Source organism: Coffea arabica, chromosome 5e (genome assembly GCF_036785885.1).
Source record: "Coffea arabica cultivar ET-39 chromosome 5e, Coffea Arabica ET-39 HiFi, whole genome shotgun sequence".
NCBI lineage: Eukaryota > Viridiplantae > Streptophyta > Magnoliopsida > Gentianales > Rubiaceae > Coffea > Coffea arabica.
Window position 1 is genome coordinate 10,181,745 of NC_092318.1, and position 288,358 is coordinate 10,470,102.

General features: G+C 36.7%; 5 protein-coding genes and 1 pseudogene across 5 annotated transcripts; 3 read left to right on the forward strand and 3 right to left on the reverse strand.

Annotated features, from left to right (window-relative positions):
- Positions 1-316: 316 nt before the first annotated feature.
- LOC113687798 (110 kDa U5 small nuclear ribonucleoprotein component CLO) lies at positions 317-8,761 on the reverse strand. The gene is made up of 11 exons (XM_027205321.2): positions 8,621-8,761; positions 6,963-7,722; positions 6,151-6,219; positions 4,844-6,037; positions 4,630-4,728; positions 4,389-4,547; positions 3,576-3,661; positions 3,308-3,506; positions 1,757-1,867; positions 1,072-1,278; positions 317-824 (listed from the first exon to the last, which is right to left on the reverse strand). The coding sequence occupies exons 2-11, from the start codon at positions 7,707-7,709 to the stop codon at positions 732-734; spliced, it is 2,964 nt and encodes a 987-aa protein (XP_027061122.2). The 5' UTR covers positions 7,710-7,722; positions 8,621-8,761; the 3' UTR covers positions 317-731.
- A 14,876-nt stretch (positions 8,762-23,637) lies between these two features.
- LOC140004404 (UDP-glucose flavonoid 3-O-glucosyltransferase 6-like) lies at positions 23,638-24,449 on the forward strand. The gene is made up of 2 exons (XM_072049560.1): positions 23,638-24,290; positions 24,380-24,449. Exons 1-2 carry the CDS (start codon positions 23,638-23,640, stop codon positions 24,447-24,449), a joined length of 723 nt encoding a protein of 240 aa, XP_071905661.1.
- Positions 24,450-37,896: 13,447 nt separating this feature from the next.
- LOC113743924 (anthocyanidin 3-O-glucosyltransferase 2-like) lies at positions 37,897-223,253 on the forward strand (annotated as a pseudogene).
- LOC140006470 (anthocyanidin 3-O-glucosyltransferase 2-like) lies at positions 76,574-78,096 on the reverse strand. Its single transcript, XM_072048398.1, has one exon. The coding sequence runs from the start codon at positions 78,094-78,096 to the stop codon at positions 76,636-76,638; it is 1,461 nt and encodes a 486-aa protein (XP_071904499.1). The 3' UTR covers positions 76,574-76,635.
- LOC140006343 (uncharacterized) lies at positions 211,470-215,671 on the reverse strand. Its single transcript, XM_072048159.1, has 11 exons — positions 215,298-215,671; positions 214,680-215,189; positions 213,440-214,625; positions 212,832-212,903; positions 212,650-212,734; positions 212,468-212,563; positions 212,292-212,387; positions 212,078-212,215; positions 211,930-211,970; positions 211,699-211,774; positions 211,470-211,589 (listed from the first exon to the last, which is right to left on the reverse strand). The coding sequence occupies exons 1-11, from the start codon at positions 215,542-215,544 to the stop codon at positions 211,470-211,472; spliced, it is 2,667 nt and encodes an 888-aa protein (XP_071904260.1). The 5' UTR covers positions 215,545-215,671.
- A 46,586-nt stretch (positions 223,254-269,839) lies between the features above and the next one.
- Positions 269,840-271,118, forward strand: LOC140006893 (uncharacterized). The gene is made up of 2 exons (XM_072049561.1): positions 269,840-269,959; positions 270,711-271,118. The coding sequence occupies exons 1-2, from the start codon at positions 269,840-269,842 to the stop codon at positions 271,116-271,118; spliced, it is 528 nt and encodes a 175-aa protein (XP_071905662.1).
- The last annotated feature ends 17,240 nt before the right edge of the window (positions 271,119-288,358 follow it).

Below are 288,358 nucleotides of genomic sequence, written 5' to 3' on the forward strand. Positions count from 1 at the left end.
ATCATCCTCATATCGCTCAATGCCCATTGCAGCACCAGGAAAGTAAGTAAATAAATAAAACTAAGCGGTGCAAGAAATCTCCGGTCATAGAGAGAGAGAGAGAGAGAGAGAGTAGAACTAGGAAGGAAAGACATCTTTGCTGTTCAACCAAAAAATGTAATACTACAAATTCCCGAGGGGGCGAGCGAAGCGAGGGCAGTGCCCAAACCTCCATTTCTCCTACCCGTTGTCCCCCCAGCTTTGCCCTTCCCCACCTAGTGTTGCAGAAAAACCCCCAGCCCAACTTTTCACCTGCAACTCATGATTCGGATTTCCATTTGAAATCTTCAACAGTGTTTAACACTATCTTGAATTTGATTGCATATCAAACAATGACTCGTAAAGCCAGATGTCACAAAAATTAATCAGCGTGGTCCACTGTATCATCTTCTGCAGCAGATGCACAAATCAATTATACGGAAAATGTAAAAACTACTAATCGAAGTAGTTAATTACATCAGCGGGTACATTTTTCTGCTTTCAAAAGGTAAGGGACAGGGGGAGGTAGTGCACAATAAAAATCATCATTTCCGCTGTCCATGCGGTTCCTTCAATCAAACACAGCAATATTATCTTCATGAGTCCTCTCCTGTGTCATGAGAAATCCAGATGTCACACAGAATCCAAGTAAAATGATGATGCTTCACCCCCATCCATGAATATACCACCATAAAAGCTGAAGAGTTCTCTCTTCAAGGGATCATTTGATCAGCATCCTGTTGAGCAAGCTCCAACACCATAGCCTCATCAAAAAATTTGTTGATGCTCACATCTTCACTCATGCCCTGAGAGGACAACACAAGTTTCTCAAACTTCTGTTCCTTGTGATATTCTTCTTTTATGGTGTCAAAGATTTTAATGTTTCTTGATATTCAAAGAATAACACGAGGAAAAATAAAAACTTTCTACCACCAATCATCTGAGAACCAATTAACTTGAGTTTAACTCGAGCAAAGAACACTAGAATCATTTCAATCAATGTCTTCTTAAGAATATCTTGTAAGAAGATGGAATGAGGAGAAGAGGTCACACCTTTCTACGCCGTGTCTTCACCATGAACTCACGAGCCAAATGTTGAATAGGTGCAGGTTCAAGTGGTCGTAGAACTATGGTCTTGTCCAGAGGATCCCCAGGAACGATAGCCCAATGGTCAAACACAGAGAGACAAAATGCTTGCCCTTGAGTGTGATACCTCAAGTCTGTCTCAAAGCCAAATGATTCAATCACAGGTAAAAATGCCTGCAGCCCCATAAAAGAAAGAGGTCAAATAAATTCACCCACAGTACAGTGTTGCGTTGCAAACAAGTATAACCAACTGGAAAGACAAGAAGTCATATACAAATAGCAGCAAACAACATATATATGAGGGTAAGCTCTGAGTGCCCTTTGTTTTAAACACTACAGAATACAGTTTCAAGCATAGACAGCCTTAACACTGCTAGAGACAAGCTAGCAAATGGATCAATTGACTGAAGAAAAGGCCTCAACAATGATTGAAAGTAACACCACAAAACAAACTATTTTCTGTTTCAGTGATGTCTGGAGAAGATGCAATTCCAAGAAAACACCTTTCTATGATCTCTTAACAGAACTCTGCTGTCAAAGTTATGGTAATGTTTCCCTTTTTGTGCAAGACACTATTTTTTCAGCCCTAGAAATGCTTCCAAGAGAGTTTATAGAGAAAAAGTAATCATTTGAACTACTTTGAAAAACTGACCTTCACAATATATGCTGGGGTCCCCGGTTGAGGAACATCTGCTGTAACGTGGCCACGCCTGCGGGACAACACCGTGTATATAGCAGACACACAATCTATAGGGGTCTGTATCTGAATAAGAGCAGCCACATCAAGTCAAATAACCAAGTTTGTCTCCAGTTTTAAGAAGCTTGAGCTCAACAAAAACAGCTGAAAATTCAATCTAAAGGAGCATCCTCAGACTGATATAGATAACTTAAAATCAAAAAAGCTCAGAAGTACTTAGGGGGCGCTTGGTTCATGAGCCGGAATTGTAATTGGAATTGGTATCATATATAAATAATTAGTATGGGTATGGCCCTATGTCATCATTTCAATATATATATATTGCTTGGTAAACACTTTCTAGGCTTAGGTATCAGAATAAAATATTTATTCTTTCTTTTTTCTTTCTTCCTCGCTGCACATACCGCCAGCTTTGGCGGCCAATTGATAGCAGCTTTTCCAAAAACCACAACTGCTGGCAAACTCAAGGCAAAATCACAATTAATTGCTACCTTTGAGCTCCTACAATTATTGTATTTAGCCTCAAGATTTCCAAACTTTTCCAATCTAAGAGAGATCTAAATTCAAACTACGATCTTCATCTTCTTCTTTGGTCAAATGGTCAAACACTATAAAAACCAGAGCCAACCATAGAAGAAAAGAAACAAGACTAAATGAACATGAATGGCCTTCCCTGTCTGGTTCTCAGAAAGTCTAAAATCGAAAAAACAAGCGGAGCAGGAGAAGAAAAGGGAAGCAACAATGGCAGAAATCACGAAGAAGAAGACGATGAGCAAACAACGAGGAAAGAGCAAGAGGAAGCTCTCGTTGCTCTCATCGAACACCGTACTAAAGAAGTAAATCGCCTCAGCCACCGCATCACCTATTACGCAACTCAGGTTTCCACTTTTTTCTCATGATTTCATCCCTTTTTTGGTTCAGTTTTTCTCAGCCTTTGGAATTGTATGAATTTCTAATGCATTTCTTTTCCCTGGAAATTTGGATTGTTTTGTGCTGTATCACTCAAAAAGATACCCGGAACCAAAGAAGAAGATGAAGATTTGGAGTGTTGGTGGGGGGTGAGTGAGGTTTTTTTGTTGGGGGAAGGGGAAGGGGAGAGGTGGCAGCAGTATTGGTGGAAGTGGGGTGAGTGAGATGGTGGTTGGGAGTCAAATTTGGTAATCAACCAAAACCTCCCAATATAGTCGGGAATCGAGAGTCACCAGATTCTTAGATTTCATTCCAATTTTCCAATACCCCTACCTATTTAACAAGCAACAAATATGGTGGTGATTCCAGTTCTTGATTCCCAAACCCTTGTACCAAGTGGCCCCTTAATATGTTTTTGAAACATGATAGTCAAGCAATGCTCGGTTATATGATAATTAAGAGTACCAGATGCCATTGAACATAATGAGCCCGCATTACTACAGCTCAAGTGACAAATTTTAATAACTTAAAGGCCTTTTGCATTAACCCTCAAATGGGTGAAACCATCCAAGATTGGTGCGTGAAGGAACTACCTACCTCCACATAATAAACTGGTTCCATGAGCCTTGGAGATGCCATAAGGAAAGCTGAGTAGGCCACACGACGAGCAGTAGGAATTATCTGACCAGTTCCACGATTCAATGGCTCAGGAGCAACTTTTGCATCGACTATCTTGAATTTAACATTTCTGATGGGCTCATCACAAAGAGGTCCTTCTCGAGCACCCCATTGAAACCTGATGAAGACACTAAGTTAGCTTGTGATAGAAGAACAAAATAATCAAAGCAGTAAATACTGGCATTACCCTTGTACAATGGAATCTTTCACGGCATTCAGCAAGCTCTTGTCCACTTCACTAGACAGTGTGTCATCTAATAAGATATTAGGTCCCTGTACATTTCCAAAAATGTTGAAAATCACAACATTAGACATGAAAATGATACACTTTTGCACAAAAGCTCAGATAATTCCAGAAACCCATGACAGAAATAATTATTAAGTTATAGATGAATCCAAAATTTACATGTAGAGCTGCAGAAAACTACTACTACAGGCTGAGAAGGAAAAGTCATATTAGGTTCTTATGTCAATTTAATAGCCAGGTAACCACCAAACGCATAAACCTAACAGCAACCAACGAGCCTTTTTATGCAACTCTTAAACAGGTTAGCTGAACGTGACTGACTTAACTCACAATCCGCCTCGCCAACATGACATGTATAACGCGTGCTATCTTATCTATCTAGCCATCTACTTCAGATAAGTCAAAAATACCATTCAAAGCAAAGTACATGATGCATAAGAGACATGGATGCTACAAATAGTCCGAAACTGTTCCTAAAGCATGATAGCTGATAGCTGCCACAACCCAGTAAACAAGAGATAATTCATAATTTTCGCAGCATATACAGTCACATAAAGACATCTAATATACTTGAAAGTATTCCGTGTCAAAAAAAAAAAGTCAAAACAAATAAAATCAGATAAGACTGACAGATGACATAAAAGTAGATAGATCAAACAAGAATAAGTTGTGAAGCAAACAGAACTTGTTTTCTGAATGCATCAATCATGCTTAGTTGATATGGACACCTTATTGTTAAGCATTTTACATTACCTGTTTATCAGGTCCAAATGCCCAAATGGACCTTGCAGCAAGCAAGTCCCAGTCATACTTCGTCTGAAAGAAGTCCCCAAGTTTCTTCCTAGGCCAGTCAATGCTAACAACACCATTCTCAATATCTTCTGCAAGTCCTCTTTCCAGAGGCTCAGCAATCTAGCATCGAAACTTTGAATCAGACAAACAGAATTGTTAAACCATGCATGACTGATACAAAATTACTACTTGAGTTACTTGCCATGGTAATCTTATTTTTCTTGTTAGGTGTTTCAGCAAAACATTTCATTGAGGATGACTCCACCACTGTTTCGCAGAAGGAGACAACCGGATCTGCGACCTGTATGCATTTGAAAGTGTGAAGTTCCCATTCGAGAAGTATCAACTTGAGCCAACTCAAAGCAGTATAACAATCGGTCCAATAAACATAACAAAGAATGAGCATTTTACATTACCTTCACCTCCACTTCCGAGTAAAGCTCCCGAAGATCCTTCATGATCGAATCTAGGTATAATTCCCCAGTACCCAAAATTGTGTGTTCTCCTGATTCTTCTACCTTCGTGATAGCGAGAGGATAACTTTTGCTTATCTTCCGCAGACCCTCAACCATCTTGGGTAGCTCACTCGGATTTAAAGGCTCAGTTGCCGTTTTCACAACTGGAAGAGTGTTAAACTGAAGGGCTCGGAATATATATACATCCTCATCATAGTCCTGATTACAAAGCGTAGCAGTCTTCATAATTGAAGCATCCACACCTTCAATCAGCACCCAAGAACCAGGAGGGGCCTCACTTATCGGTATCCTGTAACGAGCTTGATAAACCCAAAGTTTTGTTACTTCTTTCACTGTCATGTCCTCCTCATCTTCTGGGGAATAACCTTCTCCCAGCACGCGAACAGTCTGCCCAGTCATAATTCTACCACTATAGACTCGACCAAAAGCATCAAAAACACTGCAGTCAGATTTAGGATACAGTTTTGTCACATTAACCATTAAAGGACCATGGGGATCACAATCTTCCATGGCCTGAAAAATCATCGAGTCCGTAGGCCCAGTATAGATATGCTCAACCTTCTTAGCTGCACCAGCTTTGGCAGAAGGAATGCGATGGACCAACATGTCTGTGAAGCCTGTAGCAGTACCAAAAACTGAGCTACAAGCCAACCTCAGCAGAGGCCGTACATTTAATCTGTAGGCTGCATTGCTAAGAGTCACACCAAGCTCAGCAAGTGTAGCCTCCACACTCTTCTTATGTTCTCCAATTACCTGGCTATATATTTTGTAAAGAGGTTCAAGCACAAATTGGACAAATGATCTTTCTGCCCCACTGGTAGGTTGTTTCTTCTTAAAACCTCTAGTATCAGGATCAAAATAATAGTCCCCCCAAAGACGAGAAGCAAACTTATTGGCATCAAATGGAATGCCATGGAGCTTGACATATAGCTTAGCAAACGATTGTAGTGTAAAGGACCATCCTGCGCTCGCACTTGCAAAACAAACATTCCCAAGAGCGGGGTCAATAACCTGGACATCTCCAGCAGTTGACGAAGCAGCAGTTATGTGGGTATTGATAGCTTCAATTAAATGCCTTAGCTTATGATATGCATCTTTTGGAGGCAACTTGAGTTCAGTTATCAACCTGTCAACCTTGGGAAGAATAAAAATATGCGTAAACAAGACAAGCAGAGAGAAAAGGCAAGTTATAAGAAGGAAGCAGGATAATGTTTTCTTTAGTGAACCAATGGGAGCAAAAAGAGTACCTTGTTTATCACAACTACTATGGGGAGGCGCTCTTGAATTGCATGGCGAATAGCCCTCTCAGTATTAACCTGATAGGACATAAGAATTATAGATGCTTAAAGGTTAATGCCCAGTATCCAAAAACTACAGCGACAATAACTTATAACATTGACTAACTTTTACAAAAAGTTCAATAGTCAACGAGTCATACACAGCATGGCTTATTGGTGCCTACACAAACCATAGAGTATGCAAGGTACAACCTGACAATCTAACAATGTACTCAAATATTAAGAATTGGTCCAGAATTAAACGCAACCTGACTATCTAACAATGTGCTCAGATGATAGAGCAAGAGAAAGTCAAACTGAATTTCACCCTCGCATGATTAGAAGGGGCATTGGACAGCACTGGAGCTATTCCCAGATCAAGTACATTATATGGCAACCTGGCAAAAATATTCTCACATCTACAGACATGTTTGCTACTGGAGGTCAGAACAACTGAAGAATGCAGAGAACCAATTACAGTACTTCACTCCATAAAGACAAGTAGAAAGCAAACATATATGCAGCAAAGAAAGTATATTGCACCACATTGGAATAATCTGTATTACAAGAAAAACATGAACACTTCTCAAGACTGCAACAAATTCTCTTTTCTATTTTGTGTTGACAGGTTGGATAAAAAGCAACAAGAACATGATATTTGAGGCAACTCGCAAAGAGTTTTAGAATAATAGCTATAACAGAGTGAATAGCACCAAACTGTCGGTTTTCTTTTAGGAGATGCTTAAAAATACCAACAGAAGTTTTCAAGGAATCAAAATTACCATAACTCCATCAGCAGCATCTACAATCAGCACAGCACCATCAGCGAGCCTTAGAGCTGCAGTCATTTCATCAGAGAAATTAACATGGCCAGGGGTATCCATTATGTTACAGAGGTACGACTTTGAATTGCTATCTTCAAGCACCAATGACATGGGTACCGCCTTGATTGATATTTTCCTCTCTTGTTCATCGATCCTGGTATCTGTATATCTCATGTGCTTCTCACTTTTCTCATCAAAAGTAGAGATATGGTGTGTTTGCTCCACCAGCATGTCCATAAACAAGGTTTTACCGTGATGTAGGTGTCCCACCAAAGCTACATTTCGAACCAAAGCTGGGTTCGACATTAAACCTAAAAGAAACTGCGTTGACACATAGGTGGATGAATCCTTTACACCTAATTCAAACTTGAGGTTCTTGACAGGTTTGATTATTGGTTGCTCCAGAGGCAACTCATCCTCGTCCATAACCAATGTCTCAACTTCTTCACCATAAACCTCCTCCGCAGTTGGGTAGTACTTTTTGTCCTCTGCAAGAACCACCTGGTTTTCCATATCAATGTCATGATCAGTAGTAGTCAGCCACCCATTTGAACCTCCAGGTTCACGCTCAGCATCCGATCCAGCCTCCTCATCCTCTGTCCTACCAGGAAGCTCATCATCTTCCTCCTCTTCTTCGCTCTCTCGATCAGATTCAATTTCAGGCCCAATATAATTCCCAAATTCATCATACAAACTGTCATCCATGATTCTGTAAAATCTGCCACCATTAATGGCCAAATCAGTTATTTCCTATACTTACAGAAAAGGGTGGGGGGAAAGAAAAATAAAAATTACTCAATTCACAAAAGTCCCAAGTCATGGTTTAAAGACTCGGCCAAGTCCTAGTTGACCTGGTCGAGTCACCACCGGAACTTCAGCTTCCAGTCCGCCATATCCCAGAGACGTTAGTTCTGCAGGAAACTCATTCAGACTTGGAAGATTCGGGGCCAAGTTGACTCCACGACTCCAAAAAGCGGCTGACTCAACCCGTTTTGACTCAAAAAATTCATGAACGGGAGCTTTCACCATGATTTTCAGAGACTTTAGGGTATAAACAAATACATTTGGGGGAAAAAAAACCTTACCCGTACCCAATTTATGAGAAATTGCACAGAAAGACAGCCGTAACAAATCAATCTTTAACCCAAAATTAATACTCCCTTTGAAGACTCTTCACTAAACAGCAAGTGGGTGCCACAGACTGAAGAGAAAGAGAAGGAAAAATAAAAGGGCAAAAAGATGAAAGCCTGACGGTATAATTTCAGAAACCCAGAGACCACCACTACCAGCACAACAATAAAACCTAAAAACTGCTGCACGCCAAGGTCTTTACGTAGCTCAGAACTCGCCCAAAGCTCAAAAATTTTGATTCCACATACTCATAAACATCATTTGAAGTTTATCAAAAATCACAGCATAAATAATTAAGCTCGCGTTATGAAGCATAACAAAAATCACAGCACGCGTTCAAACATGGTAGGCACAGCAAGCAAAGGAGTGGGATTCAGTGGTGTAATGTTAAGAATAAAAAATCACAGCATATAAATAATTAAGCACGCGTTCAAACATAGTAGGCACCAGTATAATAGGGGAAGGGAAGGAAACGGGCTGCAAACCTGGAGAGATGTCAGTGAACGAGAACGATTGGTAGGGTGGTGAATTGGAGGGGCAAGGCAGTTTCAGATTGGATTTGCAGGGCGTTCAGGGGAAAGTGGAGTAGGAGGGAAGATGCAAATGGTACATAACCGGCAGCGCTGGAGAGGCGAGGCGGGTTTTTATGGTAAAGTGGGCTAGCGACTGAGGTTTAACACTGGGGAAAATGCTCGAGCAACCCTCGCTGGGGTAACGAAACAATTTACTATACGAAGACTGTTTAATTACTTGTTGGATCAATCACCTGAATAAGATGATGCTTAAAAATTTTGGTTGAAAAATTGCTACAGTATTTTTCTACAAAAAATTTTAAAAAAATGCAATCCAAACATATTCAAGTTTTGTTACTTTTTCATGAACACATTTTTACCTCAAATATATCAAATTGTTACAGTATTTTTTCTACAAAAAATTCAGAAAATGCAATCCAAGCATGGCCGTTAGTAAGTTTTGCATAAAAAAATAGTAAGTTAACTAGATAAATTAATAATTTTTATGTCTCAGAAAGTAAATTACAAAAATATGAAACTTACTTTATTTTTGAAATAAATTACTACTCTATATCTGAAACTTACTTTTAGAGAGTAAGTTTCGTTCAAATAATAGTAAGATTTTATAAATTAATAGTAAATCTTATTGATAGACTAGTAAATTTGGTTAATGAACAAAAACTTACTAGTTTGTGGTAAAAGTTTACTATTTTACTTAAAAAACTTAGATGAAACAAGTATTAGGAAGTTTATTTGAACTTATGTTAAGGTTTTTTATTAATGATTGAAACTTAGCATTATAATTAGTAACTACTCGTAATATGCATGTACGATACCCGTAATAATGATTGAAATATAGTATTATAGTTAGTAATTACTCGTAATATACATGTATGATACACAATTGTACGTATCATTTATAAATCTTATGTGTTTTATATATTTTAAAAATACTATGAGAACTATTTTTTTCACATGACCTTATAAAATATGTAATAATAATTGTCATATTATAAAATTTGAATTATTTTTCAATTTTTGAAAAGTTTGAAAGTTTGGAAGACAATAACAACTGATTTTTCGAGTTATATATAGAATATCACTTGTCTATACATCACAATTTCTACATATTCATACCTATGAATATAATAAAATGCTAAAGTTTTAATAAATTTATTTTTTTATCAAACTCATTTTTATCATTTACTCATATTTTTTTATAGGTGAATAGTATGTAAATTGCTAAAATTGTCAATTTACAAATGATTAAATCTTACTACTTTGTGGCCTATATTAGTCTGGTCAACTAAAAAATTATGCAACATTCTCTAATACACACATATTATTGCATAGCTTGATAGCGTACTTGTAGTATTTATGTTCTAATACGTTCTCTAAATCTTTTCATTGCATCTAATGTGATGATGATATATCCCAGAATCTATAGAATCTATATGATTATGGTAATGGTTTACGACTTTTTTTTTGGACATACTTAAATTTACTTTAAGTATGTTCAACATTAAAGTTGGAGGCCATAGAATCCGTGTTTTGTATAAATTAATCCAAATTTGAAGGATTTTTTATACTTTACATACAATCGTGAATACAAAGTGAGACATAGAAGTCGGCCCAAACTTTACAAAGCTAATGTTAATAGAATGATTGTGAGAGATCATCCACTTTGAAGGGTTAGCATAATCTGCACTGAGAAAGCATATTCAACCAATATTCTATTGCTGTCCAAAATGGAAAATTCCAGCCCATGAGATTTAATGTGTGCCATGAGACTTAATGTGCGACTGCATAGCAGACCAGCGCACAATGCATATTCAACCAATTTGCTTGTTTTCCCCAAAGAATCTACAATTTAATCCCGATTCAAGACAACCAATTTGCTTCTTTTCCCCAAAGAATCTACAATTTAATCCCGATGCAAGACATTAGAGACGACAACAATTAGGCAAGTAACTCAATTCACCTGTGCTATAAAATGGAGTCTGTCTCAAGTTGGTCCTGCACGACCAAGAAAACTAATGAACCTTAAATACAGGCAATAACCAATCTCAGCTATTAAAAAGTTACCAATATCTTCCATACAAAAATAAAAGAATAATTGAAATGAGTTATAGGAAAAAGGAAAAAAGAAAAGGAAGTGGTCACAAGCTATTTTGAACATCATTTCTTTCTGCTTTATTTGATAATAAAATATAAGCTCAAACTTTGCTTTTGTTGTGTAATAATTGTGTAAACTAATTTAGGCATTTAATGTCACTACAAGAAGTAAGGGTTTTAGTGACAACAAAAGTTGTCACAAAGGACAAATTTTTGGTCAAATGCAGTTACCATCTGATCTTTTCTCCTGTGACTCCTGATTGTTCCAAAAAGATGGGCAATTTTGGGTCTCTTGCTGGAGCTGCATGTTCATTCATATTTGTTAGTTGGGATGTCCTTCTGTGAGAATCCGTAATTTGCATTTTCTAGGATTTCGTATTTTTCATGGCTTGTTTTCTGCATTTTCGTGATTAGGAAAAATTCTAAATATAGTTAAGGAGCAGATATAGTTTTTAGATGATTTTTCTAGTATCGAATAGGTTTTGAGAAATAAAAAGCGTATACTGGACGTGGGACCCACTGGTGCGAAAAGTTCGGAAAAATTCGGCCAACTAGGTTAAGTTTCGGATACTGGGTTTAATTTACCGGGTGTTATGAGATATTTGGAGGTGGCCAAGTGGATAGGTGTGAGAGAGACAAAAGTTAGGCAAACAATTAATGCAAGTGACATGTGTCACTTAGAGATTAAATCCTACTTTTGACTTACTATTCATGCTTTTACTATTTTACCAAAATAACTCAAAATTTTGACCCAAAAATCCCCACAAATATCAAGCTCATAGCCGGCCCTCATTAGAGAGAAAAGAAAAGAAAAGCTCTCCAAAAATTTGATCCAAACTTGCTCAATCTTCCACTCCTACCGTTTAATTTTGGTTTTGCTCCACAAAACTCCTCCACTTAGTGATTTTGAAGTGATTGGTGAAGTTGTTTGGAAAGCTAAGGTGACCATTTGCTCTCTCTCTCTTGTTCCTAAGGTGAGTAGTGGATGAACCCCTCTCCTCCCTTAATTGATGCTTAAATCATGATTAGTGGTGGTATGAGATGCAATATTATGGATTATTTCTTGATTTGTGGTTGAAGTGATGAAATTTTATTATTTTTGGGGATTTTTCTGTTTTAATATAAGCATGATTGTGTGGCTATCTATGATGATTGGAAATGGTATATAATGATTATAGAAGGTGGAAAAAGTGGACAATTGCAATCAATTTCTAGTTTGGAAGAAATTTCAGAAAATTAGGGTTCTTGAGGGAGCATTCTGCCCGAATTTTTAGGTTCTAGTTAGAGGTCGAATTGGCCTTGGCTTAAAACATGAAAGTTGTAGGGAATGACATTTTAGAGGTGCCTACAAAATTTCAAGTCAATCGGAGTAGTGTAGAATGAGAAAAGTCAAATTTACTATTGCTGTTCTGGTTTTACCCGAATGTAAGAATTGCGCCTGTAATTGGTTGTTTTGGTCAGGAATACTTCCGAATTGGTTGTTGAGGTCTTCTTATGAAATGTAGCCCTGTTTCTTAGCTTTCATCTGGTTTTGGAATTTCTGGATTTGGACTTTGAGAGCCTGAGTTATGATGTTTCCGCTAGAATGCGTTCTGTGAATCTGTTTTTACGGTTTTGATGTAGTATCTTGCATTTTTGACCTGTTTGCACTCAAAACTGGGTTGAGTGACCTTCTGTGATGTTGTAGCCCTATCTTTTAGCTTCGAAATGGTGGGTCTTGCACCCTCATCCGATAATCGTAGTGCATTTGGTGCCATTACCGCAAAGTAAAGTCAAAAACTGTTTTTTCAGGGCCAAAGCTAATTGCATGTCCGAATTTTCTGGTTTCCGCTAGTGTTTGTGTATACTTATGGAACCCTATTGGGGTCATATTTGGCATTGGGTTATGACTCGTTATCGAGTCTCATTGTACTTGCTTGCATGTTTTAGGGCTTGCTTTCATTCCGGTCATTTCCTAGCTAACTTTTGTACTTGTACTACTTTAAGCCTAGTGAACGGCTTTTGGGAATGAGATTATTTTTGTACGAGATGTTGGGACTGATTTGAGGAAATAATGAAGCCGTGATGGCTGGAAAAGTAAGAAATTTAGGGAAAGTGCTGTCCAATTTTTTTCTAGGCCGATTGGTTCCTTTAAGTTTGAATTGGCTTGTGATAGAAATGAAGGGCTTTTGGGTTGTTGAACCTAGGTCTTCATGTTACCTTTTTGTTCCCAACATGTTTTGTACCCTTGCATTAGTAATTATTTGGCGAGGCATACGACTAGTAGTCGAGCCTCACATGTGCATTTTGTTTACTCGATTCTGGATGTGAAACCTTCAATTGGTTTACTTTGATTATTTTAAGGTTTCTTGGCGATTAAAGCCAATCCGAAGTGAAAACTTTTGAGGTATCTGTACTTGAACTGGTGAGTGTACCACTCCCCTCCATTGCTGTTTAACTTGATTTCTGCTCTGCAATCTGTTTAATTTGTTTGAGACGAGGGTGTACTTTATCACACTCGTTCTCTTGTCTGTTCATATGCCAATTTTGGTGTCAATCTGAATCTGTATCTGTATCTGTATCTGTTCGGACGTCGTTTGGAAACTTGTAACCAACGACCTTTCTGTGACTTATGAGCTCAAATCCTGTGGCTAAGTTATTCGAGTCGGGTCGGCAAGGGCCTGGACGATTAGATAACGAACCACGGTAGTCTGTTTTGGGATCTTTAGGTATTGAGACTCTTGATTCCGGTATACTCGAGTATTACCATTTCTGTTTCTGTTGAGGTGAGCGGGCCCGGTAAAGGGGTGTTTGGTGGACGGAATTTGGTGTAAAGTGGAGTCTACGGACGTGTTGGTTCTATATACGTTAACGGAGAGTCAACCGGCTTGGATCAAGTACTGCGCTGGAAAGCTGGCTCCTGAGAGCCACCTGTATCCTTCCTATTTGAGTTCTTGTGTTTACCTGTCTTACTTTATAGCGAGCATGTGTATCTGGTTTGTATAACGTGAAATACCTGATTTTTCTGCTACATGTTTGGTACCTCATTGGGCGTAAGCTCACCCCCTCCTCGTTATCTTTGTTTTCCTTACAGGAACCTCTTTTGGAAATCATGATTTTGAGAAGCGAGTTGAGCTAGTTAGAAAATCTTTTGTTCTTTTGTATAGCTCCTCGAGAATGAGCAAACTCTAAATGTATTTCGTTTCACTGGTTCCATTTGAATTGTAAACCTAGCGACATGTATATATGAAAGCGTTTTCCCCATGTTTAAGCTTGGCGGTCTTCAATCGTTCATTTCTTTTGGGTCCTATCTCGCGTAATATCGGATTTGTGTGTTTCGACTCCGTAGTCCTGGCGAGAGCTGGGCAGGCGGTCTGCTGAACCCTTTGGTTCGCTTTAGGGTGAGGTGGGGCTGTCACAGGTGGTATCAGAGCCTACTTCGCGTGGTCTCTGCGCGGAGTGAGTCTGGACTAAGTGGTGAATAGGTATGAAGGATTAAGTGCTCGTTCGAGCCTAAGCTCTGAATTGTGAATGTTATAGGCCTTAACTTTTCTTGTGGTATCTGAGGATCATAGATCGGTACGTCTGGTGGAAATTTCGATTGTAGATGGTTTACTCTTGGGACTGGCCAGCCCGAGAGGTGAATTGTCTTATTTCGAATTCTTGTGCCTGAGTACTCCAGTGTTGAGGCGGTGTTACGTATGTGAGATTTGCATTTTGGGAACATGAATAGGCTTTGTTCGACTAGAATGAGTACAAGAGGTTAATGGATATTTCATTTGGATAATAGGTGATGTGAGAGACCGGACGGGGTTATTTTAGCAAGGTTTGGGACGATATATCCCTTTTCTTTTGATTCGCTCGTATATTGTTACTACATGCCGTCGGTTGTATAATTGTGTATATGAATAATTGCCTGATTTGATACGTATTTGTATGTTTGATCATTTGTTTTCTTGATATGTGGAGTGTTATGTGCATATATGTTTATTTGTGTAATTGGTGGCCTCAATTTTAGATACTTTAGTCAATTTCCTGTTGCTATGTTTATTTACTAAAGTATCTTTGGGGGGAAAAGAAAAGAAAAGAGAGGAAAAACAAAAATATGTATATATATATATATAATATCTAGCACATGGAAAGAAGACGGAGTCACGAACGTGGTCGTGGCCGTGGAACTAAGCGAGGCCAAGAACCAAGAGAAGAAAAGGGAAACAATAGTTGGACAAGGACCGAGAATGCCATTTGTACTTAGGAATGTAATTGACCCATTGTTTTGCCCGACAGGCTAGCATCTGAGTTCCAGCAACTCCGTACGATGACACATTGGGTTGATACGTATCAAGAAATCGCGGTTCTCGGAGACGAAATAGAGGTTCAAAGGAGGCTAACCGAGTACTGGGAAGGGCGATGGAAGCAAGAGTATTCGGAGAAACTTGAGCTCTTGCACCAAAACATGGAGCTAAAGAGGAAATACAAAGAGATTTCCAAGGAGACAGTAGCAATGGCACAAAGCAATACTTTTATGGGGATTCCTGAGGAAGCTCAAAAGACAGGAATTGCAAGGCCACAACTGAAGATCTTCCATGCAAAGAAAAAGGGTAAAGCTGGAAGGCCATTTGCTAAGAGGGGTCGTGGAGCGGGTGGTGTGACAAATTGTAGTTATTGTAGGAAATCCAATCATATTGAAGTAGATTTTTGGATAAAGGGGAAGAGATGTCTGTGTTGTGGGAGCGCCGGGCATCTGATTGCTAATTGCCCGGGTTTAGTGCCCAAAAAGAAGGGAACCCAGCAGCCAACCAAGACCGACCCTGGACCGTCAAGTGGAGAAGGGACTGGAATGAAGAATCTCGTTTCTTCTGACTCTGACGACGACGAAGGTACATGCCATTGGTTACTTTAAATTTGGAAGGTAAAATTTCGAGGGCGAAATTCTTTTAAGGGGGAGAGAGTGTGAGAACCCGTAATTTGCATTTTCTAGGTTTTCGTATTTTTCATGGCTTGTTTTCTGCATTTTCGTGATTAGCAAAAATTCTAGATATAGTTAAGGAGCAGATCTAGTGTTTAGATGATTTTTCTAGTATCGTATAGGTTTTGAGAAATTAAGAGCGTATACTGGACGTGGGACCCACTGGTGCGAAAAGTTCGGAAAAATTCGGTCAACTAGGTTAAGTTTCGAATACTGGGTTTAATTTACCGGGTGTTATGAGATATTTGGAGGTGGCCAAGTGGATAGGTGTGAGAGAGACAAAAGTTAGGCAAACAATTAATGCAAGTGACATGGGTCACTTAGAGATTAAATCCTACTTTTGACTTACTATTCATGCTTTTACCATTTTACCAAAATAACTCAAAATTTAACCCCTGTCTTACTTTATAGCGAGCATGTGTATCTGGTTTGTATAACGTGAAATACCTGATTTTTCTGCTACATGTTTGGTACCTCATTGGGCGTAAGCTCACCCCCTCCTCGTTATCTTTGTTTTCCTTACAGGAACCTCTTTTGAAAATCATGATTTTGAGAAGCGAGTTGAGCTAGTTAGAAAATCTTTTGTTCTTTTGTATAGCTCCTCGAGAATGAGCAAACTCTAAATGTATTTCGTTTCACTGGTTCCATTTGAATTGTAAACCTAGCGACATGCATATATGAAAGCGTTTTCCCCATGTTTAAGCTTGGCGGTCTTCAATCGTTCATTTCTTTTGGGTCCTATCTCGCGTAATATCGGATTTGTGTGTTTCGACTCCGTAGTCCTGGCGAGAGTTGGGCAGGCGGTCCGCTGAACCCTTTGGTTCGCTTTAGGGTGAGGTGGGGCTGTCACACCTTCCATACACTAAATTCTTTAGCTGGTAATCTGGGTTTGTCGGCTTCATGTTCAACGTCATTGTGCCACATTACTATCAACTAGCTAGTTCAAGACTTTTAGGGGGGAAAGGGGTGGGAAGGACAAATTAGTATCTAAATCTCCACATTCAGAAAAAAGTTGTAATATTACCTCCATGCAAGATTGTTTTTGTGGGCAACTTGAGCAGCAAAATTTCTGCCATCACATATTTTATAAACCATTAGCTCATGTTTGTTAGGAAATTAGATTAATTTCTTTTAGGCAGGTTTCTTATTTTGTGTAGAAGTAACTAATTTCCTAATTGGTTTTAGTTACTTGAAGTAGTAGCCAAGGAATTTTCTATTTTATTTAGAATTAAAAGTTATTTCCTATTCTATACAAGTCTAAAAATTAGAATTGGTTTCCTATTATTATTTGGATTTTTGACCAGGTAATGTTCCCTATAAATAGGTGAGTTGTCATACTATACAAGGGACACAAAAAAAAGAGCACACAAGAGGCGACATGTAGTCTTATACATGGATGGTGAGAAAGGATTCTTAAGAGATGAGAAATGGTATACAAAAATTGAGTTTAGGTGCAAGTTGTATTTTTGTATAAAATTTTCCTCTCATAATAAAGAATGGATTTCTCTCTGTGATCGTAGATTCAATGGTGAAGTTAAACCACGTTAAATATTGTGTGTTGTTTATCTTTCATACTTATGGCTTGTTTGCCATTAAATTATTATATACTTGATATCTCAATAGTTGTGTGTTCCGTGTTTGAATCCTAACAAGTGATATCAGAGATTGGTTGCTAGACTGGACTGCTCACGTGCAATAGAGCAAGGTTCATAGTTGGATCCTGGTTAACTATTGAAATCAAGTGAGTTGGTAGCTATGATCAATTGAACAATTTAATGGGTGGTATCCTCTTTTCAATGATTTGGCAAAAAGTATTGATGGTGAAAGATGAGAAGCCGAAAAGCATGAAAACACTTGACGGTGAATTTAAGGAGGTGAATCAAGGGTCAAGAAAAAGGTGGAATCTAATGTTAATTTTTGGCCGTGAATCAGTGGAGACTTTCTCACACCTCCAATGGTTGATATTTCATCCCAGTGACTTTTATATTTTGGTTATGTTCTTTGGATGGTATGGCATGTGTCCATGGTATGGCATGTGTCCCAAAGAAATAAAGAGATCTAATTTTCATGCGCCAGAAGACTCTGACAGTTACAAGTTTTTCGTTTTATGTGGAATTTTGAAAATCACACGTGGCCAGACAGTCCTGAGGATGGGAAGAAATATGGTGATTTTACCACTTGATTGCCTCAATGATTAGGGTTAGAACTCACAGAAGGAGATCTCAAGTTGCAAGTGGTGGTGAGAAAAAATCTTACAAAGGGAGATGGTGAATTGAGGCACCTTCTCACGAGTCAACTGGAGGTTGGATTCAGGGTAACTATATATGTTCATTTATCGATTGAATCAATTTGATATCAGAACTATATTGATTCGGGTGTGTAGTTCGGTACCATATTATTTGATAATTGAAGGCAAATGGTTGCTAAAAATTTTTTTTGCCAAAGTGGAGATTTCTTAGAAAATTGGTTTAATTTCTTTTAAGCAGGTTTCTTGTTTTATGTGGAAGTAATTAGTTTTAGTTACTTGAAGTAGTAGTCAAGGAATTTCCTATATTGTTTAAGAGTAGAAGTTATTTCCTATTATGTACAAGTCTAGAAATTAGAATTGGTTTCTTGTTACTATTTAGGTTTTTGATCAGACAATGTTCCCTATAAATATATGAGTTGCCATACTACACAAGAGATACAAAAACAAAAAGGACACACAAGAGGCGATATGTAGTGTTATACATGGGAGATAAGAGATAGTATATAAGAGTTGGACTTGGGTTCAAGTTATATTCTTGTATAGGATTTTCCTCTCATAATAAAGAACGGGTTTCTCCCTGTGGACGTAGACTCAATGGTGGAGCCGAACCATATTAAATATTGTGTGTCGTTTATCTGTCATACTTGTGATTTGTTTATTATTAAATTGTTATGCAATTGATATGTCAATAGTTGTGTATTTCGCGCTTGCATCTTAACAATGTTGAAAGTAAAAACTAGGATTTCAACTGAAGATAACGCATTTTGATCTAAACTCCCCCCCCCCAAAAAAAAAGGAACCAAAAATTGAATGTCCACAACTTACCTTCTGATTAGCCTATGAGCTAAACTTACCTTCTAATTAGCCTATGAGCTAAATAAATAAGATTACTCTTCTCATAAACACAATCAATTCTTCTCACAAACACCTTTTGATTAGCCTCATTTGCTTCTTTTTATGAGTAGCATCTGGCTAAGTGACACACATAGGGGTTAATTAGGATTTCTGCTTTTATGTTGGCAAAATTCGCCAGAGGAAAGAATTTAAGCAAACAAACGAAAACCATGAGAACTTGGGAAGAATCATATTAGACAACTAAAGGAAACATACCACTAATTATAATTACTTTGGAATGACTATAATTTAAGAGGGGAAGGAGAAAGATACCATCGAGATTCAAAAATAAGTGAGTAACAATAATAACAGTCCATATGTCAATTAGAACTTTAAATTTTTCTCATGCGGTACAGACATCAATCGTAGCATACAAAATTCTCTTTGACATTTAACCAAACATCTTATATGCATTCCCAAATTAACCATATTTAATACAAACGCCTACACATTGCAAAGTTTCACAGAAAGGGTCTAAGTTATTTCCTAGATGGTTCATATGGCTACAAAGCTTACCGCCCAAATGAATTGATTGATAAGCACCAAAAACTAAAAACAAGCAGACAATCAAAATACAATTTGTAGATTCATACTTATTCACTCAACCTATTATTTTGCCGGCAGACAATCAAAACTACAATCACAGCCGATATTTCCAGCACCAATGTTGCAATAAAATCTTCAAATTCTCAGCCCTAATTTTGCAAGATAATCTTGAAAATTTAGGGGTGCAAACGAGTCGCGTTTCGACCTAATCAAACCGAGGCTTAATATAATTTTATGAAATTCAAACTCAAGCTAGAGCTCAACGAGGTCAAAATTCGAACTTGAGATTAAAAAATAAATAAATAAATAAATAAATATTTTATTTTTCAAAAATAAATAAAATAATAATTTTTCTTAACAAATAATAAAATATTAGGGATATATATGTAATTTTACTATTAAAATAATATATATATAAATATAATCGAGCTCGAACCGGCTTATAAGCTAACGAGTTTAGTTTTTTTGAATTTGAATTCAGCTTGATCAACTCGAGCTTGACTAGAGCTCGAGTTGAGCTAGATCGGATTTGAGCCACTTGCGATCGGCTCGCGAGCAACTCGATTCATTTGCAACTCTATGACAAATGAATCAAATATGAGATAAATAAATTAGAGCAATATAATCAAACGATTTTCAAGAAAACATAATGGTCTAATCTCTTGGCTGCTATTTTTCATCTACTCTTTTGTCGACTACCACCACTGCTAAACCCTAGTAAACAACTCAACCCTTTTTGTTAGGTTTGCATGCCGCAACACACAAAATTGATCGATGAGGAGAGAGGGAAAGTGTGGACTAAAGAGGAAAATTTTGCCAGGGAAAAAATTTGTTCAATTGTGATAAGAGAAAATGTGGACCAAAGAGGAAAATTTTGCCAGATAAATGATTTATTCAATCGTATCGTGAGAAGAGAATGAGATGAAGATAGGTGATAACCCAAAAATAGGTGATTTTTTAAACTTAAAAATGCAAATTTTTTACTTTTAGTATTAGTAAGTTTAATTTAAAAAATAACCTCTGTCAAATTATAAGTAAATTACATTACTCAAAGTGTAAATTTCTAGTTATGACTAAAATTTACTATTTCAAACATATACTTACTATTTTTAATTAAAAAATTATTAATGTTAATATTAATTATTCTAATACAATATTTAAAAAGATGCTAAAAAACTTATTTGTCTATAAAGTTAATAGAAACCTATAATTGTAGGTTATCCTAATATTGTTATCATAATTATAGGCATTGCAGCATTGTCCATGACGCTTGTTTGAATTTTATGGATACCTATCCTAAATTGCAGGTCGGGTCATCCACGTATTAGTATACAAAAAATCTCAAAATGTACTCATATCTAAACGTACTCTTTCATCTTTTAAGTGGTAACTTTACATTCCTAATAAAATCAAATCAATAAAATTTGATTTTAAGTTAGATTTTCGATCACTTTCTACCCAAATCCATCATGTGATTCACATATGATCATTTTTCTAAGGGCAAAAAAATTAGATTCCATTTGTAGCTAAACAAATAATTCGGTCCATGTTCATTTTATCCCTACAAAAGTAATTAGATTTGACCCAAAACTATATTCATTATTTTTTTCTAAAAAAAGTGAGATATGACCAAATCTATATTAATTTTCATCACTAAAAAAGTGGGATCTAAAATTTTTGTTTATAAAAATGGTTGCATGTGGGTCACGTGATGATTTCAAAAAAAGTGATTAAAAACTTAGATTGGGATTAAACACTGCTAACTTGAATTTGGATGGGGTGAAAAGTTAATATCTTATACTTGAAAGATGAAAAAATTCATTTAGCAAACTGTGACGAACGTTTTGAACAAATTTTCCAATTTTTAATGATTATTCACAATTATTCTTTGCAATGAAAAACATATTTTGATATCTCATTAATTCAACATTTGACTTCACTAAGTTATGTTCCAATTAAGAATATTTTTCAAATATTTATATGTTTTGCATCATAAACACTTATTCTGACCATCATTTTACATTTTGAAGCTTTCAACTATATTTTTGTTTCACATGTATCAAATAAAAATAAACTTTTATGATGTCATTCCAAATAGTTTTTTCAAAGAATCTCCTATACAAACGCATGGATTATGATTATGATTTGATTAGAATTCTACATTGCTTTGAACTACAACAATTTTAACGCAAGGAAATAGTACAAGGTTGTTTGATAGAAGAATTTATTTGAGAGAAGAAGCAGCACAGTTGTTGAAGTACCAAAGATCTATGACAATTAAATGTGTAACATAGAAGGGAGAAAATATACAATAGATTTATGATTTGAATACGTTTAATCTTTTATAATCTAAATTTAGTTGAGATGTTTCACAAAATTAAAGTTTAGAAAGTACAAGTAGATAAAATTTTTTATTATTTCAAGTGATTAGCATTTTTTTTTTTACAATGTGAAATTTCATTGCTCGCATATATATTATATATTTTCATTTAGGGGTATTCCAACCTTTCGCCCCAACTAATTCCTTAAAGTTTTGTAGAGTCTTGCTCCAAGAATACACAGCAAGGCAGCAAGGTTGATCACGGGATTTGCTGATAACTATCATACTACGAAACCAGTCGGACTACCCGTGGGGCCCATGAATTTGACATTATATCCATTGTTCTTTTTTTTTTTGTGCGATGGAGGGCCATAGACCCCTTAAAGGTTCACTGATCCAGAAGTCACAATTTCCTGAACACCCGTGATTAGGAAACTTGCTCGAATCTTAAGCGTGTTAGCTACTGGTTTTCAGTTCTCAATCCTTCATCTCTCTCTCTCTCAAGGTTTTGAATATTCGTTGAATAAAAATAAATAAATAATTAAATAAATAAATAAACAATATTATTCAGTTATTTCTGTATTGGAGTTTTATTGCTGATCTATTCACTCAAGTATTGGTTCTTTTAAGTATTTTGATTAGTTTGATTCTATATACTAGCAGCCAGTGTCTTGAATGCCCTTTTTAGTTTCTTTGTTTCTTTTTACACTTGTACTATTAATTTTGTTTCCATAGCAAATGTAGGATTAGTCGTGAGATCGAAGCTTGACTACTTGATTAGCAATAATATTAGTTGCATGTCTTATAAGATATTAGCTACTCAGTTAATTTTTCACCAAGGGAATCCATTAAGCAATTTTGAAGAAGCAGAGTATATTCATGTCCGTAAACCAAAGCTTTTTATTTTCCGTAATTTTCTTTTAGCCAGGAATTTAAGAAATCATAGTTAGTGTAAAGAGAACCTGATACTGGTTGCATGGTGCAATTTAGTTTGAAGGAAGGGTTTTTCTTATAGTTGCTGAAAACTTGTCTTAATTACATTTTACCTCTTATGGTTTAGCGTTTTCTACAAAACCTTTCTATATTTTAAAGTTATACAAAACCCTTTCACTATTTGGACTAAAGTGTCAAGGTGACAGAAATAGTCTTCTGTAATGAAACTAACTGAAATGTCAATTACTCTTACTTAGAAACTAAAATAATTAAAGTATCCAAGATATATAAATATAATATGCATAACATTTTAGTCCCTTATGATTTAATGATTTACTATATAACTCCCTTATAGTTTTTAAGATCTATACATAAACCTCCTATAGTTAACAGATAATTTTCATCTTAACATATGAGCACTTTCCACATTTTAATTGACTCCATTATGAAATGCAAATTTCATCAATTTGATACTTCAATTCAAATTATTAGGAGATTATGTATAATTTTTAAAATTATAAGAGAATTATGTGAAAAAACTCTAAAGTACAGCAGGATACCTACTTTCAGGTGTCAACGTGGATATAGGCTTGCGCAATTGCAGGATTACCGGTTGAAGTTAAATGATGGCCCAAATCAGACAATGACCAAAGGTCCTTCAAACTTTTTTTTAATTATTTTTTAAGAAAAAAGGAGAAATCTTGAAACTTGTAGCATGACAAGTTGACCATAGAAGTAGATAAGACTTGAATATGTGAGCAGTGACTTCACCTGCACTTGACGGGTCCAGAACGTTCATCTCTTATTCAAAAGACTAGAATCTGCACACATTCATTTGAATACGATGAAGACTTGCAGTAAACAGGACAAAATGCACACAACCACGCACTTCTATTAAAAGCTCGGTAGACATTAGAAAGCCTAACTTTCCAATTTCATCTTCAATCGAGTGATTGAAGCAAATACATAACCAGAAGATCAACGAAATGAAGAAAGCAGAGCTGGTTTTCATTCCTTCACCAGGGATGGGTCACCTGGTATCAACTGTTGAACTAGCAAAGCTTCTTATTGATCGTGGTGAACAATTATTGATCACGGTTCTGATTATGAAGCTGCCTTTTGATAAAAAGGTGAGTAGCTACACAAGTATGCTGTCAGAGTCTTCAGATTCACGCATAAGGTTTCTTGATCTCAAACCAGAAGAGTCTTCTTCGCAATCGACATTTTCTAGTACGTTTCTGTATCATTTTATCGACAACCACAAAAGTAGTGTAAGGGATATTCTTGCAGAAATGTCTAATTTTGCCTCGTCTGATCTCGCTGGAGTTGTCATTGACATGTTTTGCACCTCCATGATTGATGTAGCCAATGAATTTGGGGTTCCCTCGTATATATTCTATACATCTGGTGCTGCAATGCTTGGCCTTGTATTGCATATACAGAGTCTGAGAGATGATTTTAATGAAGATGTGACTAATTACAAGAATTCAGATGTTGAGTTGGCTATTCGAACTTATATTAATCCTGTTCCGGCTAAAGTTCTACCTTCGGTAATCCTTGACAAGGATGCAGGTTGCGACATGTTTCTCAACCAAGCCAAAAGATACAAGGAGACCAACCAAGCACTGGCGGATTTAAGGTAGGGGCACTGGGGGCACGGGCCCCACTGCTCCCCTTAAATTCCTACAATATGCATAGAATTTTGGGTAAATTCTGTAGTGTATTCAGCATATCCAACACAGGTGTGGAAAGTAAAGAATATGGCAACGAAGGCGCCACGTTGCAACCTGACAAGTAGGGACGATGAAGGGAATATTTGTAAGAAAGCAAGTGGTGACCGATAACGGCGGTTTGGAAATGTTGCGTTTGCAGTTGCTGGAAATGTATTGGGGTGTCACAGAATTAACATAAATGTAGTGGCCTTAGGAATAAAACATGGAAGAGGAAGCGTAAACAGTAGTACTAAACAAAGGGGATAATTTCACAAACCTCCCCTGAGGTTTCTGACACTTGCACTGAGACTATGACCGCATTTTAAAAATTTCACCCAGCTACCTTGGCAGAGTGTTGGGGTCCATTGCTCACGCTGCAGAGCGCTGAAATGACCTATTTGTCCTCAGCGGATGGTTTAGATGATTGACGTTAATTAAATAGACAAAAGCATCAGGAGGTTGGTAATTACATTTAACTAGAATAATCGAAATTTAATGTCTAATGAAGGTGATTAAAAAACCAATTCTCCTAGGCAAAACATACTACAAAGTCTGCCATTTTTCCCATAAAGAGCTGGTATGTTATGGGCTATTTTTTTTTAACAGTCACATATTTAAATTACGTCAAATACAAAACTTGCTAGTTTTCCTTCGTGCGGTATTTAACCAATGTTTCTCATAAAAAGCCCGTACGAAACATACTATGCCAGTTTCCCATAAAGAGCTGGTATGTTATGGGCAATTTTTCTATTTTTTTTAAACTTTCACATATTTAATTTCTGTTAAATACAAAACATACTAGTTTTCCTTTGGGCGGTATTTAACCAATTTTTCTCATAAAGAGCTGTTATGTTTCCCATAAAGAGCTGGTACAAAACATACTACAAAACCTGCCAATTTTCCATAAACAACTGGTATGTTATGGGCAATTTCTCTTCTTTTTTTAACTTTCACATATTTATTTTTCGTTAAATACCAAACATACTAGTTTTCCTTTGGGCGCTATTTAACCAATTTTTCTCATAAAGAGCTGGAATATTTCCCATAAAGAACTGGTACAAAACATAGTTTTGCTAGTTTCCCATAAAGAGCTGGTATGTTATGGGCAATTTCTCCTCTTTTTTTTTAACTTTCACATATTTATTTTTCATTAAATACCAAACATATTAGTTTTCCTTTGGGCACTATTTAACCAATTGTTCTCATAAAGAGCTGGTATGTTTGTGACGACCCCACTTCCCCCTAAGGCGAACCAGAGGGTTGGCGGGCCGCCTGCCTAGCTCTCGCCAGGACTCACGCAGGCACACTAACCCAAATCCTTCCGAAGATTAACCCAAGCTAGCACAATAGCGATTCTTCCAAAATAAAACAATTGCTAACACCACATTAACTTCAAAGATAACAGCATCCGAAGTTAGCCAATCGGCGACTCCTAAACACCTCACGCGTTACATTCAAGAGAAAAAGTCTACAGTTTCCAAAGCATATAAATTCATACAGACCGAATATAAACACATACAAGCCAAATGTCATAATCAGGTTTTACACTTTTCCAGCCTCAAGTGGCAATCCAAAATAAAAAGTACATTATCCAAGTTAACGCATTACAGCCCACAAAAGTAGTCATAGTATTCAAGTACACCCCAAAAGAGAAACATGAGTAAGTTTCAAAGCTTTCAATTTCCAGAACCTGTAAGGAAAACAAATAAACGTGGGGTGAGCTAAAGCTCAATGGTGCCCCAAAATCATGCAATCACTTGAAACAATTAACACGTATTGATTCGACTGAAGTAAATAAATAGGGAAGCTATAATATTCGAGTATACCTTAGACTGGTCGAGGGATTCACCCAACGACATTACGTCCAACACTTATATTTATAGACTGGTCGAGGGATTCACCCAACGACATTACGTCCAGCACTTGATTGTTATAGACTGATCGAGGGATTCACCCAACGACTTTACGTCCAACACTTGATCGTTATAGACTGATCGAGGGATTCACCCAACGACTTTACGTCCAACACTTGATTGTTATAGACTGATCGAGGGATTCACCCAACGACTTTACGTCCAACACTTGATTACCAGGACAAGATAAGAGGCCCTCCCACCCTTATGGTGTGGTACATTCCCCTGCCTAGTAATTTAGCACTTAGCAAACGCAAGCAAGATATTCACGAAAAACACTTCAAGCAAGTCACCACTCGAAAGGTTAGTGTGATAAAGTTCACACTGCTCACTTCGATGGATCAGCAATCATTTTTGGCAATTATCACACAACGAGTCGATAAAGCACTTTAACCAAATAGTCATAAAACAGGCAGGGACACTCACCAAAAGTGAAGCTCAAAAGTCAAGCTGGGAATCGAAGTCCACGTCCTCGCTACACCCTAGAAATCCAAGTTTTAAAACTATAAGTTTTACTAAACAAATTCTTGTTTTGTATATAAAAGGTTATCCTGTATAAAACAAATTTAATTTCTCGAAACAAATCAATCATTCCCTTGGAATTAAGGCTAGTAAAGAAATAAAATATCTCGTATGGTTTCTTTAAAGGTATTTCCCTTCTAGAGGGCAAACTAGAACCAAATTAATTCAAACAAGTTTTCTTGTCGAACAAGTTCCCTTTGTCTTTTATTTTAAATTATTCAAATCTAATGTTTTTAACAAATTTCCTTTAAAACAATTGGTCAAGGATAATTTTGTGAAAAACTTAAAGTTTGAAAGTTAATGCAATTATTTATTAAAGGTGAAACACTAGTTTAAATAAAGAAAAGAATTAACAAATCGGCAAGGTTTTAAAAGTCCCAATATCTTACTTTCTAATAATACTACACTAAACTCGAATTCTATCACTTGATATTAAAGCGGAATATTTCCACAAAATTTGATTTAAAGATACTTGAATTCAAAAGACTAGAACGGACTTCACGATTCCAATTCATTTGCACATTATATTCCAAGTCACCAATATAGCAAAAACACAATTCGAACATCAATTTCACTAGGGCTTCATCAATCATTAGCCCTAGGTCTCATCAGATTCAATTCTAATCAAAATCAACCAAAGGAAGTCCAAAGTATTAAAACAATTCCAACTCACAAATCGTGGACCTTCCAAATGCATTTCAACCAATCACTTGAACAAATTCACCAAAAATTAAATTATTGCAAAACTACTCAAATGGTCAAGAGCTTCATCAATCATTAGCTCTTGACAACCAATTCTCACTTCAAACACCAATCCATTCAAAACAAGAATAAAACTACAGCCAACTTGGCTCCCGAGTAGTTCTAAAATTCAGATTTTATTTTCTTGATCCGGTAGTCAAGAAAAACCCAGCAAAATTCAATCCAAGATGTCCATTAAACCTTTAACTTTTACTTGCTAACTTATGAGCTCAAATCCTGTGGCTAAGTTATTCGAGTCGGGTCGGCAAGGGCCTGGACGATTAGATAACGAACCACGGTAGTCTGTTTTGGGATCTTTAGGTATTGAGACTCTTGATTCCGGTATACTCGAGTATTACCATTTCTGTTTCTGTTGAGGTGAGCGGGCCCGGTAAAGGGGTGTTTGGTGGACGGAATTTGGTGTAAAGTGGAGTCTACGGACGTGTTGGTTCTATATACGTTAACGGAGAGTCAACCGGCTTGGATCAAGTACTGCGCTGGAAAGCTGGCTCCTGAGAGCCACCTGTATCCTTCCTATTTGAGTTCTTGTGTTTACCTGTCTTACTTTATAGCGAGCATGTGTATCTGGTTTGTATAACGTGAAATACCTGATTTTTCTGCTACATGTTTGGTACCTCATTGGGCGTAAGCTCACCCCCTCCTCGTTATCTTTGTTTTCCTTACAGGAACCTCTTTTGGAAATCATGATTTTGAGAAGCGAGTTGAGCTAGTTAGAAAATCTTTTGTTCTTTTGTATAGCTCCTCGAGAATGAGCAAACTCTAAATGTATTTCGTTTCACTGGTTCCATTTGAATTGTAAACCTAGCGACATGTATATATGAAAGCGTTTTCCCCATGTTTAAGCTTGGCGGTCTTCAATCGTTCATTTCTTTTGGGTCCTATCTCGCGTAATATCGGATTTGTGTGTTTCGACTCCGTAGTCCTGGCGAGAGCTGGGCAGGCGGTCTGCTGAACCCTTTGGTTCGCTTTAGGGTGAGGTGGGGCTGTCACAGGTGGTATCAGAGCCTACTTCGCGTGGTCTCTGCGCGGAGTGAGTCTGGACTAAGTGGTGAATAGGTATGAAGGATTAAGTGCTCGTTCGAGCCTAAGCTCTGAATTGTGAATGTTATAGGCCTTAACTTTTCTTGTGGTATCTGAGGATCATAGATCGGTACGTCTGGTGGAAATTTCGATTGTAGATGGTTTACTCTTGGGACTGGCCAGCCCGAGAGGTGAATTGTCTTATTTCGAATTCTTGTGCCTGAGTACTCCAGTGTTGAGGCGGTGTTACGTATGTGAGATTTGCATTTTGGGAACATGAATAGGCTTTGTTCGACTAGAATGAGTACAAGAGGTTAATGGATATTTCATTTGGATAATAGGTGATGTGAGAGACCGGACGGGGTTATTTTAGCAAGGTTTGGGACGATATATCCCTTTTCTTTTGATTCGCTCGTATATTGTTACTACATGCCGTCGGTTGTATAATTGTGTATATGAATAATTGCCTGATTTGATACGTATTTGTATGTTTGATCATTTGTTTTCTTGATATGTGGAGTGTTATGTGCATATATGTTTATTTGTGTAATTGGTGGCCTCAATTTTAGATACTTTAGTCAATTTCCTGTTGCTATGTTTATTTACTAAAGTATCTTTGGGGGGAAAAGAAAAGAAAAGAGAGGAAAAACAAAAATATGTATATATATATATATAATATCTAGCACATGGAAAGAAGACGGAGTCACGAACGTGGTCGTGGCCGTGGAACTAAGCGAGGCCAAGAACCAAGAGAAGAAAAGGGAAACAATAGTTGGACAAGGACCGAGAATGCCATTTGTACTTAGGAATGTAATTGACCCATTGTTTTGCCCGACAGGCTAGCATCTGAGTTCCAGCAACTCCGTACGATGACACATTGGGTTGATACGTATCAAGAAATCGCGGTTCTCGGAGACGAAATAGAGGTTCAAAGGAGGCTAACCGAGTACTGGGAAGGGCGATGGAAGCAAGAGTATTCGGAGAAACTTGAGCTCTTGCACCAAAACATGGAGCTAAAGAGGAAATACAAAGAGATTTCCAAGGAGACAGTAGCAATGGCACAAAGCAATACTTTTATGGGGATTCCTGAGGAAGCTCAAAAGACAGGAATTGCAAGGCCACAACTGAAGATCTTCCATGCAAAGAAAAAGGGTAAAGCTGGAAGGCCATTTGCTAAGAGGGGTCGTGGAGCGGGTGGTGTGACAAATTGTAGTTATTGTAGGAAATCCAATCATATTGAAGTAGATTTTTGGATAAAGGGGAAGAGATGTCTGTGTTGTGGGAGCGCCGGGCATCTGATTGCTAATTGCCCGGGTTTAGTGCCCAAAAAGAAGGGAACCCAGCAGCCAACCAAGACCGACCCTGGACCGTCAAGTGGAGAAGGGACTGGAATGAAGAATCTCGTTTCTTCTGACTCTGACGACGACGAAGGTACATGCCATTGGTTACTTTAAATTTGGAAGGTAAAATTTCGAGGGCGAAATTCTTTTAAGGGGGAGAGAGTGTGAGAACCCGTAATTTGCATTTTCTAGGTTTTCGTATTTTTCATGGCTTGTTTTCTGCATTTTCGTGATTAGCAAAAATTCTAGATATAGTTAAGGAGCAGATCTAGTGTTTAGATGATTTTTCTAGTATCGTATAGGTTTTGAGAAATTAAGAGCGTATACTGGACGTGGGACCCACTGGTGCGAAAAGTTCGGAAAAATTCGGTCAACTAGGTTAAGTTTCGAATACTGGGTTTAATTTACCGGGTGTTATGAGATATTTGGAGGTGGCCAAGTGGATAGGTGTGAGAGAGACAAAAGTTAGGCAAACAATTAATGCAAGTGACATGGGTCACTTAGAGATTAAATCCTACTTTTGACTTACTATTCATGCTTTTACCATTTTACCAAAATAACTCAAAATTTAACCCCTGTCTTACTTTATAGCGAGCATGTGTATCTGGTTTGTATAACGTGAAATACCTGATTTTTCTGCTACATGTTTGGTACCTCATTGGGCGTAAGCTCACCCCCTCCTCGTTATCTTTGTTTTCCTTACAGGAACCTCTTTTGAAAATCATGATTTTGAGAAGCGAGTTGAGCTAGTTAGAAAATCTTTTGTTCTTTTGTATAGCTCCTCGAGAATGAGCAAACTCTAAATGTATTTCGTTTCACTGGTTCCATTTGAATTGTAAACCTAGCGACATGCATATATGAAAGCGTTTTCCCCATGTTTAAGCTTGGCGGTCTTCAATCGTTCATTTCTTTTGGGTCCTATCTCGCGTAATATCGGATTTGTGTGTTTCGACTCCGTAGTCCTGGCGAGAGTTGGGCAGGCGGTCCGCTGAACCCTTTGGTTCGCTTTAGGGTGAGGTGGGGCTGTCACACCTTCCATACACTAAATTCTTTAGCTGGTAATCTGGGTTTGTCGGCTTCATGTTCAACGTCATTGTGCCACATTACTATCAACTAGCTAGTTCAAGACTTTTAGGGGGGAAAGGGGTGGGAAGGACAAATTAGTATCTAAATCTCCACATTCAGAAAAAAGTTGTAATATTACCTCCATGCAAGATTGTTTTTGTGGGCAACTTGAGCAGCAAAATTTCTGCCATCACATATTTTATAAACCATTAGCTCATGTTTGTTAGGAAATTAGATTAATTTCTTTTAGGCAGGTTTCTTATTTTGTGTAGAAGTAACTAATTTCCTAATTGGTTTTAGTTACTTGAAGTAGTAGCCAAGGAATTTTCTATTTTATTTAGAATTAAAAGTTATTTCCTATTCTATACAAGTCTAAAAATTAGAATTGGTTTCCTATTATTATTTGGATTTTTGACCAGGTAATGTTCCCTATAAATAGGTGAGTTGTCATACTATACAAGGGACACAAAAAAAAGAGCACACAAGAGGCGACATGTAGTCTTATACATGGATGGTGAGAAAGGATTCTTAAGAGATGAGAAATGGTATACAAAAATTGAGTTTAGGTGCAAGTTGTATTTTTGTATAAAATTTTCCTCTCATAATAAAGAATGGATTTCTCTCTGTGATCGTAGATTCAATGGTGAAGTTAAACCACGTTAAATATTGTGTGTTGTTTATCTTTCATACTTATGGCTTGTTTGCCATTAAATTATTATATACTTGATATCTCAATAGTTGTGTGTTCCGTGTTTGAATCCTAACAAGTGATATCAGAGATTGGTTGCTAGACTGGACTGCTCACGTGCAATAGAGCAAGGTTCATAGTTGGATCCTGGTTAACTATTGAAATCAAGTGAGTTGGTAGCTATGATCAATTGAACAATTTAATGGGTGGTATCCTCTTTTCAATGATTTGGCAAAAAGTATTGATGGTGAAAGATGAGAAGCCGAAAAGCATGAAAACACTTGACGGTGAATTTAAGGAGGTGAATCAAGGGTCAAGAAAAAGGTGGAATCTAATGTTAATTTTTGGCCGTGAATCAGTGGAGACTTTCTCACACCTCCAATGGTTGATATTTCATCCCAGTGACTTTTATATTTTGGTTATGTTCTTTGGATGGTATGGCATGTGTCCATGGTATGGCATGTGTCCCAAAGAAATAAAGAGATCTAATTTTCATGCGCCAGAAGACTCTGACAGTTACAAGTTTTTCGTTTTATGTGGAATTTTGAAAATCACACGTGGCCAGACAGTCCTGAGGATGGGAAGAAATATGGTGATTTTACCACTTGATTGCCTCAATGATTAGGGTTAGAACTCACAGAAGGAGATCTCAAGTTGCAAGTGGTGGTGAGAAAAAATCTTACAAAGGGAGATGGTGAATTGAGGCACCTTCTCACGAGTCAACTGGAGGTTGGATTCAGGGTAACTATATATGTTCATTTATCGATTGAATCAATTTGATATCAGAACTATATTGATTCGGGTGTGTAGTTCGGTACCATATTATTTGATAATTGAAGGCAAATGGTTGCTAAAAATTTTTTTTGCCAAAGTGGAGATTTCTTAGAAAATTGGTTTAATTTCTTTTAAGCAGGTTTCTTGTTTTATGTGGAAGTAATTAGTTTTAGTTACTTGAAGTAGTAGTCAAGGAATTTCCTATATTGTTTAAGAGTAGAAGTTATTTCCTATTATGTACAAGTCTAGAAATTAGAATTGGTTTCTTGTTACTATTTAGGTTTTTGATCAGACAATGTTCCCTATAAATATATGAGTTGCCATACTACACAAGAGATACAAAAACAAAAAGGACACACAAGAGGCGATATGTAGTGTTATACATGGGAGATAAGAGATAGTATATAAGAGTTGGACTTGGGTTCAAGTTATATTCTTGTATAGGATTTTCCTCTCATAATAAAGAACGGGTTTCTCCCTGTGGACGTAGACTCAATGGTGGAGCCGAACCATATTAAATATTGTGTGTCGTTTATCTGTCATACTTGTGATTTGTTTATTATTAAATTGTTATGCAATTGATATGTCAATAGTTGTGTATTTCGCGCTTGCATCTTAACAATGTTGAAAGTAAAAACTAGGATTTCAACTGAAGATAACGCATTTTGATCTAAACTCCCCCCCCCCAAAAAAAAAGGAACCAAAAATTGAATGTCCACAACTTACCTTCTGATTAGCCTATGAGCTAAACTTACCTTCTAATTAGCCTATGAGCTAAATAAATAAGATTACTCTTCTCATAAACACAATCAATTCTTCTCACAAACACCTTTTGATTAGCCTCATTTGCTTCTTTTTATGAGTAGCATCTGGCTAAGTGACACACATAGGGGTTAATTAGGATTTCTGCTTTTATGTTGGCAAAATTCGCCAGAGGAAAGAATTTAAGCAAACAAACGAAAACCATGAGAACTTGGGAAGAATCATATTAGACAACTAAAGGAAACATACCACTAATTATAATTACTTTGGAATGACTATAATTTAAGAGGGGAAGGAGAAAGATACCATCGAGATTCAAAAATAAGTGAGTAACAATAATAACAGTCCATATGTCAATTAGAACTTTAAATTTTTCTCATGCGGTACAGACATCAATCGTAGCATACAAAATTCTCTTTGACATTTAACCAAACATCTTATATGCATTCCCAAATTAACCATATTTAATACAAACGCCTACACATTGCAAAGTTTCACAGAAAGGGTCTAAGTTATTTCCTAGATGGTTCATATGGCTACAAAGCTTACCGCCCAAATGAATTGATTGATAAGCACCAAAAACTAAAAACAAGCAGACAATCAAAATACAATTTGTAGATTCATACTTATTCACTCAACCTATTATTTTGCCGGCAGACAATCAAAACTACAATCACAGCCGATATTTCCAGCACCAATGTTGCAATAAAATCTTCAAATTCTCAGCCCTAATTTTGCAAGATAATCTTGAAAATTTAGGGGTGCAAACGAGTCGCGTTTCGACCTAATCAAACCGAGGCTTAATATAATTTTATGAAATTCAAACTCAAGCTAGAGCTCAACGAGGTCAAAATTCGAACTTGAGATTAAAAAATAAATAAATAAATAAATAAATATTTTATTTTTCAAAAATAAATAAAATAATAATTTTTCTTAACAAATAATAAAATATTAGGGATATATATGTAATTTTACTATTAAAATAATATATATATAAATATAATCGAGCTCGAACCGGCTTATAAGCTAACGAGTTTAGTTTTTTTGAATTTGAATTCAGCTTGATCAACTCGAGCTTGACTAGAGCTCGAGTTGAGCTAGATCGGATTTGAGCCACTTGCGATCGGCTCGCGAGCAACTCGATTCATTTGCAACTCTATGACAAATGAATCAAATATGAGATAAATAAATTAGAGCAATATAATCAAACGATTTTCAAGAAAACATAATGGTCTAATCTCTTGGCTGCTATTTTTCATCTACTCTTTTGTCGACTACCACCACTGCTAAACCCTAGTAAACAACTCAACCCTTTTTGTTAGGTTTGCATGCCGCAACACACAAAATTGATCGATGAGGAGAGAGGGAAAGTGTGGACTAAAGAGGAAAATTTTGCCAGGGAAAAAATTTGTTCAATTGTGATAAGAGAAAATGTGGACCAAAGAGGAAAATTTTGCCAGATAAATGATTTATTCAATCGTATCGTGAGAAGAGAATGAGATGAAGATAGGTGATAACCCAAAAATAGGTGATTTTTTAAACTTAAAAATGCAAATTTTTTACTTTTAGTATTAGTAAGTTTAATTTAAAAAATAACCTCTGTCAAATTATAAGTAAATTACATTACTCAAAGTGTAAATTTCTAGTTATGACTAAAATTTACTATTTCAAACATATACTTACTATTTTTAATTAAAAAATTATTAATGTTAATATTAATTATTCTAATACAATATTTAAAAAGATGCTAAAAAACTTATTTGTCTATAAAGTTAATAGAAACCTATAATTGTAGGTTATCCTAATATTGTTATCATAATTATAGGCATTGCAGCATTGTCCATGACGCTTGTTTGAATTTTATGGATACCTATCCTAAATTGCAGGTCGGGTCATCCACGTATTAGTATACAAAAAATCTCAAAATGTACTCATATCTAAACGTACTCTTTCATCTTTTAAGTGGTAACTTTACATTCCTAATAAAATCAAATCAATAAAATTTGATTTTAAGTTAGATTTTCGATCACTTTCTACCCAAATCCATCATGTGATTCACATATGATCATTTTTCTAAGGGCAAAAAAATTAGATTCCATTTGTAGCTAAACAAATAATTCGGTCCATGTTCATTTTATCCCTACAAAAGTAATTAGATTTGACCCAAAACTATATTCATTATTTTTTTCTAAAAAAAGTGAGATATGACCAAATCTATATTAATTTTCATCACTAAAAAAGTGGGATCTAAAATTTTTGTTTATAAAAATGGTTGCATGTGGGTCACGTGATGATTTCAAAAAAAGTGATTAAAAACTTAGATTGGGATTAAACACTGCTAACTTGAATTTGGATGGGGTGAAAAGTTAATATCTTATACTTGAAAGATGAAAAAATTCATTTAGCAAACTGTGACGAACGTTTTGAACAAATTTTCCAATTTTTAATGATTATTCACAATTATTCTTTGCAATGAAAAACATATTTTGATATCTCATTAATTCAACATTTGACTTCACTAAGTTATGTTCCAATTAAGAATATTTTTCAAATATTTATATGTTTTGCATCATAAACACTTATTCTGACCATCATTTTACATTTTGAAGCTTTCAACTATATTTTTGTTTCACATGTATCAAATAAAAATAAACTTTTATGATGTCATTCCAAATAGTTTTTTCAAAGAATCTCCTATACAAACGCATGGATTATGATTATGATTTGATTAGAATTCTACATTGCTTTGAACTACAACAATTTTAACGCAAGGAAATAGTACAAGGTTGTTTGATAGAAGAATTTATTTGAGAGAAGAAGCAGCACAGTTGTTGAAGTACCAAAGATCTATGACAATTAAATGTGTAACATAGAAGGGAGAAAATATACAATAGATTTATGATTTGAATACGTTTAATCTTTTATAATCTAAATTTAGTTGAGATGTTTCACAAAATTAAAGTTTAGAAAGTACAAGTAGATAAAATTTTTTATTATTTCAAGTGATTAGCATTTTTTTTTTTACAATGTGAAATTTCATTGCTCGCATATATATTATATATTTTCATTTAGGGGTATTCCAACCTTTCGCCCCAACTAATTCCTTAAAGTTTTGTAGAGTCTTGCTCCAAGAATACACAGCAAGGCAGCAAGGTTGATCACGGGATTTGCTGATAACTATCATACTACGAAACCAGTCGGACTACCCGTGGGGCCCATGAATTTGACATTATATCCATTGTTCTTTTTTTTTTTGTGCGATGGAGGGCCATAGACCCCTTAAAGGTTCACTGATCCAGAAGTCACAATTTCCTGAACACCCGTGATTAGGAAACTTGCTCGAATCTTAAGCGTGTTAGCTACTGGTTTTCAGTTCTCAATCCTTCATCTCTCTCTCTCTCAAGGTTTTGAATATTCGTTGAATAAAAATAAATAAATAATTAAATAAATAAATAAACAATATTATTCAGTTATTTCTGTATTGGAGTTTTATTGCTGATCTATTCACTCAAGTATTGGTTCTTTTAAGTATTTTGATTAGTTTGATTCTATATACTAGCAGCCAGTGTCTTGAATGCCCTTTTTAGTTTCTTTGTTTCTTTTTACACTTGTACTATTAATTTTGTTTCCATAGCAAATGTAGGATTAGTCGTGAGATCGAAGCTTGACTACTTGATTAGCAATAATATTAGTTGCATGTCTTATAAGATATTAGCTACTCAGTTAATTTTTCACCAAGGGAATCCATTAAGCAATTTTGAAGAAGCAGAGTATATTCATGTCCGTAAACCAAAGCTTTTTATTTTCCGTAATTTTCTTTTAGCCAGGAATTTAAGAAATCATAGTTAGTGTAAAGAGAACCTGATACTGGTTGCATGGTGCAATTTAGTTTGAAGGAAGGGTTTTTCTTATAGTTGCTGAAAACTTGTCTTAATTACATTTTACCTCTTATGGTTTAGCGTTTTCTACAAAACCTTTCTATATTTTAAAGTTATACAAAACCCTTTCACTATTTGGACTAAAGTGTCAAGGTGACAGAAATAGTCTTCTGTAATGAAACTAACTGAAATGTCAATTACTCTTACTTAGAAACTAAAATAATTAAAGTATCCAAGATATATAAATATAATATGCATAACATTTTAGTCCCTTATGATTTAATGATTTACTATATAACTCCCTTATAGTTTTTAAGATCTATACATAAACCTCCTATAGTTAACAGATAATTTTCATCTTAACATATGAGCACTTTCCACATTTTAATTGACTCCATTATGAAATGCAAATTTCATCAATTTGATACTTCAATTCAAATTATTAGGAGATTATGTATAATTTTTAAAATTATAAGAGAATTATGTGAAAAAACTCTAAAGTACAGCAGGATACCTACTTTCAGGTGTCAACGTGGATATAGGCTTGCGCAATTGCAGGATTACCGGTTGAAGTTAAATGATGGCCCAAATCAGACAATGACCAAAGGTCCTTCAAACTTTTTTTTAATTATTTTTTAAGAAAAAAGGAGAAATCTTGAAACTTGTAGCATGACAAGTTGACCATAGAAGTAGATAAGACTTGAATATGTGAGCAGTGACTTCACCTGCACTTGACGGGTCCAGAACGTTCATCTCTTATTCAAAAGACTAGAATCTGCACACATTCATTTGAATACGATGAAGACTTGCAGTAAACAGGACAAAATGCACACAACCACGCACTTCTATTAAAAGCTCGGTAGACATTAGAAAGCCTAACTTTCCAATTTCATCTTCAATCGAGTGATTGAAGCAAATACATAACCAGAAGATCAACGAAATGAAGAAAGCAGAGCTGGTTTTCATTCCTTCACCAGGGATGGGTCACCTGGTATCAACTGTTGAACTAGCAAAGCTTCTTATTGATCGTGGTGAACAATTATTGATCACGGTTCTGATTATGAAGCTGCCTTTTGATAAAAAGGTGAGTAGCTACACAAGTATGCTGTCAGAGTCTTCAGATTCACGCATAAGGTTTCTTGATCTCAAACCAGAAGAGTCTTCTTCGCAATCGACATTTTCTAGTACGTTTCTGTATCATTTTATCGACAACCACAAAAGTAGTGTAAGGGATATTCTTGCAGAAATGTCTAATTTTGCCTCGTCTGATCTCGCTGGAGTTGTCATTGACATGTTTTGCACCTCCATGATTGATGTAGCCAATGAATTTGGGGTTCCCTCGTATATATTCTATACATCTGGTGCTGCAATGCTTGGCCTTGTATTGCATATACAGAGTCTGAGAGATGATTTTAATGAAGATGTGACTAATTACAAGAATTCAGATGTTGAGTTGGCTATTCGAACTTATATTAATCCTGTTCCGGCTAAAGTTCTACCTTCGGTAATCCTTGACAAGGATGCAGGTTGCGACATGTTTCTCAACCAAGCCAAAAGATACAAGGAGACCAACCAAGCACTGGCGGATTTAAGGTAGGGGCACTGGGGGCACGGGCCCCACTGCTCCCCTTAAATTCCTACAATATGCATAGAATTTTGGGTAAATTCTGTAGTGTATTCAGCATATCCAACACAGGTGTGGAAAGTAAAGAATATGGCAACGAAGGCGCCACGTTGCAACCTGACAAGTAGGGACGATGAAGGGAATATTTGTAAGAAAGCAAGTGGTGACCGATAACGGCGGTTTGGAAATGTTGCGTTTGCAGTTGCTGGAAATGTATTGGGGTGTCACAGAATTAACATAAATGTAGTGGCCTTAGGAATAAAACATGGAAGAGGAAGCGTAAACAGTAGTACTAAACAAAGGGGATAATTTCACAAACCTCCCCTGAGGTTTCTGACACTTGCACTGAGACTATGACCGCATTTTAAAAATTTCACCCAGCTACCTTGGCAGAGTGTTGGGGTCCATTGCTCACGCTGCAGAGCGCTGAAATGACCTATTTGTCCTCAGCGGATGGTTTAGATGATTGACGTTAATTAAATAGACAAAAGCATCAGGAGGTTGGTAATTACATTTAACTAGAATAATCGAAATTTAATGTCTAATGAAGGTGATTAAAAAACCAATTCTCCTAGGCAAAACATACTACAAAGTCTGCCATTTTTCCCATAAAGAGCTGGTATGTTATGGGCTATTTTTTTTTAACAGTCACATATTTAAATTACGTCAAATACAAAACTTGCTAGTTTTCCTTCGTGCGGTATTTAACCAATGTTTCTCATAAAAAGCCCGTACGAAACATACTATGCCAGTTTCCCATAAAGAGCTGGTATGTTATGGGCAATTTTTCTATTTTTTTTAAACTTTCACATATTTAATTTCTGTTAAATACAAAACATACTAGTTTTCCTTTGGGCGGTATTTAACCAATTTTTCTCATAAAGAGCTGTTATGTTTCCCATAAAGAGCTGGTACAAAACATACTACAAAACCTGCCAATTTTCCATAAACAACTGGTATGTTATGGGCAATTTCTCTTCTTTTTTTAACTTTCACATATTTATTTTTCGTTAAATACCAAACATACTAGTTTTCCTTTGGGCGCTATTTAACCAATTTTTCTCATAAAGAGCTGGAATATTTCCCATAAAGAACTGGTACAAAACATAGTTTTGCTAGTTTCCCATAAAGAGCTGGTATGTTATGGGCAATTTCTCCTCTTTTTTTTTAACTTTCACATATTTATTTTTCATTAAATACCAAACATATTAGTTTTCCTTTGGGCACTATTTAACCAATTGTTCTCATAAAGAGCTGGTATGTTTGTGACGACCCCACTTCCCCCTAAGGCGAACCAGAGGGTTGGCGGGCCGCCTGCCTAGCTCTCGCCAGGACTCACGCAGGCACACTAACCCAAATCCTTCCGAAGATTAACCCAAGCTAGCACAATAGCGATTCTTCCAAAATAAAACAATTGCTAACACCACATTAACTTCAAAGATAACAGCATCCGAAGTTAGCCAATCGGCGACTCCTAAACACCTCACGCGTTACATTCAAGAGAAAAAGTCTACAGTTTCCAAAGCATATAAATTCATACAGACCGAATATAAACACATACAAGCCAAATGTCATAATCAGGTTTTACACTTTTCCAGCCTCAAGTGGCAATCCAAAATAAAAAGTACATTATCCAAGTTAACGCATTACAGCCCACAAAAGTAGTCATAGTATTCAAGTACACCCCAAAAGAGAAACATGAGTAAGTTTCAAAGCTTTCAATTTCCAGAACCTGTAAGGAAAACAAATAAACGTGGGGTGAGCTAAAGCTCAATGGTGCCCCAAAATCATGCAATCACTTGAAACAATTAACACGTATTGATTCGACTGAAGTAAATAAATAGGGAAGCTATAATATTCGAGTATACCTTAGACTGGTCGAGGGATTCACCCAACGACATTACGTCCAACACTTATATTTATAGACTGGTCGAGGGATTCACCCAACGACATTACGTCCAGCACTTGATTGTTATAGACTGATCGAGGGATTCACCCAACGACTTTACGTCCAACACTTGATCGTTATAGACTGATCGAGGGATTCACCCAACGACTTTACGTCCAACACTTGATTGTTATAGACTGATCGAGGGATTCACCCAACGACTTTACGTCCAACACTTGATTACCAGGACAAGATAAGAGGCCCTCCCACCCTTATGGTGTGGTACATTCCCCTGCCTAGTAATTTAGCACTTAGCAAACGCAAGCAAGATATTCACGAAAAACACTTCAAGCAAGTCACCACTCGAAAGGTTAGTGTGATAAAGTTCACACTGCTCACTTCGATGGATCAGCAATCATTTTTGGCAATTATCACACAACGAGTCGATAAAGCACTTTAACCAAATAGTCATAAAACAGGCAGGGACACTCACCAAAAGTGAAGCTCAAAAGTCAAGCTGGGAATCGAAGTCCACGTCCTCGCTACACCCTAGAAATCCAAGTTTTAAAACTATAAGTTTTACTAAACAAATTCTTGTTTTGTATATAAAAGGTTATCCTGTATAAAACAAATTTAATTTCTCGAAACAAATCAATCATTCCCTTGGAATTAAGGCTAGTAAAGAAATAAAATATCTCGTATGGTTTCTTTAAAGGTATTTCCCTTCTAGAGGGCAAACTAGAACCAAATTAATTCAAACAAGTTTTCTTGTCGAACAAGTTCCCTTTGTCTTTTATTTTAAATTATTCAAATCTAATGTTTTTAACAAATTTCCTTTAAAACAATTGGTCAAGGATAATTTTGTGAAAAACTTAAAGTTTGAAAGTTAATGCAATTATTTATTAAAGGTGAAACACTAGTTTAAATAAAGAAAAGAATTAACAAATCGGCAAGGTTTTAAAAGTCCCAATATCTTACTTTCTAATAATACTACACTAAACTCGAATTCTATCACTTGATATTAAAGCGGAATATTTCCACAAAATTTGATTTAAAGATACTTGAATTCAAAAGACTAGAACGGACTTCACGATTCCAATTCATTTGCACATTATATTCCAAGTCACCAATATAGCAAAAACACAATTCGAACATCAATTTCACTAGGGCTTCATCAATCATTAGCCCTAGGTCTCATCAGATTCAATTCTAATCAAAATCAACCAAAGGAAGTCCAAAGTATTAAAACAATTCCAACTCACAAATCGTGGACCTTCCAAATGCATTTCAACCAATCACTTGAACAAATTCACCAAAAATTAAATTATTGCAAAACTACTCAAATGGTCAAGAGCTTCATCAATCATTAGCTCTTGACAACCAATTCTCACTTCAAACACCAATCCATTCAAAACAAGAATAAAACTACAGCCAACTTGGCTCCCGAGTAGTTCTAAAATTCAGATTTTATTTTCTTGATCCGGTAGTCAAGAAAAACCCAGCAAAATTCAATCCAAGATGTCCATTAAACCTTTAACTTTTACTTGCTAGATTCACTAAACACATAGCTTATCATCTGTCCAAACCAAGCTAAAGTAAATAATACACAAATCCAGCAAATAAACTCACCAAAAGTCCCAACCAGTTCGGTCATGCTGGAAAATATTTTCCTTCAAGAATTGCTTTAGTTCATGTTCCACAAATCAAACAATTCTGAAAATTATACTGTTGTAAAATAGATTTTTAATACTATCACATCCCAGAAGACACTTTTCAGAGATTCAAATCACAAATAGGCCAAATATTCGATCCAAATCAAGAATTCAGTTTCCTGAAGAAACAGGACATTCAAGCAGGACAGTCTACTTTGAGGAGTCACGGACAGCAGTAAATATGGAGGAAAAATATGAAATTTCTACAGAACAAAGGCCCATGAATCTAGTTTCAAATGCCACTGACGGCACCTCAATCGGATTTTCCTACACCAAGATATAAGCATTTTACTGAGACTGGTCAGTGAAATCCGAAAATCTGGAAACTCATTTTTCACTTGTGAAAAACTCCTTTTTCTCTTTTAAAACCATAAGACTTTGATTCAGACCATCCATACATTTAAGTATGACATTCATACCAGCATATACCAAAGCAAATAACGCTTAATTCCAGTAAATTATTCCACCAAAAAGTCCCCATAAATCTGTCATCAGCTAGGATAAAATTTTCCAGCAATTCAGTGATCATAAACTAGCTTTTCCCTCTGTTAAACCAGTGCTTTAAATGCTCAAATTCCACATGCAGATGCTTGACCAACTGATTAACATTTCTAGCTCAAAATCAGATTCGAATAACGACTTCAAACATCCCAAAAATCCAAAAATCTGTCCAGCTAGCCACGGATGAACATGCATGTAAGCTGGTTTCATTTTATTTTATTTCTCTTGCTTAGCCGGACTAATAAATTCATGCAAAGATTAATCATCTAATTTTAATTAGTCAAGCACCTAACTAAGTGAAATCAACCACTTTCCAGCAAATTTCATGCTAAAATACCCGTGCAATTTCCAAAACATCATCAACGGCTAAACTGGAAAAATTGTTTCAGCAGTCCATCAACTCCCATTAAAATTTCTAGCCATGCAACCGAAATTCAAGCCATATAGTTCACATGCAACATCAAATAAAGAACTATCTATCCGATTGGATCCAAACTTAAGCTCAGATCATCACAATTTAGCAAGTTAAAGCTGAAATTCCAGCTCAAGCTTCTCGGCAGTTCCAATTTCTTCAAAGTCAGATTTTCTTGTAACTTAGTTCATCATCCAACCGCACCATCCTCACATGCATGCCCTTCAACAACTTCATCAACCTATAAACATCTAGTCTAGGTCCAGAAATTACCTCAGTTTGGAGTTCACACACACGGCTAGCAGCAGAAATAATTTCCTCCCTTCGGCAGTCCAGAAATGTAGCCGGCTAGCTCTTCCTCTCCCTTGCTCCAACTTGCGACTAGGATGAAGATAATGTGGCTCTCAATCTCTTCACCAACTCACGGATGAACGGAAGATAGTCAGCTAGTCTCTCTCCTCTCTTTCTAGTTTACGGACAGAAAAGAAATGAGCAAGGAATTCGGCTCTCTCACTCGGTCGTTATTTCCAAGGAAGGTTGATCACTTCACAGCTCACGGCAGAAAGAAAATGAAAGTGCTATTGTAGTGCATTGGGAATGGTATATTGTGGAGTGTTTGGTTAATGGAATGTTTATATTGAGGTTATTGTGAGTGGGGTTGGTCGGCAATAGCAATGGAAGGTGCTAGATTGGGAAGTGAAATGGAACCGGCAGAAATGAAGATGTTTGGAATTGAAACTGGTTCAAGAAATTTCCACGGTTGCATGGCTAATTTTGAATTGGAGGAGGCTATTTTGGTCTTTTCACATTTCATCCGAAGTTCCACTTACGTCCTCAATCCTAATCAAATTTCCGAAATTTACCCCAAGTATAAATCGAATGCCTACTTGTACATTAATCTCGCAAAAATTCAATTATCGAAAGGTATCGTCCTAAATATAATTATAAAAAGTTTTGACTTAAAACGATTCGCCTTGATTCTAATTTCCCCTTAACACCTATCGTTATTAATACTTAAAATTAACTTATTGAAAATCAAGGAATTAAATAAAAACAATGGCACACTCAACGTCAAGAATTATTAATTTAGCTTGGCAGAAATTCAAATAATCTAATGTTTTGCACAATTAAATTATTTGTAATCTATAATAAATTATTTTTGCACACTTATTTAAGATCAAATAATAATAAAGTTTATTAAAAATCTAAAATGCACATAAAATTTATTTCTACGCACTTATTTAAAAACAATTAGATTTACTGCTAAAATTTATTAAAGAATTAAAAATGCAAATGAAATACGCACTAATATTTATATATATTTTTTTCAGGGTTCTCACATCCTCCCCTCCTTAAAATGAATTTCGTCATCAAAATTCTTATTTATTTATTTTTTTTTTGACTAAATCAAATGACTCAATCATGTAGTTCGAAACTCAAGTACGAAGATATATTTTCTATAAAAGATTTCACTCACCAAATTGTCGTACTCAAATTGTCCAAAATGATTTACTAGAATTCGATTTTCAAAATTAACAATTTTAGAAATGATACAGCTTCTTTTGTCCCAAGACGGCCAACCGAAAATCTTATTCGTTCGGGGAAAGCTTTTTCACGTACCTTTCGTAACCAAACTAATAACAGGATATCAAATACACATTTGGAAAAATTGTGGTCTATATATATATATATAAATGACTATTCGAATGGAATACAAGAAGAAAGGAAATTGGTTCTGATCTTGATGGTCAAAATTTCTAAATGCATTCGACTTTTGGTAAGAGGTTTAACATTTGTTATTTGAACGTTTGATCAAGAAAAATCATTTAACCCCACAAATCATTTTTGAGAATAAAATGCTTTTAAGAAAAATAAGCAGACATGCAGGTTCGTATTTACTTAAACTTCGGTCCAACGCCTCTACTCTTCACACATAATCTGAGAATTAGCTTTTATGCCACATAAAACTTAACTATTTACTCTCCAATTCACGACCAATATTCATTCTTATTTCTAAGAAAAGGTCCAAACCCAAACTCTGCCTGATTTTCAATTTTTATGTGAGTTCAAGGTGTATACATATATATAAATATTCTTTTTTGGTAAGTAAAATCAATATGAGAATTGAGAAAAAGGAGAGTTAATTAGTCATGTAACTTATTCAACTATATCATGTATTCAAATCACTCAAATCACAATATTCCTATCTTATTTTTATTTGATTCATATATATATATTACACTATTCTAGGATATTTCTAAATTCTCAAGAATTTTTTTTTTTCAACACCATAACAAAGTAGACGCGTAAGCATCAACTTTCATACACACAATATGAGTCACATTGCACACCAATTTCATACAACTTCAAGAGCCAAACAATTCACGAATACATTCACTATTTTCATACATAACTCAAACTTCAATCTTTATAAGCATGAAAGAAAACAATACAACAATACACAAATTATTATAACCACATAGCTGATAGCTCAACCCTTAGTTTAGATTCAACTTAACCTTAGTGGATTGTAGGTCTACCACGTCTAATATTAAATCTAATAACATGATCATTACTTAAGTACATCAATAGCTCTTAAGTATTCTAAATGATCTCAAACATTTCATACATTGGCTTTTCTAATAACCTAACAACTAGTTATCTTTATCCTGTTGGACATTAGCCCCAAATAATCCTCCAATAAAACTTAAGAAGCCACAATGTTATCAAGAACTCACCTCACATGGCAAATTCATCTCAAAAACAGAATTGGCACTAATCTTCAAGGTCTCACTATTGGCTCTTCACCTTTAACTTTCAAAAGCTAGACTTGGTCCTTTCATTTCATTTTTCCAAAATTAATCATGCTTTCTAGTCACATCATAATGAATATACTAAATTCTTCCAAATCTGCAAATATACCATTGAATGAAATATCTGGTACTCGAGTACAGGAATCTAGCAATAGGATAATTCACAGCTCAGGCTGGCCAGTCCCAAGAGTAATTCACCTATGTGTAAGATTCCTACCCAACATACGCATCTAATGTCCCCAACTATAGACTTTTGTTCCCCACTTAACAAGCCAATCCCCACAGTCCGAGAACCTTTTCCTGGTTTGAGCTCGATAAGAGCTCTGATACCACCTGTGACGACCCCACTTCCCCCTAAGGCGAACCAGAGGGTTGGCGGGCCGCCTGCCTAGCTCTCGCCAGGACTCACGCAGGCACACTAACCCAAATCCTTCCGAAGATTAACCCAAGCTAGCACAATAGCGATTCTTCCAAAATAAAACAATTGCTAACACCACATTAACTTCAAAGATAACAGCATCCGAAGTTAGCCAATCGGCGACTCCTAAACACCTCACGCGTTACATTCAAGAGAAAAAGTCTACAGTTTCCAAAGCATATAAATTCATACAGACCGAATATAAACACATACAAGCCAAATGTCATAATCAGGTTTTACACTTTTCCAGCCTCAAGTGGCAATCCAAAATAAAAAGTACATTATCCAAGTTAACGCATTACAGCCCACAAAAGTAGTCATAGTATTCAAGTACACCCCAAAAGAGAAACATGAGTAAGTTTCAAAGCTTTCAATTTCCAGAACCTGTAAGGAAAACAAATAAACGTGGGGTGAGCTAAAGCTCAATGGTGCCCCAAAATCATGCAATCACTTGAAACAATTAACACGTATTGATTCGACTGAAGTAAATAAATAGGGAAGCTATAATATTCGAGTATACCTTAGACTGGTCGAGGGATTCACCCAACGACATTACGTCCAACACTTATATTTATAGACTGGTCGAGGGATTCACCCAACGACATTACGTCCAGCACTTGATTGTTATAGACTGATCGAGGGATTCACCCAACGACTTTACGTCCAACACTTGATCGTTATAGACTGATCGAGGGATTCACCCAACGACTTTACGTCCAACACTTGATTGTTATAGACTGATCGAGGGATTCACCCAACGACTTTACGTCCAACACTTGATTACCAGGACAAGATAAGAGGCCCTCCCACCCTTATGGTGTGGTACATTCCCCTGCCTAGTAATTTAGCACTTAGCAAACGCAAGCAAGATATTCACGAAAAACACTTCAAGCAAGTCACCACTCGAAAGGTTAGTGTGATAAAGTTCACACTGCTCACTTCGATGGATCAGCAATCATTTTTGGCAATTATCACACAACGAGTCGATAAAGCACTTTAACCAAATAGTCATAAAACAGGCAGGGACACTCACCAAAAGTGAAGCTCAAAAGTCAAGCTGGGAATCGAAGTCCACGTCCTCGCTACACCCTAGAAATCCAAGTTTTAAAACTATAAGTTTTACTAAACAAATTCTTGTTTTGTATATAAAAGGTTATCCTGTATAAAACAAATTTAATTTCTCGAAACAAATCAATCATTCCCTTGGAATTAAGGCTAGTAAAGAAATAAAATATCTCGTATGGTTTCTTTAAAGGTATTTCCCTTCTAGAGGGCAAACTAGAACCAAATTAATTCAAACAAGTTTTCTTGTCGAACAAGTTCCCTTTGTCTTTTATTTTAAATTATTCAAATCTAATGTTTTTAACAAATTTCCTTTAAAACAATTGGTCAAGGATAATTTTGTGAAAAACTTAAAGTTTGAAAGTTAATGCAATTATTTATTAAAGGTGAAACACTAGTTTAAATAAAGAAAAGAATTAACAAATCGGCAAGGTTTTAAAAGTCCCAATATCTTACTTTCTAATAATACTACACTAAACTCGAATTCTATCACTTGATATTAAAGCGGAATATTTCCACAAAATTTGATTTAAAGATACTTGAATTCAAAAGACTAGAACGGACTTCACGATTCCAATTCATTTGCACATTATATTCCAAGTCACCAATATAGCAAAAACACAATTCGAACATCAATTTCACTAGGGCTTCATCAATCATTAGCCCTAGGTCTCATCAGATTCAATTCTAATCAAAATCAACCAAAGGAAGTCCAAAGTATTAAAACAATTCCAACTCACAAATCGTGGACCTTCCAAATGCATTTCAACCAATCACTTGAACAAATTCACCAAAAATTAAATTATTGCAAAACTACTCAAATGGTCAAGAGCTTCATCAATCATTAGCTCTTGACAACCAATTCTCACTTCAAACACCAATCCATTCAAAACAAGAATAAAACTACAGCCAACTTGGCTCCCGAGTAGTTCTAAAATTCAGATTTTATTTTCTTGATCCGGTAGTCAAGAAAAACCCAGCAAAATTCAATCCAAGATGTCCATTAAACCTTTAACTTTTACTTGCTAGATTCACTAAACACATAGCTTATCATCTGTCCAAACCAAGCTAAAGTAAATAATACACAAATCCAGCAAATAAACTCACCAAAAGTCCCAACCAGTTCGGTCATGCTGGAAAATATTTTCCTTCAAGAATTGCTTTAGTTCATGTTCCACAAATCAAACAATTCTGAAAATTATACTGTTGTAAAATAGATTTTTAATACTATCACATCCCAGAAGACACTTTTCAGAGATTCAAATCACAAATAGGCCAAATATTCGATCCAAATCAAGAATTCAGTTTCCTGAAGAAACAGGACATTCAAGCAGGACAGTCTACTTTGAGGAGTCACGGACAGCAGTAAATATGGAGGAAAAATATGAAATTTCTACAGAACAAAGGCCCATGAATCTAGTTTCAAATGCCACTGACGGCACCTCAATCGGATTTTCCTACACCAAGATATAAGCATTTTACTGAGACTGGTCAGTGAAATCCGAAAATCTGGAAACTCATTTTTCACTTGTGAAAAACTCCTTTTTCTCTTTTAAAACCATAAGACTTTGATTCAGACCATCCATACATTTAAGTATGACATTCATACCAGCATATACCAAAGCAAATAACGCTTAATTCCAGTAAATTATTCCACCAAAAAGTCCCCATAAATCTGTCATCAGCTAGGATAAAATTTTCCAGCAATTCAGTGATCATAAACTAGCTTTTCCCTCTGTTAAACCAGTGCTTTAAATGCTCAAATTCCACATGCAGATGCTTGACCAACTGATTAACATTTCTAGCTCAAAATCAGATTCGAATAACGACTTCAAACATCCCAAAAATCCAAAAATCTGTCCAGCTAGCCACGGATGAACATGCATGTAAGCTGGTTTCATTTTATTTTATTTCTCTTGCTTAGCCGGACTAATAAATTCATGCAAAGATTAATCATCTAATTTTAATTAGTCAAGCACCTAACTAAGTGAAATCAACCACTTTCCAGCAAATTTCATGCTAAAATACCCGTGCAATTTCCAAAACATCATCAACGGCTAAACTGGAAAAATTGTTTCAGCAGTCCATCAACTCCCATTAAAATTTCTAGCCATGCAACCGAAATTCAAGCCATATAGTTCACATGCAACATCAAATAAAGAACTATCTATCCGATTGGATCCAAACTTAAGCTCAGATCATCACAATTTAGCAAGTTAAAGCTGAAATTCCAGCTCAAGCTTCTCGGCAGTTCCAATTTCTTCAAAGTCAGATTTTCTTGTAACTTAGTTCATCATCCAACCGCACCATCCTCACATGCATGCCCTTCAACAACTTCATCAACCTATAAACATCTAGTCTAGGTCCAGAAATTACCTCAGTTTGGAGTTCACACACACGGCTAGCAGCAGAAATAATTTCCTCCCTTCGGCAGTCCAGAAATGTAGCCGGCTAGCTCTTCCTCTCCCTTGCTCCAACTTGCGACTAGGATGAAGATAATGTGGCTCTCAATCTCTTCACCAACTCACGGATGAACGGAAGATAGTCAGCTAGTCTCTCTCCTCTCTTTCTAGTTTACGGACAGAAAAGAAATGAGCAAGGAATTCGGCTCTCTCACTCGGTCGTTATTTCCAAGGAAGGTTGATCACTTCACAGCTCACGGCAGAAAGAAAATGAAAGTGCTATTGTAGTGCATTGGGAATGGTATATTGTGGAGTGTTTGGTTAATGGAATGTTTATATTGAGGTTATTGTGAGTGGGGTTGGTCGGCAATAGCAATGGAAGGTGCTAGATTGGGAAGTGAAATGGAACCGGCAGAAATGAAGATGTTTGGAATTGAAACTGGTTCAAGAAATTTCCACGGTTGCATGGCTAATTTTGAATTGGAGGAGGCTATTTTGGTCTTTTCACATTTCATCCGAAGTTCCACTTACGTCCTCAATCCTAATCAAATTTCCGAAATTTACCCCAAGTATAAATCGAATGCCTACTTGTACATTAATCTCGCAAAAATTCAATTATCGAAAGGTATCGTCCTAAATATAATTATAAAAAGTTTTGACTTAAAACGATTCGCCTTGATTCTAATTTCCCCTTAACACCTATCGTTATTAATACTTAAAATTAACTTATTGAAAATCAAGGAATTAAATAAAAACAATGGCACACTCAACGTCAAGAATTATTAATTTAGCTTGGCAGAAATTCAAATAATCTAATGTTTTGCACAATTAAATTATTTGTAATCTATAATAAATTATTTTTGCACACTTATTTAAGATCAAATAATAATAAAGTTTATTAAAAATCTAAAATGCACATAAAATTTATTTCTACGCACTTATTTAAAAACAATTAGATTTACTGCTAAAATTTATTAAAGAATTAAAAATGCAAATGAAATACGCACTAATATTTATATATATTTTTTTCAGGGTTCTCACATCCTCCCCTCCTTAAAATGAATTTCGTCATCAAAATTCTTATTTATTTATTTTTTTTTTGACTAAATCAAATGACTCAATCATGTAGTTCGAAACTCAAGTACGAAGATATATTTTCTATAAAAGATTTCACTCACCAAATTGTCGTACTCAAATTGTCCAAAATGATTTACTAGAATTCGATTTTCAAAATTAACAATTTTAGAAATGATACAGCTTCTTTTGTCCCAAGACGGCCAACCGAAAATCTTATTCGTTCGGGGAAAGCTTTTTCACGTACCTTTCGTAACCAAACTAATAACAGGATATCAAATACACATTTGGAAAAATTGTGGTCTATATATATATATATAAATGACTATTCGAATGGAATACAAGAAGAAAGGAAATTGGTTCTGATCTTGATGGTCAAAATTTCTAAATGCATTCGACTTTTGGTAAGAGGTTTAACATTTGTTATTTGAACGTTTGATCAAGAAAAATCATTTAACCCCACAAATCATTTTTGAGAATAAAATGCTTTTAAGAAAAATAAGCAGACATGCAGGTTCGTATTTACTTAAACTTCGGTCCAACGCCTCTACTCTTCACACATAATCTGAGAATTAGCTTTTATGCCACATAAAACTTAACTATTTACTCTCCAATTCACGACCAATATTCATTCTTATTTCTAAGAAAAGGTCCAAACCCAAACTCTGCCTGATTTTCAATTTTTATGTGAGTTCAAGGTGTATACATATATATAAATATTCTTTTTTGGTAAGTAAAATCAATATGAGAATTGAGAAAAAGGAGAGTTAATTAGTCATGTAACTTATTCAACTATATCATGTATTCAAATCACTCAAATCACAATATTCCTATCTTATTTTTATTTGATTCATATATATATATTACACTATTCTAGGATATTTCTAAATTCTCAAGAATTTTTTTTTTTCAACACCATAACAAAGTAGACGCGTAAGCATCAACTTTCATACACACAATATGAGTCACATTGCACACCAATTTCATACAACTTCAAGAGCCAAACAATTCACGAATACATTCACTATTTTCATACATAACTCAAACTTCAATCTTTATAAGCATGAAAGAAAACAATACAACAATACACAAATTATTATAACCACATAGCTGATAGCTCAACCCTTAGTTTAGATTCAACTTAACCTTAGTGGATTGTAGGTCTACCACGTCTAATATTAAATCTAATAACATGATCATTACTTAAGTACATCAATAGCTCTTAAGTATTCTAAATGATCTCAAACATTTCATACATTGGCTTTTCTAATAACCTAACAACTAGTTATCTTTATCCTGTTGGACATTAGCCCCAAATAATCCTCCAATAAAACTTAAGAAGCCACAATGTTATCAAGAACTCACCTCACATGGCAAATTCATCTCAAAAACAGAATTGGCACTAATCTTCAAGGTCTCACTATTGGCTCTTCACCTTTAACTTTCAAAAGCTAGACTTGGTCCTTTCATTTCATTTTTCCAAAATTAATCATGCTTTCTAGTCACATCATAATGAATATACTAAATTCTTCCAAATCTGCAAATATACCATTGAATGAAATATCTGGTACTCGAGTACAGGAATCTAGCAATAGGATAATTCACAGCTCAGGCTGGCCAGTCCCAAGAGTAATTCACCTATGTGTAAGATTCCTACCCAACATACGCATCTAATGTCCCCAACTATAGACTTTTGTTCCCCACTTAACAAGCCAATCCCCACAGTCCGAGAACCTTTTCCTGGTTTGAGCTCGATAAGAGCTCTGATACCACCTGTGACGACCCCACTTCCCCCTAAGGCGAACCAGAGGGTTGGCGGGCCGCCTGCCTAGCTCTCGCCAGGACTCACGCAGGCACACTAACCCAAATCCTTCCGAAGATTAACCCAAGCTAGCACAATAGCGATTCTTCCAAAATAAAACAATTGCTAACACCACATTAACTTCAAAGATAACAGCATCCGAAGTTAGCCAATCGGCGACTCCTAAACACCTCACGCGTTACATTCAAGAGAAAAAGTCTACAGTTTCCAAAGCATATAAATTCATACAGACCGAATATAAACACATACAAGCCAAATGTCATAATCAGGTTTTACACTTTTCCAGCCTCAAGTGGCAATCCAAAATAAAAAGTACATTATCCAAGTTAACGCATTACAGCCCACAAAAGTAGTCATAGTATTCAAGTACACCCCAAAAGAGAAACATGAGTAAGTTTCAAAGCTTTCAATTTCCAGAACCTGTAAGGAAAACAAATAAACGTGGGGTGAGCTAAAGCTCAATGGTGCCCCAAAATCATGCAATCACTTGAAACAATTAACACGTATTGATTCGACTGAAGTAAATAAATAGGGAAGCTATAATATTCGAGTATACCTTAGACTGGTCGAGGGATTCACCCAACGACATTACGTCCAACACTTATATTTATAGACTGGTCGAGGGATTCACCCAACGACATTACGTCCAGCACTTGATTGTTATAGACTGATCGAGGGATTCACCCAACGACTTTACGTCCAACACTTGATCGTTATAGACTGATCGAGGGATTCACCCAACGACTTTACGTCCAACACTTGATTGTTATAGACTGATCGAGGGATTCACCCAACGACTTTACGTCCAACACTTGATTACCAGGACAAGATAAGAGGCCCTCCCACCCTTATGGTGTGGTACATTCCCCTGCCTAGTAATTTAGCACTTAGCAAACGCAAGCAAGATATTCACGAAAAACACTTCAAGCAAGTCACCACTCGAAAGGTTAGTGTGATAAAGTTCACACTGCTCACTTCGATGGATCAGCAATCATTTTTGGCAATTATCACACAACGAGTCGATAAAGCACTTTAACCAAATAGTCATAAAACAGGCAGGGACACTCACCAAAAGTGAAGCTCAAAAGTCAAGCTGGGAATCGAAGTCCACGTCCTCGCTACACCCTAGAAATCCAAGTTTTAAAACTATAAGTTTTACTAAACAAATTCTTGTTTTGTATATAAAAGGTTATCCTGTATAAAACAAATTTAATTTCTCGAAACAAATCAATCATTCCCTTGGAATTAAGGCTAGTAAAGAAATAAAATATCTCGTATGGTTTCTTTAAAGGTATTTCCCTTCTAGAGGGCAAACTAGAACCAAATTAATTCAAACAAGTTTTCTTGTCGAACAAGTTCCCTTTGTCTTTTATTTTAAATTATTCAAATCTAATGTTTTTAACAAATTTCCTTTAAAACAATTGGTCAAGGATAATTTTGTGAAAAACTTAAAGTTTGAAAGTTAATGCAATTATTTATTAAAGGTGAAACACTAGTTTAAATAAAGAAAAGAATTAACAAATCGGCAAGGTTTTAAAAGTCCCAATATCTTACTTTCTAATAATACTACACTAAACTCGAATTCTATCACTTGATATTAAAGCGGAATATTTCCACAAAATTTGATTTAAAGATACTTGAATTCAAAAGACTAGAACGGACTTCACGATTCCAATTCATTTGCACATTATATTCCAAGTCACCAATATAGCAAAAACACAATTCGAACATCAATTTCACTAGGGCTTCATCAATCATTAGCCCTAGGTCTCATCAGATTCAATTCTAATCAAAATCAACCAAAGGAAGTCCAAAGTATTAAAACAATTCCAACTCACAAATCGTGGACCTTCCAAATGCATTTCAACCAATCACTTGAACAAATTCACCAAAAATTAAATTATTGCAAAACTACTCAAATGGTCAAGAGCTTCATCAATCATTAGCTCTTGACAACCAATTCTCACTTCAAACACCAATCCATTCAAAACAAGAATAAAACTACAGCCAACTTGGCTCCCGAGTAGTTCTAAAATTCAGATTTTATTTTCTTGATCCGGTAGTCAAGAAAAACCCAGCAAAATTCAATCCAAGATGTCCATTAAACCTTTAACTTTTACTTGCTAGATTCACTAAACACATAGCTTATCATCTGTCCAAACCAAGCTAAAGTAAATAATACACAAATCCAGCAAATAAACTCACCAAAAGTCCCAACCAGTTCGGTCATGCTGGAAAATATTTTCCTTCAAGAATTGCTTTAGTTCATGTTCCACAAATCAAACAATTCTGAAAATTATACTGTTGTAAAATAGATTTTTAATACTATCACATCCCAGAAGACACTTTTCAGAGATTCAAATCACAAATAGGCCAAATATTCGATCCAAATCAAGAATTCAGTTTCCTGAAGAAACAGGACATTCAAGCAGGACAGTCTACTTTGAGGAGTCACGGACAGCAGTAAATATGGAGGAAAAATATGAAATTTCTACAGAACAAAGGCCCATGAATCTAGTTTCAAATGCCACTGACGGCACCTCAATCGGATTTTCCTACACCAAGATATAAGCATTTTACTGAGACTGGTCAGTGAAATCCGAAAATCTGGAAACTCATTTTTCACTTGTGAAAAACTCCTTTTTCTCTTTTAAAACCATAAGACTTTGATTCAGACCATCCATACATTTAAGTATGACATTCATACCAGCATATACCAAAGCAAATAACGCTTAATTCCAGTAAATTATTCCACCAAAAAGTCCCCATAAATCTGTCATCAGCTAGGATAAAATTTTCCAGCAATTCAGTGATCATAAACTAGCTTTTCCCTCTGTTAAACCAGTGCTTTAAATGCTCAAATTCCACATGCAGATGCTTGACCAACTGATTAACATTTCTAGCTCAAAATCAGATTCGAATAACGACTTCAAACATCCCAAAAATCCAAGAGTGTGTTTGGACAGCCAATTATTTGGGCAAATATATTTGCTGACATCACCATTACAATTTCCAATACACCTTTTTATCTTCCCAATTACTTTTTTATCTCACATATATCACATCACAAAAAGTGCTATAGTAAAAATATTTCAAATAACTTACAATCCAAACACACTCCAAAAATCTGTCCAGCTAGCCACGGATGAACATGCATGTAAGCTGGTTTCATTTTATTTTATTTCTCTTGCTTAGCCGGACTAATAAATTCATGCAAAGATTAATCATCTAATTTTAATTAGTCAAGCACCTAATTAAGTGAAATCAACCACTTTCCAGCAAATTTCATGCTAAAATACCCGTGCAATTTCCAAAACATCATCAACGGCTAAACTGGAAAAATTGTTTCAGCAGTCCATCAACTCCCATTAAAATTTCTAGCCATGCAACCGAAATTCAAGCCATATAGTTCACATGCAACATCAAATAAAGAACTATCTATCCGATTGGATCCAAACTTAAGCTCAGATCATCACAATTTAGCAAGTTAAAGCTGAAATTCCAGCTCAAGCTTCTCGGCAGTTCCAATTTCTTCAAAGTCAGATTTTCTTGTAACTTAGTTCATCATCCAACCGCACCATCCTCACATGCATGCCCTTAAACAACTTCATCAACCTATAAACATCTAGTCTAGGTCCAGAAATTACCTCAGTTTGGAGTTCACACACACGGCTAGCAGCAGAAATAATTTCCTCCCTTCGGCAGTCCAAAAATGCAGCCGGCTAGCTCTTCCTCTCCCTTGCTCCAACTTGCGACTAGGATGAAGATAATGTGGCTCTCAATCTCTTCACCAACTCACGGATGAACGGAAGATAGTCAGCTAGTCTCTTTCCTCTCTTTCTAGTTTACGGACAGAAAAGAAATGAGCAAGGAATTCGGCTCTCTCACTCGGTCGTTATTTCCAAGGAAGGTTGATCACTTCACAGCTCACGGCAGAAAGAAAATGAAAGTGCTATTGTAGTGCATTGGGAATGGTATATTGTGGAGTGTTTGGTTAATGGAATGTTTATATTGAGGTTATTGTGAGTGGGGTTGGTCGGCAATAGCAATGGAAGGTGCTAGATTGGGAAGTGAAATGGAACCGGCAGAAATGAAGATGTTTGGAATTGAAACTGGTTCAAGAAATTTCCACGGTTGCATGGCTAATTTTGAATTGGAGGAGGCTATTTTGGTCTTTTCACATTTCATCCGAAGTTCCACTTACGTCCTCAATCCTAATCAAATTTCCGAAATTTACCCCAAGTATAAATCGAATGCCTACTTGTACATTAATCTCGCAAAAATTCAATTATCGAAAGGTATCGTCCTAAATATAATTATAAAAAGTTTTGACTTAAAACGATTCGCCTTGATTCTAATTTCCCCTTAACACCTATCGTTATTAATACTTAAAATTAACTTATTGAAACTCAAGGAATTAAATAAAAACAATGGCACACTCAACGTCAAGAATTATTAATTTAGCTTGGCAGAAATTCAAATAATCTAATGTTTTGCACAATTAAATTATTTGTAATCTATAATAAATTATTTTTGCACACTTATTTAAGATCAAATAATAATAAAGTTTATTAAAAATCTAAAATGCACATAAAATTTATTTCTACGCACTTATTTAAAAACAATTAGATTTACTGCTAAAATTTATTAAAGAATTAAAAATGCAAATGAAATACGCACTAATATTTATATATATTTTTTTTCAGGGTTCTCACAATGTTTCCCATAAAGAGTTGGCACAAAACATAGTTTTGCCAGTTTCCCATAAAGAGCTGGTATGTTATGAGCAATTTCTCTTCTTTTTTTTAAGTTTCACATATTTATTTTTTGTTAAATACAAAATATACTAGTTTGAATATATTAGTGCATAATCATCTCTACCCTTTTATTAACAAGCAATCTTGTACAAATATAGGGAGGGGTCTCAGTGCAGGTGTTAGAAACCTCAGGGGAGGTTTGTGAAATTATTCCTTTTCAAAGCCATGCTGGTGCCACAGCAGAGGAAGCGTATTACATACTAAACACAACCATGCTGGGGCCAGCAGTGATAGGTGTTTTTGAACACCGCTGGTGAGGTCAGAAGTGAAGAAAAAATTTGGTAAAGAAGAAGGCAAGGCGGAATAGACAGAGGGGGTGGCTACTGGTGTAACTTCAGGCGCCGGCTGTGCCGGTAGATATATCTGAGGAAAGACCTTCCGAAACTATACTGACTGAATGCAACGCCGTGAAACAGAAGCAGAGAAATCAAAGGTGAGTACTTTCGTCCATAACTTTAAAAATTGGATTAAAATAACGAGTACTTGTACGTCTACTACGGTGAAGTTTACAGTTGTTGTATGAAGCAATGATAGAGGAATTAGGAATACGAAATACGGGCAGTAAGACCCACCGGCTTCGAACAAAGAGGAAAAGATGCAGGAAAATTATCGATGTTTTTTTGTGCACCGAGCATTGTGTACGTAGGATACCAACTGAAAGGTTGGTCCACTAATTTTTATTAAATTGTGTAAAGGAAATTAAGCAGAAATGAGTAAACACGTGAAGAAGATGTTGTAACAGGACTAAAAACTGAGTGATTTGGATGGCTGTGTGGACATAGACATTGGCTCCCAGACTACATTGTGAATGCTTTTGTGAAGAGAATTAAAAAAACTCCCAATACAAGTTAAGTAGTTTAGTATAAATGAATATGCATGGCGATAGTGGTATGTTGTGCTAAAGGTTGATATAATTGCATCAGCCACACTTCCACATAATGTGTATATGAATGTTAGAGTAATCTTTATCGTCTGCATTTTGTAAAAGTTGTGAGGTACAGTATCATTTCTTAACTTAAATGATCGTGTATATCTGTTTTTTTCCATAAATAGACAATCAGTATTTATGTTACAAACAAAAGCATATGGGGAGGCTGAAAAAAAGGTTAAGCGATCATGGTTAGAAAAAACGTTGACCCACACAGGGCTTGTAACTATTGGGCAGGATCAGGCGCTTCAAACTCGTGACATGGTGCAGGAAACAGAGAACGAAAAAATGAGGATGGATGGTTGCGGCCAAAAAAGGTCATGTGACCTTAACATGGAACCTGAGTGTGACCGAGACACATACACTCCAGAAATCGTTGGTTCAATTGGAGGACATGAAGATGAGGAGGTAGATGAATTGGTGGGCGCAATAGGCGTGGATGACGTAATGAAATTAACATTTGACACGGAAGAAGAAGTTGGAGAATTCTATAATTTGTATGCGAAACTAAGCGGATTTGGGATTCGTAAAAGTAATGGCAAACGAGATGCAGATGGCATTTCAAGATTTAGAAAATGGGTATGTTGTTGTGAAGGCCATAGGGATGTAAAGTGGTTTAATTATGAAAACCGAAAAAGAGAAGCAAAACCAATCACAAGAACCGGGTGTAGGGTTTGCTTTCACGTGAAATATGACATAGAATCGGTAAAGTATGTGGTGACATGTTTCATTATGGAGTACAATCACCCGCTGGCATCAGAGGCAAGTGTGCAACACATTAGGTCGCATGGAAAAGTCAGTGATGCGGAATATGCGCAGGCCAAAAGTCTGAAGATGGTTGGGGCCAGAATATGCCAGATAATGAAACGTTTTGTTATCAAAGCCAGAGGGTACAGTAACGTGGGATTTTGCATTAAGGATCTGTATAACCGAATGGACGAGGAACGTAGAAAAGATATTTTCAATGGCGATGCAGAAGGGGCACTTGGGTTCTTGGCAGCGAAGAAGGATGCCGATGACATGTTCTTTTATAAATATCATGTAGATAACGAAGGAAGATTGGCAAGATTGTTTTGGGCAGATTCTAAATCTCTTGTGGACTTCAGTATATTTGGAGATGTGTTGGTGTTTGATACGACATACAAAACAAATAAATATCGTAAGCCACTAGTTGTACTTGCAGGAGTAAACAACTATTTGAACAGTGCTGTTTTTGGTTGTGCACTGTTGTCAGATGAGAGGATTGAGACATATGAATGGATGCTAAGTATATTTATAGAGGCTATGAAAGGTAGAAAGCCAGTAGCAGTGATGATAGATGGGGACAGTGCAATGCGAAGAGTCATAAAGAATCTTCTCCTGGATGCTTGTCACAGGCTATTTTCGTGGCACTTGCACAGAAATGCACCGAGTAATATTCGCTGCGAGGAGTTTAATAACAGGTTGTATAACCTGATGGTGAGAAAGTGCAGCACTCATGAGTTTGAGGATCGGTGGTCTAGGTTAGTTAATGAATGTGGGGTGGGAGAGAATGACTGGGTGAAAAAGTTGTACCGGAGGAGAAGGTTATGGGCAGAGGCCTATTTACGCGGTAATTTTTTCGCAGGTATGAGAAGTATTCAAATGTGTGAGAAAATGAATGCTTTTTTGAACGAGTACCTGAATGAAAAAATGTGACTATATGAATTCGTTAGAAGTTTTGACTTGGCAATAGCATGGCTTCGACATACTGAGAGCAAAGCAGTTCACACAAGCGAAAACACAAAACCAGTATTAACCACAATTCTGCCCGAATTAGAGAGAAGCACAGCAAAGGTGTTTACAAGAAATGTGTTCTTCATGGTGAGGAAGCATTTGAACAGGCAAGAACTTTTAATTTCTGAGGGCTGGAGTGAGGAGGGAGAGAGTCGTACATATTATTACTCGAAGTATGGTGGACATGAAACAACTTGGAGGGTGGATTATGATAGGTCGATGGAGAAGCTAACCTGCTCTTGCATAAAATTCGAGTCAAAGGGAATTCCGTGTGCTCATATGTTTCGCGTGATGGTGGTAGAAGAAATGAATAGAATCCTAGAATCATGCATTTCAGAGCGGTGGACAAAGGGAGTTTACTGTAATAATAATAGAATGACAACATTTGTTGCAAACAAACAGATGACACAAATGGCCAGATATGGCACTTTAAAGTCCAGCTGTAATAGTATGTGTTACTATGCCTCGTACATGGATGATGAGTTTAATGACCTGCAGCAGATGTTCGACAAGCATTTTGTGGACCTAAAGGAGAAGTGGATTGATAGAGGATATGGGGGAGACGGATTTGCAATGGATTCAAGAGTGAGGATCGATAGAAGTAGAAGAACATTTGGATTGTTAGACCCCAGGGTGTCTCGAGCTAAAGGTGATCACAAGCAAGCGGAAGCAAAGAAGAAAAGAAAGTGCGGACATTGCAGGTACTATCGGAATTCCGTACGTAGTTATACAGTAGTTATTCGATGTAATACATGAACCGGACACTGAAGGTAATAGTGAAAAAGTTGGTATTTTTCGTTGGTATTATCAACACCAAAACCTTAAAAAATAATTAAAAGTGCCTACAAAGTATATATCTGTTAATGGAAATGCAAGAAAGTTGAAGTGGTGTAATATTAGCATTCCGACAGCTTAGTTGACGTGATTACTTGTAGTCAGAAATGATTTGACATGTAATATATGGGTTGAAAATTGCAGGCAGGCCACAACCAACGAACATGTCCATACAAAAAGAATTCCCACAACACAGCAGTTTATGCTGAATGGATGGAAAATTCTTTGGATGAGTTGCTGGAAAAATCATTTGAAACTGGTATAGGCTGGAGCCACTCTGGCGAATGGATAGGACAAGAATTTGTAGCACAAACATGCGGTAGCGGTGGAAGGGACACAGGTGGCCAACAAAGAAGTGAAGGACAAAGATGAGTCATTGTTGTTGTGATGCTGCGGTGTACAGTTAGGCAATAAATCAGACAGGTGTACTTTGGTGAGTACAGGTCGAAGAGTAATCTTTCCATCAAATACGTAGGAAATTGTAGAAGTGGAACGGTTTATATGTTTCCTTCGCATTAATTTGTTTTGAGCATGAGTAGGCGACATGGTATTCGTGAATGTGGAGAATTCTGGCAACAGCTTGCGATGGAGCAAAATAAAATTTGATTCTGTTACCATCAAAGTGGAAATAATGTAAGGTTGAATGTCTGATGGGCCATTGTAAGCTGTTATGTGAACAGTAAGGCCCAACGCCTTTTCACCTTTTTGCCATCGTTCCATTCATTTGTGAGAACAGTAACTAGCATTTCTCCCCGCCTCTTTTCATTGCTCATAATACTTATGCGTCTCTTCATCGCACTAGTTTTTGGTCTGTTAAGGTTTACAACTAAGAAGATGTTCGGCTTTGAAGCAACGTATGGTCATTATTTAATATCTGAATTAATGCAGCGCTTAGTTCTAAATATTAAGTTATTTAATTATGTAATGTATTTTGATTTTAGATTTTGTAATGTGTAGACGGTTTAGGGGACTTGTAGAGTTGAAGTACAGAATCCTTTTTCCGAATTTTAATAAATTGGAGTCGTTTCTATGTTGGTTTCCGACTTTTGTAACAACATTCACGGAATTGAAATTGATTTGAACTGTTATTTTACTAAAATATTATAATTTGCGGAAACTGGGTTCATGGGAAGATAGATTGTTGCCTGTTTCACATTTAATTGAATACACGTATCTGTACTTTACACGAAGCATCCAAGGCTCAGGAACTGTGGATTCTAATTGTCTGTCCCGGTTCTTTTGTGATTCCAGTGTATTTGTACGTACTTTGTGCGTACATTTCCACTTAAAAGTATTATGTGTTTATTATGACTTCGTTCCATGACACAAATACATTGTCGCCGCTGTCATTAGATTTTGCTGTGCAAAATCTAATTTCCATTTGATACATAAATGTTGGTAACTAAAATCGAAAAAGTTCCACACAAATATTTTTTATGAAAAGGAAACTGCTAGATTTTGTATTTAACAAATTTTAAATGTCAAGTTGCGAATAAAAGATATTGGGCGTAACAGACCAACTCCTTACGACTTCTTATGTAATCCTCAAAAGAATACCAGCTATTTTTGCCAATTCTACGCTGAATCATAACATTTAGGTAAAATACATAAATGGTTGTAAAATATTAGGATTGAGAACGTGTACCCAAACTGAAAATTTTTGGGATGCTCGCCTAGTGGTAGATGTATTTAACACATGTTAAACATAAAATGTGGAAAAAATATATTGGGCAAAACGTACCAGCTCTTTATGGCCTTTTTGCATTACACCAACAAAATAGTAGCTATGTTTAGGCATTTCACTCTGATGTATGACATTTCATTTAAATACGTGTTTAAATACGTGAATGTTTGTAACTGAAATTGGAAAACTGTGAAAGTAATATCTTTCGCAACCGGAAACCGGTAGATTTCGTATTAAACAAATTTTAAATATGGGGTAGTATGAATACAAGATGTTGGCCATAACAAAGCAGCTCTTTATGGGTTTTCTACATTACATCAACGAAATACTAGCCTAACATGTAATGTTTCACTCTAAAACATTACATGTTAGTAAAAAACGTAAAAATTTGTAACTGAAAATGAACAAGTGTTAGACTCTTATTTGTACGAAAGCGAAACTGGTAGATATTGATATATCACAAATTGTGAAGATACATTGTATTTGTAGTTATTTATTACGCATAACATACTAGCTCTTTACGGGTTTTGTTTGCATCACATGAACAAAACTCTAGCTTTGTATAGCCAGTTTACCATGAAACATTACATTAAGTGGATTGCTAAAATGTTTGTTGAATGAAACTGGAAAAAGTGTTCCACAACTATTGTTATGAAGTGGAAACTGGTACATGCTGCTTTTAAACAAATTTTAAATATCGGATAGTACCTAAAAATGATATTGGCCGTAACACAGCAGCTCTTTATGGCTTTTTTTGCATTACATCAGCGAAATACTAGCTAATGAAGGCCATTTCACTCTGAAACATTACATTTAAGTTAAATACGTAAATGTTTGTATGTCGAATTGGAACATTGTTACACTCGTATTTGCACGAAAGCGGAACAAGCACATTGTGATATATATTACAATTATTAAATATCAAATATTCAATTAAACTAAAAAAGTACGTGTATACAAATAAATTTGCCGCATTATCATAAACTAAATGCGGACAACAAATGAATGAAGATAAATTGTTGCATAACATGACAATCTATCCAAATAACCTTTCCATTAAATGTCTATTAACATCACAAACTATTCAACCCACGTACGTGCCTAAGTGATATTTATCGAATTAACATTAGAGGTAGACCTATATATAGTAGTATATTTATCGTTTTTGTAATGGACTTACACAGAGTCGTTTTGTGTGTGCCGTTCGTTGCGAAACATTAGGCTTATCCCCGCCATTATTTGATTGTTCATTACTGTTGGGGAAAACCTATTCGCCCAAACCCCAAATTCTTGTTAAAGGCGTTGTCCCTCGACACCGTGGGAGTGCCGTGTTCTTCTGTTTGACAGAGATAAAGTTAGGCGGTGTAGCGGGGGAGATTAACCTTTGTGAATGGCTTTATCCTCTTCTGTTGGGTCGGTCAATAGCACGATATGGCCGACATTATATTGCAATTGTGGTCGTAGCTGTGCAGTTCGGGTTGTCTGGAAGTCTGAAGCAAACAGGGGCCGCCACGCTAACGCCCAGGTAAGTTCTTTGGTAGTACTGTTCCGGTCGCAATTTTTCAATTGCTAAGGTACTTGTATTGTAGAGGCTATGTCGAACATTCATTGCCTGGTGTGATGAGTTTGCTCGAGCAACAGGGTTTCAAGTTCCCGATCCCGCCCCCTCAAGTGCCGACCCTGTCAGCAATAGACCCGCGGCAGAGTTATCCGGTATCATAGCTGAATTGAGAAGCATGCAAAGGAACGTGACGATCCTTAACATTGTTGTGATTGTTGTCGTGGCGGTACTCGTTGTTGTGGTTCTAAAATCGTGAAGTGCTCTGATCGTTTTGATTCCATTCCCTCCCACCCCCTGTACAGTACTCAACTGTGGTGTCCAATAGCATAGAATGGGCATTTAGCGTTATTTACAGCCTGTTGGCCTTTGTTTGCTAGTACCGTGGCCTTGCCTTTTGTCCATCCTTCGTCAGGCGGACGGTGGCGTATGTGCGTCTGCCCACCGAAACTGGCAGAGTGTGTCTGTGTAAATGGCGATTTTGCGTTATATATTACACGAGGGAATGCGCTTTTGGCGCCAGTTTACATTGTGCATTATATTTGTTTTGCTAAAACGCCTATTGCTTTTTCCCTCGAAATGTGTGTGAGGATGAGGTAGTAGGGAACGTTGATTCAGCGATGAACTTCATCACTCACTATACGGGCAATCGCAGTGTTGTTACTTTCATACTTCTGCTTAGCCATACAGGTGAACAATCGGAAGCTTATGTAGAACCATTTATGATCCCCTTACAATATTAGGCTTACAACGGCATTATTAGGCTCACAACAGCGAATTTTGTCGAGTAGAATGACGAAAGAAGTTCAAACATTTAAATTTGGAATTCAAGTTGCTCCCCTTAGGACGACGAAACGGTGCACTCCTAATTATCAAGCATTACATATTAGCAGCCCCGGATCCCCACTCTTGTAACGCTAACAAGCAAAACCAAGCATGCTACGACCAAAAAGACAAAGTCGCTTGAACCAAAAACAACCCATTCGCTCTAACTGCGAACCAAAAAGACAAAATATGATGTTACACAACCAGAATTAAAAGCACACCGCTCTAGCTGTGAACCTTCACTCAAACCTCTCCACAATAAGCCCAAACATAGGGTTAATGGAGGCAACCGTGGTAGCTACCCTCAGAAAGCTACGGTATTTCTTGCGGCGCACAGTGAGGAGAAGACTGTCAGTAGCATCTCTGTCTTCAAACGTGATCTCGAAAGCGGATGGGTTCCAGCAAATGGTTGCAGTGTGAAGGTTGTCTCCGACGGCTACGTTACGAGTCATACTCGCGTGGAGTCCCTGTTCAGCTATAAACCGTGCTACCGACCAGTTTTCAAAGTGGGCGCCGAAGAGAATCCAGACGCCCGTGTGAAGCAGTGTCTTCAAACTGAGGAAGTGTGCAACAAATGTGTCCTTGCCCACAAACCATGCATTATAGGTCATGATGTAAAAAACCTTCAGGTTGTGCATAAGGGAGAGAGGACGACGTCGGCACTTGGCCAGCGACCGGAACACTTCCCGTTCGCAACGGGATTGCGCACGGGTATGCAAGAAACGAGCAGCGACTGCGGATACTCAGCTCCAGGGAACCTATCCAAACGCACCAGCGCTTCCTCAAGAATCCACTTCACTCCAATGTGGTGAAGTGGATTGTGCTCATCTTGGAAGTAGCCGACCATTGCCCCGTTGTCGATCACATGCATTTGAGGAAATCGTCCAAGCGCCATGCGTAGAGCCTGCTGGGCAGAATAATAGTGGAAGACGATGGTTCGGTGTAGCGTTTACAAGATACCAAAGGAAGCGAGTGTCTGGCGGAGCGAGAGACTACAGCAAATACAAAAACATGTGAAGGTTAGAGAAGGTTGTGGTATGAAGTAGAATGGGCATGCCGCATGCAAGAGCAAAAGCTATTGTGTGAAGTGAACGTGGCGTAGAATGGGCATGCAAGGAACAAGTTTTGGTTGTGTGAGGGTCTTATATAGGAGAGGTTAGGGTTCATGGACCTCAGTTTAAATGGAGTGCATCGATTGAGTGGTTAGACTACGCTGCCGCTCTTGGAGGCATCCTTTTGTTGACTACGGTTAACAAACTGTATGATTAGTGAGTGTAACTTAGGTTAGGGGGAAAATGGGTCACAGTTGGCACTGCATGTTGTAAGATTGAAAATGCTTTCGAATACTCCAGAGCCCTTTCAGGCTTTTCCTCCTCCGTTGGAAAAAGAATTGATATTTGCCCCGTTATAAAATAAAGCACCAGCTCCTTATGGCTATTGGGTGGGATAAGTATTGGAATCTGATATTGGGTTTAAAATGGGTCAAATCCCAATTGTAGACATTAATTGATGGAAAATCTTGAGAAATACTTGGGTACCCATTGGACTCAAATAGCAAGGGCTCCGTTTGGAATAGCTGTTTTTTGAGTATTTTTGAATTATTTTATTATAGTAGTGTATATGAAAAATTTTTACTATAAAATATGTTTGAAATATTTGATATACTAATATGGATGGGATGTTTTTTGAGTTATTGTATGTTACCATAACATTGTATTTGAAAAACTTATTTTTTGAAAAAATAGTCAATCCAAGCGAAGTCTTAGATTGAAGAATTATCTTTAATACTTTTCATAATCATACCAGCGCATATAATCTAGCAGTCTTCTAGTCATTAAATACTAGAATTTCCAGTACTTCAGTCAGTTTAGATCTGTCATCCTTGAATAATGACGAGGATAAATATTGAACACCCTAGGTGTCTTGGCCATCTTGATATATGTTGGAATATGGCTGTACATCTTTTCCTTTATTTGTTAATCCAATTTTGAAATGGGAATCTTGAGTATAAAACACTTGCATGTTTATTTAATAAAACTAAAAGAAATTTAAAAGATGAAAAATATTAAAGTTATATAAAAAATAAAAAGTGAATTAAAGGAAAAAAATATGTAGAGAATAGATTTAGGTATTGGACGGGATCAATCTAAATCCATCCCAAAGCGATCCCGCCCATGTTAGTCCCAAAACACATATGGGTAAGGTTCAACCCAAACCCATATGCCTTCATTCTATCTCAAACCCAAACAAATCCCGCCCTTTCCGCTCATTTTGCCACCTCTAGTTTTCCGTTACAGATCAATCTGTTATTTGCTTTGCACGGGAACAAGCACAGAGCAGTTGTTTTTGTTAAATTAATTTTTTTATCGGCAACAATGTCAGACTGTGGTTCTCTAATATAACACCGCATCTTTGTGGCTTGTGGCTTTGCTCCATTACAAGAAGAGAGTACCCGTTTTGAGCATCAACAAATTTGTGGATTTTACAAAAAGCCATTATAAGACGGTTAAACACCAGCTCTTTATGGCTTTCCTCCAGTATAAGTAAGCATATAGTACACATTTAACCCGAATACAATTAACGATAGTATTTACTTGACTTAAAAATTAACCGTTGTCCAATACAACATGTGCTGTTTATGGCTTTGGTCCATTACAGTCACACAGTACCCATTTGGAGGTAACCAAGCAATTTTTGCTTGAATTCAGACTACGTACCGGCAACATAATCTGAAAAAGGTTAAACACCAGCTCTTTAAGTGTTTCCTCCATTGAAAGAAACAAATACGGTTCAATGGGGCATGCAAGACAGGAGTTATTCGTGCCCAAGGTTGTGTTTGGCCTCAACTGCATTTGGCCAATTCTGTCTCCTACAAGATTAATCAAACTTGAGCTACAGTACCTTCACAGAACTTTTTTTTTTGCATTTCCATGACCATCCCTCGAATAGCTTCAGATATTGTTTACCAAAAAAAAAATGACTGGCTACAAATTCTTTGCTCAAATCTATAGGAAAATTTGTTGACAAACACCCAGATTACAAACTTAAAAATTGGGGCCAAAATTGTGCTGCCGAATGATTAAAGTCTGCGCACGGTCATCAAACCGAGTCGCATGGTCCATTTAGCTTAGGTTAGACAGAAGATTTAGCTTCTTGGGGTTGGTCTGATAAGACTGGCGCCAGTGATGCTTGTTGGATAAGCTGCTTTGACTTGTACGGTTACATCACTACGTTCAGTCGGATAACATGCATCGACAGGGCATGAACGGTGAATATTTCGATGGTGGCCCACCTATCGACGTGATTACCAATAGTGTAGCTTTTGGCTACGATGTCATGGATTGCGTGTTTGCCGGCCACTTGCCCCTTCACATTTGCGTAGGGCGGCAATTGTGAAGGGGTTAACATCGATCAATGCCCCTCTATAATATCCAAACTCCAGTTCATTTGTCCAGTGACTTCAAGGATGCAAGTGTAATGTGATTAAACTTCTGCAGCTAATGTGTTCAAACCGAATGTATATGATGGTATTATCCAAAATTTAAAAAATGGTTCAAATATATTACAACATCTACATAATTTTGCGACCAATTGATCTGATTAACAGGAGCTTGAAATTATGTTATATAACATTTTTGATGAAGCACCCAATCTGTATGTGGGCACTAAAATTCTGTACAGTTTTAAGCTGCGGTTACGTAACATTAAATTGAGTAGCATTAATTAATGAATAATGTGACCAATTACGTAATTCATTACACGGCATGTGTAATGTGCAGCCTTGGACATTAGTCTTGTTACTAGTACTTCACAATTGGCGGATAATGTGAGAACCCTGAAAATAGACCTATAAATATCAGTGCATATTTTATTTACATTTTAATTCTTTAATAAATTTTAGCACTAAGTCCAATTGTTTTTAAATGAGTACGTAGAAATAAACGTTAGGTGCAAAATAAAAGAATTGTGCTAAACTACTAAACTTCTTAGTTTTGTTACATTAACTTCATGTTTCTATGGTAAACTATTTCATTGATCTAATAATTAATTTCTTTGAATTCTAGTATTGTAATTAATTGTTTTGCAATAAAAGTATAAAGATAATTTCTATGTAATAAATAATATAATTGTGCCAATATTGAATTATTCGGTTTGCTATACTAAATTAATATTTCTTGAGTTGGATTAATTCTATTACTTTAAAATAAATTCTTTGATTTCCGATAACTAGTTTTAATCGTTAATAATGTTAAATGTTAATAGGAATTTCCGCGTTAGGATGAAAACCAATGAATTTTAGATAAATATGATTCTAATATATTAAACATGCTTACGGCGTGAAAATTCGATAAATATATCCTTATCTTTCTTTGTTTTCAAATAAGTGCGTAAAAATAATTTTTATGTGCAAACTGGCACACTTGCATTAAAGTATTATTTCACTTGACTTCATTATACTAAATCGATAAATTTCGAGTTAGACTAACTCTATTTCTTGGGATTAAATAATTGGAAATTCTGATAACTAATTTAATCGCTAAATAATGTTAGGAATTAATAGGAACCTTAATATTCAAGTTTAATTGATTATTATTCGATAAAAATGGTTTAGGTATATTAGCGTATAATTAGGCGATCAAATCATACTTGGGATTAATTTTTGGGATTAAGTTTAAACCAAGGACTTAAGTGTTCGTTAGAAGTAATGTGAAAAGACTATACTACCCTCCCAAGCTCACCAAAACCACAATGCAAATCCAGCAGATTTCGGACAACATAATTACCTCACCTCTCATTCGGCCAATACATTTCCTTCACCACCTTCACACTCCACTTTCCTGCACACTCAACCTCTTCTCCTAAATACCGCAACACTACCATCCTTCACAACCTCATTCTGCTTTGGACCAACAACAAAAGAGTGAGGGAGAGACTTACCTCGTGAGTATCGACCGAGAGGGAGCGAGAGGCCGAGCTACACATCTTCCATTTCTGTTCGTGAGTGAGAGTGAGGGAGAGCCGAGCTTCTTGTTTCTTTTCTTTCTGTCCGTAAGCTAGAGAGGGAAGAGAGGGACTTGCGATCCATTCTGCCTTCTAACCGTGAGCTGGTGAAGGGTCTGAGGGCTGAACCTTCTCCATTCCAGCCGCCACCAGAGCAAGGGAGAGGGAGAGCTAGTGGTCTGCATTTTCTGGGCTGCCGAAGGGAGGAGGATTATTTCTGCTGCAAACCGTGTGTGTGAGCTCCATTTGAGGTAACTTCTGAGCTGAAATTAGTTGGTTATAGGCAAGTGAGGTCAGCTACGGACTTGCATGTGGTGCTTGTGAGGTTAGATGAGGATTTGTGACTTAAGAAATCTGATTTGGAAAAGAATTAAAGCTGTCGAAAGTTTGAAGCTAGAATTGCAGCTTGTTTCTGGAAATTTGTTGGGAACGGTTGACTTTCACTTGGGTAGGTGCTTGACTAATTAAAATCAGAAGGTTAAGCTTCGCATGAAATTATCAGACCGGCTAAGCAAGAGAAATAAAATAAAAAGAAAACCGAATCTGCTACATGCATGTTTCTGCCGAGAGTTGAGGGGGAAATTTTTGGTCAATTGATGACCTGTTTTTCTTTCTCTTGAATCTGTCCGAACTTGATGCTGAGTTAGAATCTGATCTTGGAATTAAATTGATAGCTAATCAGTTAATCTAACCATGCATGCTGCTGTAATGTGCCGTGGATAGAAAAGAAAAAAAAAAAAATCTGATGTGAGCTGAATTTGGACTGCCGAGACTGATTAAGAAATCCTGTGCTTAATTTGTTTAACTTCGACAATCTGAGGTTATAATCTTGATCATCCAAGTGAAGGTAAAATGTTTACTCTAAGTATTATGAGAACATTAGCTGAACAGGTTTGTAAAAAAGCTGGAATTTTAGATGCGTAAAGGTTGATTAGAACCTGCTGGAATTTTTCAGTCTTATCCGAGAGGGGAAAATGCAGAGGTTTCTAGCTGTCTCCTTGAATTTTGGCCTTGAGTTTTCATGCTAAGCTGTATTATATATTGCATTAAAGATTGGTCTGAACATGCATGAAAGATTTGAGCAAAAACTGAAGAGTTTATTAGAGAAGAGTTGCGTCAAACTGATTGCTAAATCACAGCTTGACCGAGAGAAAGAAACAGAGTTTTATCCAACCTTTTCTTTTGAATCTTTGGTTATAAATTTCATTTTATTGCACAAGATACACCTTAGCATGATAATTGCACTCTGCATGTTGAGCTGGAATGGAAAGAAAATGAGGAGTTATGGAGAAAGTTTCAAAATTTAATCTACCAATTGCTGGAAAATGATATCCTATCTAATGACAGATTTATGAGGACTTTTTGGTGAAATAACTTGCTGGAATTATTTACCATTTGACTCATTCCATGTTGGATAAAATGCATGTTAAGTGTCTAGTGTTTAAAGCAAGCTAAGGATGGAAACCTTGTTGAAAATTTTGAAGTATCTTTGCTGGAAATTTGTACATGGTTGCTAGCCGTACTAGTTCAAGCTTTTAGTGAGTTTATTTTTCTGGGTTCGTGTATTATTTGCTTTAGCTTAAGTTGAGCAGGGTATAAGCTATATGTTTAGTGCATCTAACAAATAAAAGATGGAGATTTAATAGATACCTTGAATTGACATTTGCTAGAATTTTTCTCGACTATCAAAGCAAGAAAGGAAAATATGAACTTCTAGAGTTATTTGAATGCAAGCTAACCAAGTGGGATTGAATAAAATTCTGGTTGATGTCAAGTGGTTGATGTTGTCCGCACTTGGTTTGGATCAAAAATGCTAGATAACTAATTATTTTAATCATGCATGAAAGACTTGTATTTAAACTGAAGGAATTATTGGAGAAAAGTTGTGTTTTAAAACTGGTTGTTGTTAGAGTTGAAAACATGACCGAGGGAGAGGATAAGAACCTGGACCAGCTTTGCCTTTCGACAGAAAGTAAATAATGGATTAAGAAAGAGAGACCGTCGGTAGTGGGGGGAAAATTGGGGACAGAGGAGGAAAGGAATTTTGGAGAGTGGGAACACACTCAAAATTACGTTAAAATTGTATAAATGTTATTAGAATTTAAGGGGCAGTGGGGCCCGGACCTTAAATTCGCCCGGAGGAATTAGACCCGCCTTCAAGCCTCTCAAACCCCTAGTTTTGACTTTTTAACCAGTACCTCTGTCCAAGCAAGCTTCTCATGTCTTACTCCTATTATTTGTCAAGTATATCAATTAAAAAAAGGGTGCCTAGTATTTGGCACTCGTTTCAATTAGGCGCCCTTTTCAATGATAAATTGGTTATGTTTTCACATTTCAAATTATGACTAATGCAATGAACAAATGACTTAATTTTTTTCTATGGACAAAACTATGTAAAACCAACTAAGTTGTAAAGGTAGCAGAGTCAATGATACTGGATCCCAAATAACTAACATGAAGGTAAGTAATGTTTCTACAATTTTAGAAGACAATATGAAATGGTCAAAACCTCGATGGCAGTTTCTAAAAGTATCCCAATAATATAAGGAAAAGGGAATATTGACCCAAAAAAATCCTTTCCAAGTTGTGGCTTATATCACATGAAATACTTGTGTCACGGTTGCATAACATAGTTATATCACCGTCCAATAGGCCCCGATTGTATCTCAACTTCTAGCAGAACTGGCTATGCTCTAATTTCTGCAGTTTCATGGAAAATTTGAGGTTAATTAATTACACTTTGCCCCTCTAAATTGGGTCTTAGAAACACTTTCCCCTCCCAACTACTTTAAATATGTACACTTCAGCACCTACTATGATCAATCAAAGAATAGTTTAGAAATTTCAATGATAATGACATGACATTAAAGGCCACCGACAATGGCTGTATGAACAATATGTTACCCTTTGCATGAGTACCCTTTACACCGACAATGCTGAAGTGACATGTATGCAAAGCGCCTCTCTCTCTAGGTGGATGCAGCAATATATGATCAGAAGATGCCGAGAGAAAAGTCTTGAATATTCGCATATGACCAAACCACCTTAAGCTATGCTTTCTCTTTTTTCAGATACCGTTTCAATACGCAAACCTACCTTTATAATGAGAATAAATGTCAATGCATGCGACAGATTGATGCATAGATTTTAGAGTTTCATGCAGTGGTGGAGCTAGGATAACCTTCCAGTGAGGGCACAAATGATAGAAAAATATTTTAATTTTGCCCTTCTATGAATTGGAATATGATTTTCTATCCATAATCTGATCATTGGCAAAAGAGTTGAGCAACAGTTGGATAATTTACCCAAACAAGTTACAATTGTGTGAAATATAAGCAATATCAAATAAGTTCATTGTTACTTCTCTAATGCAAGCCACTTCATTTTAAACTTTTTGTATCTTCTTTATCTATATTTTCCTAATTTGGATCATGCTTCTTGGCTATTGTATGGTTGTAAATCAATTTCATTCCAATGATGTTTTGAACATGATGCCTACAAAGTTTAAAGCCGCATATCAGAATTTGCCTTATTTTAGTCAATTTTGAGGACTTTTTAATGTTCATTGAGAAAAGTATTGGGTTAATTAGGTGTACCTCCCATGAGATTTGTTCATATTATGAAACAAACCTTGTAATTTGACGAAATAATGATTATCCCCCATTAGTAACAGTTCCTTAACTCCGTTAATGGATGTCATGAAATAAAGAATAGTCTTTGTTCAAAAGATTTCAAAAATAAAATTCTAAATCCATAAAAAATATTTATTTTACCAAAAATAGAAAAAGCAAGTGAAGGTGTGACAATAGTACAAGATAAAACAAAGATTAAAAAAATTAGAGAAGGAAAGATTGAGAAAAAAAAAAAGAAAAATAAGAATAAAGAAACTAAGTACTAGTGGTCAAACAACTACTCTTAGAGTAGTTGGTCACCAGGAGAGTTTTAAAACTCATCTTGGGTGTAGGATAAAATTCCCCCTTTGGGTCCCCACTTCCCCCTCCCCCTTCTTTTGACCCCTTTGGATCCCCCACTTCCCCACTCCCCCTCTCCAAAAAATTTCACCAGTTAGATAGTGGTTCAGTCTCCCCCGAATTCTCCCTATAACTTCTTTGGATCCCCCTTTCCCCTCTCCCTAGCAGTCTCCTCCCCTCTTCCACCTCCCCCTCCCTTTGATTTCTTTGGATTCCCTTCCCCTAACATAGAGTAAAAGCAAATATAGAATAAAATCTATCATGTGCCAAAAAAAAAAAAAAGAATTCTAGTGATCAAAACCATAGATCGGGTCTCTCCTTATTTCCCTCCCCCTCCCCCCCCCCCAACAAGTCAAAACCAAACATTCAACAAAAATTTATTTAAACAACCACACAAATTTGGAGAACAAGCTCATATATGAATCAATCTAGTAATTATCCAAGAACAAGTTATGTCTCCATACTAGAGGTGTCAAAATGGGTAACTTGGGCGGGTTTGGGTTGGATAAAATGGGTAATGGGTATAAGTGAATCAACCCATTTATACCCATTTAATTAGATAGGTATAAATGGGTAAATCAAAAAATGAATTGGGTAACCCGATTACCCATTTATAACCCATTTATTTTAATTTTTTGTATACTCATTTAAATTTATTTTTTCAAACTAAATTATCAATTTATACCACTCTTTGTACCCACCATTAATTTTAAATATTTGTTTATAATGTTCAATAAGCCTAATTACCAATTTTTTTCCATTTATACTCTATGTCGCAAAATTACATATTATTTAATAATTGAATAATAAGAATAAAAAAAATTTGAACTAAGTACTATAAAAGTTAATATAAAAACTTAATCCAAAAATTTTGAACCCCTAAAATTTTTTTCATATATAAATTTAAAATTTCATTTTAGAAAGATAAGAAAAGAGGCTAAAACTTATCATAAATTGGTAATGCTAAAAAGTGAGCAAGTTAACAAATTAAGAGAAAATAAAATAATAAGATAAAACCAACAAATAATAATAATAGTGAAACAAAAGTAGTTAACATCATGACAAAATGAAATATTTGAAAAAAAAAAGGGTGGGGGAAGAGAAGAGACTTGGGGGAAGAGAATTCTAAATGGATTAATTGGCTTTGATGGATTACCCAATAATACCCATTTAATAAATGGGTATTATTGGATAACCCGTTTATATCCATATACAAAAATTTAAGATACCCATACCCACCTATTCATGGACGGGTATGGGTAAATTTAGTTAAATGGGTTGGTTTGCCACCTATACTCCATACCATTGCCGCCGTCAACTCTGTTGTCAATCGCCACTGCCTCCATTGCTTTTTTCATATTTCCTCGCTATCCCTTTCTCTCTGTTTCAAACACACACCGACAATGATGAACAGGCCTTGTAACAATTTGTTTTTGGGATTTAATAGCCCATGAAATTGGGTAATTACCCTTCTATGAATTGGAATATGATTTTCTATCCATAATCTGATCTACCCATATTTGTTAATGGGTGATTTTCGTTGAGTCCATTTATGATTGAATATGAGCTATTGCATCAGTGTGTGTTTCTAATATTTCTAGGAGTTGCCGAAGACTTTGGAAGAATTCAGTTTCGATTTAAGCACGTTTTTACCCACATTTTGTGTTTTTTTTTTTAAGGCTCAAACCTTGAAAAAAAAAAAAAAACTTTAAAACTGACATTGGCAATTGGAGCGGGATGCTTCAACTCTGGCGTCTTGTTGGGACAAGTCACGGTTTTAGTATCTTACTGTATACTGCATACGGGGAAGGATGAAGAAAGATAAGTAGTAACGTACAAATTATGGTTTTAGTACTATTTGATTGCATAAGGGGAAGGAAGAAGAAAGATAACTGGTAACAGATTTTTGATGGGCATTCTCGGAGTTTTGTCATATATTTGCCGTGACATTACAGCCAGTTTGTAAATCAACGTTAGTTGACTGACACAGCCACACAGGGATGTTTTTGTTATGGAGCTTTGAGTTTGAGGGACCTTTTCATAGTTTTGTTAAAAATGAGGGGCTGGTTTGTTATTTGATCAAACCATAGGGGAAGTAAATGTAATTAACCCTAAAATTTTAGGAAAAGGGGGAATAAAAGGATACAAGGAAAAGGAAAATCGTATCAGGTAAGAGCCAGCAAGGAATACAGAGCACATTACAAGAAACAAAGAACCATATGCAATTATAGATGATCAGAATAGCCAAAAAGCAAGTACAAAAGGAAAAACAGATGGATAAAGGAACGAGACTCCATTAATTGATTAATTCTCACTGACTCTCAAAACAGAATTGATAATAGCAGATTTCATGATTGTAGTAGTAGTTGATATCCAGCTATTGAATTTATGAAAAACAAGGGATCATGTAATTCATTATCACTATTCAATTCTGACACACTATTCAATCATGGAATGTTATCTAACACATCTTCAAGAAAACGCCTCAAGGAAGAAAAGGATGATCCTCCTTCATTAGGAGCCAACCTGCTCTTCTCTTTCATTTCCTTCACCTTCTCTCTGATTTCATTCTCAGGATCCATCAGATGTTTAATCCCTCTTTCAATCACATCTGCACTCAAAATCTCACTACTCACACCCAGTACGAAATCCCTTTTGAAATCTATTTTGATCTCCACTGCCATTGCCAAGTCTTTCACCATTAGGAATGCATTCTGCTGCTGCTCTGCATAAAGCGGCCAAGTTGCCACTGGCACACCGCACCAAACGCTTTCCAATATTGAGTTCCAACCACAGTGAGAAACAAAGCCCCCCACAGCAGGATGGGATAGAGCTGCCGCCTGTGGTGCCCATCCAATAACTTTTCCAACAGCTGCAGTTCGCTGCAAGAACCCTTCTGGCATGACTTCATCCAGGTTCTCATACTCACTTGGAAACTCAAAATTTTCTTTGGGTGAAGGCCTTCTCAATGACCAGAGGAATCGATATCCACTGCGCTCGAGTGCATAGGCAATTTCCTTCACTTGGTCACCATCAAAACTACCTGCACTACCAAAGCAAAGGAACACAACAGAACATTCTGGCTGAAGATCTAGCCATTTCATAATCATCTCAGTTTCTTGATTTTGACTATTGCTTCCCTTCAGATTCAATACAGGCCCTACTGCATATACTGGTGGGATGGTTTTATCATTGCTCAAGGCGTGAATCGCATGGGATTCTAACTCAAGGAAAGTGTTAATTATGATTCCCTTGGTCTTCCTGTATCTTTGTGCCTGATCGAGGACCATGTCGACACCTCCATCCTTCTCAAACAATGCAGATGACAAAAGTTTAGCTGGAACAGGATTGATGTAAGTAGGCAAAGCTAATTCAACGTCTGAATTCTCGTAATGGCTCACATCTTCATTCTCGTAATGGCTCACATCTTCATTGAGATCATCCCTCAGACTTTGCAACTGGAATAAAACGCCAAGCGTTGCAGCACCACCTGGGTAAAATATATAGGAAGGAACCCCAAATTCATTGGCTACATCAATCAAAGAGGTGCAAAACATGTCTATGACGATCCCACCAAGGTGCGACGAAACAGAATTGGATATTTCAGCAAGAACCTCCCTCACACAACTTTTATGGTTGTCGATAAATCGAAAGAAAATCGAAAGAAAAGACGACAATTGAGAAGAAGGCTCTTCTTTCATGAGCTCAAGGTACCTTATGTGCAAATTCGGAGTTTCTAACAACGAATTTGTGTAGCTACTGACTTTTGGATCAAAGGGCAGCTTCATAATCAGGACGGTGATCGATAATCGTTCATCACATTCAATGAGAAGCTTTGCTAGTTCAACACATGACACTAAGTGGCCAATCGCTGGCATAGTAACGAAAACCAGCTCTGCTTTTTTCATTTCTTTCGTTTTCTCTGCTAACTTTAGCCAGTTGATTGAAGATGGAAATCCAACCTTTATCTTTCTAGTTTCTACTTAGCTTGCAAACGCATGCCACATGTATCTTATCCGTTTACATGAAGAGCAGATGTGATGCCTTTCACTAGTGAATCGAGTAGAAATAAAAAACTACCATGTTTTCAGGATTTTTACTCGATAAATGTAAATGTACTATCAATAAATTGCTTTGTCATGTTGAATCGTGAAATTTTATTATCATTAATCAAGGGGTTAAAAACAAAAAAGCCCCTTATGGTTTCATATCATACGCTTCGGTATCCTGTAGTTTGAATTATTCTGAAAAGTCGACAGAAAGCATCAAATGTAAGGCTTTTGTATTAAACGCACTGAAAAGGCACATGTTTCTTGCGGAAAATAAGTTTTTATCACAAACTTTCACCAGATATACCTATTGTACCCTTCACACTTTCCTGCAATTTTGGCTGAAGACCCACAACATAGAACTTTCGAGATTGATGAGAATGGACGGACCTTATGGTTCAAATCCCACTTTGTTTTCTACGATAAAATCATGATGGTGTGAGCCATGACTTCACTTGCTTATTACCAGGTCAAAATACAGTTTTTCCTCGGACTATTGTGAACTGATGGAACTATAAAACCCAGAGCCTTGGAGTTCATCAAAATCAAGGTAGTAATTGAAAGCCTATATATAGTTTTGATCTCCATCTTTAATTAAATAATTTACTGAAGTCGGTAACAGAAAAGAGGGGAGAAATGAAGAAAACAGACCATTCCTTAAGCAGGGATGGGCCACTTAGCATCAACTATAGTGACCAAGTGAAGGAAATTGCCTATGCACTCGAGCACACAGAATACCAGTTTCTCTGGTCATTGAGAACGCCTCCACCTAAAGGAAAGTTCGAGTATCCAGGTGAGTATGAGAACCTGGAAGAAGTCTTGCCAGAAGGATTCTTGCAGCGAGCTGCAGGGGTCGGAAAAGTTATTGCACCACAGGCTGCAGTTCTATCTCATCCTGCTGTTGGAGGCTCTGTCTCTCACTGTGGCTGGAACTCAACATTGGAAAGCGTTTGGTATGGCGTTCCAATGGCAACTTGGCCACTTTATGCTGAGCAGTAGGTGAATGCCTTCCTGATGCTGAAAGAGTTAGGGATGCTAAATTACTTCGGCTATTTTCGCTTATATTATTAGGGTATTTTCGTCTTTTCACTCAGCTCCGACTATTTTAATGATTTCTGTCGACTTTTCAGAATAATTCAAACCATAGGGTACCGACGCACATGATATGAAACCACATGGGAATTTTCTGTATGATAGCTATACCACATGGAGCTTTTCTATTTTTTAACCCTTAATCAAGCTAATCATTAAACTCAATATAAAGTAGTTTCTTTGTTTTGACATTTAATTATCTTTTTATTTAGGGTGAAATGCACTTAACTCTCCTCAATTTAATCTACAGTTGCACTTTGTGCATTTATACTCATTATATAGGCATTTTGTCCCCCCTCTACTTGATGTTTTTGAACAAAACTACTCTTACTATATAATGAGTTAAGGGGATAAAGTGCGATGCGAAGTAACATTGTGAGAGTTTTATATGTGTTTATAACTTTCAAAGTTACTGTGCCCTTCATGGGGTGGATTTGGAATGGGAGAAATACCATCCACTGATCCGTTCTCCAAAAAGTCCCATCCCCTTTCCCATCTCCACTATCTCTACCCCCTGCACCTTACTACCTCTGGGGCTGCCCCCAATCTACACCTCTAGCATTTTTATTTTTTTTTGCTTGATTTTAATTTTTTATATATGTGATGCACTAACAATGAACTTGCAAATAATTGTTGTACATTTATCCAACGTGAAATAAAAGTTTAAAATTATTTTGATCTTGTGAATTTATTTTCTGTACATATGATTTTATATAAAAAAAAAAATCAATTATCGTACTTTTTTTTATGTATCTATAAACAACATCAAAATAGAAAAAATAAACTAACGTAACAAAATTATTGGTTAATCACAATAAATTAACAAGAAATATTACATTAATTTATTACAAGAAAATATCATGTTATTAATTTTAATATTACATACATATAGTTTTATTATATTGTTTATTTTTACGTTGTACATATATAAATATATAATATTAAATTATTAGCGGCAAACGGGATAGGGGTATTTTTCCCGCCCTCCCACCCCATTTAAAGTGGCAGGAAAAAGATCTCCCTCGACCCTGTTGATCATGAATATCTGCCCTGTTGTCATCGTGAATCCTATTTTTAAATTTATAAAATCACAATTAAAAATTGCTGAGAACCTCTAGTGATGCACTGCATCAGTAGTTGTTAGTGTTAATTATTGGAGACAAGTTATAGGTTAAAGAGGGATAATGTAATTATTATCTTCATTACATCTGAGGTTGAAGTAGTTAACCAGCACATGTGATAGTAGGAAACATTCGAAGATGTTCTGGTACTATAGTTTTCTCTTTGATGTTTAAATATATTTGAACTTTACATTGAAAATTTTTATTAATTTTTTAGATTTGAAGTATCTATTATTATTCATATTTGTTTTATATGCATATGTTTGTCAGATGTGATTTCTGTTATTAGTGCAGATTTTAATATTTAATGAAATTTTGAATTGTTTTATAAAAAAATTATAAATCTAATCGTTAGAACAATTTTTGCTATCCTGTTCACAAAAATGTCCTTTCTTAAAAGCATTGCAAAAATTTTATTGTGATTTTTTACTTTTAAAACAGTAAAATCACCACAATGAGTTGCTTCCACTTTCCAGCCATTGCAATTGTGGACTTCCGGAAAATTCAACCCACTCATATCCAGAGAAAACCCACTCCAAAATGCGGGGATCCAAGATTTTGGAATATTAATTTCACATTCCTCACTTGAGGTTTTTAACAATTTTTATTGTCCTCCCCTAAAGTTTTGAAAATATTATTAACCTCCCTGAAATTAATTTTCTTGTAACAATTCAGCTCAATTCAGAAAAAAGCACAATAAAAAAATTGATTCTAGCAGAGAGAAGATTTTGTACTTTCACAAGTACCCCTTAACTATTGCTCACCATCAACAAGATAAAATATGCTAAATTACATTTTTATTTTTTGATTATATGCATGATCCAACTTATTCTTTTCACTTTCTAGTCCATTATTAGATATGAGATCAACAAGAAATTTCCATCATCTGCAACTACTCCCTCCGTCCTAAAATATGTCAGGTCTCATACTTATTTTCAACAGTGCCAAGATTTCAAAAGTTTTGGTCTAATTTCCAGCAATACCTTTATTCAGTTTCTATGCTTTATAACTTGTCAAATGGCAGAAAGATAATGGAGTGGTGACAAGACGTGCGGGACCCATGCCTCAAGAATGTTTCATGCTATTTTTTGGAAAAGTATCTTGCACGACCATTGTTTGCACTTGCTATGGGACTCACGCGTATTAAGTGCAATTCTTGTCGTCTTTTGGGGTCCATCAAAAGATTAAAAGAATCTGGTATATTTAAGGGCATGAGATGGAAATGGGGGAAAGTTTTCATTGCCAATTGTGGTAATTGACATTAATTTTGGGACAAACCAAAAGGTAAAGTATGAAACTTTCAATGGGACGGAGGTAGTAACAAATAACAGCTTTCGAAGTTTTACAAAAGAGATCTCTTTTCTCTTACCTTAATATGCTGTTATTACCACCATTTTGAGAGGAATTAGACCCTGCCTTCAAGCCTCTTCAACCCTTAGTTTTGGTGAAATTTGATAAATGTGCATTTTGCATATTTTAAGTGTGTTTTATTATTTATATTTTGGTGTGTTTTAGTCATTTTAATAGTTAAATAACTAGGTTTCTAGTGGGAGTGTTCAACACATTTATAGGGAAGTGAACATACTTGCAGATGCTTTGGCAGGTCTCCCAAAAACGGCGCAATATCTCTTTGATTCCATGTGTTAGCTGCCAAAACATATTCAAACACTGGATTCACTAGATATTTTGATTTGTACAGGGATTAGATGCATCCATGTAAGGGAGTAGTACTCGTTATTTAATGCTTTTTTTTATGTATGAGACACTATTTCTTTAACGGATTTTTCAACTAAAATTGGGGGTGGTGTCCCTCCCCCATGTATGGGGTTTTGCCGGTACAAAAACACTAGATTTCTAGTGAAAGTTGCATTTTGTGGTCCAATTGTGAAAAATTGCATTTCTATGGGTTAAAGTGGTAAAAATCATATTTTGTAGGTCTAATGGCTCAATCATCAAATGGGGTGAATTGAGAATATATTTGGATGATTATTGATTATTAGAAGTGATTTAAAGTGAACATGAATTGTAAAATGTTCATAGGATGGGATGCAACCAAGTACAAAAGAAGAAAAGTTTGATAGTTTTGACACCTTTTGGTTTTTTACTATATCTTGAATTACAAGTATTGGATTGAGATGATTCTTAAACCATTTGAATCTAAAGATATTGACCTACAGTTCTTATGAAGATATCAAAATTCAATTCATACATTTTCTTGGCCAAAAGGTTGAAATACCGTCATGCATTTTTTGCTTTCAAAAGCTGAACAGGGGATTGACTAGTTAGTGATTTTTTGGTCATTTCTCCACCTACAGACATCCAAGTGGGATGATTCCTGATGCATTCGAAAGTTAAGTCAAAGAACTACAATTTTTATGTTTTGAGAAAAGGCTAATTTGGCTTTTATCATTGAAAAAATTGCAGTTGAATTTGGTCAAAAAATAGAGCAATATTGTAGATTGAGAAAAACAGTGCAAACCCGCTGCAACTTGCAAGAGCAAGTTGTAGACATTTCACACAAGTTTTTTGATCAATTTTTCTGCAAGAGAAAACTATTGGATCTAGCAAGATTTGTCTTGGAAAAGTTAAGGACAACTTTATGACTGCATTATGAGCACATTTTCTCCTCCAAATACATCTATAAATACCCCTTGTATCTCATTAATTAGAAAAGGAGAGAAGGGTAGAGAGAACTAAATAGTTGTAGCTTAGAATGTCACACCTCGAGCCCGCACCTTGTCTGGAATGTGACAGTTGCCGTACCCCAAAGAGTATAATTCTCCAAGATACAAGGCCTCAATAATCATTACATTTTATTTACGGAAGCAATAGAAAATCTAGTGCGGAACTTATTTCTATTAATACATAAATAAAAATAAAATGCTTAAGTAATCATTCTATTGAGCCATATATGATCATTATTAACATAACGGATCCAAATATAACATTTATTATTCTACTAGCAATCCTAGTCACCATCAGCCTCAACAAACTCGTATACGTACTTATCCTCTACATAAAATGTTAAAATATTGGGATGTGCATCAACTTGCTCAGTGAGTAAAACATACCGCCCTTGTTGGACTGAGTATGTTACATATATATACAGTTATACATTTCCAAAAGTTATACACGTAAACACACAATTTCATGAAGAGTAAACATTCTTTGCACATTAGTATCATCTATAAACATTGATTAAATAGTTAATAGCTCTTAATAGTTACATGTCTTCATCGGCATTGAGTACTCAATCTAGTGATTGACCCCACTAGAACGGGCAATCAAAGGGACCTTTGGAGTATCCTTTAACCAACATTGCACTTTACTTTACTTTACTTTGACATTGGCAAGACTATAACCCCTATCAATTATGTCGTGACCATTAGAGCTATTACATTAACATTCACACTTAATCAAGTAAAATCAAATAATTTTATATAAGTATGAACATATCATATACATATAGATTTCATGACAAGAAGCATTTAGGTTTAATGCATATAGCCATACAAGGTCCATTTTCATATAGAGAAAGTAACACTTTGCTAAACATTGCCAAAAAGATTTTAGAAAATACAAAGGGTTAAATCCCACTCACCTCAATTAGCTTGGAAGAATGTCTTGCTAGTGTTCTTGATCCTTTCCTTCAATCCCTAGAGAGATAACATGTAAGTCTATTACTTTACACATATTGATTGTTCATCAATAATTTCTTTAATACATCCCCTAGAGATGTTCAACCCTAGGACACTTACCATTGCTAAACGAGTAAAGTTTCTATATGTAATATTTCCCTTTTAAGTAAGCTTCCTATTTTAGAAAGTTCCTTTCTTGGAAAGTTACTATTTTTGGTAAGTCTATACAACTTTGGAAGGAATCCTAGTTTAGGTCAATATTCTTGGAAAAATCAATCATTAAGGAAATTCTAGTTAATTTAGCTAAGTCTTTATTTTAGAGAGGTCATGAATTAACTAAGGAAAGTTCATAACTTTGGAAGTCATTTATTTTAGGAAAAAAGTTCTTAAAATGTCAATGACAATTTCAATTGTTGTTGTATTCTAGTAGTAACTTTAGTACATCAAAGTTTTAAACTTTAACCTTAATGTTAAATGAGGCAGTTGCAAAGAAATACATAAATTACAACACTAAACTATTGAGTACTTGTCACTATTAATGTCGTTAATAAAAACTCATAATCAGTTGGTGTTATCATCTTAGTAGTCTTCTTTTTTTAGATAGAAGTTTGTGTTTTCAAGCATTAAGGTTTACTTTTCCTTAAGATACTATCACTGTCATTTAGCTACGGATAATTAATAACGGTTATAAGATAATCTTGGAGCTGTTATGATAACAAAAGTAATGTTAGGGCATTAAGGGTTGAAAATTCAATCTTACACTTGAATATTCTAAATGTGATGGTACTAAAATCAATGTTTTGAAAACTGGACCGGACCGGCCAGTTGAACCGCAAACCGACCATGCCTCCGGTCCGGTTCAATTAAAAACCCAAAGAATTAATTGAACCAGTTGAACCGGTAAAAACCGGGAGGTTCAACCGATTTTTTTAAGTATTTATTTTTTAAAATAAATATTTTAGTTTTATTCAAAATGTTTAATACTAAAATGAATAAAAAATTATTAAACCTTTGAACTAGGATCAAACCGGTTGAACCGATCGAACCATGAAGCGGAAGGTTTTCCGGTTCACTCCCCGGTCCGAGTTTAAAAGCATTGACTAAAATAATTTACAAGTTGTTGGTCAGGGGCCACTGATTGCGCCAAATTTGCATAACTTTTAATAGTCTAAAACACTGAGACTAAGAACTAGATTTGAATCATACTGGTCATATCAAATGTAAACAATTTGCATTACTATGTGAACAATAGTCTAAACAAAAAGAAACCTTCGTAAGACATTGAAGCTACTACGCTTATACTAGTATACATAATCCATAATGATTCCAAATCCATGTAATGACATGTGCATGATAATAAGAAAACTAATATGCATGGGATCTAACTACTTATACGTGAGTTGCATTCTTAATGGATCCTCAGGCCAACAAGATCTTTTAAAGAGTAAGTACTATTGTTAGATTAATCAAGGCACATTCAAATGGATTGATTATAACATGATCCTTTAGGAGTTACTCAATAGATTCTAATAGAACTTAATCAACAATTTTCAGAGTTTTGAGATCTAGTTAATTCTACTAAAATTCATAAACTAAGGTAGGTACAATAAATCTTAAAATCCAGATTGACTTTTCAATACAATGAAAAATAAAAATCTTAGAGTCTTACTTGCGTTGCAATCACGAGTTGTTATTTGACTTCAAAGTTCCTGCTTCTCCCTCTTTTCCTCTTGCAAAAGCTTGCTCACCCTCTCCCTCAAACTCACCTTTGTATTTGTCAATTTTCCAGAGAAAGGAAAAAATGATTTAATTTTTTGTACAGGGTATGTATAAGCCTCAGATTAGTAGTGTTATGTCAAAACTCAATTAAAAAGTCAACGTCCTAATTATTAGTTGATAATATTTTCTAAATGGATTGATTGAGATTTGATTTATAATTAGACATAAATGTTATTAATTGTATTTTAAATCTTACCATAGGAAATATCCTAATTAGTAATGGAAATAGGCTTGATTAATGGTTGACTGGCAATTACATATTAATGATACTAAATGTAATTGGAAACCTTACCATGAAAATTAAAGAAAAGAACTAACTACATTTATTGATCTTATTACTAGTGTTTAGTAGTATGACTAGGTTTCTTTGCCTAAGTAATATGGTAAAGGTGTGATTTTAGGATATTACATTATACTCCCCTTAAAATAAGTTTTGTCCTTGAAACTGACATACCTTGTGTAAACAATTGCGGATACTTTGCTCTCATTTTTTCTTCCAACTCCCATGTTGCTTCTCTCTCTATATGGTTTGTCCGTTGGAATTTGACATGCGAAATCATCCTTCGTCTAAGCACCTGATCCTTTTGATTAACAATCTTCACTAGATGTTCTCTGTAGGATGTGTCTTCCCTCACCTCCAGTGGTTGAGCCTTCAGTACGTAACTTGGATCAAAGACATACTTCCTCAATTGGGACATATGAAAGACATTATGGACTTTAGATAGAGCAAGTAGCAGTGCCAAACGATATGCCAAATTTCCTACTCTTTCAAGTATCTCAAAAAGGCCTATGTATCTAGGTCTTAACTTTCCACTCTTTTCAAACCTCATAATACCTTTCAAAGGGAAAATTTTCAAATATACCTTATCCCCTTGATTAAACTCTAGCGGTCTCCTTTTAGTGTCTATGTGACGCCCCTACCTCTCCCTAGGGCGAACCCCAAGGTATCAGCGGGACGCCTGCCTAACTCTCGTCAGAACTCACTCACTCGTTCAAGTTTAATAAAGGATTACAATTAACCATCGATTTAATTAAGAAGTACTTCGAATATACAAGCTCAAAACTCCCAAGTATACCATTTACAATTACAATTCACAATTCCCAAGTATAACAAAATTTACACTTCAATGGTCCCTAATAACATACAAAAGTATACTAGTTTCAAGCAAAAGCCGCTAGTCTAGAATCTCCAACTTCCACTTCCAAAGCCTGTTAAGGAAAACAAACTTAAAGGGATGACCTAACGCTCAGTGAGGCCAAGAAAACAAGTAAGCAAGCAAGCACGTAGGACCAATTAATCGAATAGCATATTTGAAAGCATCTTTAACATGAACTTTCATTTAAATACACAAGTAGGAAATAAACACACTAGGAAGGATACAAGAGCTCTCAGGAGCTATTTCCACATCTCGACCGTTTCAAGCCATCTGGGGTTGACTCTCCGTCAGCTCAAATAGTAACATGACCATAGTGCTCCACTTACTTCCTCCATCCAACATAACACCCTCTTGAATCCAGAACCAAACACGCATGAGGTGGCAATACTAATCGAGTATGCTAAGCAAGATCTCAAAAGATCAAACTATAAAATTTCTCATAGTTCACCAAGCTTCTCGACCAAGCCCTTGCTGGCTCGAGTTACGAGGTTAGCCAATGGGTTGGGGCGTCCCCAGAAGTATAAGTGGTCGATGAGACTTCGCTCCAATCGACTTTGAATTGTTTAGGGTTCTGAGTCGGTATAAGAGGCACCTTCCACCTGATTAGGGTGTGGTACATGTTGCTGCTCAGAGAATCGATCATAGCACTGAGTCGGTATGAGAGGCACCTCCCACCCGAATAGGGTGTGGTACATGCTTCCGCTCAGTGTTCACGAGTTAAACATGTTCATGTACAAATGTAAGTCATATATATTCATTTAACAAGTATCATGTAATCAGGAAAGAGAGAGGACGAGGGCGATAAAGTACACTCTCGCCTCGGTAAGTTCATGTATCATATACCACTTGTACAAATAGCAATTCAATCATAGTAGCATTGAACATGCACTTGACACTCACCAAAAGTCAAGGCAAAACAAGAGCAAAGCGAGAAGTCAGATGAGCTCTTCGGCGTCCTCGTGACCACTTGAGACAAGCACAATCATGATTACCTAGATACTCGACCAAGGTTATAAAGAAAAACATTTTCTTGCTAGCCACTCTCAAGGTCACAAGTCGAGTCAAGTTAAAGGAGTTTTTCTCGCTAAATCATTGAAATAATACTCAAAGAGAACTTAAAGGCCGTTTTCGAGTTAAGTCATGGTAGGTAATCTCAATTTCAAAAGAAAGTACTATATTTACTTTCGACAAGAAAATCGAGAAAAAGGGGTAGATGGTTTTCATCTCTCAAAACTTTTAATCTCATGTCCAAAAGTTAGAATATAAAAAACGTTCACATTTTCCAAACTAATGGAGTCAAAACTCATCAAAACTCCACTCATTTTCATAGTAAATGTCAAAGTTAAATGTTCCAAGTTTCGAGTATAAAACTAGTGAAATTTTCCAAGAATTACTCTAGTCAATGTAGACACCAAATTTTTGACTTTATTTTTTCATTATTAGTTTATTGATTTTTATTTTAGTTTGGTTTTACTAATCTCATTTTTAGACATTTTAGCATAAAATTTGAAAGAAAAGGAAAAGAAAGAAAAAGAAAGAAAAGAATTTGTTCACAAAAATATGTTTTGGGGCATTTTTTTAGTATTTTATTTATTTTAGTTAAAATTATTTCTTACTTTAAAAAAAAAAAAAAAAAAAAAAGGTCACGGCAATGCAGAAAGCTGCGTTTTTTTTGCCGCAGCTTGCAAATGAGATTGGAAGAGGTCCTGGAGATGAAATTTGGAGCTGCAAAAGGCCAGGTGTCTAGGACACCTGGAGGGGGGATGAATCTAGAAGGATAGCTAGGTTTTGAGAGATAGAGAGAGCCTAGGGACGGAAAATCTGGGGGGGAGTTTTAGGAGGTCGACTGTGAAAAAGGCAGTGGCGGCTGAGGGAGACGAGGGACGGCAGCTAAGAAAACGAGAGAGAAATTGAGGACCGAGATAGGGGAAGTCGAAAAGGAATGGCCAGAAAGAGGGAAAGGAGCAAGCGGGGAAATCTGAGAGAATAGGGGGGCGGCGGATGAAAGAACGGCAAAGAGTGAAAGGCGATAGCGAAGGAAAAGAAACGAGGGCTGAAAAAGAGTGAAAGAGAGAGCGAGAGAGAGGGCTGAGTTTCTGTGTGAGATTGGAGGAGAAGCCGCAGATAAGGAGAGTTGCGGGCGAGAAGAGAAAAAACGCAGGGGGAAAGCTGGGGAAGTTTTGGGGCTTCAGTTGGGCTAGGAGCCACAGACGCACAGAACGAAAAAAAAACAGAGAGCTTGGCCGAAAGGAAATGGAGGAAGAAAAATTGTTTCGGCAGGGGTGGAAAAGGGCAGCAAATAAACAAGGGAAGAAAGGACTGGTCTCCAAGAATTTTTCTAGAGCAGCAGGGAGGCCCTTAGTTCCTCTTTCCAAGCTTAAGACTATCTACAATGAAGTAGCCAGCCCAGCCCTCCCCGCTGCTGATGCCGACGGCGCAAGTGTACTGCGTGATGGGCGGCGCCTCCAGCCACACGCAGCGCCACCTTCTCCTCCTCAACAAAAGCCTGCGCCCGGCAACTCCGCACCCAACCCCTCAATTCTTCCTCCATTTCGCCTTACAAAGCTGACACTGCCGCCTGTGGACTACCACCGTGAGAGGTCACAGTAAGGTAGCCTCTTCATTTCCATTTCCTTCTTCCGTCAAAGTATATTTTCTGTAAGGTTGGCATCTCAATTTTCGCATCGATTGTTCATGGCCATTTTCTGTATGTTAATTAGATTGGTTTCTTGTGGGTTTGCTGTAAATTGTGGGGCTGAGTATAGCTTCAATTGAGTAAAAGATTAGTGAAATTTTTGATGCCCTTTACCTGTTTGATGAAATGCCCGGCTAAAAATTCTGTTTGAGGAACGATTGACTTGCGTTTTGCTGTGATCTTGTTTTTGTTTGCAAAGAAAGCTGAAATGCTAATGATGCTTAGACTGTTTGGAGAAGCTGACTATTTGTCCCAAAATTTTTGCTGTTTTCACTCTTGTTTTGCATCCTTTCGATGGGTCTTTGTAGCTTGCATTTTGGTTAAATTTCAAAGATTAGAGTTGTAAGATCTTGTTGTTTTGGTTTGAATATTTGATGTGTGATTGGATGTTGTTTGCGCCTGGCATGAATTTCATAAGAAGTATTGTTGTAGAAAATGTCCTGATCGCAGGCTCTTCCATTTTGTTCTTTGATTGACCTTCAAGGGTTGTCTCCTTGCCTGTTGTGTTGTGTGTTGGAGCTTAATGGAATGGGTTAATGAATTTGATGATTTGGTTTAAGATGGCCTAAGTCGCCTAGGTTGTATATGCTGCAAAAATTATAGAGAATTGGTGATGAAGAAGAGTTTCTGTGAAGAAAAATGCTTTCTGCGAAGAACATGCGTGAATAAATCTGAAAAATTTGCAATTTAATCCCTCAATTTCTGTCTAACTTCATTGTGGCTCAAAATCTGGAAAAACCAAACTAATTTTGTCCTTTTAAGTTTAATCCTCTGTTTGCATATTTTATGTGATTTTCTGGATAGATTAATGCTGGGGTTTGACGCATAATCAGAGTTTAGCAAGTTTTAGTTGGGTTTATTTTGGTGGACTTTATTAAATAAAAATTAGACTTGGTTTGGACCTTTCGGTTGGGCTAGGAAGGCTTTGGCCCAAACAAATAATAAAGTGGCCCAATGGCCTGTCAAGTTAAGAAGCCTGATGACGAAATTTCGTTCCAGTCCCATAACTTTCGGATGTTTTCACTATGGCCCCAACAACTTTCAATTTCATTCAATTGGGTCCTTGCTTTAATTGCAAATAGGTCCCTGAACTTTATTTTTCTTTAATTTTGACCTCCAAACTTTGTTAATTTGTGCAATCAAGTCCTCTTCTTCTTTTGACTTCTTGAATGTGGGTTGCTTACATGATTCAATTGATTCAATTTCAAGTTTGCCATTTTATTTTTTATGATTATTTGATAAATAAAGTGATGCCTTGACTCTTTTATTATTTTGGAGGATAAATAAGTATTTCACCCCATTAGAGCTCCATTTCAAGGGAGGTACACTCTATCCCTTATCTCGGCTTTATTTGACCATATGTGAACCAACGTGCTACGTGAGAAATACATGTCTACTTTGCTTTCCTAGCCTTTCTTTAATTTCTTTTATTTATGTCATTTACTTTTGCTTTTTATTTAAGTTATTCTTTATGGGGTATGTGTACACCTCTTGGCTTGTAATAGTTAGGGATTTAATTATTTTATTCCTTTCCCCCTTTCTAGATTGTAGTAGGGTCTCCCTAATGTAATAGATAGGGCTTGGAGGAGCATTCAATGAAGACCTATCGAAGTCAAGTGCCTAGCTAGCAAATGTAATAGTTAGGGCTTTAATTGTCTTATGTGTCTTGCATGCTTAGTTGCTACGTGTTAATTTGCTTTGTTAGGGCCTTGCATCTAGTCGAGCATGCTAAATGTTATGTGCTATGTGTTTATAAGTGTTTGGCATGTCTACTCACTTTCCATAGCCTGAATGAATGTGATGGATGAATGTACGTTTCCGCTAGTCCAACGCTAGTCGGAATTCATAGAATGGGCTAGCCCAACGCTAGACCCTTAGGGATTTCTCCTCGTTAGTACATGTTTGCATGTTCATTACATGTCATGCATTCGTTTTAGTTTTATCATTTTGCATGCCCCTCGAACCCCTTTTCCCTCCATTTTAGGATTTGTGCATTTCATGCTAGTTATAGGGTTCATTTGCTTGAGAGTCCCCTTAAATATGGGATATAGACGAGTGTGGCTTTTTCCAAGCCTTAGCACGCTTGTATTCCCTCTATCAAAGGGAAAATTAAGTCACAAAGTTAGGACTCCCCGTTCCCATCTTGATGCATTTCTATAGGATTCATGCATTTTTCATTCACGATCACATACACTTACTTTATATTCTCTCTCTTTTTCTACATTCTCACTTCACACTACTTTTACACGTTTTCATTCAACTACTCACACTCTATACCATATCACTCGCACACATGCACTTTATATTATTTTCACATTATCATTCTTTACTCACCTTACCTTGTAAATACATTTGCACACCTCCACTTTTCTCACTTCACATAAACTTACATTTTCACATGACATGCACTCCATTCATTTTTACGTCATTTAGGATTACGTGTGACCTCTCCAAAGGATCATTATTGGGCTTCACAATTAATGTGATTGGCACCACTCAACCTTTGAAGAGAAATTTCCCCCATGTCCCCCTAGGTCTAGGTTTTTGCATTCATATAGTCGTCCAACATGCGATACATACCTTGGGTAGAAAAATTAGGAAAGATGGGGCTAAATCACGCAACTAGCCTTGGTTAGGTCGAAGGGGTGCCTTGGATTTTTATCCTTGCCTTCCCCTTCGTCAAATGTGACCCCCGATCCCTCTTTTTGGTTACGTAGACCCAAAAGTTCTTTAAAAGGGTTTATTTACTTTTTTCATTCAAAAAACAAAAATCATTTTTGGGTGACTTGGTACACCCTAACTCTATACCAAGTGGCGACTCCATTTTCATTAAAAAACCCTTTTTTGAACTTTGTTTGGCCAAATCGTCGCATTCTTAAGTCCCATGGCTTTTTACTTTTCATTTTACACACGATCACACTCACTCTCACACACACTCACACCACACATCGCTACACATCATCAAAAAGTGGGGCGCGACAGTCAAAATGCTCCCTTTTAAAGTTCCAATCTCATGGAAATCAAGGGCATAAGACTAGGGTTTGAAATCCATTTCTCAAGTATAAGGTGAGGTGCAATTATCCAAGAAAGTTAAGCAACCAAGAAAACACATTAAGGGAAGTTTAATCTTTGGAAACTAAGATTCAAAATGAAGGTCTAATATTCAAAGAGACCTTGTATCAAACCATGAAATCAAACTTAAAATGGACCGATAATCTCAAAGGAAGGTTGAAAGTGCTTAAAAGAGTCCTTTGTTTGAAACCAGAAAATTTCCAGTTTGGTGCGACACTATTTGGAAAAATCATATCTCGAGTTCCGTAAGTCCAAAAATTGGAAAAATTATACCATTGGAAACTAGATTCAAAGTAATAAGACTTTCCAGAAGACACTTTTCCCGGATTCAAATCAGAAATCATTCAAATCTCAGTTCAAACTTACTATTTTATTAAAACAGGGCAGAAACAGTCTTGATTTTTCAGTAAAGTTTGAAAATGCGGCAAAATTCACAAGAATTGAATTAGCCTCTGAAATTTATAAAACAGAAATATATTCAAGTCAAGTTTCAAACACAGCAAGAGGAAGTCAATTCGGATTTTTCAACACCAAGATACAACAGCTTTAAGAAAACTGGTTTTTGCAACCTGTTCCGCGGATTCTCAGTCATAAAGCTTTGGCACAGTTTCGAAATCAGGCTATAACTAACGCCACACAAGTCAAAATTGGAAATAGTTTATGGCATTGAAAACTAGATTCAAAATTCCATAAATCATCAGAAGAGATCGTGTTCAAACTCTTTTCACAAGAGGGATGAAATTGAGTCACAAGATGCAGTTGTATAATTTTCTCAGGTAAACAGGTGAAGTAAATCAGTCCACTTTGTCGGTTCGCTATGGTTGACTCAAAACAAATTAATAGGGGAATTTTATATCGTTGGAAAGCTCTTGGTGTCTAGTTTCAAATGCAACAAACGACACTTGATTTTGACTTTTGTACAAAGATTTATGAATAGTCAAAGAGCCCCTGGTCAGTTGGCCAGGGCAACTTTTCCAGTTTTCTTCTTTTCTCAAAACTCAAGTTTTACCCAACCAATTGAAACAGTTTTTGAGAGATAATTTTTACACACATAATACAACATATAAAAAGAATTTTTACAGCCATTTGAGGAAAAAAATTTGAAATTAAAGCAAGGAAACAAGATAGCCAAATTCTGTCAGCCCCTTCCCCTTCATTTTCAAGTTTCCCTCACCTTTTGGCATTTTAATCACAACTGAAGCTACACTTATCGGATTGAGATGAATCTTATGGCGTTTCGAAGCTAAGATAGAGACCTACATTTATTATGAAGACCTACAAAGCCAAATCACGCATTTTCATTATCAAAAATTGAAATCTCAGAGAAAAAAAAAACTGTCGGTTAAACAGGGCATTTGGGCAGTCAGGGGTATTTTAGTCATTTCACAAGATACAGTGTTCCGATTCAGCTGAAATTTTTGGATAGAAAGCTAACTCAATTTCCAACAACTTTCATGTTTTGAGTAAGAACAGATTTGACATTTATCATGGACAAATATGTAGTTAAAGTGGTGAGTGCAAATCTGGAATAAAGCTGGCAGCAAAGAAATAATTGGAAAACAAGAGATGTCTTCAACAAAACCTAACTTCCATGGCTCAAATCCAACTTTCAAGCCAACAACCAAGCTATAATCCACAAGAATACAATAAAACAAGCAAGAATCCTCAAGTCCTCTACCTAAAAGTTCACCTCAAGTCCACTACCTAGGATATAAAGCAAGAAACAAGGGTTTCCTCAAGTCCTCTAGTTTAGGTTTTGGTTAGGGTTTCCAAATCCAAGCAACAACCACTAACCATTACTAATCTTTGAAAAATTAAAGATCAAAGGGAGTAAAATTTGTTACCACTTGAAGGTTTCTTGAATCCTAGTTGAAGGCAAGATTTTTCACCAACACTCCACCAAAAACCACCACAAGATAGCACCTTTCCTCTAGCTAAAGTAATATCCAAAGGTCTTGAGGGTTGGGTGTAGATCTTTGAGCAAGATTAAGGCCAAAGGTTGAAGCTTTTCCTTCCTCTTTTTGAGCTCCCAATTTCGGCCAAGGTAGAGAGAGAGTGTGAGGGAGTTGAAGTTTTTGATTTGTGGTGAAAAGGCAAGAAGAAAGGTAATTTTTGTTAGGTGAGAAAGTCAACTTTGACTAGTGGAGTAATAGTGTTATGCACTACCAATTTCCTTATTATTTGCTACACTTAAATACTAATCCTCCAAGGTAGTTCCTCTAACACTACAATTACTCATTCTTACTAGGCTAAAATTAATTCTCCAAATCTCCGATTAGTTGTGCCGGTGTGACTTTTGAAAAATTTTTGAGGCGTAAACAATAATAGTATAATTTTAAAAAAATTCATATTCAAATAATAAAATTAAATAACACCAATGCAAATAATTTTAAAATAAGTAAAAATTAAAAATAAAAATACGAGTCCTCACAGTCTACCCAACTTTTATTACAATCCTGAGCGTCTTTAATTTGTCCTTGATGATTCTAACATTTTCTAAAGTCTTCTCAATCAAATCTGGTCCAGAAATTAATTTCTCTCCGACTTTATCCCAATATAATGGGAATCTACACTTCCTTCCATATAATGGTTCAAATGGGGTCATTCCAATTCTACTATGGTAGCTATTATTGTAGGAGAATCCATTAGCTTAACCATTCCATCCCAACTTCCTTTAAATTTGAGTGCACATGCTCGTAGTGTGTCCTCCAAAGTCTGAATTGTTCATTCATATTGCCCATCCATTTGTGGATGGAAAGCAGTACTCAATCTAAGATCTGTTCCCATCATTCTTTGGTATGTAGACCAACTTGATGTAAACCTAGCGTCTCTATCAGATACAATACCTACCGGCACTCCATGTAAACAAATTATGTCTGAAATGTACATCTTCACCGATTTTTCCATGTAAATTCCATTTGCAATAGGTAGGAAATATGCACTTTTGGTCAAACAATCCACAATGACCCAAATGGTATCATGGCCTTCTTTGGTCCTTGGTAGTCCTACCACAAAATCCATTGTGATATGCTCCCATTTCCATTGTGGGATCTCCAATGGCTGCCATAATCCAGCAGGTCTTTGATTCTCAGTTTTAACCTGTTGGCATACTAAGCATCTCACAACATATTCAACAAATTTCCTTTTCATCCCATTCCACCAGTACATCTGTTTTAGGTCTCGATACATTTCAGTTCCTCCTGGATGTATAGAAAATTTTGTACTGTGGACCTCCTTTAAAATTTCCTTCTTTATTTGTTCATTCTTAGGTACACATAATCTTCCCTTCATCTATAGGCTACCATGAGTTTTTGCTTAAAATTTCTCAGATGTTTCAACCTTAAGCTTCTCCTTTACCTTCGCAAGTTCAGGATCTACCCTTTATGTGTCTTTAATTCTATCAACCAAAGTTGGTGCTAACACCAATGCACCTAAAACTCCATCAGTAGAATCTACCACATCTAAGTTCAAATATGCCATTTGCTTCCTCAAATTAGGGATGCTAGCAGTAGTTGTTTTTCTACTAAGGGCATCAGCTACTCAATTTGCCTTTCCAGGATGGTAGCTAATGGTCAAATCATAATCCTTTATCAATTCTAACCATCTCCGTTGCCTCATATTCAACTCCTTCTTAGTAAATAAATATTTCAAACTCTTGTGATCAGTGAACATCTCGCAATGTTCTCCATACAAATAATGCCTCCATAGTTTTAGTGTAAAAACAACTACAGTTAATTCTAAATCATGAGTCGGGTAATTTTATTCATACAGTTTCAATTGCTGAGATGCATAAGCAATCACTCGACCATTCTACATCAACACATAACCTAACCCATGCTTGGATGTATCACCATAAATCATAAAACCACCCGAGTCAGATCACAATGTCAATATAGGAGTCGAGACCAATTTTTGTTTCAACTTTTGAAAACTTGCCTCACATTTAGGTGGACCATAAAAACTTAGGCCCCGTTTGGAAGGTGGGTTTTTTGGGTGTTTGTCTAAAACTTTATTGTAGATTACTGTAGAAGTTGTAAGAAAAATTTTTAGGATGAAAAACTTTTTGCTTTCTTTTTCTTTTTCTTTTTTTCTTTTTCTTTCTTTCTTTCTTTCTTTTTTCCTTTCTTTCCTCTCTTCTACAGAACCAGCAGCCATGTTTTTTTTCCCTTTTTCTCCTCCCTCTTCTCCCTCTCCCTTACCCCGCCCCCGGCACCTATGCCTCTGACGAGAACCAGCAGCCATGTTTCTAATTTTTTCCCCTTTTTCTCTCCCCCTCTTCTCCCTTTCCCTTTCCCTCTCTCCCTCTCCTCCCCCTCCTCGTCACCCTCCGACGCCAGAGAATTGCAGCCATGGATTTTTTTTCCTTTTTCTCTCCCCCTCTGCAAGTCCAGATCAAGATCCCCCAAATCAGCATGACCTCTTTCCTTTGCACTCGTTACCTTGTGGCCACCTAGGTCCCCGGCTTTGCTTTCTTGTCCGGAATAGAACCAGCTTTAGTTCCGAGGACGGAAACCTTTTTTTCTGGTTGATCCAAATCCTAAGCTTGGGAAGGGGGTGCTTCACCGTCTACCTGATTCAATCTTCCCTTGAGAGATGGGTGATCCATCTTTGAATTTACATTCACCCTTTCCGCTAGTTGGGCTTAAGCTCTGCCAGTCATAATTGCTTTGTCCTCTTGAGAAAGTGAGAGCTCGAAGTAACTCATCCGATCTTTGAAGGCTTGAGGGAACGGCGACTAGATCGCAGCCCCCCTCCCCCTCCCCCTTTGCGATCTGCTCGAATGACCAGATCGCAGCTAGCGGGAGAGGGAGGGTGGCGGGAGAGGGAGAGGGGAAGAGGGGAGGAGAGGAGAGGTGGTGAGGGAGAGGGAGGGAAAAAAAGAAAAAAGAGGAAGGCCGGCACTGGAATCAGTGCCGATTCCAGTGTCGGAATAGGTGACCGGCACCGGGAGCGATGGTGGAGGTGGTGGCTGGCGACGGAAGACGTGGTGGATTGGGTGAGGGAGGAAAAAGAAGAAAAGTTGAAGGGAAAATTTTTTTAAGTGTGTAGGTTAAAAACTTTGATAAGTTTTTTGGGGTTCCTGTAGCAAAAGTTGTTAAAAAACTAGTAGCGTACAAACTTGTAAAAAACTTGGGGTTCCAAACAGGGCCTTAGTTTGCTTATGAGTTAACTTGCTTAAAGAAATGGCTGTTGATGAAAATTCTTCAACAAATTTTAGATAATATCCCGCCAATCCTAAAAAACTCCATACTTTTGTCACATTAGTTGGCCTTGGCCAATCCACAATAGCTTCTATCTTCTTAGGATCTACTGCCATACCTTGATCCAATAGTACATGTCCTAAAAAGGTTACACTTCTTAGCCAAAATTCGCATTTGCTAAATTTTGTGTATAACTTTTCCTTCCTTAATATCCTTAATACTTCTCTAAGATGCTCAGCATGTCCTTCCTCAGTTGAGGAATATATTAAGATGTCATCTATGAACACTATCACAAACTTATCTATTGGGATTTAAATACCCAATTCATTAAATCCATGAATGCAGCAGGTACATTGGTTAATCCAAATGGCATTACTAAGAATTTATAATGCCCATACCTTGTCTTAAATGCACTCTTAGGAATATCCCCTTTGATTTTCAATTGATGATATTCAGACCTCAAATGAATTTTAGAAAATAACTTAGCACCTTTCATTTGATCAAATAAATCATCAATTCTTGGGAGTGGGTGCTTATTCTTGACTGTGATTTTGTTTAATTCTCGATAATCTATACACAGTTTCATACTCCCATCCTTCTTTTTAACAAAAGGCACAGGTGCTTCCCAAGGTGACACACTCAGTTGAATAAATTTCTTATCAAGTGATTACTGAGGTTGGTCTTCTAACTCTTTTAATTCTAGTAGGGCCATTCGATTGGGTGGCTTAGAAATGGGTACTTTTTTAGGTACCAAACTGATCTCAAACTCTATTTCCCTATCGGGGGTATCCTAGGAAGTTCATCAGGGAAAACATCTGAAAACTCTTTAACTACTAGTTTATTTTCTAAGAAAATACCATTCTCTTTAGTGTCTACCACATAGGCAAGATAACTCTCTGCACCTTTTCTTAATGCCCTAGATGCTTGTGATGCAGTCAATAATAACTGGCTATGTATTTTTTTCTTATTTTCTAAATTTCCTTGAAAAGAAAACTCGTCTTTAGTAGGATCATTAAAAATCACTTTTTTTCTCCTACAATCAACCTATGCATGGTTTCTAGCTAATCAATCCATCCCTAAAATGACATCAAAGTCACTCATATTGATTTCGACTAAATTGGCTTGTAATGTTCTATTCTCAATTTCAACCAAACAATTGTTATAGTTTAGGTGAGATACAAGAACCCTATCACCAGGAGCATATGCACAATATGGGTTATCTAACCATTCAGGTTGCACGTTCAAGGTTTTAGCAAACTTTCTACCCATAAAAGAATGGGTAGCACCACAATCAAAGAGCATATAGGCAGGCGTAGAGTTTACAAGAAGTGTGCCTGTGACTACGTCATTAGATCCTTCTACTTCAAAGTTAGTCATCGCATGTACCCTTGCATTGATTCTTGGCCTATTTTCAGGGGGCTTAGTACACTTATCACATTTTTCTTAGAATTTGGATAGTCCTTCGCTCGATGACCCATTTATCCACACCTAAAACAGGCACCAATTTTCAGATGCCATTCTCCCAAATGCATCCTATGACAAGTTGGGCATTCCTTCTTAGGAGGAACTTTTTCTTTAGATTAAGATGTAACCATCTGTGGAGGGGCAGTCAGGTTTCTCCTTACCAACCTAAAAACCCCACTTGGTCTCTTTGGACTGACCATACTACCTTCACCCTCAAGTTAAGGCCTTTTGCCTCTTTCTTCCGCTTGAAGTCTTTTGATATCTGCCTCAATTTTTACACTTGTATTGAACAATGTATTATAGTCGGAGATCAAAGTGTTTGATAGCTTTGATTACATTTTGCTTGACAATCCCCTTGTGAACTTTAACATTTTTAACTGTTCATTTGCCATAATAGAAGGGACAAACCTTCCCAAAGTGCAAAACTTATTTGTAAACTCGACAACTGACAGGCCTGGTATTTGCTTCAGTGATTCAAATTCCTCCATTTTCTGAAGATGGACATCAGGTGGAAAAAAGTAGTTAAGGAAAACTTCCTTATATTTCTCCCAATTCATTGGCTGTGCAATGGTAGGTTCAACAGTTGACCACCATTTCTCTGCATCTTCAACTAAAAAGGATGTGATTATCTCATGTTTCACTTCCTCTGGAACTTGCAATAACTTAAAGTTAGTCTCAACCTCTCCCAACCATTTCTCTACTTTATCCAGATTTGGAGAACCATCAAAGGTTAGGACTTGCACTTTCTTCATTCTCTCGTAGTGTACATGAATACCAGTCTATCTTTGTGCATTTGCCTGTACCGCTTAGGCTTGCAACTGCACATGGCCTTGCATATCCTGTGCCACAACAGTTAATGTTGTGATAAATTTTGGTGGCACCATTATTACAAGTCCATTGCCACCTTGACCATTAATAGTTTGATTGTTATTTCCATTGCCACCTTGACAATTTGTATTCTGGTTGTTACTACTCTCACCTTGACCATTACTCCTAGTTTGTACCATTTTCCTAAAGTGATAAAATCTATCAACTCATCTATATTGCGTCAAAGATCTATATACATTGAACAACCTAAGTTCAAGTCATAATGAGAGTCTTTTTAAAGTTGTTGTCATTTTTTTTTGCCTCAAAATGTAAAGCAAGAGAAGAGTTATCTAGTGCTAGCAACTAATAAATGTAATAATCAATGATAAACATGAATTTTGTGAATTATTTGATCAAAAGTTATACAAGCAGAAATCAAAACTAGAATATTAATAATAATGATAATAATAATGTCAAACATTATTATTGTCAAACATTAGGGAATAACCCCTAACTTATTACAACTTATTATAGAGATTTGATTTCAAATAAGTGAAATCATATTGCTTTTCTATCGTGTCAAGGTATTAAGGATCCACTATATCCCTAATACTTAAATCTTCTTCATCTGCTTGAGCATCCCCAAGAGTTTTGTCATCACCTATTTCCTCCTCTATGGGTCCTCTTGTTCTTCCTCCTCTATAGGATTCTCTTCTTATTCTTCATTCATAGCATTTTCATTCTCATTGTTAGTCTTGACAGGGGCATTCTCGCCCTTATTATTACCTTCATCATTGGTATCAGCCCAAAAATTTTTGAACTTGGGGACTAGTGCAAACGTGGCTATGATACTGCGAAACTCATTTCTCTTTTGCTCATACTTGGCCCTTAGACCATGGTAGGCCATCCCTCGCTCATAGGTATAATCATTCATTTCTTCCACCGTATTCTCCCAATAATTGGTTTCAATCCTCCAAGCATCGATGTCCATTTTCAGATGGATATTTTCATACTTCAAATTATCGACTTCCAAATCCAAAGCCGTTTTTCTATTCCTCAATCTAGTCATATTAGTCACTAGATTCTGAACATCACGCCTTAAAAATTCCTTCTCCTTTTCTACCTCAGTATTAGAAACTAGAAGTTCGGTAATTTCCTTATGCAAGGCATCTTCCCTTAATTCTTGTCCTTGAATGTCATTAGTTTTCTCCTAAAGCTCCCTTTTAAAACTCTCCATCATTTCTGTGGCAGCCACCTCAACCCGTGTTATCTTTTTTATCCAATGTTCAATTAAATCACTGAACTTCTACTTTGACTTCTCAAGTTCTTGAACCCTAGTCTGCAACATTTCATTTCCACCTCTTAAGTACCTAACACTATATCCAGTTGCCTCTACCAGACAATTATACTCTTCTTTCGCAGCATAATAAACAATATGTCTAACCATAACCTACACGATCAAAATGTTCTCGTTAGTAGAAATTTTAACTTAAAGTGAATTTAAATCTCCCAAAAATAAATTCGTAATCACATATCTTAGTATCTAGAATCTATTCCTATAAGATCTAGATTTTGTCAGATACCACTAAAAGTATCATGCCTCGAGTCCGCATCTTGCTCGGAATGTGATAGTCGCCATAACCCAAAGAGTATAATTCTCCAAGATACAAGGTCTCAACAATCATTACATCTTATTTGCGGAAGTAATAGAAAATCTAGTGTGGAACTTATTTCTATTAATACATAAATAAAAATAAAATGATAAAGTAATCATTCTATTGAGCCATATATGCTCAATATTAACATAACGGATCCAAATATAACATTTATTCAATCACTATTTGATTATTCTACTAGCAATCCCAGTCACTATCAACCTCAACAAACTCGTATACGTACTCATCCTCTGCATAAAATGTTAAAATATTGGGATGAGCATCAACTTGCTCAGTGAATAAAGCATACCGCCCTTGTTGGATTGAGTATGTTACATAGTTATACATTTCCAAAAGTTATAAACGTAAACACACAATTTCATGAAGAGTATGCATTTCTTGCACATTAGTATCATCTATAAACATTGATTAACCAGTTAACGACTCTTAATAGTTACATGCCTTCATCGGCGCTGAGTACTCAGTCTAGTGATTGACCTCACTAGAACGGGCAGTCAAAGGGACCTCTAAAGTACCCTTTGACCAATATTGCACATTATTTTACTTTACTTTACATTGACATTGGTAAGACTATACCCCCTACCAATTATGTTGTGACCTTTAGAGCCACTACATTAACATTCATACTTAATCAAGTAAAATCAAATAATTTTGTATAAGTATGAACATCCCATATACATATAGATTTCACAGCTAGAAGCATTTAGGTTCAATGCATATAGCCATACAAGATCCAGAAAGTAACACTTTTCTAAACATTGTCAAAACGATTTCAGAAAATATGTAGGAGTAAATCCCACTCACTTTGATTAGCTTTGGAAGAATATCTTGCTAGGTTTCTTGATCCTTGCCTTCTATCCCTACTTTACACATATTGACTGTTCGTCACTTATTTCTTTAATACATCCCCTAGAGATGTTTAACCCTTGGACACCTAACATTGCTAAAGGAGTAAAGGTTCTATATCTAATATTTCCTTTTTAAATAAGCTTCCTATTTTAGAGAGTTCCTTTCTTGGAAAGTTACTATTTTTGGCATGTCTAAACAACTTTGGAAGGAATCTTAGTTTAGGTCAATATTCTCAGAAAAATCAATCATTAAGAAAACTGTAATTAATTTAGTTAAGTCTTCATTATAGAGAGGTTACAAATTAATTTAGAAAATTTCATAACTTTGGAAGTCATGTATTTTAGGAAAAAAGTTCTTAAAATATCAATGACAATTTTAATTGTTGTTGTATCCTAGTAGTAACTTTAGTACATCAAAGTTTTAAAATTTACCCTTTATGCTAAATGAGACTGTTGCAAGAAATAAATAAATTATAACACCAGACTGTTGAGTACTTGTCACTATTAATGTCGTTAATAAAACCTGATAGACAGTTGGTGTTCTCATCTTAGTAGTCTTCTCATTTTAGATAGAAATTTTTGTTTTCAAGCATTAGGGTTCACTTTTCCTTAAGATACTATCACTGTCATTTAGCTATGGATAATTAATAATGCTTATAATATAATCTTGGTATTGTTATGACAACAAAAGTAACGTTAGGGCATTACGGGCTGAAAATTCAGTCTTGCACTTGAATATTCTAGATGTGATGATACTAAAATAATTTACAAGGTGTTGGTCCGGGACCACTAATTGCGCCATGTTTGCATAACTTATAATAGTCTAAAACACAGAGACTAAGAACCAAATTTGAATCATACTTGTCATATCAAATGTAAAATAATTATATTACTATGTGAACAATAGTTTGAACAAAAAGAAACCTTCGTAAGGCATTGAAGCTACTACACTTATACTAGCAAACATAATCCATCATGATTCCAAATCCATGTAATGACATGTGCATGATAACAAGAAGACTAATATGCATAAGATCTGACTACTTACATATGAGTTGCATTCTTAATGGATTCTCAGGCCAACATAATCTTTTAAAGAGTAATTACTATTGTTAGATCAATCAAGGCACATTCAAATGGATTGATTATAACGCGATCCTTTAGGAGTTATTGACAAATTCTACTAGAATTTAATCAACAATTTCTAGAGCTTTGAGATCAAGTTAATTCTACTAAAATTCATAAACTAAGATAGGTATAATAAATCTTAAAATCCAGATTGACTTTTCAAAACAATAAAGAACAAAAATCATAGAGTCTTACTTGCGTTGCAGTCATGAGTTGTTATCTGACTTCGAAGTTTCTTCTCCTCTCTCTTTTTCTCTTCCAAAAGCTTGCTCACCCTCTCCCTCAAACTCACCTTTGTATTTGTTAGTTTGCTAAAGAAAGGAAAAGGTGATTTAATTTTGTGTATTGGGTATATATAAGCCTCAAATTAGTAGTTTTGTGTCAAGACACAATTAAAAAGTTAATGTCCTAATAATTAGTTGATAATATTTTCTAAATAGATTGATTGAGATTTGATTTATAATTAGACATAAATGCTATTAATTGTATTTTAAATCTTACCATAGGAAATATCCTAATTAGTAATGGAAATAGACTTGATTAATGGTTGACTGGCAATTACATATTAGTGATACTAAATGTAATTGGAAACCTTACCATGAAAATTAAAGAAAAGAACTGACTACATTCATTGATCTTATTGCTAGTATTTAGTAGTCTGACTAGGTTCCTTTGTCCAAGTAATATGGTAAAGGCGTGATTTTAGGATATTACATCCTACTCCCCTTAAAATAAGTTTCGTCCTCGAAACTGGCTTACCTTGTGTAAACAATTGCGAATACTTTGTTCTCATTTCTTCTTCCAACTTCCATGTTGCTTCTCTCTCTGTATGGTTTGTCCATTGGACTTTAACGTAGGGAATCATCCTTTGCCTAAGCACCTGATCTTTTCGATCTACAATCTTTACAAGATGCTCTCCGTAGGATGCGTTTTCCCTTACCTCCAGTGGTTGAACCTCTATTACATAACTTGGATTAGAGATATACTTCCTCAATTGGGACACGTGAAAGACATTATGGACTTTAGATAGAGCAGGTGGTAGTGCCAAATGATACGCCAAATTTCTTACTCTTTCAAGTATCTCAAAAGGACCTATGTATCTGAGTCTTAATTTTTCACTCTTTCCAAATCTCATAATACCTTTCGAAGGAAATTTTTTTAAATATACCTTATCCATTTGATTAAACTCTAGCGGTCTTCTTTTAGTGTTTGCCCAACTTTTATTCTGATCTTGAGCTATCTTTAATTTGTTTTTGATGATTCTAACCTTCTCTAGAGTATTCTCAAACAAATCTGGTCCATAAATTAATTTTTCTCCGACTTTATCCCAATATAACAAGGATCTACACTTCCTTCCATATAATGTTTCAAATAGGGTCATTCCAATTCCATTATGGTAGTTATTATTGTGATGCCCCCACCTCTCCATTAGGGCGAACCCTAGGATATGACCGGGATGCCTGCCTAACTCTCGTTAGGACTTACTCACTCATTCAAATTTAATAAAGAACCATAAGTCAACCATCGACTTATAATAAAGAAATATTTCGAATATACAAGTTCAAAACTCCCAAGTATACCATTACAATTACAATCCAAAATACCCAAGTATTACAAAATTTACACTTTAAAAATCTCCAATATCATATAAAAGTATACTAGCTCCAACCAAAAATCACTAGTCTAGAATCTCCAACTTCCACCTCCAAGTCCTGTGAAGGAAAAGAAACTTAAAGGGATGAGCTAACGCTCAGTGAGACCAAGAAAATCAAGCAAGCAAGCCAGCAGCACCAATCAATCAAATAACATACTTGAAAGCACTTTAACATGAACTTTCATTTAAATGCACCATTAGAAAATAAACAGACATGGAAGGATACAGGAGTTATCAAGAGCTATTTTCACGTCCCGATCGATTCAAGCCATCCGGAGTTGACTCTCTGTCAACTCAAGTAACAACAAGACCGTAGTGCCCCACTTACTTCCTCCATCCAACATAATACCTACTCGGATCCAGAACCAAACAAACATGAGGTGGCGATACTAATCGAGTATGCCAAGCAAGATCTCAAAAGATCAAACTAAAAAAATTCTCATGGTTCACCAAACTTCTCAACCAAGCCCTTGTCGGCTCGAGTTGCGAGATTAGCCAATGGGTTGGGGCGTCTCCACAAGTATAATTGGTCGATAAGACAATGCTCCAATCAACTTAGAATTATTCATAACTCTGAGTGTCGGTATGAGAGGCACCTCCCACCCGAATAGGGTGTGGTACATGCTGCCGCTCAGAGAATCGATCATAGCACTGAGTCGGTATAAGATGCACCTCCCACCCGAATAAAGTGTGGTACATGCTGCCGCTCAATACTCACGAGTTAAACATGTTCGAGTGTGAGAACCCGGAAAAAAAATTTCTTATTTTTATCGTATATTACTGGGTTATTTAAATATTTATTCATTCGTTTTATCCGAATAATTTATTTCAATAATTTTAAACCCATTTACACGAAATAATGTCTCACTTACATTTTTAAAACGTCTCGTTAGCAAATTTAATTTTTCGGAGGCTCGTTTAGTAAGGAATAATAAGTACACATTTTTCGAGGCAATAATTTTGGAGATTTGAGGACTCATGTTTATTCTTAAAATAGTTATTTTTATAATTATCTACCTTAGAGTTAGTTAATTATATCACCGTTGCATAAATTTCTTGTAAGTTTCGCTTTATCGCGCGCGAATCGGAAGTTCGCGTAAATCGAGCTGGAACTGGTAAATGGAGATTTAAAAAACTTATACTGGGCTACTAAGAGTGAATAATTATAGTGTTAAAGGAATTATATTAGAGGTTTAGTGCACAAGTGAAACAAATCCTAGAGAAAACGGACACGAAACACGCGCGCGCGCACGAGCACTATTCTCAATTGACTTTTGTAGGAATTAGGTCACAAAACTCTCAAGCTTCTTCAAGAAGCTTCACCACACAACAAACCTCTCTTTTCTCTCTCATCTTGGCTGGCCAACCTTCAAGGGAAGAGGAAGGGAAAAAGCTTCACTCAATCTTGCAAATTCTTACTCCAAATCCTTCACAAATCATCACACAACTTCCGTATAACTTGGAGAGCAACTTAAGCTTGGGGAAAGGCTCCTTCTTGCAGTTCTTCTTGGAGCTTTGGTGACTAAAATTTCTGGTTTTTCAAGAGCTCAAGAGGTAGCTTTCATCTCCATGAATCCTTCCATTTTTTTCTTCAAAGTTGGAGCTTGATTGCAAGGGTTTACTACCCTAAGCATGGATTATGCTAGCGGACTTGAGGTGTTTAATTTTTTGCTTTTATTCCTAGGCTAGCTGACTTGGGGTGAACTCTAGGTAGCTACCTTGAGGATTAAATACTTGGTTTGTATTGTTTATGTGTTAAATAAGAGGAACTACGGTTGGAAATGGAGAGAAAATTGAGAAAAGAGAGAAACTAGAACTGGCCGAATCTGTCCAATGCTTTTTGTACCTGTCTTTCAAATTTTTGTGGGTTGTTTTGCTGTGAAACTGATGTATATATGTTGTATATGGTGTGTAAAAAGTTTTTACCAAAAATACTTTGAATTGATTAAGCAAATTCTGAATTTTCGAAACTTGAAGAAATCTAGAAAACGTGTTCAGGGCATCTGAACAGTGTCGCTTTAATAGAAAATATCTCTTTGTACATATGTCAAAATCAGTGCCCTTTGCGGCATTTGAAACTAAACATTTGTGGATTTCCAACGGTATAAAATGCACGTCTAGTTCGAACTGAGTGATCCGTAGTGATTCACCAAAGTTTCCTATTCTGTTCTGCTATTCTGTTCGAATGGCAGTGAGAAGCTGCAACTTGTCGCTTGAATTCGAACTACCTATGAACTGATTTTCAAAACGACTTCTTCTGATGAAATGTAGCCTTTTGAATCTAATTTCCAATGCCACTGACCATTCTCAATTTCAAGTTGTATTGAGTGAGATATGGTTCAATTTTCAAACTGCGGCAAAACTGGAAATCTGGAAAACTCTTCCTTCTTGCTAGCCGACTGGTCTAGTTTAACGTGAGATGTTCTGTTTCGAAAATCTTGATGTTCATTGCTTGTCAAATATTTATGAAATATTTTCTGGACCTTGGTTTCAAAAATAAATCAAATTGGAGTTGATCTCATTGGGCAAAATGTTTGAAAAGGAAAGAAAACCAAAAGACAGATTTGCTTTAGGAAATTTCTTGAACTTTGGTAGTTTTGTTAACTACCTTCCCGTACGAGTTTTTGTGTAAACATTAATAGTGAAGTAGTTCTCATATGGAAGATGGTGTATACCAAATTTGGTGTTATTCTAAAACCATTTCTATACCCAACTGAAATCCCAAAATTTGTTTTCAAATCTGGAAAATTCATAAAACAGTCTTCAATTTTGGCCAACTTTGAGCTACTATATCTTGATGCTCAAAACTCCGAATCTGGTTTCGTTTGTTGTATTTGAAACCTTGATTGGAATTCTTATTGATTGGAATTCACTTTCTATGAATTTTGCCGAATTTCCAAAGTTTGCCGAAAAACATGACTGAAACTGCCTTGTTTACTAGATCAGCCATTTTGAGCTGAAAAATAATTATCTTCCGTTTAGAGTCTTTGAAAAGTGTCTTCTAGGAATTTTTAGTACTTTAAAACAAGATTCCAACGGTATAAGATTTTTCATTTTGGGCCTACAGAGTGCAAGTTCTGATTTTCCTAAGTTCGATGTGTAAAACTGAAAATTTCCAACTTGTTGAGAAATGAATTTTTGAAAACTTTTCTCTACCCTTTGATAATGATTGATCGTTTTAAACTCGATTTCATGGAAGAAATCAGTTTTTCTTGTATTAATAAATAATCACTTTTGAACCTTTATCTTCAGTGGTTAAGGTTCTTTGTTTGAGGTATCGACTAGTCTAAATGAGTGTACCTTTTTTATTGATTCATATGTGATTGTGAGTGAGAAATACTTATTAATTGTCCAGGCGCTCAAGGAGATTTCGAAGGGAATCTCGTTGCGGACACTAAAAGTTTTGTTTGCTCACTTATTTTGAATCAGTGAGTGTCAAGTGTATGATTTGTTGTGTTTACTTGATTAATCTTACTTGTATATGTGAACATAACTTGATGAGGCGAGTGTGTACTTTATCGCACTCGTTCTCCTTTATATGACTTATACGTGTATTATACGTGAACATGACTTGTATGTTGATCGGAGTGAATCTCGTCGACTATGATACGTGTACTCGTGGAGGACGTCCAAATCTCATTGGCCAATCTTGCGACTCGAGCCGGCATGGGTTTGGTCGAAAAGTTTGATGAACCGTGAGAATATCACGAAACAAAACTTGATCTTTTGAGATCTTGTTCGGCATACTCGTGCATAGTTCAAGGAAGTAGCTAGTGAAGTTTCTACGGACTTAATATCTACCCGGATGACGGAGTGTCATCACGAGGGGATATCGGATCGAGCCTTGGCGAAGCAAGTGGAAATTAGCTCCTAAGAGCTCCCGTATCCTTAACAAGTGTGTTATATTAAAAATTGTGAATTACTTGAACTTTCTAACTTTAATTCTTGTACATATGTTATTGTTACTTGTTACTTGAACTATGTGTTTGCATGTGCATGTGCATGTTTTTTTTTCTCGACCTTACGAGCATCCGCTCACCCCGTTAGATTTGTTTTCTTTAACAGGAGTTGGAATGGAAGGAATTAAGGAGAAGCCTACTTGATGGCTCTTTTGACTAGAATTTTGGGAATGTACTTGACAAGACATCTTATGAAAGTTGTCTATTTTGGGAAAGTGGATGTATTTTGAAACTTGTAATGTAAGATTGAATATCTATATATGGAAGTGACTTCTTTTCTTACGTCTTCTGGTATTAATAGTTATTATTGTATTAAGTTTGAACGGGAATCGTACCGAGTCTTGGTGAGAGTTGGGCAGGCATTTCGCGGATACCTTTGGGTTAGCCCTTGGGAGAAGTGGGGGCAACACAGTTAGTATCAGAACCTAGGTTTCAGATCTTTATAGTGTATCTTAGGCTAAAAGTTTAGGATACCGGACTGTGGGATTCACTTGAATGTTTACCTATTGTATTCCGATGGTTAAAGAGAACTGGTGGTACTCAAGAGTTTCTTAAATGGCATTTGGTGGCAAAGAGCTTAGGTTTAGATATTTATTTGGGGAGATATCTTAGAAACTTTACACTTGAGAATCGGGATTAGATAATTTAGTTACACCTTAAGTCATGTTTAAGTGAGTTAGTAACTTTAACTTTCTAATCTGGGAATTGTGGTTGTTTTGCAGGGATAGATAATGGAAATGGACATGCCGCTAATGGTAATGGTCATGCCAATGGCCATGTAGAGTCTCTTAGGCCTATTTGTTATCGAACTCTTGGTGGAGGAGCTCGTGTGTGTTACTCGCCTTCTCCTAGATTACCTCGATGTCGCTGTATGGTGACATATACTTACCCTAATGACCTCGTACTATCCCTCGACGACGAGCGTCGTCAATTGGTGAATACCAACAGATCTGTACTTCAAGAGGTTGAGGAGCTGAGCACCATGGCGGATGTTCAGGATGCTAGGATTGTTGAGTTCGAGGGGACGATGGTAGACGAGAGGGCTAGAGTTGAGGCCGCACGTGATGAGGTCCGGAGGGTTAGAGTTCGACTCAGTAGAATAGTCGAGGAGGTACGAGATCGGGTTTCTGGGATTCTAGCCGATACCTCTATGTTGATTGATGAGGTGATGGATACTGTGCGGAGTCCGGTTCAGGAGGGCACTGATGAAGACCCTGAGGAGGAGCTTCCGCCTAATTGTCCCACTGAGCATTAGACTAGGAGTGATAACTCTTTTGACTGGTATAGCTGAGATTAGCTAGGGTGATACTAGTTCTGAAGCCATAGTAATTTGTTTGACTGTGTGCCTTACTTTTGAGGCACTTGAACTCTATTTTTGTCGTGCCTGATTATTGCATCTCTTTGGCACCTGTGTGCTATATTTTTGTAAATGCTCCATGACTTGCTAATTGTATGAACTTTAAAGTTTAAATACATGTTAATTATTGTTATTTTCGATATTTTCAAGTTGACTTCTGTATCAAGTATTTTCTCGCGTAATTATATTATTTCTTGACTAGGCATAACTAGGATCATGGACGGCCGAAGGAGTGGTAGAGGTCGTGGGCAAGGGATTAGGCAAAACCAAGCTCAAGGGGATGAACAAGGATCGGCAACTGGACTGACCCAAAGACAAGAAAATGCAGAGGGTAATCAAGTGGCTACTGCCATTAATAGGATGACTGATATTCTTGAACGGTTAGCGGAGAGACAGAGTCCAGGGCCACTTAACCAACTCGGGGCTCAGGATAGAAGGGAAGATAGAGTTTTGGAGCGATTTTTAAAATTTAATCCACCCAACTTTATTGGAGGACCTGACTCCGAGTTAGCGGAGAATTTGTTAGAAAGAATGACCAACATTTTTGCCGCCCTAGATTATGCGGAGGAGAGACGAGTGACTTTTGTTGTTTTTCAGTTTGAGGGTGCAGCACGCGCTTGGTGGGATGTGATAAGGGGAAAATGGGAAAGAACACAAACCCCTTGGACCTGAGAAAACCTTTTAAGAGAGTTTAATGAGAAATTTCTCCCTCTCTTGGTTCAAGAGAAACAGGAGGACGAATTCATAAAAGTGAAGCAGGGGGCGTCTAGCGTGTCTGAGTATGAGAAAAAATTCACTAAACTTTCTAAGTACGCCCCAGAATTAGTAGCCACTGAGAGGAGAAGGATAAGGCGATTTGTACAAAGATTTAACGTGGAGATTCAAGAGGGGTTAGCAGCAACCCAAATCTCTACTTTCACCGAAACCCTAGAGAAGGCGCAGAGAGTCGAAAGTGCAAGCCTGCAAGTTAAGGATTTTCATGCCAAGAAAGGGGGCACCCCTAGTCATCCTCCTGGACAAGCAGATAAGGGTGCCCCACCTTCTAAAATGGAAAAAGGAACGGGAGGAGTAGAGACATCTAGTACACTAAAAAGGACTCAATCAAGAGGAGGCTACAATGGACGAAGTCAACCGAGGGAGACACCTCCAAGTGGTCAGGCTGTAACTCCTTAAGTTATTTGTGATTATTGTCGTAAGCCTAACCATACAGAGAATGAGTGCTGGAAGAAATCGAAAAAGTGTTTGTATTGTGACAGTACTGAACATCAGATTGCGAACTATCTGAGTATACCGAAGGAAGGAGGTAGTGTGAGGACTCGTAAAAACTATTATTTTATGCCTAATTAATGGCTTAATAAACTATTTAATTGGATTTTTGCCACGAGGAATATTTTCTAGCCTTATTAGACCTAAATACATGGAAATATAACTTCGTTATATTTTTAAAGTGACTCGTTCTGAAAATTAATTTCCTGGAGTACGTTTAGTAAAAATAGTGAATAGTACTTGGAGATTTTATCCGCGTAGTAGCACAATAAGCTTGGAATATTGAAGACTTGTACTATGGTCCTAAAATAGGTAATCTTATGAATAAATACTCAAGTGATAGTTAGTAGTACAATCGTTATAAGAATTTCTCGGAAGTTTCGCGTTATATCGTTAAAATTGACGGTACGCGTTTTCACACGCGCGACTTTATTTGAGGGACTTTAGACTCTTATTTCGGGACAATTAAGAGTGAATAATATTTACATGAATATATATGCATTGGAGGTTTAGTGCATTAGTGAACCAAACGCGCGAGAAAATCGAGTCGTAATCGCACCAAACGGCCCCTAACGAGAGTTGACTTTTGGGTGAATTTCCACCACTTATTTCACCTTCTCTTGGAAGCTAAAGGAAATCAGATTTCTCTCCATCTTCTCTCTCCTCATAGCCGACCAAACACCCTCCTCTCTCTAACTCCATTGCTTCAAAATTTCTGCTCACTAATCTCACTCAAAACCACCCCAAATCATCTCCAAATTCAACCAAACTTGCACCACACCTAGCTTGACACTTGAGGAGCATTTTGAGCTGCAAACAAGGGCTGGAAATCACGGTTTTTCTGGGGTAATAGAGGGCCGAAAATTCTGCTGAACATCAACCCAAAGTAAGTGATGATCCACTCTTGGAAACTTGAAGTTTGGAAGCTATCTTACCTTGTTAAGTTCATGCATGCATTTGGTTAGCTTGATATGGATGTAAAATGTGATAGTGGGCACTTTGTATTCCCACACTTGGGTTGTTGTTGCTGATTTGAGGATCAATGTTGGATTTAATGGTAGTTTAATGGTTATAATGATGAAATTATGGAGTGTTATTGTTGGGAACTCAAGTAGAGGTCATGACCAGAAATTGCCGAATCTGCCCCTGTTTTGTTCGACCATGATAAGGCCCATTTTTGGTGATTTATTGGCATGATCCTGATGTGTATATGTTATATTATGTGTGTAGAAATTTTCGTTGGAAAACATTAACGATTGGATGGGCAAATGAATTTATTCATGAACTAGGCATGCTGGAAAATTATTTTCGGGTAAAACTGTCCAGTGGTCGTATTTTGGCCATAACTCTGTCCTCGGGTGTCGAAATCAAGTGCCGTCAGTGGCGTTTGAAACTAGACATTCCTAGCTTTAATTTGAGATAAAATGCACGTTCTGATTCTTTGTGAGTGATCCGAACCAAACGTTTTAAGTTAGCTGTCCTGTCTCTCGGATTTGCTGGAATGGCTTGTTGAGGCAGCAACTTGAGGCTCAATTTTGAGCTGGTTGCTTGCCGAATTTCAGAACATTTCCTTCTGTGAACTTTTAGTCCCGTGAATGTATTTTCTAACGCCATAAACCATGCCTCATTCCGAGTTAAATTGATTGAGTTGTGACTAAAACAAGAGGACTGCCCTGTTTTGGAAAAACGTAGTATTTGGACTGATTTGGGGCAAAACTTGGGAATGATTTTATTAATTGAAGTTCTTGATGCTCATCACTTACCAAAGGTATCATGGATGTGTCTTAGACCTTTGTTTCACAAATGAAGCATGTTCGGATAGTTTTCTTGGTTAAACGATTTGAAATTGTGAAATGAAAGTCACAAGGCAGATTGCCTTAGAATTTTTCCTGAACTTTGGTTGACTAATTAACTACCTTCCCGAGGGTATTTTTTCCTGAAATTTGATAGAGGAATACCTTGCATATAGGAGTAAAATACTACCAATTTTGGCACCAATTCAAGTACGTTTCGATACCGAATTAAATTGCTAGTGTTGGAGGTTCAAAACTGGAAATTCTTCTTCAGTCTTGAATCTTCCTCAACTTTGAGCTACCGTATCTCGGTACTCGAAACTCCGATTCCTGATCCGCTTGTTTTGTTATAAACCTCACTTGTAACACTAATTGAGCTGTAAATTTCAGAGGCCGGTTTGCAACATGTGAATCGTGCCGAATTTCCAAAGTTGGCCGAAATCCAACTTAATTCTGCCTTGTACGCCGAACCTGTACCTTCAAGCTCATTTTTGAATACCTTCCACTTAGATTCATGGAAAAGTGTCTTTTAAGATCTTTTAGTACTTTCTAAGAGGTTTCCAACGGTACCAAGTTTTATAATTTTGGACCTACTGAGTGCAAGATCTGATATTTCTAAATTTGACGCGCAAAGCTGAAATTTGCTGATTTCTTAGAAAATGAAAATTTGAAAACTTGTTACTCCTTCTTGATGATAATTGATCGTTTTAAACTTGATTTCATGAAGGAAATCAGTTTTTCTTGTGTTAATAAAACCTCACTTTTGAACCTTTATTTTGAGTGGCTAAGGTTCTTGGTTTGAGGTATTGACTAGTCCAAATAAGCGTAACTCCTTTCTTGATTAATACGTGATTGTGAGTGAAAAATACTTGTTAATTGCTTCAGGTGCTCAAGCGAGTCTTGAAAAGAATCCCGGAGGGGACAACTAAAGATTTTCTCGCTCAATTACTTTTGAATTGGTGAGTGTCAAGTGCCTGACTTGTCGTGTTTACTTGATTTACCTGCTTATATACGTGAATATCACTTGATGAGACGAGTGTGTACTTTATCGCACTCGCTCTCCTTTACTTGAACTTTACTTGTATTAACTTGGTTTTCAAAGTCGATTGAGTGAATCTCGTCGACTAAAATATACCCGTTTTCGTGTGTGTGTCGTGTTGCCATGCATGTCGTGTATGTCGTGCGTGTCTTGTTGTTGGGTGGAGTGAACCTCCTCGACTTATGGGGACGCCCAATTCTCTTAACCAATCTTACAACTCGAGCCGGCATGGGCTTGGTCGAGAAGTTTGATAAACCAAGAGAGTAACAAAACACAACTTGATCTTTTGAGATCTTGTTCGGCATACTCGTGGAGTATCGCCCTTTCCGTGCGTGTTCAAAAATCAAAACTTGATCTCTTGAGATCTCGTGTGGCATACTCGACGAGTATCGCCTTTTTCGTGCGTGTTTGGTTTCGGATCCGAGAGGGTGGAATGTTGGTCGGAGGAAGTAATAAGTGAAGTTTCTACGGATAAAATACCCACCAGGATAACGGAGTGTCATCACGAGGGGGTATCGGATCGAGCCGTGGCGAAGCAAGAGGAAAATAGCTCCTGAGAGCTCCTATATCCTTGAATTGTTTCTGTTTATTTTTCTCGCTCGAATTGTAAATTACTTGAATATTGGGATTGTTATTTGGACAACGTGCTTGCATGTGTGTTTTCTTGGCCTCACGAGCGTTTCGCTCACCCCGTAGATTTGTTTTCCTTAACAGGAATGGATGGAGTGAAACTCGTTAGAACCCTTTGGATGTACTTTTGTATTAGGGTTTCAATTGTAATTGACTAGACATTTTGGCTATTGTATATATTTGGGAATTGATGTATCTTTTGGATCCTGACGTAAGAATTGGATAACGGATGTATTTTGAACACGTGGTACAAGACTTGGATATTCGTTTATGAAAGCGATTTTTCCTTATTAGACTGGTATAAATTGTTATATATTGTTAAGTTTGAATTGATTTGTCTCGAGTCCTGGCGAGAGCTAGGCAGGCGTTCCGCGGATACCCTTGGGTTCGCCCTTGGGAGAAGTGGGGGCGTCACAGTTGGTATCAGAGCTTAGGCTTTAGATCTTTGTAGTGTATCCTAGGCTTAAAAGTTTAGGATACCGGACTGTGGGACTGGTTTGAAAGTTAAGTGACAACTTGTAGGAAAAAAAAAAAAAAAAACCAGAGTAACTTCGCGTGGCCTCTGCACGGAGTGAGTTTGGGTCAAGACGTGATATGGTCCCAATTATGTGAATATGTATAAAAGACTAAGTACTCTTCTTGTGCGTAAGTTGTGAACTATGAAAGTGGTAAGTGTAAAACCTTTATCATGCTATTTGAGGTAGATAGATATGTACGTCAGGTAGGGATCTTAAACTTTGTTAATTTGCACTTGGGAGCGTATGGCCTGAGTTGTAAATTCTCTTAGTTCTGGATTCTTGTACTTGAGTACTAAATACTTTTTCTGAGAGAATACTTGTGACTTCGAAAGGGATATAGTCTCGTATATTATAGTGTGAATAAAAATCATAAGTGGTTTTGAGATAAATTCTAATGGCAAAGGTCAGAGCCCGGAGGATTCTTGTATTGGACTTGAGATCTCCATTATGGGAAATGAACGAGAAAAAAAAAACTAGACCCTTTTGACTGATATAGTTAGAATTGTCAGGAGTGATGCTAAGTGTTGAGGCCATTGTATTTTGCATGACTGTATGGCCTACTTTTGGGGCACTTGTTTGACTTTAGTCTTCTGTGAGTAAAAGTACTTTTGTGGCACCTGTGTACTATATTTTTGTGATCTTTCCTGACTTGCTAATTGTATGGATTTTGACATGTTAATGAATGTAAATTATTATTATTTTCAATGTTTTCGCAATTGGCCCTTGTTTCAAGTATTTTCTCGCGTAATTGATTTATTTCTTGCACTAGGCATACTTAGGTTATGGAAAGGCTAAGAAGGGGTCGAGGCCGTGGTCGAGGCCGTGGGCGAGGGACTGGACAAACCCAACCTCAAGGGGATGAACAAGGATCGGCCACTAGACCGACCCAAGGACAAGAAAATATGGAGGTTAACCAAATGGCTACTGCCATTAATAGGATGACTGACATCCTAGAACGATTAGCTGAGAGACAGGAACCAGTGCCAGTTAACCAACCTGGGGGCCAGGATAGCGGGGAAGATAGAGCCTTAGAGAGATTCTTAAAGTTCAACCCGCCTAAGTTCATTGGTGAGCCTGATCCTGAGGTAGCGGAGAATTGGCTAGAAAGAATGACTAATATTTTCGCAGCCCTAGATTATGCGGAGGAGAGACGAGTAACTTTTGCTGTCTTTCAGTTTGAGGGTGCAGCACGTGCTTGGTGGGATATGATAAGGGGAAAATGGGAAAGAGTACAAACCCCTTGGACTTGGGAAAATCTTTTAGGAGAATTTAATGAGAAGTTTCTCCCGCCCTTAGTTCAAGAGAAACGGGAGGACGAATTCATAAAAGTGAAGCAGGGGGCGTCTAGTGTGGCTGAGTATGAAGGAAAATTTACTAGACTTTCTAGATACGCCCCAGAATTGGTAGCCACTGAGAGGAGAAGGATAAGGCGATTTGTACAAGGACTTAACGTGGAGATTCAAGAGGGGTTAGCAGCGGCCCAAATCTCTACTTTCACTGAAGCCCTAGAGAAGGCGCAGAGAGTCGAAAGTGCAAGGCTGCAAGTTAAGGATTTTCATGCCAAGAAAAGGGGCACTCCTAGTCATCCTCTTGGACAAGCAGATAAGGGTGCCCCACCTTCTAAAAAGGAAAAAGGAACGGGAGGAGTAGAGACATCTGGTACACAAAAAAAGACTCAATCAAGAGGAGGCCACAATGGAAGGGATCAACCGAGGGAGACTCCTCCAAGTGGGCAGCCTGTGGCTCCTCAAGTTATTTGTGGTTATTGTCGCAAGCCTAACCATACAGAGAATGAGTGCTGGAAGAAATCGGGAAAGTGTTTGTATTGTGGCAGCACTGAGCATCAGATCGCGAACTGTCCAAGTATACCGAATGAAGGAGGTAGTACTCAAAGGCTTGAAAAGTCAACTGCAAAGCAGTCTAGTGCTGGAGGAAGTCGATCTAAAGCACCAGGTAGGGTTTATGCATTAGGCTATCAACAGGTTTCCAATCCCGTTAAGGTCATTGAAGGTATGATTTTTGCTTTCTATTGTTTAGTTAAGGTTCTAAGTGACTATAGTACGACGCACACTTTTACAAAATCCTAGATTCATGAGATAGAATCAAAGTTTGACTACTAATTGGGTCAGTAGAAATTGTGAAATGGGTTGCAGAGTGTAAGTTATTGTTTGACCTGATAAGTGTGACTATTAAGGGGTATGACTGTTATCCTAAGTGTGAATTTCGAGGACGAAATTCTCTTAAGGGGGAGAGGATGTGAGGACTCGTAAAAACTATTATTTTATGCCTAATTAATGGCTTAATAAACTATTTAATTGGATTTTTGCCACGAGGAATATTTTCTAGCCTTATTAGACCTAAATACATGGAAATATAACTTCGTTATATTTTTAAAGTGACTCGTTCTGAAAATTAATTTCCTGGAGTACGTTTAGTAAAAATAGTGAATAGTACTTGGAGATTTTATCCGCGTAGTAGCACAATAAGCTTGGAATATTGAAGACTTGTACTATGGTCCTAAAATAGGTAATCTTATGAATAAATACTCAAGTGATAGTTAGTAGTACAATCGTTATAAGAATTTCTCGGAAGTTTCGCGTTATATCGTTAAAATTGACGGTACGCGTTTTCACACGCGCGACTTTATTTGAGGGACTTTAGACTCTTATTTCGGGACAATTAAGAGTGAATAATATTTACATGAATATATATGCATTGGAGGTTTAGTGCATTAGTGAACCAAACGCGCGAGAAAATCGAGTCGTAATCGCACCAAACGGCCCCTAACGAGAGTTGACTTTTGGGTGAATTTCCACCACTTATTTCACCTTCTCTTGGAAGCTAAAGGAAATCAGATTTCTCTCCATCTTCTCTCTCCTCATAGCCGACCAAACACCCTCCTCTCTCTAACTCCATTGCTTCAAAATTTCTGCTCACTAATCTCACTCAAAACCACCCCAAATCATCTCCAAATTCAACCAAACTTGCACCACACCTAGCTTGACACTTGAGGAGCATTTTGAGCTGCAAACAAGGGCTGGAAATCACGGTTTTTCTGGGGTAATAGAGGGCCGAAAATTCTGCTGAACATCAACCCAAAGTAAGTGATGATCCACTCTTGGAAACTTGAAGTTTGGAAGCTATCTTACCTTGTTAAGTTCATGCATGCATTTGGTTAGCTTGATATGGATGTAAAATGTGATAGTGGGCTCTTTGTATTCCCACACTTGGGTTGTTGTTGCTGATTTGAGGATCAATGTTGGATTTAATGGTAGTTTAATGGTTATAATGATGAAATTATGGAGTGTTATTGTTGGGAACTCAAGTAGAGGTCATGACCAGAAATTGCCGAATCTGCCCCTGTTTTGTTCGACCATGATAAGGCCCATTTTTGGTGATTTATTGGCATGATCCTGATGTGTATATGTTATATTATGTGTGTAGAAATTTTCGTTGGAAAACATTAACGATTGGATGGGCAAATGAATTTATTCATGAACTAGGCATGCTGGAAAATTATTTTCGGGTAAAACTGTCCAGTGGTCGTATTTTGGCCATAACTCTGTCCTCGGGTGTCGAAATCAAGTGCCGTCAGTGGCGTTTGAAACTAGACATTCCTAGCTTTAATTTGAGATAAAATGCACGTTCTGATTCTTTGTGAGTGATCCGAACCAAACGTTTTAAGTTAGCTGTCCTGTCTCTCGGATTTGCTGGAATGGCTTGTTGAGGCAGCAACTTGAGGCTCAATTTTGAGCTGGTTGCTTGCCGAATTTCAGAACATTTCCTTCTGTGAACTTTTAGTCCCGTGAATGTATTTTCTAATGCCATAAACCATGCCTCATTCCGAGTTAAATTGATTGAGTTGTGACTAAAACAAGAGGACTGCCCTGTTTTGGAAAAACGTAGTATTTGGACTGATTTGGGGCAAAACTTGGGAATGATTTTATTAATTGAAGTTCTTGATGCTCATCACTTACCAAAGGTATCATGGATGTGTCTTAGACCTTTGTTTCACAAATGAAGCATGTTCGGATAGTTTTCTTGGTTAAACGATTTGAAATTGTGAAATGAAAGTCACAAGGCAGATTGCCTTAGAATTTTTCCTGAACTTTGGTTGACTAATTAACTACCTTCCCGAGGGTATTTTTTCCTGAAATTTGATAGAGGAATACCTTGCATATAGGAGTAAAATACTACCAATTTTGGCACCAATTCAAGTACGTTTCGATACCGAATTAAATTGCTAGTGTTGGAGGTTCAAAACTGGAAATTCTTCTTCAGTCTTGAATCTTCCTCAACTTTGAGCTACCGTATCTCGGTACTCGAAACTCCGATTCCTGATCCGCTTGTTTTGTTATAAACCTCACTTGTAACACTAATTGAGCTGTAAATTTCAGAGGCCGGTTTGCAACATGTGAATCGTGCCGAATTTCCAAAGTTGGCCGAAATCCAACTTAATTCTGCCTTGTACGCCGAACCTGTACCTTCAAGCTCATTTTTGAATACCTTCCACTTAGATTCATGGAAAAGTGTCTTTTAAGATCTTTTAGTACTTTCTAAGAGGTTTCCAACGGTACCAAGTTTTATAATTTTGGACCTACTGAGTGCAAGATCTGATATTTCTAAATTTGACGCGCAAAGCTGAAATTTGCTGATTTCTTAGAAAATGAAAATTTGAAAACTTGTTACTCCTTCTTGATGATAATTGATCGTTTTAAACTTGATTTCATGAAGGAAATCAGTTTTTCTTGTGTTAATAAAACCTCACTTTTGAACCTTTATTTTGAGTGGCTAAGGTTCTTGGTTTGAGGTATTGACTAGTCCAAATAAGCGTAACTCCTTTCTTGATTAATACGTGATTGTGAGTGAAAAATACTTGTTAATTGCTTCAGGTGCTCAAGCGAGTCTTGAAAAGAATCCCGGAGGGGACAACTAAAGATTTTCTCGCTCAATTACTTTTGAATTGGTGAGTGTCAAGTGCCTGACTTGTCGTGTTTACTTGATTTACCTGCTTATATACGTGAATATCACTTGATGAGACGAGTGTGTACTTTATCGCACTCGCTCTCCTTTACTTGAACTTTACTTGTATTAACTTGGTTTTCAAAGTCGATTGAGTGAATCTCGTCGACTAAAATATACCCGTTTTCGTGTGTGTGTCGTGTTGCCATGCATGTCGTGTATGTCGTGCGTGTCTTGTTGTCGGGTGGAGTGAACCTCCTCGACTTATGGGGACGCCCAATTCTCTTAACCAATCTTACAACTCGAGCCGGCATGGGCTTGGTCGAGAAGTTTGATAAACCAAGAGAGTAACAAAACACAACTTGATCTTTTGAGATCTTGTTCGGCATACTCGTGGAGTATCGCCCTTTCCGTGCGTGTTCAAAAATTAAAACTTGTTCTCTTGAGATCTCGTGTGGCATAGTCGACGAGTATCGCCTTTTTCATGCGTGTTTGGTTTCGGATCCGAGAGGGTGGAATGTTGGTCGGAGGAAGTAATAAGTGAAGTTTCTACGGATAAAATACCCACCAGGATAACGGAGTGTCATCACGAGGGGGTATCGGATCGAGCCGTGACGAAGCAAGAGGAAAATAGCTCCTGAGAGCTCCTATATCCTTGAATTGTTTCTGTTTATTTTTCTCGCTCGAATTGTAAATTACTTGAATATTGGGATTGTTATTTGGACAACGTGCTTGCATGTGTGTTTTCTTGGCCTCACGAGCGTTTCGCTCACCCCGTAGATTTGTTTTCCTTAACAGGAATGGATGGAGTGAAACTCGTTGGAACCCTTTGGATGTACTTTTGTATTAGGGTTTCAATTGTAATTGACTAGACATTTTGGCTATTGTATATATTTGGGAATTGATGTATCTTTTGGATCCTGACGTAAGAATTGGATAACGGATGTATTTTGAACACGTGGTACAAGACTTGGATATTCGTTTATGGAAGCGATTTTTCCTTATTAGACTGGTATAAATTGTTATATATTGTTAAGTTTGAATTGATTTGTCTCGAGTCCTGGCGAGAGCTAGGCAGGCGTTCCGCGGATACCCTTGGGTTCGCCCTTGGGAGAAGTGGGGGCGTCACAGGTAGTACCCAACAGCCAGACAAATCGGTATCTAAACAATCTAGTGCTGGAGGCAGTCGACGTTAAGCGCCAGTTAGGATTTATACATTAGGCTATCAACAGGTTTTCGATCCCGCTGAGGTCATTGAAGCTATAATTCTTGTTTTTTATTGTTTATCTAAGGTTCTAAATGACCCTAGTACGACACACTTTTTTGCAAAACCCTAAATTTATGAGATAGAATCAAAGTTTGATTGCTAATTAGGTGAATAGAAATTGTGAGATATGGGTTGGAGAGTGTAAGTGATTGATTGATCTGATAAGCATGACTATTAAGGGGTATGATATTATCCTAAGTGTGAATTTCGAGCACGAAATTCTTTTTAAGAAAGGGAGAATGTGAGGACCTGAAAAAAAAAACTTTCTTATTTTTATCGTATATTATTGGTTTATTTAAATATTTATTCACCCGTTTTCTCTGAATAAATTATTTGAACCATTTTAAACCCATGTACACGAAACAATGTCTCACTTACATTTTTAAAACGTCCCGTTAGCAAATTTAATTTTTCGGAGGCTCATTTAGTAAGGATTAATAAGTACACGTTTTTCAAGGCAATAATCTTGGAGATTTGAGAACTCATGTTTATTCATAAAAAAGTTATTTTTATAACTATCTACCTTAGAGTTAGTTAATTATATCACCGTTACATAAATTACTTGTAAGTTTCGCTTTATCGCGAGCGAATCGAAAGTTGGCGTAAATCGAGCCGAAACGGATAAATAGAGCAACTTAAGCTTGGTGAAAAGCTCCTTCTTACGAATTTTCTTGGAGGTTTGGTGACTAAAATTTCTGGATTTTCAAGAGCTCAAGTGGTAGCTTTCATCTCCATGAATCCTTCCATTTTTTTCTTCAAAGTTGGAGCTTGATTGTAAGGGTTTACTACCCTAAGCATGGATTAGGCTAGCGGACTTGAGGTGTTTAATTTTTCGCTTTTATTCCTAGGCCAGCTGACTTGGGGTGAACTCTAGGTAGCTGCCTTGAGGATTAAATGCTTGGTTTGTGTTGTTTATGTGTTAAGTGAGAGGAACTACGGTTGGAAATGGAGAGAAAATTGAGAAAAGATAGAAACTAGAGCTGGCCAAATCTGTCCAATTATTTTCATACCTGTCTTTCAAATTTTTGTGGGTTGTTTTCCTGTGAAACTAATGTATATATATTGTATATGGTGTGTAGAAAGTTTCTACCAAAAATCATTTGAATTGATTGAGCAAAATCTGAATTTTCGAAACTTGAAGAAATCTGGAAAACGTGTTCAGGGCATCTGAACAGTGTTGTTTTAATCGAACATATCTCTTTGTACAGACGTCGAAATCGAGTCTCGTTTGCGGTATTTGAAACTAAACATTTGTGGCTTTCCAACGATATAAAATACACCATCTAGTTCAAACTTAGTGATCCATAGTGATTCACCAAAGTTTCCTATTCTATTCGAATGGCAGTGAGAAGTTGTGACTTGTCGCTTGAATTCGTACTACCTATGAACTGATTTTCAAAATGACTTCTTTTGATGAAACGTATTCTTTTGAATCTAGTTTCCAATGCCACTGACCATTCTCAATTTCAAGTTGTATTGAATGAGATATGGTTCAATTTTCAAACTGCGGCAAAGTTGGAAATCTGGAAAACTCTTCCTTCTTGCTAGCCGACTGGTCTAGTTTAATGTGGGATGTTCTATTTCGAAAATCTTGATGTCCATTGCTTGTCAAATACTTATGAAATATTTCTTGGACCTTGGTTCAAAAATGAATCAAATTGGAGTTGATCTCATTGGGCAAATTGTTTGAAAAGGAAAGAAAACCAAAAGACAGATTTGCTTTGGAAAATTTTTTGAACTTTGGTAGTTTTGTTAACTACCTTCCCGTATGAATTTTTGTGTGAAAATTAATAGTGAAGTATTTCTCATATGGAATATAGTGTGTACCAAATTTGGTGTTATTCTAAAACCATTTCGATATCCAACTGAAATCCCAAAATTTGTTTTCAAATATGGAAAATTCACAGAACAGTCTCCAATTTTGGCCAATTTTGAGCTGTTATATCTTGATTCTCAAAACTCCGAATCTGGTTCCATTTGTTGTATTTAAACCATTGATTGGAATTTTTATTGTGTTATAAATTTCAGAGGTTAGTTCACCTTCTGTGAATTTTATCGAATTTCCAAAATTTGCCGAAAAATATGACTGAAACTGCCTTGTTTACTTGATCAGCCATGTTGAGCTGAAAAATGATTGTCTTCTGTTTAGAGTCTTTGAAAAGTGTCTTCTAAGAACTTTTAGTACTTTGAAACAAGATTCCAATGGTATATGATTTTCCATTTTGGACCTACAGAGTGCAAGTTCTGATTTTCCAAAGTTCGATGTATAAAACTGAAATTTTCCAACTTGATGAGTTTTTGAAAACTTTTCTCTAGCCTTTGCTAATGATTGTTCGTTTTAAACTCGATTTCACGGAGGAAATCAGTTTTTCTTGTATTAATAAATCATCACTTTTGAACCTTTATTTTGAGTGGTTAAGATTCTTTGTTTGAGGTATCGACTAGTCTAAATGAGTGTACTTTCTTTCTTGATTAATAGGTGATTATGAGTGGGAAATACTTGTTAATTGTTCAAGTGCTCAAGGAGATTTCGAAGGGAATCTCGGTGCGGAAACTTATGGTTTTGTTTGCTCACTTATTTTGAATCGGTGAGTGTGTCAAGTGCATGATTTGTTGTGTTTACTTGATTAATCTTACTTGTATACGTGAACATAACTTGATAAGGTGAGTGTGTACTTTGTCGCACTCGTTCTCCTTTATATGACTTATACGTGTATTATACGTGAACATGACTTGTATGTCGATTGGAGTGAATCTCGTCGACTATTATACATGTACTCGTGGGGGAGGCCCAAATCTCATTGGCCAATCTTGCGACTCGAGGCGGCATGGGTTTGATCGAGAAGTTTGATGAACCATGAGAATATTACAAAACAAAACTTGATCTTTTGAGATCTTGTTCGGCATACTCGTGGAGTATCGCGCTTTTTATGCGTGTTCTTAAAAAAAAATTGATCTTTTGGGATCTTGTTCGGCATACTCCTGTAGTATCGCCCTTTCCGTGCGTGTTTGGTTACGGATCTGAGAGGGTGTAATGGTGGATGAAGGAAGTAGTTAGTGAAGTTTCTACGGATTTAATACCTACCCGGATGACGGAGTGCCATCACAAGGGGGTATCGGATCGAGCCTTGGCGAAGCAAGTGGAAATTAGCTCCTAAGAGCTCCCGTATCTTTAATAAGTGTGTTATATTATAAATTGTGAATTACTTGAATTTTCTGACTTTAATTCTTGTACATATGTTATTGTTACTTGTTACTTGAACAATGTGTTTGGATGTGCATGTTTTTTTTTTTTCTTGGCCTCACGAGCATCGACTCACCCCGTTAGATTTGTTTTCCTTAACAGGAGCTGGAATGGAAGGAATTAAGGAAAAGCCTACTTGATGGCTCTTTTGACTATAATTTTGGGAATGTACTTGACAAGACATCTTATGAAAGTAGTCTATGTTGGAAAACTGGATGTATTTTGAAACTTGTAATGTAAGATTGAATATCTATATATGGAAGTGACTTCTTTTCTTACGTCGTCTGGTATTAATAGTTATTATTGTATTAAGCTTGAACGGAAATCGTACCGAGTCTTGACGAGAGTTGGGCAGGCATTCTGCGGATACCTTTGGGTTTACACTTGGGAGAAGTGGGAGTGTCACAGTTGGTATCAGAACCTAGGTTTCAGATCTTTGTAGTGTATCTTAGGCTAAAAGTTTAGAATACCGGACCGTGGGATTCACTTGAATGTTAACCTATTGTATTTCGGTGGCTAAAGAGAACTGGTACTCGAGAGTTTCTTAAATGGCATTTGGTGGCAAAGAGCTTAGGTTTAGAGATTTATTTGGGGAGATATCTTAGAGGCTTTACACTTGAGAATCGGGATTAGATAATTTAGTTACACCTTAAGTCATTTTTAAGTGAGTTAGTAACTTTAAATTTCTAACCTGTGAATTGTGGTTGTTTTGTAGGGATGGATAATGGAAATGGACATGCCGCTAATGGTAACGGTCATGCCAATGGCCATGTAGAGTCTCTTAAGCCTATTTATTATCGAACTCTTGGTGGAGGAACTTGTGTGCGTTACTCGCCTTCTACTAGATTACCTCGATGTCCCTGTAGGGTGACATATGCTTACCCTAATGACCCTGTACTATCCCTCGACGACGAGCGTCATCAGTTGGTGAATACCAATAGATCTTTACTTCAAGAGGTTGAGGAGCTGAGCGCCATGGTTGATGCTCAGGGTGCCAGGATTGTTGAGTTTGAGGGGACGATGGTAGACGAGAGGGCTAGAGTTGAGGCCGCACGTGATGAGGTTCGGAGGGTTTGAGTTCGACTCAGTAGGATAGTCGAGGAGGTACGAGATCGGGTTTTTGGGATTCTAGCTGATACCTCTATGTTGATTGATGAGGTGATGGATACTTTGCGGAGTCCGGTTTAGGAGGGCACTGAGGAGGACCCTGAGGAGGAGCTTCCGCCTAATAGTCCTACTGAGCATTAGACTAGGAGTGATAACTCTTTTGACTGGTATAGCTGAGATTAGCTGGGGTGATACTAGTTCTGAAACCATTGTATTTTGTTTGACTATGTGGCCTACTTTTGAGGCACTTGAATTCTACTTTTGTCATGTCTTACTAATTGCATCTCTTTGGTACTTGTGTGCTATATTTTTGTAAATGCCCCATGACTTGCTAATTGTATGAAATTTAAAATTTAAATACATGTTAATTATTGTTATTTCCGATACTTTCAAGTTGACTTGTGTATCAAGTATTTTCTCTCGTAATTATATTATTTCTTGACTAGGCATAACTAGGATCATGGACGGCCGAAGGAGTGGTAGAGGTCTTGGGCAAGGGACTAGGCAAAACCAAACTCAAGGGGATGAACAAGGATCGGCAACTGGACTGACCCAAGGACAAGAAAATGCAGAGGGTAATCAAGTGGCTACTGCCATTAATAGGATGACTGATATCCTTGAACGATTAGCTGAGAGACAGGGTCCAGGGCCACTTATCCAACTCGGGGCTCAGGATAGAGAGGAAGATAGATTCTTGGAACGATTTTTGAAATTTAATCCGTCCAACTTTATTGGAGGACCTGACTCCGAGTTAGCGGAGAATTGGTTAGAAAGAATGACCAACATTTTCGCCGCCCTAGATTATGCGGAGGAGAGATGAGTGACTTTTGCTGTCTTTCAATTTGAGGGTGCAGCACGCGCTTGATGGGATGTGATAAGAGGAAAATGGAAAAGAGCACAAACCCCTTGGATCTGGGAATACCTTTTAAGAGAGTTGAATGAGAAGTTTCTCCCACTCTTGGTTCAAGAGAAATGGGAGGACGAATTCATAAAAGTGAAGCAGGGGGCATCTAGCGTGGTTGAGTATGACGGAAAATTCACTAAACTTTCTAGGTATGCCCCAGAATTGGTAGCCACTGAGAGGAGAAGGATAAGGTGATTTGTACAGGGACTTAACGTGGAGATTCAAAAGGCGTTAGCAGTAACCCAAATCTCTACTTTTACCGAAACCCTAGAGAAGGCGCAGAGAGTCGAAAGTGCAAGCCTGCAAGTTAAAGATTTTCATGCCAAGAAAGGGGGCACCCCTAGTCATTCTCCTGGACAAGCAGATAAGGGTGCCCCACCTTCTAAAAAGGAAAAAGGAACGGGAGGAGTAGAAACATCTAGTACACCAAAAAGGACTCAATCAAGAGGAGGCTACAATGGACAAGGTCAACCGAGGGAGACACCTCCAAGTGGTCAGGCTGTAACTCCTCAAGTTATTTGTGGTTATTGTCGTAAATCTAACCACACAGAGAATGAATGCTAGAAGAAATCGGGAAAGTGTTTGTATTGTGGCAACACAGAACATCAGATCGCGAACTATCTGAGTATACTGAAGGAAGGAGGTAGTACCCAACGGCCTGACAAATCGTTATCTAAATAATCTAGTGCTGGAGGCAGTCGACGTAAAGTGCCAGTTAAGATTTATACATTAAGCTATCAATAGGTTTTCGATCCCGCTGAGGTCATTGAAGGTATAATTCTTGTTTTTTATTGTTTATCTAAAGTTCTAAGTGACCCTAGTACGACACACTCTTTTGCAAAACCCTAGATTCAAGAGATAGAATCAAAGTTTGACTGCTAATTGGATGAATAGACATTGTGAGATATGGGTTGGAGAGTGTAAGTGATTAATTGATCTGATAAGCATGACTATTAAGGGGTATGATATTATCCTAAGTGTGAATTTCGAGTACGAAATTCTTTTTAAGAAGGGGAGGATGTGAGAACCCGAAAAATTTTTTTTCTTATTTTTATCGTATAATACTGGTTTATTTAAATATTTATTCACCCGTTTTCTTCGAATAATTTATTTGAACCATTTTAAACCCATGTACACGAAACAATGTCTCACTTACATTTTTAAAACGTCCCGTTAGCAAATTTAATTTTTCGGAGGCTCGTTTAGTAAGGAATAATAAGTACACGTTTTTCGAGACAATAATCTTGTAGATTTGAGAACTCATGTTTATTCATAAAATAGTTATTTTTATAATTATCTTCCTTAGAGTTAGTTAATTATATCACCGTTACATAAATTTCTTGTAAGTTTCGCTTTATCCCGCGCGAATCGAAAGTTTGCGTAAATTGAGCCGAAACGGGTAAATAGAGATTTAAGAAACTTATACTAAACTACTAAGAGTGAATAATTATAGTGTTAAAGGAATTATATTAGAGGTTTAGTGCATAAATGAAACAAATCCGAGAGAAAACGGACACGAAAGGCGCGCGCGCGCGAGCACAATTCTCAGTTGACTTTTGTAGGAATTTGGTCACAAAACCCTCAAGCTTCTTCAAGAAGATTCACCACACAACAAACCTCTCTTTTCTCTCTCATCTTGGCCGGCCAACCTTCAAGGGAAGAGGAAGGGAAAAAGCTTCACTCAATATTGTAAATTCTTACTCCAAATCCTTCACAAATCATCACACAACTTCCATATAACATGGAGAGCAACTTAAGCTTGGTGAAAGGCTCCTTCTTGCGGTTTTTCTTGGAGGTTGGTGACTAAAATTTCTGGTTTTTCAAGAGCTCAAGAGGTAGGTTTCATCTCCATGAATTGTTCCATTTTTTTCTTCAAAGTTGGTGCTTGATTGCAAGGGTTTACTATCCTAAGAATGGATTAGGCTAGCGGACTTGAGGTGTTTAATTTTTCGCTTTTATTCCTAGGCTAGCTGACTTGGGGTGAACTCTAGGTAGCTGCCTTGAGGATGAAATGCTTGGTTTGTGTTGTTTATGTGTTAAGTGAGAGGAACTACGGTTGGAAATGGAGAGAAAATTGAGAAAAGAGAGAAACTAGAACTGGCCGAATTTGTCCAATGCTTTTCGTACCTGTCTTTCAAATTTTTGTGGGTTGTTTTCCTGTGAAACTGATGTATATATATTATATATGGTGCGTAGAAAATTTCTACCAAAAATCATTTGAATTGATTGAGCAAAATCTGAATTTTCGAAACTTGAAGAAATCTGGAAAACGTGTTCAGGGCATCTGAACAGTGTCGCTGTAATCGAACATATCTCTTTGTACAGACGTTGAAATCGAGTTCCGTTTGTAGCATTTGAAACTAAACATTTGTGGCTTTCCAACGGTATAAAATACACCATCCAGTTCGAATTTAGTGATCCATAGTGATTCACCAAAGTTTCCTATTCTGTTCGAATGGCAGTGAGAAGCTGTGACTTGTCGCTTGAATTCGTACTACCTATGAACTAATTTTCAAAATGACTTCTTTTGATGAAATGTATCCTTTTGAATCTAATTTGCAACGCCACTGACCATTCTCAATTTTAAGTTGTATTGAGTGAGATATGCTTCAATTTTCAAACTGCGGCAAGTTGGAAATCTCTAAAACTCTTCCTTCTTGCTAGCCGACTGGTCCAGTTTAACGTGGGATGTTCTATTTCGAAAATCTTGATGTCCATTGCTTGTCAAATACTTATGAAATGTTTCTTAGACCTTGGTTTCAAAAATGAATCGAATTGGAGTTGATCTCAATGGGCAAAATGTTTGAAAAGGAAAGAAAACCAAAAGACAGATTTGCTTTGGAAAATTTTTTGAAATTTGGTAGTTTTGTTAGCTACCTTCCCGTACGAATTTTTGTGTGAAAATTAATAGTGAAGCAGTTCTCATCTGGAAGATAGTGTGTACCAAATTTGGTATTATTCTAAAACCATTTCGATATCCAACTGAAATCCCAAAGTTTGTTTTCAAATCTGGAAAATTCACAGAACAGTCTTCAATTTTGGCGAATTTTGAGCTGCTATATCTTGATGTTCAAAACTCCGAATCTGTTTCCGTTTGTTGTATTTGAACCCTTGATTGGAATTGTTATTGTGTTACGAATTTTAGAGGTTAGTTCACTTTCTGTGAATTTTACCGAATTTCCAAAATTTGCCGAAAAACATGACTGAAACTGCCTTGTTTACTTGATCAGCCACTTTGAGCTGAAAATGATTGTCTTCTGTTTAGAGTCTTTGAAAAGTGTCTTCTAGGAATTTTTAGTACTTTGAAACAAGATTCTAACGGTATATGATTTTCCATTTTGGACCTACAGAGTGCAAGTTCTGATTTTCCTAAGTTCGATGTGTAAAACTGAAATTTTCCAACTTGATGAGAAATGAGTTTTTGGAAACTTTTCTCTACCCTTTGATAATGATTGTTCGTTTTAAACTAGATTTCATGGAGGAAATCAGTTTTTCTTGTATTAATAAATCATCACTTTTGAACCTTTATTTTGATTGGTTAAGATTCTTTGTTTGAGGTATCGACTAGTCTAAATGAGTGTACCTTCTTTCTTGATTAATACGTGATTGTGAGTGAGAAATACTTGTTAATTGTTCAGGCGCTCAAGGAGATTTCAAAGGGAATCTCGGTACGGACACTTAAAGTTTTGTTTGCTCACTTATTTTGAATCGGTGAGTGTCATGGGCATGATTTGTTGTATTTACCTGATTAATCTTACTTGTATACGTGAACATAACTTGATGAGACAAGTGTGTACTTTATTGCACTCATTCTCCTTTCTTTGACTTATACGTGTATTATACGTGAACATGACTTGTATGTCGATCGGAGTAAATCTCGTCGACTATTATACGTGTACTCGTGGGGGACGCCTAAAAATCTCATTTGCCAATTTTGCGAGTCGAGCCGGCATGGGCTTGGTCGAGAAGTTTGATGAACCATGAGAATATTACAAAACAAAACTTGATCTTTTGAGATCTTGTTCGGCTTACTCGTGGAGTATCGCCCTTTTCGTGCATGTTCTAAAAAAAAACTTGATCTTTTAGGATCTTATTCAGCGTACTCGTGTAGTATCGCCCTTTTCGTGCGTGTTTGGTTACGGATCCGAGAGGGTGGAATGGTGGATGAAGGAAATTGTAAGTGAAGTTTCTACGGACTTAATACCTACCCGAATGACGGAGTGTCATCACGAGGGGTATCGGATCGAGCCTTGGCAAAGCAAGTGGAAATTAGGTTCTGAGAGCTCCCGTATCCTTAACAAGTGTATTATATTATAAATTATGAATTACTTGAACTTTCTGGCTTTAATTCTTGTACATATGTTATTGTTATTTGTTACTTGAATTATGTGTTTGCATGTGCATGTTTTGTTTTTTTTTCTTGGCCTCACGAGCATCCGCTCACTCCGTTAGATTTGTTTTCCTTAACAGGAGTTGGAATGGAAGGAATTAAGGAGAAGCCTACTTGATGGCTCTTTTGACTAGAATTTTGGAATGTACTTTGTAAGGACTCGCAAATTTTCTTATTTTAAATGCCTATTTTTAGCTCATTTAATTATTTATTTTTGCCATTTATCCCGAATATTTTATTTTGACTTTTATTACTTCAATTACATGGAATTATGGCTCAAGTGTAAATGACTTGATTTCAAAATTTATTTCTCGAGAGCTCGTTAAGTGAGAATAGTGAGTACGCGTTTGGAAACTGTAGCCGAACTAAGAGTACAATAACCTTAAAAAAATTGGAGACTTGTACATTAGTCTTAAAATAGGTATTTTAATGTTTAAGTGCTCAAGTATTAGTTAGTGATACTATCGTTATAAGAATTTCTTAGAGATTCCACTTTATCGCGCACAATCGGTAATTCGCGTTTTTACGCGCGCGATTAATTGAGGGATTTTAAATCATTATTTTTAGACCATTAAGAGTGAATAATAATAGTATGAGTGAAAGTGTATTAGAGGTTTGGTGTACTAGTGAAATAAACCCAAGAGGAATCGAGCACGAAGCGCGTGTACATTAGTTGACTTTTGGAGCATTTTGGGCCACACATTCTTAAGCTCTCATGAGAGCATCACACTAGATTAAAACCCTCCACACCTTTACCTCAATTGACGTCTCATAGCTCCATTTCCAGCGTGCAACTCCAAGGCAAAAACAACCAAGAGCTCTTCATTTTCCTTCATCAAATCTTCACTAATCCTCCACCAAATCACCTCAAATTTTACACGCAACTTGCTAATCACTTGGTGAACAACCTAAGCTAGGAAAGAGGCTTGATTCTCACGGTTTTTCTCAGCTTTTAGAGGCCAAAAATTTCTGCTTAAGTCATCATCAAAGGTAATTAACGATCAACTACCTAAATCTTGATTTATGGAAGTTCTAGTGCACATTTAAGCTCTTACATGCATGTGGGTAGCTTGTTTATGATGGAAAAATTGTTGAGTGGGCTCTATGAACTCCCACCTTGGATGGATGAACTGATTTGTGATGTTTTAATGGTATTAATGTTGGTTTATTGCTTAAACTAGTGGATTAATGTCGTATAGTTGGTAGAAACTCAAAGGGAAGTGAAGATGAAAAATTTCTGATTCTGCCCTTATGTTGTCCGTGACCTTTAGGGTGATTTTTCATGGTTTTAATGGCTTATTTATGATGTATATATGTTTTTGGGATTGTGTAAAAAGTTTCATTGAAAAATAACATGATTTGGTTAGTCAAATGTGTTGATTTCCAAAGTTTAGTAAAACTGGAAAATTTTCCCGGATTGCCCAGGCAGTCATTTTGTATCGGCTATATCTCTTTACTCCGATGTCAAAATCGAGTGCCGTTTGTGGCACTGGAAACTAGACATTCTCAGTTTTCCATTGGTATAAAATTCACATTCTGGTTCCACGTGGGTGAGCCAAACCATTCGTTTGAATTTGCTGTCCTGTTTCGTTGGTTTACCAGAGGGCAGAACATGAACTACAATTTGATGCTCCAATGTGAGCTAGTTTTGGATGGATTTTGAAAATGGTTTCTTCTGAGAAATTCTAGCTTTATGAAACTATTTTCCAATGCAACTAACCACGCTCAATTCTGAGTTGAATTGAGTGAGTTGTGGCCAAAGTTTGGGACTGACTTAGTGATGGAATTCTTTATTTTGGACTAATCCTTAACAAATCTTGGTTTGGGGACTTGTACTCGAAATTTTTGGTGTAAATCACCTATCAAATATGCCTTGAACCCTTACTAGATTTGATCATCATAAATGGGACATGTTTTGGGCATTTTCTTTGGTCAAAAGTTTGGAAAAGAAAATTTCCATGCACAAGGCAGTTTTGCCTTGAAATCTTGGGAAATTGAGTGATTTAGTTAAGTGACTTCCTGTACTTATTTCTCCATGAAATTTGGTAGATGAATAGCCCTTATATGGTACTATAACCATACCAAATTTGGTGCTATTCCGAAGCCGTTTCAATGCTCAACTGAACTTCCAAATTTCATGATTTAAGTTTTGAAAACCCTTGTTTAACAAGAAAATTTTGGCAACTTTGATCTATCATATCTTGGTGCTCAAAACTCCGATTCTTGTTCCGTTTGTTTTGTGTTAAACCTGGATTGCAACTCTGATAGAGTTCCAAATTTCAGAGGTTAGTTCAAATCAAGTGAATTTTACCGAATTTTCAAAGTTGGCCAAAAACCAACTTAAACCTGTCTTGAGTGCCCAAAACAGTAAATTTGAGCCAATTTTTGAATACCTTCGGTTTGGAATCATGGAAAAGTGTCTTCTAAGAACTTTTAGTAATTTCAAAGAGGTTTCCAACAGTATCAAGTTTTCCATTTTTGGACTTTCTGGATTTCCGGACTGATTTTTCAAATTTCCACGCTTAAAACAGAAATTTTTCCGATTTGAACCTACTTGCTCTTTTAAGAGCTTAGGTCATGCTTTTGAGACTCTTGGGATATTCCAAACTTATTTTTATGGTGAAAAGGTTCTCACTTATAATTTGGAACTTTATTTTGAATGTTGGTTTCGATAAACCAAAACACTTGAAAATTTGGCCTTGAGCATTTTAACTAGAGACGATTGTTCATGGCCATTTTCTGTATGTTAATTAGATTGGTTTCTTGTGGGTTTGCTGTAAATTGTGGGGCTGAGTATAGCTTCAATTGAGTAAAAGATTAGTGAAATTTTTGATGCCCTTTACCTGTTTGATGAAATGCCCGGCTAAAAATTCTGTTTGAGGAACGATTGACTTGCGTTTTGCTGTGATCTTGTTTTTGTTTGCAAAGAAAGCTGAAATGCTAATGATGCTTAGACTGTTTGGAGAAGCTGACTATTTGTCCCAAAATTTTTGCTGTTTTCACTCTTGTTTTGCATCCTTTCGATGGGTCTTTGTAGCTTGCATTTTGGTTAAATTTCAAAGATTAGAGTTGTAAGATCTTGTTGTTTTGGTTTGAATATTTGATGTGTGATTGGATGTTGTTTGCGCCTGGCATGAATTTCATAAGAAGTATTGTTGTAGAAAATGTCCTGATCGCAGGCTCTTCCATTTTGTTCTTTGATTGACCTTCAAGGGTTGTCTCCTTGCCTGTTGTGTTGTGTGTTGGAGCTTAATGGAATGGGTTAATGAATTTGATGATTTGGTTTAAGATGGCCTAAGTCGCCTAGGTTGTATATGCTGCAAAAATTATAGAGAATTGGTGATGAAGAAGAGTTTCTGTGAAGAAAAATGCTTTCTGCGAAGAACATGCGTGAATAAATCTGAAAAATTTGCAATTTAATCCCTCAATTTCTGTCTAACTTCATTGTGGCTCAAAATCTGGAAAAACCAAACTAATTTTGTCCTTTTAAGTTTAATCCTCTGTTTGCATATTTTATGTGATTTTCTGGATAGATTAATGCTGGGGTTTGACGCATAATCAGAGTTTAGCAAGTTTTAGTTGGGTTTATTTTGGTGGACTTTATTAAATAAAAATTAGACTTGGTTTGGACCTTTCGGTTGGGCTAGGAAGGCTTTGGCCCAAACAAATAATAAAGTGGCCCAATGGCCTGTCAAGTTAAGAAGCCTGATGACGAAATTTCGTTCCAGTCCCATAACTTTCGGATGTTTTCACTATGGCCCCAACAACTTTCAATTTCATTCAATTGGGTCCTTGCTTTAATTGCAAATAGGTCCCTGAACTTTATTTTTCTTTAATTTTGACCTCCAAACTTTGTTAATTTGTGCAATCAAGTCCTCTTCTTCTTTTGACTTCTTGAATGTGGGTTGCTTACATGATTCAATTGATTCAATTTCAAGTTTGCCATTTTATTTTTTATGATTATTTGATAAATAAAGTGATGCCTTGACTCTTTTATTATTTTGGAGGATAAATAAGTATTTCACCCCATTAGAGCTCCATTTCAAGGGAGGTACACTCTATCCCTTATCTCGGCTTTATTTGACCATATGTGAACCAACGTGCTACGTGAGAAATACATGTCTACTTTGCTTTCCTAGCCTTTCTTTAATTTCTTTTATTTATGTCATTTACTTTTGCTTTTTATTTAAGTTATTCTTTATGGGGTATGTGTACACCTCTTGGCTTGTAATAGTTATGTAATAGTTAGGGCTTTAATTGTCTTATGTGTCTTGCATGCTTAGTTGCTACGTGTTAATTTGCTTTGTTAGGGCCTTGCATCTAGTCGAGCATGCTAAATGTTATGTGCTATGTGTTTATAAGTGTTTGGCATGTCTACTCACTTTCCATAGCCTGAATGAATGTGATGGATGAATGTACGTTTCCGCTAGTCCAACGCTAGTCGGAATTCATAGAATGGGCTAGCCCAACGCTAGACCCTTAGGGATTTCTCCTCGTTAGTACATGTTTGCATGTTCATTACATGTCATGCATTCGTTTTAGTTTTATCATTTTGCATGCCCCTCGAACCCCTTTTCCCTCCATTTTAGGATTTGTGCATTTCATGCTAGTTATAGGGTTCATTTGCTTGAGAGTCCCCTTAAATATGGGATATAGACGAGTGTGGCTTTTTCCAAGCCTTAGCACGCTTGTATTCCCTCTATCAAAGGGAAAATTAAGTCACAAAGTTAGGACTCCCCGTTCCCATCTTGATGCATTTCTATAGGATTCATGCATTTTTCATTCACGATCACATACACTTACTTTATATTCTCTCTCTTTTTCTACATTCTCACTTCACACTACTTTTACACGTTTTCATTCAACTACTCACACTCTATACCATATCACTCGCACACATGCACTTTATATTATTTTCACATTATCATTCTTTACTCACCTTACCTTGTAAATACATTTGCACACCTCCACTTTTCTCACTTCACATAAACTTACATTTTCACATGACATGCACTCCATTCATTTTTACGTCATTTAGGATTACGTGTGACCTCTCCAAAGGATCATTATTGGGCTTCACAATTAATGTGATTGGCACCACTCAACCTTTGAAGAGAAATTTCCCCCATGTCCCCCTAGGTCTAGGTTTTTGCATTCATATAGTCGTCCAACATGCGATACATACCTTGGGTAGAAAAATTAGGAAAGATGGGGCTAAATCACGCAACTAGCCTTGGTTAGGTCGAAGGGGTGCCTTGGATTTTTATCCTTGCCTTCCCCTTCGTCAAATGTGACCCCCGATCCCTCTTTTTGGTTACGTAGACCCAAAAGTTCTTTAAAAGGGTTTATTTACTTTTTTCATTCAAAAAACAAAAATCATTTTTGGGTGACTTGGTACACCCTAACTCTATACCAAGTGGCGACTCCATTTTCATTAAAAAACCCTTTTTTGAACTTTGTTTGGCCAAATCGTCGCATTCTTAAGTCCCATGGCTTTTTACTTTTCATTTTACACACGATCACACTCACTCTCACACACACTCACACCACACATCGCTACACATCATCAAAAAGTGGGGCGCGACAGTCAAAATGCTCCCTTTTAAAGTTCCAATCTCATGGAAATCAAGGGCATAAGACTAGGGTTTGAAATCCATTTCTCAAGTATAAGGTGAGGTGCAATTATCCAAGAAAGTTAAGCAACCAAGAAAACACATTAAGGGAAGTTTAATCTTTGGAAACTAAGATTCAAAATGAAGGTCTAATATTCAAAGAGACCTTGTATCAAACCATGAAATCAAACTTAAAATGGACCGATAATCTCAAAGGAAGGTTGAAAGTGCTTAAAAGAGTCCTTTGTTTGAAACCAGAAAATTTCCAGTTTGGTGCGACACTATTTGGAAAAATCATATCTCGAGTTCCGTAAGTCCAAAAATTGGAAAAATTATACCATTGGAAACTAGATTCAAAGTAATAAGACTTTCCAGAAGACACTTTTCCCGGATTCAAATCAGAAATCATTCAAATCTCAGTTCAAACTTACTATTTTATTAAAACAGGGCAGAAACAGTCTTGATTTTTCAGTAAAGTTTGAAAATGCGGCAAAATTCACAAGAATTGAATTAGCCTCTGAAATTTATAAAACAGAAATATATTCAAGTCAAGTTTCAAACACAGCAAGAGGAAGTCAATTCGGATTTTTCAACACCAAGATACAACAGCTTTAAGAAAACTGGTTTTTGCAACCTGTTCCGCGGATTCTCAGTCATAAAGCTTTGGCACAGTTTCGAAATCAGGCTATAACTAACGCCACACAAGTCAAAATTGGAAATAGTTTATGGCATTGAAAACTAGATTCAAAATTCCATAAATCATCAGAAGAGATCGTGTTCAAACTCTTTTCACAAGAGGGATGAAATTGAGTCACAAGATGCAGTTGTATAATTTTCTCAGGTAAACAGGTGAAGTAAATCAGTCCACTTTGTCGGTTCGCTATGGTTGACTCAAAACAAATTAATAGGGGAATTTTATATCGTTGGAAAGCTCTTGGTGTCTAGTTTCAAATGCAACAAACGACACTTGATTTTGACTTTTGTACAAAGATTTATGAATAGTCAAAGAGCCCCTGGTCAGTTGGCCAGGGCAACTTTTCCAGTTTTCTTCTTTTCTCAAAACTCAAGTTTTACCCAACCAATTGAAACAGTTTTTGAGAGATAATTTTTACACACATAATACAACATATAAAAAGAATTTTTACAGCCATTTGAGGAAAAAAATTTGAAATTAAAGCAAGGAAACAAGATAGCCAAATTCTGTCAGCCCCTTCCCCTTCATTTTCAAGTTTCCCTCACCTTTTGGCATTTTAATCACAACTGAAGCTACACTTATCGGATTGAGATGAATCTTATGGCGTTTCGAAGCTAAGATAGAGACCTACATTTATTATGAAGACCTACAAAGCCAAATCACGCATTTTCATTATCAAAAATTGAAATCTCAGAGAAAAAAAAAACTGTCGGTTAAACAGGGCATTTGGGCAGTCAGGGGTATTTTAGTCATTTCACAAGATACAGTGTTCCGATTCAGCTGAAATTTTTGGATAGAAAGCTAACTCAATTTCCAACAACTTTCATGTTTTGAGTAAGAACAGATTTGACATTTATCATGGACAAATATGTAGTTAAAGTGGTGAGTGCAAATCTGGAATAAAGCTGGCAGCAAAGAAATAATTGGAAAACAAGAGATGTCTTCAACAAAACCTAACTTCCATGGCTCAAATCCAACTTTCAAGCCAACAACCAAGCTATAATCCACAAGAATACAATAAAACAAGCAAGAATCCTCAAGTCCTCTACCTAAAAGTTCACCTCAAGTCCACTACCTAGGATATAAAGCAAGAAACAAGGGTTTCCTCAAGTCCTCTAGTTTAGGTTTTGGTTAGGGTTTCCAAATCCAAGCAACAACCACTAACCATTACTAATCTTTGAAAAATTAAAGATCAAAGGGAGTAAAATTTGTTACCACTTGAAGGTTTCTTGAATCCTAGTTGAAGGCAAGATTTTTCACCAACACTCCACCAAAAACCACCACAAGATAGCACCTTTCCTCTAGCTAAAGTAATATCCAAAGGTCTTGAGGGTTGGGTGTAGATCTTTGAGCAAGATTAAGGCCAAAGGTTGAAGCTTTTCCTTCCTCTTTTTGAGCTCCCAATTTCGGCCAAGGTAGAGAGAGAGTGTGAGGGAGTTGAAGTTTTTGATTTGTGGTGAAAAGGCAAGAAGAAAGGTAATTTTTGTTAGGTGAGAAAGTCAACTTTGACTAGTGGAGTAATAGTGTTATGCACTACCAATTTCCTTATTATTTGCTACACTTAAATACTAATCCTCCAAGGTAGTTCCTCTAACACTACAATTACTCATTCTTACTAGGCTAAAATTAATTCTCCAAATCTCCGATTAGTTGTGCCGGTGTGACTTTTGAAAAATTTTTGAGGCGTAAACAATAATAGTATAATTTTAAAAAAATTCATATTCAAATAATAAAATTAAATAACACCAATGCAAATAATTTTAAAATAAGTAAAAATTAAAAATAAAAATACGAGTCCTCACAGTCTACCCAACTTTTATTACAATCCTGAGCGTCTTTAATTTGTCCTTGATGATTCTAACATTTTCTAAAGTCTTCTCAATCAAATCTGGTCCAGAAATTAATTTCTCTCCGACTTTATCCCAATATAATGGGAATCTACACTTCCTTCCATATAATGGTTCAAATGGGGTCATTCCAATTCTACTATGGTAGCTATTATTGTAGGAGAATCCATTAGCTTAACCATTCCATCCCAACTTCCTTTAAATTTGAGTGCACATGCTCGTAGTGTGTCCTCCAAAGTCTGAATTGTTCATTCATATTGCCCATCCATTTGTGGATGGAAAGCAGTACTCAATCTAAGATCTGTTCCCATCATTCTTTGGTATGTAGACCAACTTGATGTAAACCTAGCGTCTCTATCAGATACAATACCTACCGGCACTCCATGTAAACAAATTATGTCTGAAATGTACATCTTCACCGATTTTTCCATGTAAATTCCATTTGCAATAGGTAGGAAATATGCACTTTTGGTCAAACAATCCACAATGACCCAAATGGTATCATGGCCTTCTTTGGTCCTTGGTAGTCCTACCACAAAATCCATTGTGATATGCTCCCATTTCCATTGTGGGATCTCCAATGGCTGCCATAATCCAGCAGGTCTTTGATTCTCAGTTTTAACCTGTTGGCATACTAAGCATCTCACAACATATTCAACAAATTTCCTTTTCATCCCATTCCACCAGTACATCTGTTTTAGGTCTCGATACATTTCAGTTCCTCCTGGATGTATAGAAAATTTTGTACTGTGGACCTCCTTTAAAATTTCCTTCTTTATTTGTTCATTCTTAGGTACACATAATCTTCCCTTCATCTATAGGCTACCATGAGTTTTTGCTTAAAATTTCTCAGATGTTTCAACCTTAAGCTTCTCCTTTACCTTCGCAAGTTCAGGATCTACCCTTTATGTGTCTTTAATTCTATCAACCAAAGTTGGTGCTAACACCAATGCACCTAAAACTCCATCAGTAGAATCTACCACATCTAAGTTCAAATATGCCATTTGCTTCCTCAAATTAGGGATGCTAGCAGTAGTTGTTTTTCTACTAAGGGCATCAGCTACTCAATTTGCCTTTCCAGGATGGTAGCTAATGGTCAAATCATAATCCTTTATCAATTCTAACCATCTCCGTTGCCTCATATTCAACTCCTTCTTAGTAAATAAATATTTCAAACTCTTGTGATCAGTGAACATCTCGCAATGTTCTCCATACAAATAATGCCTCCATAGTTTTAGTGTAAAAACAACTACAGTTAATTCTAAATCATGAGTCGGGTAATTTTATTCATACAGTTTCAATTGCTGAGATGCATAAGCAATCACTCGACCATTCTACATCAACACATAACCTAACCCATGCTTGGATGTATCACCATAAATCATAAAACCACCCGAGTCAGATCACAATGTCAATATAGGAGTCGAGACCAATTTTTGTTTCAACTTTTGAAAACTTGCCTCACATTTAGGTGGACCATAAAAACTTAGGCCCCGTTTGGAAGGTGGGTTTTTTGGGTGTTTGTCTAAAACTTTATTGTAGATTACTGTAGAAGTTGTAAGAAAAATTTTTAGGATGAAAAACTTTTTGCTTTCTTTTTCTTTTTCTTTTTTTCTTTTTCTTTCTTTCTTTCTTTCTTTTTTCCTTTCTTTCCTCTCTTCTACAGAACCAGCAGCCATGTTTTTTTTCCCTTTTTCTCCTCCCTCTTCTCCCTCTCCCTTACCCCGCCCCCGGCACCTATGCCTCTGACGAGAACCAGCAGCCATGTTTCTAATTTTTTCCCCTTTTTCTCTCCCCCTCTTCTCCCTTTCCCTTTCCCTCTCTCCCTCTCCTCCCCCTCCTCGTCACCCTCCGACGCCAGAGAATTGCAGCCATGGATTTTTTTTCCTTTTTCTCTCCCCCTCTGCAAGTCCAGATCAAGATCCCCCAAATCAGCATGACCTCTTTCCTTTGCACTCGTTACCTTGTGGCCACCTAGGTCCCCGGCTTTGCTTTCTTGTCCGGAATAGAACCAGCTTTAGTTCCGAGGACGGAAACCTTTTTTTCTGGTTGATCCAAATCCTAAGCTTGGGAAGGGGGTGCTTCACCGTCTACCTGATTCAATCTTCCCTTGAGAGATGGGTGATCCATCTTTGAATTTACATTCACCCTTTCCGCTAGTTGGGCTTAAGCTCTGCCAGTCATAATTGCTTTGTCCTCTTGAGAAAGTGAGAGCTCGAAGTAACTCATCCGATCTTTGAAGGCTTGAGGGAACGGCGACTAGATCGCAGCCCCCCTCCCCCTCCCCCTTTGCGATCTGCTCGAATGACCAGATCGCAGCTAGCGGGAGAGGGAGGGTGGCGGGAGAGGGAGAGGGGAAGAGGGGAGGAGAGGAGAGGTGGTGAGGGAGAGGGAGGGAAAAAAAGAAAAAAGAGGAAGGCCGGCACTGGAATCAGTGCCGATTCCAGTGTCGGAATAGGTGACCGGCACCGGGAGCGATGGTGGAGGTGGTGGCTGGCGACGGAAGACGTGGTGGATTGGGTGAGGGAGGAAAAAGAAGAAAAGTTGAAGGGAAAATTTTTTTAAGTGTGTAGGTTAAAAACTTTGATAAGTTTTTTGGGGTTCCTGTAGCAAAAGTTGTTAAAAAACTAGTAGCGTACAAACTTGTAAAAAACTTGGGGTTCCAAACAGGGCCTTAGTTTGCTTATGAGTTAACTTGCTTAAAGAAATGGCTGTTGATGAAAATTCTTCAACAAATTTTAGATAATATCCCGCCAATCCTAAAAAACTCCATACTTTTGTCACATTAGTTGGCCTTGGCCAATCCACAATAGCTTCTATCTTCTTAGGATCTACTGCCATACCTTGATCCAATAGTACATGTCCTAAAAAGGTTACACTTCTTAGCCAAAATTCGCATTTGCTAAATTTTGTGTATAACTTTTCCTTCCTTAATATCCTTAATACTTCTCTAAGATGCTCAGCATGTCCTTCCTCAGTTGAGGAATATATTAAGATGTCATCTATGAACACTATCACAAACTTATCTATTGGGATTTAAATACCCAATTCATTAAATCCATGAATGCAGCAGGTACATTGGTTAATCCAAATGGCATTACTAAGAATTTATAATGCCCATACCTTGTCTTAAATGCACTCTTAGGAATATCCCCTTTGATTTTCAATTGATGATATTCAGACCTCAAATGAATTTTAGAAAATAACTTAGCACCTTTCATTTGATCAAATAAATCATCAATTCTTGGGAGTGGGTGCTTATTCTTGACTGTGATTTTGTTTAATTCTCGATAATCTATACACAGTTTCATACTCCCATCCTTCTTTTTAACAAAAGGCACAGGTGCTTCCCAAGGTGACACACTCAGTTGAATAAATTTCTTATCAAGTGATTACTGAGGTTGGTCTTCTAACTCTTTTAATTCTAGTAGGGCCATTCGATTGGGTGGCTTAGAAATGGGTACTTTTTTAGGTACCAAACTGATCTCAAACTCTATTTCCCTATCGGGGGTATCCTAGGAAGTTCATCAGGGAAAACATCTGAAAACTCTTTAACTACTAGTTTATTTTCTAAGAAAATACCATTCTCTTTAGTGTCTACCACATAGGCAAGATAACTCTCTGCACCTTTTCTTAATGCCCTAGATGCTTGTGATGCAGTCAATAATAACTGGCTATGTATTTTTTTCTTATTTTCTAAATTTCCTTGAAAAGAAAACTCGTCTTTAGTAGGATCATTAAAAATCACTTTTTTTCTCCTACAATCAACCTATGCATGGTTTCTAGCTAATCAATCCATCCCTAAAATGACATCAAAGTCACTCATATTGATTTCGACTAAATTGGCTTGTAATGTTCTATTCTCAATTTCAACCAAACAATTGTTATAGTTTAGGTGAGATACAAGAACCCTATCACCAGGAGCATATGCACAATATGGGTTATCTAACCATTCAGGTTGCACGTTCAAGGTTTTAGCAAACTTTCTACCCATAAAAGAATGGGTAGCACCACAATCAAAGAGCATATAGGCAGGCGTAGAGTTTACAAGAAGTGTGCCTGTGACTACGTCATTAGATCCTTCTACTTCAAAGTTAGTCATCGCATGTACCCTTGCATTGATTCTTGGCCTATTTTCAGGGGGCTTAGTACACTTATCACATTTTTCTTAGAATTTGGATAGTCCTTCGCTCGATGACCCATTTATCCACACCTAAAACAGGCACCAATTTTCAGATGCCATTCTCCCAAATGCATCCTATGACAAGTTGGGCATTCCTTCTTAGGAGGAACTTTTTCTTTAGATTAAGATGTAACCATCTGTGGAGGGGCAGTCAGGTTTCTCCTTACCAACCTAAAAACCCCACTTGGTCTCTTTGGACTGACCATACTACCTTCACCCTCAAGTTAAGGCCTTTTGCCTCTTTCTTCCGCTTGAAGTCTTTTGATATCTGCCTCAATTTTTACACTTGTATTGAACAATGTATTATAGTCGGAGATCAAAGTGTTTGATAGCTTTGATTACATTTTGCTTGACAATCCCCTTGTGAACTTTAACATTTTTAACTGTTCATTTGCCATAATAGAAGGGACAAACCTTCCCAAAGTGCAAAACTTATTTGTAAACTCGACAACTGACAGGCCTGGTATTTGCTTCAGTGATTCAAATTCCTCCATTTTCTGAAGATGGACATCAGGTGGAAAAAAGTAGTTAAGGAAAACTTCCTTATATTTCTCCCAATTCATTGGCTGTGCAATGGTAGGTTCAACAGTTGACCACCATTTCTCTGCATCTTCAACTAAAAAGGATGTGATTATCTCATGTTTCACTTCCTCTGGAACTTGCAATAACTTAAAGTTAGTCTCAACCTCTCCCAACCATTTCTCTACTTTATCCAGATTTGGAGAACCATCAAAGGTTAGGACTTGCACTTTCTTCATTCTCTCGTAGTGTACATGAATACCAGTCTATCTTTGTGCATTTGCCTGTACCGCTTAGGCTTGCAACTGCACATGGCCTTGCATATCCTGTGCCACAACAGTTAATGTTGTGATAAATTTTGGTGGCACCATTATTACAAGTCCATTGCCACCTTGACCATTAATAGTTTGATTGTTATTTCCATTGCCACCTTGACAATTTGTATTCTGGTTGTTACTACTCTCACCTTGACCATTACTCCTAGTTTGTACCATTTTCCTAAAGTGATAAAATCTATCAACTCATCTATATTGCGTCAAAGATCTATATACATTGAACAACCTAAGTTCAAGTCATAATGAGAGTCTTTTTAAAGTTGTTGTCATTTTTTTTTGCCTCAAAATGTAAAGCAAGAGAAGAGTTATCTAGTGCTAGCAACTAATAAATGTAATAATCAATGATAAACATGAATTTTGTGAATTATTTGATCAAAAGTTATACAAGCAGAAATCAAAACTAGAATATTAATAATAATGATAATAATAATGTCAAACATTATTATTGTCAAACATTAGGGAATAACCCCTAACTTATTACAACTTATTATAGAGATTTGATTTCAAATAAGTGAAATCATATTGCTTTTCTATCGTGTCAAGGTATTAAGGATCCACTATATCCCTAATACTTAAATCTTCTTCATCTGCTTGAGCATCCCCAAGAGTTTTGTCATCACCTATTTCCTCCTCTATGGGTCCTCTTGTTCTTCCTCCTCTATAGGATTCTCTTCTTATTCTTCATTCATAGCATTTTCATTCTCATTGTTAGTCTTGACAGGGGCATTCTCGCCCTTATTATTACCTTCATCATTGGTATCAGCCCAAAAATTTTTGAACTTGGGGACTAGTGCAAACGTGGCTATGATACTGCGAAACTCATTTCTCTTTTGCTCATACTTGGCCCTTAGACCATGGTAGGCCATCCCTCGCTCATAGGTATAATCATTCATTTCTTCCACCGTATTCTCCCAATAATTGGTTTCAATCCTCCAAGCATCGATGTCCATTTTCAGATGGATATTTTCATACTTCAAATTATCGACTTCCAAATCCAAAGCCGTTTTTCTATTCCTCAATCTAGTCATATTAGTCACTAGATTCTGAACATCACGCCTTAAAAATTCCTTCTCCTTTTCTACCTCAGTATTAGAAACTAGAAGTTCGGTAATTTCCTTATGCAAGGCATCTTCCCTTAATTCTTGTCCTTGAATGTCATTAGTTTTCTCCTAAAGCTCCCTTTTAAAACTCTCCATCATTTCTGTGGCAGCCACCTCAACCCGTGTTATCTTTTTTATCCAATGTTCAATTAAATCACTGAACTTCTACTTTGACTTCTCAAGTTCTTGAACCCTAGTCTGCAACATTTCATTTCCACCTCTTAAGTACCTAACACTATATCCAGTTGCCTCTACCAGACAATTATACTCTTCTTTCGCAGCATAATAAACAATATGTCTAACCATAACCTACACGATCAAAATGTTCTCGTTAGTAGAAATTTTAACTTAAAGTGAATTTAAATCTCCCAAAAATAAATTCGTAATCACATATCTTAGTATCTAGAATCTATTCCTATAAGATCTAGATTTTGTCAGATACCACTAAAAGTATCATGCCTCGAGTCCGCATCTTGCTCGGAATGTGATAGTCGCCATAACCCAAAGAGTATAATTCTCCAAGATACAAGGTCTCAACAATCATTACATCTTATTTGCGGAAGTAATAGAAAATCTAGTGTGGAACTTATTTCTATTAATACATAAATAAAAATAAAATGATAAAGTAATCATTCTATTGAGCCATATATGCTCAATATTAACATAACGGATCCAAATATAACATTTATTCAATCACTATTTGATTATTCTACTAGCAATCCCAGTCACTATCAACCTCAACAAACTCGTATACGTACTCATCCTCTGCATAAAATGTTAAAATATTGGGATGAGCATCAACTTGCTCAGTGAATAAAGCATACCGCCCTTGTTGGATTGAGTATGTTACATAGTTATACATTTCCAAAAGTTATAAACGTAAACACACAATTTCATGAAGAGTATGCATTTCTTGCACATTAGTATCATCTATAAACATTGATTAACCAGTTAACGACTCTTAATAGTTACATGCCTTCATCGGCGCTGAGTACTCAGTCTAGTGATTGACCTCACTAGAACGGGCAGTCAAAGGGACCTCTAAAGTACCCTTTGACCAATATTGCACATTATTTTACTTTACTTTACATTGACATTGGTAAGACTATACCCCCTACCAATTATGTTGTGACCTTTAGAGCCACTACATTAACATTCATACTTAATCAAGTAAAATCAAATAATTTTGTATAAGTATGAACATCCCATATACATATAGATTTCACAGCTAGAAGCATTTAGGTTCAATGCATATAGCCATACAAGATCCAGAAAGTAACACTTTTCTAAACATTGTCAAAACGATTTCAGAAAATATGTAGGAGTAAATCCCACTCACTTTGATTAGCTTTGGAAGAATATCTTGCTAGGTTTCTTGATCCTTGCCTTCTATCCCTACTTTACACATATTGACTGTTCGTCACTTATTTCTTTAATACATCCCCTAGAGATGTTTAACCCTTGGACACCTAACATTGCTAAAGGAGTAAAGGTTCTATATCTAATATTTCCTTTTTAAATAAGCTTCCTATTTTAGAGAGTTCCTTTCTTGGAAAGTTACTATTTTTGGCATGTCTAAACAACTTTGGAAGGAATCTTAGTTTAGGTCAATATTCTCAGAAAAATCAATCATTAAGAAAACTGTAATTAATTTAGTTAAGTCTTCATTATAGAGAGGTTACAAATTAATTTAGAAAATTTCATAACTTTGGAAGTCATGTATTTTAGGAAAAAAGTTCTTAAAATATCAATGACAATTTTAATTGTTGTTGTATCCTAGTAGTAACTTTAGTACATCAAAGTTTTAAAATTTACCCTTTATGCTAAATGAGACTGTTGCAAGAAATAAATAAATTATAACACCAGACTGTTGAGTACTTGTCACTATTAATGTCGTTAATAAAACCTGATAGACAGTTGGTGTTCTCATCTTAGTAGTCTTCTCATTTTAGATAGAAATTTTTGTTTTCAAGCATTAGGGTTCACTTTTCCTTAAGATACTATCACTGTCATTTAGCTATGGATAATTAATAATGCTTATAATATAATCTTGGTATTGTTATGACAACAAAAGTAACGTTAGGGCATTACGGGCTGAAAATTCAGTCTTGCACTTGAATATTCTAGATGTGATGATACTAAAATAATTTACAAGGTGTTGGTCCGGGACCACTAATTGCGCCATGTTTGCATAACTTATAATAGTCTAAAACACAGAGACTAAGAACCAAATTTGAATCATACTTGTCATATCAAATGTAAAATAATTATATTACTATGTGAACAATAGTTTGAACAAAAAGAAACCTTCGTAAGGCATTGAAGCTACTACACTTATACTAGCAAACATAATCCATCATGATTCCAAATCCATGTAATGACATGTGCATGATAACAAGAAGACTAATATGCATAAGATCTGACTACTTACATATGAGTTGCATTCTTAATGGATTCTCAGGCCAACATAATCTTTTAAAGAGTAATTACTATTGTTAGATCAATCAAGGCACATTCAAATGGATTGATTATAACGCGATCCTTTAGGAGTTATTGACAAATTCTACTAGAATTTAATCAACAATTTCTAGAGCTTTGAGATCAAGTTAATTCTACTAAAATTCATAAACTAAGATAGGTATAATAAATCTTAAAATCCAGATTGACTTTTCAAAACAATAAAGAACAAAAATCATAGAGTCTTACTTGCGTTGCAGTCATGAGTTGTTATCTGACTTCGAAGTTTCTTCTCCTCTCTCTTTTTCTCTTCCAAAAGCTTGCTCACCCTCTCCCTCAAACTCACCTTTGTATTTGTTAGTTTGCTAAAGAAAGGAAAAGGTGATTTAATTTTGTGTATTGGGTATATATAAGCCTCAAATTAGTAGTTTTGTGTCAAGACACAATTAAAAAGTTAATGTCCTAATAATTAGTTGATAATATTTTCTAAATAGATTGATTGAGATTTGATTTATAATTAGACATAAATGCTATTAATTGTATTTTAAATCTTACCATAGGAAATATCCTAATTAGTAATGGAAATAGACTTGATTAATGGTTGACTGGCAATTACATATTAGTGATACTAAATGTAATTGGAAACCTTACCATGAAAATTAAAGAAAAGAACTGACTACATTCATTGATCTTATTGCTAGTATTTAGTAGTCTGACTAGGTTCCTTTGTCCAAGTAATATGGTAAAGGCGTGATTTTAGGATATTACATCCTACTCCCCTTAAAATAAGTTTCGTCCTCGAAACTGGCTTACCTTGTGTAAACAATTGCGAATACTTTGTTCTCATTTCTTCTTCCAACTTCCATGTTGCTTCTCTCTCTGTATGGTTTGTCCATTGGACTTTAACGTAGGGAATCATCCTTTGCCTAAGCACCTGATCTTTTCGATCTACAATCTTTACAAGATGCTCTCCGTAGGATGCGTTTTCCCTTACCTCCAGTGGTTGAACCTCTATTACATAACTTGGATTAGAGATATACTTCCTCAATTGGGACACGTGAAAGACATTATGGACTTTAGATAGAGCAGGTGGTAGTGCCAAATGATACGCCAAATTTCTTACTCTTTCAAGTATCTCAAAAGGACCTATGTATCTGAGTCTTAATTTTTCACTCTTTCCAAATCTCATAATACCTTTCGAAGGAAATTTTTTTAAATATACCTTATCCATTTGATTAAACTCTAGCGGTCTTCTTTTAGTGTTTGCCCAACTTTTATTCTGATCTTGAGCTATCTTTAATTTGTTTTTGATGATTCTAACCTTCTCTAGAGTATTCTCAAACAAATCTGGTCCATAAATTAATTTTTCTCCGACTTTATCCCAATATAACAAGGATCTACACTTCCTTCCATATAATGTTTCAAATAGGGTCATTCCAATTCCATTATGGTAGTTATTATTGTGATGCCCCCACCTCTCCATTAGGGCGAACCCTAGGATATGACCGGGATGCCTGCCTAACTCTCGTTAGGACTTACTCACTCATTCAAATTTAATAAAGAACCATAAGTCAACCATCGACTTATAATAAAGAAATATTTCGAATATACAAGTTCAAAACTCCCAAGTATACCATTACAATTACAATCCAAAATACCCAAGTATTACAAAATTTACACTTTAAAAATCTCCAATATCATATAAAAGTATACTAGCTCCAACCAAAAATCACTAGTCTAGAATCTCCAACTTCCACCTCCAAGTCCTGTGAAGGAAAAGAAACTTAAAGGGATGAGCTAACGCTCAGTGAGACCAAGAAAATCAAGCAAGCAAGCCAGCAGCACCAATCAATCAAATAACATACTTGAAAGCACTTTAACATGAACTTTCATTTAAATGCACCATTAGAAAATAAACAGACATGGAAGGATACAGGAGTTATCAAGAGCTATTTTCACGTCCCGATCGATTCAAGCCATCCGGAGTTGACTCTCTGTCAACTCAAGTAACAACAAGACCGTAGTGCCCCACTTACTTCCTCCATCCAACATAATACCTACTCGGATCCAGAACCAAACAAACATGAGGTGGCGATACTAATCGAGTATGCCAAGCAAGATCTCAAAAGATCAAACTAAAAAAATTCTCATGGTTCACCAAACTTCTCAACCAAGCCCTTGTCGGCTCGAGTTGCGAGATTAGCCAATGGGTTGGGGCGTCTCCACAAGTATAATTGGTCGATAAGACAATGCTCCAATCAACTTAGAATTATTCATAACTCTGAGTGTCGGTATGAGAGGCACCTCCCACCCGAATAGGGTGTGGTACATGCTGCCGCTCAGAGAATCGATCATAGCACTGAGTCGGTATAAGATGCACCTCCCACCCGAATAAAGTGTGGTACATGCTGCCGCTCAATACTCACGAGTTAAACATGTTCGAGTGTGAGAACCCGGAAAAAAAATTTCTTATTTTTATCGTATATTACTGGGTTATTTAAATATTTATTCATTCGTTTTATCCGAATAATTTATTTCAATAATTTTAAACCCATTTACACGAAATAATGTCTCACTTACATTTTTAAAACGTCTCGTTAGCAAATTTAATTTTTCGGAGGCTCGTTTAGTAAGGAATAATAAGTACACATTTTTCGAGGCAATAATTTTGGAGATTTGAGGACTCATGTTTATTCTTAAAATAGTTATTTTTATAATTATCTACCTTAGAGTTAGTTAATTATATCACCGTTGCATAAATTTCTTGTAAGTTTCGCTTTATCGCGCGCGAATCGGAAGTTCGCGTAAATCGAGCTGGAACTGGTAAATGGAGATTTAAAAAACTTATACTGGGCTACTAAGAGTGAATAATTATAGTGTTAAAGGAATTATATTAGAGGTTTAGTGCACAAGTGAAACAAATCCTAGAGAAAACGGACACGAAACACGCGCGCGCGCACGAGCACTATTCTCAATTGACTTTTGTAGGAATTAGGTCACAAAACTCTCAAGCTTCTTCAAGAAGCTTCACCACACAACAAACCTCTCTTTTCTCTCTCATCTTGGCTGGCCAACCTTCAAGGGAAGAGGAAGGGAAAAAGCTTCACTCAATCTTGCAAATTCTTACTCCAAATCCTTCACAAATCATCACACAACTTCCGTATAACTTGGAGAGCAACTTAAGCTTGGGGAAAGGCTCCTTCTTGCAGTTCTTCTTGGAGCTTTGGTGACTAAAATTTCTGGTTTTTCAAGAGCTCAAGAGGTAGCTTTCATCTCCATGAATCCTTCCATTTTTTTCTTCAAAGTTGGAGCTTGATTGCAAGGGTTTACTACCCTAAGCATGGATTATGCTAGCGGACTTGAGGTGTTTAATTTTTTGCTTTTATTCCTAGGCTAGCTGACTTGGGGTGAACTCTAGGTAGCTACCTTGAGGATTAAATACTTGGTTTGTATTGTTTATGTGTTAAATAAGAGGAACTACGGTTGGAAATGGAGAGAAAATTGAGAAAAGAGAGAAACTAGAACTGGCCGAATCTGTCCAATGCTTTTTGTACCTGTCTTTCAAATTTTTGTGGGTTGTTTTGCTGTGAAACTGATGTATATATGTTGTATATGGTGTGTAAAAAGTTTTTACCAAAAATACTTTGAATTGATTAAGCAAATTCTGAATTTTCGAAACTTGAAGAAATCTAGAAAACGTGTTCAGGGCATCTGAACAGTGTCGCTTTAATAGAAAATATCTCTTTGTACATATGTCAAAATCAGTGCCCTTTGCGGCATTTGAAACTAAACATTTGTGGATTTCCAACGGTATAAAATGCACGTCTAGTTCGAACTGAGTGATCCGTAGTGATTCACCAAAGTTTCCTATTCTGTTCTGCTATTCTGTTCGAATGGCAGTGAGAAGCTGCAACTTGTCGCTTGAATTCGAACTACCTATGAACTGATTTTCAAAACGACTTCTTCTGATGAAATGTAGCCTTTTGAATCTAATTTCCAATGCCACTGACCATTCTCAATTTCAAGTTGTATTGAGTGAGATATGGTTCAATTTTCAAACTGCGGCAAAACTGGAAATCTGGAAAACTCTTCCTTCTTGCTAGCCGACTGGTCTAGTTTAACGTGAGATGTTCTGTTTCGAAAATCTTGATGTTCATTGCTTGTCAAATATTTATGAAATATTTTCTGGACCTTGGTTTCAAAAATAAATCAAATTGGAGTTGATCTCATTGGGCAAAATGTTTGAAAAGGAAAGAAAACCAAAAGACAGATTTGCTTTAGGAAATTTCTTGAACTTTGGTAGTTTTGTTAACTACCTTCCCGTACGAGTTTTTGTGTAAACATTAATAGTGAAGTAGTTCTCATATGGAAGATGGTGTATACCAAATTTGGTGTTATTCTAAAACCATTTCTATACCCAACTGAAATCCCAAAATTTGTTTTCAAATCTGGAAAATTCATAAAACAGTCTTCAATTTTGGCCAACTTTGAGCTACTATATCTTGATGCTCAAAACTCCGAATCTGGTTTCGTTTGTTGTATTTGAAACCTTGATTGGAATTCTTATTGATTGGAATTCACTTTCTATGAATTTTGCCGAATTTCCAAAGTTTGCCGAAAAACATGACTGAAACTGCCTTGTTTACTAGATCAGCCATTTTGAGCTGAAAAATAATTATCTTCCGTTTAGAGTCTTTGAAAAGTGTCTTCTAGGAATTTTTAGTACTTTAAAACAAGATTCCAACGGTATAAGATTTTTCATTTTGGGCCTACAGAGTGCAAGTTCTGATTTTCCTAAGTTCGATGTGTAAAACTGAAAATTTCCAACTTGTTGAGAAATGAATTTTTGAAAACTTTTCTCTACCCTTTGATAATGATTGATCGTTTTAAACTCGATTTCATGGAAGAAATCAGTTTTTCTTGTATTAATAAATAATCACTTTTGAACCTTTATCTTCAGTGGTTAAGGTTCTTTGTTTGAGGTATCGACTAGTCTAAATGAGTGTACCTTTTTTATTGATTCATATGTGATTGTGAGTGAGAAATACTTATTAATTGTCCAGGCGCTCAAGGAGATTTCGAAGGGAATCTCGTTGCGGACACTAAAAGTTTTGTTTGCTCACTTATTTTGAATCAGTGAGTGTCAAGTGTATGATTTGTTGTGTTTACTTGATTAATCTTACTTGTATATGTGAACATAACTTGATGAGGCGAGTGTGTACTTTATCGCACTCGTTCTCCTTTATATGACTTATACGTGTATTATACGTGAACATGACTTGTATGTTGATCGGAGTGAATCTCGTCGACTATGATACGTGTACTCGTGGAGGACGTCCAAATCTCATTGGCCAATCTTGCGACTCGAGCCGGCATGGGTTTGGTCGAAAAGTTTGATGAACCGTGAGAATATCACGAAACAAAACTTGATCTTTTGAGATCTTGTTCGGCATACTCGTGCATAGTTCAAGGAAGTAGCTAGTGAAGTTTCTACGGACTTAATATCTACCCGGATGACGGAGTGTCATCACGAGGGGATATCGGATCGAGCCTTGGCGAAGCAAGTGGAAATTAGCTCCTAAGAGCTCCCGTATCCTTAACAAGTGTGTTATATTAAAAATTGTGAATTACTTGAACTTTCTAACTTTAATTCTTGTACATATGTTATTGTTACTTGTTACTTGAACTATGTGTTTGCATGTGCATGTGCATGTTTTTTTTTCTCGACCTTACGAGCATCCGCTCACCCCGTTAGATTTGTTTTCTTTAACAGGAGTTGGAATGGAAGGAATTAAGGAGAAGCCTACTTGATGGCTCTTTTGACTAGAATTTTGGGAATGTACTTGACAAGACATCTTATGAAAGTTGTCTATTTTGGGAAAGTGGATGTATTTTGAAACTTGTAATGTAAGATTGAATATCTATATATGGAAGTGACTTCTTTTCTTACGTCTTCTGGTATTAATAGTTATTATTGTATTAAGTTTGAACGGGAATCGTACCGAGTCTTGGTGAGAGTTGGGCAGGCATTTCGCGGATACCTTTGGGTTAGCCCTTGGGAGAAGTGGGGGCAACACAGTTAGTATCAGAACCTAGGTTTCAGATCTTTATAGTGTATCTTAGGCTAAAAGTTTAGGATACCGGACTGTGGGATTCACTTGAATGTTTACCTATTGTATTCCGATGGTTAAAGAGAACTGGTGGTACTCAAGAGTTTCTTAAATGGCATTTGGTGGCAAAGAGCTTAGGTTTAGATATTTATTTGGGGAGATATCTTAGAAACTTTACACTTGAGAATCGGGATTAGATAATTTAGTTACACCTTAAGTCATGTTTAAGTGAGTTAGTAACTTTAACTTTCTAATCTGGGAATTGTGGTTGTTTTGCAGGGATAGATAATGGAAATGGACATGCCGCTAATGGTAATGGTCATGCCAATGGCCATGTAGAGTCTCTTAGGCCTATTTGTTATCGAACTCTTGGTGGAGGAGCTCGTGTGTGTTACTCGCCTTCTCCTAGATTACCTCGATGTCGCTGTATGGTGACATATACTTACCCTAATGACCTCGTACTATCCCTCGACGACGAGCGTCGTCAATTGGTGAATACCAACAGATCTGTACTTCAAGAGGTTGAGGAGCTGAGCACCATGGCGGATGTTCAGGATGCTAGGATTGTTGAGTTCGAGGGGACGATGGTAGACGAGAGGGCTAGAGTTGAGGCCGCACGTGATGAGGTCCGGAGGGTTAGAGTTCGACTCAGTAGAATAGTCGAGGAGGTACGAGATCGGGTTTCTGGGATTCTAGCCGATACCTCTATGTTGATTGATGAGGTGATGGATACTGTGCGGAGTCCGGTTCAGGAGGGCACTGATGAAGACCCTGAGGAGGAGCTTCCGCCTAATTGTCCCACTGAGCATTAGACTAGGAGTGATAACTCTTTTGACTGGTATAGCTGAGATTAGCTAGGGTGATACTAGTTCTGAAGCCATAGTAATTTGTTTGACTGTGTGCCTTACTTTTGAGGCACTTGAACTCTATTTTTGTCGTGCCTGATTATTGCATCTCTTTGGCACCTGTGTGCTATATTTTTGTAAATGCTCCATGACTTGCTAATTGTATGAACTTTAAAGTTTAAATACATGTTAATTATTGTTATTTTCGATATTTTCAAGTTGACTTCTGTATCAAGTATTTTCTCGCGTAATTATATTATTTCTTGACTAGGCATAACTAGGATCATGGACGGCCGAAGGAGTGGTAGAGGTCGTGGGCAAGGGATTAGGCAAAACCAAGCTCAAGGGGATGAACAAGGATCGGCAACTGGACTGACCCAAAGACAAGAAAATGCAGAGGGTAATCAAGTGGCTACTGCCATTAATAGGATGACTGATATTCTTGAACGGTTAGCGGAGAGACAGAGTCCAGGGCCACTTAACCAACTCGGGGCTCAGGATAGAAGGGAAGATAGAGTTTTGGAGCGATTTTTAAAATTTAATCCACCCAACTTTATTGGAGGACCTGACTCCGAGTTAGCGGAGAATTTGTTAGAAAGAATGACCAACATTTTTGCCGCCCTAGATTATGCGGAGGAGAGACGAGTGACTTTTGTTGTTTTTCAGTTTGAGGGTGCAGCACGCGCTTGGTGGGATGTGATAAGGGGAAAATGGGAAAGAACACAAACCCCTTGGACCTGAGAAAACCTTTTAAGAGAGTTTAATGAGAAATTTCTCCCTCTCTTGGTTCAAGAGAAACAGGAGGACGAATTCATAAAAGTGAAGCAGGGGGCGTCTAGCGTGTCTGAGTATGAGAAAAAATTCACTAAACTTTCTAAGTACGCCCCAGAATTAGTAGCCACTGAGAGGAGAAGGATAAGGCGATTTGTACAAAGATTTAACGTGGAGATTCAAGAGGGGTTAGCAGCAACCCAAATCTCTACTTTCACCGAAACCCTAGAGAAGGCGCAGAGAGTCGAAAGTGCAAGCCTGCAAGTTAAGGATTTTCATGCCAAGAAAGGGGGCACCCCTAGTCATCCTCCTGGACAAGCAGATAAGGGTGCCCCACCTTCTAAAATGGAAAAAGGAACGGGAGGAGTAGAGACATCTAGTACACTAAAAAGGACTCAATCAAGAGGAGGCTACAATGGACGAAGTCAACCGAGGGAGACACCTCCAAGTGGTCAGGCTGTAACTCCTTAAGTTATTTGTGATTATTGTCGTAAGCCTAACCATACAGAGAATGAGTGCTGGAAGAAATCGAAAAAGTGTTTGTATTGTGACAGTACTGAACATCAGATTGCGAACTATCTGAGTATACCGAAGGAAGGAGGTAGTGTGAGGACTCGTAAAAACTATTATTTTATGCCTAATTAATGGCTTAATAAACTATTTAATTGGATTTTTGCCACGAGGAATATTTTCTAGCCTTATTAGACCTAAATACATGGAAATATAACTTCGTTATATTTTTAAAGTGACTCGTTCTGAAAATTAATTTCCTGGAGTACGTTTAGTAAAAATAGTGAATAGTACTTGGAGATTTTATCCGCGTAGTAGCACAATAAGCTTGGAATATTGAAGACTTGTACTATGGTCCTAAAATAGGTAATCTTATGAATAAATACTCAAGTGATAGTTAGTAGTACAATCGTTATAAGAATTTCTCGGAAGTTTCGCGTTATATCGTTAAAATTGACGGTACGCGTTTTCACACGCGCGACTTTATTTGAGGGACTTTAGACTCTTATTTCGGGACAATTAAGAGTGAATAATATTTACATGAATATATATGCATTGGAGGTTTAGTGCATTAGTGAACCAAACGCGCGAGAAAATCGAGTCGTAATCGCACCAAACGGCCCCTAACGAGAGTTGACTTTTGGGTGAATTTCCACCACTTATTTCACCTTCTCTTGGAAGCTAAAGGAAATCAGATTTCTCTCCATCTTCTCTCTCCTCATAGCCGACCAAACACCCTCCTCTCTCTAACTCCATTGCTTCAAAATTTCTGCTCACTAATCTCACTCAAAACCACCCCAAATCATCTCCAAATTCAACCAAACTTGCACCACACCTAGCTTGACACTTGAGGAGCATTTTGAGCTGCAAACAAGGGCTGGAAATCACGGTTTTTCTGGGGTAATAGAGGGCCGAAAATTCTGCTGAACATCAACCCAAAGTAAGTGATGATCCACTCTTGGAAACTTGAAGTTTGGAAGCTATCTTACCTTGTTAAGTTCATGCATGCATTTGGTTAGCTTGATATGGATGTAAAATGTGATAGTGGGCACTTTGTATTCCCACACTTGGGTTGTTGTTGCTGATTTGAGGATCAATGTTGGATTTAATGGTAGTTTAATGGTTATAATGATGAAATTATGGAGTGTTATTGTTGGGAACTCAAGTAGAGGTCATGACCAGAAATTGCCGAATCTGCCCCTGTTTTGTTCGACCATGATAAGGCCCATTTTTGGTGATTTATTGGCATGATCCTGATGTGTATATGTTATATTATGTGTGTAGAAATTTTCGTTGGAAAACATTAACGATTGGATGGGCAAATGAATTTATTCATGAACTAGGCATGCTGGAAAATTATTTTCGGGTAAAACTGTCCAGTGGTCGTATTTTGGCCATAACTCTGTCCTCGGGTGTCGAAATCAAGTGCCGTCAGTGGCGTTTGAAACTAGACATTCCTAGCTTTAATTTGAGATAAAATGCACGTTCTGATTCTTTGTGAGTGATCCGAACCAAACGTTTTAAGTTAGCTGTCCTGTCTCTCGGATTTGCTGGAATGGCTTGTTGAGGCAGCAACTTGAGGCTCAATTTTGAGCTGGTTGCTTGCCGAATTTCAGAACATTTCCTTCTGTGAACTTTTAGTCCCGTGAATGTATTTTCTAACGCCATAAACCATGCCTCATTCCGAGTTAAATTGATTGAGTTGTGACTAAAACAAGAGGACTGCCCTGTTTTGGAAAAACGTAGTATTTGGACTGATTTGGGGCAAAACTTGGGAATGATTTTATTAATTGAAGTTCTTGATGCTCATCACTTACCAAAGGTATCATGGATGTGTCTTAGACCTTTGTTTCACAAATGAAGCATGTTCGGATAGTTTTCTTGGTTAAACGATTTGAAATTGTGAAATGAAAGTCACAAGGCAGATTGCCTTAGAATTTTTCCTGAACTTTGGTTGACTAATTAACTACCTTCCCGAGGGTATTTTTTCCTGAAATTTGATAGAGGAATACCTTGCATATAGGAGTAAAATACTACCAATTTTGGCACCAATTCAAGTACGTTTCGATACCGAATTAAATTGCTAGTGTTGGAGGTTCAAAACTGGAAATTCTTCTTCAGTCTTGAATCTTCCTCAACTTTGAGCTACCGTATCTCGGTACTCGAAACTCCGATTCCTGATCCGCTTGTTTTGTTATAAACCTCACTTGTAACACTAATTGAGCTGTAAATTTCAGAGGCCGGTTTGCAACATGTGAATCGTGCCGAATTTCCAAAGTTGGCCGAAATCCAACTTAATTCTGCCTTGTACGCCGAACCTGTACCTTCAAGCTCATTTTTGAATACCTTCCACTTAGATTCATGGAAAAGTGTCTTTTAAGATCTTTTAGTACTTTCTAAGAGGTTTCCAACGGTACCAAGTTTTATAATTTTGGACCTACTGAGTGCAAGATCTGATATTTCTAAATTTGACGCGCAAAGCTGAAATTTGCTGATTTCTTAGAAAATGAAAATTTGAAAACTTGTTACTCCTTCTTGATGATAATTGATCGTTTTAAACTTGATTTCATGAAGGAAATCAGTTTTTCTTGTGTTAATAAAACCTCACTTTTGAACCTTTATTTTGAGTGGCTAAGGTTCTTGGTTTGAGGTATTGACTAGTCCAAATAAGCGTAACTCCTTTCTTGATTAATACGTGATTGTGAGTGAAAAATACTTGTTAATTGCTTCAGGTGCTCAAGCGAGTCTTGAAAAGAATCCCGGAGGGGACAACTAAAGATTTTCTCGCTCAATTACTTTTGAATTGGTGAGTGTCAAGTGCCTGACTTGTCGTGTTTACTTGATTTACCTGCTTATATACGTGAATATCACTTGATGAGACGAGTGTGTACTTTATCGCACTCGCTCTCCTTTACTTGAACTTTACTTGTATTAACTTGGTTTTCAAAGTCGATTGAGTGAATCTCGTCGACTAAAATATACCCGTTTTCGTGTGTGTGTCGTGTTGCCATGCATGTCGTGTATGTCGTGCGTGTCTTGTTGTTGGGTGGAGTGAACCTCCTCGACTTATGGGGACGCCCAATTCTCTTAACCAATCTTACAACTCGAGCCGGCATGGGCTTGGTCGAGAAGTTTGATAAACCAAGAGAGTAACAAAACACAACTTGATCTTTTGAGATCTTGTTCGGCATACTCGTGGAGTATCGCCCTTTCCGTGCGTGTTCAAAAATCAAAACTTGATCTCTTGAGATCTCGTGTGGCATACTCGACGAGTATCGCCTTTTTCGTGCGTGTTTGGTTTCGGATCCGAGAGGGTGGAATGTTGGTCGGAGGAAGTAATAAGTGAAGTTTCTACGGATAAAATACCCACCAGGATAACGGAGTGTCATCACGAGGGGGTATCGGATCGAGCCGTGGCGAAGCAAGAGGAAAATAGCTCCTGAGAGCTCCTATATCCTTGAATTGTTTCTGTTTATTTTTCTCGCTCGAATTGTAAATTACTTGAATATTGGGATTGTTATTTGGACAACGTGCTTGCATGTGTGTTTTCTTGGCCTCACGAGCGTTTCGCTCACCCCGTAGATTTGTTTTCCTTAACAGGAATGGATGGAGTGAAACTCGTTAGAACCCTTTGGATGTACTTTTGTATTAGGGTTTCAATTGTAATTGACTAGACATTTTGGCTATTGTATATATTTGGGAATTGATGTATCTTTTGGATCCTGACGTAAGAATTGGATAACGGATGTATTTTGAACACGTGGTACAAGACTTGGATATTCGTTTATGAAAGCGATTTTTCCTTATTAGACTGGTATAAATTGTTATATATTGTTAAGTTTGAATTGATTTGTCTCGAGTCCTGGCGAGAGCTAGGCAGGCGTTCCGCGGATACCCTTGGGTTCGCCCTTGGGAGAAGTGGGGGCGTCACAGTTGGTATCAGAGCTTAGGCTTTAGATCTTTGTAGTGTATCCTAGGCTTAAAAGTTTAGGATACCGGACTGTGGGACTGGTTTGAAAGTTAAGTGACAACTTGTAGGAAAAAAAAAAAAAAAAACCAGAGTAACTTCGCGTGGCCTCTGCACGGAGTGAGTTTGGGTCAAGACGTGATATGGTCCCAATTATGTGAATATGTATAAAAGACTAAGTACTCTTCTTGTGCGTAAGTTGTGAACTATGAAAGTGGTAAGTGTAAAACCTTTATCATGCTATTTGAGGTAGATAGATATGTACGTCAGGTAGGGATCTTAAACTTTGTTAATTTGCACTTGGGAGCGTATGGCCTGAGTTGTAAATTCTCTTAGTTCTGGATTCTTGTACTTGAGTACTAAATACTTTTTCTGAGAGAATACTTGTGACTTCGAAAGGGATATAGTCTCGTATATTATAGTGTGAATAAAAATCATAAGTGGTTTTGAGATAAATTCTAATGGCAAAGGTCAGAGCCCGGAGGATTCTTGTATTGGACTTGAGATCTCCATTATGGGAAATGAACGAGAAAAAAAAAACTAGACCCTTTTGACTGATATAGTTAGAATTGTCAGGAGTGATGCTAAGTGTTGAGGCCATTGTATTTTGCATGACTGTATGGCCTACTTTTGGGGCACTTGTTTGACTTTAGTCTTCTGTGAGTAAAAGTACTTTTGTGGCACCTGTGTACTATATTTTTGTGATCTTTCCTGACTTGCTAATTGTATGGATTTTGACATGTTAATGAATGTAAATTATTATTATTTTCAATGTTTTCGCAATTGGCCCTTGTTTCAAGTATTTTCTCGCGTAATTGATTTATTTCTTGCACTAGGCATACTTAGGTTATGGAAAGGCTAAGAAGGGGTCGAGGCCGTGGTCGAGGCCGTGGGCGAGGGACTGGACAAACCCAACCTCAAGGGGATGAACAAGGATCGGCCACTAGACCGACCCAAGGACAAGAAAATATGGAGGTTAACCAAATGGCTACTGCCATTAATAGGATGACTGACATCCTAGAACGATTAGCTGAGAGACAGGAACCAGTGCCAGTTAACCAACCTGGGGGCCAGGATAGCGGGGAAGATAGAGCCTTAGAGAGATTCTTAAAGTTCAACCCGCCTAAGTTCATTGGTGAGCCTGATCCTGAGGTAGCGGAGAATTGGCTAGAAAGAATGACTAATATTTTCGCAGCCCTAGATTATGCGGAGGAGAGACGAGTAACTTTTGCTGTCTTTCAGTTTGAGGGTGCAGCACGTGCTTGGTGGGATATGATAAGGGGAAAATGGGAAAGAGTACAAACCCCTTGGACTTGGGAAAATCTTTTAGGAGAATTTAATGAGAAGTTTCTCCCGCCCTTAGTTCAAGAGAAACGGGAGGACGAATTCATAAAAGTGAAGCAGGGGGCGTCTAGTGTGGCTGAGTATGAAGGAAAATTTACTAGACTTTCTAGATACGCCCCAGAATTGGTAGCCACTGAGAGGAGAAGGATAAGGCGATTTGTACAAGGACTTAACGTGGAGATTCAAGAGGGGTTAGCAGCGGCCCAAATCTCTACTTTCACTGAAGCCCTAGAGAAGGCGCAGAGAGTCGAAAGTGCAAGGCTGCAAGTTAAGGATTTTCATGCCAAGAAAAGGGGCACTCCTAGTCATCCTCTTGGACAAGCAGATAAGGGTGCCCCACCTTCTAAAAAGGAAAAAGGAACGGGAGGAGTAGAGACATCTGGTACACAAAAAAAGACTCAATCAAGAGGAGGCCACAATGGAAGGGATCAACCGAGGGAGACTCCTCCAAGTGGGCAGCCTGTGGCTCCTCAAGTTATTTGTGGTTATTGTCGCAAGCCTAACCATACAGAGAATGAGTGCTGGAAGAAATCGGGAAAGTGTTTGTATTGTGGCAGCACTGAGCATCAGATCGCGAACTGTCCAAGTATACCGAATGAAGGAGGTAGTACTCAAAGGCTTGAAAAGTCAACTGCAAAGCAGTCTAGTGCTGGAGGAAGTCGATCTAAAGCACCAGGTAGGGTTTATGCATTAGGCTATCAACAGGTTTCCAATCCCGTTAAGGTCATTGAAGGTATGATTTTTGCTTTCTATTGTTTAGTTAAGGTTCTAAGTGACTATAGTACGACGCACACTTTTACAAAATCCTAGATTCATGAGATAGAATCAAAGTTTGACTACTAATTGGGTCAGTAGAAATTGTGAAATGGGTTGCAGAGTGTAAGTTATTGTTTGACCTGATAAGTGTGACTATTAAGGGGTATGACTGTTATCCTAAGTGTGAATTTCGAGGACGAAATTCTCTTAAGGGGGAGAGGATGTGAGGACTCGTAAAAACTATTATTTTATGCCTAATTAATGGCTTAATAAACTATTTAATTGGATTTTTGCCACGAGGAATATTTTCTAGCCTTATTAGACCTAAATACATGGAAATATAACTTCGTTATATTTTTAAAGTGACTCGTTCTGAAAATTAATTTCCTGGAGTACGTTTAGTAAAAATAGTGAATAGTACTTGGAGATTTTATCCGCGTAGTAGCACAATAAGCTTGGAATATTGAAGACTTGTACTATGGTCCTAAAATAGGTAATCTTATGAATAAATACTCAAGTGATAGTTAGTAGTACAATCGTTATAAGAATTTCTCGGAAGTTTCGCGTTATATCGTTAAAATTGACGGTACGCGTTTTCACACGCGCGACTTTATTTGAGGGACTTTAGACTCTTATTTCGGGACAATTAAGAGTGAATAATATTTACATGAATATATATGCATTGGAGGTTTAGTGCATTAGTGAACCAAACGCGCGAGAAAATCGAGTCGTAATCGCACCAAACGGCCCCTAACGAGAGTTGACTTTTGGGTGAATTTCCACCACTTATTTCACCTTCTCTTGGAAGCTAAAGGAAATCAGATTTCTCTCCATCTTCTCTCTCCTCATAGCCGACCAAACACCCTCCTCTCTCTAACTCCATTGCTTCAAAATTTCTGCTCACTAATCTCACTCAAAACCACCCCAAATCATCTCCAAATTCAACCAAACTTGCACCACACCTAGCTTGACACTTGAGGAGCATTTTGAGCTGCAAACAAGGGCTGGAAATCACGGTTTTTCTGGGGTAATAGAGGGCCGAAAATTCTGCTGAACATCAACCCAAAGTAAGTGATGATCCACTCTTGGAAACTTGAAGTTTGGAAGCTATCTTACCTTGTTAAGTTCATGCATGCATTTGGTTAGCTTGATATGGATGTAAAATGTGATAGTGGGCTCTTTGTATTCCCACACTTGGGTTGTTGTTGCTGATTTGAGGATCAATGTTGGATTTAATGGTAGTTTAATGGTTATAATGATGAAATTATGGAGTGTTATTGTTGGGAACTCAAGTAGAGGTCATGACCAGAAATTGCCGAATCTGCCCCTGTTTTGTTCGACCATGATAAGGCCCATTTTTGGTGATTTATTGGCATGATCCTGATGTGTATATGTTATATTATGTGTGTAGAAATTTTCGTTGGAAAACATTAACGATTGGATGGGCAAATGAATTTATTCATGAACTAGGCATGCTGGAAAATTATTTTCGGGTAAAACTGTCCAGTGGTCGTATTTTGGCCATAACTCTGTCCTCGGGTGTCGAAATCAAGTGCCGTCAGTGGCGTTTGAAACTAGACATTCCTAGCTTTAATTTGAGATAAAATGCACGTTCTGATTCTTTGTGAGTGATCCGAACCAAACGTTTTAAGTTAGCTGTCCTGTCTCTCGGATTTGCTGGAATGGCTTGTTGAGGCAGCAACTTGAGGCTCAATTTTGAGCTGGTTGCTTGCCGAATTTCAGAACATTTCCTTCTGTGAACTTTTAGTCCCGTGAATGTATTTTCTAATGCCATAAACCATGCCTCATTCCGAGTTAAATTGATTGAGTTGTGACTAAAACAAGAGGACTGCCCTGTTTTGGAAAAACGTAGTATTTGGACTGATTTGGGGCAAAACTTGGGAATGATTTTATTAATTGAAGTTCTTGATGCTCATCACTTACCAAAGGTATCATGGATGTGTCTTAGACCTTTGTTTCACAAATGAAGCATGTTCGGATAGTTTTCTTGGTTAAACGATTTGAAATTGTGAAATGAAAGTCACAAGGCAGATTGCCTTAGAATTTTTCCTGAACTTTGGTTGACTAATTAACTACCTTCCCGAGGGTATTTTTTCCTGAAATTTGATAGAGGAATACCTTGCATATAGGAGTAAAATACTACCAATTTTGGCACCAATTCAAGTACGTTTCGATACCGAATTAAATTGCTAGTGTTGGAGGTTCAAAACTGGAAATTCTTCTTCAGTCTTGAATCTTCCTCAACTTTGAGCTACCGTATCTCGGTACTCGAAACTCCGATTCCTGATCCGCTTGTTTTGTTATAAACCTCACTTGTAACACTAATTGAGCTGTAAATTTCAGAGGCCGGTTTGCAACATGTGAATCGTGCCGAATTTCCAAAGTTGGCCGAAATCCAACTTAATTCTGCCTTGTACGCCGAACCTGTACCTTCAAGCTCATTTTTGAATACCTTCCACTTAGATTCATGGAAAAGTGTCTTTTAAGATCTTTTAGTACTTTCTAAGAGGTTTCCAACGGTACCAAGTTTTATAATTTTGGACCTACTGAGTGCAAGATCTGATATTTCTAAATTTGACGCGCAAAGCTGAAATTTGCTGATTTCTTAGAAAATGAAAATTTGAAAACTTGTTACTCCTTCTTGATGATAATTGATCGTTTTAAACTTGATTTCATGAAGGAAATCAGTTTTTCTTGTGTTAATAAAACCTCACTTTTGAACCTTTATTTTGAGTGGCTAAGGTTCTTGGTTTGAGGTATTGACTAGTCCAAATAAGCGTAACTCCTTTCTTGATTAATACGTGATTGTGAGTGAAAAATACTTGTTAATTGCTTCAGGTGCTCAAGCGAGTCTTGAAAAGAATCCCGGAGGGGACAACTAAAGATTTTCTCGCTCAATTACTTTTGAATTGGTGAGTGTCAAGTGCCTGACTTGTCGTGTTTACTTGATTTACCTGCTTATATACGTGAATATCACTTGATGAGACGAGTGTGTACTTTATCGCACTCGCTCTCCTTTACTTGAACTTTACTTGTATTAACTTGGTTTTCAAAGTCGATTGAGTGAATCTCGTCGACTAAAATATACCCGTTTTCGTGTGTGTGTCGTGTTGCCATGCATGTCGTGTATGTCGTGCGTGTCTTGTTGTCGGGTGGAGTGAACCTCCTCGACTTATGGGGACGCCCAATTCTCTTAACCAATCTTACAACTCGAGCCGGCATGGGCTTGGTCGAGAAGTTTGATAAACCAAGAGAGTAACAAAACACAACTTGATCTTTTGAGATCTTGTTCGGCATACTCGTGGAGTATCGCCCTTTCCGTGCGTGTTCAAAAATTAAAACTTGTTCTCTTGAGATCTCGTGTGGCATAGTCGACGAGTATCGCCTTTTTCATGCGTGTTTGGTTTCGGATCCGAGAGGGTGGAATGTTGGTCGGAGGAAGTAATAAGTGAAGTTTCTACGGATAAAATACCCACCAGGATAACGGAGTGTCATCACGAGGGGGTATCGGATCGAGCCGTGACGAAGCAAGAGGAAAATAGCTCCTGAGAGCTCCTATATCCTTGAATTGTTTCTGTTTATTTTTCTCGCTCGAATTGTAAATTACTTGAATATTGGGATTGTTATTTGGACAACGTGCTTGCATGTGTGTTTTCTTGGCCTCACGAGCGTTTCGCTCACCCCGTAGATTTGTTTTCCTTAACAGGAATGGATGGAGTGAAACTCGTTGGAACCCTTTGGATGTACTTTTGTATTAGGGTTTCAATTGTAATTGACTAGACATTTTGGCTATTGTATATATTTGGGAATTGATGTATCTTTTGGATCCTGACGTAAGAATTGGATAACGGATGTATTTTGAACACGTGGTACAAGACTTGGATATTCGTTTATGGAAGCGATTTTTCCTTATTAGACTGGTATAAATTGTTATATATTGTTAAGTTTGAATTGATTTGTCTCGAGTCCTGGCGAGAGCTAGGCAGGCGTTCCGCGGATACCCTTGGGTTCGCCCTTGGGAGAAGTGGGGGCGTCACAGGTAGTACCCAACAGCCAGACAAATCGGTATCTAAACAATCTAGTGCTGGAGGCAGTCGACGTTAAGCGCCAGTTAGGATTTATACATTAGGCTATCAACAGGTTTTCGATCCCGCTGAGGTCATTGAAGCTATAATTCTTGTTTTTTATTGTTTATCTAAGGTTCTAAATGACCCTAGTACGACACACTTTTTTGCAAAACCCTAAATTTATGAGATAGAATCAAAGTTTGATTGCTAATTAGGTGAATAGAAATTGTGAGATATGGGTTGGAGAGTGTAAGTGATTGATTGATCTGATAAGCATGACTATTAAGGGGTATGATATTATCCTAAGTGTGAATTTCGAGCACGAAATTCTTTTTAAGAAAGGGAGAATGTGAGGACCTGAAAAAAAAAACTTTCTTATTTTTATCGTATATTATTGGTTTATTTAAATATTTATTCACCCGTTTTCTCTGAATAAATTATTTGAACCATTTTAAACCCATGTACACGAAACAATGTCTCACTTACATTTTTAAAACGTCCCGTTAGCAAATTTAATTTTTCGGAGGCTCATTTAGTAAGGATTAATAAGTACACGTTTTTCAAGGCAATAATCTTGGAGATTTGAGAACTCATGTTTATTCATAAAAAAGTTATTTTTATAACTATCTACCTTAGAGTTAGTTAATTATATCACCGTTACATAAATTACTTGTAAGTTTCGCTTTATCGCGAGCGAATCGAAAGTTGGCGTAAATCGAGCCGAAACGGATAAATAGAGCAACTTAAGCTTGGTGAAAAGCTCCTTCTTACGAATTTTCTTGGAGGTTTGGTGACTAAAATTTCTGGATTTTCAAGAGCTCAAGTGGTAGCTTTCATCTCCATGAATCCTTCCATTTTTTTCTTCAAAGTTGGAGCTTGATTGTAAGGGTTTACTACCCTAAGCATGGATTAGGCTAGCGGACTTGAGGTGTTTAATTTTTCGCTTTTATTCCTAGGCCAGCTGACTTGGGGTGAACTCTAGGTAGCTGCCTTGAGGATTAAATGCTTGGTTTGTGTTGTTTATGTGTTAAGTGAGAGGAACTACGGTTGGAAATGGAGAGAAAATTGAGAAAAGATAGAAACTAGAGCTGGCCAAATCTGTCCAATTATTTTCATACCTGTCTTTCAAATTTTTGTGGGTTGTTTTCCTGTGAAACTAATGTATATATATTGTATATGGTGTGTAGAAAGTTTCTACCAAAAATCATTTGAATTGATTGAGCAAAATCTGAATTTTCGAAACTTGAAGAAATCTGGAAAACGTGTTCAGGGCATCTGAACAGTGTTGTTTTAATCGAACATATCTCTTTGTACAGACGTCGAAATCGAGTCTCGTTTGCGGTATTTGAAACTAAACATTTGTGGCTTTCCAACGATATAAAATACACCATCTAGTTCAAACTTAGTGATCCATAGTGATTCACCAAAGTTTCCTATTCTATTCGAATGGCAGTGAGAAGTTGTGACTTGTCGCTTGAATTCGTACTACCTATGAACTGATTTTCAAAATGACTTCTTTTGATGAAACGTATTCTTTTGAATCTAGTTTCCAATGCCACTGACCATTCTCAATTTCAAGTTGTATTGAATGAGATATGGTTCAATTTTCAAACTGCGGCAAAGTTGGAAATCTGGAAAACTCTTCCTTCTTGCTAGCCGACTGGTCTAGTTTAATGTGGGATGTTCTATTTCGAAAATCTTGATGTCCATTGCTTGTCAAATACTTATGAAATATTTCTTGGACCTTGGTTCAAAAATGAATCAAATTGGAGTTGATCTCATTGGGCAAATTGTTTGAAAAGGAAAGAAAACCAAAAGACAGATTTGCTTTGGAAAATTTTTTGAACTTTGGTAGTTTTGTTAACTACCTTCCCGTATGAATTTTTGTGTGAAAATTAATAGTGAAGTATTTCTCATATGGAATATAGTGTGTACCAAATTTGGTGTTATTCTAAAACCATTTCGATATCCAACTGAAATCCCAAAATTTGTTTTCAAATATGGAAAATTCACAGAACAGTCTCCAATTTTGGCCAATTTTGAGCTGTTATATCTTGATTCTCAAAACTCCGAATCTGGTTCCATTTGTTGTATTTAAACCATTGATTGGAATTTTTATTGTGTTATAAATTTCAGAGGTTAGTTCACCTTCTGTGAATTTTATCGAATTTCCAAAATTTGCCGAAAAATATGACTGAAACTGCCTTGTTTACTTGATCAGCCATGTTGAGCTGAAAAATGATTGTCTTCTGTTTAGAGTCTTTGAAAAGTGTCTTCTAAGAACTTTTAGTACTTTGAAACAAGATTCCAATGGTATATGATTTTCCATTTTGGACCTACAGAGTGCAAGTTCTGATTTTCCAAAGTTCGATGTATAAAACTGAAATTTTCCAACTTGATGAGTTTTTGAAAACTTTTCTCTAGCCTTTGCTAATGATTGTTCGTTTTAAACTCGATTTCACGGAGGAAATCAGTTTTTCTTGTATTAATAAATCATCACTTTTGAACCTTTATTTTGAGTGGTTAAGATTCTTTGTTTGAGGTATCGACTAGTCTAAATGAGTGTACTTTCTTTCTTGATTAATAGGTGATTATGAGTGGGAAATACTTGTTAATTGTTCAAGTGCTCAAGGAGATTTCGAAGGGAATCTCGGTGCGGAAACTTATGGTTTTGTTTGCTCACTTATTTTGAATCGGTGAGTGTGTCAAGTGCATGATTTGTTGTGTTTACTTGATTAATCTTACTTGTATACGTGAACATAACTTGATAAGGTGAGTGTGTACTTTGTCGCACTCGTTCTCCTTTATATGACTTATACGTGTATTATACGTGAACATGACTTGTATGTCGATTGGAGTGAATCTCGTCGACTATTATACATGTACTCGTGGGGGAGGCCCAAATCTCATTGGCCAATCTTGCGACTCGAGGCGGCATGGGTTTGATCGAGAAGTTTGATGAACCATGAGAATATTACAAAACAAAACTTGATCTTTTGAGATCTTGTTCGGCATACTCGTGGAGTATCGCGCTTTTTATGCGTGTTCTTAAAAAAAAATTGATCTTTTGGGATCTTGTTCGGCATACTCCTGTAGTATCGCCCTTTCCGTGCGTGTTTGGTTACGGATCTGAGAGGGTGTAATGGTGGATGAAGGAAGTAGTTAGTGAAGTTTCTACGGATTTAATACCTACCCGGATGACGGAGTGCCATCACAAGGGGGTATCGGATCGAGCCTTGGCGAAGCAAGTGGAAATTAGCTCCTAAGAGCTCCCGTATCTTTAATAAGTGTGTTATATTATAAATTGTGAATTACTTGAATTTTCTGACTTTAATTCTTGTACATATGTTATTGTTACTTGTTACTTGAACAATGTGTTTGGATGTGCATGTTTTTTTTTTTTCTTGGCCTCACGAGCATCGACTCACCCCGTTAGATTTGTTTTCCTTAACAGGAGCTGGAATGGAAGGAATTAAGGAAAAGCCTACTTGATGGCTCTTTTGACTATAATTTTGGGAATGTACTTGACAAGACATCTTATGAAAGTAGTCTATGTTGGAAAACTGGATGTATTTTGAAACTTGTAATGTAAGATTGAATATCTATATATGGAAGTGACTTCTTTTCTTACGTCGTCTGGTATTAATAGTTATTATTGTATTAAGCTTGAACGGAAATCGTACCGAGTCTTGACGAGAGTTGGGCAGGCATTCTGCGGATACCTTTGGGTTTACACTTGGGAGAAGTGGGAGTGTCACAGTTGGTATCAGAACCTAGGTTTCAGATCTTTGTAGTGTATCTTAGGCTAAAAGTTTAGAATACCGGACCGTGGGATTCACTTGAATGTTAACCTATTGTATTTCGGTGGCTAAAGAGAACTGGTACTCGAGAGTTTCTTAAATGGCATTTGGTGGCAAAGAGCTTAGGTTTAGAGATTTATTTGGGGAGATATCTTAGAGGCTTTACACTTGAGAATCGGGATTAGATAATTTAGTTACACCTTAAGTCATTTTTAAGTGAGTTAGTAACTTTAAATTTCTAACCTGTGAATTGTGGTTGTTTTGTAGGGATGGATAATGGAAATGGACATGCCGCTAATGGTAACGGTCATGCCAATGGCCATGTAGAGTCTCTTAAGCCTATTTATTATCGAACTCTTGGTGGAGGAACTTGTGTGCGTTACTCGCCTTCTACTAGATTACCTCGATGTCCCTGTAGGGTGACATATGCTTACCCTAATGACCCTGTACTATCCCTCGACGACGAGCGTCATCAGTTGGTGAATACCAATAGATCTTTACTTCAAGAGGTTGAGGAGCTGAGCGCCATGGTTGATGCTCAGGGTGCCAGGATTGTTGAGTTTGAGGGGACGATGGTAGACGAGAGGGCTAGAGTTGAGGCCGCACGTGATGAGGTTCGGAGGGTTTGAGTTCGACTCAGTAGGATAGTCGAGGAGGTACGAGATCGGGTTTTTGGGATTCTAGCTGATACCTCTATGTTGATTGATGAGGTGATGGATACTTTGCGGAGTCCGGTTTAGGAGGGCACTGAGGAGGACCCTGAGGAGGAGCTTCCGCCTAATAGTCCTACTGAGCATTAGACTAGGAGTGATAACTCTTTTGACTGGTATAGCTGAGATTAGCTGGGGTGATACTAGTTCTGAAACCATTGTATTTTGTTTGACTATGTGGCCTACTTTTGAGGCACTTGAATTCTACTTTTGTCATGTCTTACTAATTGCATCTCTTTGGTACTTGTGTGCTATATTTTTGTAAATGCCCCATGACTTGCTAATTGTATGAAATTTAAAATTTAAATACATGTTAATTATTGTTATTTCCGATACTTTCAAGTTGACTTGTGTATCAAGTATTTTCTCTCGTAATTATATTATTTCTTGACTAGGCATAACTAGGATCATGGACGGCCGAAGGAGTGGTAGAGGTCTTGGGCAAGGGACTAGGCAAAACCAAACTCAAGGGGATGAACAAGGATCGGCAACTGGACTGACCCAAGGACAAGAAAATGCAGAGGGTAATCAAGTGGCTACTGCCATTAATAGGATGACTGATATCCTTGAACGATTAGCTGAGAGACAGGGTCCAGGGCCACTTATCCAACTCGGGGCTCAGGATAGAGAGGAAGATAGATTCTTGGAACGATTTTTGAAATTTAATCCGTCCAACTTTATTGGAGGACCTGACTCCGAGTTAGCGGAGAATTGGTTAGAAAGAATGACCAACATTTTCGCCGCCCTAGATTATGCGGAGGAGAGATGAGTGACTTTTGCTGTCTTTCAATTTGAGGGTGCAGCACGCGCTTGATGGGATGTGATAAGAGGAAAATGGAAAAGAGCACAAACCCCTTGGATCTGGGAATACCTTTTAAGAGAGTTGAATGAGAAGTTTCTCCCACTCTTGGTTCAAGAGAAATGGGAGGACGAATTCATAAAAGTGAAGCAGGGGGCATCTAGCGTGGTTGAGTATGACGGAAAATTCACTAAACTTTCTAGGTATGCCCCAGAATTGGTAGCCACTGAGAGGAGAAGGATAAGGTGATTTGTACAGGGACTTAACGTGGAGATTCAAAAGGCGTTAGCAGTAACCCAAATCTCTACTTTTACCGAAACCCTAGAGAAGGCGCAGAGAGTCGAAAGTGCAAGCCTGCAAGTTAAAGATTTTCATGCCAAGAAAGGGGGCACCCCTAGTCATTCTCCTGGACAAGCAGATAAGGGTGCCCCACCTTCTAAAAAGGAAAAAGGAACGGGAGGAGTAGAAACATCTAGTACACCAAAAAGGACTCAATCAAGAGGAGGCTACAATGGACAAGGTCAACCGAGGGAGACACCTCCAAGTGGTCAGGCTGTAACTCCTCAAGTTATTTGTGGTTATTGTCGTAAATCTAACCACACAGAGAATGAATGCTAGAAGAAATCGGGAAAGTGTTTGTATTGTGGCAACACAGAACAGTATGACATTCATACCAGCATATACCAAAGCAAATAACGCTTAATTCCAGTAAATTATTCCACCAAAAAGTCCCCATAAATCTGTCATCAGCTAGGATAAAATTTTCCAGCAATTCAGTGATCATAAACTAGCTTTTCCCTCTGTTAAACCAGTGCTTTAAATGCTCAAATTCCACATGCAGATGCTTGACCAACTGATTAACATTTCTAGCTCAAAATCAGATTCGAATAACGACTTCAAACATCCCAAAAATCCAAGAGTGTGTTTGGACAGCCAATTATTTGGGCAAATATATTTGCTGACATCACCATTACAATTTCCAATACACCTTTTTATCTTCCCAATTACTTTTTTATCTCACATATATCACATCACAAAAAGTGCTATAGTAAAAATATTTCAAATAACTTACAATCCAAACACACTCCAAAAATCTGTCCAGCTAGCCACGGATGAACATGCATGTAAGCTGGTTTCATTTTATTTTATTTCTCTTGCTTAGCCGGACTAATAAATTCATGCAAAGATTAATCATCTAATTTTAATTAGTCAAGCACCTAATTAAGTGAAATCAACCACTTTCCAGCAAATTTCATGCTAAAATACCCGTGCAATTTCCAAAACATCATCAACGGCTAAACTGGAAAAATTGTTTCAGCAGTCCATCAACTCCCATTAAAATTTCTAGCCATGCAACCGAAATTCAAGCCATATAGTTCACATGCAACATCAAATAAAGAACTATCTATCCGATTGGATCCAAACTTAAGCTCAGATCATCACAATTTAGCAAGTTAAAGCTGAAATTCCAGCTCAAGCTTCTCGGCAGTTCCAATTTCTTCAAAGTCAGATTTTCTTGTAACTTAGTTCATCATCCAACCGCACCATCCTCACATGCATGCCCTTAAACAACTTCATCAACCTATAAACATCTAGTCTAGGTCCAGAAATTACCTCAGTTTGGAGTTCACACACACGGCTAGCAGCAGAAATAATTTCCTCCCTTCGGCAGTCCAAAAATGCAGCCGGCTAGCTCTTCCTCTCCCTTGCTCCAACTTGCGACTAGGATGAAGATAATGTGGCTCTCAATCTCTTCACCAACTCACGGATGAACGGAAGATAGTCAGCTAGTCTCTTTCCTCTCTTTCTAGTTTACGGACAGAAAAGAAATGAGCAAGGAATTCGGCTCTCTCACTCGGTCGTTATTTCCAAGGAAGGTTGATCACTTCACAGCTCACGGCAGAAAGAAAATGAAAGTGCTATTGTAGTGCATTGGGAATGGTATATTGTGGAGTGTTTGGTTAATGGAATGTTTATATTGAGGTTATTGTGAGTGGGGTTGGTCGGCAATAGCAATGGAAGGTGCTAGATTGGGAAGTGAAATGGAACCGGCAGAAATGAAGATGTTTGGAATTGAAACTGGTTCAAGAAATTTCCACGGTTGCATGGCTAATTTTGAATTGGAGGAGGCTATTTTGGTCTTTTCACATTTCATCCGAAGTTCCACTTACGTCCTCAATCCTAATCAAATTTCCGAAATTTACCCCAAGTATAAATCGAATGCCTACTTGTACATTAATCTCGCAAAAATTCAATTATCGAAAGGTATCGTCCTAAATATAATTATAAAAAGTTTTGACTTAAAACGATTCGCCTTGATTCTAATTTCCCCTTAACACCTATCGTTATTAATACTTAAAATTAACTTATTGAAACTCAAGGAATTAAATAAAAACAATGGCACACTCAACGTCAAGAATTATTAATTTAGCTTGGCAGAAATTCAAATAATCTAATGTTTTGCACAATTAAATTATTTGTAATCTATAATAAATTATTTTTGCACACTTATTTAAGATCAAATAATAATAAAGTTTATTAAAAATCTAAAATGCACATAAAATTTATTTCTACGCACTTATTTAAAAACAATTAGATTTACTGCTAAAATTTATTAAAGAATTAAAAATGCAAATGAAATACGCACTAATATTTATATATATTTTTTTTCAGGGTTCTCACAATGTTTCCCATAAAGAGTTGGCACAAAACATAGTTTTGCCAGTTTCCCATAAAGAGCTGGTATGTTATGAGCAATTTCTCTTCTTTTTTTTAAGTTTCACATATTTATTTTTTGTTAAATACAAAATATACTAGTTTGAATATATTAGTGCATAATCATCTCTACCCTTTTATTAACAAGCAATCTTGTACAAATATAGGGAGGGGTCTCAGTGCAGGTGTTAGAAACCTCAGGGGAGGTTTGTGAAATTATTCCTTTTCAAAGCCATGCTGGTGCCACAGCAGAGGAAGCGTATTACATACTAAACACAACCATGCTGGGGCCAGCAGTGATAGGTGTTTTTGAACACCGCTGGTGAGGTCAGAAGTGAAGAAAAAATTTGGTAAAGAAGAAGGCAAGGCGGAATAGACAGAGGGGGTGGCTACTGGTGTAACTTCAGGCGCCGGCTGTGCCGGTAGATATATCTGAGGAAAGACCTTCCGAAACTATACTGACTGAATGCAACGCCGTGAAACAGAAGCAGAGAAATCAAAGGTGAGTACTTTCGTCCATAACTTTAAAAATTGGATTAAAATAACGAGTACTTGTACGTCTACTACGGTGAAGTTTACAGTTGTTGTATGAAGCAATGATAGAGGAATTAGGAATACGAAATACGGGCAGTAAGACCCACCGGCTTCGAACAAAGAGGAAAAGATGCAGGAAAATTATCGATGTTTTTTTGTGCACCGAGCATTGTGTACGTAGGATACCAACTGAAAGGTTGGTCCACTAATTTTTATTAAATTGTGTAAAGGAAATTAAGCAGAAATGAGTAAACACGTGAAGAAGATGTTGTAACAGGACTAAAAACTGAGTGATTTGGATGGCTGTGTGGACATAGACATTGGCTCCCAGACTACATTGTGAATGCTTTTGTGAAGAGAATTAAAAAAACTCCCAATACAAGTTAAGTAGTTTAGTATAAATGAATATGCATGGCGATAGTGGTATGTTGTGCTAAAGGTTGATATAATTGCATCAGCCACACTTCCACATAATGTGTATATGAATGTTAGAGTAATCTTTATCGTCTGCATTTTGTAAAAGTTGTGAGGTACAGTATCATTTCTTAACTTAAATGATCGTGTATATCTGTTTTTTTCCATAAATAGACAATCAGTATTTATGTTACAAACAAAAGCATATGGGGAGGCTGAAAAAAAGGTTAAGCGATCATGGTTAGAAAAAACGTTGACCCACACAGGGCTTGTAACTATTGGGCAGGATCAGGCGCTTCAAACTCGTGACATGGTGCAGGAAACAGAGAACGAAAAAATGAGGATGGATGGTTGCGGCCAAAAAAGGTCATGTGACCTTAACATGGAACCTGAGTGTGACCGAGACACATACACTCCAGAAATCGTTGGTTCAATTGGAGGACATGAAGATGAGGAGGTAGATGAATTGGTGGGCGCAATAGGCGTGGATGACGTAATGAAATTAACATTTGACACGGAAGAAGAAGTTGGAGAATTCTATAATTTGTATGCGAAACTAAGCGGATTTGGGATTCGTAAAAGTAATGGCAAACGAGATGCAGATGGCATTTCAAGATTTAGAAAATGGGTATGTTGTTGTGAAGGCCATAGGGATGTAAAGTGGTTTAATTATGAAAACCGAAAAAGAGAAGCAAAACCAATCACAAGAACCGGGTGTAGGGTTTGCTTTCACGTGAAATATGACATAGAATCGGTAAAGTATGTGGTGACATGTTTCATTATGGAGTACAATCACCCGCTGGCATCAGAGGCAAGTGTGCAACACATTAGGTCGCATGGAAAAGTCAGTGATGCGGAATATGCGCAGGCCAAAAGTCTGAAGATGGTTGGGGCCAGAATATGCCAGATAATGAAACGTTTTGTTATCAAAGCCAGAGGGTACAGTAACGTGGGATTTTGCATTAAGGATCTGTATAACCGAATGGACGAGGAACGTAGAAAAGATATTTTCAATGGCGATGCAGAAGGGGCACTTGGGTTCTTGGCAGCGAAGAAGGATGCCGATGACATGTTCTTTTATAAATATCATGTAGATAACGAAGGAAGATTGGCAAGATTGTTTTGGGCAGATTCTAAATCTCTTGTGGACTTCAGTATATTTGGAGATGTGTTGGTGTTTGATACGACATACAAAACAAATAAATATCGTAAGCCACTAGTTGTACTTGCAGGAGTAAACAACTATTTGAACAGTGCTGTTTTTGGTTGTGCACTGTTGTCAGATGAGAGGATTGAGACATATGAATGGATGCTAAGTATATTTATAGAGGCTATGAAAGGTAGAAAGCCAGTAGCAGTGATGATAGATGGGGACAGTGCAATGCGAAGAGTCATAAAGAATCTTCTCCTGGATGCTTGTCACAGGCTATTTTCGTGGCACTTGCACAGAAATGCACCGAGTAATATTCGCTGCGAGGAGTTTAATAACAGGTTGTATAACCTGATGGTGAGAAAGTGCAGCACTCATGAGTTTGAGGATCGGTGGTCTAGGTTAGTTAATGAATGTGGGGTGGGAGAGAATGACTGGGTGAAAAAGTTGTACCGGAGGAGAAGGTTATGGGCAGAGGCCTATTTACGCGGTAATTTTTTCGCAGGTATGAGAAGTATTCAAATGTGTGAGAAAATGAATGCTTTTTTGAACGAGTACCTGAATGAAAAAATGTGACTATATGAATTCGTTAGAAGTTTTGACTTGGCAATAGCATGGCTTCGACATACTGAGAGCAAAGCAGTTCACACAAGCGAAAACACAAAACCAGTATTAACCACAATTCTGCCCGAATTAGAGAGAAGCACAGCAAAGGTGTTTACAAGAAATGTGTTCTTCATGGTGAGGAAGCATTTGAACAGGCAAGAACTTTTAATTTCTGAGGGCTGGAGTGAGGAGGGAGAGAGTCGTACATATTATTACTCGAAGTATGGTGGACATGAAACAACTTGGAGGGTGGATTATGATAGGTCGATGGAGAAGCTAACCTGCTCTTGCATAAAATTCGAGTCAAAGGGAATTCCGTGTGCTCATATGTTTCGCGTGATGGTGGTAGAAGAAATGAATAGAATCCTAGAATCATGCATTTCAGAGCGGTGGACAAAGGGAGTTTACTGTAATAATAATAGAATGACAACATTTGTTGCAAACAAACAGATGACACAAATGGCCAGATATGGCACTTTAAAGTCCAGCTGTAATAGTATGTGTTACTATGCCTCGTACATGGATGATGAGTTTAATGACCTGCAGCAGATGTTCGACAAGCATTTTGTGGACCTAAAGGAGAAGTGGATTGATAGAGGATATGGGGGAGACGGATTTGCAATGGATTCAAGAGTGAGGATCGATAGAAGTAGAAGAACATTTGGATTGTTAGACCCCAGGGTGTCTCGAGCTAAAGGTGATCACAAGCAAGCGGAAGCAAAGAAGAAAAGAAAGTGCGGACATTGCAGGTACTATCGGAATTCCGTACGTAGTTATACAGTAGTTATTCGATGTAATACATGAACCGGACACTGAAGGTAATAGTGAAAAAGTTGGTATTTTTCGTTGGTATTATCAACACCAAAACCTTAAAAAATAATTAAAAGTGCCTACAAAGTATATATCTGTTAATGGAAATGCAAGAAAGTTGAAGTGGTGTAATATTAGCATTCCGACAGCTTAGTTGACGTGATTACTTGTAGTCAGAAATGATTTGACATGTAATATATGGGTTGAAAATTGCAGGCAGGCCACAACCAACGAACATGTCCATACAAAAAGAATTCCCACAACACAGCAGTTTATGCTGAATGGATGGAAAATTCTTTGGATGAGTTGCTGGAAAAATCATTTGAAACTGGTATAGGCTGGAGCCACTCTGGCGAATGGATAGGACAAGAATTTGTAGCACAAACATGCGGTAGCGGTGGAAGGGACACAGGTGGCCAACAAAGAAGTGAAGGACAAAGATGAGTCATTGTTGTTGTGATGCTGCGGTGTACAGTTAGGCAATAAATCAGACAGGTGTACTTTGGTGAGTACAGGTCGAAGAGTAATCTTTCCATCAAATACGTAGGAAATTGTAGAAGTGGAACGGTTTATATGTTTCCTTCGCATTAATTTGTTTTGAGCATGAGTAGGCGACATGGTATTCGTGAATGTGGAGAATTCTGGCAACAGCTTGCGATGGAGCAAAATAAAATTTGATTCTGTTACCATCAAAGTGGAAATAATGTAAGGTTGAATGTCTGATGGGCCATTGTAAGCTGTTATGTGAACAGTAAGGCCCAACGCCTTTTCACCTTTTTGCCATCGTTCCATTCATTTGTGAGAACAGTAACTAGCATTTCTCCCCGCCTCTTTTCATTGCTCATAATACTTATGCGTCTCTTCATCGCACTAGTTTTTGGTCTGTTAAGGTTTACAACTAAGAAGATGTTCGGCTTTGAAGCAACGTATGGTCATTATTTAATATCTGAATTAATGCAGCGCTTAGTTCTAAATATTAAGTTATTTAATTATGTAATGTATTTTGATTTTAGATTTTGTAATGTGTAGACGGTTTAGGGGACTTGTAGAGTTGAAGTACAGAATCCTTTTTCCGAATTTTAATAAATTGGAGTCGTTTCTATGTTGGTTTCCGACTTTTGTAACAACATTCACGGAATTGAAATTGATTTGAACTGTTATTTTACTAAAATATTATAATTTGCGGAAACTGGGTTCATGGGAAGATAGATTGTTGCCTGTTTCACATTTAATTGAATACACGTATCTGTACTTTACACGAAGCATCCAAGGCTCAGGAACTGTGGATTCTAATTGTCTGTCCCGGTTCTTTTGTGATTCCAGTGTATTTGTACGTACTTTGTGCGTACATTTCCACTTAAAAGTATTATGTGTTTATTATGACTTCGTTCCATGACACAAATACATTGTCGCCGCTGTCATTAGATTTTGCTGTGCAAAATCTAATTTCCATTTGATACATAAATGTTGGTAACTAAAATCGAAAAAGTTCCACACAAATATTTTTTATGAAAAGGAAACTGCTAGATTTTGTATTTAACAAATTTTAAATGTCAAGTTGCGAATAAAAGATATTGGGCGTAACAGACCAACTCCTTACGACTTCTTATGTAATCCTCAAAAGAATACCAGCTATTTTTGCCAATTCTACGCTGAATCATAACATTTAGGTAAAATACATAAATGGTTGTAAAATATTAGGATTGAGAACGTGTACCCAAACTGAAAATTTTTGGGATGCTCGCCTAGTGGTAGATGTATTTAACACATGTTAAACATAAAATGTGGAAAAAATATATTGGGCAAAACGTACCAGCTCTTTATGGCCTTTTTGCATTACACCAACAAAATAGTAGCTATGTTTAGGCATTTCACTCTGATGTATGACATTTCATTTAAATACGTGTTTAAATACGTGAATGTTTGTAACTGAAATTGGAAAACTGTGAAAGTAATATCTTTCGCAACCGGAAACCGGTAGATTTCGTATTAAACAAATTTTAAATATGGGGTAGTATGAATACAAGATGTTGGCCATAACAAAGCAGCTCTTTATGGGTTTTCTACATTACATCAACGAAATACTAGCCTAACATGTAATGTTTCACTCTAAAACATTACATGTTAGTAAAAAACGTAAAAATTTGTAACTGAAAATGAACAAGTGTTAGACTCTTATTTGTACGAAAGCGAAACTGGTAGATATTGATATATCACAAATTGTGAAGATACATTGTATTTGTAGTTATTTATTACGCATAACATACTAGCTCTTTACGGGTTTTGTTTGCATCACATGAACAAAACTCTAGCTTTGTATAGCCAGTTTACCATGAAACATTACATTAAGTGGATTGCTAAAATGTTTGTTGAATGAAACTGGAAAAAGTGTTCCACAACTATTGTTATGAAGTGGAAACTGGTACATGCTGCTTTTAAACAAATTTTAAATATCGGATAGTACCTAAAAATGATATTGGCCGTAACACAGCAGCTCTTTATGGCTTTTTTTGCATTACATCAGCGAAATACTAGCTAATGAAGGCCATTTCACTCTGAAACATTACATTTAAGTTAAATACGTAAATGTTTGTATGTCGAATTGGAACATTGTTACACTCGTATTTGCACGAAAGCGGAACAAGCACATTGTGATATATATTACAATTATTAAATATCAAATATTCAATTAAACTAAAAAAGTACGTGTATACAAATAAATTTGCCGCATTATCATAAACTAAATGCGGACAACAAATGAATGAAGATAAATTGTTGCATAACATGACAATCTATCCAAATAACCTTTCCATTAAATGTCTATTAACATCACAAACTATTCAACCCACGTACGTGCCTAAGTGATATTTATCGAATTAACATTAGAGGTAGACCTATATATAGTAGTATATTTATCGTTTTTGTAATGGACTTACACAGAGTCGTTTTGTGTGTGCCGTTCGTTGCGAAACATTAGGCTTATCCCCGCCATTATTTGATTGTTCATTACTGTTGGGGAAAACCTATTCGCCCAAACCCCAAATTCTTGTTAAAGGCGTTGTCCCTCGACACCGTGGGAGTGCCGTGTTCTTCTGTTTGACAGAGATAAAGTTAGGCGGTGTAGCGGGGGAGATTAACCTTTGTGAATGGCTTTATCCTCTTCTGTTGGGTCGGTCAATAGCACGATATGGCCGACATTATATTGCAATTGTGGTCGTAGCTGTGCAGTTCGGGTTGTCTGGAAGTCTGAAGCAAACAGGGGCCGCCACGCTAACGCCCAGGTAAGTTCTTTGGTAGTACTGTTCCGGTCGCAATTTTTCAATTGCTAAGGTACTTGTATTGTAGAGGCTATGTCGAACATTCATTGCCTGGTGTGATGAGTTTGCTCGAGCAACAGGGTTTCAAGTTCCCGATCCCGCCCCCTCAAGTGCCGACCCTGTCAGCAATAGACCCGCGGCAGAGTTATCCGGTATCATAGCTGAATTGAGAAGCATGCAAAGGAACGTGACGATCCTTAACATTGTTGTGATTGTTGTCGTGGCGGTACTCGTTGTTGTGGTTCTAAAATCGTGAAGTGCTCTGATCGTTTTGATTCCATTCCCTCCCACCCCCTGTACAGTACTCAACTGTGGTGTCCAATAGCATAGAATGGGCATTTAGCGTTATTTACAGCCTGTTGGCCTTTGTTTGCTAGTACCGTGGCCTTGCCTTTTGTCCATCCTTCGTCAGGCGGACGGTGGCGTATGTGCGTCTGCCCACCGAAACTGGCAGAGTGTGTCTGTGTAAATGGCGATTTTGCGTTATATATTACACGAGGGAATGCGCTTTTGGCGCCAGTTTACATTGTGCATTATATTTGTTTTGCTAAAACGCCTATTGCTTTTTCCCTCGAAATGTGTGTGAGGATGAGGTAGTAGGGAACGTTGATTCAGCGATGAACTTCATCACTCACTATACGGGCAATCGCAGTGTTGTTACTTTCATACTTCTGCTTAGCCATACAGGTGAACAATCGGAAGCTTATGTAGAACCATTTATGATCCCCTTACAATATTAGGCTTACAACGGCATTATTAGGCTCACAACAGCGAATTTTGTCGAGTAGAATGACGAAAGAAGTTCAAACATTTAAATTTGGAATTCAAGTTGCTCCCCTTAGGACGACGAAACGGTGCACTCCTAATTATCAAGCATTACATATTAGCAGCCCCGGATCCCCACTCTTGTAACGCTAACAAGCAAAACCAAGCATGCTACGACCAAAAAGACAAAGTCGCTTGAACCAAAAACAACCCATTCGCTCTAACTGCGAACCAAAAAGACAAAATATGATGTTACACAACCAGAATTAAAAGCACACCGCTCTAGCTGTGAACCTTCACTCAAACCTCTCCACAATAAGCCCAAACATAGGGTTAATGGAGGCAACCGTGGTAGCTACCCTCAGAAAGCTACGGTATTTCTTGCGGCGCACAGTGAGGAGAAGACTGTCAGTAGCATCTCTGTCTTCAAACGTGATCTCGAAAGCGGATGGGTTCCAGCAAATGGTTGCAGTGTGAAGGTTGTCTCCGACGGCTACGTTACGAGTCATACTCGCGTGGAGTCCCTGTTCAGCTATAAACCGTGCTACCGACCAGTTTTCAAAGTGGGCGCCGAAGAGAATCCAGACGCCCGTGTGAAGCAGTGTCTTCAAACTGAGGAAGTGTGCAACAAATGTGTCCTTGCCCACAAACCATGCATTATAGGTCATGATGTAAAAAACCTTCAGGTTGTGCATAAGGGAGAGAGGACGACGTCGGCACTTGGCCAGCGACCGGAACACTTCCCGTTCGCAACGGGATTGCGCACGGGTATGCAAGAAACGAGCAGCGACTGCGGATACTCAGCTCCAGGGAACCTATCCAAACGCACCAGCGCTTCCTCAAGAATCCACTTCACTCCAATGTGGTGAAGTGGATTGTGCTCATCTTGGAAGTAGCCGACCATTGCCCCGTTGTCGATCACATGCATTTGAGGAAATCGTCCAAGCGCCATGCGTAGAGCCTGCTGGGCAGAATAATAGTGGAAGACGATGGTTCGGTGTAGCGTTTACAAGATACCAAAGGAAGCGAGTGTCTGGCGGAGCGAGAGACTACAGCAAATACAAAAACATGTGAAGGTTAGAGAAGGTTGTGGTATGAAGTAGAATGGGCATGCCGCATGCAAGAGCAAAAGCTATTGTGTGAAGTGAACGTGGCGTAGAATGGGCATGCAAGGAACAAGTTTTGGTTGTGTGAGGGTCTTATATAGGAGAGGTTAGGGTTCATGGACCTCAGTTTAAATGGAGTGCATCGATTGAGTGGTTAGACTACGCTGCCGCTCTTGGAGGCATCCTTTTGTTGACTACGGTTAACAAACTGTATGATTAGTGAGTGTAACTTAGGTTAGGGGGAAAATGGGTCACAGTTGGCACTGCATGTTGTAAGATTGAAAATGCTTTCGAATACTCCAGAGCCCTTTCAGGCTTTTCCTCCTCCGTTGGAAAAAGAATTGATATTTGCCCCGTTATAAAATAAAGCACCAGCTCCTTATGGCTATTGGGTGGGATAAGTATTGGAATCTGATATTGGGTTTAAAATGGGTCAAATCCCAATTGTAGACATTAATTGATGGAAAATCTTGAGAAATACTTGGGTACCCATTGGACTCAAATAGCAAGGGCTCCGTTTGGAATAGCTGTTTTTTGAGTATTTTTGAATTATTTTATTATAGTAGTGTATATGAAAAATTTTTACTATAAAATATGTTTGAAATATTTGATATACTAATATGGATGGGATGTTTTTTGAGTTATTGTATGTTACCATAACATTGTATTTGAAAAACTTATTTTTTGAAAAAATAGTCAATCCAAGCGAAGTCTTAGATTGAAGAATTATCTTTAATACTTTTCATAATCATACCAGCGCATATAATCTAGCAGTCTTCTAGTCATTAAATACTAGAATTTCCAGTACTTCAGTCAGTTTAGATCTGTCATCCTTGAATAATGACGAGGATAAATATTGAACACCCTAGGTGTCTTGGCCATCTTGATATATGTTGGAATATGGCTGTACATCTTTTCCTTTATTTGTTAATCCAATTTTGAAATGGGAATCTTGAGTATAAAACACTTGCATGTTTATTTAATAAAACTAAAAGAAATTTAAAAGATGAAAAATATTAAAGTTATATAAAAAATAAAAAGTGAATTAAAGGAAAAAAATATGTAGAGAATAGATTTAGGTATTGGACGGGATCAATCTAAATCCATCCCAAAGCGATCCCGCCCATGTTAGTCCCAAAACACATATGGGTAAGGTTCAACCCAAACCCATATGCCTTCATTCTATCTCAAACCCAAACAAATCCCGCCCTTTCCGCTCATTTTGCCACCTCTAGTTTTCCGTTACAGATCAATCTGTTATTTGCTTTGCACGGGAACAAGCACAGAGCAGTTGTTTTTGTTAAATTAATTTTTTTATCGGCAACAATGTCAGACTGTGGTTCTCTAATATAACACCGCATCTTTGTGGCTTGTGGCTTTGCTCCATTACAAGAAGAGAGTACCCGTTTTGAGCATCAACAAATTTGTGGATTTTACAAAAAGCCATTATAAGACGGTTAAACACCAGCTCTTTATGGCTTTCCTCCAGTATAAGTAAGCATATAGTACACATTTAACCCGAATACAATTAACGATAGTATTTACTTGACTTAAAAATTAACCGTTGTCCAATACAACATGTGCTGTTTATGGCTTTGGTCCATTACAGTCACACAGTACCCATTTGGAGGTAACCAAGCAATTTTTGCTTGAATTCAGACTACGTACCGGCAACATAATCTGAAAAAGGTTAAACACCAGCTCTTTAAGTGTTTCCTCCATTGAAAGAAACAAATACGGTTCAATGGGGCATGCAAGACAGGAGTTATTCGTGCCCAAGGTTGTGTTTGGCCTCAACTGCATTTGGCCAATTCTGTCTCCTACAAGATTAATCAAACTTGAGCTACAGTACCTTCACAGAACTTTTTTTTTTGCATTTCCATGACCATCCCTCGAATAGCTTCAGATATTGTTTACCAAAAAAAAAATGACTGGCTACAAATTCTTTGCTCAAATCTATAGGAAAATTTGTTGACAAACACCCAGATTACAAACTTAAAAATTGGGGCCAAAATTGTGCTGCCGAATGATTAAAGTCTGCGCACGGTCATCAAACCGAGTCGCATGGTCCATTTAGCTTAGGTTAGACAGAAGATTTAGCTTCTTGGGGTTGGTCTGATAAGACTGGCGCCAGTGATGCTTGTTGGATAAGCTGCTTTGACTTGTACGGTTACATCACTACGTTCAGTCGGATAACATGCATCGACAGGGCATGAACGGTGAATATTTCGATGGTGGCCCACCTATCGACGTGATTACCAATAGTGTAGCTTTTGGCTACGATGTCATGGATTGCGTGTTTGCCGGCCACTTGCCCCTTCACATTTGCGTAGGGCGGCAATTGTGAAGGGGTTAACATCGATCAATGCCCCTCTATAATATCCAAACTCCAGTTCATTTGTCCAGTGACTTCAAGGATGCAAGTGTAATGTGATTAAACTTCTGCAGCTAATGTGTTCAAACCGAATGTATATGATGGTATTATCCAAAATTTAAAAAATGGTTCAAATATATTACAACATCTACATAATTTTGCGACCAATTGATCTGATTAACAGGAGCTTGAAATTATGTTATATAACATTTTTGATGAAGCACCCAATCTGTATGTGGGCACTAAAATTCTGTACAGTTTTAAGCTGCGGTTACGTAACATTAAATTGAGTAGCATTAATTAATGAATAATGTGACCAATTACGTAATTCATTACACGGCATGTGTAATGTGCAGCCTTGGACATTAGTCTTGTTACTAGTACTTCACAATTGGCGGATAATGTGAGAACCCTGAAAATAGACCTATAAATATCAGTGCATATTTTATTTACATTTTAATTCTTTAATAAATTTTAGCACTAAGTCCAATTGTTTTTAAATGAGTACGTAGAAATAAACGTTAGGTGCAAAATAAAAGAATTGTGCTAAACTACTAAACTTCTTAGTTTTGTTACATTAACTTCATGTTTCTATGGTAAACTATTTCATTGATCTAATAATTAATTTCTTTGAATTCTAGTATTGTAATTAATTGTTTTGCAATAAAAGTATAAAGATAATTTCTATGTAATAAATAATATAATTGTGCCAATATTGAATTATTCGGTTTGCTATACTAAATTAATATTTCTTGAGTTGGATTAATTCTATTACTTTAAAATAAATTCTTTGATTTCCGATAACTAGTTTTAATCGTTAATAATGTTAAATGTTAATAGGAATTTCCGCGTTAGGATGAAAACCAATGAATTTTAGATAAATATGATTCTAATATATTAAACATGCTTACGGCGTGAAAATTCGATAAATATATCCTTATCTTTCTTTGTTTTCAAATAAGTGCGTAAAAATAATTTTTATGTGCAAACTGGCACACTTGCATTAAAGTATTATTTCACTTGACTTCATTATACTAAATCGATAAATTTCGAGTTAGACTAACTCTATTTCTTGGGATTAAATAATTGGAAATTCTGATAACTAATTTAATCGCTAAATAATGTTAGGAATTAATAGGAACCTTAATATTCAAGTTTAATTGATTATTATTCGATAAAAATGGTTTAGGTATATTAGCGTATAATTAGGCGATCAAATCATACTTGGGATTAATTTTTGGGATTAAGTTTAAACCAAGGACTTAAGTGTTCGTTAGAAGTAATGTGAAAAGACTATACTACCCTCCCAAGCTCACCAAAACCACAATGCAAATCCAGCAGATTTCGGACAACATAATTACCTCACCTCTCATTCGGCCAATACATTTCCTTCACCACCTTCACACTCCACTTTCCTGCACACTCAACCTCTTCTCCTAAATACCGCAACACTACCATCCTTCACAACCTCATTCTGCTTTGGACCAACAACAAAAGAGTGAGGGAGAGACTTACCTCGTGAGTATCGACCGAGAGGGAGCGAGAGGCCGAGCTACACATCTTCCATTTCTGTTCGTGAGTGAGAGTGAGGGAGAGCCGAGCTTCTTGTTTCTTTTCTTTCTGTCCGTAAGCTAGAGAGGGAAGAGAGGGACTTGCGATCCATTCTGCCTTCTAACCGTGAGCTGGTGAAGGGTCTGAGGGCTGAACCTTCTCCATTCCAGCCGCCACCAGAGCAAGGGAGAGGGAGAGCTAGTGGTCTGCATTTTCTGGGCTGCCGAAGGGAGGAGGATTATTTCTGCTGCAAACCGTGTGTGTGAGCTCCATTTGAGGTAACTTCTGAGCTGAAATTAGTTGGTTATAGGCAAGTGAGGTCAGCTACGGACTTGCATGTGGTGCTTGTGAGGTTAGATGAGGATTTGTGACTTAAGAAATCTGATTTGGAAAAGAATTAAAGCTGTCGAAAGTTTGAAGCTAGAATTGCAGCTTGTTTCTGGAAATTTGTTGGGAACGGTTGACTTTCACTTGGGTAGGTGCTTGACTAATTAAAATCAGAAGGTTAAGCTTCGCATGAAATTATCAGACCGGCTAAGCAAGAGAAATAAAATAAAAAGAAAACCGAATCTGCTACATGCATGTTTCTGCCGAGAGTTGAGGGGGAAATTTTTGGTCAATTGATGACCTGTTTTTCTTTCTCTTGAATCTGTCCGAACTTGATGCTGAGTTAGAATCTGATCTTGGAATTAAATTGATAGCTAATCAGTTAATCTAACCATGCATGCTGCTGTAATGTGCCGTGGATAGAAAAGAAAAAAAAAAAAATCTGATGTGAGCTGAATTTGGACTGCCGAGACTGATTAAGAAATCCTGTGCTTAATTTGTTTAACTTCGACAATCTGAGGTTATAATCTTGATCATCCAAGTGAAGGTAAAATGTTTACTCTAAGTATTATGAGAACATTAGCTGAACAGGTTTGTAAAAAAGCTGGAATTTTAGATGCGTAAAGGTTGATTAGAACCTGCTGGAATTTTTCAGTCTTATCCGAGAGGGGAAAATGCAGAGGTTTCTAGCTGTCTCCTTGAATTTTGGCCTTGAGTTTTCATGCTAAGCTGTATTATATATTGCATTAAAGATTGGTCTGAACATGCATGAAAGATTTGAGCAAAAACTGAAGAGTTTATTAGAGAAGAGTTGCGTCAAACTGATTGCTAAATCACAGCTTGACCGAGAGAAAGAAACAGAGTTTTATCCAACCTTTTCTTTTGAATCTTTGGTTATAAATTTCATTTTATTGCACAAGATACACCTTAGCATGATAATTGCACTCTGCATGTTGAGCTGGAATGGAAAGAAAATGAGGAGTTATGGAGAAAGTTTCAAAATTTAATCTACCAATTGCTGGAAAATGATATCCTATCTAATGACAGATTTATGAGGACTTTTTGGTGAAATAACTTGCTGGAATTATTTACCATTTGACTCATTCCATGTTGGATAAAATGCATGTTAAGTGTCTAGTGTTTAAAGCAAGCTAAGGATGGAAACCTTGTTGAAAATTTTGAAGTATCTTTGCTGGAAATTTGTACATGGTTGCTAGCCGTACTAGTTCAAGCTTTTAGTGAGTTTATTTTTCTGGGTTCGTGTATTATTTGCTTTAGCTTAAGTTGAGCAGGGTATAAGCTATATGTTTAGTGCATCTAACAAATAAAAGATGGAGATTTAATAGATACCTTGAATTGACATTTGCTAGAATTTTTCTCGACTATCAAAGCAAGAAAGGAAAATATGAACTTCTAGAGTTATTTGAATGCAAGCTAACCAAGTGGGATTGAATAAAATTCTGGTTGATGTCAAGTGGTTGATGTTGTCCGCACTTGGTTTGGATCAAAAATGCTAGATAACTAATTATTTTAATCATGCATGAAAGACTTGTATTTAAACTGAAGGAATTATTGGAGAAAAGTTGTGTTTTAAAACTGGTTGTTGTTAGAGTTGAAAACATGACCGAGGGAGAGGATAAGAACCTGGACCAGCTTTGCCTTTCGACTTCCTTGGCCATTTGGATGATTTTATAAAGTATTACTGGATGATGGAAGTTAATTGCTGGAATGTCTTGGGGCTTTATCTTTATTTTTATTTGCTTATGATGGGTTTGCTGAAACCAAGTGCTAATGATTGATGAAGCCTTGGTTGACTATTTTATTTTATTCAGAGATGCACTTGTTGAAATCTAGGGCTAATGATTGACGAAGCCCTAGTAATTTGCTATGTGATTTTTGCCATATTTTGATCCATATTATGACTTCGAAACGGAATCGGAGCTGTGGAAGTTGTATCGACCTTGCGAACTCGAGTAACTGTGGTCAAAGTAATCAAAAATATTTTCCAGCTAGTATTAGATTTTAAAACTCCATATTTAGTGTTTTGACTGAAACTTTCCAACCCGATAATTCTCTCTAGCTCAAACTAGCCTTGATAGCTATAGTAAATAAGTTCTATAGCTTTTGAAAACTCTAAGTCTTATTTTAATTCCTTTTCTTTCCTTAAGCTTTGCACTTGGATAGTTAACTATAGGAAAAGTTCCAAAATACGAGTTTTACTAATTTTAGTGAAAAGCTTGGGAAACTTGCTCGGCAAGAAACCCTATTTTAGGAAAAATAGTTTTTAAGGATAATTTTTGCAAAAGCCGTAACTTTAGAGAAATGTTCAAAGTAACTTTCTAACATTGATATTGAGAGGTTTGTCGACTTATTTCAAGAAAATAATACTAGTTACCTTTTATAAGAAAAGTATTCCAAGGAAAACTAAAGGAAACAATTCTTCTACTTTCTTCAAGATTCAACCTATGGAGATTCTTGATTTTTCTAAGGGAAAGTGAACTAGTAGTATATTAGATATACCTCAATATCTATAAGCTTAAAAACTGAGTAGAAACTTATAGTTTCAAAATTTGGTTTTTAGGATACTGCGAGGACGTGGAATTCGATTTCCAACTTGATATCTGAACTCCACCCTTGGTGAGTGTCCCTGCCTGTTCTTTTCCTACCTGAATTAAGTGCTTTCTAGACTCGATATGTGATGATTTGTAAAACTAGTTTTGATCCATCGAAGTGAGCTGTGTGTACTTTTCGCACTAGCCGTTCGAGTGGTGACTTGTGCAAAACATTTTTCTCCTGAATCCATAAATCTATATGTAGTTGCGTCGTTGGGTGAATCCCTCGACTTCTGTATCCAACTACCATAAATTTAAATGTAGTTGCGTATGTAGTTGCGTCGTTGGGTGAATCCCTCGACTTCTGTATCCAACTACCGGAAAACTAAATGTAGTTGCGTCGTTGGGTGAATCCCTCGACTTCTGTATCCAACTACCATAAATTTAAATGTAGTTGCGTCGTTGGGTGAATCCCTCGACTTCTGTATCCAACTACCATGACGGGTATATCTCGAGGGTACCACGTCCTTAGTCGGTGAGCGGGCCCGGGACCGGGGTATGAATGGTGACGGGTTAGCATTAAAATAAGTGGATCTACATGGACTATAAGTAGTGAAAGTTGACGGAGGGTCAACTACGATGAATGGTGATCAAGCGAGGAAAATGGCTCCTGAGAGCCCCTGTATCCTACCTTGTGCTGTTATACGCTTTCCTAACTGTTCAGCTTGTTTAAGTTATTGCTCGTTGATTGATTTACGTGACTGCATGTTTTGGGGCACCACTGAGTTTTAGCTCACCCCATGTTTATTTGTTTTCCTTACAGGATGTGAAGTTAATGTGGTGGTAGAAATCGATTTATTTTCGGAAGGATCTTTATTGTAATAGCTTAAGTTAATCGTCGGAAGATTTTAGGTTGGATTGCTAGCGTGAGTCCTGGCGAGAGTTGGGCAGACGGCCCGCCAACCCTCTGGTTCGCCTTAGGGGGAAGTGGGGTCGCCACAGATAACCCGATTAGCGAAAGAATGAAAGAATTGGTTTTGAAATGCGTTGTTCATTTTATTTTGTTTGCAAGGGTTGAATGATCTTTCAGTTAATTTTTCATTTTGTCATGGTCCCTTTACACTGTGATTGTGTAAATTTAAATTTACAAAAATTATTACTGAATTTTGCCCCAAACTTATTCGTGGTTTAACACACTAATATTTTGACCCGTGCTATGCACGGGTGTCAATGTCAAATGAAAATAATATTGTGTATGTTAATATACATGGTACAGATTAATAAAAATATATATATGTATTTACACTAAAAATTTAACGGAAGTGATGCTTGATGTTTTAAACAAAATTAATCTACAATGATTTACATGATACAATCATTGTTAACACATTTAAGGAGAGGGTTAGATTGGGTGGTAAGATGAAGAGAGGTTTGAAAAAAATAATTAAGGGATAACCGCAGAAACCTCCCCTGAGGTTTCTGACACTTGCGCTGACCTCCCCTCTAGATTTAGCAATTGCATTTAGCACCCCTGAACAGGAACAAATCGTTGCAGAAACCTCCCCTGAGGCTTGATGTCCCATTAAAAAATTATTTGTAGAAATGAGATAAGAAGTCTCTTCCAATTTTACCCTTGATCTTGCTTGACAATTAGTGTTAACAAGGGAGGGGTATAGGCCCTCTAGCCTCAAGCAAGTTCAAGGGGTATAAATGCAACATATTTTTCATTTCAATATCTAGCTTGGTTTGATGAGTGTTTTGGAATTAATTGCAATTAAATTTCAAAATTATCGCTGATATAACAATTCTTATAAAACAAGAGCATTACACATACGACAAATTACACATACGTTATGTTAATTTTCACATGAGAGGTTTTGATATGAAATTATTTAATTAGACAAACATAAAGTAGTTAATTAGAAAAACACGAATTAGTTAGTTAGTTAATTACTTAGTTAGATACTTAGTTAGTTAATTAGTTAATTAATTAATTAGATAGCTAGTTAGCTAATTTGTTAAGCAGTTAAGTAGTTAATAAGTTTAACATACAAATAGTTTGTTAGTTTTAGACAGACAACAACTTTAGTTAATTAGTTAATTACAGAATTACAGAATTAGTTATTTAGATAAATAGAAATTAGTTCGGTTAGTTAATTAGATAATTACTTAATTAGTTAATTAGATAATTAGATAAATAGAAATTAGTTAACTAGTTAATTAGATCATTAGTTAGTTAATTAGTTAAGCAGTTATTCAGTTAATTAGTTTAACATGCAAATACTTTGTTAGTTTCGGACATGCAACAGCTTCAGTTAATTAGATACTTAATAATTAGTTAGTTATTTAATGACATAAATACGAATTAGTTATTTAGTTAATTAATTAGTTAGATAATTAGTTAATTAGATAATAGCTAATCAGATAAATTTGTTAATCGCTAATTACTTGATTAGTTTAACTAATTGTTTGATTAGTTAATTAGTTAATTAGATCAATAGAAATTAGTTAATTAGTTAAATACAATCGGGGGTACTCTAGTAAATTCACACATTTTTACCTTTTTAATTGACTCCAACTTTTTGTAGGGGATGTTACTGCTATTTCAAAATTGATAGGGGATGTCAGTGCAAATGTAGTAATCTCAGGGGAGATTTATGCAATTTTCCCAAAAAATAATGTATCGATATCCGGGACCCATCTATCACTATTGAACATATTAAAAAAATAAAGTATAACTTCTTTTTATTTAGTTCCATTTTTGGAAAAAGAAATCTTTTTCATATGTTGTGCCCATCAATTTGTTGACTGCATTTAGATTAGCATTTTCCATACATTTGAACATAAATTTTGAAAAAAATTCATATAATTTGTTAGCTTTGTTTTCAAAATTATGAAAAGTTATCATCCTTTCCCTCCTCTATTATCGGCACCTAGTCATTAGATGCCTCCTTCGACTTTTATATATTGTATCATGGTACCAGTCTCTCTAATTTTATTAATATCTTTCATATTCCTGCAATCCCGTATCTTCTTCTCTCCCTTCTCCCCCTATCCTTGTAACCCATAATTTTTCAACCCTTCCAGTCACTTTTTAACGCCTCACCGTTGTCTTTTAACCCCTTCCCCCTCTATATGTAACCTCTAAATTCTTATCCCTCCGACCCAATGTATTTAGGTTTACCAATCATAATGCAAGTATAAGATTGAAAATTGATTACGATGGTTGCATTCATTAGGATCTAAAAATGGAAATTGAATAACTGATAATATGTATAATATCCTCAAGTACTACCATCAATATATATGTATATATTTAACTTTGCAAATACATATTTACATACGAAGATGGCAATAACAGTACATAAAATGATTAATGCAACCAAAAGTTCAGTGATAATGTGTTTGGGTTTTGCACTCTTAAATACAAAATTAATCTACAATGATTTACATGATACAAATTAATCCTAGACAATTTCACCCTTAAAAAATGTATTATCCCTTACACAGAATTTCTGTCAACATTTGCTTTGACCACTTTTGCCCCACAACTTGTATTATGCCTTCCAAGGTAACAGTCAATTCTTTACGACACCGTAATACACAACTAATAATTTTTGTCGAAGCATGTGATTGGAGTTGGGGCAACCCGTACTTACGCACCTTCCTAAGCATGAACAGCAAGTGCTTTTCCATTTTTGCTTTTAATCTCCCGAATTTACGGTAAGTCGAAATGGCCACTGTTGAATCTTTTGTTTTCCAATTTCCCTCTTGCGAGCGTGATATCGCAAGTACAATCAAAATAAGGTACGAGAGTTTGGATTGGTTTGGCTGCGCAGGTTGGCAACAATACTGGATGGGTTGGTGTACAATACAAGCTTTTTAGGCTATGCACGTCAGGGCTACTGCAAACACTCATGTCACACGCGCCGACCGTCACTGTAACAGATTTTTCCCAATTTCCAACCCTAATTTTCCAAATGGTATTACAACGAAATTGCTCGCCCAACCAGCGAACAGCCGTCCAAACTGTTTGATATAAAGATTTCACATGAGTACGGACCCCTACGCACATACAAGGACGCATCACTTAACGGCAAAGCTGTTCATAATCGCGGCTGCGACGAAAGGGATTTTTTGAAAGTACGTGTTGTCACAGTATTCGTTCAACATCCAAGACCAACAGACTTGCGATGGGAAGGCTGCATCGCTACCGGCCACCGCGGGATGAAGAACACTCGGAAGACTTGCTGGTAGATAGGAACAGCCACATATCACACATTTTCCTTGCACAAGGGGTACATGTTGCAAAATCAATCTCGTTAATTAGTTCTACTTACAAGCCCCAACCTCTCATTTTGTTTACATGTAACAAAAAATGGCTGAATTTGTTCTAAATTATTGCACAGGAAGTTTACTCAATTTATTGTAGAGGGTCGTCAGTGGAACTTATGGAGTGGTGGAAGAGGCTGCCTCCAAAGGTGACCGAGAAAGTTGTTAGTGCTGGGTTTGGGGATTTTCTGAGCCACTTGCCCGTGGCCGAAAGAGATAGAAAGTTGCCTGTCGTACTAGCGGAGCGATGGTGAGACTCAACAAACTCCTTTCATTTGCCTTTCGGAGAGATGACACTGACACCGTTGGACTTCTCCTGTATAACCGGTGTTGCAGTTGGCGGCTTGCCCATTCCGTGGGATTATAATGTTAGGGAAAATGCCAATTACATCGAGGAGTAATTGGATTGGGTGCTAGCTTTTGCTTCTAGGGGTGCGATCAGAGTTACAGATATATTGTCATTCTACAAAGACAAAGCGATTGACGAAAACGACGACGTTCAGGTGTCACAGCTGACTAGAGCTTTCGTTCTATACATGTTTGGCCTCACTTTTCTTAGCAACACGGGCGATACAATTCACCTGTGGTGTCTGCTTGCATTGGAGGACGTAGATCGTATAGGGGATTTTAACTTGGGAGGGGCGAGGATGGCAACCTTGTACAGATTTATGTCTGCCGTCTCCCGACGCCTGACGAAAAGCCTTGGCGGCTACAGCTTTGTATAGGAGGTAAGTCCAGAATTGACTTCACTATATGTCATTTGGAGAATTCCATGTTCCATTAAACCAACAGTGTGGCAGGTACTTCTTCATGTACAACGGTGGACATAATTTGTATGACAACGTGTAGGTGTGGGCTTATGAAATTCTTCAGTTAAATCCGTATAAACTGAAATAGGAAGAGAGGGACGTATTGCCCAGAATGTGGCGATGGCGTTCGTCCAACAGAGGCATCCGCCATTCACCGTTTACGGTTGAACATTTTCACGGCGTTATTGACACCCGAAACCCGAAAAATGTTTGTTACCGTACTAAGAACTTCTATTAGTTTTGAAACCACTGCAAGTTTTTACACTAATCAGATTTATTTCCGCCTCTTGAACAATGCAATGTTAAATCACTTTTTAATTCTGTATCGTAGGTCAACTGGCTGCCCTGGGCTGCAATGCCAATGCTGAATCGGTATCTCAAATCGAAGGAACTAACTGCAACGAGATTGATTTTGGATGGGCCCATGGGAAGATTTTACTACATTGGTGAGAGGGTGATGATATAGGCAACCCTAGGGGAAGACCCTCCTAGAACCTCCCAACCTTGTAGTTATCAGAGTTGGATCTTTCCTCCCAACAGAAATTGAACTCGATTGTTCTCATGAACTCAAGACCTTTGACACACGAAGGTAATCAACAACCTTAAGCAAATAAAGATGGATGAAGAGACACCACGATTAGGGAACAAACTAATCGATAAAGTCAGATTTGAATCCTAAGCAATGAACTCAAGAATTCAAGAGTAAGTTCGATTAAGAACTTGAAGGAAAATTCCTCACGATTTCTGGTTGTAATAATCTCTGTCTTTTACTCTTACAAGAGGTGCCTTTTTATAGGCTAAAATTAGGGCAAAATCCGGCCCACATAAACCTGGAAGAGATTCGGTCCGCATAAAAGAGCTTAAAGAGCTAGCTCTTTAAGGCTTTCCGATAAGACCCAATAAGTAATAAAATATTCAACGCCTAACAACTACTAAACTAGACAGTTTTAAAATAACTACCAACTAAGCTAACAAGTATGAGATCACTCCTTTACTTCAAACATACAAGTGAACAAAGTAACTTCATGGTCCATCAAATTTTCAAACTTAACTTGCTCCTTGCTTGTATGGTGAATGATCAAGGCTCGTAAAGCTTCCATCACTTTCTTGGTTCTTGATCTTGTCGTCGGACCACCAATGTTGATCAAAGGGTTCTTGACCCAAGGTTGAAGTTGTTGCACACCCGTATCCGCATCAGGTGATTAGGCAGGTGTATGTAGGTGTATCTCCAAAGCAACCTCCTCATCGGCCACCAGATATGTACAGCACCGATACCATTTCGGGAACCCGGCTACATGACGTGCTTCATGGACTGGCCATTGCAACACTATACCCAGAATCCCCGCCAGATGCTTCTTATGACGAATTTGTGCGCAACAGGCTAATGAAACCACTGACTTCGTCCTCCTTGTCACCCAGTGGCAAAGCGTGCGTAATGCATATATGTGACCAGTTGCCACTAAGTGAGGCTTCAACATCGTCACTGAAACATCCAATTAATTACCCTTCCTGGTCAGTGATGTGCATACAAACCGATGGATCACTGGAGGAAGAGGGCATTCACAGAGTTGGTGGCGATGTAATAGGGTTGCCTCTTCCAGGTGTTGTTGGTGATGTGGTATGGCCTTCTTCCTCCTATATTTCAGCTATTAACTAAGTTTGAGCAATTTGTTTAAAATTCATACAGCCTCGTTTGTTTTTCCCACTTAGGTGCCCAGACAATGGTACGAGAACCTACTTGTACAATGCATGGGGCTGAGAAAGAAAGTGTTAGAAAAAAGTGCAGAAATATTTTGATTAACATCGAATGTATCGCAGAACACACATGTGGTGGAGCAAAGGCTAGAACAAATACAGCTCATTTTTCAAAGTGCATTGAAGCTCCAGGAGCAGACAGGGAAACACTGTTGTAGCAGTGGAATTGCTCGCCGGGAAACCTTCGGATGTAAGCGGCGACACACAAGTGCCAGGACGCAGACATTTACGGATGAGCTTGTTTTAAACAAAGGCCACGATTATTGACATTGCCAAAGAATAAGCACCCAGGGCCCATAACTGCAAAACGTTAGCTGTGTAGCCGGAGCAATGACTATTCCAACAACGCATTCGCAAAAAAAAAACCCTGATGTTGCAATCGCCACATTTGTTGTGTAATTACAATACAATTTCAAGCACTTTACGAAAACTGTTGTTGATAACTGTTCTTTTTTAATTTGTAACCTTCAACTGCTTTGTGTAAGTTTGCTTTGGAGGACTCGTGGCGCTCTTTTTTTACCATAAATTATCACAGCATTACTATAGGTGTCTTGCTACAACGCCGTCCATGAACACATAACTATGAAATATGAACGGATCCGAATTTCAAATTGCTATAGTAATTCTTTGTAAATCAACAGTTACGAAAAAATGCATTCCGCAAGCAGCCAAGGTCGGACGATGAGGGATGGGAAAATTGGGAGTTGGAAAGGCCACTTGAGTTCAAATAAATCAGGTGAGCAGACGACACACTTTTGTTTGGTATGAGGGGTGGGGGAGGGGGCGGGGGCGGCCTTTCTTCCCGGGTGTGGCAAAATTCCCCACCATTTACATACTGCTGCCCAATGGGGGCAAGGAGGTCAAGGGATGGGTCACAACACGGGGGAGGAACTGGTGGATTTGTTGTTGTAGCGTTTGGTTCGCATTTTCGAGCCGCGCTTCGTTCTTTGTAAAGATTTTGTCTCACTAAACATATCTGGAGAAAATGTATTTATAAAATGAAATAACTAATGTATAAATTGTATCAATAAGTATGTATAGTTATTAGTATAATTCGTAGTATGAATTAGATTACGTACATGAAAACACATTACATAATTGTGTATACTTAATAAGAATATCGTTAATTGTGTGTAAGTAGGTAAATTAAATATTTTAATCCAATGTAAATATACAAAAGTTCAAAAATAACTACATAACTATAAAAATATTAGTGATACAATGCAAACCGGGAACCCATTCGAAACCGTCTTACCAAACGGGTCGTTAGACTAATGAATGTATGCACAATTGGACCCCTTGCGGACCCGGAGTTGGCTACATTTCGATCCACGCGTTCGAAGTTGAAATGCAAAGGGTGATGAGCCTTCCCTCCCGTTGGTTTGTCCTTTTTTAAAACAAATTACTTTCCCGCGGTGTTTAACCCTCGTTCCCTGCTTTTTTTTACCAGGAACGACGTTTCGTGGAGCGGTCTGGGTATAATATTTGGGAATATTTACAAATACAACATCTTTTGGAATGTTTGTTGGGTTGTTTTTTCAAATTTTTAAAAATGTTGAACTCGGGGGTGCTTGTTTCACCTATTGGAATTGGAAATGGAGATAAAATAATAGACTCTGAATTTGGAATTAAACTTGGCGTCCAATACTTAGCTTGGGTCACACATTGGAATGTTGTGCATTCTTATTCCTGATGCTTGGTTTGATGAGAGTTTCTTAAATTTAATTCAATTAAATTCCAAATTTACCCCTGCCATAATAATTTGTATAAAATAAAAGAATTACACATACGACAAATTAACATCTCCATAAATGTTAGTACGATAGTTATTAACCTTTTTGATAAAACATAACAAAATCATAAACCATAAAACAAATTACTACTAGAAAGTAAATATAGTCGCTGTATTAAAAAGGAGTCAATTCCCAAAAACAGGGAGGATTTTAACTAACTTCCCAAAGGGTGGCGATTTTTGAGTTTCTTCCCAAAGAGTGAAAAGTAAATCCAAGGAATGCGTTCTTTCAAATAAAAACGTAACTTTCAAATACGTTATTTTAATTTTAATAGATTTGTTTAAATATGAAAATTTGGTTAAATAGCGCACAACAAACCAACTCTTTATGGGAAAAAGGCAGATTTTGTTGTATGTTTTATACCAGTTCTTTATGGGAAACATACCAACTCTTTATGGGAAATAGCGCCCAAAGAAAAATTAGTATATTTTGTATTTAACATAAGTTTAATATGTGAAAGTTTAAGAAAACGACCAAACTGTTTGTAAGTTTCAGACCGCCAACAGTTTTAGTTAATTAGTTAATTAGACAATTAGCTAATTATATAACAGAAATTAGTTAACTAACTATTTCCAAAATTAATGATTTACTTAATCACATAATTACATTATGTGCATGTGTGTGTGTGTGGGGGGGGAGACGCAAAATGGGTTCCAGTTAGGACGTCCGTGGCGGTAGCTGAGGAGTCAGGCGGGTATATATCAAAGAGTCGCGACTTTCTTCTTGACCATTTGCCCCGCGGAACCCGTCTGCCAAAGTGCTGTTAGCGAGTTCTGGATTTCGTTTGACGATCGATTGCAGGTACGTGCTCATCCTGGCCGGTTATCAATATGGCACCTGCTTTGCTTGTTTCTGGACGTATTGCATAACTATACTACCGTATTTGAATGCTGTTGTCGGATTTGCTGGCGGTGTACAATTTGCTGTGTTATCAACAAACGTTTGGGATGAATTTTTTTTCACGTGTGTTTGGTATTTCGTCTTCAGTACAAATCGTCATTTTCCCGATGCAGTTGGTTATTGCTATAACGAGACGCTCCACAAAAATTATGTCTGAGCACTTCATATGGTGGAAAGAAAAAATAACGTTATTGTCAAAATATACACTGTAGTTGAACAAATGCAGTGGTACATTTCCCACTCCACCGCCTCCGCAAATTCCTTTTTCTTTTGTTTTGTTGTAAAAGATTCCTTAATGAAACCAGATAGCAAAAACAGAACAATTACATAATTGGATTTTTGAAGCTTCAACAATCCAATTCCGTTTTGGAAATTAATTGCAAAACTAATGCAGCTTACTTTCCTGATACGACATTATATAACGTGTACCATGTTTCAAAACTTGACGCCATGCAAGGCTAGAAACCGTTAGTGTTATCTACCAATGCACATATTTTAGGATATGTTGCTTGTTCAATCGTTATTTTAGTTTTTCAGGAAACAGTGATGGATCAAATCTTACATCATTATTGGGGCTACTCGGGATTCTCTGCGGCTAAGAAAAGGAGGCAACCCGACATGGCCAACGAACAGAATTTACCGAAAATAACCTCCATCTCCTCCCTTCCGAGAGAGGTGCTAGCTGATGTTCTTGCACGTGTCGCAGCTTCTTCGTCCATTGATCTTTTCCGGGCAAAACTAAGGTTCATTCAGCTATTGAGGATAGAAACATGGGCGGCCTAAATTTTGCGAAACATGTCATTTTCTTATGCAATAACTGGATCATGATTCGTATCTTGTAGCTGTAAGCTGTTTTGCGATGTTTCGAAAGACAACAATGTGTACCAGCGCGTGTCCCTGGACAAGTTTGAAATCGTTCCGTGGCATAAAAATCACAAACTGTCCAGGTTCTTGAAGAAGTGTAGACAGAGCAAAAATGCAGAAGCCTTGTATTGGAAAGGGGTGGTAGGCATCATGGTTTTTGGCAAGTTGCTTCATTTTATTCTGCTTTTTACATTCAAGCTATCAATGATAAACTTAGTCTATGACATTATAATTCCAGCGCTGCACTGGGACAACTTCAGTTTCTTTGGAAAGTAAGCAACAAGAAACAAAAGAGATCATGGATTGATCTCTTTTGTTAGAAGAATTTGTGTATGCATACCCGAAAGTGTAGTAATGTCGTACCCAAGGGAAAAAATAAAAAATCTGGTCATGCCACGTAAATTAGCCGCCAAACAATTCCCCAACACTATCAGTGCCCTTTTCATTGTCTTGTAAATATTTCAATAAGTTTTACGTAACATTGTACTTTCAACCGTGATCTGCTTAGGTTGATTATTTTAGAGGTAAGAATGTGGAAGCAGCATTGGAATGCCTACAAGGAGCTGCGCAATCAGGCCACGACGAAGCTGCCTATGCCTTAGGAATAATTTTCCTCTTTGGTGGGGACCACTTAAAGTCGAAAGGTATGGCTCTGATTGGCGGCATGAAGAATTCAGAAATTCAGAAACGGAAAGTGAAACATTGCCGTGACAGGCTGCGAAGGATTTTGAGGACGATTTGGGTCCAAAATCCTGTGGTTCTAAGCCAAAGGCCCATTTGTTGTGGCATGCAACATAACAGTCGTAGATGTTCGTGCCTTATACATGAAATTGATGAAGAGGACATGACATGTGACGACTGCGCTTGGGATGATGAAATTGCAGCAATTTGTGATGCCTTACCTGTTTTGGTTGTGTAAGTTTCAATGTTTGCAATGTCATTTTATGCACAACTTTGTAACCACCTGCAAATCCGTTATGTTTATGAACTGAATTGACATCCAAATATGTTAGGCTTTTGATATAAAGTATTAGACATCTGTATGGTTACTCTACTGTAGTTAGAACTTTATTAAATACATAAGAAATGGTGTTAGAATAGTTTAATAAAAAACTATGTGTGCAAGGAAAAGATGAGCCAGCTAACAATTAATAAGCATCTGCAGTGAGCATAACTAGCTAGAAGAATGAAGATGTATTCCCTTCTTCGTGTTAACAGAAGGAAAAACATTCGTGCGCAACTTCAATCTTAGTGGAAAAGGTTTATTCATCTCATTTCACGAGTATAACTATTTAATTCTATTACAGATGTATTTTGGGTTTTAAACCACATCGGGAGAACTTAGTTACATCAACAAAAGACCTGCTCTTTATGGGTTTCCCCGTTCACAATAACAGAGCACCTATGGTCCTTGAGTACAAATTTAAACACCGAAAAAATGAAAGGATAAGACAAAATGAAAATATATACCCACCTCTTTGTGGCTTTCCTCCATTAGCCACAACAGAATACCCATTATCCTGACATTACAATGTAGTAAGAGTGAAAAGTAAGCCGTATCCCAATAAAAAATCAGGTCTTTATTTTTTTCGACATTTTTTCAAGGGCTGATGTTCCAATGTGGCGTAAGTAATGCTTTCATAGGCCATTTTGCTGTCCACTTTCTATAGACTATAATTCCTAGGCAAATGACCAGCTCTTTATGGGTTTTCTCCTTCACAAGAACAGAGCACCCATGTGGCATAAGCAAGCAACGAATTTAAACCAGCAAATTCCTGTAAAGTTTAATTACCCGTTAAAAGGCCAGCTCTTTATGGGTTTCCTCCTTCATCAGAACAGTGCACACATGTGACGTAAGTAATGTTTTCAAAACAGACAAATGTGTTATAAATTTTTAATTGGGATAATTGCGTACAGCAAATCGCGTCCACTTTCTGTAAAGTCTAAACACCAGCTGAAAAGGCCAGCTCTTTATGGGTTTCCTCCTTCAGCGGAACAGAGCACCCATGTGGCGTAAGTAATGTTTTCAAAATAGACAAATGTGTTATAAATTTGTATTTCGGATAATTGCGTGGACCAAATCGCGTCCACTTTGTGTACAGTATAATTCCCTTGTAAAGGGCCAGCTCTTTATGGGTTTCTCCCTCATAACATCACAGTAGCCATTTGCCGGTAAATCAATAAATTTGTCGAATAGAATAACAATAAATCCAGTTCCCAATAAAACAACGGCTCTTTATGGCTTTGCCCCATTATAAGAGGTAATCAGTTTCCCATAAACAAATTTATTTTTAGAATACAACAAAAATAATTCCTTTTTGCGGGAAAATACCAGCCCTTTATGGCTTTTTTTCATTATAAGAACAGAGTACACATTTTACCAAACATAAATTCATTTATCGAAAAAAAGAAAAAAAGTTCCTTTTTTCAATATACACCCTCCATGGAATAAAATGCATGCTTTTTACGACTTTCGTACATATAACAAACAGAGTACGGTTTTGCCCTAAATACCCAGTACTCATGTCCGTGCCGAATGCATGATCACTCTTTATCCAATAAAACACCAGCTATTTACCGGCTTTCTGCCTGTTCAATTCTCCCACACACTCGGGTGTCAATCCTATCCAAACCCCTTCCTGAAGGCTGAATCGGATTTTAATTCCATCCAAACCCATTCCCGCCGGTTCAATTCTCCCATATAATCGGGTTTGAATCCCATCCAAACCCGTTCCAAAGGATAAATCAGGTTTTAACAAGGTTCAACCCGTTCCGCCTGTTCAATTCTCCACACAAAGTTGGTGTTGTTCACACGCGGAACTCCTTTCTCCTTTCCAACCCATAAAAAGCTCGCTTGTTGTTAGTACTTCCTCAAAAGGTGTGGTGTAAGTTTTCCCCGCTTTTCAAAAATTGAGCAGTTTCAATCTGTTTAGGAGGCAAGGCGACGGGAAATCAGTTTTAAATCGTTCGCTTGTCTAAGTCAGCTGATAGTACTCAACAATTTAAATCGCATCCTGAAGCAGACGTAGGTGCGAATATGGAGGCCTGTTTTAGTCTTCCTGTCTCTCTAGGTATGTGGGTAGATGCAGAAGCACTCGATAGTGAGTGTATTAATATAAAGGAATACCTTCATGCTCAAAATTTGTTGAATTTGCTAGCAAATAATGATAAGTGCTATGATGCACTAGTTAGAGAATTCTACGCCAACTGTAGTGCAAATCATCAGAAGTCTGTTGTGCGTTCAGTGGTTAGGAATGTAAAACTCGAGGTGTCTAGTGAGGTTTATTTTCAGAGTTTGGTTTGGTTGATACTGGATATACCGTTGAATATAAACAGATTAGTGTAAAGAACGTTGATAAGGTTGCTGTGGCTGGGTACAGTGACATTGAATTTCTGCGAGAAAGTTGGCAAAATGGTGACAAAATGATGAACATGGGTAAAAAAAGTAAATTTTATGGGCTTGATTTGAAAGTGTTGCCAAGGCTGTTACATCTGGTAATAACTCATAACATTGTACTTAAAGCTGGAAGTTTGAGTTCCGTTAGTGCAGTGGAAAGAGTTATATTGTGACATTTCTTACACAAACAACCAATTAAGAGTAGGGAGAATAAGAAATCCCATCTCCCTTTTGGTGTATTGCTGACCAGGATCTTTAGACGGTTTAGCGTGCCATTTTGTGCTGATCACATCGACAAAGGATTTTACGGTCAGAAAATCGGAGTATCGTATTTCAAGAAACTAGCATTCAAGACTGAAGATGGGAATTGGATGTGCAAGAAATCTAGCACTGCTCCTGTTGCCATTGGACAGAGTGGGGACGAGAATAAAAAAGTTCAAGAAACAAAAGTATTGGATAAGGGGGGGAGTGTGTTGGGGTCGAGATGCTCCCAGTGGTGGGAGAAAAATCAGACGACAAAGATGTTGTTATAATTGCTCAAGTTGCCAGATTTCAGAATAGTGTATGTCAAAATGTTAATTTGCTCCTTTTTGTATGTGCTTTTGTATGGTAACCCAGGTGCATAACCTGATTGTTGTATTACTAGGTTGAATATAAAGTGATACAAATTTTACAAAAGGTTGGTTCCGTCCAAGTGAAGGAGTCTGGATTTACGACATTGTCATTTTTACGAGATGTAAGACATGCTCTGTGCGCTTTCTTAACTTATTTTTTTATGTGCTAATTCCTTTATTATTTAGGGTGAGGCAGAAGGTTCTGCCGTAGCACATGAGGATTTGGAAGAAGCTGTTTTCTTTCATTTTAGAGAACTTGTTCCTTAGATGTATGTAAAAGCCTCATTACTTTCAATCATTGTACACTGATATCACTTTCATCTGCTTATTGTAATCTTCTGCATCTTGTACACAACTGTGTCAGTGTTCTAGATAAGCAGCATGTCTTTGATATTACAAGACAAGAATTGGAGCTCACCATGCATGATGAGCAATGTCTCTCAAACAAGGTTAATTTGTTTATTCGATTACACACAAATAGCTTCTTCGCAACCTGTCTTTGCATTCACATTGTCTTTAATGTCTGAATTTGTTCCATTTTTTGAAGGTCGTGACCCAGTACCTTCATTTACTCCAGAGACAGTATTAGCAATTTGTTTTCTTCACTCCTATGTTCTTGGTACGTAAAGAAAATTTGTATATATGTTGCTGTGGATTGCAAAATGTATACCTAAGACTTGCTTGTCATTTACTTTCAATTGTAGCTGAAATGCGTGTTAGATTATCCATGCATATCTCCCATAACCAAGAAGACATTTGTTGGTGAAACCAATACCGACTCCTTCAAAAATCCTGAAAAGGTAAACATTGCTTATCACTGTCAATATTAGATTATACAAAAAAAGTAGCATCTATTTGTCAATTTAATTGGATGCAGCCTAATATTCCATACCTTTTAACACATTCTTCCAAAATGTTGTGTGCCATTGCATATTTTTTTCCCAATAATTTATTCGAATCATTGGTTTCTCATGATTGCACATGTGAAGGAGAAAGAAGCGTACATAGTTGATTCTATGCACAATTATTGCACTTTCTACCAGGGTTTAATGCAATCTGTGGTAAGGAAAATTCAAAATAGTAGCTTAGCTTCATATGAAACAACTATTACATATTTCTAACATTACATTTTACGATAATTCTATTCGTTTCTAGGAATGGATCCTGATGGAAATTTTCCATGAAAATCGCCCCTGGACATTTATTCGTGTAACATACCAACTGAAACAGAAAGATGCGTCAAGTTGTGGGGTGTTCGCACTGAAGTTTACGCAATGCTGGGCAATGGGATGTCGACCACAAGTTGTAGGTGTCCAAACTCCTTGTGTTGCCTGCAGCAAGATCACTTTATTGCCTCTGACATTGTTTTTGCATTTATGTACAGTTTGATGTTGGCATTGCTAGAAAATCTATTGCTTGGGAGATCGCTTTGGGGAAACTGGCAGACCCGTTCACTTATGCTGCTTTTCTGAAAGAGCATAAACATGCAAATGAGGCTGATGGCAGAGGAGATTTGCAAGATGATGCTACCAATAAAACGGGCCATGTGCAGGCCGAGAACGGTACATTATGTCTCGCCTTTACTGTGATTGGTTCCTTGAAATTAAGGGTTTACGATCGATTTTGAATTCTTTACGGCTTTAGGAATTTATTGCTACCAAATCAATCACTGTATGAAGGAAACCAGAAAAAAATGTATGTGCCTCTGTTCCAACGCATCTCTTCATGACCATCGCATTCAGAAGTTGTTTTCGTAGTCCCGCAACATACTAGTTGCCTGGGTGCTTATCACGAAATCGTAATAATTGCACTTTCTAGAACTTTGCTTTGCACTTTCCAATTTCACGTGTGTTTGAACTGGCATTATGTTATCAAAAAAATTTTTTCACGTGCCACATCCAAGTGATGTAATGCTATATGCCTTAAGTTTTATCCCCAGGCGAAGGTACAACGCTAACAACAAGCATACCTGAACTAGCGTCTACCAATGATTCAAAGAAGAAGCTTCTTATTCTTGATTTGAATGGAGTGTTTCTGGGTAGTGCATTTACTAGGAGGACCAGAAATCGTTACCATAACTTTAGACCACATTGCTTTGAATTCTTGAAGGTCTGTTTGTCATGTTTTGATGTGGCTATTTGGTCATCAAAGCTAAGGTATCCGCCAACCTATATTCGAATTAATTGATTCAAACGGCCACAATTATTTACCGGCTAAAATTCAAGACATTTGTGTTCTCTGCAGGCATAACATTCAACCAGTGTTGGATAGTATGTCTACACAAATGAATGAACGTTTGGAGCAGAAACTGCTATTTGTTTGGGTGAGACGGCAACCGTTATTATTACGATTATCTATGTAAGTCACTGTGTACAACTTATGCTAAATGCAAGTCGGGTACATTCAATATTTTGCAGGATCAGTCTCGTTGCACTGTGGCAGAAACCAGGCTTAGGGACCATCCAGACAAAAATGTGATGTTTAAGGAACTGAAACATGTGTGGGGAGAATATAAGTCGTACAATAGCTCTAACACAATATTAGTAGATGATTCTCCATATAAATCCTTCCTTAATTCTGTAAGTGCACCGTCCCAACTGATCCTTATGTTATATATGCTCATGTTTTTACAAATAAGTTAGATCAGGTCTAACTGTTTCCATATTACTAATTCTATAGGTGTACAATGCCATCTTTCCCACCACTTATACATCTTGGACTGTACAGGACAATTATTTGGGTAAGACGCAATTTTCGTTGCTCTGAAATTTTGTTTTTGCTACGGTAACCGCAGAATGTATATTTTGCTTACACAAAGAAAATATTTGCAGATCCTGAAGGAGATTTTGTACGATACTTGAAGAAATTGGCCGATGCTGATAATGTACAAGAATTCAGGAAACACAACCCTTTTGGACAATCACCCATAACAGAAGGCAGTGAGGATTGGAAGTTTTACAGTAATGTTGTCAGCACTCTTGGACTGCGAGACCCACCAAAGCAATTGAAGCGCAAACGGGAAGCTCCAAAACGATATATTCCGGAGGTATCCATTGCATACATGTTTAGGAATATATTCATAATACTTCAATGGCTAGTTATGTTAGCTGAAATTGCGCTGATCATCTACACAGAGCAAGCAAAAAAAGAAAAATGTCAAGGTATGACGAAGATCAGGTTATGGACGGTTGATTGTAGTGGAAGCTTCTGCAAACCCTTGCAAGCAGAGAAGCTCTCTTCTGATGGGACAGACCCCAAAAAACTGGTCTGCTTTGGTCGGACACTAAGACGGCAAACTGCAGATCATGGCAGTACTACTTTCTAACCTCACTTCTTCTTTGTTTACAAAGGGCAGTCGCTGAGTAAATTTATGAATGTCATTTTAAACTGGTGGAAGTTGGGAGTGGTGTATGCGGTCTGGAAGTTCCCTAGTGCACATGAGGAACGAATATCAGATTGTGGGTTTAATTGCTTACATATAGGGGATCCGCCTATCATAAACTCGTGCTAGATACGTTGGAATGTAGTAAGCTTTGCCTTTTTTCATTGTATTTGTTTCTTGATGACTTTTCTTGTCTAACCATTACAAATCGTAAATGCCACTCGCTGAATCTGTCCATCTGGTCAACCTGTCGGATAGATGCAATACTCACAGTGGCTAAGGGAGCAATGGTTGACATTATTTGAGCTAAGCTCCTTCCTTTTGCGTCTGTACCAAAACAAAGTCCAGAAATGGAATCTCTTACCAAACACGAAGACTGTATGACTAATCTATTCCTTTAGCTAACCGATGGTTGATTATGTCATTGGATAGGGAAACATAGCTGCTGGCGGAGGAGGTGAAGATTTTGGAGCTTTGGAATGGGAATGTCTATGCTGGTGACAAGCTTGGACAAGTTGCATTTTAAAATGGACCTGTCGTGATGGATTCCTTAGACGAATTGGAATATGTTATCGAAGGGATCCACATGACGCTGGCACACATGTCAACCCTGATGCAAATGGTTGGACGGAACAGGTAACATCCCCAACAGCTTAGCCATACTTCCGGTTGGGGATGTGAGTTGAGGGAACAAAGAGATTGACTTGCATGAAGAAAGCAATCAGTATTATTACTGGAATGGAATGTTGCAGCTGGAGAAAATTCATGGGAAGTTCCTGGTTTGCCCAAAGTCGTGTTTGTTTAGAAAGGGCAATTTGATTGAATTTATTTATGAACGGTTTGCAAATCAAAATGTTCGAGGCTGAATTCTATGATTCCTGCCCGTTTTACTGGTATAAAAGTGTATATATGGCATGTGTATAGACACATGCCATGGTATGGTAGCTAAGTGTACATGGCAACACTGATGGTGATGTTGATGTTGGTTACTTTTTGCATTGATTGTTAACATGAAATTATTCATCATTATACCTATTTCCATAGCTTTTCACTTATGGTTTTGAGTTCAACAAAAGAATGACTAAATTCACATGATTCCAATCTTGTTAGCCCCGTCCAAACCATAAGCGCCTACAGTAAACATTTCTACGCTTGTTTTGTCCCATCGCGTCTGTTCGCTCTGTTTCATCATACGAGCACAGTACCCCTTTTGCATACATACAAAATTTGGTTATCGGATTTAATCAAAATTAACTCGTTATTCAATAAAAGACCAGCTCTTTATGCCTTTCCTCCATTACAACAACAGGGTACCCAAGCGGGCTTGAGTACAAATGTAGTTATCGGCTAAAATATAATTAAACCCCTTGTCTTATAAAAGACCAGCTGGTTATTGCTTTCGTCCATCATACAGTCAGGAGTACCCAATTTCCTTAAACAATAATTTATTTTTCGGAAAGCATACAAAATAAACCCGTTAACTTTATTAAAAGAACCCCAACTTTGAACGCTTTCGTCCATAATAACAACGGAGTACCCATTTGCCTTAAATAAAAATTTATTTATGGGACAACATTGTATTCAAACGCTTTGTTCCTTACAACCCCAACTCTTTATGGCTTTCCTCCACTGCAAGTAAAGACTAAACCCATTCTCCGTAGAGGCCCATTCATATATCCAAACGCGCGTTTCAATTTAAATGTTTCACCTCTTTATGCCTTTCCTCCATTACAACATCTTACCCAAGGTGTCTTATGCCTTATGCCTTATGTCTTTCGGATAAATTGAAAATAAACCCAGGGATGAATAAAAGACCAGCTCTTTATGCCTTTCGTCCATTGCACTGACACAGTACCCAATGTGCCAAAAGGCTAAAATGTATTTATCAAAAAAAAATATTGGTTAAACCCGTTGTCTTATAAACGTCCACCTCTTTATGGCTTTCGTCCATCATGCGGTCAGCAGTACCCAATCTCCTTAAATTGGGTACTTTATTTATCGAAAAGCAAAAAAATAAACACGTCGGTGTTTAATAAGACAACCCACTTTTCAATGCTTTGGTCCAGTATAAGAACGGAGTACCCATTCCCCTTAAATAAATGTTTATTTATCTGACAACATTATATTGAAACGGGTTCTTCGATAATAAAACCGCTCTTTATGGCTTTCCCCTATTATAATTACAGACTACCCATTTTCCGTCAGAAAAATATTCATTTGTCGGCTAAATTTAAATTAAACCCATTTTCAAATAAAATACCAGCTCTTTATGGAATTCCTACACCACAACAACAGAGTATCCATTTTGCTAAAATACAAATTTACTTATCGGATACAATTTAATTAAGCCCGGTTTCCAATACAAACACCAGCTATTTATGGATAATTTATTTGTTCGATAAAATCAGAACTAAATTACGTTGAATGCCACATCACCCTTTAGGATACAACGGTAAGCAACAAACTAACCCATACCAAGTTTAAACTCCGTTTCAGCACAAATTGTTTTTGCACACTCGACACACCTAATTCATAAACTCTCACGGAACATAAATTTATACGCGTAAATTATGACCACCATTCAAATATTTAATTTATTTGTATTTATATCAGAAATCGTTGTTCATGGCATGTAGCATTGTAAGCTAGTCATACTTATTCATTGTGGATTGTGCTTGTCGTTATCCCCAAGGTAAGGCCTCCCAACACCACCGCTGGCAACTTTGCTGGGTTCAAGTTCAACTTCGCTATTGATTACATTGCTTGCCCTGCCTCTAATGCATATGATAGATACACACTAACCGCTTGTTTTACTATGATAGCTTGTGGAATCTCTGTCGCCCTCTTCTGGATTTTGGCCTACGACGACGTGCGTCCCAGTATATATCCCCTATCTTTCCACAAAATGACGCTACCACTAGCCAAACTCTGTCTCTCTGTCTTTCCACCTTCATCCAACTTCGACTTTATTCATCTCCAAGCTCCTATGGATATTCGCTTTGCGCATAATTTGATGACGGACAACGTTGGCATCATCCAGAACCAAACACAGTGCTAGTTTGCGACGCTCCTGTTTCGAATTGTACTGCACCGATTCATTTGTTACTATCTCCATCGTTCGCAACCTAAACCAATCAATCACACTTTTACTGCTACAACGCTCTTTTTTTTTTTCTTACCTGGTTCCATTTCCAGCTTCCAATTCCACTTGACAACATATCCATGTACTTCAGCATGAATAACCCACAATCCCACCTGCATTACAAACCATAACCACAAATTTAGACACAACTGTTGCTGAACTATGTAAACACCTGCCAAGCTATACACACTCAACTTACGCATTCCGTTGCTGTGGACATGTGTCTGTAGCTTTTATTTTGTCCAGCCAAAGGCATGACGAATACTACCCTTCCAAACCATGAGTCAGCGCTGCTTCCAACCTTTCAATCTGAGGGCAATAGTGGAAAAACATATGCACAAAACTAAGTTTACTGACACCAATTCAAAAGTTTATGCTCGTGTTCATGAAATGTTTGACAAACCAAGTTAGGTTACCATTGTCTCCACAAACCCGCGCCTAATCATATCCATTTGCTCGTGTCCTCTCATTGAATCATAAATTAATACTTCTTCGTTTGCCATGTCCACCACACACATATACCAATGCGCATCGTGCCACATTGGCACGAAAATCTGACAACAGCAGCGCTTAGTTATTCAGCATTATGCGATATTCCATTATGCTACATAACAGGGCGGGTTGTCGTACCTTCTCACACTTCTTTATATTATCTCCTACTTTACATTCCTGTAGATATGCATAATACAGTTCGTCTGCAGATTTGTTGAACTCCAAAATCTCTTGCTACAACACAAAACAAAATTATGTCATTTCTATATGAATGTACGTACTTACACCCCCCAACTTTGGACTAATACTTGTACCTGAAACCAAGTTGGCATAAACCACCATCGAATTGACTCCTCTACAGCACGCCTTTGCTGCCTTGCTGTTTTCATCGCACAATAACAATTTATTATCTGCACCAAACTCAAGTAAAATTACTTCGTCAGGAATGAAACAGTCCACAAAGCACCACCCAATTTTAATTCCTCCATTTACTCACATCACATGCCATAGCTTTTTCGGGCAGCAAGGACTCCATTGCATCCCGAGTTGCTGTCTGCCCCTTAATTGACATCAATACTTCCCTGCCATTATAAAGTTACATTCAACTTTTCTCTATGCCCTACAAGCTTGATATCATCATTTTCAATGACTCAACTTAACAAGTTGGAGTAGGTTCACTCTTCCTCATTAATACAACCATCAATTACGTTGAACTTCCTTAGGGCTAACTCAATGACCATAAAGGGGCGTCTGCCAAAAACATAGGTCAGTTAACTACTGCCATAGTTAATTATCACTCTAGTTTTATGCTCAATGTATTAAATACTCACCTTATATTCTATATGCAACCATAATTTACCTACACTTGCTATTTATATAACCAGGCATGATTGACAGCACACAAATTGTAAACTTGACGCTTACTTGTAATCCAAGTTTAACTGATTCCTAAAATTTTTGTTCACATGCCCCGTCCCCTGTGGGGAGAATCATAGTACCTATTCAATCAAACTTTTACTTCTAACTACTTTTGCGCCCCCTATGTCATTGCAATTTCAAATAAAGGAAAATACAACTCAGGGGCGGAGCCAGAAAAAAATCTTTGTGGGGGCACATATAACACTAAAATTTTTTATCTACTCTTTTTTTAATTTTTTGAGCAAAAAATAAATAAATTCACTAACAAGTACAAATGATATGTATATTCCATGAAAAACATAAAAAGACAAACTCAAAATTATTAATGTAATAATAATTTTATTTCAAAAACAAACTAAACTATTTACAATTGTTCACGACGAGTTTTCATATTTTGATAACGGTTTACAACTTTCTCATTTTCAACTTCACGAAGTATATTTTTCTCAATATAAGTAACTAAACAATCATTCATCCAAGTGTCTCCCATTCTATTTCGTAACCGATTCTTCACTATATTCATAGCTGAAAAAGCTCTTTCTACTGTAGCTGTAGCAACAGGCAAAATCAAAGCCAACTTTAAGAGCATATAAACCAATGGATACACAATATCTCTCTTAGTCTCCACCAACCTTTGAGCTAGATCAGAGATCTTTCTTAAATCGAGAAATTCCTTAGCTGATTTCAAGTCATTAATATAAGTATCCAATTCAATGTCAAGTGCAAGAATATCCAACTTAGAAAACTCACAAGGATAATGTTCTGCAAGACGAATCAACTTTTTCTTATCAAATGCTGCAAAGGAATCACTTGGGTTCAAGCATGCCATACACAGAAGCAACTCCATATTGATTTCATTGAAACGATTGTTGAGTTCTTGGAGTTGTAAATCTATGACAGCACAAAATAGCTCAACTCGATAGTGGTGAAGGTTTGTAATTTGCTGAACTTTTCTTCGAGATCTCCCACTAGTTATGAACATTTCATCCATTTTCGGAATGATGATCTCATGTTTTTCACAAAACAAACAAACTTCATCAAGTAAAAAATCCCATCCATCTTCCCTAGTAGCTTGTAATTGTTGCTTGGAAACTTTGACCAGACCCATAGCATTCACAATATCTTGATCCTTCCTTTGTAATGCTTCAGATAGTGCATTCGTTATTCCCATGATTTTCTTCATCAAGTGTAAAATAAATGCAAATTCAAAAGATTGCAAAGAATTAAGAAGTGCATATGCTTGACCTCTTTGCTCCACTAGGCCATCATTTTCAATTATCAAAAGAACATCTATTACAGAATCATACATAAGAACCAACTTTAACAACGAGCCAAAATGTGAACCCCAACGTGTATCACAAGCTCTTTGAAGGCTAGTTTCTTGATTTAAACCCCGACCACTCACAAGATCTCCAGTCATTAAATCATCAACGACTTTCTTAAGGCGTTGTTCTCTAAGAATTTCTTGTCTTTTAGATGAACCTTCAAGAACATGCACTAAGGTAGACAATGTATTATACATAGAAGAGACTTGGACATGTTTCTTTGCAACCCCTACAAGTGACAATTGCAGCTGATGTGCAAAACAATGAATATAATATGCAGAACCATTTTCCTTCATGATCAAAGTTTTTAAACCATTATATTCACCTCGCATGTTACTAGCACCATCATAACCTTGACCACGGATTTGTGATATGCTCAAACCATGCTTTGAAAATAAATCATCAATTGCTTTCTTAAGTGAAAGAGCAGTAGTATCTCTTACATGTAGAATACCAAGAAAACGCTCAATCACATATCCACGTGAATCCACGTAACGAATAACAACTGCTAATTGCTCCTTTGTTGATGCATCACGAGATTCATCACATAAAATAGCAAACAATCCATGTCCAATATCATTTACAATAATGCTTGTAGTCTCACTTGCCAAAGCATTTGAAATATCCTTTTGAATATCTGGAGCAATGAGTTTGAGATTTTTAGGGGCATTTTCAAGAACAACCTTTTTTATATCATCATTATGACCCGCAAGGAAGTGCAAAAGTTCAAGAAAATTTCCCTGATTTTCAGAAATATCAGATTCATCATGACCACGAAAAGCCAAACCTTGATGTAGGAGAAATCTAGCACAATCTATTGAGGCTAATAAACGAGTCCGATAATCAGCCTTCATTTTCTCTGATTGCTTAAAAAATGCCACTTCGATGTGCTGATTTTGATTTAATAAACTTTGACATTTACTCCAACTCAGATTGTGTGCGCTATTAGGACCACCAACATGAACATCAAATCTATCCTTTTTTTTCCAATTTGTGAATCCTTCCTTAATGAAACTATCACCACCAGATTGTTCGCCCACATCTGGTCTATATAGATAACAACATAAGCAATAAGCTGCATCTTTTTCAATACTATATTCTAACCAATTCTTGTAATCATCAAACCAGCCCCGAACAAATCGACGCATCTTTTTTCCTATCTTTCTTTGTGGAAAAACATGCTCATGAGGTTGACATGGTCCCTTTTGTAAGTAATATCTCCGAATTTCATCTTGAAGGTTTGGATGATAATCCCCAATTTTTTTTCTTTGGGCTGGATCCGCAGGTAATTCATCTAAGTTAATTTCCAAGTAACTTCTTTTATTGTCATTTTTTGCACCTTCATTATCCTTGGCTTCTTCTTTATTAGATGACTCTTTTTCCATTGATTTTCTCTTGAAATATCTCTCCATAGCTAAAGAAATTAAAATCAATATATAAGTTAAATGTACAATAAAACCTAATAATCTATCCAAGAACTATTTTACAAGTTAAAGTTATTTATTAAATCATTAATCACAACATATCATTACTATATCAAATCACAACTTATTCATTCATTACTATATCAAATCATTAATTACAATGTATGAACCTAATCAAGTTAATTAGACAAAAGGATCCATACAAGAATAATTTAAAAGTTAAAATATATGTCAAATGGCCCTCTATTCATCATTACATTAACTCCAAATAAGAAACTAATCAAGGAAAATAAAAAATAAATTATAAATCTATAAAATCACCATTTCACAAGTTAAAATATTTATCAAATATCAAATAACCCATTTATTAGTTATTACATTAACTAAACAATTTTCAAATTTCTCTAAAACAGTAATAATCTCATGCTCTAGAAATATATTTGCAAACAAATTTAAAATAATAATAATAAGAAATAATTGTTTAGAACCTGATTTTGATGGTCTCCTAAAATTGATAAAAAGAGTTGCAAATCAGTGGCAGGTCCCTTTACTTCCTTTGTGCCCCGTATCACATTATTTAATTGGAAAGAAGTCAGCTTCAAGGACTGGTTTCTTGCGGTTGAACTGAAGAAAGCATGTCCTGGTTTTCAAAAAGCCTACTCCTTTAATGGAACAAGAAAGAGTAGTGGAACAAGCATGTCCTGGATGAAGTAATAAAAAGAAAGAGTACTAGAGTAGTTAGTTGGGTGTGGAAGAAGAGGAGACGTGGGTTGTGAAGTGAAATGGGGGACCACAGGAGTAAAGGGAACTTGGGGAGTGGGGACCAAAAGTAATGACTGATATAATTGATATTTGGTCCTTAGAGGAGGAAAGTGAATGATATAAATTTTGTGACCCATTCTTTCATATTTTTTTTAAAAAAATTCTGGGGGCACCATTAAAATTATATCAAAATTATAGGAGTATTATAGGAATTTAAGGGGGGCAGTGGGGGCCCGTGCCCCCAGTGCCCCCCCTTTAAATCCGCCCCTGATACAACTGATGATTTACCAAAACCATGAGCCAGTACATACCCTTGAAAGAGCTGAGTGTCAAACAAGAACTTCAGTATTTTAGCGCGTCCCTCGCTCACTTTTCCACCGATTGATGCCAGCCTAGTTTCCTGCTACCAGAAAAATATGTCATCTTTCCTTGTCTACAGTAGTTTCCTTTAGAAATTATGGAACGTTGGAATACTCACCTTTGCCAATAAAGCAACCATATTCGTTTGACACTCCTTTATCCCACTGCTATCCATCTGTACATAAAACTACAATTTATACTTTACTTTTTAAATGCTACCAGATACCTTGTCAATTACTCTCGCATACCTTTGTTCTTTTACCTTGCCTTTTGTTTTGTTTGTCTTCCAACACAAGCTTTTCCGTATTGTCCATCCTTAGTCTCTTTCTACTTCTCCGCTTTGTAATTTTCGCCGCAGTCTTTTCACCCCTAGTTACTCTATCATTTTCACTCCTGCTTTTGGACCTAACATCTGGCGTTCTAGGACTAAATTTATGTACTTCACCGCCTCTTCTGGTATTACCGCGCCAATCATCCTTCTGCCCACCCTCCACAGCAGGTGGCCGGTTTGTTTTGCATACCCTTCCACTTTCATACATGCTCCTCAGTGTTTCAAAACGACTTTCAATCATTGCTTCCATTCTACCAATACTGTCCTTCACATCTTTATTACCACGTTCAATTTCAATCAGTCTTCTGTCAATGTCTTCTCTATAGGTTACGTTATTGTAAAACTGCACATTGCCCTGTCAATACAACCCTTCAGTTTTGTCCTACTAGTAACGTCACATAATGCAATTGCAATTTCAACAACAATTCACAGGACAACATTTTACATTACCTGTTCGCCCTCAAATATGCGATTCCTCCGCAATATTCGCACGCTTTCATTCATCTCGTACCTTCCCCAAAATCTTAGCCTCGGCCCTCTCGGCTGGAACTTGCGAAACTCGTCCTCACATTCGATATAGAATCGTTCCGAATAGTAAATCTGCACGGACAAATACTCCAATCATCATTTATAGGTCCTTTACGTCAAAATAAAATTTAATTATTCTAGCAATTCCTATCTCTATTACAAAATGGGGCGTCTTCATATACCATCAAGAATAGTGCACATCCTGCTATTCCGTTGCCGTCTCTTTCCCGGATGCCCTTCACCAAATTGTCTAGTATGAATTTCGACCAGTTCAAATTTTCCATATTCTCTTCTTTACCCACTACAGCCACGAGATCCCTGCTCACTGTGTCATCCAAAGTTGGTGCTAACAACCTACCAACGACAAACAGTACCAACTTCACTTTGAATTCTTAGTCTTCGTTATGCAAACTACATAGACTGTCACTCAATTCCTCCACTACAATTTTTCCGCTATTTATTGTGATATTCAATTCTCTTTCCAACTCTGTATCCATCTCTTGCCTTTGCTTTTCGATTTCAATATCTTTCCCACGGCTGCTTATGAGAACCCATAATTTTCTTAATTGTTAGGTTTTATTTTCTATTAATTGCATGTTTTTCTACATTTTATTTATTCAAAAAAATTATGAAAATAATTTTTATGAGTAAAGATAGTTTTGAAATCATTTTTTCTAGTATAAATTAGTTTATGAGATTTTAAGAGTGTATACCGGATGTGGGACCCACTAGTACGGTAAGTTGATAAAATTCGGCCAATTAGGTTAAGTTTTGTATACCGGGATTAATGTACTAGGTGATAAGAGGTAATTAGATGTTACTTAGTTGTATTATTGTTGGATTAGCATTGGAGGGAAAAAGGATAAGCTTTAGGGCCAAAAGGTGACAAGTGTCACCATGCCATTTATTCTTGGACTTTGACTAACTTTCTTACTTTACCATTTAATCAAAATTTGACCAAAAATTCATCACATTTTGCTCCCCTTTGGCCGAACCTCTTGCTTAAGAAAATAAAAAAATCCTCCAACTTCCTACTTCATAATCTTGCTCCAATCTTCAAATCAAACCGATAAAACTTCAAATCACTCCATAAAATCCCTTTGCTAAGTGGTCTTGAGGTAGTTGGTGAACTGGTTTGAGAAACAAAGGTACTTAGTTGGCTCTTCTCTTGAGTTGCAAGGTGAGTAGCTAAGGAGTTCATTCTTTGGTCTTGCTAATGTGAAATTGGTAGCTTGTGTTAGTCAAAGATGTGATTTGGTGGAAGATTTCATGACTTTTAGTTGAGATTGGTGACTTTTATATTTATTCTTGAATTTTTCTGTTTTCATAGGGTTAATATTGTGTGACCATGGATGATGAATTGGGATAGCTTAGAATGAAGCTATTGTGCGTAAATTGTAGCTAATTGCGGGAAATTTCCACTTTGTGCGGAAAATTCTAGATTAGGGTTTCATTTTTCCCCAATTCTGCCCGGTACTGTTAAACCTAGTTAGAGGCCGAATTGGCCTTATCACAAAACATGAAAGTTATAGGGAATGATGTTTTATAGTAGCCTACAAAATATCAGCTCAATCGGAGCAATGTATCCTGTGAAAAGACTGAAATACCCCTACTGCTATGTTTCTATCCGAACATGCTAACCAGCTTTTGTAATTGGTTGTTTTGACCAGGAATACTACTGATTTGGTTGTCGATGTTTTCTTAAGACTTATAGCCTTATATCTTAGCTTTCAAATGGCTTTAGAATCATTTGAATTAGAATTGTATATGCTGAGATATGACTGCATGAATCAGAACTGCCACAGTAAACTTCGAATTGAAAAATCTGGGGTTATTTTGGTGAATTTGACCTAGATACATTGTAAACTGGACTGAGTAGCCTTCATCAAAGTTGTAGCCCTCTGTCTTAGCTTCGCAACAGTATAAATTACACCCCAATCCGATAATAGTAGCGCTGGTTGTGTCCAATACGCTAAATGACGTTAAATCTGTTTTTGGGTTTTAGGGCTTAACTTTCATTTCCGGTCATTTTCCTAGCTAAATTTTGTACTTGAATGACTTTGAGCCTATTGAACGGCTGTTGTGATGAATTTATATTGTGTATGACTTTTGGATTGATTGAGGAAAATAATGAAACCATAAGTGGCTGGGAAAAATAGGTAAATACAGAGGGCATGCTGCCCAAAATTTTAGGGCTACACGATTCCTTCAATTGAGTTGATCTTAGTACAAATGTGGGATTTTGGGGGTTGTTTGTAACCCCAGGACCAACTGTTATCTTTTTATTCAAAAGTCATATTTTATTCTTTTGTACTAGTACTTAACCTGGAAAGGCGTACGACGTGTAGTCGAGTCTCACTTGTACATCCCGTTTACTCGATTTTGGATGTGAAACCTTCAATTGTTTTACTTTGATGATTTTAGGGTTTCTTGGCGATTAAAACCAGTTTGAAGTGAAAACTTTTGAAGTATCTATACTTGAACCGGTGAGTGTACCACTCTCCTCATTTGCTGTTTAACTTGGTTCCTGCCCCTGCAATCTGCGATTTAAATGACTGCACTATCTGTTTATTCTGTTTGAGACGAGGGTGTACTTTATCACACTCGTTCTCTTGTCTGTCCATATGCCTATTTACTGTGTATAATCTGTTAACTGTATCTGAATCTGTTCGGACGTCGTTTGGAGGCTGGTATCCAACGACCTTTCTATGACCTCTGAGCTCAACACCTGTGGCTAGTTACTCAAGTCGGGCCGGCAAGGGTCTGATCGATTAGATAACAAACCATGGTAGTCTGTTTTGGAAATTTTTGGGTATTGAGACTTTTGATTCCGGTATACTCGAGTATTACCATTACTGTTCCTGAATGGAGTTCGGGCCCGGTAAGGGTATGTTTGGTGGATGAAAATTGGTGTAAAGTAGGGTCTACGGATATGTTGGTTCTATTGACGTTGACGGAGAGTCAACGGGTTCGGATCAAGTACTGCAAATGAAAATCTGGCTCCTGAGAGCCACTTGTATCATTTCCCTTTGAATCACTGTGTCTAAATGTTTTCCTTGATATCTGGTATATGTATCTGATTGATTAAATGTGAAAGGCCATGATTTTACCCCTATATGTTTGGTACCTCATTGAGCGTAAGGTCACCCCCTTTCTGTTGCCTTTGTTTTCCTTACAGGGGACAAACTTGGAAATCACAGTTTTGGAAGAAAAGGGGCAAGCTAGTATATATGTCATGTTGTTAAACTCTTTAAAAATGAAGCCCTAATTATATTTTGTGTAGTGTGAGTACCTCGGCTCACACTGTATGTTAATTTGTTCAAGACTTCAATGTAAATATATGTATAAGTGTTTGACCTTGTCGATTAAATGTATTCCATTGAGACTATGATTTTATGGTTTGGTAGGCATGTTCTCACCTTAGTAGTTTCCGATTGTTCATTTTCTTTGGGTCCTATCGCGCGTACTATGCTGGGTTTGTGTGAATCGAGTTTGTAGTCCTGGTGAGAGCTGGGCAGGCGGTTCGCCGAACCCTTTGGTTCGCCTTAGGGTGAGGTGGGGCTGTCACACTGCTCAAGCCAAGTACACATTCCACATCCTCGGCTGTCACGTGTAGACAGTACCCATGGACGTTCAATGTCCTCCCATCTACATCAAAGTTATCCACCAGCCAGTTCAACATCTCTTTGTCAACCTCTACTCCCTTCACATTCAGAATTGACCCGAACCCAAACTCTCTGATAGCCTACCGTTGCTCATCCAAAAGGCAGTTCATCATATTCTTTACGGGATGAGTTGAGTGGCTTACCATTGTTTCCGCCGTCCGCCGAAGCAGCTTCCTTTCAGTGCTACAACTTTTACAATTCGATGGTTTCCACTTTTATGCATCAGCGATGCTAGATTTTCGCTTTCTGCTTCGCTATCCCACTGCATATCCGAAGCATCTATTTCGGCCGCCCCCTCCATAAGAAATCCCTATCTTTTGCTATTCTTCTTGGTCCGGTTTCGCAGTTCGTCCTTACTAATACGCCGGCACTATTTAGCTTCTCCACCAAGCTTCGCTGCCTTTTGCCTGCCCATACTTTCGCGTACAACCCTCTCACTTTGCACATTGATTAGTTTAGGCACTCCACACTGACCCTCTCACTTTGCAAGTTGCTTAATTTACACACTCCACATTTCACATTTACGGTCACAATCCCGTTCAACATAGGTTGCAGGTCACAAGAACCCTTTACACGTGCCCTGCGAACATACTCTCCTACTGTTTGTGGCCATAATCACGCAGCCCCAACTTTCCACACCTCTACTTTGACTAATAAACATACCGCAGCAACATCCTAGAATTTTGATATTATCTTAAGTGTGCTTCCAAAGTTTTTTTATGAAATAAGTGAAAGAATTACGTGATCTTTTAAATTGGTTCATAAATTAATATTCTAAAAGGATATGTGGGTTACAAAATTTCATTTGAAATAAGTTCAAAAAATCTTTTTCATTTTAATTTGTTGTTGAATTTTTTTTACTTAAAAAACTAACAAAATTGTAGGAAAAAAATTTTAGTGTTATTTTTATCCCCATTGAAAATTTTTTCTGGCTCCGCCACTGAGACCAAGGGAATCATCATTAACACTTTCCTCGAGTTAGAATCCCATGCAGTAAAGGCTTTATCCAATGATAAAACTATCCCACCGGTCTATGCAGTCGGGCCTGTGTTGAATCCTAAGGGAAGCAATGGTCCAAACCAAGACACTGAGATGATTATGAAATGGCTTGATAATCAGCCTGATTCTTCTGTGGTGTTCCTTTGCTTTGGTAGTGCAGGATCTTTCGATGGTGAACAAGTGAAGGAAATTGCTCATGCACTCCAGCGCAGTGGAGTTCGATTCTTGTGGTCTTTGAGAAGGCCTCCACCTAAAGGAAAGTTTTAGTTTCCAGTTGATTATGAGGACCCGCAAGAAGTCCTGCCAGAGGGGTTCTTGCAGGAAATTGCAAAGGTGGGAAAAGTCATTGGATGGGCACCATAGGTGGCAGTGCTATCCCATCCTGCTGTGGGAGGATTCGTCTCTCACTGTGGCTGGAACTCAACGTTGGAGAGCGTTTGGTGCGGCGTTCCAATGGCAACTTGGCCACTCTATGCCGAGCAGCAGGTGAATGCCTTCCTAATAGTGAACGACTTGGGGATGGCTGTGGAGATTAAGATGGATTTCAGAAAAGGATTTTTAATGGCGGATAACGAGATTGTAAGGGCAGTTGTGATTGAAAATGGGATTAAACAGCTCATGGATTCTGAGAGTGAATTCAGAAATAAGGTGAAGGAAAATAGGAAATGAAGGAGAAGAGTAGGATGGCTCTCCATGGAGGAGGATCATCCTCTGATTCCTTGAGACGTTTTCTGGACGACGTAAGGGATAACGTTCCAAAATTACATGTCAGATCTGAAATTCAGTAATGGTCCTAATGGACTTTTTCTTTTTTGGCACTCAGAGCTGAAGATCAACCATGACTGAACCTATGATCTCTGCATAGTAATGTTTAGCAAGTCATTTTCCTTTCGTTTTTTTTTTTGGTATTTTTGTTCATGGGCAACAACTGTTGGTTCCCTGAAATAAAACAGATTTGTCACAAAGCTCAACTAAATATTATCAGTCAGTTAAAATTCAGAAAAAAAAAGAGAAAGACGAAAGGAAAAAGAAAATACTACCACTGAAAAAGTCCATAAGGAGTTTTCATTGGTGCGAGGCGGTGAAGGTAGTGATTGGAAAAAAAGCTGTACCAGTTTCTCAACCATGGCTGATATCTCAATTTGCCTCATCTAAGAGTAAAACGTACTTTGATTGGCAACGAGAAAGGGAAATGATAGGATGATATGAGACTAGACACAGGACAGGGGATCAATGCAATTGTACTGTCTTCTGGTTCAATGCGGTTGTTTTGTTTTCTGCAATATTTACAGTATAAAACCACTGAGTTTTGGCTTAGTGGCCATAAAAAAGGAACTAAATTTCTCTATGAATTGTAGGTCGGGCAAAAAAAATTCAAAAGGAAGTATCAAAATACCCCTTTGGTCTAGTCAGATCTTTATACCTACTAGCCTCTTATACACAATCTCTTTAATCTCTCATTCTTCTAAATTAGGATAGATTAGATTATGCAAATATCGTTGCCATAAAAACAAAACATATTTGCAGTATAATCATATTATATTGTTATATTCGTATAAAATTTGATAAAAAAATATTTTATAAATGTTTGATAAAATAATATAATGTAGTTGTATACATGAGCTGTGACATATGGAATAACCAGCTATGTATAATAACCAGATGGAACCGGACACAACATGAACCTACCTGCCCTACTTCCTGAATACGTAGCCAGTTTGTGCAATTTATGTCTTTGACTAGACGATATCCTCGTAGATCTTCAGCTAGACAATATCCTTGTAGATCCTATAACTGGAACTCACAAGATGGGACAGGCTATATTACTGAACTGGTCATTGACTGATTAGTGGAAAAGAAGCTAGAAGTTTTCTGGGTGAGCGGTCTAAGGTTCAAACTTTACCTCTCATCAAAATTGTCACTTAATATGATTTTTTTTAGATTCATATGGATGATAATTTAGTTCCCGTCAATTTTTCATGATCATGTTGGGTTACCCCCAAAATAGGATAGAATAGGAATAGGAGTAAATGTAGATAATAACAAGTGATAAAAAAAAATTAATGGAAAGGACAAAACAAGCCGTAGCTAGTTTTGAATAAATGATGAAAGCAAATTCTGATTCAATTAAGAAAAACGCTCCGGTAACCATCGTTATGGTAAGGAAATAATTTTTATTTGATATAATAGATTATCACACTTTTAATAGCAATTTGATTACCTATTAGAGCTATTCACCTAAATAAAATAATGTCTAAAAATAAAGAAGTAAATTTCTCATCTAAAATTATAAGTTAATGTAATAAAATAGTAACTTTTATGTCTCAAAAGATAAATGGAATAAATATGAAACTTACTTTTTAAAGGAACAAATTACTGCTTTATATCCTAAGCTTACTTTATAGAGAGTAAATTTAGTTCAAATACTAGTAAAATTTTATACATAAATGGTAATTCTTATTGATAAAATAGTAAATTTGATTAATGATCAAAACTACTAATTTATGGCACAAATATACTATTTTACTTAAAAAACTTATATCAAACTAGTATTAGGAAGTTTTTTTCAATAATAATAAGATTTTTTATTATTGATTGGAACTTAGTACTCTAATTAGAACGTACTCATAATACACCTATATAATATATAATTGTATGTATAATTTAAAAATATTTTGTATTTATGCATTTTAAATACTATAAAAATATTTTGACTTCTCACATAACCTTATAAATATGTAATATAATTTGTTGTATTATAATTTTTGAATTATTTTCAAATTTTGAAATTGTTTGAAAGTTTGGATAATGATAACAACAAATCTTCCTATTTGTATATAGAATATCAGTTGTCTATATAATTTCTATAATTTAATATCTATGAATATAATAAGATGATAAAGTTTTAATAAATTTATTGTCTAGGACATAAGAATTAATAAGAGTTAAACTTGTATTAATATATACCTAACAAAATGAGAGAAATAGTATAACAATTAATATAATAATAAAAATGACAAAATTATTATAATCTGGACTTTTTTTTCTAGGAAGATTGTTCATAAAAATGAGATCCAACTACTAAATGAAAATTACATGCACATATAATATATTGTATAATTTAAATTAAATTAAATTAATGTATAAAATGATCCTAAAATAATTAGCACACTATAATACCAAATTATTTTAACAGCAAAAAATTTTTTGCTAAAAGTCTCAAATATTCATGACATATGTATGAGAGATATTTCACCGTATTTCTATCTTTTTTTGCCCATATTTGTATCTCATATCTAATCATTGATGTTTATTTGAGAAAGAATATTTTTTATAATAGAATTATTTTGAATCTAATTAAAAAGTTGCAATATTTTAAAAAAATAAAAGTGAAATATTTTGGGAGCTTTTTTTTATTTTCCCAAAATTAAAAACAATTGTTAGTTTTTAGCAATTGTTGCCATTGACATTTCATTTTCGAGACTAATTTTCATCAATGTAAAATTAGTGTAATTAATAATAATTGATGTTCTGTTGGTCGAAGAATGGCATGCTGTTTCTATTATTTTACATGTAACTATTTAACCTAAGTAAAAAAAAATAAGTAATAAATACTTAAATAAAGGAAATAGGTGCTCGATTGATTCGTTCAAACTATGAATTCCATTAATGCATAACTACTAAATTATATTTTCATTTGTAGGAAATCAATATATTGATCAGAATTAAATTACTGATTATCTAAACAAATCATAACTGAACTCATGATGTGATATGTACCACATTTGGTCACCTTTATACTCATGCCATTGTTCTTTCTTTCTATTTATGTTTTAAAGTGCAAAATTCTCTTGATGCATAAAATCTTTCACAAAATTATTCCAATTGTTTTATAGAATGTTAGTACTTTTAGGAGAAACTATGTACTGTAGGAAAGGTTTACTAATTTTTTAGTAAACATAACTACTACATCAAAAAGGTAAAAAAAAACTCGATTTGATTGTGCTTTATGTAGGAGTACTTTTACCAATAATAATAGGAGTAGTAAAATTGGTACAAATTTCAAAATAACAAGCACCATACACATGATTATTGGATTTTTTTCTATTATTCAGACTAATGTAACAAATGTATACCATAAACTAATTTTAATAAATGTATGCCATATATTAGTTTATCGTATACATTTACTAAAGCTAGTTTATCGCATACATTTATTAAAACTAGTTTGTGGCATACATTTATTATATTAGTCTGATCGACGTAAAAAATTCCCATAGTCATGTGTACATTGCTTGTTGTTTAGAAATTTGCACCAATTTTACTATTCCTATTATGAATGGTAAAAGCACTCCTAATTAAAACAAAATAAAATCAAGTTTTTTTCCTGCCTTTTTGATGTAATATATATGTTTACTAGAAAATTAGTAAACCATTCCTAAAAGGAAAAAAGTCCTAGTGGCCCTCAAACTTTTAACCATATAAAGTTTTAGTCCTTCAACAATTGTGAGGAAACTTTTGGCTTTTGATCTTTCAATAGTGTAAATTGCTGGCCCTTCTGTGAAGCCATTATGAGTAACAGAAATAAGGGCATTCTTGTCCATGCAAAAATATTAATTGAATAAAAGGTAGTAAATTCAAACTCCTGCTAAAAAATAAAACCATTTTCTCTAATGAAATGTGAAAAATCAAACTTCCACTCAACTTTAACAATGCCATCCAAATGCAACAAATTCCAGAAAGCCCATTTAAAGGACAAAATTAAAAAATTAATAAATCCCAGATTTTTACACCCTAAAAGTCACTCTTTAACACAGATTTGTGCAGAACTTATAAAACCAACAAATGGGTTTTTTTTGAATCTTACAAATGCAAATAAAATCAATATATTTACAATCATTAAATTTTTACATATGGAACTCTTTAGGGGTGACCCCTGGAAGGTAAAAGCCATAAGCATTATGGCTTCAAACCAAAAGCAGAACAATAGCTAATGCGTCCAATGACATCCACAATGGATTTCCCAAATCCAATGGTTCTTTGATCTATTTTCCATTGTCTTGATTGAAATCCTTCACTTTCTTAAGAAACCAGTCCTTTTCTTCATCTTTTTCCTTTTCTCAAGAAACCCATCCTTGATAGTAGCATGATACAAAAGATGAGAAAGCAGAAAAGCAAGCATAGTGAAGAAAGCATGAATTACATAGATCCATCGCCACCTCCTCCTCTCTCCATTGCTGAATATTTATCTTATTACTATCTTTCTCTCTCACTCAATTTCATACGGAGAAAAGTGAACAGAGGAGGAGGTAAATAAGGTTTGGTTTCAGATCCACTGAATTGTGTTAATACATTGAAAAGAGGTTGGGGAAAATGGAATTTTTGGGATTTTTTCCCTGCTGATAAGCGTATATTTGTGAGTTAATGTCTATTTTGGCTGAGGTATCCATTGGAACTTTTGATTTGCTATGGATATATTAATATACCTACACAGACAAAAATGTCCTCATTTTCATCACACACAAACTGCTGGAATTCATAGAAGGGCCAACAATTTACACTATTGATAGATTGATAGCCAAAAGTTTCCTCCTAATTGTTGAAGGGTTAAAACTTTATGTGGTTAAAAGTTTGAGGGCCATTGGAACTTTTTTCTCTTCTTATAATAAATAGTTTCTTCTAAAAGTACTAAAATCTTGTAAATAAATTGGAAAAATTTTATAAAAGATTTTATGCTTTTTCACTAACATAATCAAGAGAATTTTACACCTTTAAAATATAAATAGAAAGAAACAATGACATGAATATAAAGGTGACATAATGCAATACATATCACATCATGAGTTTACGTATGATTTGTTTAATTAATCAGTAATTTAATCCTGGTCAATATATGACGCATATTGATTTCCTACAAATGAAAATATACTTTAGTAGTTATGCATTAACAGAATTCATAGTTTGAACGCAATCAACTGAGCACCTATTTCCTTTTTTTATGTAGCTATTATTTACTTTGTTACCTAGGTTAAATTTTTACATATAAAATAATAGCAATAGAATGCCAATCCTCAAATAAATGAAACATTAATTATTGTTAATGAAACTAATTTTACATTGACAAAAAATAATCTAGAAAATGAAAAGTCAATGGCAACAATTGCTAAAATATAACAATATTTTTAATTTTGAGAAAATAAAAAACTAAGTTCCCAAAATATTTCACTTTTATTTTCTAAAAAGATTTCAACTTGTTAATTAAAAACAAAATGATTCTATTATAAAAAATATTCTTCCTTAAATTAACCTTAATGATTAGATGTGAGACAAAAATAAGGTAAAATATCTCACATACATATGCCATGAATATTTGAAACTTTTGGCAAAATTTTTTTGTTAAAATAACATTGTATTATAGTGTGCTAATTATTTTAGGATAGTTTTATACATGAACTGAATTTCATTTAAATTATATAATAGATTATATATGCTTTTGAATTTCGTTTAATGGTTGGATCTCAATTTTATGAACAATCTCCAAGGAGAAAAGTCCAGATCATACTAATTTTGCTATATTAATTCTGTGATTTTGATAGTTATATTAATTATTGTGATTTTGATAGTTATATTAATTGTTATACTATGTCTCTTATTTTGTTTGGGCTGCATTAATACAAATTTAACTCTTATAAATTCTTGTGTCCAAACACTAAATCTATTAAAACATTATCATCTTATTATATTCATAGGTATTAAATTACATTAATTGTGACATATAGACAAGTGATATTCTATATATAACTAGGAAAATTTGTTGTTATTGTTTTCCAAACTTTCAAACTTTTCAAAAATTGAAAAATAATGAAAAATTATAATGCGACAAAATTCTATTACATATTTTACAAGGTTATGTGAAAAGTCAAAATATTTTTCGTAGTATTTTAAAATATATAAATACAAAAAAATTTAAATTATACATACAATCATGTATTATAAAGGTTTATTATGAGCACTTACTAACTCGGGTACTAAGTTTTAATTATTAATAAAAATTCTCACTATTTCAAATAAACTTCCCAATACTAGTTTGAGATAAGTTTTTTTAATTAAAATAGTACATTTGTGCCATAAATTAGTAAGTTTTGACCATTATTCAAATTTACTATATTATCAATAAAAATTACTATCTATGTATAAAAACTTTCTTTTACTTGAACTAGACTTATTCTCTAAAAAGTAAGCTTTTGATATAAAGTAGTAATTTAATTTTTTAAAATGTAAGTTTCATATTTATTCTAATTTACCTTTTGAGGCATAAAAGTTGCTAATTTACTACATTGACTTACTATTTTAGATTAGAAATTTACTTTCTTACTTTTAGGCATTATCCTATTTAGGTGAATGGATCTAACAGGTAATCGAATAGTCGCTAAAATTGTAATAACATGTTATATCACGTAAAAACTGTTTTATTATCATAACTATCATTACTAAAGCATTTTCTCTCAATAAAACATGTTTATGATGCAACTAAAAAAAGTTTGATTTAACACGCCAACATATATGACAACATATTCATGTATCACAGTTTTACTTCATATGTATCAAAATATTATAATATATATATTTTTTTAAAAATTTAGAAAATAGCAATTCAAATGGGCCTCATCCAAGAAGGGCTAAAGCGGTCCCATGTGGACAGCTGAATCATGCAAACCTTCTCTATAATCCCGCAACAAATTAGTAGAAAGAGATATCAAACATGGCTGCTCTCTAACGGTTGCCTAAAGAATTTTTCCCTATGTACTATTCCATAATGCCGTCAAAAGAATAGCAACAGACTCCGTTTCAGGCTTGGATAATGTTATCAAAAGTGATAATGAAAAGTGAGTGCAACCAATTGGGCACAACTTACTGCTTGTCCAGTTGCAATTCGCTCTGATTGAAGTCAAGGTCCAGCACTTGTCATCACGCTACAAGACAATACAAGAAAGTCCGATCCATTGTCCTCATGTACTTTCTTGCTGGAGGAGGTTGAGAAAATAACCACCAACCTTTGCTTGCTGGTTACCACCATCAATGGGTAAAAGGTCAAGTGTTCAAATCTTACTTTCCAATAATTGTTACATTAAATAGCTTTGATTAAAAAATCCATGGTGGTCAAACTTAGCTGAATATTCTTCATCTTGGCATACCTTTATGGTAGGAACCTGCCTATGGTAAGAAGGCTGGCAGAGAGCGACATGTACTAGAGTTGCATACAGTGCAAACGGAGACGTTGAATTGTTGCAGAGCGTGTGGAGAGAAAATATATGAGAACCGTCTGCAGATGCAACCGAAAAGCACACTGACTTCCGTACGAGTTGGGCCAGGAAGTGTTATTGCAGGTTAAAACCAGAGGCATTTATGTATTTGCAAATGTACCCATTACCAATGGAAAAATGCTGCAAATGCGTTGGACAAAAAATGTGCGTAAAGAAGGTACCGGAATTTTAAGAAATAATGGATTCAAGCCTTCATTACATTTATATACATATATAAAATTAGTACCAAGTGTTCAGCTTAAGAATGTGGGAAAATGGAGTAGTAACTATCATTATGGTAAAAAAACAGTTTTAGGCATGATATAATAGGTTATAATAATTTTAGCAACCATTTGATTACCTGTTGGACTTATCCACTTGCAAAGGGTTATGCGTAAAAATAAGGAAGTAAGTTTGTCATCTAAAATAGTAAGTTAACGTAATAAACTAGTTACTTTTGCAGCCCAAAAGGTGAATTGAAAGTATTATGAAACATAATTTTTAAAGAGATAAATTACAATTCTTATCCTCAATATACTTTTGAGGGAGTAAGTTTGTTCGAAGTAATAGTATGTTTTTATACATAAATAATCATTTTTACTTATAACATAGTAAATTTGATTAATGACAAAACTATGCTAATTTATGGTAAAAATATTCTATTATGCTTAAAAAACTTATGCCAAGGCCATATTTTATTGTTATTTGAAATAACACTAAAATGTTTTATTAATGATTAAAATTGAGTACCTTACTTAGTAAGTACTGTTAATATACTTGTATAAATACTTGATCGTATGTGAATAAATTAGTATTTTTGAAATTTATACATAATTAAATTTTTTCTGTTGCAGTTTAAAAAAAAAAGTAAACGAAATTTTTTGTTGTACATGTTGCGCCCCATTTTTAAAATAGGAAATTAAAAGAAAGACGATGTTTAGAAAAATGACTTTTGGTTCAATTTTTGATTAGAAAATGAATTTTTGATTTGAAATGAAGAACATGGGTCTAAATGGGACTTGAAAATGCGACGATTTGACCCAAAATGTAGTTTAAAAAGGGTTTTTGAATGAAAAATGGAGTCGCCACTTGGTATAGAGTTAAGGTGTACCAAGCCACCTAAAAATGAAATTTTTAAAGAAAAAAACGTAGAAAACCCTTTTTAAACGACTCCAAATCTACGAAATCAGAGAAAAAGATTCGGGAGTCACATTTGAAGAAAGGGAAGGCAAGGATAAGGATCCAAGTCACCCTTTCAACCTAGCCAAGGCTAGTTGCGCGATTTAGTCAAAGATTTTCTCATTTTAACCTAGAGATTTATCACATTTGGATGTACTATATGAATGCATACCCTAGACCTAGGAGGACGTCGGAGGGTCGAAATGTATCTTCAAAGCTTACTTGGTACCAATCACAGTAATTGTGACGCCCCGATAAAGACTCTTCGAAGAAGTCACGAATAATGCAAGTCATGAGACTCGAAAGAAAGGAAAAGTAAAGAAAATAATAATATACAAATGTGTATGACCTAAAGGAATGCATCATAATGGGTGCGGGGGACCTATACTCGTGTCTTTCAATGTTCCATTTAATAGAGGGAATACGAGCGTGCTAAGGCTAGAGAAGCCAAACTCGTCCATATCCCATATCTAAGGGGTTTTTCCTAGTCTAACCAAGCAAATGTACTAACCTAGGTCTAAGACTCAGATGAAATGCAAGTCTAATGTCATGTTTCATACAAAGGGGTAAGGGATATATATATAAGGGGAAATACGGGATAAAGGGCTATACATATAAGAAAAGTGTCATGCAACATGGTAAAGCCCTAAAAATCAGAAATATGCATGAGAATGTAATGTAGTCATACAAACATGATCTAGCGTCGGAGGTCCCTAAGGGTCTAGCATTGGACTAGCCCATATCTAACGCTCTCTCACAAGCATTGGACTTGTGAGGGCTCGAGGGGAAGACCATGACTAGCATTGGACTAGCCACGGTAACGTGCATTTGCATTCACCATATATATACAAGTAAGTAGGCATAATTAAAGCAAGAAAGCATGTGAGCACGTAATTCACATAACACATAAGCATGCATATCTAGATGCAAAGGCCTAGGAAAGCGATAAACACATAGGCACACACAAACACATAGCACATAAGCCCTATCTATTACAAAGGGGGATGCCTACTACAATCTAAAGGGAAAACGGAATAAAATAAATAAAATAAATACCTAACTATTACAAATTTGGCATTCAAGTGCCTTCAAATGACTTGCTAATTAAAAAGATGAAATAAAAAGAAAGCGAAATAGCCAATTAAACATAAAATGAAAAGCGAATTAAAGCATGCATATTCACACATAAAACGTAGGAGCACGTAGGAGAAATAAAATCAAGAAAATAGAAGTTACCTCCCTTGTAATAGTAATGAAATGAAGGAAATATTAGCTTCAAAATCCTCCAAAACAAAGAAAGGGTCAAGGCATCTCAAATAACCAGATAAACATGAAGTTGAACCATTGAAAGCACTTAAATAACTAAACAGGCCATGATTCACAAAATTAGGATCCAATTGAAAGGAAAAAGAAAGTTTGAGGGATCACTTTGATGGATTTTTCAATTTACTTGGGCCATAGTGAAACAAAGGGAGACTTGGGGCCAAAGGGAAATTTTCAGAGAGTCATCATGCAAGTCCATGCAAGCTACGAATGAAATCAAGCTTCTGCAACTACTTCATATACTCTGGCAACCGGAAAAGAAAATCTGCTGCACTTTCCCTCAAACCCAGATTTCTTAAGCACAACTTTGATTAGATATTTCCAAACCAGCATCACAAATTCAGACTAAGCAACCAACTTCATAGTCACCACCATTCAAACAAGCAGAAAACTTAGCAAGATCTAATGCAAAAATCTGGAAAAACATGCAAAAAAGGTTCGGCAAAACTGGCTGCTTATTTTCCAACAAGTACTCAAACATGATTCAAATGTTTTAGACCCAAACATGCAAACTCAAACTTCACTCATCTAATTCTCTTTCATTAAGTAGGTAAAGGGACCCACTTGGTGGGCTGTTACGGGAAAGGAAACAGCAAAACAGGAGCATGAAATGCAGCTTTTCTTATTTCAAACAAGAATTCCAGATTTCCATTTTAACATCCAATGATAAATCATTGTATGGGCAAGATTAAGGCAAATAAAGATGACTTAAAGCTCAATGCCATGGCTTTCTACCCGTGTTGTTAATTATCATCCAAATGCAATGATTTATCCACGGGAAATCCAATAATGAAACTGAACCTAAAACGCAGCAAAGGGACCTGAGTTTGGAGCGGCTAACATTTTAGCGTTTACATGGTAATGTCTACTGCTATAACAAACCAAAAAGAAAAAACTTGCAAGAAGCAACAAAAGAAAGTTTGAAACAAACCTAATCATTCTATACAACCGGTATTGTCACAAGGCTGACCATGCAAACAAGGAGGACTATAGCAGGGAGAGGCCAACAGCATGCAAAACATTTCTTTTGTTTCAGATTTCTCGTTTCATTTCTAGCCGAACATATCATTAACTCTTGAATCAAACGACCCTAAGATCCAACCCCCTCCATCAATCATCAAACCAAAACCTACACTTTTATTACAGGATTAAGACAGCAAATCTGGAGTGATGGCCGCCAGGGATAACAGCAAAACAGAATGCAGCAAATCAAGAGTGCAGCAAAATTTCTTGTTTCTCTATGATTTCACAATTTATTAGCTACCCAGAAAAATTACATTAGATCATAAAACACTAGATATCATGCAAGCTAATAACCCGTACATGATGCATTCCAGGTTATATTCAAAAAAAAAACTCCCGGCTGCAATTTTCTGTTGCAAATTTGCAGCTCATCTCATACAGTTATTATTATACTAGAGTTCGACTGAAACCTATCAAACACACTCACATAAACTGTAAAACTTCTATCTCAGGCCGAACCCACGCATAAACAACCATCATTAAGCAAGTTTTCCACTTTTAGGGAAAGAAAACGGGCTCAAGGGTCAAAATCCATCAGCAAACCCATCAGGTAGCATAGGAGTAAACACATAGCAAAAGAAGCGACTTTAGACTATGAAATACCAAGGGAAGCGCACAAAAAAATACCGCAAGCTTGAAGGCTCAATCATCAGAGGAAAACTAATATAAAGAGAAAACGAAAACCTTACAGTTCTTGTTCTCCCTTTCGATATCCGCGGCTGAAGATGGCGTGACAACTTCTTGTGAGAGTCAGCAGCTCCAACAGTTTCTTGGTTTGCCGAAGGAACAGCACCAGATTTCGTCTTCCTCCCTTGCTCTTCCGCTCAACCTCTCAGCTTTTCTTCCTCTATATGGTTTCCTATCTTCGGTCCTCTCCAATCCTTTTCTCAGCCCCGAAACCCTTCTTTTATCCTTTCTTCTGCCTAGTTTTCTCTCCAGATTTGCAGCCGTTACTAGATGCTCTCTTGATTCTCTCTACCCCTCAAACCTCAGCCGTCACCAAAAAGCCCCTCTCTTTTCTGGTTTCTCTCTATCTTCCTCACGCTGTTCTCTCCTCTCTTTTCCCTTGCTTTGGTTCTTTTCTTTGCAGCTTCTCCTTCCCAGATTTCCTGGTTCTCTCGGTTCCTTCTTGCTCTCAACTCACGCCAACCTCTCTGTCGTTACCCTCACTCAACCAGCTGTCAAAAACCTCCTAGACTTTTCAGCCGTCATTCCTCTCTCTTAGCTCCCTCTAAACCCTAGCCGCCTCTCTCTGGCTTCTTTCTTTTTGCCGTCCAACCTTCTCTCCAAAAAGAAAAACCCTAGCCGTCTGCTCTCCTCTCCTTTTTCCAGCCGTAAAAAACCCCCTCTCCCTTTCTAGCCGTCAGCTTCCTTCCTTTTTATATCTCTAACGACACCTAAACCTACATCTAATGGTGCTGGTTTTTCTGCATTTCTGGTCATTATCCGGAGCCTTTGGATGATGGATTTGGGATCAGAATTAGAGGATGATTTGTCTGTTGTACTGAGGGGCTCTAACGGAAAAGAAAAAATACGAGCCAAGGGGTGTAAATGGAATCCATATTGCCGCTGCAAATTTTCCTGTACTCGTGTGCATGTATGTGCTTGCAATGTGATACGGAGAAAATGGCTAGGATCCTGTGCAGCTCCGGGCGCATGAGCTTGGTTTTCTCTTTTCTTTTCTTTTTTTTAAAATTAAATAAATAATAAACTTGCATAAAATCTAACAGAGATAAGGCATATTTTTGTGACCATTTTTCGGCAACTCTTAACACTAAAAAAAACCTTAAAATATAATTAAACAACTAAATGATCAAAATGAATAAAATAAAATCAAAATAAATAATAACAATCTAAAATGCTATAAAATGCTAAAAGGTGCCTTAAAACAAAAATTATGAGATTAATAAAATAAAATAGATAATACTAAAAATAAAAAATAAAATAAAATAAGTTAAAAATTTGGTGTCTACAGTTTGCCCCTCTTTGTCTGAGTTTTGGAAAAACTTGAGACAAAGAATTAGACACCAAATACATCACCTGTGGTTGTTTGGCGACTGATGCTCTTGAAATGTGGACTGACCACTTTTAATGAGACCAACTCTGACGAGAAATTTAAAACGGGACTGACCCGAATCAAAACTTAAAATGGGACTGACCCCAACAAAATTTAAAACGGGACTGACCCGAACAAAGAATTCAAAATGAGACTGACCAAAACAGGAAATTTTAAAATAGGACTGATCTGAACAAGAAATTTAAAAGGGGACTGACCCCAATAAGAAATTAATCATGAGACTGGCCCGAACGAGAAATTAATCATGGGACTGACCCGAACAAACTTTAAATTATGGGACTGACCCGAACAAAAATTTAAATCATGGGACTGACCCGAACAAGAAATTTAAACATGGGACTGACCCAAATAAAATTTAAAATCATGGGACTGACCCGACTAAAATTTAAAATCATGGGACTGACCTGAATAAAATTTAAAATGGAATGCGCACTAGTGGGACTGACCCATGTTTAGTGGCAATGCAAATGAAGTGCTCACTGGTGGGACTGACCCATGTTCAGTGGCAGTGAAATGAGATGCATGCTAGTGGAACTGACCCATGTTTAGCGGCAATGAAAATGAAATGTTCACTAGTGGGACTGACCCAACGGCTAGTGGCGATGCAAAATAAAATGGTCACTAGTGGGACTGACCCACGACTAGTGGCTGAGTAAATGAAATGCTCACTAGTGGGACTGACCCACGGCTAGTGGCGGTGTAAATGAAAGGCTCACTAGTAGGACTGACCCAACGGCTAGTGGTAGTGTAAAATGAAAGGCTCACTAGTGGGACTGACCCAACGGCTAGTGGCGGTGTAAATGAAAGGCTCACTAGTGGGACTGACCCAACGGCTAGTGGCAATGTAAATGAAAGACGCACTAGTGGGACTGACCCAACGGCTAGTGGCAGTGTAAAATGAAAGGCTCACTAGTGGGACTGACCCAACGGCTAGTGGCAGTGTAAATGAAAGGCTCACTAGTGGAACTGACCCAACGGCTAGTGGTAGTGTAAAATGAAAGGCGCACTAGTGGGACTGACCCAATGGCTAGTGGCAGAATAAAAGAAATGCTGGTATGTATGAAAAAACTGTATAAGATTTGTTCGAAAAAAAAATTATCCAAAGATTTGCCCCAGTGTGATGAATTGGTCAGTGGGATTAAACCCAAGCCTGCCTTGATAATTGGTCAGTGGGATTACACCCGAGCCTGCCTTTGACAAATTGGTCAGTGGGATTAAACCCAAACCTGCCTTGATGATCGGTCAGTGGGATTACACCCGAGCCTGCCTTTGACAAATTGGTCAGTGGGATTAAACCCAAGCCTGCCTTGATGATCGGTCAGTGGGATAACACCCGAGCCTGCCTTAATAACGGGTCAGTGGGATTAAACCCGAGCCTGCCTTGAGAATTAAAACACACACGTTAGTGAGATAAACTTAATGCTAACAGTGGTAGAAGAAAAGAAACACACACGTTAGTGAGATAGACTCGATGCTAACGGTGGAGAAATCAGTGAATTAAATATGGTTATCAAAAATGGGAAATGGAAGGGTGCGCGGCGGGCGCTGAAATTTCATCAACAAGAAATTGAAATTTGTCAAGGAACAAGAAATTAAATTCAAGTTTGATTTTTGAGAATTTTTTTCAAAAATAATTGGCCCCAGTTTCCACCAATTATTGTGCAACCGATCAATTGATTTACATTACGGCATGGTTGCTCCTCCTTGAGGCCTTGATTCGTAAGATTTTGGCTTACGCTTCTTCATTGATTTCACCATGGATACCTGCACAGGGGGCTCGCCAAAGTACAACATGCATTTGATTTTAAAATATTGCAACGACTACTCATGGAAAGAGCAGTGTGATTGATTTGAAAGTCTTGCTTGACTCTTTGACGAAATTCTCAAATGGACTAAAATTTTTTTTCCAATGTGGGCTTATTTGATTGCAAAAATTGGTTTGGATGCCTCTCTATTTATTTGAACAAAGTAAGAAACTGTACTTCCTATATAATGTGAAGAAAATTGAACGTCTTGCTTAAACTCATACAGAAAATTTCATGATGAATTTCTCAAAATAATGCCAAATTACAAAAGATTTCTTCCTCACTTTAGCACCGATGCTTTGGGTAATGGATCACCATTTCCTGTTAGCTCAATCTTTCAGGACCAACCGAGTGGGTGTTATTTCTGATTTTGAGGTGGTTAAGGAAAATGAGAGGTCGGGATTTGTCTTATTCTTGTGCCCAAATTGTATGTAATGCCTTCAACATCACATCTTAGTGAAAGCAAAGAGTTTGTCACCCTTATTTCTTAAGAAAACTTAGTCAACACATAGGTTTTGTATGCTTGCAACAGAGGGGTAGAAACGATAGCTAAACATGCGAAAACTGGTTATACCCTTATGATTACAAATGATTGATGGGTTCCTTATGAGCATAATCCTTACTTTAGTTGTCATGAAGGATAAGTCAACGATGGACTTTATGAGCTTGTAATGTGGCTTGAAAATGATATTTAAAGAATAAGACTTCCAAGGACGTTGCACCGAAGATCGCATTTTTTCAAAATTGCCCCTATTTTGAACTCACAGATCGTAAATTTGGTGACTTTCATCATCACTTAACGGGGACTTCACCATCAAATCTTTTTTCATTTCTTTTGCATTTATTTTTTTTGCTCGCTTCTTCTTTTTTCTTTTTATTTTCAAAGGTGCCCTGGCGGATTTTCAGAAGATGAGTACTATCAACTTCACAGCTAATCAATTCAAAAATACATTTAAAAAAATTCTGGCATCAGTATACAAGCATCACTTGCCAATTAGAAATTTTCTTGACAGAGATATTGCAAAGGAACAAAAATCAGGACTTTCAGCTTTTGTAATGGGGTCTGGTGGGATGCTTAGAAAAGCTAAGGCTTGAAAGCAGATTTCTTAAAAGTGGTTCAAATGATCTGAGATCGCATTATTATATCAACCCTATTTTAGGGTTAAATCAGAATTCATCCCAGTTTATTCTCAATTGAGGGTCTTATTCTTTCATTTTGTTCTCTTTTCTTCGATTGATTTTTCTTCTTTGGCCTTCTGCCACTCCTTTGAAATTTTCAAAATTTTGCCCTAGTTTATGCTCAACCGAGGTTCTTTTTTCTTCTTTTTTATTATTTTTCACCTCTTGGGACTTTTCTTTCTTTTTCAACTCAAACTTGCCCCAGTGTGGGGTTTGCGATCCTCAGGGGTTGCCAAACGAAATAATTTATTCTGAAAGCTCAAAAGGGATAACTAGGGATAGAATGTTTGATTGGAAAAGAAGAGGGCCTGACTTCCAATCCGTTCCTTACATTAACTCTGAAAGGAAAATTTTCATTAATGCGAAATTTTTTGCATGCATCTGAACCAACTAGGATGACTTCCGTTCATCCATATCCACGAAACATAGAGGATCCGCCAGACAACTTTTCTTTCTTTTCTCTTTCTCTCTTTTCTTTTCTCTTTTTCCCAAAATTGAAGCCCAGGTAGAATAAATTTTCCCATTCGGGGTTCTCTCTTTCTTTTAATTTTAGCATTTTGCTTTTTCTCCTTTTTGGGAAAATTCTCCAATCTCCTTCCCCAATGTGGGGTGCGATCATAGGTGCTTTGAAAAGAACCACCGATTTTAGCTCAAATGAGGATGCAATGGTAAAACAGTGTTTAGGTTGTAGAAATGATGGCCAAAGCATCATTCTTACGCTTCATGACAACCAAAGTAACAAATTGCTCATTGAAAATCCATTTCCTTTTGATATTTGAAAATTTTCCAATGTAGGGTAGTGATCATTAAGGCTCTTATTTGAAACGAAATTATTCTTTGAAAGGCTCAAATGGGAAAGCAAATGATAAAAATCTGTATGGGTATAGAAACGAACGCTCGAAGTATCATTCCAAATTTTCAAAATAAACAAGGATAATGCACATTTTGCTTTCATTTAGATGTGAATTGAATATAATTAGGCACAGTGGACATTTTTCAAGCAAAGATTGCCCCAATTTGCATTTTATCAATCACTGGACTGATTTTATTTTGGGGTGCTTTTGTGAAGAAGAAAAGGTATCTGATTGGGACTTTTGAGTGACCTATCAGTTTGAGCGGCTTCTTTTTAATTCCAGGCACTCTTATTGTACAGTTTGGATCACTAATTGAGTGTACGTAAGGACTTTAGAAAGCATACACTCGTGAAATTTCAGGCTGGAGGTTGAGGAAATCTCAATTTACCTTTATTTCCCAAAATTCATCATGAAATCTCCGATGAGCAAAAGAATGAAATGTACATAAATACAATAATTATCCAAAACTTTATTGTTGAAAAAGTTTAAAACAAAATTTCTCGTTCAATTATAATACAAATGAGAAGAGAAAAACTTCTAAAGAGCTCCACATATATACACTTTTTGTCTCCTTTTCTTTTGGGCCGAAAATGTATTAACAAGTCAAATATACAGAATTTTCCTTTGAAAAACAATTATGAAATCTCTTAGAGGCTTTATCCTAACGCTTCCAAATAGATCCTTCATGTTTTCATCGCAGGGTCTGCCCAAGAGTCAAGTAATACTTTTCACACTTTTCGGATTAAAAATTGTTATCAGATATAGAAAAAATATTTTCACCTTATTGAAACATTTTTATGAATGCAGGGGGAGGGGAAAAAATGAAAGGAAAAAAAAACCCAGAGTTAGTAAGCAAAATTGCAGAATCGGTATGCATGTCCTATGGGGGGAACCCTTTTATGCCAAGGGTAGGCCTAGCATGAAAATGCAATCCTCTAGGGTAGGCACCATACAATACCTGATGAATCCGATCAACTGATTGAGTGAAAAAATGATTTGAAAAAATTGGCCAATTGGAGTGAGAAGAGACATTTGTCTTAAAAAATGAGGACGAAGTCCGAATGGATTGCCTGCTTTGATCATAAAATGATGTGTAAAAGAGGTTGCAATGTCTCGATTACTTTTATTCAGTGAACCTTAGACTTAAACCCTAAAGGGGAAAAAGCGGGTCAAATGGATTGGATAAATTGATGATTTATTCAAAACGACCGAATTGCCCTAAAAATAGGTAAACTGGTCAAATGAATTGAATGAAATTTAATTTATCCAAAATTAATTGGATCACCCTAAAAAGGGTAAATTGGTCAAATAAATTCAAAGTCGACTAGGTTGCCTTAAAAATGAACAAGTTGATAAAATGGACTGGATGAAATTGATGAATGAAATGGTCCAATGGATTGAATGGAATTAACAGCTTATTTAAAAAGCAATCTATCAACTGGTAGTTTCAAAAATTTATTGCGATGCATTGGTCTATGAGCCTTCTAAAATCAGATTTTGGCCTCAATTCATTTATCATCTCAATAGTGAGGAATTATTTGTGAATTTCTTCGAATTAATGTCCTTTACGCAAAGGATTTTTACCAATGTTGACAAAATGGCCAAAAGTGATTATTAGACGCTCATATTCCAATGTGCAAAATTGCTTTGTCATTTTCGAAAAGATCGGATCCTACCTTACCTTGTGCACTACCCCTTTGGATGGTACAAAATATAAACGTGCAAGTCTCCTTGGATTAAGTATCCAAGACATGAGGTGGTTTATTCCTAACACGGGATCCCCTAAATGGCATTCCCTTTCTAGGGTTTTTGCATGATGCCAGTTTATTAAAACGATAAATTTACAATTTAACTGATATCATGACCTAAAGGGACCCTTTATATGCCAGGGTAGGCCTAAAATGATATGCAATATACCAAAATTTTTAAACGTGCAATAGCCTATCTATAAGGGTAGGTCCTAAAAGAGGATCATGCCAGACCTTTTATTTCTTAACGTTTGTGAATGCAAAAGACAAGAGACAAGGAAACGTGAGTTCAACACATAATCACATAACACGTTGGACAATTAGATAATATAAAAAGCAACAAAGATAAATAAGGAAAGAGGGGTAGGATCCCTTCCCTCGTGCCTAGTGTCTTTAATAGGGTAAGGTCGACTCTACCCTAGGTAATTCTAATATGGATGCATGAGGTTTGGTTCACTAATGCATCTAGACTCGATAAGGCTTCGGCTCCCAAGCCTTCAGACCTAAAGGCGAAGGGCCATCACTCCCAGGGCCTTCGGTCGGTGGCTCGAGTGATCCCTTAGGTAGCGCTATGGGCGCAGAGCACACCATCCGTCTACCCAAGGCAATCGATCCTAATCCTACAAGGAGGTGTGGGAAACGCCCACGAAAAAGAAAAAAAAATGGGGTAAATAAGACTATGCATGCACGTATGAGGTGCTTTCTTATTGAGGGGAGGGATTGTACCATTATATCCGGTCGAAGATTCTAGGGTGACTACTCCCCACCCAATAATGCAAGCGCGATACAAATAAATCATCCATTCATTACATACATAGTGCGCGAGAAGTGATTGTACGAGTGATAGATGCAAAAACCCTAATAAAGAAAAACAAAAGAAAAAAGGAAAAGAAGAATGCAACCTACTACTCCAAATATGATATATATGAAGGTTAAAAGTAGAAAAGTTCGACTAAATCGGATGCTCGGACACTCTAAGTCCCCAGTGGAGTCGCCAACTGTCGCGTCCCAATTTGAAAATAGGAAATTAAAAGAAAGACGATGTTTAGAAAAATGACTTTTGGTTCAATTTTTGATTAGAAAATGAATTTTTGATTTGAAATGAAGAACATGGGTCTAAATGGGACTTGAAAATGCGACAATTTGACCCAAAATGTAGTTTAAAAAGGGTTTTTGAATGAAAAATGGAGTCGCCACTTGGTATAGAGTTAAGGTGTACCAAGCCACCTAAAAATGAAATTTTTAAAGAAAAAAACGTAGAAAACCCTTTTTAAACGATTCCAAATCTACGAAAATCAGAGAAAAAGATTCGGGAGTCACATTTGAAGAAAGGGAAGGCAAGGATAAGGATCCAAGGCACCCTTTCAACCTAGCCAAGGCTAGTTGCGCGATTTAGTCAAAGATTTTCTCATTTTAACCTAGAGATTTATCACATTTGGATGTACTATATGAATGCGTACCCTAGACCTAGGAGGGTGTCGGAGGGTCGAAATGTATCTTCAAAACTTACTTGGTACCAATCACATTAATTGTGACGCCCGATAAAGACTCTTCGAAGAAGTCACAAATAATGCAAGTCATGAGACTCGAAAGAAAGGAAAAGTAAAGAAAATAATAATATACAAATGTGTATGACCTAAAGGAATGCATCATAATGGGTGCGGGGGACCTATACTCGTGTCTTTCAATGTTCCATTTAATAGAGGGAATACGAGCGTGCTAAGGCTAGAGAAGCCAAACTCGTCCATATCCCATATCTAAGGGGTTTTTCCTAGTCTAACCAAGCAAATGTACTAACCTAGGTCTAAGACTCAGATGAAATGCAAGTCTAATGTCATGTTTTATACAAAGGGGTAAGGGATATATATATAAGGGGAAATACGGGATAAAGGGCTATACATATAAGAAAAGTGTCATGCAACATGGTAAAGCCCTAAAAATCAGAAATATGCATGAGAATGTAATGTAGTCATACAAACATGATCTAGCGTCGGAGGTCCCTAAGGGTCTAGTATTGGACTAACCCATATCTAACGCTCTCTCACAAGCATTGGACTTGTGAGGGCTCGAGGGGAAGACCATGACTAGCATTGGACTAGCCACGGTAACGTGCATTTGCATTCACCATATATATACAAGTAAGTAGGCATAATTAAAGCAAGAAAGCATGTGAGCACGTAATTCACATAACACATAAGCATGCATATCTAGATGCAAAGGCCTAGGAAAGCGATAAACACATAGGCACACACAAACACATAGCACATAAGCCCTATCTATTACAAAGGGGGATGCCTACTACAATCTAAAGGGGAAACGGAATAAAATAAATACCTAACTATTACAAATTTGGCATTCAAGTGCCTTCAAATGACTTGCTAATTAAAAAGACGAAATAAAAAGAAAGCGAAATATCCAATTAAACATAAAATGAAAAGCGAATTAAAGCATGCATATTCACACATAACACGTAGGAGCACGTAGGAGAAATAAAATTAAGAAAATAGAAGTTACCTCCCTTGTAATGGTAATGAAATGAAGGAAATATTAGCTTCAAAATCCTCCAAAACAAAGAAAGGGTCAAGGCATCTCAAATAACCAGATAAACATGAAGTTGAACCATTGAAAGCACTTAAATAACTAAACAGGCCATGATTCACAAAATTAGGATCCAATTGAAAGGAAAAAGAAAGTTTGAGGGATCACTTTGATGGATTTTTCAATTTACTTGGGCCATAGTGAAACAAAGGGAGACTTGGGGCCAAAGGGAAATTTTCAGAGAGTTATCATGCAAGTCCATGCAAGCTATGAATGAAATCAAGCTTCTGCAACTACTTCATATACTCCGGCAACCGGAAAAGAAAATCTGCTGCACTTTCCCTCAAACCCAGATTTCTTAAGCACAACTTTGATTAGATATTTCCAAACCAGCATCACAAATTCAGACTAAGCAACCAACTTCATAGTCACCACCATTCAAACAAGCAGAAAACTTAGCAAGATCTAATGCAAAAATCTGGAAAAACATGCAAAAAAGGTTCGGCAAAACTGGCTGCTTATTTTCCAACAAGTACTCAAACATGATTCAAATGTTTTAGACCCAAACATGCAAACTCAAACTCCACTCATCTAATTCTCTTTCATTAAGTAGGTAAAGAGACCCACTTGGTGGGCTGTTACGGGAAAGGAAACAGCAAAACAGGAGCATGAAATGCAGCTTTTCTTATTTCAAACAAGAATTCCAGATTTCCATTTTAACATCCAATGATAAATCATTGTATGGGCAAGATTAAGGCAAATAAAGATGACTTAAAGCTCAATGCCATGGCTTTCTACCCGTGTTGTTAATTATCATCCAAATGCAATGATTTATCCACGGGAAATCCAATAATGAAACTGAACCTAAAACGCAGCAAAGGGACCTGAGTTTGGAGCGGCTAACATTTTAGCGTTTACATGGTAATGTCTACTGCTATAACAAACCAAAAAGAAAAAACTTGCAAGAAGCAACAAAAGAAAGTTTGAAACAAACCTAATCATTCTATACAACCGGTATTGTCACAAGGCTGACCATGCAAACAAGGAGGACTATAGCAGGGAGAGGCCAACAGCATGCAAAACATTTCTTTTGTTTCAGATTTCTCGTTTCATTTCTAGCCGAACATATCATTAACTCTTGAATCAAACGACCCTAAGATCCAACCCCCTCCATCAATCATCAAACCAAAACCTACACTTTTATTACAGGATTAAGACAGCAAATCTGGAGTGATGGCCGCCAGGGATAACAGCAAAACAGAATGCAGCAAATCAGGAGTGCAGCAAAATTTCTTGTTTCTCTATGATTTCACAATTTATTAGCTACCCAGAAAAATTACATTAGATCATAAAACACTAGATATCATGCAAGCTAATAACCCGTACATGATGCATTCCAGGTTATATTCAAAAAAAAAACTCCCGGCTGCAATTTTCTGTTGCAAATTTGCAGCTCATCTCATACAGTTATTATTATACTAGAGTTCGACTGAAACCTATCAAACACACTCACATAAACTGTAAAACTTCTATCTCAGGCCGAACCCACGCATAAACAACCATCATTAAGCAAGTTTTCCACTTTTAGGGAAAGAAAACGGGCTCAAGGGTCAAAACCCATCAGCAAACCCATCAGGTAGCATAGGAGTAAATACATAGCAAAAGAAGCGACTTTAGACTATGAAATACCAAGGGAAGCGCACAAAAAAATACCGCAAGCTTGAAGGCTCAATCATCAGAGGAAAACTAATATAAAGAGAAAACGAAAACCTTACAGTTCTTGTTCTCCCTTTCGATATCCGCGGCTGAAGATGGCGTGACAACTTCTTGTGAGAGTCAGCAGCTCCAACAGTTTCTTGGTTTGTCGAAGGAACAGCACCAGATTTCGTCTTCCTCCCTTGCTCTTCCGCTCAACCTCTCAGCCTTTCTTCCTCTATATGGTTTCCTATCTTCAGTCCTTTCCAATCCTTTTCTCAGCCCCGAAACCCTTCTTTTATCCTTTCTTCCGCCTGGTTTTCTCTCCAGATTTGCAGCCGTTACTAGATGCTCTCTTGATTCTCTCTACCCCTCAAACCTCAGCCGTCACCAAAAAGCCCCTCTCTTTTCTGGTTTCTCTTTATCTTCCTCACGCTGTTCTCTCCTCTCTTTTCCCTTGCTTTGGTTCTTTTCTTTGCAGCTTCTCCTTCCCAGATTTCCTGGTTCTCTCGGTTCCTTCTTGCTCTCAACTCACGCCAACCTCTCTGTCGTTACCCTCACTCAACCAGCTGTCAAAAACCTCCTAGACTTTTCAGCCGTCATTCCTCTCTCTTAGCTCCCTCTAAACCCTAGCCGCCTCTCTCTGGCTTCTTTCTTTTTGCCGTCCAACCTTTTCTCCAAAAAGAAAAACCTTAGCCGTCTGCTCTCCTCTCCTTTTTCCAGTCGTAAAAAACCCCCTCTCCCTTTCTAGCCGTCAGCTTCCTTCCTTTTTATATCTCTAAAGACACCTAAACCTACATCTAATGGTGCTGGTTTTTCTGCATTTCTGGTCATTATCCGGAGCCTTTGGATGATGGATTTGGGATCCGAATTAGAGGATGATTTGTCTGTTGTACTGAGGGGCTCTAACGGAAAAGAAAAAATGCGAGCTAAGGGGTGTAAATTGAATCCATATTGCCGCTGCAAATTTTCCTGTACTCGTGTGCATGTATGTGCTTGCAATGTGATACGGAGAAAATGGCTAGGATCCTGTGCAGCTCCGGGCGCATGAGCTTGGTTTTCTCTCTTTTTTTTTAAAATTAAATAAATAATAAACTTGCATAAAATCTAACAGAGATAAGGCATATTTTTGTGACCATTTTCCGGCAACTCTTAACACTAAAAAAAACCTTAAAATATAATTAAACAACTAAATGATCAAAATGAATAAAATAAAATAAAAATAAATAATAACAATCTAAAATGCTATAAAATGCTAAAAGGTGCCTTAAAACAAAAATTATGAGATTAATAAAATAAAATAGATAATACTAAAAATAAAAAAATAAAATAAAATAAGTTAAAAATTTGGTGTCTACAGTACAGAGCACAAAAATCAAAAAGTCAAAATAGTTGGTTTGAAAGGGAAAGATACAACTGAATATCATTGTTTAAAGTACTAAATAAATAAATGTAAAATGCTGGTTAAAAGCTGGTAGTTTTACATATAATAAAGGAAAGTCATAAAAAGCAGGCCATTTACGGAAAAAGTTTTCATTAATAAAAATACCACCTCTTCATGGCTTTCTTACCAATCCTCCAAAGTATGACCAAAGTGGCAATAACTGAAATAGTAATTTTGTGGCGACCCCACTTCCCCCTAAGGCGAACCAGAGGGTTGGCGGGTCGTCTGCCTAACTCTCGCCAGGACTCACGCAAGCACACTAACCTAGATCCTTTAGAAGAATGACCTCATCCATTCCATAACGATTCTCCCGAAATAGACAGTTACTAAATCTACATTTACTTCAGAGATAGCAGTAATTTAAAATAGCCAATCGACGGCTCTTAAACGTCCCACGTGCTACCTACCAAGGTATAAAGTCGTACAACTCCGGATAGATAACTACATACATCACTAATACAAACTTACAAGCCAAACGCTCGAATTAGGGTTTACACATTTTCCAGTTTCAAGTGGCACTTCCAAAATAAAAGGTACATCATTCAGTCTGGAACACAATATAACCCACAAAAGAAGTCATAGTATTCACTTATATCCAAAAATAAACACGGACACGTTCTAAGGCTTTCAATCGCCAGAACCTGTCAAGGAAAACAATTAAACGTGGGGTGAGCTAAAGCTCAGTGGTGCCCCAAAACATGCAATTAAATAAAACAACTAACACGTATTGATTTCAATTGAAGTAAACAACTAGGAAAGCGTATAACAGCACAAGGTAGGATACAGGGGCTCTCAAGAGCCATTTGCCTCGCTTGATCAAAAGTTATCGTAGTTGACCCTCTGTCAACTCTCACTACTTACGGTCCATGTAGATTCTCTTATTTTTCTTACTCCGGCCACCAGACATACCCCAGCTCCGGGCCCGCACGACAAGATAAAGGAAGCAGTATACTCGAGATATACCCTTAGAAAATTGGGAGCAGTATACTTGAGTATACCCTCAGGAAATTAGTCGAGAGATTCACCCAACGACGTTACTGCAGTTGGATTCACGAGTCGAGGGATTCACCCAACGACGCAACTACATTTAGATTCACGAGAAAAAAAAATGTTTCACGCAAGTCACCACTCGAAAGACTAGTGCGATAAAGTACACACTGCTCACTTCGATGGATCAGAAACCATTTTTGCTATTATCACATATCAAGTCAAGAAAGCACTTAAATCAGGTAGGAATAGAACAAGCAGGGACACTCACCAAGAGTGAAGTTACTGATCAAGCTGGGAATCAAAATCTGCGTCCTCGCTAAACCCTAAAATACCAAATTTTAACTATAAGTGGGCTATACTAGTTCTAGGATTACGTAGGAAAAATTATTCGCAGTATAGCTAGTTTATTTTCTTGGAATAATTCAACAAACCATGTAGTATTAAAACTAGTAAAATACTTTGTAAAGTTTCTTTAATATTACTTTTCTTGTAAAAGTGTTACTAAAACTAATTTTACGTGAAATAATGTTTCTTGCCGAACAAGTTTTCTGAACGTTTAGTTAAAATCGCTAAAATATCGTATTTTGGAAATTTCCTTTAGAAAACTAGCAAGGGACAGGTCTTAAAGAAAGGAAAGGAAATGAAACAAGACTTAGGGTTTTAAAAGCTAGAAAAATTATTTTCTATAACTATCAAGGCTAGTTTAAGCTAAAGGAAAATTGTCGGTTGGCAAGATTTAGGGCAAAATACTAATTACTGAATTTTATCGTTTAATACTAGTGAAAAAAATATTTTTGTTTAGCTTGATCAAAATTGCTCGAGTTCACAGGGTCGAAACGACTTTCACAATTTCGATCCCATTTCGAAATCACATTATGGTTCAACTTTGCCAGCAAATCAAAATCACATTTCAATAGAAAATCCCTAGGGCTTCGTCAATCATTAGCCCTGGGTTTTCAATAGATTCACTTCTGATCAAAATGGAATAAATGACCAAGGCTTCGTCAATCATTAGCTCTTGGTTTTGGCAAGTTCATATCACATCACAGTTGAAGCAAAATAAATATAAAGCCTCCAAGCAATTCTAGCAGTTAATTTCATCACACTTTAACACTTGTATAAAATCATTCAAATGGCCAAGGGTTTCATCAATCATTAGCCCTTAGCATCCAACAATTATTTCTTATAACAATATAGCCAACATTTCAACCAAACTTTTATTGTTCACAACCAAGGATAACTTAAACATTTTCCAGCAATTGTTATTCCAAACTATCAAGAATTCCGTCACAACATTTTAACCATGGTATAATCAAATTGTTATCCCAAGGTGTACATGCATAACCCTCTTAATATTTCTTAAAGTGAAATCAATGGGCATAAAATATTTTACAGCTTGAAACAGCAGTTTTGGAACTGAAATTCGCCAAAAGAAATCTGGAAAATTCCTTTACTATCTCTATCAACTCGCTTGAAAATTTTCCAGATCTACACTTCAACATTTTTTATTAAAACCTCCAAAATATCAAATGTTTCATAGCTAAACAACTTACACAGCTTAAAATACACATTTTTCATGCATTTCAAAGCCATTATACACCAAAGAAAAATTCCAGAAACCAATTGAAGAATTTCTGCTCGACCTCTCGGTCATTAAAAAAAATTCCAGCCCTTCAGTGTTCATAAATCCAACATTTCCTCGGCTAAAAATGCTATTAAACTCTCAAGTTCAGCATGCAATTACTTGGCTAGACAGTTAACATTTCCAGCTCAAAATCGGATTTAGTTACCAACTGTAAACATCACTAAAATCCAGAAATTATATCAACTAGTCTCGGATGATCATGCATGAAACAATTTTCTATTTTCATTTTATTTTCTTGGTTAGCCGAACTACTTAGCCTCATGCAAGCCTCAAACATCATGTTGTTAGCTAGATAAACATAGGTATCAACTCAGATCATCACCATGTAGAAGATTAGGAACTACATTTCCAATTTAAGCTCACGGTAGTTCCATTTCATCAAAACAGAATTTCTTATGCTCCTTAATTCATCATCCGAATGCACAAAATTAACATGCAAAGCCATAGCCAGATAAATCAACTAGTGATTAGTCGTATAATCCCCAATACAGGCTCAGATTATCAAATTTAAGCAGATTACCACTGTATTTCAGACCAAGCTCGCGGCAGAAATTATTCTACCAAACAGATTTTTCTCATGCTTCAAACTCATCATCCGGATGTACAAATCGACATGCATGATCTTAATCATCATATTTTCACGTAGCTAATTACATTTAGGTGCTCAGATTATAGTAATATAGCAGCTTAAGGTTTGCATTTCCGATTCAAGTCTCGGCAGACCCAAACTTGCGCACATCAGATTTCTTCTTTTCTAAATACATCATCCATACACATAGAATCGACATGCAACCTTTTAAACACTATCATCTATCATTAATTAGCTTAAATTAGCTCAGAAATTACCTCAGTAGCAAGCTAAGCTTACGCACAAGGAATCTGAAAATATTTTTCTATCCTTCCTCTCGGTTTCACGCTCAGGTTTGGTTCGCGGGTTGGTAGCTGTGAAGTTGCGGCTGGAACTGATGAAATGCAGCTTGGTTGAAGTTGAAAATGGCCACAGCCAGGAGAGGGAAGGGTGTAGGATCGGTTGTTCTCACGCGGTGGTCTCCTGGTTTCTTCCCTCAGCTCGCGGACAGAACAGAAAAATTTTTGCAGCTCGCGGTTTCTCCTCTTTTCTTTCCTCTTCGATGCTCACGAGGTAAGTCTCTCTCTCCCTCTTTTGTTCTTGGTCCGAAGCAGAATGGAGTTGTGGAGTGGAGTTGCGGTTTTGAGGGAGGTTGAGTGCATGAGAGGGTTGAGTGTAGAAATGGTAAAAATTTGCATTGGCCAGATGGGGTGGTGAGTGATGATGTTGTCCGAAAATGTGTTTGGATTGCATGGTAGTTTTGTGATTGTATGGGGGCATTTTAGTCTTTCACTTTTCTTCCCAATCTCCACTTAAAACCTCAATTCTAACTTAATCCCACAAATTATCCCCAAATGTGATTTAAACGCCTGATTATAAACCAATCTTGCAAGACTTCAATTATCGTAATTTTTACATCCTAAGTATGTCTAGTGTACTTGTATCATGTTTATCTAAAATTTATTGACTTCGTCTTAACGTGAAATTTCTTATTAGTACTTAACATTATTCACTAATTAGAATTAATTATTGGAATTCAAGTAATTTTATGTTAAGGCGATAAATTATTCTAACTCCAGATGTATTACTTTAGTCTAGCAAAACCAAGAAATTTCATAACTTAGAAAAATTATATTATTTGTCACATAAAATTGTTTTTACGTACTTATTTGCAAACAAGAGAAAGTAATGCTAAAATTTATTAAAGAATTAAAAGAAATGCAAATGAAATATGCATTAGGCTTGTATATATTTTCGGGGTTCTCACAATTTTTTTCAATTTATACAGCATTAATTTGTTTTTTGCATTTTAAAAAAAATAATGAAAATTTTTTATCAGAAAGCACATAAGTCAAAAGGATTAGTCTAAAAGGGAAAGGAATAGCAGATATGTATAGTACTTGTATTTCACATTCGAAGGACTACAGTGCTGTTTTTGAAAAATACCCCCAAAAATATATAATCGAAACGGAACCGATTCTTCATTATTTAAAATACCAAATCTGTGATTGTGTTTTAAATGTTATCCATTGGTATCCTAAAGTATCATTTTTCCATCAAATATCACCTCTTTAACACCCATTTTCCCTTAAAAATTTTATATATTGCATAAAATAAAAATAAACCGGTTTTGCAATAAAACACTAACTCTTTATAACTTTCTTCCATTACAAGAACAGAGTACCCATTTTTCCTTAAAAAATTTATTTGTCGGATAAAATAAAAATGAACCCGTTTTTCAATAAAACACTAGTTCTTTATGGCTTTCCTCCATTATAAGAACAGAATACCCATTTTTGCATAGAAAAATTTATTTATCGGATAAAATAAAAATAAATCTGTTTTCCAAATAAACACTAGTTCTTTAAGGTTTTCCTCCATTATAAGAACAGAGTACCCATTTTCCCATAAAAAAATTTATTTATTGAATAAAATAAAAATAAACCCATTTTCTAATAAAACACTATCTCTTTATGACTTTCCTCCATTATAAGAACAGAGTACTCATTTTTTTGTAAAAGAATTTATTTATCGGATAAAAATAAAATAAACCCATTTTTCAATAAAACACTAGATCTTTATGACTTTTCGCTATTATAAGAAACAAAGTACCCATTTTCTCATAAATAAATTTATTTATCGGATAAAATAAAAATAAACACATTTTTCAATAGAACAGTAGCTTTTTATGACTTTCCTCCATTATAAGAACAGAATACCCATTTTTCCAAAAAAACAAATTATTTATCGGATAAAAAAAAATCCGCCTTCCAATAAAACATTAGCTCTTTATGGCTTTCCTCCGTTATAAGAACAGAGTACCCATTTTTCATAAATAAATTTATTTATTAGATAAAATAAAAATAAATCCATTTTTCAATAAAGCACCAGCTACTTATGGATTTCCTCCATAAATTATCTATTTTCATAAATTAATTTATTAGTTGGATAAAATCAGAATAAAATTAGGTTGAACAGTAAATTACCCTTTAGGATAAAATTGAAATACAGGAAAGTAACCTATAGCAAGTTTTAACTCCATTTCCAATACAAAAATATGCTAGACATTCTTTTTGCAAACGCAAGACACCTAATTCGTATAGTCTGAAGAAACCTTTGCAACTGTTATGAAAAAGCAACTTATGCATTCTAAATTTTTAGCATCAATTTGATTATCTGTTGGACGTATCCACCGGAATGGGATAATATGTATTTTCTGGGACACGAGACATAATAAGAATTAAAATTGTATTAATGTAGACCTAACAAAATCAGAGAAATAGCATAACAATTAATGCAATAATAAGAATAACAGAGTTGGTATAACAAAATTAGTATAGTCTAGAATTTTATTTTTTTCTGCAGATAGTTCACGAATATGAGATTTAACCACTAAAAAAAAAAAGACATCTATATCTATGTATATGTATTGCAGAGGGAATTTCGGATAAGGAGTTTTCCAAATTGTCAAAAGTTTGAATATTATTTTATTAGAATTTTACATTTCTAAAATTAAGAAATTTTTATCTCACAACTAATCCTATAACTGCTCGTACAAATCGTATAATCATGCTCATGTTTTTGCCACATTTCCCTCACGTTTTCCCCACTAACCCATAACTCCTAAATTTTAACTAACAGTTAATGACCACCCATGTAAAATGATATATGCAAATTCCAATTAACGTCTCACATTTACTGCTGACTTTACTGATAACAATAAGTAACAGTTATTACTGACATTCATATCTCACACTTACCACATGACTCATAGTAATAACTAACTGTTAATTTAAGAAATTCGCAATTACAAAAGTCACATGTCCAAAATTTAGGAGCATGTTTAAATTATAATTTTCACAATTCAACGTATTTTATTGTCATAATATAGTTTACTCTCATAATCATTCACAAAACTGATGCTCACTAATCCAATTGACCCATTTCAGATGGCATCATATAAATTCAATACAGTGAAAAAATTATGTAGCATACATTCACCATGGATAAATCTCAGTTACAAACATTTCAGTCAGTGACAAAGCCAAGAATTGTTTTTCTAGAGGGCCTAAAATTTTTCTAGAGGGGCTAAAATTGTAAAAACTTAGGAAGGCTAACTTCGTTTTATACAAATAATTACAAATGTGAGATAAAATTTTTAAAATTTGGGGGAGAGTGGAGCTATGGCCCCATTAGTCCCTATTGGTTCCATCATTGAACTCAATGGCGTCTTAATTTCATATCAACAAGATTACAAAGGAGAAAACAACTAATCATAAAATGAATTTTATACTACGGTGATCCCACTCAAATATTTGATGAAGGTTCAACAAGTTCACTTCTAAGAAATACAGGTCTCACTGAATACGTTTTTGTAGTATTAGGAAATTATTTTTATGTGTTATGTTGAAAATAATTTTCATCTATTTAAATATATGACATTTAAAAAAATCAAATATTAATTTTAATTATAAAGAGATGTAAAAAATAAATAACTTTTTAAGAAAAAATTAATTCAAAAGTAGTTAATTCACACAAACACACACGCACATATATATATACATTCTTATAATATAAACTAAAGTTGTAAAAATTAGGAGGGCTTACTTCGTTTTACACTAATTTTTACACAGTATGAATTACAATTTGTAAAACTTGGGGGAAGGGGGAGCTATGTCCCCCATTAGCCCCTATTGGCTCCAAACATGATTTCAATGGCATCTTAATTCCAAACTTGCAAGATTACAAAGGAAAAAATAACTGATCACAAAACAAATTTTACATTATGGTGATTGCACTAAAATGTTTTTAAAAGGTTTAGCAAGTTCACTTCAAAAAAATACAGGTATCACTGAACATTTTTTGATAGTATGAACTGCTCAAAACATTCATTTGTATCCATATATCATTCGTTTTGTAATAAAAATCTTTATTATTATTTTAAGATCCATCTTTCACAAAAATACAATTCTTAAGTGATCTACAAATTTTGTCATACTTTAAACTATTGGAGAGTACGTTTACTTCAACTAACATTAGGTTTTTATTCATTGATACTAAATCTTAGTAGTAACATGGTAAATTTTATTGACGATTAACACTTACTGATTTTTACAATACATGTATAGTTTTACATTAAAAACTGTTCTCAAACTAATATTTTGAAGTTTATATTAATTAATGATAAGAGGTTTTATTAGTCATTAAGGCTGCAAGTACCTCATGGGGGTAAGTACTGGTAATATACCTACATAATAACTGATTATAGATATTAATTCACTCAAAAATGGGTACTCTGTTTTTATAATGGAGGAAAGCCATAAAGAGTTAGTGTTTTATTGAAAAATGGATTTATTTTTATTTTATCCGATAAATAAATTTGTTTATGGAAATATGGGTACTCTGTTCTTATAATAGAGGAAAGCCATAAAGAGTTAGTGTTTTATTGAAAAACGAATTTGTATGTATTTTATCCGATAAACAAATTTATTTATGGAAAAATGGGTATTAAAGAGGTGGTATTTGATGGGAAAATGATACTTTACGATACCAATGGATAACAATTAAAACACAATCGTAGATTTGACATTTTAAATAATGAAGAATCGGTTCCGTTTGGATTAGAAAATTTTCAGGGTATTTTTCAAAAAACAACACTATAGTCCTTCGAACATGAACTACAAGTACTATACGTATCTGCTATTTTTTTCCCTTTTAGACCATTACTTTTAACTTATGTGCTTTTTTGTAAAAGATTTTCATTCATTTTGTTTAAATGCAAAAAAAAGGAATGAAATATGTATACATCGAAAAAATATTATTTTAATTATTGCCACTCTGCTCATACGTCATGCAAGTTTGTACATATGGTGAATAACAAATTGTGAAGAACAGAGAGGCAAAAAAAGAAGCGCCACAACTGCTTTAGAAAACTAAGCTAGAAATAAAGGTAATGGACTCTGGGCACTATAGCTTGTTTACTTTCAGTGTACCCCCAAAACAGGACTGAATTGGGGAAAAATTTGTACATAGCCTCACCGTCATTTGTTGTGAATCTCCAACAAAGTTAGTCGAGGTACAGTGACACTACGGTGTTGAACATCAATTGTGTTCTTCAACAGTGCAACAAAAGTGCGTTGGTTGTTTTCCGTATTTTCCAGAGATTTGCTTTGTAATTAATTAATACCTGCAAATGTGAATGGAAACGCTGTGCAGAGAATGAGGTATTGGAAGTGTGTCGTATTCCCCTCTGCGGCGCGGCTTCTTGTGGATAGAAGGCAGCAGTGGAGAGTATCAAATGAGGAAGCGTATTGGTATGTCTTTATGTTGCGATTCCGTTTATGTTCGACAAAAATTCTGTGTCATATTTCATCATGAAATTGCAAGAACAAGATTGTAAAGATGAAGTTATCTGTTGTGTAACCTACATTGATTGTCACAAAGGGCATCTTTACCCCATTTTGAGGGGATTATCATGTAATAATATTTACCTGCAAGAACATTGTGTACATCAGAAAATTGTTCGTCACCTATGATGGCATCGAATGATTAGTTTCATCCCTTATTTTAGGTTTCTGAGGTCATTTGCCATCACTGAGTCAAATGGCGACATGGTATACAACGTGTTTGAATGCTAGGTAACGTCGGGGCTGCAAATAGAAATGGTGGAAGGGCATCCATCCAGCAGACGGTATGTTGCCGCGCATGCCGAAGTGGAAGAAAGTGCTAACAAATTAAAAATTGTCCATTCAACAACGAATTGCAGAACAGAAGGAATAAGAGGGCAAGAGACTGTAGGAGAGCATGTTGGTGAAGATGGCGCAAATGTAAATGCTGCATTCGAACATATTGATGATATAGATGTAGGTAGCATGGAGTTTGAGAGTACTAAAGTTTGAGAGTACTGAAGAGGCAGAATCATTCTATATGATGCATGCAAGAGCTACCGGTTTTGGGTGCGAAAAGGGTGCAAGAGAAAAGATAAGAAAAGGTATGTCCGAGTGAGATCATGGCTTTGTAATAAGGAAGGCGAAAGACTTGAAAAGCACCTGAACAGAGTCGATCGAATAAGGGAACTGAAGGTAGTAACAAGAGTGAAGTGTCAAGCACGTTTGAAGATTCGATTCGATGAGGCGAAACAGAAGTACGTTGTTGTAGAATTTGTTAGTGCACATTGCCATCATTTTGTGCAGTCTTGAATGTGTTAGTTTCATGAGGCCTCATAGAAAGGTTGGGAAGTCGGACCTGCAACAAGCAGTAGTTATGCAACAAGCAGGCATATGAACAAGTCATATTATGAGACTACTAGCTGTACAGGCTAGAGGATACCACAACTTGGGCTTTCATGAAACTGATATGTACAATGCGTTAAATCGGCAGAGACAGGTAGCAGTTGGTGATGGGGACAGCGATTTGGCAATTGCATTCTTGTTAGGCAAGCAACGAAGTGATCTGAATTTATTTTTCAAATATTCTGTAGATGCCCATGGCCATCTGAATCGCCTTTTGGGCTGATTCAGTGTGTAGAGATGACTATAGATATTTTGGTGATGTGCTGGTGTTTGACAGCACGTATAGTATGAACCAGTACAGATTTCCATTGGTTGTGTTGTGTGGGGTTAACAATCACTATTCCACATGTATCTTTGCGTGTGCTTTTATCATTCATGAAGGAGATAAGGGATACAATTGGGTTATAAGTACATTCTTAGAAGCAATGCATGGGAGGAAACCGATAGCAGTTGTGATAGATGGGGACAAGTCAATGCGAAAGTGCATTAAAAAATTGATGCCTACAGCTAAGCATAGACTTTGCAGCTTTCATTTGGAAATGAATGCAGCCACAAATGTAAGAGACATAGAGTTCTTGCAGACATTCAAAACCTGCATGTTTATGAATTGTACAGCGATACATTTTGAAACGAGGTGGGTAGGGGTTGTGAGACGTTTTGGGCTTGAAAGGTTAAGAAGATGTACCGAAAATGCATCAAGTCTTAAAATTACATCTCACCCTGAAGTTGAAACTTTTTGAGTGCCTTCAAACATATGACTTGGCCGTGGGCCGTTTGGGTCATGAAGAAAGGCGTCAAAGGGCTGTGACAGAGCACAGTACCCTTGTCGGAGTGACACATCTACAGGCGCTGAAAAAACATGGTGGTGAAGTGTTTATTAGGTCAACTTTCATTGTGGTATGGGAGGAAATGAAGAAGCAGGGGCTATTTTGTAGGATTAATGGCACGGATGATGGAATCACTGTTGTCCACTTCATGAAGCATCCGTACAATTACTCGTATTATACTGTGATGTATAACAGATCCACGGGACATATGAAGTGCTCCTGCTTGAAAATGGAAACACATGGGCTGCCTTGTTGTCGCATGTTTCGTGCAATGCTATTCGAGGAACTAAAAAGGATCCCTCCAAACTGCATCATGAAGAGGTGGACTCGACTAGCAAAGGAAGACGTAATAAATGACGAGGCGGCTCAAACAAGCAGCCCTCACCTCATAGAGATATCCAGATATTCTACACTACTGTCGGCAGCAAATGATGTATGTAGGAGTACGTGCAATGCGTCGGAAGGATACACAAATGCATTGGAACTGTTCCACAATGAGTCAGTTCGAGCTAAAGAGCTGCAATGCAAGAGGCACAGAGGTGAGGGCTGTGCAGCTGTGCAATTGACCAATGAAATAGGAGGTCAAAGGGATTGGGTTAAGGACCCCGAATTCATTGCAGCACGAGTCCTGTGTCGAGGGAAAGCGAGGTAGACAACAATATCTATGGCGTATTACTGGAACATCTCATGTATAATGCACTTCGGCACACAATGCAACTGTGTAGACATATATAGGCATACATAACATATGTTACTTGCTATGGAACACAAAAGGGTAAGTGTGCAGTTTAGTCCGATTTGTTTTGTTACTAATGCAGGGGAAGAGGAAGTGGGCCAAACGCGTCATCAAAGCGCAGATCCATAGACAACGATGTTCGTCATGCAAATTGTAGTTCTACTGCTCATGCATAACTAAGCAATACAGGGACGACACCCGTTGGCCGAATCATTGTGCCTTAAAAAATGGGGCACCAGCGACCAATGGAGCCCGTTGTACGGATTCAGGTTGGAATGGATTTTATGTGAAACATATGGACTATGGTCTGTATACAGCCCTCGCTACCTTTGCTACTATGTTCTGCGTACAATTAAACCCATGTTCATGCCCTCCTAACTAATGCGTACATCTTCTCGTTGAATGGTCACATAGTTGACAAATTGTTGGCTTATTTTGATAATGTAGGAAGTAAAATACTGAAATGAACATAATATCACTAAAATTGCTGTTAGACATAATTTGTATAGTTCGGTGGCACTAAGTGACACCGGTAAGGTATTTCAAGGAGAACACATTATGTCCTTTAAATGTTAGCCTGAAACCCTGTGTACCCGTATGCTAGCACGTGTGTTAATATGGGATGTGTAACTGGTTGCAGGACATGGATGTGGGAGGAGCAGATGGCGTACGGTAGGGGAAAGCAATGGAATCGGTAATTACTATAGTAGCATGCATTGGTGTCTTAGTTTACTGCATAATGAGTCATTCGTGTAGCATGTCAATGCATTTTTTTAACTGACCACCATTATTTGAATTGGATTAGGGAGGACCGGGCAATGTGGATGGGTTTTATAGCTTCATCCTGCATTCACCACGCCCTTCCTCGTATCAGGTATTCGTGCACATTGTAATATTTTTTAAATTTTTTGCCATATAGTGGGCAGATGTGTAAGCAATCTGTAACTGTGTTCGGTATGAGGTAATTTACATACTTTGTGGCCAGGTTGGGCAGGTTGATCAACTACCAGGTGGACCTGTTGATGCCTTTGTACCACCATCGACCGACATTGCGGATTGGTGAAGCATGTTGTTTTGGGTACATTGAATTGGTAGTTGCTTTTCTGTGTGAATGTGCACCGTTCACTACTTGTTTGCGGTGGACAAAAGTAGGTTGGTTGTTGTGTATTGATGTGTGAATCTAAATATACTTGTATACTACTGTTTGTGTTGGGTCATCTGTAGTGTGCAAAGTTGAACTATATTTACAAAACAGGGGATAAGCACCGAATAAAATAACCGTGGTAGCTAACTGTCCACACCTTTCATTAACAAAATGTTCTATCGTGGGAGTTGTCTGTGTGATGGCATTAGATAATGTAAGTTCCCAACTTTTGGCAAATGCTGTGCATTCCAATAGTAGGCCAATGCAATGACACCCACATACACCACACTTACTACCAAGAAGCACTTGTTGTAACACCATAGCTTCCTGTACAGCAACTGCTGCTTCTCTCCGCATTCTTGCTCAACCATTCGCAGACCTTCATTCTCCTTTTCCAATTCTGCAACCCTACGCGTCAAACATTGATTCCAGTTTATGGCATGGACGTTTCATCGCCTGCAGAGCCGAATTGGCTTCCTTTAGTGTACATATCTTCTCAGCTGCTAGCCTAGCAAGCGATCTTCCCCTGTTGTAGCAGCTATTAACATCGGCCCACATGAAAAAAGAGCATCTGTGTGGCTGCATTCAAAGGGGGTTTGTGGCCCCTCCAATATAATTGCATAAGTAGATGAGTTATCTATAAACTTTATATGACAATAGGGAACAAACCGGGTAATTGTTGCATGCTGCAAATCTACGGCCTGGGTTGCCGTGCGTGAAAGAAGTTTGTATACGGGCAACCAATCCACAGCGACATCGCAGCTCCGATCTCGCGGTAGAGTCTTCATTTACAGCGGCAAATGTCGCCATGTGAAATGTAGCTGTGGTTTACAATGAATGGGGGTTCAGTACCAGGGAATTCGCACTTCCTTTGTACAACCGCAGAGATATTGGCCAATGGCAACTGTTGCGCTATGATGTTAAATCTACTTCGCGAACGGCAGGATGGATACAAGAGGGAGAGAGGAAGAAAGGAAATGAATAAAGAGTGAGAGAGCGAGAGAGGCGAAAAGAGAAGGATGCGGCTGTGGCAGTGGCAGTGGCGGTGTATGGTGGTGACGGTGGTGGTGACAAAGAGAAGAAAGGGGAGGAACAAGATGGAGAAGAGAGGATACGGAAAGAGGAAGAAATGAGACATAGAATTAGCGAGACAGAGAAAGATGAGGAGGAGGGTGGTGATGGGGCAGAGAAGAAAGGGGAGAAAGGAGATGGAGAAGACCGGAGAGGGATAAAATTGAAGCACGGAGGGGGACAAGAAAAGAGAGGGAGAGAGAGAGAGAGAGAGAAAGGGTGGCGGTGGCAATGGGTGGTGGCTGGGGTGCTTGTTGGAGGGGGAAGAAAGGGGAGGGGAAACGAGGAGAGGGAAAGATGAAGAAAGAACAGGGAGAGAGAAACAAACAAGAGAGAGGGAGAGAAAAAGAGAGAGAAAGAGACAAACGAAAAGAGAGGCAATTGGGGTGGGAATGGCAGTGGCTGTGGGTACTGGGTGGTGGCAGGCACAAGAAATGTTGATATGGACTAAATGAAAGGGAGCAATGACAGGGAAAAGAGGGCATCATGAAAGAGGAAGAAATAATTGAAAGAAAGAGACAAAGAGAGAGGGAGAGAGAGGAGAAGGAGGGGGTGGCAGTGGGCGGTGGTGAAGGTTCAAATTCATTATAAAATATCTGAAACAAATGTTAAATTCTTACAAATTCCCAAAGTTGTACCGTAAATGGTGCTTTATGGCTTTCCTCCATTATAAGAACAGAGTTCCCATTTTCCATTAAAGACATACATTTATTAGGACTTCTATAAATAATATAGCAGTAGACTGTGTGTTCATAAAAGACCAGCTCTATATACCTTTCCTCCATTATAACAACTGAGTACCCATTTTTTCAAAATAAATTTAATTTATCGGATCACCAAAAAAGTTAACCCGTTTCACTGTAAAACACCAACTGTGTATGGCTTTCCGTCTTCATAACAACAGAGTGTCCATTTTCCTATAAACCATTTTTTGGTTAACTGAAAAAACAATAAACTCGTTTTTGATAAAACACAAGCTCTATATGGCCCCATAAATTATAACAAGACTGTGTACCCATTATCCCTACAAAAAAATCAATTGTGGACACAAAAAAATCTACGTTTTGCATCAAACAACACCTCTATATGGCTTTCCTCCATTATAAGAACAGAATACCCGATTGACATATATACAAATTTATTCTTCGGATAAATTGTTACTGAATCCGTTTTGCACTAAAACACCAACTTTTTATGACTGTCCTCCATTACAAGAACAGAATACCCATTTTGCTTTCTGCCCAAAATTACTTTACGACATGAAGTTAAATTAAACACGCTTTCCAATAAAGGCACAGCTCTTTATGGCTTTCCTCCATTACAAGAACAAAGTACCCAATTTGTTGAAATACAGATTAATTCATCAGCTACATTTAAATTAAACCTGTTTTACAATAAAACACCAGCTTTTTATACCTTTCCTCCATTATAAGAACAGATTACCCATGTTGTTGACGCGTCAAAAGTAGTTGATGGCATAAATTTAAATTGAACCCGTTTTCCACTAAAACACCAGCTCTTCATGCATTTCCTCCATTACAAGGACAGAGTACTCAATTTCCCCAAATAAAAATTAATTTATCCCCAACATTTTTGCTATTGTTGTGGCTCTTGAGTTTATTCCCAAATATATTGTATGTTTCCATTGTCCGCTGTATCTTTTAGGATTGTGCCTTTTATTGCTTATGTATGTGGGCTACAATTGTTTTACTCCAGCCTTATAAGTTCAAATGTTATAAGTATTCCGTGTCAGCATATTCTTTTTGTGTGTTAGCATCTTGTGTTGTCTAAGACAATCGTAAATGCCAGTCACTCCATCTGTCCATCTGGTGCCTCTGTCGGATAGATGCAATGCTGTGAGTGTAGAACGTGTTCAGAAATGGAAGTGTGTATGAACTCTATTGCTTTAGCTAATCCATTGATTTAATATGTCATTGGATAGGAAAAATTAGCTACTGGCAGACGAAGTGGGGATGTTGGATTCAAAGACGGGAATGTCTCTGCTGGTGACAACCTTGGACAACTTGCAGTACAAAAGACACCTTTGTGGATGGATTAGTGGAACAGAATTTGGGAGATGTTACTGCAGGAATCCATGCAGCTGGTGCACATGGATCTCATGATGCAAATAGTTTGACGGAACAGGTAACTACTGCTTGAACTTCTAATAAACAAGTTGTTGTTTCTGCTTCTGAGTTGAGGCTGGAAGGTTGTCTTGCATGAATAAAACAATGTGTAATTTTGAATTCATATTGGAACAGGTGAAACTTAATGGGCAGTTCCTGGTGTGGCCTTAGTTGTGCTTTGATTGCAAAGGCCAAGCGCTGAGTTTGTTTATGAATAGATTATACAAGTCTTGCAGTTGGAGCCTGTATTGTATGATTCCTCCCAGTTTAACTGCTTTTGAACAATGAACACTCTCCCAAATTTGTATAGACAACTGTGATGGTATAATTGATACATGTTGTAAAGCAGGACTGATGGTGGTATTGGAGTTGGGTTGTGTTTCCATTCAATTTCATCCAGAAATTTTTACAATAAAACACCTTATTGTTTCTGTTATTCACTGTAAGTTCTACGTAGCTGTACACAATGACTGAATTCATATGAAGACAGCTCTTGTTTGCCACGTCCAAAGCATCATATTCTACAGTCAACCGAACATATACTTTTTTTTGTCGCACCAGGCTTGATTCCAAAATATGGAATTTGTTGGGCTGTAAGTCATACATCTTTTGCTGTACACGGTTCATTCTGTGCTTGTCATCACGGATTAAATTATGACAACATTGACAGTATCATGGCAAATTTAACCTTTGTCATGGCAAATTCAGTACACAAAGGATATCTGAAAAGTGTTGATGGTTTCCATTTTGGAAAATCATGCGCATAAAAAGCTGGTACGTTTAATTCGATTTAGGAAACCCATAAAGAGCTGGTATTTCATGTCGAAGGAAAGGAGAGAGACGGAGGGGTTTGGAGTTTGTGTTTGGGTGGACATGATTTTCAAGTGTAAGGAAGGGAAATTTTAAATTTAACGACGGTTATACAAGTTTCAAAATAAAACAAATAAATTTTTAAATATTTTTTGGGATACTTTGTTATAACAAATCGTGGTTGCCTACTGTGTTGCATGAGTTTGCCATAAAAAACCAACTCTTTATGGTTTTCTTTCGTCATAAGCAAAAAGTACCCATTTGTCTTAAATAAAATTTGTTAAAAAATTTTTGAAATGGCGTGTATTGGCCATGGTTTTCAGACAATAAACACCAGTTTTTTTACAGCTTTCCGCCATTCTTAAAAAAGTGTACCCATTTCAGAGTGAAAAACACAAATGTATTGATGGATAAATTTGAAAACAAAGCCTTTTTGCAAATAAAGCACCAACCCATTTATGGCTTTCCTCCATTACACCAAAAGTGTACCCACTTTGGACGACGAAAACAGATTTATTTATCGAATAAATTTTAAAAAATTATTTTTCCAACAAAACATCAGCTCTTTATGCCTTTCTCCAATTACAACAAAATAGTACCCATTTTGGGGGCGAAAAACAAAATTGTTGTAATGGAGGAAAAAAATGGTGTTTTCCAATAAAACACCAACTGTTTATGACCAGCCTCTATTATGACAAAGAATTTTACCAATGTTGGAGGCCAAAAACTAATTTTTGTTTTTAGAAAAAAAATGGTGTTTTCCAATAAAGCACCAGCAAATTTACGGCTTTTCCCCTTACAGTAAAACTGTACCCACTTTCGAGGAAAAAACAGATTTATTTAGCCTTAAAAAATGGCAAAAATGGTGTAGCTCTTTATGGCTTTCCTCTATTACAACAAGAGAGTTCCCCTATTTTCGGATGGCAGAAACAAAATTTTTTAAAAGGAAAAAATAATTGTGTTTTGCAATAAAGCACCAGCAAATTTATAGCTTTCCTGCCATTCCAACGAATTCGTACCCATTTTGGAGCAAAAACCATATTCACTTATTGGATACAATTACAAAAAATGGTGTTTTTGAATAAAACACCACCTGTTTATGGCTATACTCCATTCTAACAAAAGACTTCCCCTGTTTTTCGAGGCAAAAAAAAAAACAATTTGTGTTTTCCACTACAGCACCCGCAAATTTATAACTTTCCTGCCATTCCAACAAAAGTCTGCCCATTTTGGAGCGAAATAACATATTCACTTGTCGGATAAAATTTTAAAAAAGTGGTGTCCTTGAATAAAACACCAACTCTTTATGGCTTTCGTCCAATACAACAAAAGAGTTCCCTTGTTTCAGACCCCAAAAATAATTTTTTTTAAACCAAAAAAATATTTGTGTTTTGCAATAAAGCACTAGCAACTTTATAGCTTTCCTGCCATTCCAATGACTTCATACCAAAAATATTTGTGTTTTGGACCAAAAAATATATTCACTTATCGGGTACAATTACAAAAAAATGGTGTTTTCGAATAAAACACCACCTCTTTATGGTTTTCCTCCATTTTAACAAAAGACCTCCCCTGTTTTGCGAGGTCGAAAAAACAAATTTGTGTTTTCCACTACAGCACCCGCAAATTTATAGCTTTCCTGCCATTGCAACAAAAGTCTGCCCATTTTGGAACGAAAAACATGTTCACTTATCGGATAAAATTTAAAAAAATTGGTGTCGTAGAATAAAACACTAGCTCTTTATGGCTTTCCTCCAATACAACAAAAGAGTTCCCTTGTTTTCGGATCCCAAAAACAAATATTTTTTAAAGCAAAAAAAAAAGATTGTGTTTTGCAATAAAGCACCAGCAAATTTATAGCGTTCCTGCCATTCCAACGACTTTGTACCCATTTTGGAGCAAAAAACATATTCACTTATTGGATACAATTACAAAAATGGTGTTTTCGAATAAAATACCACCTGTTTATGGTTTTCCTCCATTATAATGAAAGACTTCCCCGGTTTTTGGAGGTCGGAAAAAAAATTTTGTGTTTTCCACTACAGCACCAGCAAATATATAGCTTTCCTGCCATTCCAACAAAAGTGTGCCCATTTTTTTTGGAATAAAAAAACATATACACTTATCTGATAAAATTTAAAAAAGTGGTGTCCTCGAATAAAATACCAACTCTTTATGGCTTTCCTCCAATACAACAAAAGAGTTCCCTTGTTTTCGGACCCCAAAAACAAATTTTTTTACAAGGAAACAAATATTTGTGTTTCGTAATAAAGCACCAGTAAATTTATAGCTTTCCTGCCATTCCAACGACTTTGTACCCATTTTGGAGCAAAAAACATATTCACTTATCGGATACAATTACCAAAAAATGGTGTTTTCGAATAAACACATCACCTCTTTATGGCTTTCCTCCATTCTAACGAAAGAGTTCCCTTGTTTTTAGAGGGCAAACACAAATGTTGTAATTATGTAATCTAATTTGATTTTACATGTTGTAATATGTAGACGGTTTAGGGGACTTGTACAGCTGAAGTGCTGAATCCTTTTTCGAACGTTAATAAATTGGAGTTGTTTTTGTGTTGGTTTCTGCCTTTTCTAACAACATTAATGAAACCTACTCAATTTCGAATACTGAAAATGATTTGAATTGTTATTTTAGTAAAATATTAAACGTTGTGGAAACTGGGTTCATGGGAAGACAGATTATTGCCTGTTTCACATTTAATTGAATACACATATCTGTACTTTACATGGAACGTCCAAGGCTGAGGAACAGTGGATTCCCTTTGATTGTCCCGGTTGTATTGTGATTCCAGTGTATTTGTATGGACTTTGTGTGTGCATTTCCACTTAAACCCATGCTAAATAACACCGAAACCAACTACAGCTATTTATCAACAGCATTTGGGCCGACACTTGCCCCACGGGGGATTAATAAACTTCAAGAGTTGGGGTTTATATGGAAAAGGGCATTAGCTATTCAAAATACCAGCTCTTTATGGCCATTGCACTGTCAAACATTTAATTTATGACAAATACATCAATGTTTGTAAGTAACATATAAAAAGTATTACAGTAATATTCCTACAAATTGAAACGGGTAGGTTATCTATTTAATATAAATAAAAAAGTTTTGTAAAAAGAATGGTCTATAAAGTATTAACTCTTTATCACTTTGTTCTGTCACATGAACACATTTTCGGCCCTGCAAGGGCCGGTTACTGTGAAACATCTAATTTCTGTTAAATATATAAATGTTCGTAACTAAAATTGAAAGAGTGTCACACTAATGGTTTGGTATCAAAAAGAAACTGGCAGATTTTAAAATTAACAAACTTTAAATGTCAAATTTTGAAAATAAAAGATATTTGCCATAACATACCAGCTCCTTATGGGTTTGATGCATTACATCAACAAATAGCAGCTATTTATGCCAATTTTACTCTGAATCATAACATTCATCTTGAATTTGGAATGGAATCAATCATTACAATATTCTTGTTTGGTTCGGTGTGATGAATTTTTATCTTTACTATAGTTGATATGTTGTTCATTGGCTCTTTGGTACTGGATATAAGAAATTTTCACTCATTAAACATATTTGTATAAAATGTATTACTAAATTGATTAAAACGAATTTGTAATTTGCATCAATAAACATTATTAATTATTAGTATAATTGATAATATCAATTAATTGCGTACATTAATATACATTATATAATTCTATATAATTAATAATATTATTATTAATTGTGTGTAACTTAGTAAATGAAATATTTTAGTCCAATGTGCATATACAAATGTTATAAAATAAATACATAATTATAAAAATATTAGTTATAGAATGAAACCGCTCCCCATTCCAAACTGTTTTACCAAACGGTTGCCTAGACTAATGAATGCCTGTACAATTGGACCCCATGCGGACCCGAAGTTGGCCAAATTTCGTTCCAATCCTTCGAGGTTGAAATGCAAAGGTGTTAAGCCTTCCCTCTTGTTTGTTTGTTTTTTTTCCCGCGGTGTTTCTGCTCTCGTTTCCTGCTTTTTTTTAGCATTAATAACATTTGTATTAACGGTCTGTGTATAATATTGGATAAACCTAGCACCAACGTATTGTGAGTCATGGAAACATTTGTGAGCGGTGAAAAAATTTATTTTATAAAATGTGGGCGACGAAAAAATTCCTCACATTCCTGCAATGTGAGGAACAATGGATCAGATTATGTGAAATGAATTTGATCATTTTAAACCACGAAAACGATCATATACAAGACATGTAGTAGATTTCAGCGAAAGTTGGTGGAAAAAGTAGATAGGGACCAACATTTACCAATGTTAATTTGTAAGGGATGTAAAATTACACTTTTAAAAGTAAGAGACGAAAAAGTCATGACTCCGTTTAATAAGACGTTCTGCATGCTTTTCCCTTTAACATGTGCAGTACCCTAATTTTTCCATCAATATGTTGTTGCTTTTCCATTCCCTCATTCTCAAAATACTACATGTCATATACCAATTTGAGGGGGTAAAGTGTCATTATGCCATCATAATAAAATTTCCTGTAATTGCTAATTTCAACTATGTGGGGGGGTTTATGGCTTTTGGGTACCAATTAGGACGGACGTGGCAGTAGCTGAGGAGTCAGGCAGGCAAATCGTGAGGAAACGTGACTTTCTGCTTTACCTGGATCAGACGGGCCTAGTCTGCCAAAGCGATGCTACTGCATTTTTTAGTATGGTTTGACGATCGATTGCAGGTACGTGCTCATTCTAGTTAGTTATCAATATGGCACCTGCTTTGCTTGTTTCTGTACGTTTTACATATAACTACACTTCAATACTGTTTTCATATTTGCTATCGCTGTATGGTTCCGTTTCTTCAAAATTTCACCAAATCGGAGTCAGATTGCTGTGTTGTTTGCACGTTTGGGATGAATGTTTTTTCATGTGCTTTTGGTATTTCGTCTTTAGAACAAATCGCCATTTTCCCATTAGTGTTGGTTTATTGCTATGGTGAGACGCTCCCCAAAATTATGTCTGACCACTTTCTATCGTGGAAAGAAGAAATAACATAGTTGTCAAAATATGCACTGTAGTTGCACTAATGCAGTGATAAATTTCCCGCTCCGCCGCCTCATCAAATTCCTTTTCTATTTGTTTTGTTTGTAGAAGATTCGTTAATTAATCCACATAGAAAAAATAGAAAAATTTCACACCCTATTTGACAGTGTTAATCCTAATCCGTTTTGGAAATTAATTGCAAAACTTATGAAGCTTACTTTCCTGATACGACATTACGTAACTTGGAGCATGTTTTGAAACTTGAAGCCATGCAAGCTCACAAACCAGAGTGTTATCCACAAACAAGCGAAATTTAGGTTGTTGTACCAGATCAATCATTATTTTATTTGAGTATAAAATAGTGGTTGCTAAAATTTGGCTTCATTGTTGGGGCTGTCCGGGATTGTTTGCAGCCAAGAAAAGGAAGCAACCGGACATGGCCAATGCAGATAATTTGCAGACAATAACCTCCATCTCCTTCCTTCCCAAAAAGGTGGTATCAAAGGTTCTTGCACGTGTCACAGTTTCTTCATCCATTGATCTTTTCCGGGCAAAAGTATGGTACAATCAGCTATTAATGATACAAACATGAGCAACTTTAATTTTTTTTACATGCGATTTTCTTTTCAGTTTCATGGATCACAATTCTTATGTTGTAGTTGTAAGGTGTTTTCCGAAGTTTCGGAAGAAAAGTATATTTACCAGTGTGTGTCCCTCGACAAAGTTTGAAATCATTCCATGGCGTAAAAATCATAAAGTTTCCATGTTTTTGAATAAGTGCAGACGAAGCAAAAATTCAGAAGCCTTGTATCGAAAAGGGGTGGTAATCATCATGGTTTTTTGTTAATTTTGAATATTCTGCTTTTTGACTTCAAGCTAGGAATGAACAATTTAGTCTTTGACATTATAATTCCAGCTCAACATTAGGAAAACTTTGGTTTCTTTGGAACATAAGAAGCAAGAAACAAAAGAGACCATGGATTGATTGCCTTCAAAGAAACGGAATTGTTTATGCATAGCTGAAGTATAGTAATGTCTTACCGAAGGAAAAAAATAAAAGATCTGCTTATGTCACGTACATTAGTCTTCTAACCATACACGAACACTATCAGTGCCCTTTTGTTTGTAAAAATCCATAATTCTATGTCTTGATTGGTAACTTTGGAAAATCAGCTTGTGTCCTGATGATTTTTTTTTAAACCTTATGTGCTAATGATGTTCCGCATGCAGTTAACCCATTTTCATTGTCTTGTAAATATTTTAATCAGTTTTAGGTAACATTGTACTTTCAACCTTGAACTGCTTAGGTTGATTATTTTATAGGTAAGAATTTGGAATCAGCATTGGAATGCCTAGAAGAAGCTACGAAATCAGGCCATGACGAAGCTGCCTATGCCTTGGGAATAATTTTCCTCTTTGGTGGGGACAATCTAAAGTGGAAAGGTATGACTCTGCTTAGCGCCATGAAGAAATCAAGGATTCAGAAACGGAGAGTGAAACATTGCCGTGACAATTTGCCAAGGATTCTAAAGATGATTTGGGTAAAAAATTCTTTGGTTCTAAGCCAAAGGTCCATTTGTTGTGCCATGCAACATAACAGAAAAAGAGGTTGGCTTATGGATGAAATTGATGAAGAGGAGACTACATGTGAAGGCTGCGCTTGTGCTGAAGAAATTGCACCAATTTGTGATGCCTTAGCTCAATTTCATCTCTAAGTTTCAATGTTTGCAAATCGATTTTATGCACAAATTTGTAACCAACTGCATTAGACTATGTTTAGGAACTAAATTAACAGCTACTTTCACTCTTTTGATATAAATGATTGAAAATGTAATTAGCTACTTTTGCCCCTTGATCATGGTTGTTGTGGAGTTGATGGAATCATTCATGAAGTTAGTTCACGATTTTCTAAAAATCCGGTGATTCAACAAAAGGTGAGGAGTATCGTATTGGATTGGTTTTTGATGCCTTCGGAGGACATTGCACGGTAGTCTGCAAGGCTCGTTACGGTCTATATTTAGCAATCTACATATATACATAAAACTACTTAATGTTAGTACTTCATCCGTATGCAAAATCAACAAAACACCAAAATAGTTAAAGGTGTATGAAAGTGAAGAATAAAACATAATATTTACAAGCTACAGAGGAAAATCGTAACCAGTGATCGACATGAATGGTTACGCGAGTGAAGTTAGAAGTATATTAAATACATAAGTAATGGTGTTAGATTAAATTAAAAAAAAAAAGTTATGTATGGAAAGCAAAATCTGAGCAAGCTAACAACTAATTAGCATATCCAGTGACCATAATTAGCTACAAGATTGAAGATGTATTCCCTTGTTCGTGTTAAGAGAAGGAAAAACCTTCGTAGTAGACTTTAATCTTATTTTCATGAGTTTAGTTATCTCACCTCATGAGTATAACTATTTCGTTGTATTACAGATGTATTTTTGGTTTTAAACCAGATTTTAATTGCAATTATATACCCAGCTCTTTGTGGCTTTCCTCCATTATAACAATAGAGTACCCATTTTCGTCAGATAGAAATTTAGTTATCGGATATAGTGAAAATGAACCCGTTGCTGAATTAAAAACCGGCTTTTTATGGGGAGGAGGGGCCCTTCCTTCCAGGTGTGGAAAAATTCCCCACCCGTTCTACTGCCGCCCAACAAGTCACTATTTGGTTACGCCATAGTCTCTATTTGTTACCCTTTTTATGTTTGGGTCCAAACACCTGTATCGAAAACGAAAACGATACAACCTTGAAAACCAAAATTTTGTAAGTGCCAAGGCTGCGTACAGATTGAAATTAGCAAGTTTGACGATCGGCATCTCAGTGTGTTACAGTGTTCACACAAACCGAATCACATACACTTGGAAAAATACCACAGTGGCTGAATAAAAGACCACGTCATACGTAAAATTCCTCCATTATAACAGTAGAGTACCCAGTTTCATTAAATGAGTATTTAGTTATCGGATAGGATGAAAGTTAACCCAGAAATGTCAGAAAAAACCAGCTCTTTATGGTATTTCTCAATTACAAGGACATAGTACCCGTGTTCCTTAAGTAAAAAATTGAACACCGAAAAAAATGAAAGGAAAAGGGAAATTCCAATAAAAGGCCAACTTTTTGTGGCTTTCCTCCGATATAACAACAGAGTACCCATTTTCCTTAAAGTAAAATTAAGTTATCGGAGTGAGTGAAAATGAACCCGTTGTTGACTAAAAAACCTGCTTGTTATGGCTTTTGTTAACTACAAGGATGTTGTACCTAAGGTTCCGTAAATGATGTTTTAAGTAGACGCTAATTAAAATTAAACACATTGTTGAATAAAAGACCGGCTCTTTATGGCTTTCCTACACTATAACAATAGCGCACCCCTGTTCCTTAAGCCCAAATTTAAACACCGGAAAAAATGAAAGGAAAAGAGAAATTCCAATAAAAGCCAACTCTTTGTGGCTTTCATCTAGTACGACAGCAGAGTACTCGTTTTCGTTAAATTAAAATTTAGTTATCGGATAGAGTGAAAATAAACCCGTTGTTCAATAAAAAACCAACTCTTTATGGCTAGTCTCCATTACAAGGACGTAGGACCCAAGGTGCTGTAAATGATAAAATTATGTATACCAAACAAAAATTAACCTGTTGATGAATAAAAGACCTGCTCTTTATAGCTTTCCTACATTATAGTCACAGAGTACCCATTTGTGGCCATTCAACACACTTTCCCTACCTGTTTGTGGCCTCAATGACTTACTCCTCCTATTCCCCCACCTTTCTACACCTCTTCTTTGACTAATAAACATACCGCAGCAACATCCACTATTATACTCGTCTTCCATTTATTCATCATACAAATGCTACCAATTTACAGCTTTGCTGCATGAAGTGCCCAATTTATCATAACATACATGCTTGTTATAGCACTCCTCCAACATATGAACAAACCACCCACTCTTTACGGGTGATTTACTTTTACGTATTTAATTGACGTTTACCTTTCATAAATGTATAATCCACCCATTTACCTTTCATAGATGTAGGATACCAATGAATAACAATTAAAACAGATTCACAGATAACAATAATACAATTAAAAATAAAGTTACACTTAAATAACAATATAATTTGTATTATATTTATATAATTGTTTTGGCAACATTGTAATCGCTAATATTATGGCCAACAAAAAAAAACCTGCCGCTTACGTACGTGCATTGCTTCTTCAGTTGTTTTGCGCTGTTAGCATTCGCACAACAACCACTTGAAGACATTGCCTCCCAAAATACTGTTCACCCACTGCCATTAACATATAAGTTGCATTGAATTACTGTTCCCCCTACATACAGTGCCAGATTAACCAAAATCTCGCCATTCATATTGGTGGCTCGGGAAGTGCAACACGAAGAAGATGATCGAATTCCAGCATGCCTTTCAGCACCACCGCCCTCATTGCTGCGTTGCATTCGGAGAGGAACATGTTAACGGCTATCTTGAACTGTTCCTGGCTTGACATCAACTGCGGTGACATAAATAGTGCGTTAATGTTTTGAAAGGTAGCAAATGAGACATTTGTATAAGGCGCAGTTATTGTTGTGTCAAACCTCTAGATTCAATTCCGGGCAAAACACATTAATGTGCTCCATGAACTTCATGACGTATAGTCCGCATTCAAATCTGAAACAAAGTAAGCAATGGGTTAGAGAGGTTGGACTGGGAAACCATATGAAGTGTAAGGTTAGAGTCGTAACGTGTTGGTTTGGCGAGGACACCATGATGCTCTTTCAATGGAAAACTGCCATATGTTCTGCTTGTACCGTGGTCCAAAACCGAACAATAGAGTCTCGTGAATTCTGCGCAACTACATGGAGTGAAAGCAAAAAAAAAAGGATTACGATCTTATCTGCTGGCTTATAAGTAAACATATGTATAGATTACATTAGTTGGGGTGGGCTGGAGAAAGGGCAAAGGCAGGACTTATGATGTCTGACTAAACTAGGCCCGTATCAGATGGCTTGAAGATGAAGAGGTACATCTTAATGTCAAACAATACTATGTTGAGATGGGTGAGTAGATGAGTGCTGACAAACTGACCACTAATCGTGTAATTGTCTCGCGGCCAGCATTTTGCTCTTCATCAGGCAAACTGTCGTATATAAGTACTCTGTCCTTGGTCATGTCTACGATGCAGAGGAACCAATGCTCACATCGATGGTTCATTGGGACACAAATCTTCAAGCCACGAATGCAAGAAACAAAACATGTTATGATTACACCATACAGACCATCGTATGTGAAAGTATCAAGTCTGCTGTAACTCAAGAACCATCCAACAGAGAGAACAAATGCCTATGTCACTTGTACGCCATACCTTGATGTAGGTATACACAGGTCCGCCAAAAGATGCCACTATTAGGCAGTTCATATATAATGTCTCGGCAGCCACATTGGTTGACAATACCAAGTGCTATTCAGTGGAAGAAAATGTTAGTTGATGAGACAAGATAGAAACAATACTTTTGTGGGTGGACATGCCTTATGTAAACTTAATGGATATGCTATTCATGTATGCTTCAAAGCATACTAGATGGTGACACATGTTTATTACACACACTTGAAGGCTGATTAGGTGGAATGTCGAATAGCATGTGCACAACATAAGACGCACAATTGACTCTGCAAATAAATGTGTTGGGCAACGAATATTTGGGTAAGCACAAAGTTGGAGAGGACCTTCAACTTCCTGCTTAAGTACACCCAAAACATGTTCATGCATATGTTCAATAACTGGCGTCTGTATAACCTAACTTATGCAAACACAGCCCATAAAAGGCTTATGCGTACCTGAACAACTGCAAGGAGAAACCATGTTGCTGCCGTGGCAAATGGGTTGAGTCGCCGAAATCGACAAGTTAGCCAAACAGCATAACAGTTGATGACCTGCAGCACAACATGAGTGATGTAATTCAGTTTTATTGTAATTGGCACACGTATTACTGGGACCGCATTTCAAGTTAGAAGGTATTAATTAGCATAATACCTCGGAACTTATCCAAATTTCGGGAGACAGACTCATTAGATGGTCTACACATACAATCTAATCCAACATCAGGAGCAACGTTTCACTGCATGTTACAATACGAATGCGTGAACATGTGTACGTATGAAAACAATGGTACACGAAAGTACCAGTAATACCTTTGCATATGCCGGTTGTGGAAGATGAAGTCAATGACCTGGGCAAACGTGTGAAGTGGTAAGTATCCGCAATCCACTCCATTGTTGTCCTATGATTAGTGCGGCAGAAAATAGCGTTGGGGACAAGAACATGTAAGATAGGGGTTATTATGAAGCATTCAGTCCACAAACACTTATACACATACAAATAGCTATAACTTACTCCAATCTTAAATATTTGGTTAAGCGATGATGCTTTTGGTTGTGAGGGTGGACTCACTCCACGAAACTTACCCTACACATTATGAACATGTTAGCATAATATACGCCATCTGTCACACAGACGCGTGCGTGGACATCATAGTTATGAATTGCACGGCTGAGAATAAGGGATTTGAGGTATATGTCATATAGTATAACATGAGCAAGCACGGACACTATATAATAGCCACCTTTTGCCGACGCCGTGCTGATATCTGTAGCTTGCCTCTCAGCTTACAGGTTGCTGACCTTTTCAAACCTTTACACTTCTTCATTCCAACGGGCCGAAGTTTTTTCGAGGCTGTGAACCACATTTGAGAGTTCTCTCTCAACGCAATGGGAGTAAGGCGAATTGCATCACTTGGTGTAGTAGATGAGGGGCACAGTGCTTTCATGCACCTAGGTTTCGTACCATTGGTAACGTTCACATTACTATCGTTTATCGGGGAGGTTATATCATTTGATTGGCCACTGTCGGAATCCTGAATATGTAAAGGGTTCAGCCTATGTCCAGAGTCCTGCGTATCTGCATACTGAGGCTGGTATCCGCCACCAGACGGCGACAGCTGAACAACGGAAGTGGCGTTCAGCACATTTGCAGCATGGTTGGCACACCCTCGACTGCTGTCGGTACCCTTTGGTGGGAGGAGGTGGGCATCACCTCTACATCGACACCTAATTGTAGTGTCACCCTCTGCTACACAAGTCATTTCATCCCCTCTCACCAATGCTTCCCTCACCAAATCTAACGACCGCCCCATGCTGCTCGTCGTTTCCCTTATAGCTATTAGGTGCGCTTTCAACTCGTTGTTGCTTTTCTCAAGAAGAGTGAGCCTACGATCTACTGACGGAGGAGGTTGAATAGCAGTTGAACATTCTTCACGTTCCACATGTGTCTTCATGGTCAATTTTACCTGCCAGGAAACCAATTAATCCCTCGCAACACGGTGGATTAACAAAAGAGTTGGGTAACTTTAAACCAATACTTCGATAACTATTTATCCACCCACACAAACATAGCCTCTGCTTACCGGGTAATTCATCTGTCTGTCAAAGACGCCGACAGACTTCAACCTTGTCATGCCCAAATCAATGTCAGCCTGCCGTCACTGCCTAATCCATGGGATTGCAGCAACATCTTTGGATTGCAAACGATTATCTCCCAAGCCAAACCAGCCAAAGTACATTATCTACAAACATGCACGCATCAGCTGTAATCATTATTTCACTAATTATTATGTTGTAATGTAGATCATGACGATGACAGAAGTCTTACAACTCACCATAAGAAGCGTCACACATTCACACACCTCACGCACTTCTAAGGCTTGTGCTGTCCTTATCCCGAACATAAGCTTATCATATACAAACTTGCTCTAGTCGTACTCTGCCAATTTCCCTGCCCGCACAACAAACGACGCAAACTCCCTATAGAAACCGTCACTTTCCCCAAGGCACAGCAGGTCGTACATCAAACGTAGAAAGAATTTAACCCTAAATTCTGTGCCGCAACTTTGAAGATTTTGAAGGCTTCGATGCACTTCGCTGTACACAATACATCCTTCTACAACTGGGATGTGGAGCTCATCTTCAACTGCCGCACTAATGCCTATGCTACGTAAACCATTGGATACGTCCCTGCTGCCTTGCGAGACTCCAAAACATGCCACAACATCTGATGCGGTGACTGGCACAAAGTGGCCGTGGACAATCACACAATCACTTTCGGTGTTGAAACTGTAATAATCCATGACAACATTTGTAAATCCAGCGTAAAAAGCATAAGTTCAAGAATGCTAGTGAAACCACAGCCACATACAACTTGTCTTTGGTCCGTTGTCAGCCAATCAATCATTTCCTTCACATTCATCAAATTCGTTGGACTTGTCAACACACTTCCCTACAAGAATCCATGGCTAAGGAAGTTAGTACATGAAAAGTGGTGACGCATGGTAGCTTTTAAAACATATGCATAAGCTGCAAACACTGGGTGCTATATACCTACTTGACTCACCTGCACTGCCCACCCTGCACTACCTTCGACCTGTGACGAACACTAATTGAGATTGTTAGATATTCCTCCCATCGGACTACACCTCAACAAGTAGACAAGATTCGTTGACACACTAGCGCCACCTTCGATAGTCCCTGCGCAATTTTTCCCCTCTGTGCACCGTAATGGAGTTGTGGATGAACTGGAGTCAGGGGACAGCAACACCTTCTAGTCCATACTCCCATCTTCGTCGTCCCTGCATTTTACGGTTGCACAGGCGGACAAGATCCATGAGATGCAAGCCGCAATTGGCAAAATATGTTGTAATGAACACAACACCTCCAGATGCACAAACATTTCATCCCCTACACAGGAACCCCCAAAACAAGAATCCTACCAAAAAATTTATCAAGTGGGTTTATGGGTTGCCTTGCTAACTTAGTGATTTGGCCTCAAACCAGTTTTGCTGCTCTAAGTGTTGTACATATATATATAGGTGTGTGTGGCTATATATATACATATATATCTCCTAATTTTGTCATTGGGTGTGCACAATTCAAAATGTTGTTCTTCACTACCTATCTGGACCAATAAAAAAATAACAATTTGTTGGTGGTCCACGACTAGGCCTGTGCTACCAACAAACAAAGAAGTAGTTACCGCTTACTTTCGACCATTTTCAACTTTACCATGTCCGCTTCTCACCAGACAAAAAGTTACGCACCTAAGAAGACGCGGTTAAATAGTTCTACCTACACGCTTAATGCATGTCTTTATTGTGCTTATGTTGGACAACTGTGGTGGCTGTAAATTCCCCTTATTTATGGTGTTCACCATTGATTATTGTAGCAACATTTACTACAACTATTTACATCGATTATGGTAAGCATATGCACATGGGTGAAAACTGAAAATATACAAGCACATATTCTAAAATGTTGAAATACTTACATGCTTACTGAGGCTTCCAAGATAGCAATGAACGGTGCACAACCAAACGACCTCTGCAACCACAATTCCCCTGTTGTGTGTCCGGTTTCAGGGATGAAGTCAAGCACGGTGTAAATGGACTGCACAGTCCTTACGTCTATGCTTCTTTTTCAACAAATCGGTCCCCTACCACGCGTTTTTGGCAAGGACGGTGTGGGACTGTCCCAGCTTTCATCGCTTTTCCCGCCATTTGCATAGCTTCATTTCATTTTCCCTCCATTTACTGCAAAAGTTTCGCTCGTGTTTCTGCTCCGGGTCTTTCCTTTGTACCAATTATTTTGTGACCCCACTTCTTGCCAATGGTGTCTGAAGTAAGTTTCAACTTTGGCATGTGTTTGGACAAACAATATTTGAAGTAAAATAATTTACTTCACAAATTTCAATCACCTTTTTATCTTTTCAATCACTTTTTTATCTCACATACATCACATCACAAAAAGTGTTACAGTAATAAATCTCAAATAAATCATCCAAATAAACTCCGGCTTGCACTATGGACCCGAATACCGGATGACACAATAGGTTTGTTTGGATAGAGTATTATTTGAAATATTATTTGGAATAATTACTGTAGCACTTTTTGTGATGTGATGTATGTGAGATAAAAAGGTGGTTGGAAATATAAAAAGGTGGGTTGGAAAATATGTTTATGATGCAAGCGAAATATTATTTGGGATAAGTTTACTATCCAAACAAACCCGTTTACATTTATTTTATATTTAGTTTTAGATTACATATGCATGTCATTCTTTTTAGTGGTTCAATCTTATATTCGTGAACTATCTGCACACGAAAATAACATTTCATACTATACTAATTTTGTTATACCAAATCGGTTATTCTTATTAGTGTATTAATTGTTACGCTACTTCTCTCATTTTTGTTAGGTCTACATTGATACAAGTTTAATTCTTATTATGTCTCGTGTACCAGAAAATACATATTTTCCTATTCACGTTGATACGTCCAAAAGGTAATCAAATGGATGCTAAAATTTTAGAATGAACAAGTTGCTTTGTATGACGGTTGTAAAGGTTCCTTTCGACTTTATAAATTTGGTGTCTTCAGTTTGCAAAAACAATGTTCTGTATATCTTTGTAGTGGAAACGGTGTTTAAACTTGCTACAGGTTACTTTCCTGTTTTCCATTCTATCGTAAAGGGTAGTTTGCCATTCAACACAATTTTATTCTTATTTTACCTAACTAATAAATTAGCTCATAAAAAAAGGGAAAATGGATAATTTATGGAGGAAAGCCATAAATAGCTGGTGTTTTATTGGAAAATGATTTTATCTTTATTTTATTTCGATAAATAAATTTGTTTATGGGAAAATGGGTACTCTTTTCTTATAATGGACGAAATCCATAAAGAGCTAATGTTTTATTAGAAAACGGGCTTATTTTCTTTTTATCTGATAAATAAATTTGTTTACGGGAAAATGGGTGTTAAAGAGGTGATATTTGATGGGAAAATGATACTTTAGGATACCAATACATAACAGTTAAACACAATCACAGATTTGGTCATGCAGAAATAATGAAGATTCGGTTCCGTTTGGATTACATTTTTTTCGGTGTATTTTTCAAAAACAGCACTGCAGTCCTTCAAACGGGAACTACAAGTACTCTACGTATCTGCTATTCCTTTCCCTTTTAGACGATTCCTTTTGACTTATGTGCTTTCTGCTAAAAGATTTTCATTAATTTTTTTTAAAATGCAAAAAAAAAAAAAACAGTTGCTTATGTAAAAATGGGAACAAATATTATTTTAATTATTGCCACTTTGCTCATACGTTGGACGACTGGTAAGACAACCGTGAAGACCTGCTCTTTCTCTAAATGATAACTTTTCCCGTAAATGGCCTGCTCTTTATGACTTTCCTTTATTATATGTCAAAGTACCTGCTTTTAACGACCATTTTACATCTATTTCTTTAGTACTTTAAACAATGATATTCAGATGTTTCTTTCCCTTTTACACCTTCTATTTTGACTTCTAGATTTTTTGCTCTTGGAAAATTATTTTCCCTTACCTTTTTTTTAACTGCAATAGAAACAATTTATTTCCCTACAAATTCCAAAAATACTAATACATTCACATACGATCAAGTATGTATACAAGTATATTAACAGTACTTACTGAGTAAGGTACTCAGTTTTAATCAATAATAAAACATTTTACTGTTATTTCAAATAACACTAAAATATGGGCTTGGTATAATTTTTTTATGCATATTAGATTATTTTTGCCGTAAATTAGCATGTTTTTGTTATTAATCAAATTTACTATGTTATTAGTATAAATCACTATTTTTGTATACAAACAAATACTATTAATTCAGATATACCTACTCCCTCAAAAGTATATTTGGGATATAAAATAGTAATTTATCTCTTTAAAAAGTATGTTTCATATTACTTTTAATTTTACCTTTTGGAATGCAAAAGTTACTAATTTATTACGTTAAGTTACTATTTTAGATGAGAAACTTACCTCCTTATTTTTACCCATAATCCTATTCAAGTGGATAGGTCCAACAGGTAATCAAATGGTCGCTAAAATTTTTATAACCTATTATATCATGTCTAAAACTGTTTTTTTACCATAACGATAGTTACTCCACCATTTTCCCGGATGCTTACGTTGAACACTTGGGTACTAAATTTATATATGTATATAAATATATAATGAAGCCTTCAATCCCTTTGTGTTCTGAGTTGCCGCTGAACTACTACGTTTACCTCTGCTCCACTTTTTCTCCTTCCAAATTATTATCCCCCACACGTGTGACATTTACATTTAGTATTTGTTAAAATTTCGGTACCTTCTTTACACACATTTTTTTGTTGAACGCATTTGCAGCATTTTCCACTGCTAATGGGTGCATTCGCAAGTGCATAAATGCCAGTGGTTCTATAGAGCAATTACCCTTCCCTGGCCCAACCTACAACATTGGAAAACGGAAGTCGGAACGTGTGCTTTTTTGCTTGCATTCGCAGACGGTGCATGGATGTTTGCTCTCCACGAGCTAATATCACAACTTAACGTCTCTATTTGTACTACAGTCAGCTCCAACACGTGTCGCTCTCTGCAGGCCTTCCTATCATAGGCATGATCAAAGCCGTTCCTACCATAAAGGTATCCTTCATCTTGTTAACCGTGAAGACTTGACTCAAACATCTCACAAACTAATTGGGTAAATGAGTCCTATAGTTGATGACTTTTACTTACTTAGTCCCTCAACTTTTAAGAGTTGGCCATTACAGTCATCACCTTATAAATTTGATTCTAAGTGGTTCCTTCAAGAAAAGTCTAAGTAGGCAATTTTCACTTTACTCCCCCACTGAGGTTTGATTTAGTGTTTAACATTAAAAATAGGGAAGATCATACCTATTTAGCAGCTTTGGGTAAGTATTTAATAGTTGACTAATTTAAAAGTGTCCATTACGTATTCAAACTTTTGGATTGGGTTTTAATTGGTCACTAAGTTCAATACCAATTAAGACAATTTTCATGTATTTCACTAAGATCTAGTTTACTGTTTAGTTTGGCCATTCCCAAGTTTATAAGTTAGTCAATTTCTCCACTGTACTAGTATGGATAAATAGGAAAATTGGTAAAAGTTAAAGGAGAATAGGATCATTCGTCCAAACTAACTACAATTTTGTTAAAAAAAAAACTTGATATCAAATAAGTCAATTATAAATTCTCTAAAAGCAAGTCACTTCATTTCGAACTTTCTTGTGTTTTCCTAATCGAAATTTTCCTAATTTGGATCTCATATTTTGCTAATATCTAGTTGTAAATCAATTTCAGTCCAATGAAGTTTCAAACATGATGCTGACAAAACTTAGAGCTATATTTGAAAATATGCCTTATTTTGGTCAATTTTGAGGACTTATAGCGTTCATTAGTTAAAATTTTAGGTGGGCAGAAAATCCTTCCATGCAATTTTTTATGTAAATATCTAGTATTAGATCACTAAGTTCAAAAAATTGATCTTGGGGTGCCTTTGAACACTAAAGAATTATCTCCACTACGAGATTAGTCTAAAATAATTTCTGCTATTAGAAATAGAGCCTAAAAGCTGCCACAAAGAAGTTAGTTGATCGAGTAAGACCACTAGGTTGGTTCTAGATAATTCAGTCAGTGAAGATTGGATCATAAGATTGGTTCGGAGAATTGTTAGATTGATTGTTAGTGTGACAATTGAGATAGAAGAAAAATCCTGTTTGTTAAATTGTTATTATTAAAATTATGAACTGAATTGTCAATGAATTGACATCAAATTATGCAAGAAAAGTCTATCCAAGTGAGTAGATTATTACAATGAGAAAAGTGTTTGAAGATGAACAACCAGTACAAAGAGTTATTGCCCAATTTTACAAAATATATTATTATTTGTGATTGCAATGAACCTAATTCATAGGAAAATTTGATTTAACAGAGGCAGTATGGGCATGTTAAGCCAAAAAATTTCTATGTTGTTGTTTATTAGTAATATTATAGTCAAGTTTTTAATAGTTTATTGGAGTCAAATTATGATAGTTTTATTATTTAGAAATTGGTATTTCATGAGGCAATTTATTATGGTTATCAAGACTTGTTTATCAAGTCATCTAGTTTATAAGCAGGAAGTCTTATTACTCTTATTATTGTCGTCAGGTGAGAAGAATAATGAGTGAAATTTGATAGCCTTGTTATTATGGTACTTGATTGATATATTATTGTGGATATTATTCTTTTTCTCCCCATATATTCTTGTGTGTGTAAATTGTCTTCCCTAATACATTGATTTCGTGACATTTAACTCCTAGAGTTTTATGGTGGAAATTTTTGGGCTTTACCAAGAGCCTTTAAGGAGTACATACCAAACTTCTCAAGCGTGGCAGGGATCTTGATTGGCTTCATCTATGAGTAAACTTTGCTTTGATTGCTAATTAGAAAATGAAGAGGAAACTTTTTTGCAAGCCCCTAAACTATTCACTTTGCACAGTTTTGACATCTCAATTATAAATTGTCACAAATAAACCCTTATACAAAAAATGCTTAGTTTGAGGATTTCTATCAATTTTGGGTATTAAATATAACGGAATTAGGGACGAAACCGATCAAATAGAAAACCAACCCACAATTTGAGTAAAATCCAACTATATTATTTTCAACTAATAACACGGAATTTAATATTTTTTACCTCTTCTTTCATTTTCCATCTTCTCTAGATTTAATTTGATAAACTAATTAGTCAACAAGGCCTTTTAGGCTGTTTTCGTGGGTTGATTTTTTGTTTGCCAGTTTTGCCCATAATTTTGTCACCTCTAACGGCCAAAATTAATGGAAGTCCTTAAACTAAGATATTTTTTTTTGTTCAAGCGCTTATTTGTGACAATTTAGAATTGAGGGGACAAAACCAGATAAAGGCAATAATTTAGGGCTATTTGAAACTGGAAATAATCCTAAAGACGGGCACTTAGGGTCACTCTCTTCTAAATCAACTGGAAATAACCTGAATTCTAAGTATTTTTTTTCTTGAAAACCTATAATAGCAGGTCAAATATGTTTTTTTGCTAAATTGGACGATATAATTCTAAAGGCCCATTTTAAGGAATTAAGTGACCTATTTAACCAAAAAAAAAGTTGATGACAAGTCTGTACCGTTTAGATAGTTTAGTGACGATTTTTACCATTTACTCTAATAGAAATTCCAATCACTATGTAGACACTAAACCAAAAAATATTACTACTGACAATTGTTAATAGAAATTTCACTGACTATGTAGACACTAAAACAAGAAGTATAACTACTAAAATTATAGATGTAAACAACATTTGCAAATGTAGACAACCAATATTGCTGTAAAGTGAATTGGTTACCTGCAGGCCTCTCCATAGTTTCAAAATTTTGTTTACTTTCAATTTCCGACCATTAATTTTAAGGGATTTTCTACAGTATTTTTAAAAATATCGTACCATATGCTAGATTACCATTGAATAGTGAAATAATTGTTTTTTTAGGGTAAAATACCAAAAAATTCCTTGTGGTTTACCAAATGTTTAATTTAGGGAAAAATCCACTTTTCATCCTCAAACTTTGTGACAAAGACACATTTGGTCCCCAAACTTTTTGTCAGAACACATTGAGTACATGAATTAACGATTTTTTTGCCACATTTAGTCAAAAAATGGGAATTTACTCAATTTGGATGGTGAAAACCACGTGGCTATTAACAAATGTCCAAATATCGGGAAAACCAACACAAGTCAGACACAAAATGTTGACTAAAGTCCACTCTCTGTCTCTATCCCGCTGTTTTTCTTCTCCAAGTTTCCCCCTTTCCACTTTCCTACTAGTTGAAATATTTCTATCCTTAGAGTGGAGCTTTCCCAACCTCAGAGTGGAGCTTTCCAGTTCGGTGATTGAAGACCACCAAATGTGGAGAAAATTAAATATTTTTAAAAAAAGAAATATCCCATAAAGTACCAACTCTTTATGGCTTTTCTCTATTACATGAACCAAGTACCAGGATTTTATGGGAATTTTATTCTGAATCATTTAATTTATGTTAAATACATAAATATTTGCAAATAAAATTTAAAAGCAGTTACACAAATATTTTTACAAAAGGAAAACTAGCATGTTTTGTATTTAATATAAATGAAGTATTTGAAAGTAAAAAAAATTGTCTATAACATACCAGTTCTTTACGAGTTTCTTCCATTGTATGAATAAAGTACTAGCTATTTATGAGTATTTTACTTTGAATCATTTACTTTATATTAAATACATAAATGTTTATAAGTAAAATTCGAAAAGTGTTACACTAATATTATTACGAAAGGGAAACTAGTAGGTTTTGTATTTAACATAAATTAAATAAGTGAAAGTAAAAAAAGAAATTAACCACTTTTTACTAGCTCTTTACAAGTTTCTTTTATAATATGAACAAAGTACTAGCTGTTTATAGGCATTTTACTCTAAACCATATAATTTATGTTAAATACATAAATGTTTGTAAATAAAATTTAAAAAGTGATATACTAATATTTTTACGAAAGGAAAACTAGTAGGTTTTGTATTTAACATAAATTAAATACGTGAAAGTAAAAAAAAAAAAAAGAAATTGACCATAACATATCAGCTCTTTATGGGTTTCCTCTATTACATGAATAAAGTAATAGCTATTTATGAGCATTTTACTCTGAATCATTTAATTTATATTAAATATACAAATGGTTGTAATTAAAATTGAAAAAGTATTACACTCATATTTTTACGAAAGGGAAATTGGCCGGTTTTGTATTTAACATAAATTAATTATGTGATAGTAATACTCGCAGGTTATTTAATTAGTTTAATTAGTTACTTAATTAAATGCATTCGGATATGTGGTCAAAAGGGGGTTACAGATGTGAGCATCCAGTTGGATTCTCAGGTCTTGGTGGGAATCCTTCAACATCGTTTGCAGTGTCCGTGGCATGTTCGTGGGGAGGTCCGGCAGATTTGGAGCCTGGTTAGGGACCCTTCTAGGTTTTCTCATTGTTTCAGGGAAGCAAATAAGGTAGCAGATGCGTTGGCTAATGTAGGTGTAGCTCACCCTCATCAAGATGTTCAGCTCTATGAGCACTGGAGTGACTGGCCGCGGCTGGCCCGTGGTGGTATTAGACTCGATAGCATTGGGGTCCCTTCCTTTAGGATGGTGCGAAACTCCTAATCATTGATCATCGGTCCTTTGATCTTTTCTCTGTACCACGACTTGTTTGATGAATAAAAGCGGGGGTGGCGTCCCTTCCCTTTACCGGGGTTAGCCAAAAAAAAAAAAATTTAAATGCATCCATTTCATAAACCCTAAATTCGAAATTTTAAGTATTACCTAACAATATGCCTAATTAGCTCAGCAGTCTCCCAATCACCACCCTTGCTCTTACGTTGGCTGCGAATGTGGGATAAGATGTACGAAAATATTGAATGGGTGGTATGTATTGTTTGGCCCTTGAAGAAGTTAGGGTAGAAAGAGATTAAGAGGGATTGAGAGGAAATGAGTTTGTAGGCCCCTGATGAAGTTCTTAGCACCGGGGAGTAGATAAACTCCTAGATATGCTAAAAAACTCATTTAGAAAATGAGTTTTTTTTATTATTAAACGCATTTCGGAAATAGGTTTTTAGGCCAAAAAACGCATTCATGACATGAGACTTTTTCAAAATAGCGCATTTAACTAATGCGTTATTTAACCATTTTTCCCTATTAAAATAAATTTATAAAAATTAAAATAACGTATTTGAAAATTGCGTTTTTATTTAGAAGAACGCATTCCTTGGATGCGTTTTTCACCCTTTGGGAAGAGATTAAAAAATCGCCACCCTTTGAAAAGTTAATTTAAAAACTCCCTCTTTTTGGAAATTTACTCGTCTTAATCACACCTACACACACGGGTACTGCTATTTGATGAAATCGACGATTTTGAGCTTCGTGACCTCATTTTGCTGACAAGTATGAATTGAAGATGAAGTTTTGTTGCTTGATATGATGGATCACTCCATTAACTCTACCGGATTGGAAAAGCTTTGTTGAATCACTCCATTAACTCTGCTAATCTCAAGCAGCTTTTCACTTCATTAACTCGGCGGGAAAGGGGGAAACTTGGAGAAGAAAAGCAATGGGTTAGAGAGAGAGTCAAGTGTGGACTTGTGTTGGTTTTCTCGATATTTGGACATTTGTTAATGGCCACGTGGTCTTCACCGTCCAAATTGAGTAAATTCGCGTTTTTTGACTAAATGTGGCAAAAAATCGTTAATTCATGTACTCAATGTGTTCTGACAAAAAGTTTAGGGACCAAATGTGTCTTCGTTACAAAGTTTGAGGATGAAAAGTGGATTTTTCCCGTTTAATTTAACTCCTTTTGATTTGGAAACCTACACTGTAACTCCCTGTGGTTTCAACTAATTTGAAAATTGGACGGAAAACATCCAATCTAATGGTTATATGTGAAATATCACTATTGCCCCTATATAAATGAATTCCCTATGGTTTGTCGAATGTTCAATTTAACTCCTTCTAGTTTGAAAAATTGCACTATAACTCCCTGTGATTTCGACTAAATTGAAAATTGAATGGAAAACATCTTAACATATAGTAGGGATAATATTGATATTTCACACAACCGTCAGATTGGATGCTTTCTGTCCAATTTTCAATTTATTCAACACCACAGGGAGTTATAGTGTAGATTTTCAAATTAGAGGAGTTTAATTGAACATTTATCAAACCACAAGGAGTTTTTTTGGTATTTTACCCTTTTTTTTATAAGATGATAATTTCAATCATTTGAAATATAAATCGCCTTTAACATCAAGGATACAAATCTAAGAAACAGTTTCTAGAAGAGACCGTAAAATTTTCCTACTTGTAAAATGATAGAATCACGTCTACCAATGTTGCTATAAACCTTTTGCGATCCATTGCATCAATAATTGTTAATATCGATTATAGGTAATTATATAAAAACCAGCTATAAATATAAACATGAA

Excerpts from the sequence above, each read along its gene's own strand:
- LOC140004404 (XM_072049560.1), top strand. The coding sequence starts at position 23,638 with ATGAAGAAAGCAGAGCTGGTTTTCATTCCTTCACCAGGGATGGGTCAC. Across the intron at positions 24,291-24,379 it reads CAAGCACTGGCGGATTTAAG|CATATCCAACACAGGTGTGG; the intron begins GTAGGGGCACTG and ends TAGTGTATTCAG.
- LOC140006893 (XM_072049561.1), top strand. The coding sequence starts at position 269,840 with ATGGCCAATGCAGATAATTTGCAGACAATAACCTCCATCTCCTTCCTT. Across the intron at positions 269,960-270,710 it reads TTGATCTTTTCCGGGCAAAA|GTTGATTATTTTATAGGTAA; the intron begins GTATGGTACAAT and ends TGAACTGCTTAG.
- LOC140006470 (XM_072048398.1), bottom strand. The coding sequence starts at position 78,096 with ATGAAAAAAGCAGAGCTGGTTTTCGTTACTATGCCAGCGATTGGCCAC.
- LOC140006343 (XM_072048159.1), bottom strand. The coding sequence starts at position 215,544 with ATGCGTCGATTTGTTCGGGGCTGGTTTGATGATTACAAGAATTGGTTA. Across the intron at positions 212,388-212,467 it reads TTATGCCAACTTGGTTTCAG|CAAGAGATTTTGGAGTTCAA; the intron begins GTACAAGTATTA and ends TTTGTGTTGTAG. Across the intron at positions 211,590-211,698 it reads GAAGCTGGAAATGGAACCAG|GAGCGTCGCAAACTAGCACT; the intron begins GTAAGAAAAAAA and ends AATTCGAAACAG.
- LOC113687798 (XM_027205321.2), bottom strand. The coding sequence starts at position 7,709 with ATGGATGACAGTTTGTATGATGAATTTGGGAATTATATTGGGCCTGAA. Across the intron at positions 4,548-4,629 it reads AGAAAAATAAGATTACCATG|ATTGCTGAGCCTCTGGAAAG; the intron begins GCAAGTAACTCA and ends TTTCGATGCTAG. Across the intron at positions 825-1,071 it reads TGAAGACACGGCGTAGAAAG|GGCATGAGTGAAGATGTGAG; the intron begins GTGTGACCTCTT and ends TTGTCCTCTCAG.